Here is a 238,828-nt window from a genome sequence, read left to right as displayed (position 1 = left end):
GTGTGACAAAGTGGGAATTTGAACCTTTTGATGCAATTACAATAGACTTTGTTGATTATGGATGTAATTGGTGCTTACCATAATCGCCTTAGGTAAGTAGGATGTGTATTTTTTGACATGTTATATCCCCCTCAAAAAAGAAAGAAAAAATCTTTTTAAACTTATACATAAATGCCTGTTCATCTTTTTACTGCTTTTTTTCTTTTTTTTTGCTGAAACAGATATATCATACATGTCATGTACGAATACATAAAAAAAAAAGTCAAAAAATAACAAGTTTCGGAGTGCACATTTTTAGTGCTTTCTCTTTCTTCTCTGTCTTCTCTGAAAAGAAAAGAGCTGAACCAAAATAAATGTATTCAATTAGCAAAAATGTTATTAATTACCATAATCCCAATATCCATGCTCACTCGAGTTTGGTTCAGGTAGAAAATAAGCCAAGCTTGAATATGCTTCAAAGCTCGCTAATAAACAAGTCAAGCTTGCACACTTCAGATCTGCAAAAGTAAAAAACCAAGAGCTTCTTCAAGCTCCGTTTAAATAGCAAACGAGGAACAGACTCTATCATGCTAGGCTTGAGCTTGATTGCTACTACTTTCATACAATGAGCCAAGACTAGGTAGCCTAATTTCTAGCTTTTTCACTTGTTTGCACACTTTGTTACATTTATAATATAATAATGTTGTTATGTTGGTAAACTAAAATGTCTTAGTACCGTCATAAAGGCTACCAAGTCATGATAACCTTCTAATCATTGCTCATATATCTAATTTATTCATTATGAATAGCAGCAAACCTTTTTTTATTGAACAATCACAGCAAAATTTCATCGTTGCAGAGGCATGTATGAATAGCAGCCAACCTTTGTTTTACACTATATTCAAGTGCAGAAACAACCAAAGAAAAAGAAAAAAAGAAAAGAAGTGCTGAAACAAGCTGGAGATAAGTCGGCACAATTAATTATTATAATCCAATAAGCAACACGTACGTTGCCAACTAAACAATCAACATTTTCACTATATTCTCATGGACATCAACTTGTCTTTTTTGGGGGAAAAAAATTGAAAATTGCAAATAGATAAAGTTGGTCATGTTTGGTTCTTTGCTATGCATGCAAGCCAACACTTCATGTGAGAATTATAACTTGAAAAATCTTGGATTTGCTCCGTACATGGCAGAGTCCATGAACAGCTTTAGATGAAAGCTTGTCCTCTAATGGCTTCCATGTGCTGTCGGTGGGTGACGAGGAGCTTAGTCAGAAAGATAGAAATCTCAGGGTACCAACTTTTTGTTGTTCCATGAAAGTTATGTGTGGGTTGATAGGCTATGGCTAGTTCATCTTCTCCGGCCAAATCACGAGAAATTCCGAGGAAAAAGGCCGAACTCCCACCACCCTGCATGCCTTTCGGTCTTGCATTTAAAAACTACGTACAAGTTAGTCGATCGGCAGGTGCATGAATAATAATATATATTTATTCAAATTTAAATTTAATAATAAAAAAATAACAACAAACATTAGTCTTAGATCATAGCATTACAAGACATTATATTTCCCTATCAAATCCCCAATTCCCACTGTAGTGTACACTGTAGATCTATCAATCAACTAACATCGGCAACTTAGTTTGATTACCATGCAACGAGTCGGCTTAAAAAAAAACAAGAAACCAGACAAGCGTCAATAGCAAATTGTTTGTGTCGTGTATAGATAAGCCCAGGGACCGAAGGCCATTTGGTTGTAGAATTGGCTAAACCAATTTTTGATATTTATTTTATATTATAATTTTTTTGCGATTAGGATGATCCAATCTTCATCTTCTATTTGGTATCTATGTCGTCTCTTAAGAGCCGACTTCAACTAGGATTGGACCCCTCTCCTTACCCAAGCAACAAGAAATGACATTTAATTATATATATGTTATGTTAAACAAGAATATATATATATATATATATATATATATATATATATATATATATATATATATATATATATATATATATATATAGGCTTAGCTATCTTCTTGCAGATACTATTTATCCTCATGAGCTAATAAGTTAGACCTGCATCGCCGAGTTTTATGGGATTCAAATATCATGTTTCTCAGATAACCAAAGTTTTCTGGTGACCCATGGAGTCATGCCATCGGTTCCTAAGTTCTCCGGCTAGAAAAATTGGATGCGAAGAAAAAAAAAATTAAACAAACGATTGATTACAAATTTGGACCGATGGATAAGTTTGGATTCCTGCCAAAAAATAAATGAGTTTAAGTTCATGGTTTTACATCCTATCCTATTTTCACTTGTTCGATCCTATTCCACACAGCTCTATAAATTTCTCCGCCTATATCTTAGCATATTTTTAATTGCATCTAATTATAAATAGGCTTAAGTTTGAGTTAGTTGTTGTTTTTACCTTGAACTCAATTTGATCTATCGATCAATTTAAAATTCACTTAATTACTATTCATTTAGAAAGATTGATTTTTTTTACGATTTTGCGGAGACCTGTGTTTTTGGTAAACAGTCGCCTAGGCCTGATCACTGCGATCCCCTTTGTGAGAAGGCACCCCTTCTCCCGAAGTTATGAGGCTATTTTGCCAAGTTCCTTAGAGAAAGTTGTCTCGCGACCCTAGGTATTCTCTACCTACCCACCTATATCGATTTTGGGTACAAGTACCCTTTTGTTGAAGGTCTGACTTTGTCTCGGCTAAGGATATGGATCAAAAACTACTGATGCAGTCTAAAATGACTAAGAAAGCTTCATGGCCAATGGAAGTATTGAGTTTCCCAAATGGAGGTAGATCATTCTGAATCGCCAACAGCACGCACTTGCAGCCTTGGTTGGTAGGAATAAGTGGAAAGCCTGATTGAGCATTTCAAGAGCTAGGAGTGAGGATGAAAGAGCCGATGGATCTCTAATATCCATACTTTGTAGATCTATCATATATTTATTTAAATAATCACTTATTCTATATTTATACCTAAGAATAAAATTATTCAGAAATTTTTAAATATATATCGTTTTCTAAAAATAATTAATTCAATCTTTGCTTGCAAAATGGATAATTAAATAATTCTTCATACAGAGTTAACTTTCTTGAAATAAAAAGATTTGGTCCAATTTTTGTCGGTCGCGGCTTGTGACATTTGTCGTGACATTCGTTGATCACATGAGGTGGGGCATGCACCATCAGCTTTTGTTCGCACGCTCACATGCTAACACCAACGGACACCTATTAGGGCAAATGGTCCCTATTACATCATGACACAAAGTTATAACCTATTAGCTAGGCCAATTCGGTCCCAACACGATCCTATCTTGCATGGTTTGATGGACCCCACTTAATGAATCAATTGAATCTTTGCGAGTCAAAAAAAAAAAAAGGAGCTTAACCACTCATGATCTTAGAAAAAGGAGCAGCTTAGCTTTGGGTCAAGTCCAACTGCCTTGGATACCAAATCCATTGGCACCGAAGGGACAAAATTTTGAAGGAAGATTTGAATGGAAGCCGGAGGTTGGGAACACGTTACTTGCAGCAGCCAGAAAGTAATGGCGTTTTCTTGTCCACGTCCAAGTCCAACGCAGGGTCACCAACTTGCCCTTAACTTCAAATTATAGCCAGATATATTATAATTTTTTTTTCATAAATATTCTTTGAAAAATTTAAATTTAAATGAATACACTCCTAAAATTTATATTTATTTATGTACTCTTATAAAATACTGCTCTTGCACAAATATTTCTAATATAACGATTCTTTTAACATCGTTATTCGTTAATAAAAAAATATATTTAGTTTAATTAAAAATAAAATAAAATTTTAAAATTATTTTTTAGTCTACCACCGCGATTATCTTATAAATGTTTTCTTTTGCATGTCTATTCATTAAGAATATTTTAGTCATTTTAATTTGAAACCATTAATTTTTCAACGACGTTATATGGTGTGAGTATGTATACAAAAATAATGATAAAATGATAAAATAGCAAAATAAGTGTTTTACGAAGATATATATACAAATATTAATTTTTAAAAAATATTTATGTAAAATTTAATATTTAAAAAAATATTTATATAAAAAACTTTATATTGTAATGGAGAGTCCATCGACAGGGACAACGAAAGAGTTCATAGACGGAGAACTTGTGGTCTTGTGCTTTCAAATATTCCATGTCGCTTTAGATGCCTTTAGGCATCGCAGTTGCCGAGAATTATTTCATGCAGCAATAGTACTAGGAGACCATTAGAAAAAGGACCATCTACGGTGGACTCCCGTGAGTATTGCCTCACCCTTACGTCGGCTGGAATCCCGTTGGAGGGATTGAGTTTTTTTTTTTTTGAAATAAACGTAGGCCTAAAGCACCGTTAAAAGGTGCATGCGATATGGGTTTCTACGTCGTGTCTCCATGTTGACGTTTTGCATGGGCGGGTGCAAGTCCTTAGCAATTCTAAATATTAGTTGGCAAACTTACGCCTGAATCTAGTTCACTAGATGGTTGATCTTAAATGGATTCTTTAAATAAAAAGCATTCATGGACGCTTGCTTAGAATGGCTTTGGGATTTTAGATCTTAACTAGTGTTGCATATTGCATTGTAGCTGAAGTAAATAAATTGTAATCAAAAAATATACTGCTATATCTTATCCACAATCCATCCACATCTTGAGCATCTATTTTATAGTTCTATTTTTTCCCTAGCCGACTGCAGGAGAAGATTTTCTATTACATGGTTAATTAATCAAAAAAAGATTAATCAAGCTTTGTGTAATAGCATCATTAATGCATAATAGTCATTGCCTCATACTATTGTGAAGCAAAGCCATTGTAAATTGCCAGCTTGCATGGATAATTACAATACCACATAATGATCATAACATTTATATTTAAAATATCAATTCATTACTAATAATGATGCAATTTTATTAGTATTTAAAAAAAATATAAAACCATATTTAATAAAGCTTGGTGCTATTTAAATATCTAATTTTTATAATTATCTATTTTATATTGCTATGCGTTACATGAATAACAAATATATTAAATAATTATCTATTTTTTTTATCATTCTTATTTTTTTTGCTAACTTCTGTTTCTCATTTAATTGGATCCATGAAATAAGTGGGGCCAGCCACTTTAAAAAAATCCTATAAGTTTTATGAGTAACAAGTAAAATAAATCTATTAAAATGACATCACCAACATATAATGATGTTATAATGAATATTTTGAAATATTAGGCAACTCTATTTATACTTAAATTTTTTTTATAAGGGCAAGATGTATCACTTAAAAATAGGTACGATGTTTTAAGACCCAACTTGCAACTAACTCATTTCAAATAGGTTTTGAGTTCAAAATAAAAGGATCCCAATCACATAGGGTCGGCTTGACCTTATCAATTTATTAAAATAGTAGGATTCTTTTAACTAACTCATTTCAAATGGGCTTCGAGTTTAGAATAAAAAAATTCCGATTGTATAGGATCGACCCGACCTTATCAGTTTATTAAATTAGTGGGGTTCAAATTTACCGTTCTCATTAGTTTAGCCTGTTCGACCTATTTAATAATCATATCGGGTCATCACCTGATCCATGTAAGACTTGTTTAATATATTTAAAGCCAGCTCAATGTATTTAAAATTCTTTTAACTTACTTAACCTGATTTCACCAGTTTGTTAAACCGATCTTGGAAACTAGGCCTTCACACAAGTCATGCGCTCCCCTCCGCCGCTGCAATTCCTACAAGAATACAGGGGCATTTAGGTCATTCCACTACCCGGAAAACCCGAGCTCGACCGGGAAAAAGTGGGCGAGTGGGGGTGGGGCCCACTACCCCTCCTCATGTGGACCACGTCGCCCCCTTTCCAACTCCCCTCCAATCCCCCGACCAAGATGAATTCTTTAAATAGGACTAGATTTCCCACAAGCGTCAAGCTTCAAGGGCACACGAGTCTTTCCGACGATATGCATGGACACGCGTCGAGCATCGGGATCCATTGGACATTGAGGCGTGCAACAGCCGGAGGAACGGACTGGAGAAAGACAGCAAGCGGCGAGCGGAACGTTGAGCGTTCCCACCTCCCTCCTCCATGCCCAATTCGGCTCGAGTCTTAGGGTCGCCAACAAAAGGATAATTTGAAGGTTTAATCTCGTCCGTCCACGTGCCCATCCATCTCGTCCTCCTCTTGTTCGTTTAAAGCTGGGACTGGATCTTCAAATTTAAGCTTGTGAGTGCACATAACACTGGAGCCAAACTCCTCCATAACGTTCGACCGTTACTTAACAAACGGCACCGCTCGCCACGTCATCTTCGCGTTGCTCCCCGTCCGACGGCGTCGCCTGGTTTCCCTTCCCCGAAGGAAAAAAATTTAAAAAAAAAGTAACGAAAACGGCAATGGTGTTTCAATTTCCTTTTTTTTTTTAATTTAACTGCGAGCATATAAGTTTACAAACCCTCTCTCTTTGCCATTCTTTCTCTCTCTCTTTACTCGTCGCTCTCGCTTCCGGCTCTTTTTCTTCTCCTAAATCTGTTCTGGACGTTCTGGTTCTTGGAACCATAAATAGACGGAGAAAGGAGGAGCGAATCGAGTGCGAGTTTTTCGAGAAGAAGAGGCGAATATATTCAATTTTTAGATATTTTGTCACCAGAAGAGATCTTTCGACTTCCCTCCTTTCTCTGCCGGTAAACAGACTTATTTCTCCATTTTTTCCCCATTTGGCTGTTGTTTTTTCAAAAAAGTTCTTGGTGCTGGTGGAGAAAGAAAGATCAGTTCTTTGTGTTTTTTTTCATTCGTTGTTTTTTTTTTTTTTTAATTTTACGTTGCGATGTAAATGGAGCATTGTCTCGGAGATCTCTTAATTCGGAGCAAAAATTCATCAACTTCATAGATTTTATTTTTTTATACAAAATAAGATTCTTTCTGTTCGAAATCGTTGCAGGTAGAGGTTTCTGATCGAAAGCCACGCGAAAGGTCGGGATGTTCACTGAAGGACTCGATTCGCATGCCCTTCGATGGGTTCGGGAGGTCAGCATTGCCAATTTGTTCTTTTCTGTGGCGGTATTAACTCTTGTTGGATGTTCTTGCACTAATCTGGAGGTATTAAATAGGGTCAAGCATCTTTCTTAAACCCTCGGCAAGGGATGGATCCTCTTCACGGTCTCCGGAATGGCGGACGTGGGCTTGGCATCCCGCCGCCGGAGAAATTCCGGAGCGGGCACCTGCCGAGAGGGGCGATCCCCATGTCCCACACCATCCCTACAGAAGATGAAAGTGATTCTGGCTCAGACATGGATGAGTCCTCCGATGCTGAGGCGGAGATCTATGGAGGAAGGTACTCTGTTGATTCTTCGCCTCGGGATGATGTCTCGGGGCGCAGGGCACCTAATGGAGCCTCCACTGCAGCTGGCAGTGGTAATCGGTACACAGTTCCGGTTTCAGGGCAGCATTACTACTCAAGTGACGGTTACTCGGACTTAAGTTCGTCAAGGGATACTGCTCGGCAGCAGCCGCAGCAGCTGAGGAAGCAAGTGCATGTGAATGGGTACATGGAAGAGGAGGAGGAAGACGGGTTGTCGGATTCTGGCTGGAGCTCTGCTAGTCTGACGGGAAGGAATAATGGTGGTGTTGGTATGGCTTCAAGAGGGAGCTACCGCACAGAGAGTTACTCTTGTAATGTTCCCTTCAGAGGAGATGTGAAGACTAATATGCAGAGGGTTGGTGTGACTTCCCAAGGAAGTTGTACTGCAGAGAGCTACTCCTATAAAGTTCCCATAAGAGAGGATGCGAACGTTAGTGCTGATAAAGCCGGTGTGAATTCACGCGGGGGCTACCATTCGGAGAGCTACTCTCGGCGTGTTCCTTTCCAAGAACATGTGGAAGCTACTGCTGAGATGGTTAGTCATTTATTCTGGCTTTTGTTTCTAGTTTCTGGTTCAAGTTTGAAAAATAAGTTGTGAATGTTGAATCTGTTATCAAAATTATGTAATTTAATATAATATATGTGGTTAGTGCATGCATGGATCGAATTTGACAAGTTCGCTGAAGACGTATTGTAACTTGTTGGAGAGGTGGCTAGATACCAGAAATCATCTCCTAAAGTTAACTTAAAGAACTCATTTTTGATAACTTGCTGGTTAATTTCGTCACATTTATAAAATTTTGGCATGTTCAGCTTTTTGCTTGTAGATCTATTAACTCTAGTGTTGTATTCCATGACTGATAAATAACCAGAGCTTCCTGCTTGCAAGTTGGTAACAGTATTTGCACAACTGAAGTAAATTGCACTTTAATTAGTGTTTCTTACATATTGCATCTGGCTATGCTCATTGTTGTCTAACTTGTTTTACTTGCTGGACAATGTATCTATTTTTTTATTTGATTCTTGTATATTTGTAGTTACTATGTAGCATAATAGACTCTCCCTTCTTTCTTTTCGTTGTAACTATGATTTTATCAGACTCCTCCTTTCATACATTTAGTTGCAGTTCACTCCTGTCTCCTCTTTCATCTATGTGCTCTCTACAACTTATGTTATCATTTGTTAAAGGTTTTGTTTAACTGAGATGTAAGTTATGAACCAATAGTACTTCATGATCCGCTGAACATAAGTTATTCACCCCTTTAAGAAATTGAGACAAAAAACTGCATCTAAACCCTTGAAATATAAAAAAGCAGTTCCCAAACCTTTCAAAGGAATACACTTTTCACGTTTCTTGTACAGAATGTCACTCCTTGCCATGGAAGTTTACATTTTGTTTTTCCTGGAATGCCCCCATTTTTTTTAAATATCTATCCAGGGTCTGCTCAAGAGGATGTAATATGCTTTCATGGAAGAAAAGGTTCACACTAGTTTGCTTCCTATATTATCTCAAACAACGATGTGTATGTTTTCTTCCTTTCCTGCTCAAGATGTATAACAACATTGACAGTAATCGAAATACATATTGTCTCTCATGAAATACCTTTATATTTTATTATCTATGGTCAGCTAAAGAGGATGTGATATGCTCTTGTAGAGAAAAAAGAAAAGACTGCCCACTTGTTTGCTCCCTATATATCTCAAACAAAAATTAGTATTTTTTTTTTCTTTCTTCCCTCCCAAAAAATATAGCATCAGTTCTCTATGTTGGTTTTCTTAAGGGTCATTTTCCTAACAAAAACACTAGAGAAAATTTTTGTTGTTGTTTGCTAGTCAGGGAGTATGGCGTATTTACCTGAAACATAATTCTCCATCATGGAAATCTTTGCTTATGGTCTGCACCTGTAGTTTGTTAGTTTTGGTTTGAGGACAAGTGCTTCACCTTCTATATCTTTATCCTCGTCGGTGTATAACAATTTGCCGTTTCCTATTGCTGTCTTGTTCTTCCATATAACCTGCACATATAGCTTTTACAATGCAATAGGTTTATTATCAGCTAGGCGCCTTACTTTGCATAGGAAATGTATAGGCCTTGTTATACATGGGGTACCATTGAAGAGGATTCCTTTGGTTGAGGTTTGCACTAATAAATCACTGTCATCTTCCAAAGCTCAAACTGGCCATGTAAGGAGATTATAATTGTCGACTTCACCTTGACCCTCTTTATACTACCTTGCTAGCAGCCTGGCACCTTCTCACACTTAAACACCTACTCTCATGTACAAATATGGGCTTCTCATGTCATCAATAGAAAAATTCATCACTTGATGTAAGCAATAAGTATTAAAAAGAGAGACTAATTACAAAACATAGGATGGAATTTTCCTTTAATTAGTCACGTCATCTCTTTCAATGGAAGAACTTCCTGTTCATGACCTTATTTCTTGTATTACCACAAAGTGGTCTTTGTGCTCCCCTCTCGTTTTGCTCTGGCAAGTTGTGCTGTCCTTTGACAACCGCTGCCATGTGCTGATGCATCCGATCAAGGAAAACCTCATTCGTCTTAAGAGTCTTCCACAAACCTAACCCCCTTTTCAAATGTAAAACATGGGTAATTACATGTTCCAGGGCATGTGGAGAACCATTTAGAGGTACTTTAAAAGATGGGGATCATCTCCAGAAACAGGAATCCTGAAGTACAACTCGGTTTTTTATGATTTCTGAATTATCTATCATGATCATTCACTTTCCTTTGTCTTTTTCCCTTCCCTCATGTATCCATCTTGGTAACTTCAGTTATGGGCTTGTCATTAATGTGGCCGGGCACTTGTTCTCCCCTGGTGGTCTCTACAACATAAATTATGATCTGTAAAATTCGGTCTGATTGTTAAGGTATGGAGTCATATTCTACTAAGCTAATATTATTTCTTCACTACATTAGAGGAACTCCTGAGTATGAAGTACTAGTACTGTCTTGAAGAGTTCAAGTTTATGTTTCACTTCTTTGTGATATCTTCATGTTCTTATACTTTTGCCATCCACAAATTTTTCCCCTTACCGCATCACTTTCTCTTGACAATGCAACCAGAGTCCTATTAAAGTTTGGATCTACAATTGTTATCCACCTTATAAAGCCTAGTATTATATATTTGATACATCCACAGTTATAATTACATGCGGGAGACTTTTTCTTAAGCTCAACTATAATGATATTAATGATTCTTATGCATCTTGCATGTGTATTTAATTATTTTTTGTGATGCTTGTACATATGCATACAGGATGTCCTTTCTGATGTCCCCAGTGCACCACCAATTCATGGCTCTGATCAGAAAATCAGCCAAGCTTCTGAACCAATACCGAGATCATATGATGCTCATGCAGCATGTTCAAAGGGCCCAGCTATTAAACAGGAGGCACGTTCACATGTTAACGATAAAAGCAATATACCAGACGAGAATGTCAGGTCTTTAAAATGCTCGCAACTGTCCAACTCTGTTTGAAAGAAAGCAAATAATTTGGTATAATGCTATATGCATTGCAAGTTTAATGAATTGTTCTTCTCAGGAACACGTCAAGTGGTGCTGAAGTTGCCCCATCTTCTAGTTCAGTTCCAGTACGAGTTCCCACTTTTCATGCAAGGTATACTGATGGAGCATGCAATTGGAATTACTCCAGCTAATAGATTATCAATATGCTAAACAAGTGGAGATCATATTAAATAAGTGTAGTTGTGATGATTGATTATCTTTTCCCCTCCACATGTTTGTTAATGAAATATTTGTTGGCTTGGAAATTGATTTTTAGTGCACAAGGGCCCTGGCATTCTGTGATTGCATATGATGCATGTGTTCGGCTATGCCTTCACGCATGGGCTAGAGGTTGCATGGAAGCTCCCGTTTTCTTGGAAAATGAATGCGCACTATTGCGAAGCGCTTTTGGGTGAGTTTGATCTGTTTAGTTTTTTGTTGAAGATATAGCTGTAGAAAATACTAAGCATGCTGAAGGAGTCACAAGTAGAATGTGATGCAAATTGTTATGCAACTTGAAAATGCTATGTGGTTTTTTTTGTCAAGTACCTCTGATATGTTGTTGTTTTAAATGACTAAATCCGAGTTCCAATCAATAATTTTGGTACTATGATGCTCAAATATTTATCTGGTTTGTCCCTATTCCCTTCAATTACCATTTTGCCCTTATCATTCTATAAACTCTCAAAAAGTTGAGGACTTTGTCATGAAATTCAAACTATCACGAAACTCAATGCGCATTAAATGCTGCTTATTCCCCCCATCTATTCTCTGCGCTTATTCCTCAACCAAACATCAAAAATGCCTATCTCATCGAACAGGCTTATTCCTTGAGCAGTGCAAAGAATACCCTCCCCCCAACCAAAGACCAGCATAAAGAACAGAGAATATATAATTTGAACAAAAAAAGATGAAGTAGCTGTACTAATAATAGTTTTCTTGCAAGGCCACAGAAATAAGATAAAATTTCCAACATAGTAAAGCAAGCAATCTCCTTTCCTATGTCTTGTCGCAGTCTGCTGCAGATCTTGTTACAGTCAGAGGAGGAACTGCTGGCAAAACGATCTTCAGAGCTTGCCAGTGAAGGAGCCGCACCGAAGCCCAGAAAAACAATAGGCAAGATGAAGGTCCAAGGTACGCTCGTTTTTCTTTCTTTCTCTTTTCTGACTGGCAATGTTTGCTGCTTTCCGAAGCATTAGTTACTAGTCATATCATTCTTTTCTTCAAAAAGAGCTGTCAATATTTACTTTTGGGATTTTTCATCTTTTCTGCTCACCTTCCCCCCATCAACTGGACATTGCCAACACACTTATATACATTAGAGATATCAGATTTGTATGGTTATATCTACGTTCTTATTCAATTTTCTGTTTGCTTTGCAGTCCGTAAAGTGAGAATGTCTCTGGATATGCCTTCTGGCTGCAGTTTTTCATCCTTGAAGGCACCCATGGTAAAGCTTGAATCACTTCGATATCGCATGTCCAATTTCCAATCAACTCTTTCATCAGGATGGGAATCGCTTAGGAAAGTTCGTGTTTTACCCCATCTACCTGCACATAGTTCATTTTCAAGGCACAGCTTAGCATATATGCATGCTAGTGCTCAGTATATTAAACAAGTCTCTGGCCTTCTAAAAATTGGGGTTACTACTCTTCGTAACAGTTCAACATATGAAATTGTCCAAGGTAACTACAATGAACTTTGTATTAGAAGGTATAGTATTAGTGATCTTTTCTGATGAAATATCGGTTATCACAGAAACATATTCGTGTCAGTTGAGGTTGAAAAGTTCACCTGAAGACGATTGGGTTCGGATGCAACCTGGATCTGGTGAAACACGTGTGTTGTATGTATCAATCTTTCATGATATTGCAAATTACTTTTCTTTCCAAGTAAACGTATGAATATTTAAATTTACGTTCTTTGTTGAAGTAGATAATTATTTTTTCTTGAACCAAAATTTTGGACTAATTTGACCTACGGTTGGTATGCATGTTAACATATTTGCTTGGAAATTACAGCTTCCCTGATAGCGTAGGAGATGATTTAATTGTTGATGTCTATGATTCCAAAGGAAAGTTATGTGGCCGAGTTGTAGCTCAAGTGGCCAACATTGCAGAGGATCCTGTAAGCATCCCTTAACTGATGACACTGACATTAATTGGAAACTAGATTATTCTGGTTGCCCTTAAAATTTTCCTCATGCAGAGTGACAAACTTCGCTGGTGGTCTATTTATCATGAACCGGAGCATGAACTTGTTGGACGAATACAACTTTGTGTAAATTACACCACCAGTGCAGACGAGAATGGTGCTCTGAAGGTATGACAATGGCAACATTCTTTGCATCATAGTTATTTCAATTTTTAAATACACCCTCACTTTTTGGAGCAACAGCAAGACAACTGGATTATATCTTTTCTGCTCTGTTCTTGGAGTAGATATGTTCTCAGTGTTTTTACTTTCTCTTCACCTTTTCTTTTGAACAGTCTAGAGTCATATAGTTTCTGTTGTGAATTTAGTCAAGATCTTTTGACCGGAGTGAACGTGTTAGATCTACTTCAAAGATGCTGTATTAAAATGGTATTGCAAATGAGGAATGCTAGGTTTTTTTCATTACATAATGCAGTGATGACTAGTCAGAGATCTTGGTTGGCAAAGGTGCCTGCTTTTATGTTAAAGGGTCTACATAGAAGAAGGGCACGCCAAGGAGATTCCAAATGGACGTCAAAGCTTATCCTTTCTGTGAAATATAGCCTCCTCCCTGCTTTGTGTATATTCATGTAGCTCCTCTTCCATTTATCAGATGGTGTTTCTAGATTTTAAACAGTATTGGGAATGAGTTAAGCATTCTAATGCTGATAAATTGCTGGTCACTTCAAGTTAGTTTTATACCGGTGCAAATGGAACGGTACCGCATTGTACCGGTGCAAACCAGACCGGTTCGCAGTGGTACGCGAGAGGCAGCGCGCTCACGCGCGCGGGGAAGAAGAGGAAAGAAGAGGAAGAAAGAGGAAGAAAGAAGAGGAAGAAGAAGAAGAAGGGAGGCTGGGCCTCGGGCAGACCCCCTCCCGAGCACCCCGACGAGGATCACCCCCCTCTCAAGAGCTCCATTCGCCCTTCCTTGCTCGCGGGAGAAGGGGAGAAAGAGAGGAGAAGAAAGGAGAAGGAAGGAGAAGCTTCGGGAAGAAGGAAGAAGAGAAGGAAAAGAAAAAGAGAGAAGGAAAAGAAAAAGAAAGAAGAAAAGAAAAAGAAAAAGGAAGGCGGCAGCGCGCGGGGAATCGCGGGGAAGTGCCCTCACGCGCGGGGAAGAGCTCACGAGCGCGTGGCATCGCGCCTGCGCGCCCCGCGCTTTGGGCAGCACGTGTAGGAAAACGCGCGGCGAAGTGCACTTGTGCGCACGGCCTGCCTTATGGAAGCACGGGGAGGCGCGCCTGTGCGGAATAGCATCCTGCGCGCGCTCCCGCAGCGGACCGGGTCGCCACCGGTACCAGTTCAGCGTACCTTGGGTGGAAGGAAGATTCAAATGAGTCCTTTTCTTAGATGTAATAGAAATTTTTAATTCCTAATTGCTGGGATTTAAAGGATATTCTTTTTCTTATATTACGATTTATTGCAGATGTTTCCTACTCATTAGCTTACTTTTCATTTTGATGCTATTAAGTCTTAGCTGTGAATCATCATGGCTATAATGAACTTTGTTCTCTCTCTTTTTTATTGTATAGCTAAGAATCCTAACTTGGCGGTGCTAATGCTTTGTATTGCAGTATGGCTCTGTTGCAGAAACTGTGGCTTATGATATAGTCTTGGAAGTTGCAATGAAAGCTCAACGTTTCCAACAAAGGAATCTGTTGCTGCATGGACAATGGAAATGGTTGCTGACAGAATTTGCCTCCTACTATGGGGTTTCAGATGCTTATACCAAACTAAGGTACTGTTCAGATAATATTTTCTTTTTCCTATGAAATAAAATTACGATGGACCTATACCTCCGCCCCTTCCAAAACGAAGCAAAGGAAGAAAAAAAGAAAACAAACACAAATTCCCACCCCAAAATTTTCTTTACCTTGGCCAGCAAGTTTTATTTGCTTTATAGATTAGGTATAATTTTATTAAAGTTTGAGACATTCATGACTAGCTCTCAAATTTAAATTGACTCTTTACAACTTGGTGCTCTACTCTTGAACCGAGCACCTTTGGGCTAGAGAGGGAGTTGCCGTGAACCTTAGAAAGCCAGTTGGCAGTAGCATGAGCTTACTAGACATGTCTTGTAAAATTATACTTTAGAGAAACAGCTTAAAGTTATGTTAGAACTGGAAGGAACATGGAAGTGTTCATCAAAGGAGCTTTATTGTTAAGAAATCAATCAGAATTTTGTACAGATTCATGGGTTCATCTTTTAATACGATCTATGCTAATAAGGTTATTATAATTGCCAGATACCTTTCTTATGTTATGGATGTCGCAACCCCTACAGCAGACTGTCTCATTTTGGTTCATGATCTGTTGTTGCCTGTGATGTTGAAGAGCCATAGTAAGAATACATTGAGTCATCAAGAGGTACTTATTTTCTTTGTTGGCAAATATGAATTTTTTGTATATATTTTTCCCCTACAAAATATTATGTCCAGAATCAAATGTGAGATTCTAGGAGCCATCTGTAAATTCTGGAGATGAGTATAGGTCATCAATGTTGTTGACTGCATGTTCACGATTTTGGTTCCATTTTTGTCCTTAACGTGCATTATGGTGACAAATGTAAATGATAGAACCTTGTTTTAAATCCTTAAATATGATTGCAACCTTATTTGCTCTTGCGGAGACCTTTGGGTCTTTTCCTGTTATATATAATTCTAAATATGATTTACTCTGTGGTTTCTGCATTAATACTCTTATCTGAAAGATCTTTATTGTTATTTATCATTTTTCAGGTCCTTTTGTTGTTTTGTGAATTTTTGAGATGAATGTGAACTGCTCTACTAACATATATGTTCGTCCATCCTTGTGGAAAGAACTTAAAGTATTATTCAGCATATTAAATATAAAAATTACATCATTTCTGCTTCCTGGTGTCTTGATTCTATTTTTACATGAGTAGACCTTTTTACTAGTTTTAGCTGTCTCTAAATAATGTCAGTCAATAACTATATGATTATGGATTAACATGAACTATTGTTGGTGCTTCATTAGAACCGCATTCTAGGAGAAATCGAGGAGCAGATTGAGCAGATTCTATCTATGGTTTTCGAGAATTACAAGTCCCTTGATGAGTCTTTACCGTCAGGAATGGTGGAAGTTTTCTGTCCTGCTACTGGGGCTCCAGCACCAGCATTGGTGCCAGCTGTCAAGCTGTACACTCTTCTGCATGATATACTATCTCCAGAGGCTCAACTAAAACTATGCCGTTATTTCCAGGTTAAGGAATCCAACAATATTGTTATGAAGCTTCCTATTCTTGAATTTGAGAATACATGTTTTTCTAAAATTCCACTATGTGTTCAGGCTGCTGTAAAGAAGAGGATGAGGCGGCACTTGGTTGAAACGGATGAGTATGTTGTGGGCAAAAGTGAAGGCAACTTGATGGATGTTGTGACGATTTCTACTGCTTACCAGAAAATGAGGTCACTCTGCTTCAATATCCGAAATGAAATTTTCACAGACATCGAAATCCATAATCAGCATGTACTCCCCAGGTAGATCTTTTTCTCCTTTTCTCTTTTGCCAACCAGGCTCCACTACTGTAAAGTGGAGGAGGCATGTTGAAAAGTAAACCCTTTCATTGTTCTTTCTTTGACTAACGTTGTCATGAACCTGTAAAGGACATGTTTGTCATATGCTTCCTTGCATCAGGTCCTCTCTTACTGACCTTGTTTGTTATTGCTATAGCAGTGCCTGTCAAAATAATTTGTTGTTTCATGTATAAGAACGGCATACTCATTTTTACTAGTTATCTACTGGAACATTGTTTGGTTGTGTTCTTTAGCTACTGTATAAATTTGAATGAGTTTAATTTGTACATTTTTTTAAAAAAATTGTGTTACCATGACATTTTAAAGTTTGTAGGTATTATGTTGTATCTGAAAGCTGTATGATTCATGCCACACACAAAAGGAAGATATTTAATACCACAAAAGGGCGGATTGGAAGGGGTATTAGGGTTGCCTCAGGTTGTTTTTATCCATTCTTTACCATTAATCTTATCTCTTCAAGGCTTTAAATACAATCATCAAGTAATGTTCGCCGGATGATAGCTCCCAATCCTTGGCAAGCGAAGATAAGCATGGACCTAGAGAGATCTCTCAAGTGCAACTTAATAATTTGTCAGATCTACAAATGTGAAGGGGTATTTTGAACAGTGGCTGTTCAATACCATATTAAAACATGTCTTACAAGATTTTAAAATGGTTTCACATATGCATCCTTTTAACTAGTATTCTGCAGTTCAAAAACTAGATCACAGTATACAAAAATTTTCCTAGTTGGAATCTTAATGGACAATGAATTTTGTTATATCTGATGCCAAAATCCAGAATCTACTTCCATGTTTCCTTCAGTTCATATACATACGTACATACATACTCAGTTATTTACTTTCATACCTATCCTGGAACCTGGGTTAATGAAATTCTTTGCCTGAAACCTGTGCAAACCAGATGCATGTTAGTCTTGAGATGTTTATTCTCCCTTTGATTTATGTTTTTTTTTTCAAGTGCCCTAATATCAAGGCATGAAAGTATCATGAATCGTATCCAATCTTATGTAAATTTTATGGCCAAATCAAATTTTATTGTAACTTTGGCCACATCAAGATGCAATTTTGCTGAAAAATGAAAAATCTTGATGCAAATAATGAAAATTATTCACCAAATCAAAATCACAAAAATATATAAAGCCACCTAACTGTTCTCTTAATAGTTGCTTTTGTGGTGTTATTGTACATTTATCTATCAGTAATCAAGTCACCAAAATATGCCACTTCTTTTAGTTATTCTTGTGGAAATATTGTTAATTTACTAATAAGATATGAGCAGAGTATCTTAGCCTGCGGAAATTAAATACCTTCATGCCTAAAAATCAGCATGACACAGAATATAAATTTAAATGATTTTGTCACATCTATAGGAAAAATATGGCCTGCTGTAATCACGTCTCAGGCTCTTCATTGCAGTGTTAGGGTGTTTCCTTTTCTTTTTGATTTTGTTTACTCAATTAGGGTGGACAACAAGATTATTTGCAAATTTTTTGACTGGGATCAATTCTTTATAGCTATATACTCAACAAATTGCAAGACAATTTCACCGTGTCATATATTTTCTGGGAGACAAATGCTTAACATCCATATCATGTTTCTAATTAACATCTAATGAACATTAGATTACTTGATTTTTGCCAGAATTTTGATGGACTTTTGTGAAAAAGGCCATTTGACACATGATGAATTGCACCTTAAACTTTTATATCCATAGTTCTTGTACTTTTGAAAATATTTCTATCCTTTATTATTCTTAAAAGTATAAGTCAATTTTGGTTCATTTTATTTATATATAAGTTGAAATGATTAATATCTAAGGGAGACATATGCTTATCCAAAAATAAAATGAAAATGAAAGAAGTAGAAATTTTTGCCTGGAAATCTTGTTGTATTAGCCAATATCTCGTTTGACAAATTAACTACTGGTTCTATGTAATATCTGAAATAAGATACTAACCAACTTTCTTCTATGTAATACTGGTTCTATGTAATATTAATTATGGTCAATTTAAATTAAACTTGGAATCTTTTCAGGCAATGCCTTGCTTGACTTATTAACTACTGGTCTGTGATATCATTATAGTCAATTTAATTTAAACTTGGAAAATCAAATCTTTGTTTCTTAATTTTCTTTACTTATTCCCCTCAATGATGCATAAAATCTTTGTGAAGTAACTCATCGTTGCTTTGACACATTATTTGGAACTTAAGATAGCGTAGTGGGACTGATTTATTGCATCACTTACAATGGATATAAATTGCTCTCCCAGTCACTCCCATTGAATAGTGCCGTTAAAATTTGAATTTGACTGCTGTACGTGAAGATTTGGGATTATTTGATCATGTTGAGTTAACGAGCTTTAATATGGATTTGTTATGATGCATGTGTCAATATGAAGTTGTGCATTAATCTGTCACTTGTTGCCTGTGCAGAATGTGGATGAAGGTTATTATGTTGCATCATTGCTGCATAAGACCAAACTTCCCATGAAACCCCCAGGCCACCCAGAGTATTTTACACATGCACCATTAGCTCATGAAAAGACTGAAGGATTTTTTGGGTTGATAGGCATAGAACTGCTACGTAATACATAACTGTTCCGTAATCTTTTATTTGAAAGTAGTCTTTGAGAATGACTTGCAGTTTAATAAAACCTTGGTTGCATGCTTGCACAATTGAAATCCTTTATGCTTTCACAATTGTATGCATGAGTTTTTGACATCTTAGGAGATAATAATTAGATTAATGAACATGTTCGTTGGTAGCTTGGCATCATTTTCTATGATTGTGAACAGAAGAACTACATTAGCTTTACTGATTCTTTCAGAAAAGGTGTTCTTGTTCTCTATTTAACATTACTACTAATACATCTGTGTTTATTTCTTGTCACAGCTTCATAGACCTTCCGAATCTATCCGCATCCATTTACAGTGCGGAACTCTGTAGTAGATTGCGTGCATTCCTTGTTGCATGCCCTCCGACTGGCCCTTCACCACCTGTTGCTGATCTTGTTATTGCAACTGCTGATTTCCAAAAGGATCTTGCTAATTGGAACATTAGGTAAATATTGTCCTTATATTATTATGCTGCTTATTTGGTTTTCCCAAAAAAACTTTCTGTAAATATTTTTTATTATCTTCACAGTCCTATTAAAGGAGGTGTTGATGCTAAGGAGTTATTCCACTTGTATATTATATTATGGATCCAAGATAAGCGCCTTGCATTGCTCGAGTCTTGCAAATTAGATAAGGTAAATTATTTACATTTTAAGACATTTTCAAGTTTGCATATACATGTATGTATGTATGTCTGCGTGTGCTATTTTTTCAGCTCTCCATTGAAAGTTGTGTCAATAACATTTAGGAAAGATAGAAAAGACTGGATGCTTCAATTTTAAAATGATCAGAAACTGTTAGATCTCTATTCAAATTAATACCGGGGATTCTCTTAGTTAAGGGCTTGCACTTGTTGAATTGGCTTTGGTCAAATTAAAGAAGATCTGTACTGAGGTCCTCAATTTCGGTATGGAGTACTATGCTGTTATGCTATCGATTTGGTATAATAGGGTACACACTCCATATCAAGACAGCTCCAGACTCCTATTTCTCACTTTTTATTGCGGTACTATCCGAAATCGGGTGGTAGGGTTGGTACGGTATAGTATGCAGTCTGGTTTTGGACGGTATTGGGCAGTACGACATGGTTCAACTTCAGTTGGATCGGTATAGGTCGGGCGGGCTGGTTTGGGGCCTCTACCGACCCAAATATGTTTTTGTGCCGGTTCCGACTTAGTGCAGGTCGGTTCGCTTGGAAGCGGGCTGTTCTGGATGATACGGCAAACATTGGTCCAGACAATGGCAAATTATGGTGGAGCATTAGGATTCAACACTTGATGGGTATGCCAAGGTTTAACACGGGGAATCAAGACTCGCTAGTGGTGTCATTGTCACTTTGCCTGATATCACTTCCTCTCATAAGTAGATGCTTAGTAAAAGGGATTTGCATGGACCATTATGCCTCGGGGCAGCCTTATTCTCTTTTCCTTTTGCTCTCCTTTTCTTCTTTGATCACCCAATGCCACTTTTCTTCTTTTTCCCTCTTCTTCTCTTTGAATTTTTGTCTTATCACTTCGTTCTTTATTGATCGAGCTTTCCACAATTAACATTTTCATTTTTGCCCTCTGGAGATGTCTTTCATCCTTTACTAAATGTTTCTGTAGATGTCATTGAACTCTTCTTTTTAAAACAATGCTTCAAAATACTGGTTATTGATATAGCACTTATGGTTCTTTAATTTGGCTGATATTTGAGTGGCAGGTGAAATGGTCAGGAGTTCAAACACAGCATATGACAACTCCATTTGTTGATGAAATGTATGACCGACTGAAAGATACCTTGAATGAATATGAGGTCATCATATGCCGCTGGCCAGAATACACCTTTGTTCTGGAGAGTGTATGTTTGGGCATATTTTCTTAGGCCCCCTGATTGTTTAATTTTTGCTTCTCCATGCCCTATCAAATTTGAAAAATAAATCACTCATTTTACTGCAATTTGTTTTTGTTGCCTTTATAATTTAAAGGCCATTGCAGATATTGAGAAGGCAGTGGTTGAGGCTTTGGAGAAGCAATATGCAGATGTGTTGGCCCCGTTGAAGGATAGCATGACACCTAAGAAATTTGGCTTCAAATATGTTCAGAAACTCGCAAAGCGCAATTCAATATGCCCTTATACTGTGCCTAATGAAGTGAGCTGTCTGCTAATGCATTCTTTTTATGCACCTTAAACATTTTGACTTAATTGTGGTCTAAAAATTTGCATATTTTGCTTTCAGCTGGGGATTCTCTTGAACACTATGAAAAGAATGATTGATGTTCTGCGACCCAAAATAGAGATGCGGTTAAAATCCTGGCGTTCTTGTATACCAGATGGTGGGAGTGTAGCTGCTGAGGATCGCCTTGGTGAAGTAAATGTAACATTGAGAGCGAAGTTCAGGAATTACCTGCAAGCAGTTGTAGAGAAACTCGCAGAGAATGTAAGTATGCATTGCTAACTCATCCTCATGACATTATTTCTTACTTTTAGTTTGCTTGAAAGAAAAATTTTGGAAATGAGAAGAATTTAATCACTCTAGGCCCATATTTCATTTAGTTGCATGGACGCTAGAAAACTAAATGACAGCAAACCTATAGTATATAGCACAGAATGTATGAGATGTTCAAGAAAATTTCTCTGTCATGCTAAATGACATGCATGCTTGTTTTTCTTGATGGAGCATATGATTTCCCCACAATGTCAATTGTTGAGACTACAAACATGAATGAGTTCCACAACTGCCTGCATACTTAAGAAGGAAAAGGTATCAAGTGACTTTGTCTAGCGAAACATGGACATGCCACTACAAGTAGTTTTTCTTCATAAAGAAATAATGCGCCAACACCAGTCTTGGTTCTATGCTAACCTGATGTTTCCTTTCAGCTTGAGGAAGACAATATGTTATCATTTCTAACGCATTTATCATACTCACTTTTCTGTTCAGACTCGCGCACAGAGCACCACAAAACTCAAGAAGATCATCCAAGACTCAAAGGATGTTATAGTGGAATCTGATATTAGAAGCAGAATGCAGCCCTTGAAGGATCAGCTTATTCAGACAATCAATCACCTCCAAACAGTCTTTGAGGTTCATGTGTTTGTAGCAGTATGTCGAGGCTTTTGGCACCGAATGGGACAGGTATACCATGTGACAATTTTGCAATGCATCCCTGCTTATTGGTTATGGCAATGTATATAATTAATTACTTCTGGCTACAGGATGTCCTTAGTTTCTTGGAGAATCGAAAAGAGAACAGAGCATGGTATAAATGTGCACGAGTCACGGTGGCTGTAAGTGCCCTAGTTTTTGTAAAGATCTAGCTTTTTCTTGGATGTATATAGCCTGTATCTGGGATTACTTGCATGTCTATGAATCTTTTGACCTGAATAAAGATCTGAATGATGCAGGTTTTGGATGACACATTTGCATCACAGATGCAGCAGCTGCTTGGTAGTAATGCACTGCAGGAGAAAGACCTGGAGCCACCCAGATCAATCATGGAAGTGCGTTCAGTGCTCTGCAAGGATGCTCCTGTTCACAAGGACTCAAATTTCTACTATTAGGTTGTGTAAATATGTTTCGTATGCATCCATTTTTTACCACTATAGTCCTGAAGAGCTGACAGCAGGGTGAAATAGATTGCCGATGATCTAAAAAATGCTGCCTTGAACAAGTACACGCCAATTTGTATAGGTCCAAGCATATGAGGAAGCTGAGGGAAGGCCAAGCCTGTTCTCCATGAGCTTCTTGCCGGTAGTGTAGATAGTAAAAGGAGTTCGACTTACGGTGTTCCCTGGTTCGGCGGACTGGGCTTTTTTATCCTTTTCCCTTGTTTGTATGATATAAGCGGAGATAATTAAATGGGGTCCTGCAGATTGTCTGGGTTATTGGTGCTCTGACTATGAGTTCTGGGGCTGAGATGTGTTATGGTACTAATCTAAAGAACATAATGCAATAATTATAAAACTATTCTTTCTTGTTCTCATTCAGTTGTTCTCAAGGATTGCACTCCTGCATCTGACTACTTAGATGATGCCTTTAAGCTTTTATACGTCTGGGACTTGCCTTGAATTATATAGCATGTTTGCAGGTTTTCCTATACTGCAGGTACTCTGGCAAGTCGATATCAACAAGTTCGAAGCATATTCGACTGAATCTAAAAGGTAGGGAGAAAGTTAAGGACATTTTCCATGTCTGGACTGTTCTCTCCTTTTCCTTGCCCTAGAAGTAAGATTGGATTCTAGAAGGCTTTCCAATGTCTGCTCAGCCTGGGTCGATCACTGTTTTAAAGATTGATTCTTGATTCTGAGAGGCTTTCTAATTGTACCAACAAAAAAAAGGCTCTCTAATGGCTGCTCGGCCGGGGTGGATCACCGTTTCAAAGACACTGATTCATTGGGAAGGATTACTGTTTCAATTATTCATTTCAGCCATGCAGAAAGCGAAGCAATTTCAAGTCTGCTGTCTGCAGATCTTGCATCCAGTCCTTTCTTCCGGTGTATGTTTTGATCATGACTCATGAAGTTCACAGGCTGGAGCTGTAACCTTGTAGGAAGGTCATGATAAGTAGTTCGAAATGCTCAAACTTCAACCTATCTTCATGCCTCACCCTGTCTCCATGTCAGAACTTACGGTGTCATGCTAGCTACCCAAAAACAGCCATGCAAATCACAATGTAATTATGGTAATGAAGGATTTCTTTAGAACTTATTTGATTCGCGGAAAAAAAATATTCACTGAAAAGTAGTTTTTGTATGTTTGGTTGACCATGAAAAAGTGGCACACTATAGAATGATATAGTTGGTTGATTATCTACTTTTAAAAAAAATTATTTAAAATACTTGTTATGCCTGAAAAGAATTGGACTTTCTTATCTTCATAAAATATGGAAATCTTATTCCTATAAGAAAGCTATTTTTTCATTTCTATTGTTCGAAAACTCTTACCAAACATGAGGCATTTCTCTATTTTTTTATTAATCACATTTTTTCTCTTCTTCCGGCAAACCAAATGAGTCATTAGTGATATTAAGAGGGTGTGTGCTTGGAAAATCTCTCCCAATCCAGAAGGCTAGCAATTGTAGACAAAAGACCAACTGATCAACTAGTGAAAGAGAGTTTTTGGCGAGAGCATTCGAGTTTAGATGGTTCTAGATGTAAGCTGATTGGTGCTACAAGGATCGATTATAATACAAAAAACCATCATTGCAATTGGCTTGCAAGTATGTTAATTTATGATATTTTAAAATTCCCATTAATGCTAAACTAGGCTTGCAAATGGGTGGTGGTTCCCAGGTCACAATGCTAAACTCAAGTCTATTTCAAACAGCTTGATAAGGCATCTGCCACTTCAAGTTTTGGAGAGGGTCAGATGTACACAACTTTATCCATACATATGGTGAGGTTGTTTCTATGTTTCCAACCTGTGGCACTCAGATTATAGTAAAGCAACTTTACCATTGCACTTGACTGCCCTCATAAATAATTACATTCTAAAATTATAATATACTTCCTTAATATTTAGCTTTATTGAGCTAAGCTTGATCAAATTAGATTGTTTAAAAGCTTGGTCTGAATTTATTTTTTTGGAAAAAAGAAAAACTTTGGTTCGAAATCAATGTGCAATCTACAAACTAGCTAGGTTCGGGCTTGAACGAATCATGTCCAAATTGATCTTGATTTGAGCTTCAACTATGCTCAAGCTACTCAAAAGATTTGACAGCCCTAGATTCGAGCTTCGAGTACGGGTCAAATCTAAGTTAGGCCTAGAACGCTTTAATCTAGGTTTATCCGACTCACTTAAACTGCTTTTCACGCATCCCTTGCATTTTATGGCTGAGATGAGAAGCCCCTTATTCTGTTTTCATCTGACACCATGTAAGGTCCGTAGTCTATTCATAAGCCACTAATAGACATGCATGTTTTTAGAGTATCCAACACAATATGTTGACAAAAAATAAAAAAGAAAAAATTCTACAAGCATCCATATTGTTAGGTCCAGTCACCAAATCAAGGACATGGGTCATGTACAAATGCATGCGCTCGCAGGGTTCAATGAATAGAAACAGTATTTTTTGCTGTTTTGATCCACATAAATGTAAGTTGAAAGACAACAATTAGGGAAAACTTAACCAAATTAAGAATATAGGGATGCATGAACTCATCATTCTTCTACAAATTGTGGCTGATCAGCCACACCACTTATTTTTACTCTTATAGCATCCACTCCAACTTTAAACTATCATAGACAAAATTCTCAAAACTGCCACAAACTCCAATAAGATCCATCTCTGACCACCACCTTAATAGTCATCAGACCACCCCCATGTTCATATCATGCGTCCATGTCTAGCTGTACAAAATTTTTACCAGTGGCCATAAAACATCCCAACCGGTTATCGATCATCAATTGGGATGGTTGACCGGTTCAAACACCGAATGTCAAGTCTACGGCGCGTGTAGGTTGAAGGGGTCACATTCATATATCTAGGTATATCACTCCTTACCATTATATATGTTTTTATTGAGTCTAAGCAGCTGAAGGTACTATCTATATTGCTGACGAGTTAAACGATTTTTTCACCTCCTTACAGTTGTTCTCCTTTAGTCTCTACTAATCACATAACATACATCTCTCCCCTCTTGGGCTTAATTAAAATATATGTTCATTCTTCTTGTCTTGCAGGTTACTTGCACACTCCTATCAAAGAGTAAAAGATTTTCTACTGTACGAGCTATTTTCATAACCATAGATTTAAAAAATTTTAATGCATAATCAAATGCATTAAAATATATTTAAAAGCTCTAAAATGATAAGATATATTCGATTGTTTGAAAATGGTTTTAAAAAAACTGAAGTTTTGGGGGGTAAAAAAATTGCTAGCTGCTTGGACAATAAGAAAAAAAAAATGATATAGAAACAGTAATCCGCTCAATTTTATCTGGCCCTTCATGGTAACCAAGAAGGTGAGAATGCTGAGGAGCAAGTTGGGTGTCGAGCGGGACAAGGATGCAGCTCGGCTATTTTGCGAGCACCACCTTGTGTACGTAGTTCCTCTGATGAGGCCCTCTCAATACATCGTATAGGAGGGTCTCTTGGTGTGGACGTTAGGGCTGGAAGTGGGCTCGGGCCGGCCCGAAGCCCATCGGGCCGGGCCGCCCGCGGGCCGGGCTATGGGCTAGGCTCAATATAGTTCGGGCCGGGCTCGGGCTGAATGATTAAGCCCATATCTATTTCGGGCCGGGCTCGGGTATATCATGGGCCCGGCCAAGTCAGAGCCCACCTCCAGCCCGAATCGCGGGCCCGTCTGCCGCCCGGCCCAAACCCGAATCCCCTAAATCACCCGAATCGACATCGCGGGCAGCAGCTATTTTTAGCAGAGGCGGAGCGGTCTGAGCGATAGGGTTTCTTCGGGCGTCGAGCAGTGGCCGGTGGAGGCGGAGCGGGCTCTGGGGCGTCGAGCAGTGGCCGGTGGAGGCGACGAGGCGACGAGCACTGAAGCTAGGGTTTCTTCGGTCATCGTCGACCGTCCAAGATCTTCATCTCTTCGACGGTCCGTCGTGGTGAAGAGGAGTCCCGACCACCCTATCATCGGCGAGGTACGATTACCTTCGTTTTGGTTAGGATTTGCAGAAGCGCAGAGTGGACGAGCGGCGAAGGCGTGGAGCTAGGGTTTCCTTGCTTTTTCTTGTCAGCTCGTCGCCGGTCGCCAGCCATCGTCGTCGACCGTCCAAGCTCGGCGAAGCGGGGAAACCCTAGATCTGAGGGCTCTTCGACCGTCCATCGCAATCTTCCGTTATCTTTATTTGTTTTGGGATTTGGCATTTAGTCCGCTCATGCAAGCTTCACTTGAATTTCTATCAATTTTGATTCTTTGAATGTCAGTTTTTGCCATTTGGTTTTGGTAGTTTGGACCTTCGGTACTTCCAAGCTAGCATCACCAAGAAAATTCACTCAAAATTGTTTACTCTGGATATTATACATTGTTAGTGGCTATTGCTGACATGAAAACAATGGGAAATATTCTCAAATTAGCTTATAAACAAATGGCAAGCCCATGGATGTATGCCTATGTTAAATTTTTGGTTCTTTTCCTTGCAATATTTTCTGGATATGGTGCAAATTGTTTTGTATTTCTGTTGCATTTTAACGGTTACTGTATACGGTATAACATTCTACATCTTCAGGCTACAAACGAGCCGGCCCAAACGGGCCGGCCCAGGTTAGGGCCCAACTGGGCCGGCCCAAATGGGCTCGGGCCGGGCTCGGGCCGGGCTCCTTAAAAATTTTTCGGACCCCGGCCCGGCCCGAAGCCCGGAAAAAAAATTCGGGCCGGGCTTAGGTAGGGGTTTGGCCCGACCCGGCCCGGCCCACTTCCAGCCCTAGTGGACGTGCCCCATCTGAAAGTTTCTAAAAGTATCGATGAAACCTACTCAACGGATAAATAGAGAGCATAGTTTTAGAATCCTACTGAACATTATGCTTCATAGAATCAAAAAATAAGTTTAATTCAGCAAGTTTAATTAATAAAAGTATAAAAACTATTAAATAGAGGTCATTGTTTAGTATGACAATGAAAGACTTGAGCTGGCCAATGCAATGGTGTGGGTGCATTGCTAAGAATTTATCCAGGCAATGGCCCTTTTTATAAAAAACTATCGAACAGACTGCCTCAAAAGATAAAACTTTATTAAATTGATCGTGATTGTTGACAGCGTTTATCAAATTATACCTGATAATGGCCCTAGTGAAATTCATAAAGAGAGTCGTATAGAATAGAAAGGCAAAGTGAACTCAAACCTGATAATGGCCCAGGACATTCATAAAGAGAGTCATGTAAAAATAGAAAGGCAAAGTGAACTCAAACCATATGTTTCAGATAAAGGAGTATTAAATATCCATAAAGAATGAAATATTTACAGTTGTTTCACAAATATAACTAGTTGAGGTATGTACAATGAACTGTGAAAGAACAATCAAGGGTTGAACATTTTACATCTTTGGGATCTCCAGGAGCTCTGTGAAAGCTTTGGAGTATCGGAGTTTTCCAAACAATAAGCAATGAGTGTCAATACTGGGCGCTCTATGAAGGACCTTGAAACAGCTTCTCTTCAGAGACCCTGACAAGGCAAGGTAATGGATACTCCGCAGAATGCCAAATCCCTCCGGTATCACATCTTCCCCAAATAATTACAGCAAAGTTTCATATTACCTTTGATATTACACGGCAGGATGACCAAAAGGCTGCAGAGGCGGCTTTAAGCATTGCTGGATTCTGGCATATGCTGTAAAGAGGAACAACAGGATAGATGCAGCAATTAGGAAACTACAATATAGTAAATCTAAAATGGTCATTAGTCAATGCAACAAACAGGAGCTTTTCAACATATGATGCAGTGAAGGACATAACTCTTGCTGTCTTAATATATTTGTAAAAGAAAAAGGATGCAGGAGTGGGCTACAATATGTGTCACATTTCATATCTGGGTACAAATTATAACTTGAAGCTTGCTTTGGGATTGGAGGTCATCTGTCCTCCAATCCAAAATTTCAAGACAGCATAAATCACTGGTTAAATGAATTTGATTAGATCTACTTGAAGAGACCAATTCTGAGTGACATCCTAAATCAGTAGCCCCTTACAGCATACAATTCTAGCTATCTCTACCATCTGCATACAGGAAATCCCTCAGGTATCATGGCCGAGTACCCAAATACCCCTCTAAGGTAAACATTTGGCAGTTCAAATTTGTTCATAAAACAACAAATGAATATACTCATAAAGGAGTTCAAGTACATACATGACCAGCCGCCATGAATTTGCATATATCTAGTAATAAAATACCATTACAGGTAAAAACAATTATCCTGTTACAAATGACCACTGAGGTTTCATGCTTCTTATTTTTCAGCAGCTGCTTCGTACTAGGATTTTAGGACGGGTTCTAATGACTCCTAAAACAAATGTTTTCACAGTTATGAGATGAAACAACACTAATTTGAAAAAAGAAAAGAACACATGCAAACTTCTTTGTTTCCCAAAATCAGAACAGCAGAAAAGAAATGCTATAGAGTGTATTATTGTGACTGCAGTACAGTCCATAAACCAATATGTTTGGTTGATTAGACCCGTGAGTAACACATAAATAGAAATTAAATCTGCTGCATAATATGGTTTGAAGATTAAAATCTAATAAAAGAACTTTCTTACACTTAAGGCTATGAGTTCAAGTCAAATGAAAATGAAGCACATGACTGTTCTAACTCTGGAAAATAATTCGTCATTTATACAATTATAAATTTACAGAAAAAATGATGTAAATCAAAGCAAAACAGTGATTTACAATTTTATTCAAAAGGATTATGCAGACAACTTACCCAATAGCAGTTGCACTCCAGGAAGCCAGATTATAAATAACTTTGCCTCCATCCCATGCCTTCTGAAGTCTACTTTTCTTCTTTTTCACAGAGAATGTCTTGCTGAGGGCTGGACAAATTGAAATGAAATAGGCATGTCAAACATCAGACACTTCTTCAATAATAAATATTCACTTTGATGCAACAATGGCTCATAGCAACAACTTATATGTTAAAACTTTTATCCTTAGGTAACAGAACTCGCCTTCTTGAATTTGATTGGGAGTTAATTCCTGCAAAATGAAACTGCAAACTATAAAATATCATGCATTTACATCACTGTAATATATCAAATAAAAGGGATGCCATCATAAGCCTAAGATGCCAAAGTAGCACCAATAGAGCAATATAAGGTAGCTAATATAAGGCATCATTAGTAGATCTAAATGCAGTATGAACTCCAAAAGGAACATTGTTAAGATGTGCAAAGAATCTCCTACTTTAAATCAGAACTGAAGCAATAACTTGTAGCACTTTATAAAACTGGTAATTTAACAATCAAAATTGGGCATCCTCAACATTTAAACACAGAAAACCGAAGCTTTATAAAGATATAATGTGGAACAAACTTGTCCGCAGAGACAAGTTCTGTGTCAGAATGCAAGGTCTTATTCAAAAGAAAGAGAGATGGTGGCATGTGTTTGGTAGAGTCCAGTACTTTCCTCCTCCAAAAGTGAACTTCAAATTTTGAGTGGGTAAACGGGAATGCATAAGCAAAAATCATGGATATCCAAGGCTTGGTAGTTCGAAAAATCCCCTCTTTGATAAATGTATTTGGAAATCTGGAAAGTTCGTTATAAGTGAGGGAGGATGGTAGCTTGTAATTGGTAAGATTATTTATATATAACAAACTAAACTGAACCACTTTTATGTAAAAGATGATTTGAAACTCCAAAAAATTAAACAAAATGATGAGACTACAGAGTGCAATGATTACTATCAACTCTATTGTCAACTTTTGCAGTAAAAGAAGGGGAGGGGGGCGCAGGGTATTTTCTTGTGTGGTTTGGGTCAGGATGCACTTTGGCTAGTTACAATGGATTGAACTAGAGAACTTGAAGATAAAAGAGAAAAACAAAATGAGATGGATATTTAGAGATAAGTGAGGACTAGGATTAAAGTGCCAACCATGCTGATCATTGGTCGGCACATACCATGTCTGTGCATGCCTGCCAGTTTGTGCCAATCACAGGCATGCATAGCAAGTACCACCCTGTGCCAGGCCGGCACATATCGATGCACAGGACTTAAAACACTGGGGAAGGGTTGCACATGATTTAGTCATGCAAATGAAGGTAAATGTGCCATTTGTCATCAAGGAGACAACATAATTGAGTACTTACTGAGAAAAGATTCCAGGGAAGGGGCATCTAACGCAAAAGAAGACTTCTCCCTTCTTGACATACTTAGATATACTTATATGCAATATGCTCAGTATCATGCAGTGCCTTGAAAAGAAGAAAAATAAGTAAAATAAAACATAATTTAATCATTACATGATCATCAGGCACTATATGCAAATAATTCAAGTAATAACAGAAAGCCTTAAATTGGATAGACTAACTTTTCATTCATCTCATGCAGACAATTCTAGGTCATAATAAGAACACCTAAATTTTCATAAAAGCAAATGAGGACAGAATGATATTTTCTTTTCTTAACTGAAAACAAATTGACTCAATTTTAGAAAGTAGAATGAATACAAAAAATTAAGATTTTTAAGTACTTGCCTTAAAGTTTGGATGCTTTGGCATCAAACTGATGAAATATGGGATGCAGAAACTAACATGGAAACAGTCCACAGCCTCTTTGGTAAAATTAAAACTTTTAATCAAAAGTAAAAGGAGCTATGTGATTTCCCTTAATTATCCGCATTCCTCCTAATGAATGTATAGACAAACATAAGACATAATAGGACAACAAATCCAGAAATTTTATCAAGGAAAACAGCTCTTAGTAAATTGTTAGTTAAGAAATGCAATCAATGCCTATAATTTGCCCAACAAAGAATGTTGAGCATTTCCTCTTTTTTTCCTCTTCCATTGAACAGTAAAAAGCAGGTGATCAGAGACTGATTTAAGGTACAAGAGTTGGATAAAAAATAAAAAATTTGGAAATAATGACTAAAAAAATTCCATCGCTCCTATAGATTGGTTCTCCACGGACGGCATATTGTTTTATGAGGATTCTTAGTGCTTCGCAACACAAATTCAGCATCTCCTAACATGTGGAGATGATAACTAAATAGTTCAGAAGTTGAATTCCACAAATAAGAGGCGCATGCATCACAGGAGAGTGCAGAATTGGGTTGACAGTAAAGAGAGAAAGATGGATTAAAGAAGAAGAACATATGAGATGATATAATCCATCCTCCATCATGGTTTAGAACCTATTTATACCCCCCCCCCTCTTTTTCTCAAAGTTCCCGCGGAAAAGTCATGCTTTTTTTTGCTAGCATAAGGTTATGATTTTTAAACTACCCTAGGCGACTCTCAATGACCACCACACTAAGATTTTGACTACTTTAAATAACTGTTCAAACACATTGACCATGATTCTTGGCTATTCACACCTACAATATGTACTTGTTGATGATTACAATGGCTCAAAAACACTTAACAGAACCACACATCTAGCGACTTCCAAAATGAGACATACATGCCACACTCGATGACTACTCGCATTTATCATTGTTCCCTCCATAAGACTACACGCATCTTTAGCAGTCTTGATTTAAGCATTGATATGCATCTTTTTTAGCACCATGAGCCTACCGTTTCTGGGACTGTATCAATTCTTTCTCCAAGTCAACAAAAAATGTGTACACGAATAATCTTCTCTTCTTTCTAATCTTTCCATAATTGCATAAGCAACAAGTCTAGAATCTGTAGACAGCAAGCCCTTATACTGCAAAGCCAAAGTGTTCATCCTAACCAATCTTGGACTTCATTTTACCATTGACTAACAAGTTGTTTGCACCATTTAATAACCTACCCTTGAGGCTTTCCCAACAACATCAGCCACATAACAAGTTTGAATTCAAAGAAACAACATATCATAATTGTGATAATAGCATAATTTTCATATAATAGCAATTTGATTTCTGCTGTACGTGCACGAATTGGAAAAACTGAGACCAGACCACCACTTCTCTTTTTCCTACGCATATATGTTATGTGTGGGCTACCAAAAACCCCTAAATTATGTCCTGCAGACCTGCATGTCTGTCTCTTCCTTCTGCATGGAGGGGCACACATGCACACGTCTACATGGACTGCAAAAACTCCTACCTCAACCCATACTTGTCTCTGTGTGACTATGCTATGAAAATCCCAAATTTACATTCTTGTGTTTATCTGCTACCAAACTTCCTAGTTGGCCAGCATGCACGTGATCGTTTATGCACATTCGATTGTCTAGGCAACCAAATAACCTACTTTATACTTGCTTATGTATGTGCGTTGGGGTGTATGGATGTGGATGTGCATGGAATACTCAATTCTGCAATTCACAAAGCATCATATAATTTATATCTCTAGCATTATTATCAACTTCCGTGTCTTTCTAAAAAAAGGAGATCTTATTCATTGTCGATAAGGTAAATTTTTACGGGCTGTTTTGGGTGCTTCTTTTTTTTTTTGACCTTAGAAATAATGAACAAAATGAGCTATTTTTAGTGCTACTGTAAGACAACCTCCTACACATGTGCTGGATGGGTTTGTGAATCTGCCAGTGCTATTTGAATTTGCGTAAAGCTCCAGTGCATAATGTTTTATCTTTTATAATTGGTAACTTCAAGTTATCCCTATTTCCAAGTTATCACTAGGTAATTATTTCTCGTTATCACTAAATTCCACGTAGCATGAACAACTACCTCATCTGCCACCTATATAAAGGCATAAATCAGCTTAACAATTGCATAAACAACTATCTCATCTGCCATCTAGTTTGTGATAGCATGGGTGATTGTATTAGTGTAATGTAGTCTCACTTAAACTTTTATCAAATAAGACAACACATGATTACCCATTCCACAGCTCCAACCAACATCAAGTCCATTTGAATCAGCAAAGACCACCTTGCAAGGCTAAATGTTCCTAGGTGACCAATAGCGAAGTAGTAAGAATTGATCCATACCGAAAAAAGACAAGCAAGATTAGGGGTTTGAATTATGGAATATAAAGTTGTTGCAGGTGGAAAGTCGCAGGGTATGGTATATTGATAGATTATTCATTAAAAGAGTACGGTAAAAAGTAGCAAGCTCAGCCAAGAGGGTACCAAAGGAAAAGCATGACATACTTTAGTTTGTTTCAGTGATAATAGGCATGCAGCCGTGAAGCAAGCAATCCCCTCCACTATGTCCTCTTGCCTGACAAGAACATAACCATCTGGATCTGATCCATCATCCCCACCAATGTGCTTATCTTCCCACAAATCTGTCGTGCTAACCATAGCCCAAGATGCATTCTCATCTGTTAGCACATTTACACATTCCAGTCAGCTATTGCAAGTGATGTTAGGCTAGAAACAGAGAATAAAAACAATGTGTAACATAAATAAAGTTCGCTGCCACATCAGTCAGTATTCAGTAAATCTTGCATGGCTAGATAAGACAAAGGTCTGCTTCAGTTAGAAAGCTACACAATAAAAAGGAATGATTCATCAAACTTTATGCATACCAGACATATTGTGAGGAACTGACTTGTCGTTGCTCCCAAGCTTTTCAAGAAAGTCAGATGATTCAACTTTAGACTTGAGAAGATCACACAGCTGCATAACAAACATGGTGCTTCAACTTTCTATAATGGAGACTTAGCAGTAAGCTATAGTCTTCTTTATGATGATTTAACAATCAGGAAAACAAATCCTTGTACTGGATGCATAATGACAGCAATAAGCAGATAGTTTCCCTAGTCTTTTTCCTAATACTTTATGTTGACTTTAAGGTTTCATTTAACAGTTCTCAAGATAATATCTGGTTCCTAAAACTCTGATACCATCAATCTCCTTAGCATGCAAAAAATGCATAATATAACAAATTAACAATCAATATTTAAATCACAAAAATCGACTGCCGCCTGAAACCTGTGCGAAGTTGAGAGGAAGCAACAAATCCTTCCCAAATTGCTAGCTATACAAAATAAAGAAACAAGAGGGATCAAGAAAATAAAAAATTATAAAGATTGTACAATAACCTCATTGTCTTTCTTAATGGATATACACAAGGTTTGCCATACCGATCGGTACCGTACCAGTCCGACATTTAGTATGCCGAGCTGTACCATAACAAACCGCATACCAACACTGTAATAGGATGGTCCCAGTACGCGGTCCAGTACCAAGATGGTGAACCTTGGATATACAAGAGCCCATATCCCTTTTTAATAGTGAGAAATTGGCAATGACTCAACAAAATAATTGCTGAGATATTTTTAAGGAATGCTTCTTACACCTTGTTTTGCAAATGTAATCCTTTTCCTATGTAGGCAATCCAAGAATTTTATCATTTCATTTGAAGATAAAAACATACATAACCTTAGGTTCTTACTCTGATAAGCATTACCTCCATAAGCAAATTATATCCACACCAATCAAGTTGTTTCAAAAAGTAGAACCAGACCCATCATTTACCATCCATCCCAAAACTACTCACTTTGGCATCCGCAAAATCATGTTGGTAGCTTTTCGACAGAATACTCTCCTCAAGTGGAAATGCTCGACCATAACTTACTCAATTTTCCTAAACACAACAACCTCACATATTCCTCTTATGTCACATGATATATCTCCAAAACCACCAAGGTATTGACAATAGCCAATATATTCTACTCATCTCTTCCTTCAAGCATCTATCCCTTAATTCCTTTGTCTATAGTCATAGAATAAAGTAATGTGCCATCGCAGCCCTAGCGGCCCAAAATGTACCTTGTTGGCAAGACACATGCATGGTATATAGGTACATAACCCATATTCTACATATTGCTCTATGTTGTTTTACATCTATCCGTGCTAGTCCAACATAAACTGATGTAGGCTAATACATGCTGGCACAGTACCATTTTGTTTGTCATGAGTTGTGGCAGGTGGCTGCACGTGACCAACATGGCATGGCATGGTAGTATCATGCCAGCTCATGATTGGCACTAATACTTCATATCAAGGGTGTTGGTGAGATGAGCAGATGTTGCTATAGATTACTGCAAAAGAAGGGCAGACCAAGGAAGAAAGTTCGTTAGAGAGCTCCCAACAAGATTATGAGATTTTTAAGCAGGTGTGGCATTCTAGGTAGCGGATTCTGACTATCAAGGTCTTCCCTTTTAAATTAGGGCTTCATTATAGAGCTTATAGGATAAGAAACACGTGGCCGGTGAAGTGAAGGAGGCTATCTATGCCAAATGATATCAATATTATTAATATCTCAAATTTATCGGGCTCGCATTTGGAGGAATAGATAGTTGATTATCCTTTATTCATATATTTATAATTTTTCTAACTCATCAGACAGAAAAATGCGCAAGCCACACCTTTGCAGGTTCCTGCGTGTTCTTTCCAGCTGCCAGGAAGGAGATGAATAGGTAACCTCATTTGAAAGGGAGGGGTTGCAAGCTGAATGTTAGCAACTCACAGAAATTAAAGGACCATACTAGGTAATCGATTTTTTTTGTCCCATATAATATCTTCTCATAGCATTACCTCAAACATTTGACAATTCTGAAAAAATTCACTCTCATGTCTTTTACAGCAAAAAAGAATAATTAAATAATTAAACAATCACAGCAATTCAACTGCCTCTTAAATCCATCGTGCTGGTGAGAGATAGCAAAACCAAATCCTTCTCCAATCACCTCCCAAAAATGTACCAAAAAAAATCACCTCCCAGGAAAAGAAGGAATTTTTTTACCCAACAAAGATAAATAATACAATTCACAGAAACCGATCTCGCTAACACAACATAATGAATTAGACGCTTATGCCCCAATTGAAAGCTCCACCCCATCAATTGTAAACCAAAATTATGAAATCCAGAACAAATAACACCTAAAAACATAAGAAACTAATAGAGCCTCAAACCTAATCTCAAGCAGAAGAATTCCCTCCTTACCTCATCGAGCTCCTGATCAACGGTAGAAAGCGAGCGCGGCGTCGAACCCTCCCCCTCCCCCGCCGCCGCATCCCTGGCGGGATCCGTGTCGAGGTCGGCGTCCTGGAGCAAATCGAGGGCCCGCCGGCACTGCTCCAGCACCGCCTCCAGTGTCCTCCGCCGCACCTGCACCTGCTCCTCCCCGCCAACGGGGCCAGGGGACGGCCCCCCCGCCCCCGCCCCCGCCGCCATGATGCCCTAACCCTAAGGAAAGAAGAGCCCTAAAGAATGAAAAGAAGAGGAGGAGAATGGATTGATAATTTGGCCGCCTCCGTGGTGGAAGTAATCGTTCTTCTTTCGTCTCTCTTTCTCCCCCGCTTCCACTTCAAATTTTTGTTGTCTTCTTGTATTTTTATTATTATATGATGTTGAGCCGCGGCGGTGAAGATTTCGTCGGCCCGGACATAAATTGCCGCCTGCTCCTTGCACCGTTCACACAGAACTATTCGATGCGGTTCGGCTGATGATTATTATAAATATCGATTGGGCTTGGTTTGACAAATCCTAACCAAATCTCAAGTTGGACTGGATTAGGGTTGAATTTAAACCTAGTCGGAACTCAGCCCTAACCTAATCAGGCTAATCTGCACCAGGCTCAACCTATACCAGCGTAACATAGAAATAGATAAGTAAAAACATATATATTTTTGATTCATATTTATGTTATATAAATTATTTATATATTTTATATAATTATATTTTTAATCTGCTAAATTATGTGCAAGTGTAGTATAGAAATTAACAAATGGCTAAGGTCTTGATGTAACAAATACTGGTCAAATAAAAACATTCCAAACCTTTTTTACAATTTAAAATTCTTATTCACCCCAAGTTAGTTCGATTAACATGATCCAACCCAGCGCAACCTAAATTTAGCTTAAGATTCAAGTTGAGTTTGGTTAGAGATATCCTAAACTAAGTCTAGATTAGGTTGGATTATAGTTAGGAGATATAAAGGTAAGGTTTTAGTAAAGTTTGCTCTCAACCCGGCCTAACATTTTTGAGTTGCAATTTATATAAAAAACTAGCTTCGATGATGGGTTTAAAAACTTTTTTATTGAAATTTTGTTATGTTAGATCCATTTTATTGATTGCTATCATATACAAGTTTGGAAAAATCAACAGATATTTCGACACAATAACTTTAAAAATCTAACCAAAATGAAGTCGAAAATGTAAGAGTCATTTGGCATAGCATTTATTTCTTGTTTTCTACTTTTAAAAATAAAAGCACAAAAATCAAAATAAAGAACTTATTTAATACTATTGTTTCTATTGTTTGAAAAGCTATTTCCATTATTTCTAAAAAATAAAGGTAAGAATTTTTTTCTTTTAGTATTTTTAAAAATAAAAATCTATTTTTTTACTATTACCATCAGTACTTCCATCGCTGCCACCACTGGCTGCTTTACAATTGTTGTAATTGTCATCTGCACTATTATTGTTGTCTCTATCTCTAGCACAACGTGATCACCATCACCGCCGCCACCAAGCAGGTTGTCTTTTTGCTTTGAAAATAATTAACAATCGTTATTTCTAATTTTTGGAAAGAGCGAGAGAAAAATTCGATAAGAAAAAAAAAAAAAGACAATAGTAGTTCCGAGAGGCGCATGTTGAAATTTTCATGAGACCAAATAAACTCACCATCAATATTGTGCATTAGTTATATTTCATCAACCCTCTCATAAAGGGAAAGAGAAGCATAAATTTACATGCACATTCAGAGGATACTATTTTGCTACCTTATGAGAAGACACTACATTATTTGTAACGACTAGAAGTGAGTTAATTTATCGTAATCTTTCCTTAATTGATGTCTAAGGGGCGTTCTTTTTGTTTTAATTTTGTTTTGAAGGGACATTCAACATTCATTGGTTCTTATCATGGATACATATACATAATGCATACATAAATAATTCAAATGTTACTACATATGTGAATAACATGTGTACCTATATATAATTTGACATATACATATATGGGTACATTTTCTTTCCCAACTTTTCATGCATGTGAGATAGCTATCCAACTTCTGATTCACATTGAAAATGATGCATCTCTCCAACAACAAAGGATCAGTGGCCTTCAAGTTAAATGAGAACTGTACACAAATGTATGTCATATTGTCTACTCATCTACTAATTTTTGGCTCATCCGTTTCTTCTTCAACAGGTTAAAATGACCACTTTTGTGCAATTGATAGAATCTACAAGAATGTCCATTTGTTTAAGAAACTTAAGCTGTGGACTTTTCTTCCAAGGAGGAGCTGATTCGTGATGTTTTAAGCCATTGTAGCAGGGCTTTGATTTCCATCCAAACCTTGCAAAAAGTCCAACGATACTGCAAAGGATTATATGGATGGCTACACTTAAAAAAATTGAACTCAAATGCGAGAACTTCTCCATTGCCATTTTCTTTCCCTCTGCCATCTATAATCTCATTGAGGTGAAACTACCATGATGAAATGCTATAAAATATATGCTCGGTGCCAGGTGACGAGGTTGGACAAGTTCCATGTATTATTTCGGTAGCTTAACGTTTAGGCCAAGGAGGACAGAGACATGGATCTCTTTTATTTATAGAAGGCAGCAGTTTCGACCCGCCTAAAGTGATGCGGACATGGAGAAAGTTTCGTGCTGAGGCTTCATACGAAAACTGAAACGTATCACGTTACTAGATGTTAGATATCTCCAGAGCAAGATATCTATCTAAAACTACAAGGCTAGATAATAATGGACTTGCTTAAATGGCATTACCCATGGATGGAATAAAATACCAGCCTGTGGCCCCAAGTTTCTCCTCGTCAAGTTGGATTGGAAACATAACTATACCTGTTTGGAGCCCATCTGGTGTCCTTCCTGGACTTCTGAAAATAAAGGTAGAAATCATAAGCAATATCAAATGAACCCTCTTTTTAATCTAAAACTAGACCATACGATTCATGCTGCTCCATCTTCAGCCCAAGCTCTGTGCCCTATGGGGGTGAGTGCAAGCCCATGGACTAATTGGCCCATCCTAGCTTCCTTCTCCAGGCTAATGATTTTGGGCAGCAACGGCTTCATCGTGCCCACCAGCCACTATCTTATAAAGCATAATGTAAAGACTGATCGACATGAAATGGCCGGGCTCCATTGCTTCTTGATGCTTCGGAATGAGAATGATGTAGATTTCCTTTCATGCATTTGAAATCGAAGCCGTACTGAACTAGCATAGCTATGTGCGGGAACAATGTAACTGTGCACAAGAACTAGTATATCTAGTATGCTAATTATCGAAGCACGTGTGTTAGAGTCATTTAGAACAATCTCCCAGCCCTGAATATTCTGCTCTATTTTGGGTTTTGTGGGAAACAAAATTGTAGTCTCCTACCTTTAGTGTCAAAAAAGTGCAAGGATCCTACCTCTAGTGTCACAAATAAGCTTCCTCCACCTCCATTTAACGCCAACCTCCTAATGCTGCATGTGAGTTGGAGTCTCGTTGAATTTTACCTAAATGCTGGATAAATAACAATACAATTTGTTGTACTTCGTTGTACTTGCATCAGCATGCTCTCATCCCATTTTGATTACTTTGTTGACTTGGCTCTTTTTTTTTTTTTTGTTGACTTGGCTCTTCTATGATTATTTTCTCAACATCATGAGGTCAGCTCCAAGAGATCAGAGACAAAGCCGACCTTCCCTCTCTAGCAACGGGAAGGGTCGTGCTAGCTTCTCTTTCTTCCAAGAGATCTCAAATATCTTCAATAAATACTTCTCCCACGCAATGAAACTATCCCTATCTTCTCTGCCGGCTTGGCATCTGGTTATTGTTCCATATCTAGAGGTCACTCCAGTATATGAGCCCAATTGGCATCTATCTGGAGACTTTCGTGGCTCCTTTTTTTATTATATGAATGAAGATACTGTACTTACAAGTTACTAAAATATTCGAGCCTGCTGGCCAAGGACTGCTGCAAAAAAATCACCACCATGAAGTCCACTACCTTTTTTTTTTTCATTGTCTGGTAGAAAGCCCTGTAGTAACAGCAGCAGCACAAGAAAGATAGAGAGTGATTTGGAGAGGGAAAAGTACTTTTGAGAGGAGAGAGAGAGAGAGAGGAGAGGTATTGAGGTATATTATTGCAACACGCTATGTATCTATACCAAAGGAGCTGAAAAAATTGGGGCCTTTGGATCTATAAAATTTATCTGAAAATAATTAGTATTTTTATTGACACTTTATATTATACAAAATATATCCAGAGGTAAATTTGGAACAGTAATTACTAAATAATTTTTGTACAATAAGTTTCCAACTAATATTTATTTCGATGATGATTACTCTACATAACTCCAAATAGATTCAAACTTTTGTAAACTAGCTCTTTCACTAAACATGTATTTCCACCGCCCCAAATATATATTGGTGCTCGGTATGCGCATGCAAGTGCTATACAAGAACATCAGATCTACAAGTTTTCACGTAATCCCCGTCATGTGAAAGTTGGTGAATGGCTTAGCGAAAGGGTGACGGAAAAATGAATGGGTTAGTGATATAAGAGTAGTCTGAGACCTTGTCATGTGACCCAGTGCCCCAAGCTGGAATCCTATGAACCAGTACCTGACACGTGCCTCATTTTAAATCAAGAACGGTACGGCTGCCCGTCGGCACCGGACCGGATGAGCCGGCACCCTAAATATCACAACGCCAGCCACCGAATAATCTTCGGTCGGCCACCTACCGCCCCACCTTCCGTGCGCACCACTCCTTCTGACACAAGGCTGGGCCACACAAGCCCCAATCACATTCTCGCACGTGCCTGGCATGCGCGCCATCAACCATCACATCAAAAACAAAAAACACGGATTTCGCAAGTAATAAAATATTTAGATATTAATTAACTAAAAAAGGTAACGAACAGCTGGGCTCTCACTGTCTTCTGTTGTACCCCGAGATCACGGGAATCACATTGATATAATAGAAAATTTTGAATATAGTATAAAAACCCAATTTATTCGGGAAGCTAATTTTATCGCCATCATCCACCGATATCCACCGCCCGATTGACATCAGACGGCGATCAGAAGTCCTTGAGGAGCTTGCGGACCTGCTCGAGCGTGACGAAGAGGACCACCGTGAATGGCCCCTGGCGGGAGACGGTGGGGATGAAGCCCTTGTAGAGCGCCATCGGCCCCTCCGCCCTCACCGTCTTCAGCGCGCAGTCGAGGGCTCCGGCGTACGGCGGCGACGCCCCCTTCTCCACCTTCATGTTCATCACCCTCGTCTTGACCACGTCCACCGGGTTCGACGCCATCGCCGCCACCAGTCCGGCGGCGAAGCTCGCCGTCACGTGCGTCCCCAGCCCGTCCTGCATGATCCGACGTGCCAGGATCGCCTCCTTCGCTTGGTCGTACGTCGCCAGCTGCGACGCCGTCACGATCATCGCCCGGTTCACCGTCAGCGCGGAACCCCGCCACAGGCTCACCAACCCCTCGCTCCTCACCATCCGCCCGATCGCGTCCACCATGCTCTTGTAGTTCCGCCGCTCCGCGGCCGGGAGCCGGCCGTCGGCCTGCATCCGGACCATGGCCACGTCGGCGGGGTTCCCGACCGCGGCGCCGATCCCGCCGGCGATGAGGCCGGCGGCGATCTTGCGGTGGATCGGGAGCGCGCTGCCGTCGCCGGTGGGGGACCACTTCTTCTTGATGATGTCGTAGAGGCCCATGCGGGTGGTGGAGTAGAGAGTCTGGCGGAGGACGGTGGCGGAGACGCCGGAGAACAGGGCGGAGGGACCCTCGGAGCGGAGGATCTGGGCGCCGACGGCGAGAGGGCCGGGGCGCGGCGGCGTCGGGAGAGTGACGGTGGTGGTTGTGGGGAAGGCGAGAGCGGGGCGGAGGGTGGAGACCGCGGGGCTCAGCGACTCCCCCTGGAGCTGCATTCGGACCTTGATGAGGTCGAGCGGGTGGGTGGAGCAGCCGGCGACGATGGAGGCTATGCCGCCCTCAACGAATCCTTTCACACCCATCTCGAGGTAGTAAATTAAAAAATAATTGGAAATCAGAAGGACAGCTTTGGCTTAGAGGCTTTATAGACCCGGGGGAAGAGAGAAGAAAGGAGAGATAGAAGTGGGGTTTGGGTAGGATTCCTTTTTCCTATTACTGTTGCCAATAGGAGTTTGGGTTCATCTCACTGGAGACCAGGAGATGGGAATGGAGGGAGAAGGCTATCGAGGAGGAGTGTGGAACGCTGGTTCTCTGAGACATATGATGGGATCTAATTTTATGTGTTGAAGGGCGAGTTGGGAGAAAGGAGGGGAGGAGGCTTTTATAGATGGGTTCCAATACAAGAGGGCAAGTGGGAAACGGAAAGGAGGAGGAAATAGCGTAGTGAGAAGGGGAGGGGATGGTCGTGCCTGGTGACGGTAAGATTCTATTACCCTTTCTAACCTTTTGTTTCTATTTCGTTTCTCTATCGCTCTAGAACGCGGGGAGGCGACCGGTTCTTGCTTGACCTTGACGCGGAGCCTCGGATGCCCTCGTTAGGCTTTGGAATATTTTTACGGCCTCTCGTGGCCACTCGTCGAGGCGTGCCGCGAGTAGTGGCACGTGCACTACTTTTCAACGTGCGCCCCCACCTACCGTGCGTCTGGTGTTTGATGTTGTGTCGTAATGTGATTGGGTGGATTTTGGGGTCCGTCGTCGTGAACAAGAAGCGAGTGGCTGCTGTGTAAACGGAGAAATTATCAGGTGGACCACCTAATAATTTCTCTTATAAACGTGGTGGGTCCCGGGTTAGAAATAGTCTCGACCGTGATTAATGGTGGATGAAATTTTTTTCCGCTGGTGATGGAGGGCCGTCCATTCGGTGCGGTGCACCCGAGGGGGCCCGGAATCACCGAATCGTGGAGAGAGTGGCCGCATTTGTCGCGATCGACCGCGAGTTCAACGCGACGGAGGGGTCACGCGACGGAAGGGGAGAGAAGAAGGGAACGCCGCGGCGTGGAAGCTTCTGGCCCGCCGGTTCGCGTCCTCCTTCCGTATGAGCTTGGGCTGGGTTAAAAGGTACAACGCGGGTGATAAGACTTCCATGGAACCACCCTCGGCGGACCATTCAAGTCCGCGCTTACATCGTGCGTGGGTCCACCGCCATGTCGGCCTGCGCCGTGAGAAAGCCGTTTGACAGCATGGCAACATAAGCGCTCCTTAAACTCCAGCATAAGCAGTCCACGTGTCAGAGTCAGAACAGCAAGTGGGTCCCAGCTGCAGATCCAACCGGAGCAAATATGACATGACCTTTAACAAATTCCAGTTGGCTTCTGGTTGCAGGATTTTGACCTAAACCCGTTTCTTCACGGCTCGGGCACTAAGCCAACCCAACCTGATCTGAAATTGACAGATACTGATCCAGGTTCTTGGACGATCAAATTAGTTCAAAAATCTGAATCCAATCCTCCGAGTGGAACCCTAGCCCGTGACTACCCAACATTTTGAACCTGATTTGAGCCTAATCGAAATACATAATTTGCATGCAGATACAAGGACAGCACAGATTTGTTGGGGTATCAGAAGAGCCTGCAAACGTAATAAGAGCAACTAGGTTGAAGTTCAAGTTTGGATAAGCAAATAAATTTACTAAGGGAGAGGTATGGGGTTCAAAAAGGAGAGGTTCAGTTTCTCGATCAGAGCCGTCCATGTTCTGCAGGACAGCCATCTTTCTCAAAATCTGTTCGTCTCATGTATTACATAGAGCCCTCTAAATCATAGCCCCATCACATTATACACAGGCTATCATGTTGGAGACCCGCCCTCTAAGTCACAGCCATCACAATATACACCAGCTATCATGTTTGAGACCAGACCAGTTCAACTCCAACCTGGAGAGCATCCAAACTATGAGGGATTGGAGCATCACTATGAACTTTGTTGCAGCTTTAAGGTATGTTTGGTTCACCACTGAAATTGAAATTAAATAGAATAAAAATCAAAATGGCCATATTCACTAACACATTTAATTATAACTAAAATCAAAAAATTAATTAAATATAGAGGCATTTTCTAAAAATCAATTAAAGAGAGTACTTTTAGAAAATCTATATTTTTAAATATATCTAGTGGAATGGAATTTGAATGCCAGAAGAACAACCGAGATTTAATACAAATATCTCTAGCTCCATTATCCCCTTGGTCAAACGCCTGAAGACATGGACCACCAAGCCCCTCATGATCCATTTTCTCACATCAAATGCCACAAACAAGTCCTCTGAATAGCCCTCACAATCCATGAGAGCATCACAAGACTCCAACACCTAAAATGCGAGGGCCATGCTCACAATAAAAAGATGGAACGTTGATACTAACACAATGGTGGAAAAGCTCCGACCATAAAAAGGTCAACTTAAAACTCTTTTATGACTGCTAAGAGAAGTCTTGATAACCAAATGACTATTCATCTACAGCAAGGAGGATCCATGAATTCTATAAATTGGAAATTTTTATTCCATTGGCTACAATAATTTTCTATTGTTACGTACCAATGGCTTCCAAATCCATCTCCATGCAGAAGGTGGTCATCAGTGGAGAACCATAAATTAAAGAGGCTTAGCATCATCACTTTTGTTTGGAAATGCGATTAAACAAGCCAGTTACTTTATGAGATCACCGAAGCCATAAATTGATCACATGACAGATCTCTTATTATACTAGTTTCATAATAGATTAGGCCCACAGTGTCACCAAATGCATCCTTCTCCTCAAACAGTTTGCTAAGATAGTATATTGATCCATTAAACCATTATGATATCATATTACTTTCTGCAGACAACTAGAGTTTTTTCCATGACCACAAACTTGGTGACCTACAGGCTCCTCGAGTTTGTACAGTTACTGCACACTGAGGACTTCAATCTCAAAAACTAGGACCGAGTTGGGTTGAATACCCCATGCTGGAAATCCATTAGCTCCATAAGCATAATCTGGGGAGCACTGCAAATAGATTGTAACATGATGTCAGCAAAGATCTAAATGCATGGGAAGTGCACTCAATGAAAACAATTCAGATATCAAGACTGGCCAGGTGCCTCAATAGAGGCAGCAGGGTATCTAGAATGTCAACTGGCTGGGCACAAAAGAAACACATCGGTATACAGAAAATGACCAAGAACCTTAAAATCTAAAATGACTTTATCCAACCCGTTCTAGAACTAGGGAACGTTGAGGCACATGCTATATTCTTCCACACCGGAAAATATATGAATGACTACAGAGATGGTGTGCAAAAACAAATAAACAATGGATCATCACCAAGCACCAGATGCTTCAAAGCAAAAGCATCTGGGAAACTTCGCACCCGATACTTCAAAGCAAAAGCATCTGGGAAACTTCTCCTCTTGCCTTGGTGGCAAGGCGTAGTGCCATCCAAACTAGAGTTCGGTGGTAATACCAAACAAGTTGCCTTGGTCAAATACTACCACTACCTTGATGCTTCATATCAAGCGGTTGCTGTTACAAGTGAGATTGCACTACTGGAACACAACTGATAGCATTTAAAGGTACATTATGAAGAATATTACCTGAAGGCGAGCAACTTCACCAATTTGCATGTCCATCACACCCTCATCCCATCCTATAAAAGAGAAATGATTGATTATTACACTTACACATGAAACATATCATCAAACAAGAAGCTGCTAACAGACAAGCAAACATATCGTACAGAATAATGAGATATAGCTTCTTATACCAATTGCTGGATCAAGTCTTAGATGATAAAATACTTAGCCAGATGGTTAAGTCAATCAAGTACATTTCACCTGAATTATAACATTTGTCCTACCATATCAATATACAAGCATAAGATTTTTATTCAGTATGAATTTGCTAGCACACTAAAATAAAGAACAAGGGAAAACAAAAAATGCTAATTAGTATCCCTTTGGGACAACTAACACTTATGCAAGTACAGAGTGCAGATGATTCGAGACATTCATGATGTTTTAGTCAATGATAAGAATTCAATGCAAAATCACAAAATACTTAACCAGAAAACCTGGACAAAAACCAGCAAGATGGCAAACCAAACATGGCATAAGTGCCTTCAATTATGACATGACTAGTGTAAGATTAATCAGGATTTTGGCCCACATATTCGCAGGTTTGGCTGAGTTCAGATTTGGAAACAAGAATAATTTCAAGAGTCAAGTTGGATAGATGGTCAACTAAGGCATAAGCATCAACCCAAACTTGCATTGAAGAAAGATAAATGGGAAAAAGTTATCAAGCTGGGTCCAAAGCAGCTAAATTTTGACACAAAGACATACTGTTCAACTCATAAATCAGAAATCTATCTCAGGGCAGAAGCAACCACAAATTCAGTTAAGAACTAGATCTATTTGATTGACAAGATACATCAACAGCAAGGGATGATTTAGATGAGGTTATATCATGGCTAAAATTTGCTTAGTTTCTTAGACATGGCTAATTAATGACCACATTCTTAATAGATAATACAAGCAGAGCTTACATTAATGGTTCATGAACTGTTTATCGTTTCCTTCTTAGCTTTGAACTATTACTGATGATTCATTTAGTAGTAGCTTACTATTTTAAATTCGCTGATGCTTTCATTTTGTCAGCATACAAATTCTACTGGTAAAAGAAAACAAATTGTATAGGAATAGCTGTAGTCTGACTCAGCTCCAGGAGCCCTCACTAGGCAACAAGAATTGCTCATTATCAGCCATTATTGCAATATATTCACCATGTAGAATCTTTCTTTAAAAAATTCTGGGCATCTCTCCAACAGATTCCATAAAGCAAACATGGCAGACACGCTCAATTTTGTACATAACAGCACATAATATTTCCATATCATCTCAGCAAATTAAAAACAAAAACCCACTCATCACTACTAACACCTCCCATACTTTCTTTGCCCATAAACAAGATATATATTTGAAAGACCATAACAGAGCAGGAATCCTCCCGGAGCATATGTCCGAGCCACTTATACATGAGAAAGTCCCCACGAGGAACTTTATTAATAAACTTCAGTAGTACTGCAATCTTCCAAATGGTTTTCCAGCTCTAATCAACCGCTCATTGTCCAAGTGACCAAGCTCCAAATTTTATTAAATAGTGTAAATCCAGGGGAGCAAATTAGAGCCCAAAGCACTAATAGTAAAATCACACAAATTCACTAATTATTAAAGGTAGGACACTGTGGTTGCTTCTCACTGCTACATGGACCTTAGTTGCCAGAATCAAGAGCAGGTGCAGGTGCAGGTGCAGAGAAGCAGATATTTTAGAAATACTTTTCGTAAAGAAGCACTTAGGAAACGGGTGCAAGGTCAAGAATCCAGGATGATTCTAAAGCATGTGCATTACCTTAGATAGAATATTCCGGCTAGTTAAATGTGGACCAATAGCAAAATTGCATAAGTTCCAGTTGTATTGAACTCAACAACTTAGATCACAACTAATGTTCCACCCAAGGCCAACTACACAACCTACAACCACCAATCAGAGTGTTAACAAAGTTAAGTATTAAGGATCTGCACAACCACAAGCCCACCTCAAGAACTTGAATGCCTTTGGGCACCAAAGAACCCGTCTTTCACTTGGGAAAATAATCTGGGAAAAGGTAGTCGTTAATATGGAAGAATGACAAAATATTTTGTTATTTTTAAGCTCATACAGATGGTTAAGGAATTGTTAGTTATGGTACATAAGATTTCAAGGTGCGGTTGAAAATTTTTGAGCCACTTCTACTATGAGAACGGAGAACTTACAAAGCCCAAATCTATAACAGGCAAATAGCATTTGTCAGATCCCGCAAATTTCAAGGTGATATTAATGCTCGAAAATCAAATCTTAGATTTACAATTAGCATTTTAAGGACTAAACTGTAACCATGACAGGTGGTATGGAGTGTTCCGCATTGACCAATACAGTATCAATACAGTTCAGGGGCTCAATAAACTTAGTGCCAACACATGATATTGGTTTTATGTCGACTACAACAATGTACCATGTGTCAATGTGAACCACCCTGTACCACCAAGAAGGTACCTCTACGGGACCCGATACCAAGACTAAAAACATTGCTTACAATAATATCAATACAAACATGAGCCTATTATGAAATTTTCCGTGTGTTCTTCACTTCCCTCCTACTTATTAATCATACACAAGTAAGTCTAATTTTATGGAGTCATTGCTAATTTTAAGGACAATATAGCCAATACCTATATGAGTTTGTTCGTGATATGCAGTGTAGAAAGGTACTTATATTGCTATATAGCATAGTCTACCTCTCTGCTTATATCCTTATGCAATCTTAAATGCATAAAATATTATTTCAATATTTATTTCTTTAATACTATTAATGCTCATTATATTCTAGCAATTATAATATATTATAATTACATAATAGTTCATTGTACTTAAAATTGTTTATGAATATATACTTCGAACAGATATATTTATCATGTCATAAGATAACTTTCTAACAAAGAGAAATTTCAATCGAGCAACCCATTCTATGACAGGTCTCAACTTACCCCATTCTTGTGCCTTAGTGGGCCTAGTATTTCTAGCAATTGAAATGGCTTCTTTATCTCTTCACATCCAAAAATCATAACACAAACATTTATCAAGTGCAATATGGCACAACATGTGAGTCATGCCGAACAATAATAGTTATCATAATAAAATATCTGAATAAAACAGAACATAAAAACCTAAAAATCAAACAAAATACAACAAAATGATATTAAATAAAATAAGTCATCAACTAACTCCATATACCCCCCTTCGTTATGCAAATAACATGCTGCATGGGAAGCCTACAAGGAGCTTACCGAAGTAAAAAATCCAGATAGTTTCTTATATCATATTTCTCAAATATGAAAAAAAGCAAGTCACTCTGTTGACTAAGAGACATGCAATATTCAACTTGAAACACATCATGATACTTGATAACTCCTCGATGATTCTCCATAGCAAGTTAATAGTACAATCATCACCTTAATATGTTAGCGAGAACCAACAAGATGGAAGTATATTTCCAGGTGAAAAAAGAGAGTTACCTTTTATAACTGAACCCAGACCAATTTTAAAAGTGAACGGCTTCTGCCCAGGATCTTTTGTGCTGAAATTTGACAACAACAGAATTAACTTCTATCGGAAGCCATTTCTTTGAACACAATGTTACTTTTTACTCTCCTAACAGAAGATAAAGTGAGGAGAAAAAAACACTTACCTCCAAAACTTTTTTGAGAGATCACCATCCTTTCCTGCATAAAAGAAAATAATTGAAGAATATACAGTGTTTTAACAAAATGAACCAGTTTGACATTGGTTTTGCAACAATCAGAATAGCAGATAAAGTATAGTGGGGATAGTAACAGCAAAAGACCACCAGTAAACCTCTCCATGGCATTACGGAATTAGCCGCTAATCATGATTTTTTTTCACTGGAAATGAAGTAAATAATATAATTATTTCCAAAGTCTATCATATGACATTCCAGGGGAAAAAAGGGGTGCAAGCTGCACAATCAACCAATACAATTAGTTTACACTGAAGTAACACCCCAAAAGTTGTTTCATCAGATTGCTTGATCAAGAAAGAGGTGAATAATGTGCCACTCAGGGTAGTTTATAATTTATATATTTAATTCATATTATCTTCAAAGATGAGTTTTTTAGATTAAATTAAAAAAGCTCATGGACTTTGAGAATTTGCCTAGGCATAACATGTAGGTACATGGTCCTACATATTTCGATAGGAAATGCGATTGCCAGAGCCAAAATTATTGGTTGCAAAGAACTTTAGTTTAATCTCAGGCAACTTAACATCTGTATCCTCTAAAGCAAAGAACAAAAAATGCATGCTTTTCTTGCTCGTAACATAGCCTTGCTTTTGTTGCTTTCCGGCATCTCAAAATGCTTGTTTACGAAAGGAACCACAGTTGCAAGTCCAATTTCAAACTAGATAGGAAGTTCTCCTGCAAACTAAAGGAGCTTGACCAAGTGATCCAGAGACCTTTCTGCCAGGACTGAATCATACACACAGCGTCGATATAATTTCGAGCTTGTGGGTAAAAGAATCACGAGCCAACATGAGTTATAGGCGCGCAAACAATATGCTTGACTCAAAGCCCATGCTAAGAAGTGGTGCGGCACAGTTAATGTGATAGAAGCTTGTGCATAATGAAAGAATATCGCCAAATTGCCATTTATTGATCAAGAAAACTCATCAGTTGACCGCCTATTTGAATCTGGGTTAGTCACCATTGCAATTATATAAAGCTCTTTTCTCATGTCGTAAACTAGAAGAAGAAGATCATGGTTCCGATCGCATCCTTCAATCCTGCGATTTTACAAAATAGCAAATCCCTGCGGCCTCTTTAGTGATATCCACCCAAATTTGAAGACATAGGGCACAATAAAGCAAGATGGGCTAAGGAAACAAAAAATTGGGGGAAAGAAAGGAAAAATATCGAGAAGCACCAAAGGGAATATTGGGGGTTTCTCAATCGCAGTACAAGATCGAGAAAAAAATGGAAGAATAGAAGAGAGAAGGGATGTGAGAGAACGGACCGAAGCCGGTGCAGTGAACGGTGACGGTTTGGCCCTTGACGGGCTTGGGGCCGACACCGGCCGTGAGGATTTGCTTCGTCACGCCCATTGCTGTTCTGCTCTTTTCCCCGTCGCGGATGCCCGTCAACTGCTGATATTTTATCGGTGAGAATGGATACCATTTATATACGTGGACGGATCCTAGTTTGTGTTACTGTTTACCAACCCTAAAGAAACTCGCCCAGCTCCTAACCCGGGACTCAGCTGTCTGTCCCAAAACAGGATACAGCCTTTTCTGCAAATCATATCTTCGCATGTCTAGTCTAGAGACTTCTTTTTGTGTTGTTGCCTGTCTGCCATGCAAGTGGATTTCAATAGGAAAAAAAAAAAAAAAATCAAATTTCAAAATATTCTAACTTCAGAATTTTATGAATATAAAGCACTAAAGTTTGTATCATGATAAAATACTAGAGTTCTGCTCTTGCCGCTTTCAAAATTCTCAATTCAATGAATCTGGGCCAAATGAGCATGTTCTAAGGTTGTCATATATTTCTTACGTTTACTAGGTTGCCTATAGCTTTTGATGAATTATGTAACAACTTAAAATGTCATCCAAAATGGCTAGTTCGAAGGTATTTTTGAGTTCCTTAACTCTATATAAGTACCCAAGAACATATGTCCGCACAGGTCCTCACATATTATATCTTACTTGCACAAATTTTACCGCTTTATTATTTCTTAGAGAAAATAAAAATTCAAGTTGGCTGACTCTTTAATTCTCTAGTTGATATTGTATTCATCTATAAGATAAAATAGTAGGGTTTCAAGAATATTAAACACTTGACGAAACAATGAAGCAGTCAGGGTGGGTTGCAGAATTTTTTTTCTTCTTTCCGTGTTAATGGCGGCTAGGGCTCTTTGTTGGTGGAAGGGGAGGAGGAAGAAGATGGGTTGCTGGTTGAACAAGATTGGGTTCGAGGAGGATTGACCAATTAACAAAATTTGAGCACCAATCCTAGTGGACGGCTGAAATTGGTTGGATCAATTGCATATAGGCTGAAATGGGATTGGTTGGATTTTTCATTGAATTGGACTCCAAAGGGGAACGTGAGGGAGTTTGGGACGTGAGGGGATTTGCTGGTGGCTGAGGTGGCAAGCTAGATGGCATACACAAGGAGGGGGAGGCGTGGATCCAAGAAGATAAGGATAAGGATGAGTTGGTTTGGAAGTCTCATCCAAACTGCTCACTTGAAGGCATGAAGGGGGAGAGGCGTCCCACCTCTCCTCCAACCAATTGGTGTCGCACCAAAGAGGGGAAGAGTCTCTCTTCATGTAAACAAGGAAAGAATTTTTTTTCAAACACCAAAATTCTGATTTCATTCTTCATACCTTCTCTTATATAGAGTGGGAGGTTGGCAAAGGATAAGGATTACAACTAGAATTTTATTGGACTTCTAACCTAACTAAACTTTTTTTTAAATCTGAATTCCTAAGAGATAAGATGACACTTCACCTTGGGAGTAATTCTAATTGAATTGATCTCCTTTTGGCGTGTGACTCATCCCTTTAAAGAAGGACTCCACCGCTAGGCAACTAGAATCTTACTTTGAGTCAAACACCTTCTCGAGTACCAACATCAGCATGAAGTTCGGGAGACTCCTCAAATTTTATTCGATCTCCAAATTTAATGTTCTTATAGTCATTGGAAAGCTATGGATGTCAACTTTCCAACAAAATTCGAATCAACTTAATTAGACTTCTGTAGCTCCTGAAATCTTCAAAATACTATATGATGTTCAATCTGTCATGGATTTCAACTGGATCTGAACTCTGAATTTCTTCCATATGTGAGAGGTCTTCATGGTTGAACTTCTCTTCATGGACTCTTGAGCCTCCTAATCTTTAGCTAAGGATTGCTACATGGCACTCAATTACAAGGACTTAATCTTAAATACATGGACTCAATCCTCTTACATAAGGACTCAATCCTCTCTCACATGGACTCAATCCTCTCATACAAGGACTTAATCACACAACTCCTAAATTAAATCAAGACCATTCAATGCCTTGGACTCAATTAAATTTAGGCGTTGGGACAACTAAACCCAATGTGACTTGACCCAATCCTTACATAACATGGACTCTTTTGATGCCACTTGGCATTCAATTACAAGGACACAATTGAAGACTCAGTTTAGCAAACTTACAACTAATTTTAGAACTCAATCATAAACATAAATAAGCAAATTGCAAACCCAAGACAAGAACTCAAATAAACCCAAAATAAAAGGACTCGATGTGGCCTAATTGACCAAAATAAAATAGACTCAATCCAATATAATTAAATGCTGAAAATTATGAATCCAATGTGTTTCGGGCACACTCAAGCAAGGATCCAAACTCAACATACGTCCATCATGACTTAGGCTCGTGCTCCTGCATCAAACAAAGTATGAGAAATTTTCTTGTCCTAGGTTCACCATATCAGCGAGTAGTCGTCATGACAGGAATTGCTGCGAGTGTTTAAGTTTAAGATAAACCATTATCTGTTTACTCTCCTTCCATAATAATTCAACAATTTCAACTTCATCTTTCTTTTTGAAGAGCTCAAGTGTGCTCAGGTGTATTACCATTGGACTTATCCTGCTGCTGCCCCTATTGAATTGAGAGATTCCTTTTGTCTCAATCCAAGTCTTTATTTTTAATGCTTCAATTGAGTAAGAAAATTTGTGCTTTCTCAATTTATGTTTCCCAATTATTCGACTAAATGAGCATGATCGAAGGTTATCATTTAGTTTTCAAGTTTATTGGATTTCTAATAGCTTTTGATGGATTGTATCCTACTTGCACAAATTTAACTAGCTTTATTATTTTTCAGAGAGAACAAAAATTCAAGTTAGCTAGCACCTCAATGCTCTAGCTGATATTGCATTAACCTGATAAGTAGTTGGGATTCAAGAAAACCAAGCGCTTGGTGAAACGAGTATGTATTCTAGGTCCCATATCAAAAAAGTAGTCATCGTGACACCAAATGCTACTAGCATTTAAATTCAAGATCAAATGGTTGTAGTTTGAACCCATTTAACTAGACTACAGGAAATTCTCTCCATTTCTCTTTTAAATTAATAGGATGAGAAGCTCAAACTCTTGGATTTCATGAAGCTAAGGGACTAAATTGGTAGACAAATGCACACTACCATGTTCTTCTTTTCTTTCTGTCTCCTGGTTATTCTTCTCCCTGACTAATAAGTTACGAACTTTAGCATGTTCACTCTAAAGAGTCCTTGCAGAAGACTTGGGCCATTTGGCCTTACCTTTGCATAGGAGACACTTTGATTCTTTAATAAGAGTAATCTCCAGTCAATCTTAAAAGAGTTGCATGACAAACTCTTGTGATTCAATGGTAAGCTGCAGCCAACTTCCAAACACGTCTTTCCTTTCTAAAGACTGATCTTAAAACAGTCCCCATCATGTTATCACTCATTCGATCCAAGTAAGAAGTCTTTTTATCCACCAACTCATTTAAGATTAGGTTTCACAATTGGATGACTCTGTTACTCTAAATTCTAAAACATAAAAGCTGATAGCTCCATGCTTTGATGAAAGCTCCAGCAAGAGGTTCTTGTATATCATCAGGATGAGATGAGAAAATTCAGTTCATGATATCGTGTGTTATTTATTGTACTTTAGGATTTTATTCTTACCTAATCTTTAGGTGTTAAATGATTTTCAAAATTATTTTCATACAACATTTTTATATTTAAAATCTATTTTATTTCAACCTTTATACTTCACACATGTCTACCTATTCTCAAACTCCTCCTATTTTTTCGCTTTTCCCTACTTAACATGACCATGGTGGAGATATATGAACATACATAACGTTTTGATTTGTTTATCAATTTTTTCAGAGAAATTAATATATAAAGTAACAATACAATTTTTTTTTTTTTTACCAATAATGTAACTTTGGACATATGAATCTACTCATACTCCCAAAATCAGTAGAGCAGCTCACTCTCCCGCATCATGATCTCTATTCTGAAAATGATGCAAACACAAAAAAAGGAATGATGTACATGCAATCACATGTATGGTCAAGCAAGCGACATGTCTACTAGGCTTCCAATGCAGCTTGATCAGACTAGGAGATATTTAACTATTTTATAAATATATTTTATTTATGCTAGATCATTGATTTAAGGTTTTAACTGGAATTGGTGCATTTTTTTTATTTTTTGGATCAATTAAATATTAAATTAGCTATGAACCAAACTTTAAAACAAGCTTGAAATCAAGAATTAAATTTCATTCAAATTTAAACTTAGCTTCATCTAATCTTGAGTTAATTTCATCTCCATTTAGGATTATTAAGTTAATCAAATAGGCTCATGTTTGGATCGACCTGAAATTAAGCTCAAATAGAGCTTAGAATAATGAGAAATAAATTGAGCTGGATCTAGGAGTTCAAACTCGAAATTAATTTCAAACCAAGCTTCATTATATCTGAGCTTGATTAATTTCGACTCAGTTACACTCCTAAGTCCACCTGAAAATAGGGGCACATTAGTCTAGTAAAATTCAGAACGCCATTTCCAAAGGAAAGCTATTCATTTTTGTACAGGTAAAATTAAAGCCTATTTCTCTGTAAAATCCTCATGCTTTATTTGGTGCAAAAAAAAAAAAATGTCAATGACTCTTGGTTAAATTATTTGGCGAACACCTGTTAATATTCCTATCTTACATATAATATGAGAATTAAAATTTTGAAGTTCTATTTAAGCAACAACTCTTGGTTAAATTATGGTGGCCAATTGTTAGAAGAAATATCAGTTTTAAGCTGCACTAATTTTGTGAGTCGAATGGGAAGAAAATCGACCCCAACTATTAGAAGAATAAAGAGAGCCGCCGGAAGGATGGAACATCAAGCTTACACCATCATAAAGATCAAGCTTAAACTCTTAGATCTATGTAAAAAGCTCACAGCCCTACAAAGAAGAATCAGATGCGTTCAACTTGGTGCTAGCCGGGGAGCTAAGAAACTTTCTAACGTGTGAATTTTTTAAGTTAGACTATAATAAAACTAGGATAGGTTTGTATCTTTTATCCGAAAAAAGGATTCACTGTTGGGTTTTGACCCACATGACCACATCGTGGTCAGTTACGATTCCGTGAGAAGTGGAAGCATTATCCTTGATGGTAGGATAACATAACGAGTCTCACCCTCTGCCTAGCAAGTGAACAGAAAATTGGACTCCATCTCCTGAGTGTTCGAACAGGGGCCAAGAGGGAGATACGAACTAAGGACTTGATCATCCAGAAAACAAAGGAAGCTTTGATCGTTCAGTCTATCATGGATCCAGGTATGCTTCCTTTCAAGATTGGTTCTATTATGATCCTATTTAAGATGGTTTTTATCATGTGGTATCAGAGCCTGGTTCATCCTAGAACCAGATCACAGTAAAGGGGAGAACCAGATCATGGTAAAAGACCCATTTTTGACAGTCCATGGATAGTCCTCCACGGCCGCAGGGACTTGGCAATGGGATGGTCCGACCCTGTGATGGCCGGTGAAACAACCCCAATGCCGGATCGGCCATGGCTTCCATCCCATCCAAATGCCGGATCGGGCCGGATTCATGGATTTGAGAAACAACCCCAAAAGGGGAAGAATGACCCTGCTGACGCCGGATCTGGCCGGCATATGCCGCCATGAGCCATCAGAGGATCCGGCGTAGCCGCCGGCCATGGTCTGCCTCCCACCCTTTAAAAAAAAAAAAAAAGATAAAACTCACCGGAGTCAGTGCGGGTGGTTCGACCGCCCGGGTGACGCCGTCGGGCGGCGTTTCGTCCGGCACCGGGCCCATCCCGGTGGCGCCGTCGGGCGGCACTTCGTCCGGCGGCATGATCGCCGCCCGCTGCTCCTAAGAGCCGACGGGTTGGGTTCGGCGGAACCCCAACCCGCCGGCGTTGCCCTGCTGGCGTGCGACTGCCGGTGGGCTCGCCATCGGGCGGCGGGTCCACCGGAAGGAGGCGGCGCGCTCGTCGCCCGGCGACCGGAGGCTGGCGGGCTGGGTTCGGCGGAACCCTAGCCCGCCGCTAAAAGAGGAGGAATCCCGACCCGTCTTTAGTTCTTTTAAAAAAAAATATTAATTTATTCATAACGGGTCCGGGTTTTGAGTTTTAACCCGAACCCGTAATTGGTAACCCGTCTGCATTTAAAAAAAGGGCATAATGGGCATAACGGGCATAACGGGTTCGGGTTTTTGGGTTTCGATCCGAAACCCGAGTTCGTTTGGCCAATAAAAAGGGAATTTTTGGTTAAGCCCCTCTGCATAGTTTATTTGTGCAAACAGTCCTTCCAGGGCTGTTAGAAGGACGAATAATTTTCATTTCAGTCCCTGTTAAATGTTAAACTTATGCATACAGTCCTTCCAGGGCTGTTAAAGAAAGAAATGTTTCTGTTAAATCCCTGTGAAATATTTTATTTATAGTGAAGTCCTTAGAGGGCTGTTAAAAGATGAAATTGTTTCTGTTAAGCCCCTGTAAAATATTTTATTTATGCTGACATCCTTCCAGGGCTATAAGAAACAAAATATTTTGATTTAGTCCCTGTAAAGCATATCACTTATTTAGAGATCCTCAAAATATGTTAATTTAGTCCCTATAAAACATATTATTTATGCAGAGGTCCTTGTAGGGTAATGTGATAAAAAATTTTGTCATTTATTTTACATTTTAGTATACTTGATAGCATGATATGACATATGTACTGATTGTGTAGATTAGTAAAATATTAAATACATGTTTTATTTTAATTTGTCATATTATGAATTGTCAATTATGTGCAATGTCATTATTTTAATTTGATGTCTATATTATGAAATAGTTTGGTAGTTGCCAAAGTAACCCAACTAGAATGTTTAATAGACATCAAGTCATCAAATACTCTAATCCCAGGTATTAAGATAATGACTTTGCAAATTATGACTTACAGTTTTTCAATCATGAGATATTATGGATTGGCCCAAAGGTGCACCACTTTCAAATGATTGATTTGCTGAGTTAGGATAATTAATGAGTATCCTTGATTTAATAGGTATTGGATGCTCAAAGGCAACAGACCTATTTGAATTTTGGACCTATATCATTAATTATTCCTAGGTGAATTGGGAATCACCATAATAGTAATTTAGTATTTCATGATTACTACCCAAAGGTGTATTATGGTAATACTGTTTATGTTATTCATCATTATTGCTAACTCAAAGTGTTAATGTTGTAAGCATTTTCTTATTGTTAATTTTCTTATTGCAGTATCTATTCCTGTTTCGCTTCATTCGCAAGCTTCATCTGTTACGATCTTTAATGGAACTAATTTCTCAGAGTGGAATGAACAAGTCCAGTTTCACCTAGGTGTTCTGGATCTTGATTTAGCACTCCGATCTGAGAAACCGGCTGACATTACTGATTTGAGCAGCTCGGAAGAAAGGTCTTTTTATAAGACTTGGGAAAGATCGACAGATTGAGCATTATGTTTATGCGGATGAGTATAGCGAACAATATCAAGTCAACGCTTCCTGAATGTGACAGTGCTCAAGCATTATTGAAAACTGTGGAAGAACGTTTTCGATCTGCTGATAAGTCTCTGGCTGGGACATTAATGGCTAAACTTACCACCATGAAATTTGATGGTACTTGTGGGATGCATGAGCATATCCTTGAAATGACAAATATAGCTGCTAAGCTGAAGGCTCTTGGGATGGATGTGAATGAATCCTTTTTAGTTCAATTTATTTTGAACTCCTTGCCTCCTCAATTTGGATCATTTCAAATTCACTATAACACTATTAAGGATAAGTGGAATGTGAATGAATTGACCAGTATGCTTGTTCAAGAGGAGACAAGACTTAAGCAACAAGGATATCATTCTGTCAATCTTGTAAGTCATGGAGCCAAGAAGAAATGGAAGAAGCCAAGAAAGGGCATGAAGAGTGGACCATCCAAGGGTAAAGAGCCTCATCATGATACCGAGGTTCATAAGAAGAAACAAAACAAAGATAGATGCCATTTCTGCAAAAAATTGGGACACTATCAGAAGGACTGCCATAAACGCAAGGCATGATTTGAAAAGAAAGGTAAGCCTTTGGCTTATGTATGTTTTGAATCAAACCTTACTGAAGTTCCTTCTAATACTTGGTGGTTTGACTCAGGTTCTAATGTTCATGTTTCAAATACGATACAGGGATTCCTTACAACCCAGATGCAAGATCCAAATGAGAGTTTTATCGTTTTGGGGAATGGGGTTAGAGTTCCTATAACAGCTGTTGGAACCTATCGTTTGCTTTTAAATACTGGTTCTCATTTAGATTTGCTTCAGACTCTTTATGTTCCTTCTATTTCTAGAAATTTAATTTCTGTTTCTAAACTTGATGTTGAAGGATATTTCTTTAAAATTGGGAATGCTAGTTTGCGTCTTTTCAAAGACAATCTCTTCATTGATTCTGGTGTCTTGTGTGATGGTTTATATAAAGTAAATCTTGATAATCATTTTGCTGAAACTCTTATGACCTTGCATCGTAATATTGGAATTAAACGAAACATGATAAATAAAAGATCTTCTAACTTGTGGCATAAAAGATTGGGTCATATATCCAAAGAAAGATTAGAGAGATTAGTAAAGGATGGGATTTTGTTAAACTTAGACTTTACTGATCTCGGTATGTGTGTAGACTGCATTAAGGAAAAGCAAACCAAACACACAAAGAAAGTTGCCACAAGAAGTGAAGAATTTCTTGAAATTATCCATACAGACATTTGTGGGCCTTTTGACTCTCCATCATTTGGTGGAGAGAAGTATTTTATCACCTTTATTGATGATTTTTTACGTTATGGTTATGTCTATTTGTTGCATGAAAAATCTCAGGCAGTGGATGTCCTAGAGGTATACATTACTGAGGTTGAAAGACAATTAGATAGAAAGGTGAAAATTGTCAGGTCTGATAGAGGTGGTGAATTTTATGGTAGGTATGATGAAACAGGACAACACCCTGGCCCATTTGCTAAACTCTTAGAAAAGCATGGCATACGTGCTCAATACACTATGCCGGGAACGCCACAGCAGAATGGAGTAGCTGAAAGGCGTAATCGTACACTTATGGATATGGTTAGGAGTATGTTAAGTAATTTTCCGTTACCCATATCGTTGTGGATGGAAGCCCTTAAGACCGCTGTATACATATTAAACCGGGTTCCTAGTAAGGCAGTTCCAAAAACTCCTTTTGAGTTATGGACAGGAAGGAAACCGAGTTTAAGACACCTGCATGTTTGGGGTTGTCCGGCGGAGGCCAGAATTTATAATCCACATGAAAAGAAATTGGATTTTAGAACAATTAGTGGATACTTTATAGGTTATCCCGAAAAATCCAAAGGGTATAGGATTTACTGTCCTAACCATAGTACGAGAATTATAGAGACCGGTAATGTCAAATTCATTGAGAATGGTGAAACCAGTGGGAGTGATAAACCACAAAATGTGAAAATTCAAGAAGTTATGGTGCAAGTCCCTTTACCCATGACTTCTAAGAAAATTGTTGTTCCTACAGTTGTCACACAGTTTAATAACAATGAACAACAAATTAATGATCAAACACTCCATAATGAAGTTATCACCACTGAACAAGTTGTAGAAGAACCACAAGGGATGACATTAAGGAGATCTCAAAGAGAAAGAAGATCTGCCATTCCAAATGATTATATGGTTTATCTACAAGAATTTGATTTTGATATAGGGACAAGAAAAGATCCGGTTTCTTTTAAACAAGCCATAGAAAGTATTGATTCGACTAAATGGATTGATGCCATGAAAGATGAGTTAAAATCAATGGATCAGAATGAAGTCTGGGATGTCGTTGATTTGCCCGAAGGTTGTAAGACAGTTGGGTGTAAGTGGGTCTTTAAGACCAAGCTCGACTCAAAGGGTCATGTTGAACGACATAAAGCCAGACTGGTGGCCAAGGGTTTCACTCAGAAAGGAGGCATTGATTATAAAGAGACCTTTTCTCCTGTATCTAAAAAGGACTCATTTAGAATTATTATGGCTTTGGTTGCACATTATGATTTAGAGTTGCACCAAATGGATGTAAAAACTGCTTTTCTAAATGGGAGTTTAGATGAAGAAGTCTATATGGACCAGCCCGAAGGTTTCCCATTAAAGGAAAAAGAACACATGGTTTGCAAATTAAAGAAGTCAATATATGGTCTTAAACAAGCTTCCCGACAATGGTATCGCAAGTTCAATGATACCATCACTTCCTTCGGTTTTAAGGAAAACACTGTTGATCGGTGTATATACCTGAAGGTCAGTGGGAGCAAGTTTATCTTTTTGTTCCTATATGTTGATGATATATTGCTTGCCAGTAGTGATCTTGGCTTATTGTATGAAACTAAGGTTTTTCTCTCAAAGAACTTTGAAATGAAAGATATGAATGAGGCAACCTACGTGATAGGCATTGAAATATTTCGTGATCGATCACGTGGATTGTTAGGGTTGTCTCAAAAGGCATATATAGACAGAGTTCTAGAGAGATTTGGTATGGAGAATTGTTCAGCCAGTGTTGTTCCAATTCAGAAAGGGGATAAATTTAGTCTCATGCAATGCCCATAGAATGAATTGGAACGTAAGCAGATGGAAAATATACCTTATGCTTCTGCATTTGGTAGCTTGATGTACGCTAAGACCTGTACCAGACCGGACATCAGTTTTGCAGTTGGAATGCTAGGAAGATACCAAAGTAATCCAGGGATAGATCACTGGAAAGCTGCAAAGAAGGTGATGAGATACTTGCAAGGAACAAAGAATTACATGCTTACATATAGAAAGTCAGATAGCCTTGAGGTGATTGGCTATTCGGATTCAGACTTTGCTGGATGTGTGGATAGTAGAAAGTCAACGTTTGGCTATTTGTTCCTATTAGCTGGAGGAGCAATCTCATGGAAAAGTGCCAAACAGACAAGCACTGCTTCGTCCACCATGGAAGCAGAATTTGTGGCATGCTTTGAGGCCACGGTTCATAGTTTGTGGCTGCGTAACTTTATCTCGGGACTTGGGATTGTCGACTCTATTGCCAGGCCGCTGAGAATCTTTTGTGACAATACTGCAGCCGTCCATTTCTCCAGAAACGACAAATATTCTAATGGTGCCAAGCACATTGAGCTTAAATATTTTGTTGTCAAGGAGGAAGTTCAGAAACAAAATGTGTCTATAGAAAATATGAGGACAGAGCTCATGATTGCAGATCCTTTGACAAAAGGTTTACAACCGAAGACTTTTAAAGAGCATGTTGAAAGAATGGGTCTTAGTTGTAATCCATGATATTTGTTGAGGATTGTATTATGTTTATTTCTTTGACACTTAGATATAATTGATTATGTTTCTGTTTTTCCTGTTCTTCAAATATATGTACATGTATGGGTTTGAATGTATGATTACAGGAATTGTTTCTGACAAAGACATAATGTTTGACCATTAAAGATACTTCTCATTTATGGACTATGGTTAAATAATTTGCTAGTGTTGTAGTACTTGGAAGGAACTATGTCATTATATTGATGTGGAACCGCCTTGACTCGCATTAGTAAGTTGTTTAATTATGGTATTATGATGACCCAACTGACTATGGATTAGAATGATGCGCGCCTAATGTTTATATCATTTCTAACTAAAGTATGATCATATGGGCCAAGTGGGAGAATGTTGGGTTTTGACCCACATGACCACATCGTGGTCAGTTACAATTCCGTGAGAAGTGGAAGCACTATCCTTGATGGTAGGATAACATAACGGGTCTCACCCTCTGCCTAGCAAGTGAACAGAAAATTGGACTCCATCTCCTGAGTGTTCGAACAGGGGCCAAGAGGGAGATACGAACTAAGGACTTGATCATCCAGAAAACAAAGGAAGCTTTGATCGTTCAGTCTATCATGGATCCAGGTATGCTTCCTTTCAAGATTGGTTCTATTATGATCCTATTTAAGATGGTTTTTATCATTCACTGCTTGTCGTGCTAAAAATGGACTAAGTAAGTTAAAAAAGAGAGTCTTTTTAACTTTCTGTTGATCCCCAAATCTGTTTTGAAGAAAATAATTTGTCAAATCCTTCTGCTAAAATAGATAGATCATTATTAATGTCCCCATCGGAAGAAGCAGCATAAGCAGCTGAATTTAAAGAGGAGGCTCTCCTTCGCACGAATACATCATTAGATCATGCATTGGTGGCTTCGTGATCCCGTCAGACGGATGAATGAAAAAATTTAAAGTGCTTAAAAATTTATGCCTAGCACAATTCAATAAGCTATATCGTGAGAGAAGATCAATTATTCATACAAAAGATACAATCTAAACCCAACGAAACTGCAATTTCCACGGCTCCAATCCAACAAAGTGGTCCGGAGTTTCGAAATTTTTACTCATCAAGTTCCTAATCAGTTAAAATCGTGTTGCGTATAGATCCAGTCTCTCCTAATCACATAGGGCTCGTTTGGTTCGCGGGAAAAGGAGGAAAAGTGTGGTCAACGGGAAAGTAATGAGATGCCTCTTGTTTGGTTGGAGTCTTCAAATAAGAGAGATGAAAGAGTTGTATTCCCATAAATATATGATTCCCACATTTCATGAAAAAGTCTTTTCCATTAGGCGGAAATCACTTTATTTTTATTTTTTCCCAAAAAGATCCTTCAGCATTAAAGACCTAATAAAAGTGGATGGCCAATTAAACACAAGCACTTTTGAAAATTTGTCACTTTTTCATTGTTAATCAAATATGCTAAAAATACTTTCCTACACATCATATTTTTAAAAATTTATTTTTCAAAAATTATATTTCTAGAAGAAAAAATAGATCCCGCGAATCAAGCGTGCCCATGATGCCGAATCAGCTGACCAAGCAAAAGGTATCTATTGTACAGTAGGTGGGTCCCTGACCTTTGCACGATAACCGATGTAAGGGCTGGCTTTGTTTGGTCCGCATCATCGTACCATCAGTTCAAGAGCGCCCATTGTGGACTGAAATGATCTTCATGCATTGTGCTTAGGTGTGCAGGGGCCCTCACGTATTGTCCTTTTCAGGCTTTTTGGGCGTGGCGTGGGGAAGGCAGTTTCTGAGAAGAGCTCTCTCTTGGTCACCCTCCCAATTTATTAGACCGTGATGGAATGTTGCTCTCCAAGTTGCCAATGCCATCTCCAGTGACCATCCAGGAAGTGACCAAGTACCACATCAGACAGCTTCCTTGGCTCTGCAATTCTAGCGCTGAGTCTCAAGCCTCCAGTTCCTCGCCAGTTCGGAGGGCCATGCCAAGTGAAGTAACCATATCTCTCCTTGACATGTATCGCTATAGACTCATTCGGGCAGCGAGAAGAGGAAAAAAAGCAGAGCATGGTCAGCCAAAAAAAAAAAGAAATATTTCATATTTGATTAGAATTTAGAAAAAAAGAGATTAAAAAAATAGCTTATTCATAGAAATAAGATTTTTATATTTTATAAAAAAATATGTGAGATATGAAAAAAATCAAATTTCCACCTACTAAGAATTGAGGTAATTTTTTTAACAAAAATGCCTGTTAGATAGGATATGATGAAGTCTTTTCCTTTGTGGATATAATAGATATTTTTGACAATTTTTTTCGAAGATTAGACGGTCAACCAAACATAAGCCAATCTGGAAAATATTAATTTTTCATGGTTAACCAAATATCCAAAAACTATTTTTTTATATATTATAAGTCACGGCATCAATTTTTTAGAAAAAATATTTTAGAAAAAAAAATTCTTTTTACAAACCAAACGAAGTTTAAATAGGACAAAATCAGGGGAAAAAAAAGGGAGGGGAAAGCATGGCTAGGGTTTCAACGTATCACATATGTGGAGCCACCAAAGAAACGAAGGCCTGGTCACAATTGTCTAAGAAATCCACGGTGGGATGGATGGGCAAAACTTCATGAGGACGTGCCCAGTGCTTTCGCTCGTTTCTATGCCAATCTCTTGTTAATTTTTTACCATCCCTCTCTGTCACTGTAACTCCTCTCTAGGGTTATTTCCGCTGCCTCCCTCTATCTCCGTTGCCACAAACCCGGGGAGGAGATAATCATGCGAGATGCACGTGATTGATTTTGCCTTCGTCGCCAAAATGGAGACCAATTCATCATTGCGTAGGATGGGGCAGTCCAAGGATTTCAGAAATTTTAGACACAAGATGTTTACGTGAGCTTTTTACTAAGCACAGTTAAGAGAGAGAGAGAGAGAGAGAGAGAGAGAGAGAGATGGAATCATGGAATGGCTAGTTTGGAATGGAATGGTATATGGAGGGGGCTGTGTTTTTCTTATATTATTTACTGAGTAATGCTACAGGACTCCCGTTGCATGCATATAATTGATTCTCTTGCCACGTGGCAAGACGAAATTGGTGCACTCATAATATTTGATGTGATTACAATATTGCCAAATCAGCATTATAGATTGGCATGAATGCTTAGGTGGCTTGGTGGAGTTAAATAATCTCATATATATATTTTGCTCAAACAAGGCTTGAATGGGGTAACGCTGAGCCTTGGATAGGATGATATAAGCATAGGGTGGATTCAACTCCCAAGGTCGTCGAACCTACTTTCGATCTCCGATTGTACGTTCTTTCCTTGTGCAGCCGCTTGACCTGCAAAGGGACTCGGGCTCTAGCCCTTTTTATTTTTATTTTTATTTATTTATTTATTTTTATAAACCGGCGCCTTATGGTAGACAAGCATGAGCGCCTCCAGAACAATCCGAAACAAGTATCTAACGCAGAGCGGGTAGGATGACCTCAATACTTTCACGGAAGAAATCTCCTAAGTGGTGTGTGGCAAAGAACGTAATTCAGTCGGCAATCCTATTCGCCTTTCGAAAGTTGCGTGTTGAAAGGCGTCAAACTCTCGGAATTTCACATATGTCCTGAAGCAACGAGTGTAGCCCGTTAGTGCTGTGTTGTCTCTGGATTCAGCCAATCATCGTGATTGAGTTGTTTTCTAGGTAAGTGTTCTAGCCTCGATGGGGTGAGGTATAGCCGTATAGGACAGTGGATGGGGGATTAGCCCTCCTTGTATAAAAGAAACTTCGAATTGGATAAAATGGTTGATGCGGTGGAATGCCATCGCTAGTTAGAGCTAAGCCGGGTTTAGTGACATGGAAGGTGCCGGTTGCTAACGGATCAATATTTCAACCACATCACATCCATATTCTCAAATCATAATCTCCCATCAGAAATATTATTTACTATTATCACACAAATATTTGTTGTTATTTAAACAACTTAACTCCGAATGAATTGTTTTTTTTTAAAAAAATGATGGCTATCATTATGATTTTTGTTAGCTACTTTTCGTAAAATAGCGGAAAAGTATTTTTATCCATGTTATTCTGACTAATTTTTCTTTTCTTTTTTTCTTGGTCAAATAGTTTGTATAATAGAATAAAAGCTAGGGGCGTTAGTAGGTGTGGTTTGTTCAGATTTGGAACAACAATATCCAAATCTATAAGAAATTTATAATAAAAGATTAAATCTTTAGTGATAGTTATTAACCATAACCATATATAATATGGTGGGGTTTGGTGACCCGAATGGAATCACCCAGGTTATCTTAGATCACTGATAATGTTTATTGCGGAGTAATTTGATCTCAGATAATTTAAAATCACCACGTTTGGTATGCTATATTTCAATAATTAAAGAATCCCAAATATCCATGAGCAATATGTTTGGTATTCCAATAAAAATTCAAGATCACTCACCATACAATACCACAATTATCCCTAATATATTTCATAAAATATATCTATTAATCAAACAAAATATTTTTAATAAAGTATTAATATATTTATTTTTATATTAATTATTAATATATTTTATAAAAATATATATTTATTAGTCCTATAAAGAGATATTACTTATCATTATAGAATTAATATTTTTATTTATACTTATAATATATTAATTTTTAATGCTAATAATTGTTTTGATTAGAAAAATAAGGCACATAGAAGTAATATGTAAAATACTTTCATTATATAATATAAGTAAAATAATATATTCCTACTATAATTTAAAATTAACATTAAATAATAATATGACAATAATATGATTGATAATATATTATAGTATACTTTATCATAAAATATAAAATATAATATCAATATAATATAGTATTGTATATATAATGCTGATATAATATATTAACGGTTGAGTATTTTTATCTTCAATTTTCAGCCCAAAATCACTACCTCGAGATGACCTTGGATTTCTGATCTTAGTCATTCCATCATTAAGTTGGATGGTGATTTGAGGGATCGGGATGATTCCAAATTACTACCACATAGGATCATCGTGGTGTAATTAAACACAATTATCTCATCATCTTTATCTACATCATTCTTGATCTTGGATTGATCATCCCATACCAAATGCTCCCTATCGGTATAAATTTGGTGGAGTAAATTGGTTATGATTTGGTTACTCTCCTTAAATTTTGTTAAAACGATTTCTTCCCGGAGTTTTTAAAATAATATCAGCTGGCTGGCAGCTGCGGTGAAACTCATTTTGCGCGAAACCGTTAAAACCCCAGATGCCCTAGTAAAATATAAAAATAATTATCCCCCTAAATTTCCCACAATACCCCTCTCTCTCCCCCTCCTCTCTCAATAATAAATCCCTCTCTCCGATCCCTTCCCCATCGGTCCCTTCCTCCTTTTCTTACTCGTGTCTCTTTCCAAAGTACACCCCTCCTCTCCCTTCCCACCGCCTCTCGCCGGTGGAGAATGTGAGATGAGATCCCATCCCCCATCTCCACCGTCGATCTGAGGCTCACCGGAGAAAAGAACCCCCTTCCACCATGGAAGCCGAGCGAATGCGCCAGCTGATGCTCCTCTGGGCCAGATCCTTCAGCACTCGGGTTGGTCTCGTGGGTGGTAATCACACCGCTGCCCGCTTCTGCACTCGCTAATCTCACCCCCATCACCGCTTGCCGTGTTTCTCTCTTGCCATCATCTGTTCCGGCTTCCATCTTTGCCGCAATCAGCAAAGAAGACCGCCATGAAGAACGCTAGCCCTCGCACGACGACCAGACGAACACCCCCGGGGGGCCCTTCCGCCGCCGCCGGAGCCATCGAGCTCAGAGAGGACCGTCTCGTGATCCGGCTGCCTGATTTCCGGCTACTCCAGCTCGTTGCCCGGTCGGTGCTCCTCATCGCCGCCATCCTCACCCTCCCCTGGCTCCGCGCCGTGCTCCTCTCGGCCGGAATGCCCGCGGCTCCGCCGCCGGGCGCCGCCGCCCCGCGGTCTCGTTGGGTCGACGACCCGTTCTATCTCCCAATGCTTCTCCGCGATCTGCAGCACCAGGGACTGCTCGGCGCCCGCGCCCGCGCCGTCTTCCTCGGGGACCCCGGCTCCCGGCTCCCCTTCTTGAAGCACAACCAGATCGAGCCGGTGTCCTCCGACCGAGAGTGGAAAATTCCCGACCGCTCCGTCGAATTCGTGCTCGCCGCCGGTGACTTCAGCGATGCCTCCTTCGAATTCGTCGACCGGGTGCTGAGAGTCGGCGGCATCACCGCAGTCCGATTAAGCTCGGACCCGTCGCATTCTTTCCACCTGCCGCCGAACTACAGAACGGTTTATATCCGGCGATTCGGATCCACCATTGTCGCCATAAAGAAGATCGGCCGAGCCAGTAACGACAACGATGAAAATGCCGCTAATTTCCAGGCCAGCAGAGCAGGGAGGAGACTGCTGGCGATTTCGAAGGCGAAAGAAGAGACGCGGAACGAATCGGAGGATGTCTTGCCGGAGCCACCATCCAAGAACGAGTCCGAGAAGCTGCGGAAGAGGGCTAAACACCTCCCGGATCTGATGGGCGACTCGCTGGCCGAGCACCCAAGACGGGTGTTTGTCGACGCCGGGCCGCCCGGGAGGACGGGGAGCGAGAAGTGGTTCCAGGAGCAGCATCCAAAGGGGAATTCGGCTTTCGAGATTATAAGGTTGGATGCGGTGGGGATAGCAAAGTGGCTGGCGAGGAATGTGAAGGAAGAGGAGTATGAGGTGATGAAGGCTGATGCAGAAGACTCCAATGGTGGGGCTAAGAACGAATTAAATGGTGTCGGTCCGTGTGTGGAGTGGGATCCGGGGATCTAATAATAAGAGATCTACCGAAGAAGTTTCAAATGATTTTGAGAATTTGTGATATGGGTGTTTGATGTTTCTTTCCTTTCCTGTTCTTTCAAGTTAGGGACTGTGTTTGGAGCGCATGGTGATATCATATCATGTGCTTCTTTATCTTTTATATATTTTTTTGCATTTTGTTCTTGCCGGTTTATTTTCTGCTAAGGAAGAGTCATGATGGAGATGTTCCCTTTTGGATCCTTTGATGTACCAGAGTTCTTCTTCCAGTCTGAACTGTTAGGAATTTTCGAGCATGTGACTTTATTTTTATTTATTTATTTATGTATTTTATATATTATTTATTTATTTATTCATTTATTTATGCAGCACTACATTCTCGTTGTGCTATAGGCCTATAACAGGTTGGGCAAAGGGGTAACTAAAATCGCTCACAACCCCTTGCGCTCTCGTTGGAGTGGGATGATGGATTGGCCCATCTTTTTGTTGTTCTTTTTTTTTTTTTTTTTACATCGGCGCCTCACACACATCGGTTGTGAGTGCAGCCCGAGAAATCATAAAGTAAGAGACATTGCAATGGAGGCAGGATAAAGTCGTGATTTTTTCAGATGAAATCTTTGGAGTGCTGAGTTGTATTGGAAGCCATCCAATCCGCAGCACTGTTGGCCTCTCTGTAAGCACGAGTAGTCCGAGAGACGGCGCACGAGCCCAAAAGGGGGCGGATGTCGAAAAGCAGCTACATCCCTCCGGTAGCTCTGGATCCATGCGATTACCATGGCAGAGTCTCTCTCAAGGATGATCCAGTCTGCCCCCAGTCTACACCTCGCGTACGAGACTTCCTCCCAAGCATATCGGCATCCTACATGATAATGTGCGAAATTCGAACAAGGGTAAAAGTTCACAGTATCTGATAATTGTTAAGCAAAGCCTACATGATTACATAACCATGATTAAATGCCTAAGCTGACATTTTGTGCATAATTTGGTCAGTCACTATTCATGAATTTGTCCCCGAGAGAAGAACAGCATCGTGGCTGGTGTATGCGTCTCCCCCAAAATAAAATTGCGAAAGGTCTATCCTGTGAACTAAGCTGTGTATCATAGTTCACGCTGTTCCGGATTGGCTTTTCAGCCTTTCGTCAAACTAAAGAATCCATTACTAGGAAGGGAGCTTACTAAAGTATTTATGCCGCTTGCTACAAACTATATTCTTAGAGTAAGGACCGCGCAAGCAATTCAACAAGATTTGCAGAGGACGTCAAAACATATTTTGATAATTTTCATATATCCTGTCTGACTGGTATTCTCTTTTGTCAAACCAAATAATGCATTTCCTAATATCACAGCAATGGATGAGAGAGCTCATTGAAGTTAGGGGCAACAATACTTATCTTTTTAACTTGATTCAACTCAATATAGATTGGATCGAGCTTTTTATTTAATAAAATGATCAAATTTAGGTCTGAATTTTTGACTTGCTTAATAAACAAATTGGATTCGGGTTGATAAATTTTTGATCTATTCCATATCCGACGTGACAAATTGAAGTCTCAATGCTAGTTCTATTAACTACTTCCGGAGCAGGGTGATCACGCATGCAAGTCCCCACTATCTAGAAACCAAGAGCAATTAGTCGCAAGCATTACTATTCTTCAATTTGAACTGTATCTTGCGTCATATAAGAAATCTCTAGCCCTCACTTCACCCAAACTAGGAAAATGTGAGTTCTGGCTTCCCCAAACTCTAATATTGACAACACGAGGCTAAACTTATAGGAGAGACGTAGAGTTCTCTGCAGACGTTCAGATTTTTCTACTAATCCTAGAGCCATGAAAACACCCAAATACTTTTGAAAGCCTAGGCAATTCTGTAACATCTTTTCAAAGAGTTAAAAAAAAGAAAAGAAAAGCTAGAGAACATTTCTGACGGTTGGTTGTATGCAAGCGGACCAATCCTAGACTTAATTCTACTACTAGACTCTAAGGGCTCGTTTGGTTCGCAGGAAGCATTTTTTTTCCTAGAAATATGATTTCTGAAAAATAGATTCCTGAAAAAAAAATATGGAAAAATACTTTGGCATGTTTGATCGACAATGTAAAAGTGACAGATTTTTAAAGTACTTATGTTTGGTTGACCATCCTCTTTTTTAAAAAAATTATGTGTAATTTCTATTATACCCTTAATAAAAATTAGGTCTTTAATGCCTCTTTAATGTTGGAGAGTTTTTTTGGGGAAAAAATAAAAATGGAGTGATTTTCGGCTCACGAGAAAGTAACTTTCCTATGTTTCTCATGGAAAAAACTTTTCCATAAAACGTAGGAATTATATTCCCATGGAAATATAACTTTTCTATCTCTATCCTTTAAAAACTCCAACCAAATAAGAGGCATCTTAGTACTTTTCCGTTGACCACACTTTTCCTCTTTCTTTTTCCGCGAACCAAACGAGCCCTAAAAAAAAGGTCCAACCTCTCTACTTCCACCGAATACAAGTTAGCTTACGACCGCTATTGTGCTTTAAACCTATTAGATGTGAGGATGTGGGTCATGATTGCCAAAGATGTGGCACTAGCCTAGCCAAAGATCTTGCTAAAGTGGACAGGCCGACTCAGCTGCCCAAGACAGTTTGGATCTTGCAAGTTTTGGACAAAAGAAAAATTCCAACTCCATCGCATTCAGCTTTGTTTCCCCACACCACACCATTTGGGCTGAAGTTTACCACGCCCTTAGTTTGATAAATAAACAACTCCGCGACTATTTTATCTTACTAATGTCCAAAACTTTATTCATTTCAGTTACTGGTTCCACAGTCCAATCATAAGTCGCAAACAATATAATCAAATGGCCTCATGAGGTAACAACAAATATAGGAAGAAGTCCCTAGTATCTCCCAACGGTTCGACACAATACCCATATACAAAACCAATCAAAACCATCCAATAAGCATGATAAAATAGTACAACTTTGCATACGAAAGAAGAAAAGTTGAACACATTAAGAGGTACCCTTTATGACAACAACTGGGCAGCTGACATGATTGATACAGAAGTTGCTTACACTTCCCAGAAACATCCTGCGATCACAAGGGAGATATAACATGCTTAGTAGATCAGAATATGAGGAGACAAACTTTGTTTTTAATCAGAACACTACATTATATTTTGCAGATATCTAACATGCAAAAGTGTCCTATATGGTTCTCTTTCGACACAGCATTTGCAAGCTAAAACTAAAAGATAATAGCTCGAGGCAAAACCAACTGAGAACCAATCTGATTGACAGGACAATTCCTATCATAGCTCCATCGTATACTGCAAGTTAAAATGATTCTCAGCTATCTATTGCAAAATTCTTATATTGGCAAGTTAAGTCTACGTGCATTTCAGGATGCTACTAAGTGAAACGTCACGTGCATAAATAGCACCTTTATTGGAGATGAAAATTAGAACTATCAATAAGTATTCAACCCACTGGCCTTCCATGGGCCTTCTTTTTTTTTTTAAAGTTTTATTAATTTCTTTAGGATGAAATTTCTGTCCAGAAATAATTTATAAGAAATGGAACGAATGCTTTATAAACTATGTAAAACTGATATTAAATTAATATGCATCCTCCACCACCACTAACTAGAGCATTCACCAGTTCATTTGCCAAAGAAAAATATTCAGGATAACCTCTCCGATTTTGATTTTTTAACCATTTCCAAGAGTTTCTTCTCCTTCTCCACGTTGTGTTGGCCAAATCCAGTAGCTCATATCACTCAAAAGTCCTTTTGATTATGAGGCTAAAGCCCGAAAAGACTAGTAGCACACAGTAAAGGATAAAAAAAAAGCCCAATGCACGAGGCTCCTGCCACTGTGGGGTCTGTGGAAGGCCAGATTTACGCAGCCTTATCTCTACATGTGGGAAAACTATTTCCGTGTTTCGAACCTGTGATGCCTAGGACACGATGGAGCAACCCTACCAGCACTAAAGCTCACCCTCGAGCATACTATAATATATAAGTGCAAAATTTTGACTCTTCAGCCTTCACTATTTCAAAATCCAACAAACCTATGTTGCATTCTAATTTATCATTTTTCTTCACGAGTAACAATGTCTTACTATCATATTTGCTGGATAACTTAGTGCCTCTTTAAGCATCATATGCATGCTTTTGAGCAAATAAATTCACTCTGCAATGAAAAGCAATCGCTCACATGAGCTATACAAGACACCTCACCTGTGACTTCAAGAACAATAAGACAATAAGATGATAAAGAAAACCTTTCACTACTTACTAGGTTTTGCCTTTATTTCCTTTAACAAATGATTCATTAAAGTAGCATAGCTGGTCTCACTGAAAGCTATACCATCTATTACTACACTAGAAAGGTGGTATAAGCATCAAGTTTATAAATAGGAAACAAAAGCATGCAGCAAAATGAACTATTATACTTTCAAGCAACATTATTAAGCTTGCATATCACTGCATTCATAGAATAAAATTTCAGAAAGGGAGAAAAACAACCAGATGATCATTGCAAGTAACAATTATGAAATAATTTCAAAATATCCACCTAGAGAGTAATGCATCTTGGTGAGACAACTATAGGATGCTTTTCATGCACAAAGGGATCAATCCATCGGCATGAGTTTAATATGAGCATCCACAAGCCATCGTGAGTATTTGAAAGAGCTCGTTCTTTCATGAAGTGAAGCAAAATCATGATTAAGAATGATAAAAAATTGAAATTGACTACCCTTTTCAATCTGTTTGACAAGGAGATAATTAAAAACCCTTTCTTTTACAATTTATCACAACCCCACTCACATCTGTTATATGAGAGCACAATTCACCACTTCTAACCTTTTCTTGCTCTTGGAGAAAATGAAGCCACCTACAACCCTCCTATATATGAAGGCTTTCTTCTCAATAAGCTAAACCGTAACTTTTTCTATAAATCCTTGTCATCTGTGTCATTTATGATTATAATACTCCACATCTATTTTGAGAGGGGTGAGTCGTGGTATAATAGTAAGGTTGCTCCATTGTGACTTAGAAGTCGTGGGTTCAAAACACAAAAATAGCCTCTCCTCTTGCGGAGGTAAAACTGTGTACATTTGACACTCCCTAGATCCCAGAATAGTAGGAGCTTCATGCATGGGCCGCTGTTTTTTACTCCATTTCTGTATTGAGAGAAGAAGTCTTTTTCTCTCTCTCTCTCTCAATGAACCACAATAGGTTTACCCATTATGATCATGCATCATCGCAGCCTCTCACCCTTTCACATCACTAACATGCATCACACATACCCATCACCAATATATAGCATTTAAGAAACCACAACTTATGTTCTAGGAACAAGTTTGAAAATGAACATGAAATGACCTTCATTAAAATTTGTGTTCAAATTCTTGATTTACCTAGATCATGAATGTGGAGTTATTTTCATTTATTAGGCCCTTAGTCTTAAGTTATAGTGCTATTTTATTTTTCACAGCACAAACTAGAAGATCTAATATTAAATACAAAGGGTTTAGATAAGTTATTAGATTAGTTAATTATGCGGCAACTTAAGCTATATTGTCATATCATCAGCTTAAATAAGTTGTAGGTCCTTTACAAGGGTTGACCACTGGGAGTGAAGGAACAAGAAAGAGAAGACAGAAGCATACACCTTCTGACTTAGGCATCTATAAGCTCCTCTTCGCCTGCCCAATTCCCTTCTTTCCTAGTAAGACTAGGGCTGGTCATTGAGGACGCAATTTTGTTCTGATTTTGTTTTTGTTCTCCTTTCTCGCCTTTTGTTTTGTTACGGTACAGTTATTAATTGAGTCTGCACCTTGACTGGCACAGTAGTGGCACTTGCATGTTAAAGATCCCAAGAATTTAGGGTTTTCTTCTTTCTCTGATCCTTCAGTGCTTCATCTTTAACTCTCCTTCTCAAATTTCTTTTATTCAATTCTCTACCTGGTTATCTCCTTTCTTCTCTTTCACATTTCCCTTACTCCTTTTTTGCAGTTATCACAGTCTATAAGAGAGGAAATTTAGACCAGATCTGATCTGAAATCAATTATGCAATTAAAATTTCTTCTACATCGTCAGAACTAGGGAGCTGCTAGGGAGCTGCATTAGTTGGTATCAGAACATCTGATCCTGAAGCAAATGTACTTTTCTTGATAACAATCAACCATGCTGTGATTGTTAAGCGTGATAATTAACTTCAAAAAGCAAGAAACAAAATTACAAGGCATGGAATAACAACTGGGCAACCTGAAGAACAGAAATGCAAATGCCTACCAAACACACAGTGCAAGCAATGCATATGGATGCGTGCATGTATGCATGGATGTGTGTGTATATCTTATGTTAAGTATTTCCAATGTTGAAGTGTTAAAATTAGGACATTTTGACACTGGACAGATGTGCAAAACATTGTTTACTGGATTATCAAATAAAAATTACGCATAAGTCACATAATATAGATTATATGGCTGAAATTTTCATCATACATCACGAAATAACTGCTCCTACAATGATTGACTTGAAGATATGCTCCTGAGCATAGGAGTTCTATATCTGAAAACTCTAATTAACATGACAATGCACAGTACTAAATATTGCTCCCCCTCATGCTCAAATAATCTAATAAATAGCAAAGGAAGTAACCAAAAATTAGAAGCCTAAATATGTCTCTTAATGCTTTGACAGGTGTGTCGATTGAGTTAGGTTGCCATTTCCACATACAATGTATGATACAGTTAACATAGAAATGGTTGTCTACGGCAACAGAAGCAATGGTGTAAAATACAGCAAATCTTAAATATCGACAATGCAACAGAACTCCATCTTTTCAGTTAGAACATAAATATATTGCAGTAATATACATTATTTGAAATGTTAACATAATATAAAATAAAATGATGGGATTATTTAATATGAATTCTAATATTAGAAGAAAAAACTTCTGGGGAACCTAAACTATCTAAACTGTCCTTTAACTAAATATTGACTCATGAAGAAATCCTGCATTGACTTCAAAACATCCTACTCTAAATAATTGCTTGCATGCCAATCCAGTTGGCATACTGATATTGTCCAGTTAACTGGCCTGCGTCAGCTCCTCATCTTGAAGAAAACTAACACTCTCATTGATTGCTTCTTAAGTGCCACACCATCAAACTTCTTTTTGAGCTGACAGAAAACTTGACAGGAGAAACATATGGAAAATTCTCAGTGCTGGCTCTTTGTAACCAATCCATTCTTCAATCATTTACCTCATATCTGAGATCTCCTTCCATGCTCTTCTATCCATATGTTTTGTTTTCCCAGTGAATAATGATCCTTATTTTGTTTAAGCCAAGGATTCAAGTGCCAGTGCTGCTGCCAGCGAATGTCCTGGCCAGCACATGAAACTTTCTGGTGTGCTGGTGTTGATTGACACATGCTGCACCCTGCCAAATCAAGGGAAAAATAAAAAAGGCTTTTTTTCTCAATACCAACACATGTCAAGTCATACTGAATCAGCGCAAGTCCGTACGGGCTGGCACAATTTAATATCTTGGGATGCACAGGGTATCGTGGCACACATGCATGCCCTATGCAGGCACCAGCGCAACATAACACGAAACAGTTGGTAAAAACCGGCACTTGAATCCTTGGTTTCAATTCAGCAAACATTTAGTTTATAATTTGCCTCACCTGAGCATATTGATATCAGAGTTTGATCATGTTAGGACAAGATCATAGTTGTTAAAAAAAGTTCTTTCATTGACAAAAAAAATAAACCAATAAATCAAAGCACAACAGAGAGATACATTTTTGCCTTAACTTTAAAACTTCATGTAATTTAATCAAATCCTGTATTTTCAAAAATTCTAAGTATAAAAGTAAAATAACAGGAAAAAGAAACTAATGAAACGAATATATTATCAGCTGATTTTTATATACAATTCAGAACTGGATAGCAAATTCTCATACCACTTCACGGTGACTCAAAAAGTTATAGAAATACTTATAAAGTATTAACCAATATCAAAGTTAAATCACCTCTTGATCGGACCATAAGCACGGCATCCCATAACAAGCAGATCTGCATGCAAATTGGAAGTGACATCACAGATCATCTCCTTTGGATCACCCACCACCACTTGGGGTTTCACATTCGCCTTTTTTTAACAAAATATCCCAATTCCAATCAACTTTAAACGTGAAATACAAATAAAAGAAAGCGAACGGATTATCATAGAATTAAATCAACAATATCTCACATTTTTCTCAGCACATATCTTCAGGGCATGATCAATAATCGCCTCGGTAATCCTTCTCTGGTGCGCCTCAATTGCCGCTGCGAAGGCCGGCACCTGCACATGACCTAATACCAAAGCAACGATCAAATTAAAACCGATTAAAAACGAAACAAAACAGGGTAAAGAAATCGGAATCAAGATGGGGGAGAAGGGATGGGGATTTCGTACTGGGGCCGCCGAAGGGGATAGATCCGGGGTTGAGGCCGGCGGCGATGGAAAGCGGGGACTGGACGTGGAGAACGACGAAGGTGCCGGGCTCGGCCTGGGCCTCGCCGGCGGCCGCAGGGTCGCCGCCGGCGGGGCGGAGGGAGAGGTTCTGGAGGGCCCATCGGAGGGCGTTCATGCTCTCCTCGCTGCCGTCGACAGCGACGACCACGCAGCCTAGGTTGCCGGTCGCCATGGCGAAGGCCGGGAAAGCAGGGAGACGGATGTGAGGAGGGGCGATCGGAGATAGGAAGAGGTCACGAGCCCTGACGCCATTCCTATATCTCTCTCAATCATTGACGCATTTGTTTCACCGTAGATGTGTAGTGATTTCATTTGGTGGAGAAATAATTACCAACCTTGAGCGCACGGAATCACCGTACTATAGCCAATCACGACCGTTGGTTCTTAGGATGATATAATAAGGTACACGTTTGCTGAACGAGGCTCATAAAAAACTAATAGCGGCTGCACCGTGCATACGATATATTTAAGCTTGATGGATGGCAAGTTTGCATCTTTCACGTAATCTAAGGATAGTGACGGTAGGTCTTAGTCAAACAGTTAGCTTAAGCTCAACGAGGGGACTAAAATGCTAAATTGCCCTCGCCTGAAATATTTTACAGCTCTATCACTCTGGTGAATATGTCGGATGAAACAGTAAATCCGTACCAAAATTTTTATATAGTATTTTGTTTTTTTGGTTTTGTTGGCTGCATCCACATCCGTTATGTGTGAGCCGCTGTTGTACCAAAAAAATGAATATATTTTTATTTTTTCACAAAATTTTAGTTTTATAACCAATTTAAAATAATAAGTTCGGATTATCTCCGGTAATCTCATCTAAGGCAAGGTTTCGATAATGTCATAATGATGTTATTGTATTGTTAATGACCCCAGCAAAACTATCATTAATTGTTATAACATATATAAAAGCTTTTATATTGTCTCAAAAATTACTATTCTAAATTTTTGTATTGAAACAGTTATTTGAGAAAAATGAGTAACAATAAAAGAAATGTGACACTATTTTTAAATCATTGTTCATTTGATAAAAAATATTTTTTCAGTCCTTACAATCTATTTTAAAAGAAATCTTCATAAAAATATTTCGTTTAAATATATGTTATTAAAAAGACAATACAAAGGATAATGATTATTATAAACAAATATTGTATTGATAGATATCTCGATTTTATTATTTTATTTTTCCAATGTAATAGGGATCAAAGTTTCTGTATACCCTTTTGAGGGGATAAGTGTTATGAAGCTTGTCTAAGAAATCAATTGAGATGAAAACCTATAATAGACTCACATACGATACTAGGGACAATAATTTACTCCATCATATGGACTATCTGACTTGATCCAAGCATGATGGGATGGGTTTTTCTGATACATAATTATGGGCTGGGTTTTATTTGACCTATTTAGAGTCAGTGGTGGAGATGAGTTTTGATTTTAAAAGTTGCAGTAAATACGGTGGAGACTCCTAAATTAGTTTCCTTCTATCTAATCCTATGTCCTCTCTCTGCCGACTACGCATTTGATTTCTATTTTGAACGCGAGCTGGTCTCTTGGATAGTATCTGAAATCTCATAGCCACCGAGACCAAGTTTGATTTTGACTCATTACTTAGAGAATGAGCTGATTCATATAGAGCATTACTGAATTTGTTCCGTTATGATGAATACTGCATTTTTTGCCTGCTGCTTTGACACTCCGTTATAGTTACATCTAAAAGTATTTCTATTGACTAGACAAAATTATTTGTGTCACTTGTGTTCTCAGTGGACCTTTATATACAATTCCTGGTGCATGTTTTATCTGAATGTTCTGAGAGCTCTGGGAGCATGCCAGACTCAACCAGTACCGATGAGTACTCTGAATATCATGGTATGCTGTACTAGTGCGAACCTAATGGTACGAAATGTACCGTATCGATATTCGGTATGGATGGCATACCGACATTCGATATACCAAAAAAAATTTGTATCATACTGATACTGTGCTAGTATGGTACCGGTATGGAGTCTAGTATTGAAACGGCAAACTTTGTTGAATATATATTTAAAGAGTCAGACCGGATTGGTTTGAATAGTCGTGTAAGATTCTCTGAAGACTCGGATGGCTTAAATTACTCTCCTTCGAGTACCCTGACAAGCAGTGATTCCGCATCAATCTTAGTTCTTCAGAATGGGAAGCAGGTTGGGTGGAGATTGAGAGAGTTGGGGATAGGAAGCCCTCCAAAGAGAGGCGTTTTTAGAGGGCAAGGGGAGCCCTTTCTTTTTGCATCTTGACCCAAGAAAGCAGCGTGGAAAATTAACAGAAGAATGTAGGCCTACAGACACTGACCCGCTTAACCCTGGTGTGGTGGAGCCCAATGTGTTACTGAGAAGACCCTCTAAGGAAAGAACAGCCCAGACATTTTATTGATACGTTTGGCTTGTAGAAAAATAAGATAGCCTCTAATATTATCTAGTTCAGGTGGAAGAAAATGAAAAAATAATAATAATAAGGGGATGGATAGATTTTTTTTTACTATTTTGTTTCTTTGTCTCCCTTTTATATTTCGTAACCTAGGAAGGTGATTTTGGATGTAACGATAAATCTGTACAAGCCCCCATTTCTCAGGGCTCCAGCCCTGGGGTTGTAAATGAACCATGCCGCTCGCGAGTAGCTTGGATTTGGCTTGCTAAGAGCTCGTTTGAGCTCGATTGTCTTCATTTGGCCAGGGCGTGGGTTTCTGATGCACAAGTCCTTCGCAAGGTGCTGGCGGGTTACTGCACGGCGTCCGGACAGAGAATGAACTTTTTGAAGTCAGCCATTCATTTCAGCCCTAACAAAGAGAGCAGAGTCAGACAGGAGATCTGGAGGATACTGCAGATACCAGAGCAGGAGGGGATGCTGACCTACCTTGGAGTCCCCATTATAGGCTCGGGTCTGATGCAGCAGATCCAGAGCAGGTTGGAGGGATAAAGGGCATCATCTCTATCCATGATGGAGAGATTAACACTGGTCAGATCGATGTTGGGGTCCATACCGGTATATCACATAGCCAACACTGTGGTACCGAAGACGACTCTATTGAGGATCGAGCAACTTCTCTAGAGTTTCTTGTGGGGGTCACACGATGGAGGCCATCGGGTGCATCTGGTGGCCTGGGAGCAGGTTTGCCTACCCACCAGCGAGGGCGGTCTAGGAGTGCAGTCCCTTCTGGAGAGGCGCGAGGCTTTCATTGCTCGACACACAGTTTAGTTCTTGTTGGAGCCACACGAGCTCTAGAGTCGGGTGATGGCAGCCAGATATAGTCGAGGGGGCTCAGAGGTGGCACGAAGTGGTCGTAGAGTCTCCTTCATGTGGCGCGAGATCGAAAGGTACTTGCCGACTGCGTCGCCAAACAATAAGTGGCTGATAGGCGATGGATGGAGCATCGATGTAACTGGTGATCTGTGGGTGGATATTCTTCCCCTAAGATGCTGGTCGACCATGGTTGATACTGAGGCAGCAGAGGGGCTACGGGTATGCGACCTCCTAGCACCATGGAGGGTAGAATGGGACGAGGCCAGACTACGACAGTTGTTTGGGGTACACCTTGCTGAGAGGATCCGGTCCTTTCCGGTATCAGGATGTGGGGCTAGATGTCAGGATTTGGGGTACCTCATGCAGGGCCAGTGTTAGAATGGGAGACCTCTCTCGTGTTATCCAGCGGGAGCACGAGCGGGGGCCGGATTGTACTTGGATCTGGAGGTCCGAACTTCACCCAAGGGCAACACTCTTCTTATAAAAGGTGATGTGGGATCGTCTTCCGACGAAAGTAGTACTGAGCAGGCGTGGCTTGGGAATTCCCGCAGAGTGCGGGACATGCGGTGCAGAAAAGTCGAGAAACCATGTGCTATTACAGTGTACATGAGCGAGGTCGACATGGCAGGGGACAGGGATCCCGCAGGAGGCTTGGCATGAGAGGCCACAGTTTTTACAGGTGATACGACAATAGTTGGCCAGTTTGCAAATATGTTAGAGGCCATCAGAGCGACTTGCACAGTGCATCAAATCTGGTTGGCAAGGAACGCTCGTACCTTCGGCGAGCGTAGGATGTCGCCGAAGTTTGTTGCTGAGTCCGCTCGAGTACAGGCGATGGAGTTCAGACCCACCCTCTCTTTATATAGACCTTTGATAACTTGGAACATCCGGGGTTTCCTTTCTGCTCAAGCAGCTCCTCAGACGGTATTTTTTACCTGGGAGCCCCCACCTCCGAGCTTCCTTAAGGTCAGCTTCGATGAGTCGGTGCTGGATGGAGGTACACAGGGCGGTATGAGCTTTGTTACACGGGGCCTGCACTACAGGGTGGTGGCAGCGGGCGACTGCCAGTTGTTTGACATGTCGGTTCTGGGGGCGGAATTGCGAGCTGCCTGGGCAAGTCTTCGACATGCGCGGCAGGTACTGCAGGCTAGTTCGATCATCCTGGAGGGCGATTCGGCCATGGTTATCGGGTGGATTCGGGGGAGGGGCGCGTGGAGAGAGCACAGACAACCCCCTTATCCGGGACATAGGGATGATGATGAGGGATGGGGTGGCTTTCGAGGCCAAGCATGTATCTAGAGAAGCCAACGGGGCGGTTGACTGGGTGGCTGCCTACGCGGCCCACCACTCAGGGTACACTTATGTTCAGAAGAGGGGGAGCTGCCACAGGCACTCCGCGAGCTTGTGTTTTTTGATTTTATGAGGTGTATTGGCACACGAATTGTATGAAGACCCGTCAAAGCGGAGAAAAAAAAAAAGTAAAATAAAAAAGCCGGATTCAAAACACATTTCCGGGCTAGACTCGTTTCTGGACTATCTAAATATAGCAGGAAATTTTGGTTCTATTTTGAGTAAAGCGGGAACGCTGTTGATTGTATGACAAGGAGAGATGAATTCCAATTTGGAGCTTGTAATTTGTTTTATTTGAGCAGTCAAAGGCGAGCAGCAATTTAGTTGGATCTTGTAACCACATATGTTTGTCAAATCTGGCTGTCGTGTGCTCACGACTAAAATGTCCCACTGAGGCTGGATTTATGAAGGCCAAGTGGTGCACTTGTCCTCATCAAACAAAGACCTAGAACGCCTCATTGATGTCAAGCTGGCGACTGGTAAACTTGCTCAGTGCTGTGACTTCGCATTTGGGCCAAAGCCACCACAAACATCTCCCATCAGTCAGCATTGGCTGTCGCTACCAGAATACCCCTCATAGTTGGGCTTCTATTTTACGTCTAGATTGACCTGTTGGAGTGAACTCTTCACATGAAAGAGAAGGAATCTTCCATTATTTTGTGTTCTTACCTTCGGGGTTACAGGATATTAGTATTTCTCCTCCAGACTCCAGAGTCAACTTCTGATATTTTTATTAGAGGAATGGGTGGTTGAATGGGGCACTCAATTTCCATATAACAGATAGTTTCATCTAGACTGATCACCTTGGTTTTATACCTGAGGTATCTTCTCTTCTAGTTTTTCTTTTCAGGACTTGTTTGGTTCGTGAAAACAGAAGGGAAGAAAGTATGACCAATGAAAGAAGAGAGATGAGAAGGTAGTATCCAAATGAAAATAAGATTCTAATGTTTTATGGAAAGAAAAAAACATATGGAGGACATAGAAAACCTACTTTTCTATCGGTTGGAAATTAAAGTTCTTTTTTCTTTCCAAAAGTATTCTTAAGCCATCAAAATTCATAAATTAAGAGTTTTTTTTATTATGGGTATAATAGGTATTTTATATATTTTTTCAGAAGAGTAGATGCTCAATCAAATATAATTCACTCTAAAATGTGCCACTTTCTTATGATCAATTAAATATGGCAAAAATATTTTTTCAGACATCATATTTTAGAAATTTTTTTAAAAAAAAATATTTTGCTGAGAAATTTTTTTTTTCATGAACCAGACGAGTCCTTGGTATCAAGAGAGTTCCAAAAAAAAAAAAAAAAAATTTCATGATGATGTACATTTGGAAGAAAATTACAAAGGAATTTGTTTGCCTGACGGTATTAATAGGCATTTTGCAGCCGAATGCAAAAGCATCGCGTAGAAATCCTTTGTAATATAGATTGAAGTTGAAACTTTTCTTAGTCAAAAGAAAAAATGCATGACGAAGGATACTGTCTGTCGAGGCAAAATCTATTAGCATCCATTGCATAGTAGATGGAGACATTTGGCCCCATGTGAATCTCCTGTATTAGACCTTTTTTTTTTGAGAGAGAGAAACATACTAATCAATATATTAACTTCTTTATGATAATTAACACTTTTTAAGTTCTTCATTATGGCTAATGTGGCGTTGGTTAGTAGATATTAGCTACAAGGTTATCTTCTTTTTAACTAATATGGTAGAAATGTCCCCTTCTAGAGCTGATCATATTTTTGGGCTCGAAGCTAGCCAATGTTTGGAAATTAAGGCGCGACAATCCTAGCACTAGATCCTTTTTCTTGGCCTAGTGAAGCTTATTTGTGCTGATAATTTAACTTATTTCATGTTAAGAATTTATAGCCTCTAAAATTCATAGTTATGAACATGCACGCATAGGGGAAGAAGAGAAGAATTAAAACTCTAAAACAGAATTTCCTTGCATGAAAATTTTGAAGGTGAAAAAGGCCGAAAGCTACTAAGGTGGTGGCTCAGTGAAACTGGGTCTTACTTCCAACCAAATGGTTCCAAATTCGAAATGCGCGAATTTATGAAGCCATGTGTTCTCAATGAAAAACCATGTATCAAAACAAAGAGTAACTAAATGCCAGAACACCAACACCACTATTTCGTTGCACCAATGTCTGAACTCATGGCTCCTACAACACCACTCTGAGATGGTGAGCTGGAGGACCCCAGCTGATCCTAAAGTGGTCTGGATGCCATATTGGGTCCATTTGGGATCCAAGTCTCCAATGTAACGTAGAAGAAATAGATTGGGAGCGGTTGGTAGGGCTTATCACTCGGAGAGGGTAGGTCGGTACCAAACTTCGTGCTTCCCCTGAAAGGGGCCTATAACAAAGCAAAATGGGGTGGGATGGAGGCACAAGTTTGTCCTCTGCAAGCAAGCAATCTTTTAGAAATGTTGGTGGGGCTGTAATCATTTCGTCCCACTAACTAATATACACGCCTATCTTCATTGACATGATTTTTGATGGCACTCAGATTGTGTGCTCGTACTTGGCTTCTTAGTTTTGTTTAGTGGGATAGTGAAGAAATATCTTGCTTTGTTGTAACAGGCAGAGGAAATAATGAAATAAGCAAAAAAAAAAAAAAAAAAAAAACAAGAACACACAATATATAGTTCAACCTATAGAAATGATGCAAAAATTTTACTAAACAAAAATAGAGATGAGTACAAGATTTCCCCTTATATTGTAGCTCCTAAAGCACCTCATCCCTAAAACACTCTATTGTATTTTTTTTTAAGATTAACATATATATATATATATATATATATATATATATATATATATATATATATATATATATATATATAATAGAGTAAATCGATTTGGACTCGAACGGGTATCTTACAATAATTAAATAAGTTCAGCCCACGGAGGATGCACCCCTGGCTAACTAGTTATTTGCCCCCCCCCCAAAAAATATGTTCGGCACCAAGGGGACCTTTTTCCCTCCGCTTCGCTCATTTTACTCGTTGCGCTATGCTCTATTTGCTTCACTCAGAAAAAAAAATCCTTTTTTACCTCTCTAAAGTTTGTAAACTTAAGATATACTCAAAATGCTTAATAAAATCTATAGTCTTAAGGCTCCACAGCATACTTTGGCGGCTTTCAATTCACTTGTCTTAAATACAAGGGAAAAAATAACAAGCAGGTTTAGTGAAGAAAATTTCATGCAGAATATTTGTGCAATCTTACATATGTCATATCAACAGAGAAAATGATAACTGAACCAAAATATTCATTCAAATAGATAAATCTTGTTGTTTGGAGAATGTACTCATAGTTTACAGAAGAATTTTATTCTTCCAAGTTATCTTATTATTTGAACATGCACTGGTGTTGTAATTTTTATTTGCTAAGATGAAATTCCACATATCTCTAATTTCTCACAGCATTTTTTTTTGTATTAATATGGTTGTCCAAGAACATTCTTAATTGTATCAAACAAGAAGAAAAGAGACAAAAAGTTTTAAAAATACATAATCTAAAAGCCCTTAATCCAAAATAAGGTTTCCTGAAAAACACAAATAATTCCAATTATTAGTATCTATCTTATGAATGACATAGACTGAAATAAAACCAACCAATTTTTTATAAAATTGTATTTTGTGATGTTTATTCAAAGCAAATTGAGTCTTATTTTTTTGTGGTGAGGAATTTGTATATGTAAATCTATTTGCCAAATACTTGTAGTAATTCAAATATAAAGCAACTATACTTTTGCATATGCTACTCACGTATTGCGGAGAGAAAGTGAGCTCTCGGGACTCCTCTTCATAAGAACCAAAAAAGAAAAAGAAAAAGAAAAAAAATTGCAAGGGAAGGCAATCTATGGCCCTCAAAAAGCACAGATAATTTTTCAAGAAGGTGCAATTTAGAAATATTAATAAAATGAGGAGTCAAATGTATGTTAGAGGATTTTCACTTGAAACTGTCTCATATTTTTTTCCCCTTTAAGAAGGTTTTTCTCGAAAATCTTGCTATTCTTATGGTTGTTCTCATGTAGCGTTCATTCTTCTGCCTCCTCCACTTGATTTGTTATTTTCTTTGTAACCATTACACCTTGATAATGTTGCATGGTTTGTGCTCAAAATTTTCATTTGTCGATCAATTATAATAAATGGTTGATAATGTTATATTGACCAAGATGTAGTCAAATTCTTATGCTTGATAGTTGGACAGAAGAATTAATGTTTTATTTGAGAAATCTGAACCTTGACAAGAGCTAAAATGGTTTCTATATTGGTTTTCACACATAATTAATGGACTCTCTTGACCCTCTATTTTAAATTTAAATTTCTTATATAGAGTGGAGGTCCAACCTACTCTAGAATTTCTATTGATTTTCTCAATCATAATACTAGATGTGTCAAGATTCGATCAATTCAAATTGCATGAAGTTGATTTGTTTCTTTCTTTTAATCCAGTTTGTCATTTTGGCGCTTTCCTTCCTATTTATTTTATTTTGATCCCTCGTCATATTGAAATCTTAATGTTAGAGGCAAAACAAAGCACCTTTTTCTCTCATCAGCACGTATGTATTCCAACTTGCCATTTTGCATGTATAGAACTGTTAGAATACATTTTCCTTTGCTAGATGGAACCGTTCAAATTATCTTTGCACTGGTTCTAAGGATCAACAAGTAGTGGAGCATATGACTTTAAGATGTACTACCATTGCTAGTACTTCACAAAAAACCAACCATTAATTACCTATTCAATCTCTGCTTAAAACAAGTTAATTCATGTTATTATTTGACCATCTAGGATAAGCTCAACACCATTGTCAACTTTACTCAAATCTCCGTTTCTCTACTCAAGATTATAGAAACCCTTATTTTTTCCCTTTCAGACAAGTCTAGAAGGAAGCCCATATTGCTGTGCAAAGCTTGCTCAAATTGGATTCCCGGATCCGGTTTTTTTGGTCGGATCTATGTTATACATGGAGTTGATCTGACCCCAAATAATTCGTTGGGCCAAAAATTATAGCTGTAGATCTAACCTGATCCGATCCGATCTTCAAATGGGTTGGATCTGGATCTAAAATTAGGATCCGAATAAGAAATCAAATTTGGTCGGGATCATTCAAGATTCTACTCGATCCGACCTATTGCACCCATTCAACGTTTGATAGGCGTCGTGGAGCGAACCGGATAGTGCCATTTGAACAAGAGACACGTGCGAAAATCCGCATAAATACACCTTAGAAGCCATTCGAACAAGTGACACGTGCGAACATCCGCGTCCAGCAATCAATTTGAAAGCCCTGGGGTCCAGCCATCTCCGTCTCTTATCCAAACCGAACACGCCACCCTCCGACACTCGGCCTCTCTTTTCTGAAAGCCAAACAAGAACGGCACGATCTCCCCACGCCAATCTGACCGTTATCCGACTCACGACCGTCCATGCGCGGCCGATCATACGGCTCGCGACACGCCGGTCCAGCGAACCCCCAAATCCCGGTCCATTTCCACGAAGGCGCCTGGCGCCAATCTCGAGGGGGCTCGGAACTATCGAGACGCCCACGAGCGCCATCGCTCCTTTTTCTTGGCGTCAAAGGATGCGGGCGATTGCCAGCCAGCTTAATAGATAAAGCTGAGAGAGGGAGAAAGGGATAGAGAGAGAGAGAGAGCGAGCGAAAAAAAGACGGAAAGGAGAGCCCATCTACGGTCGCTTTCGCCCTTCCTCCCGGTCGGGCTAAGAAAACCCCCGTTCCCATCTCCCCCAACTCCAAAGACCACAAAAAAGAAAGGCGGTGAAGCAGGGAAAAAAATAAAATAAAATATCGCCAGCCACCAACCCCTTCCCCTTCTCCTTCCCAATTCCTTTCTCCAATCCTCCCCTCTCCTGCCCCTTCCCTAATCTCACCATCTCTTCTCCTCTCTCCATGTATCTATCTCTCTCTATATATAGATATATCCAAAGCATCTCCAGCCCAACATCTAGATTCTGGACCCCACCCTCCCTCCATTAATCAAAACCGCCCTCTCTTTCATTGCTAGTGCTTGCTTGCTTTCGAAGTTCAACTACGAACAAACTTTCTGTTCTCTTTGTTTATATAATATATAAAAGCCCCAGCCAATTCCGTAATAGCAAATCTAAGGTCACTTGGTTCTCGTCCTTGTGTTTTTTTTATTTATTATTTCTGAAATTCATAGCCTCGGATACCGGTTCTGGGATGAAAGATATCAGTTCGAGTTTCCAGCAGCAGAATCAGAGCCAGCTGCAGCGGCAGAAGAGGGAATGCGTTTCCGATGAGGTCGACAGCAAGAGTAGCGGGGAGTCCAAGAGACAGAAAATGGAGGAGAACAGGGAGAAGGCTCTGGTGGTCGCCGCCGCCGCCGCCGGCGGAGATGGGGCGAGTATCGAGGTGGTGAAGCGGCCGCGGGGCCGGCCGCCGGGGTCCAAGAACAAGCCGAAGCCGCCGGTGGTCATCACCCGGGAGGCGGAGTCGTCGGCGGCGATGCGGCCGCACGTGCTCGAGATCCCCAGCGGCCACGACGTGGTGGACTCGCTTGCCCGGTTCGCCCGGCGCCGGAACCTCGGGATCTGCGTCCTCGCGGGCACGGGCGCGGTCGCCAACGTCGCCCTCCGCCAGCCCTCCCTCCCCGTGCCGCCGCCACACGGGGCGGTGCTGCCGGCTGGGGCGACCATCGGGTTCCATGGCCGGCTTGAGATCCTGTCCATCTCCGCTACATTCCTCCCCCCGGCGATGGCGGCGCTGTCCCCGGCGTCCGCCGCCGCGAGTGTGTCCATCTCGCTGGCGGGGCCGCAGGGGCAGATCGTCGGGGGGACGGTGGCGGGGCCGCTCGTGGCGGCGGGAACCGTGGTGGTGGTGGCGGCGGCGTTTTCCAACCCGACCTTCCATCGGCTGCCGGTTGAGGACGACGTTTCGGTCTCGGTCTCCGTCACCGGCGGAGGCGGCGGCGGCGGAAGCGGCGAAGTGGAGGAGCACGAGCGGCACGTGCATCAAGAGCACCCCCTCCAGCGGCGCCCCCACGCTCCCCCGGCGGCGTCCCACGCCATGGTTCCGGCCGCGGAGTCGTGCGGGATGCCCCTCTACAGCTCCCACCTCCCTTCGGAGGTCATCTGGGCTCCCACCGCCCGCCCACCGCCTCCACCGCCTTACTAATTCCACCAGCTCTCTCTCTATCTCTCTCATCCTTTTTTTTTAATGTAATATTTTCTTTTCTTTCTTTCTAAATTTTAAACTCTTTGAGATAAGATCGTAGTGTAATGGTCTTTTAGCTTCTTGTTTGGGTATGTTGTAGTTACACTGTAGGCATTGTGTTACGACTTGAAACAAAGACTTCAGCTTTACATCCTCTAATGTTTTTTGGTTGGTTGCATGGACTCTGTTGGTATTTTCAGCGACAATATGGTGTTCTTCTTATTTCTTTTCTGCCTTTGGCGTCGAAGATTACATGGGGGCGAGAGAGAGTGTGTGTGTGTGTGTGTGTGTGTGTGGAAAAGTAATGGTGGGGTGAAGGAGATGAACGGCTAGGGTTTGTGCTTCAGAGTGGGGTGGCAGAGATGTACAGCAGAGAGATGCTCACGCGAGCTCCTACTTACTCTCTCTTCTCTCTTTTTCTCTGGTCTCCATCGCTCTCTCTTCTGCGACAATCGTACGCTTAGCTTTGGCAGAGGTGAAAAAGAAGCAAAGAAGCTCACTTTTGATTTGGAGAGGGGTTTGTGGGTTTATACTGGGTGGGAGTTTAGAAGAAGAAGAAGGGGGTTCCAAGGATTGCTGCTTTGGTCTCTGCTCTGTGTCTTGGAAGTAACGTCAAAGAGGGAGCAAGGCAACAGGATTACACAGCTTACTTTCTTCGCTATTGATCTGATCGTATCCTCTGAGGAAAGGAAAAGCTTTGAAGTGAACTGGCAATCTCTCTCTTCCTTTCCTCCTGCCTTTCATGAGATCCTGGGTCTGGGCGGTGCTACAGAGTTAATGGTTTGGAGGGCGTTTCTTTTGCGGCTTTTATGCCTGCGAGTGGCAGCGGCATGACTGGCTTTTATGCTTTGGCTTCCTGTACCCGGGCGGGCGGGTACCTTAAAAGAAAATATTCGAACTGATTTTCGATTTTGCCATCTTTCTTTGCAGCAACCAAGCTCAAAAGTAAAAAATTTCATGTCCTAATAAAGTTGTCAATCTCATAACTAAAAAAATAATAATAATAAAAAATCATGTATGGCATTTTTTCTTATTTTTAGAATATATATTTTACTGATATATATCATATGGTCAAATAATATACCCTAAACAATTTAATTATCCAACAAATCAATACATATTTTTACATAAATCAATGCATAGTTTTTACGGTATATGATCAGATAATATACATATAATAAATTAGTCATCTAGCAACCTCGTACACATTTTTAAATAAATTGATATATAATTTTCAGAACACTATATTCACTAATATATACTCCATGATCAGATGATACATTCTCATCAACTTCTTGATACATACTACAAACTTCTTTTATATATACTAAATAGTGATTCAATACACCTCTAAAAAAATTAATACATAGTTTCTAGAATATGCGTTTACCGGTACACACTATATAGTCAGATAATACACAATCATTTAGCAAATTAATGCGCATCTCTAGGATATGTGCTTACCGATACATAATACAAACTTCTTTTATATATAATCAGTAGTGATCCAATACCTCCAAAAAAATTGATACATAGTTTCTAGGACATGCGCTTATCGGTACACACTATATAGTCAAGTGATACACAATCATTTAGCAAATCAATACGTAGCTCTAGGTAAATCAATACCTAATTTTTAAAATATGATATTTTTTTGTACGCATACATAGTATATAGCTTTTTAATTTTGTCTAACATAAGAAATTATATACATACCATTCTTTAGATTTCATGAATTTTTAAGTTAAAAGATCTTGGAAAAAAGAGAGGAATTTGGAGGAGGAGAAAGAGACTCAAAAAAACGTAGAAACACCTTATGAACGGGAGAGATGGCTTGACTAGGAAGATGGATGGAGAGCTTGATGAGAAAAAAAGAGAAAGCCACATGTGATTTTCTTTCCTTCTTTATTTTTTTAAATCATGAGAATCGTGGCTCCGTTAGTAGGAGAAGTCTCTAACCTTTTGGATTTCTTTTTTAAGATGAGCCTTAGGGAGTTAGGGGATATACGATGAAATAGGAAGCCTACTTCATATTTTCTTCTCTATATGATTATGTTCATAATATGGCTTGCTTTTTTTATTTGATCTTGTTGGATTTGGAGGCTTGGGATCCGCGTTAGCTAGGATCCCTCTACCCCGACATCGGGGGGGATGGAAATTATGGGATGTTAAGTTTGATCCAAGGACCAGAGAATAATAGAATGTTGCTCTCTTTTTCTTCTGAAGGCCTTGGAGTTGCTGTGGGACTAGATCTCTAGTGATAGAATAATTATGTCTCTTATGGAGATTACATGCTTTCATGTTTTGGATTTGAAGAAGGGGTCAAAAAGAAGAAGAAGAAGAAGAAGAATGGGTCCCGTTGTAAGGTATGCAGTCCATCACTCATGAAGAGCTACTGTAAAATGGCCTTCCAGTTGTAGAGTATTTTTTTCTTTAGAACCATGTGCAGCATCATTGACAAATTGTATATGCTACCCAGATCAGACAAGTTATTCTTGGAAAAATCAAATCAGCACAGTTTTTTTTTTTTTACTTCCAGAAATCCACTAAAACTTTCCAATTATTCTCAAAAATTTTAACATGAAATCATGCTTCATTCAAGAACTCAAGACCATCCCTCGTAGTTCTTATCTTTACACCAACTTATGATAAACTTAATATTTACGAGCAAAACCATCTAAAACTTTATGCCTCCACCGGCATCCATCACTTGCATGCCCATGAGATGTTCCAATTCTATATAATTGCCGGAAACACGGGGGGGTCTAGACCAAGAAATTTTTTAAAAAATTATTTATTGGTTTTTATTGACTGAATGCCAGCTCAAATTTTGAGGATGAGTATTGGCGTGATGATAAAGTTATTTCTTTATGAACTTCGTATCTTTTGTCCGTCCAAGAACCTCGAATCCCGCCCCCTTGTCCAAATGGGAAGGAGTGGGATCATTCGAGGAAGCGCTTTTTATGGTTTATAAATCCACAGGTTTATTCGTTTCCTTTTTTTTTACAAATATAATTTATAATGCCTTTATTGAGCACCACAGCCATCCTATCAATGAGGTGGTAATGCTGCAACCTTTGTTAAAACTAATTATCATGGTAATGTGTAATCTATCGGAAAAAAAGATTGCCAAAAGAAAGGAACAACGTCGAAAAATAATTCCTGCAACCCTATCTATCATCTTGTCGGCATATGTCTATTTCTTTTCCCTTTTTTTTTGATTAAAAGGGAGGACTAGGCACCCATTATTTTATTGGAAAAGAAGGTCAGACCTTCTGTTTGTATTTGCAATCAATAGTGCGACTGTGAGTTCTGCTTCAAGAAAAAGCTCCTTCAAAGTTGCACCAGGATGAGTATATTTGCTACTTATCAGTACACACGATTGGGAGGCAGGACTGAAACTCATCCTTCATCTTTGATCTTGTTTAGAATCTCCGTTATTTGCGTGACTTTCTGCCGGATTTGCTTGGAATAATTGCACGTTAGAGAGAGATGATCGCGTGTTTCTTCTTCTTCTTCTTCTGTGCCACATAAGGAGCAGAATGGTTGAACTCGAATATTCCTTTTCCTTAGGTTATTTGCTGTTAGGATTTTATTTTGGTAGATTAACCAACTGAATATCTTATTTTGGTATTTTATTCTACTCCGTTACCTTGGTATGTTGTTCTTTCTTCGAATGATGTTGCCATTCTTTTTCTCTATTCCATTATTTTAGCTTGGATTTTAGGAATCGGCGTTTGAGAATAATATTTGAGGCTGTGTCAGTGCTCGAAGGGGCTGCCTTCCACCATGATGTGACTAAATCTTCAAAGCCTTCTATAGTGATCCAAAAATGCTCAAAACGAAAGAGAGGCAAGGAGAGATAGTGGATATCCAGTTATCCATTCCAAGGGAGACAGACATCGATAGATTCTTGCCACGGTTGGATCCTCCCTGTGGGTTGACCAGGTATAGCAACGATGATTCACCTTGATCTCCACCAGAGAATGATTATTAATGAAGTCACTTAAAGGTGCTGAAGCTCTATGATTGTTGGAAACTCCTTTTCTCTCAGAAGAGTAGCGGATAAGGTCGAAGTGTTCAACTATTAGCCACGGTCCCTTCCATGTTGATCTGATCCAAGCCAACTTGTTTAGAAAATCCTTCCTTTGATGAGATTCATTGGGCCCATAAATGTTTGTCAGGAACCCAGCGGGATTTGCCAAGGCTCTCGCTACAATGGTGTATACTACATTCCTTTGCAGAAACAGGTTGCAATAGTTTCACTGGAGTCTCAGCAAGTTGAAATCCCTCATGTAGATCCTATTGCATCGGCTGAATCCAACAATTGAAGGCTTTTCCGCATACTGAAGCAACAATATCATTTGTGATTTCATTTTGTCTCGTAGAAAAATCATTCCCCTCACATTCCAAGAAGTATTTGCATTATTACTCACAGAAGGAACCAACCAAAGTGTTTTCCAGAAACAAGGATTGGTACATAGCAATCTTTTGCAGATTGAGCAAACCGAATAGAGCAGAAACATGCTGAAGAGAGAGTGTTTTTTTTCCCATCAAAACTTTTACAACTGCCCATGGTACTAAACACAGTGATGATAGAATTCCTTTAAGAAGATTTCTCAGTAGAGTTTGCGAAATGATAATGCGGGACAAAATAAGCTCCATGCATCCACAAAATGTTCACCAAAACTGGAGCTTCTGGTTTCATTTGGAGAGAAGCCATAATGCTGACACTAATGCGGATTTGGCTCCACAATGAACGATCTCAAGCTCCTTGAGTTTCGCAATGGTTTCTTCTCTTATTTGAGTACACGTTCCTCCAGCCCAAGTGTTTTAATTTTTTCCACACGCAATCTTACACTTCGTTTAGCAGTACTATTGGTTGCTTTGAGGTTGGATGGGAATCCGATTGTCAACGCTCTGGTGGTAGTGTTTCTTTCTTTGCAGAGTTGATGTAGACTTCTTTTAAATCTTTCGGTAATGACGTGTCCCGAATCTGAGAGAGAATGAAAGACCTGTTCACAGCCACTGTGGGATGTGAGTTGGGTGGTGGTAGATCTTTAGGGTTAGGGTCTATGTCCATGTAGCCTGCCAGATCCATTTCCATCTGGAAAACAGCCGGTCTAGTGGCAGCTTGAAATTTGGAAATATGGTCCCAAAAAGGTTTCTTTGGAATATGGTAGGGGCCGGCTGGCTATAGCAGGCAGAAGCGGCTCAATGTATTTGGAGGCCGAGGCAAACTCATTAAGAGAAGCTTTTTTTTTTTTGCTGTTTTATCTTTGAGGCCATTCCTGCAGTGGGTCGACCTAAGGCGAACTCACTAAGGAAGATGTTTTTCCTTTCTGTTTTTTCTTTGAGATCTTCCCTACAATGAGCTTTCTTTAGGCCGGGGCCTTAGGCGACCACCTCAATTGCTTAAGAGTTGGGCCAGCTCTGATAGCAAGTGAATGGCTAGGAGGTGTCATGGTGGGGAGTTTTCGAGTCCGAGAGCTGTAGCAAGGTATCATCTTGTCTCATACTTCAACGGTCAAAAAGAATATTTCATCCAGCATATATCTATTTCAAATATGCTTTATGTTTCAAAAATAATATATCTATCTCAGATGGCAATGCTCATGCTTGACTAATGTAAGCACCCGATATACCAAGAAAAAAAAAGTAGCTGCACTATTCTATCCAAAACTGTATTGATCAATCTAAGAATATCAAAAATCTACGAATCCTTGACACTCATCTTTTTTTCACCAACCAATGTTTCTTCTACAAAAATTAATTACTTACAGCTGAAGAAGTCACTTTGTGCTTCTAGAAATACTATGAGTCTCTCTTAGAATAGTACCCTGGAATATTTTTGCTGTATGAAGAGTCAAGAAGTCTATGTTAACTAGATTGATATAGGTCAACAGAAATTACAAATGCTAACAATTAGAATTTTTGATCTTTAACAATTAAATTAAGTGTGAAAAGAGCCATTCATAAGGGGGGAAAAGAATAAGACAATAACTGCTGAATTGGTTGGAATGGACCACTAGAACGAAGTCTAATTTGATAGTAGTCCTCCACACAATTGAAGAAAATTGGCTGATGAAAGCAAAATACTTATAGGACTTCTTTCAGATTTTTTTTAATATTTAAACAACTAACTGGTGTGACCGGTTGATTTTATCTTTTTCCGGTTTTGTCCCCTGCTCAAATGTGTGGACACTATTTAGTGAGAGAATAAAATACTTTTTCGGGTATTGAATAAAAATTCAAAAGATTTTATAGCTTAGGAACCACAAGCAAGAAAGGAACCATACACTTCTGCAATGGCCAAACACTTGCCCATTTCTTCTCTATTTGGCTCTCGTGCAGTCGATACAAAAGCAAAAGTGAACCATAAAGACATGATTCCAAAACATCAAGCTTTCATATAGGAAGATTCAGTTCATTTCTATTTCTGAGATTTCTAAGGCAAAGGGTAAGCATGTGAACCTTTCTATCAAACGATTCTCCCAATAATTTCCATTTGTTGGAAGTTCCCTGCTTCAAATAGGAAAAGAGCTCTCATTCTTTTTTCAGATCACCTTTTGCACACATATATATCGACCGGGCTTCTATCTGATGTGGTGTACCTGATGAGAGCTAAGTATGGCAACCGGACCATAGCGTCGGACTTCCGGGTAGATCGACACTACTCCTTCATATGGCGTGACATGTGTTCTCGTGCTCCGAAGGTGCTGCCTTATATTAGATGGGTGATCGGTGACTATCAATCGATTAATGTTCATAAGGATACCCAGATTTCAGACCTGCCTCTACATCTTTGGCCCGCTAATGATTAGCTCGAACAGCTTGGGTCACAGTGTGTATGGCCTCCTAAGACCGGGTGAGAGGAGTTGGAAAGAAACTATGATTCAACAACTCTTTGGAGAATATCTGGCAGAGCAGATCCTTGCTATGTCGATTCCGATATTTGGTAGACCGGACAGAAGCATATGGGGCTTGACTTGTTGATCCAAGGTGAGGTAAACTGATTTTGGAGTACTGTACAGAGTCACGACATCGCGTTCGACTAATGGAAGCTGGCTGTGTAAGCTCCGAATCCACTCTCGGGTTGCTTTGTTTCTTTGGAAGATGGTGTGGGGCAGGCTGTCGACTAGAAAAGTGCTTTGTAGAAGGGGGTGAGTCTCCCCTCTTATTGTGATGGATGTCTGAAGATCGAGGAATCAATAGAGCACATTCTCTTTAGATGCCCAAGGCTATTCTGGTGCGGCGACTAGTAGGGGTGGCCTACAATTTTCTGCATTCTCCTTCCCCGATCACAGCTTCCCTTGATTACTTGAACGGATATGTGAAGCAACCTGCCAGCTCGGCTAGTAGTGTTAAATGCACCTATATTGCTTATCTTGTCTGGTTAAGCAAGAACATCAGAGTTTTTGAGAGCAGGTGGTAGAGATCGAGGTGTGTAGTGGACAAGGTGCTTATCCATGCAGCAGAGTGTGACTAGGCAGAGTCCGTTGATGGTACCGAGACTATGAGGGATATCTAAGGCTCCCATTTACCTCTGATGGCATCTCGGGCAATATTTATTGCCTAGAAGCTCCCACCCTCGAGCTATCTTAAGATAAACTTTGACGATAGTGTTTTGGAAGATGGAAGAAGAGGGGGAGCTAAGTTTGTCATTAGGAATTCTGATTCTAGCTTGATTATGGCAGGGGGTTGTCCACTTCATGATACTTCCGTTCCTGAGGCGGAAATGAGAGCAACTTTGGAGGGTATTTCCTATGCTCGTCTGGTTCTTGGGCCGATCGAATTCAGCTCGAAGGAGATTCGACGACCGTCATCTGGTGGATCCAGAGTCACGCCAGGGCTGGAGACGAACATTCCTTACTGCACGATACCCGTGGCCTGCTTTCGTGGTTGTTTGAACACTCGGGACATACATATGTTCTGTAAGACGAACAGAGCGGTTGATTAGGAGGCATCTTTCGTTGCTTAACATTTCAGTAGTCTATTATGGCCCGGGATAGTCTGGAGTCTTCTCCCCTCCCCCCTCGCTCCTTTTCTCTTTTCAAACTTTGTTGATTGTACTTGTACTGGAATAGTATTATCCGTGCCATAAAAAAAAAAAAAAAGAAGCTTTATTGAATCCAGCCGTAAGTTCTGACTCGGCCTTGCATAAAGATCCACTACCACATTTAAAGCGCAAAAGGCCCCAAGCCATTGAACCGGTCATATGTGCGACCAGTCCAAGTTGGAAAATTGGACCACATGACACAAAACTGTAGACTGATTTCAGCTAACAGTTCAAATTGGTGCACATTTCCTCCCGTACATGCAATCTTGATAGCTAGCCACAAACACTGGATTGGATAGTGGCATGCGTCCCTTTTTTTTCGCCTAAATTTTGATCAAGTTGCTATAATTTTGGATTTGCTCTTCACTTCACACCACCAACTATCCTTGGATATATTGCATCACCTCAACAATTTGTTGCAACTAATTGGCTGACATGCTTTTCAGTGTGATGTCTTAGTGCAATGCCCGTTGAATTCTCATCTCGAGAAAAAGGATCTATTGAATTGTGGGAGGCTTTTTCAATGCATCTTGGTGGATCATAAACATTCAAAGGAAAATGAACCATAGCATCCATTTGTTAGGGTCCATTGGTCAATGTATTTATGTATTGCTCAATGTGAGTCAGAAGAATCTAGGAAGGGACAATAGAGAGGGGTGAAAGCAATGGATGTAACATCATTCGTTCCTAATGCATTTTGAATGGTCCTGGAATCCTCCTTTAGGCAATAATGGTGTTATAGCATTTTTCTCTGGTGATGGTCTGCATTTTTGCGGATCTGCAGTTCCAGGAGCTTGGACAAACAGTGCATGGCCATGCTTATTTGTCCCCCTCAATATCCGGTGGGTGTGGATGATCCTGGCCATTCATGGTGCCAGTCTTAATTGCTGATCTGCTGCAAAAGGCCAAACGGTGGTGGACAGCGGTGTAGAAGAGAGCAACTATCTTCTTCTTCTTCCCTAAAAATAAATGATGCATATATTTCTAGCATGAGTATATTTAATGAAATCAAAAAATAACAAATTTCGGAGCATTCTATGCAACTCCTCTTTTCCAGCCCAAAGAGTGTCTCGAAGTGACGGACCACATATGAAGCCACCTAATTTGCAACCCCATTTGCTTTTTTGAAAATATGCTTGCCTAAAAAGGCCGCACCATCACTCATTATTGTCCAAATATTTCGAAGCAAGGATAGCCCCGAGAGCGACTATCTCTCAATGTAAAGAGTAACTATTTGGGCATCTCTCATTAAAATTTAAAAGAAAGAAACAAAAAAAAGATAACAATGAAGGGAATAATTTTCTAGCAAAATTAGGACATGCAGCATCTGCTACTTTCTACAGAGATACATAATTGCATGTGGTGAAGAATATTGTACCTATGGAAATTAAAAATATCTCAATATTAAAGCACTAGATATGCTAACATATGTTCTACTAGAATTCAAAGGAGAAGGATAATATCTGGCTAAAAGTTTCACTTTCTTAGCTCGATGTCCATTAACTTTCATCTCATGCTCACATGGCAAAGACAAAAATATAAGAAAAAGTTATAGAGACATACCTTCAAATTTAGATGAAAATTATTTGTATCTTAATTTTTTTTTAAAAAATTAATAGATATTATAATTTATTTTTTCGCTAGCCTTCTACTTCTGGTAGGAATCATTAATCGGCTTGCTATTCTTTCAACGCCGCCCTTCCAGTCAAATTTTTGACTGGGTTGCCCACCATGAGAGCTCCTATCGTCAGGCTCTCCTCCTCTTGGGTGGTGCCGCCGCCGCCGCCCCCCACCATTTCAACAGGCAACTCCGCAACCACGACTACGACAGCCACTAGGGTGGGGCAAACCAATATTCCCTCGATCCGCGGCTCTCTCCCCCAAGCGCAGGGAAGATATTATCCTCGAACGCTGGGCAAGGAGAAGTCTGGTGGATTTGGTGAGAGAGAAGAGGTGGTGATGGGTTTTTGTGGGGCGGTGATGATGCTATTTTTCATGTAAAGGAAGAGAAAGGAGGAGGTGTGGGGGTTTTCAGGGGAGTGATCACAGGTTGAAGGGATGGGAGGAGTGGAAGGAGATGAGAGTTCCTCCCCCGCCCCTGCCCTCGGTCCCCAGCTCCTAGCCAGCCAAGTTCCAGCTTTCGTCGCCCCACCATCGAGCACCCAGATACCGCCCAACACCCCTTCCCCTTCTTCCCTGTACCTAGGCCCATAACCCCCGCGACCATGGCTCTGGACCAGCTGGCTCTCACTTTTGGGAGCATCGGAGCCGATGGAAGGGGAAGGCGCCAGGGCGGTAGATGGAGATGTCGCCGGAGCAGGGTTGGTCTTTCCGGCCGGAGCTGGAGCCCTGGCAGGGGTGGCGACGGGAATGGAAGCCTTGGCCGGAGCGGGGGTGATCTTCTCGACCGGAGACACAGCAGGAGAGCCTTGCATGCGGAGCCTTCCTCATGGATCATCTTGACATTGTTATATGTTTGTCGATGAATGCGCATGCCGATTAATCTAAACACTGCGTCAGACGTATAATACACGAATTCACGCTTGCATTTGCCAAGTACGTAGTAGTCATTTAAGATGGGAACAATTTATCGAACATACTTGGTTTAAATATTGTACTAGTTAGTTTAAAAATGTGAATCGTATAATATGTGTAGAAGAAATATGTGCGTTGTATAATATATGCAGAAAAGTTTTAAGTGATTGCGTTATAATAAGCAAGTAGGAACAATCTGACCAGAAGACCAGTTAATCTTATAAAATAAAAATGAGATAAGTTTCTTGCACTCGTTCTTTCTTGTGAAAGTGGCACTACTAAGACTGAATAGTATTGTTACTCTCAAAGTTAATTTCAGTTATGAGATAAGTTTTATGTTTACAGCTAGCATAAAACAGATCCCAAGCCCTTTCATGAATCAACCCACTCCCCAACAGGTCCCAGCGTTCTCATCTGGGAGCAGGACGTGGGTTGGATGGGTACAAGACATGACGTCGAGGCCACGCCGAACATGGAGACTTCATCCACCACCACCACCTTTTCCTCCACTCTCTCTCTCTCTCTGTCTCTGTCTCTGTGAGAAGGATGTCGCAGAAACGTACGCCATGGGTTGCATGCGTGCCTCTTTCAGGAGCGAACTTGTGCCCAAAGTCTATCGTAGAAGAGCAGGGACCCCAGGCTCTTGTTCCGTTCTGGTCCTATTGGTAATTTTATTGTCTATGATATTATGAGAAGAATTGGTGCATGCTGCAAATATAAGTTAGGATTGGCAGTGCAATTGTAAGAGCCCAAGGTCAGGCCCAAGGCTACCATGCCCTGTGGCATGATGCAGCTAAAAAGAAGACTCCAATATTTCTCTTTCAATTCCGGTAGAAATCAAAGATATTCAGGCAATCTGAGTTTGAGTAGAGCTTTAGGATTTCGCCTATTCAACTCTTCCTCCCTTGAAAGCCATCACCAGTTTCTCTAAGAATTACTACCGATCTCGATGATTCTTCTCTGAATCTCCTCTCCGATTCGTCGCTAGAAAGGGCCATCGGAACCTCGCTAGACCAAGGTGACTGGCGCCTACCTTCCTCTCCTTCTTTTCCTAGGTTTATAGCCATCCTTGCTTGGATTTGAGCTGGCTAATCGCCGGAATTTAATCCGAAACAAGGCACCCCTATTTGGTGTTTCTTCCTCCTGCAGTTGTCTCCACCGGCCGCTGGAAAAAGGCCGAGCCTTGCCGCCCCTAAGGATCCTTGAGATCATGTGGTTGCGGGTTAGAAAAATAGCCATGATCAGGCTAAGTTGATTGGCTCTTTAATGATCTTCTTCTTTTTTCTTTCCTTGCATCAACCGACCATCGTCGCCAGCGATGCCTTGACAGAGAGACTGCCCAAGGCCGCCGCCACAGGAGTCGGCTGCCTTGGCCACCTAGTGCCTGCCACCTCCTTGATCCAAGAAGAAAAGGAGAGAGATAGGCTCTCCCCTATTTTGAGAAGGAAGAAGAGAGACTTCTCTCTATTCCGATCTACGAACCCGAGTTGATCTCTGAAAAGAGGCTCTAAACTGTTCTGATGCCCAGGTCGCCTACTGGATCAATCATCCAGTCCCATCAAGTATCCATAGAACCCACTGTTGATGAACTATATTAAACGACCTTGGTCCTAATCGAATCCATATCCTAAAAGTAAACAATCCTCTTAAAAGATGTTTACCAAGGTCTTGGGTTGGTGTTGCTTCTGCTTCAACTTGTTTTGCACTCGTCTCTCAAGGTCCTGCTCGATCTTTGGGGGACATCCATGGTTCAAAGCCAGGTAGCATGTCTCTCTCAAGATATTCAAAAACTAAAACCCCGGCAACAAGCGGGCTGGGATCCGATTTGCAACATTACCTATTGACTAGCCTAACATACTTCATTGTGTAGAAAACATGCAATGGAACTCGAAGACTTTATTTTTTGGTAAAATGACAGTGAACCTCAGTTTTACTGCCATGTTTAGAACTACAGCCCATCAAGTTAGCATTAGCAAGTTAGGAGAGTTCAGGAGGAAGAACATTTGGCAAGGTCTTGTTTCTTCCTGCAACACCTTGACTAGCTAGCAGTCAGCTGGCTTGTTACCTTCATGAAGAATATGGAAAGCTTTAAACAAAGTTATGTTGCTCTTATAGTATCATATATCGCAAAGCAGGGTGTGTACATCAGAAGACTGAGATCTATGGTTGGTGATCCATGAAATAACTGTGGCAGAATCTTCAAGGCATATCTTCTGAGGATGGAACAATTCCACTGCAGTAATTAAGCCTTCCCATGTCGCTCTTAGCTCAACCAATGGAACGAATGAGCGACTGACCTGTTTGGAAGCAGCATGCAGAATTCTACCATGTCTCTTATGAAGTAGCCAATCTCTGCACTGTGGTGATAAACAACACCATCAAAGTTAAACCTTCATTGATCCAAAGGGAAGGGGGTGCTCATAGGATGAGCAGAGAAACATCGCTTCATTGCACTATTAGTGAATAATTTTTTTGAGGTAGCTCCTAGAAGTTCGTAGGTCAGATAGATGGCAGAAGCAGAGATTGATGAAGCTATTAATTTTTTTTTTAGGATGTGCCATATTTCTTGGCACATTTGGTTCAGAATTGGAATTGAAACTGAACAATCAATTAAACATAAAAATATTTTTTAAAAAAATAATGAAACAAAAAGATACTTTTGAAAAATTATTTTTTAAAATAAACATAGCAAAATGAGATTTAAATACTAAAAAAAATGAGACTGATTTTTGGGGGATTGCGTCCATCATTCTTTTTTAGAATGAAAATGGAAATAGAATGCCTCCAAACCAAATAGCTGGAGTTAGTGTTATACATTCTCATTCTAATTCTAAAACTTAATTTCTCTCAACCAAATATATTATATTTTCTCCTGACTTGTTTGGTTCAAAATGTAAATTGGAATCCAAATGACCGATTGTATATTTTTTAAAAAATCAATGAAATAGAAGAATATTTTTAAAAAATAAAATTTTCAAAGTAAGCTTGGTGGAATGAGATTTAAAGAGCGAAGGAATGGCAGGATTGAGTTTTGAATGGTTGAGTCATTTCCAAATAAGAATAGAAATGGAAATCTTCCACTCAAATATTTGGAGAGGGAGCTATTTATTTTTATTTCCATTTTAGGGCTCATCTCCCCCAACCATGTAGTTACTAGACCCTTTTTTTTTTTTTTTGTAATACAACGGCGGTTCACACATAACGAATGTAGGCAGTTACTAGGCTCCTACTAACTAATATTGATTTACATTTTAGCCTGCCCTAACAGATATTCCGGTTCCTTAAACAAATTTCATTCCCAACGGTTCTGCGCATAATTTAATGCTCACATCTCAATCTAGCATTCAGCAACGACCCCGGGCATTGAGTTCCCATTCCCACATTCTTGGCATCCAACTGAATTAATCGAAATTTAAGAATAAAAATTGCTCCTATACGTACATGCACATAAGCATCTCTTCGACCACCCCTGGAGTGCCACGTAACCCCAAGTCCGGATACAGCTTCATTTTTTCCTCCGAACAGAAGTCTGAATGGTTTAAAAGCGTACATTGATATGACCTTGGATCAGGTGATCGCTTCCGCACCGCTGATCTACGGACCAACCTGTATCCAACTAGGACGGAGATCCCAACCACGGACAAACCTATATCCAACCGCGTGCACGGTAATTCCTATGCGGCACTGCATTCGCCGCCTGTTAACGTTGTCATGGGCGTCACCTTCCTTTGTTGTGGCAAATCTAGCTCACGCATATAAAGGTTTATGCGCTGGCGAAGATTCCCGGTGTCGAGTCCCACGCGTCGAACTCCGTCGCTTTCCGAGACAATCTCCAACCTCTATAGTTTTCTCCGTCAAACCGGTTGATCTTATCGAGCCTCCTCTCTCTCTCTCGCTTGCTCTCAGATGAGCGAAATCCCAAACCCTCGCTCGATCTCTAACCCTAACACGAGCCCCGGTGATCTCCTCTCATGGCTGCCCGCCTCCGAGCTTCACTGCCATCCGGCCATCTTTTCCCCTCCGCAAGCACTGATTCTCCAAGCGATGGCCCCTTCGCTGGATTCTCCGGGAAGCCCCTGGGAGCGTCCAACGTAAGCCGTTCTGCTCTTTCTTCTTCTTCGTTTCTACTTCGATGGCTTTATGTGCTCTCTCTTCACGATATGTTGTTGTTTTCTTAGATCTGCCGTTCGCCGCTGAAGATGGAAGGAACACGTAATGCACGTTTGAGAATTTTGGGATCCATCGAGTACGTTTAATTCTCGTTTTAATTTTTGATATCTGAATAGTTTAGACAGGAAAAAATAAAATTTGAGGTGAGAACTGTGTTAATTTGGTGGTTTTTGTTGCGTTTGAACTGGACGAGTTCAGGAATTTTCATCATAATTCATTTCTGTACGGTGTTAAGCTAAATCAGGGCTTGAAATTTTGAGAAGAATGTGGGTTGAAATGAGTAATTCTGGTTAGGATTTGGATGGATGGTAACCTTATGTCCACACACTGAGTTAGAACTAGTGGATTTGATCTGAGGAGACCTTCCAATTCAGGTGATCATCTATTTTTAAGGATCTCACAGATTTTTATGAGAGACCTTACGGTGTTTGCTGGTTGCTGGATTGTTTGGATTAGAAACGATCTTTGGGATATCATGGTTTCCCATTTTCTGTAAATGAAAACATAAATAATTAAATACGAAGACACATGTCAGTGCGGACAGCTGTCCTTTAGTGATTTCAAAAGTTTTCAGTGGACTTAGTGAGTTTTACATCAGCTACCAAATTTTGTGATATCTGTAATACCTACATGGCTACATATTGGTTTTTTCTTTCTTGTAAATACCTGAAAATAGGTGGCATTGCCTAGTTCTTCAAGAAGAGGCGATCCTATTAATTATTAAGTTATCATTCAATTATTATGGCAATTTAGAAATTTTTCTCTTTGAAAATAGAAATGAATTGCACAAGTTATGTAGATAATCATCTCTAGGACTCTAAACATCATCTTGCCTTTTAAGGGAAATATTTATTTAATTACAGGGAATCACCAGCTGTTGATGCCCAATGTAGAAAGAGTTGGTAGAAGAAAAGAAATGATTATACCTATTGAGTGCTGGTAATTGCTGGTGATTGTGACAAGCAAACTGACCCGCAATGTAGCATGCTGCAACTAGAGTGCAGGACCTGAGTTGTATGAGGAAATACTATATAATCCTTGTATTAATTCTTATGTAAACAGGCCTGTCATTTTAATCTTATTTTATTTTCTTGTCATGTTATGGGTCAGCACAATTACTTTTTATGAGCATATGGTGCAAGGTACTGGCCCAAACCGGACAGTACGGGGTGTAACATACCGTACCGGTTCGGTACCGGTACCCAGTATGGGTAGCGTACTAGCATTCGGTATGCCAAAAAGATTCCGTACCGTACCATACTGATACAGTGCTAGTGTCGCACTAATACGGGGTTTGGTACCGAGTCGGCGAATCTTATTTGTTAGTATTGTTGTTGGATTCTCCTAATCTCAAGAGCAAAACCAAATAGTTTAAATCATCTTCTCTACTTGAATATTGACACTCAGGAAGCATTTTTCTGAGAAAGAGGAGTGAAACATTGATAATGATTTGGAACAGAATCTGAAATTATTTTAATGTTGTTGTGAGAAAATAACAGAGTGACTTCCTTGACGTATAATCCTCTGGATCTGAAAATAGAGGTCTTTTGTTTAGAACCCTTTGGTTAGAGATATGATGTCTTTAACTCATTCAGCATTGGAGTTACAGTGCCAGCTGATGTGGATGATATTATAATCATAACAGCAAATATGTATGTTTCCTGCTAACTCATTAAGTATATGTGATTGAGGTGGCATGATATCTATTCAGCATATGGTGGCATGATATCTGTCAAAATATACGCAACTTTCAGAATATGTAAACAAGAACTATGACCCAAGGGTTTGACATATTTTGCTTAGAGGAATGTATGAACCAAATCATTGAAGAAATTGATGGAAATCATTGGGAAGCCATAGGCTTTTCCACTGCTATCTCCATATTTTTCTAAGTATTGAATTTGAACATGTTTCCAATAGGGTCTCCATGTGGTTCCTTTAATGTTTCCATCCTGTATTTTTATTGGGAAGAAAGCGAATTGAATCTATTCCCAAAACCTTAAATGTGCTTATTAACTATGACCAATGTTATGATAGCTACAATGCTTTTAGTTGTCCATCAGTTTAAATCTATGTTGTTTAATCTGTTGCATTAGAAAAGGTTGGTGTGCTTGTTGAGTCTTTTCTTTGATCACCATGTTATCACATGCTGCACATGAGTGTAAAATAGATCTCAATTTGCAGGAGAAAACCTACTTTCAAGACAGAGGCTTCAGAAGAACCTGTTGGCTTGAATCGGCAACTTACAGAATATGAAAAGCAGAGATTAGAAGGAAAAGATTGTGGTTTGGATCTATTTGAAGAGTTGAAATTTAGGTTTCGAAGGTTCAAAAAACGAAACTACATGTGAGTAGAAATGGATGCTGCACTTGAAAGAACATTTGGTTTTTAAACTGATCAAGGGTATGCCATTGACAGGGAAAATCTGGTTCACTATCGGAACCTTTCCCAACAGCAGACACCCAAGGTGGGTTTGCAAACTAAAATCATGGTTCTCATTCCTACCCTTTTACTCTTCGCCATACATATGTAGGTCTTGGTCCTTTTTCCTCAACCCCCCATTGACTATATTTAACCGCATAATGATTGTCCTACTTTTCCTGATACCTTTACAATAACATCACATAGAGACCACACTATTTAATACATTATTTAGCACACTTATCATAGGGTAATTGAGTAGTTTCCTGTCAACTGATTGTGTCAAGTGCAGTTTATGGTAATTGCATGTGCAGACTCAAGGGTCTGCCCTTCTGATGTTTTGGGGTTTCAACCTGGGGAAGCATTTACTGTGCGTAATGTGGCAAATCTGGTTCCACCATTTCAGGTATTGCTTTTGAGATAAAAATTACTTGATGTCACTGAATTGCTAAGTTGTTAAAAGAAAGCTTTGTTCTTTTGCTGTATGAGATTTTTGACATTCAGTAATTCTTCTTCTTCCCTTTTTTTTGCAGCATGGGGCCTCGGAAACTAGTGCAGCACTTGAGTTTGCTGTAAATTCTCTTGAGGCAAGGATTTTTCATAATGTTTATGCCTTTAATTATGCTTCTGTGGCTATGCATCTGCCCACCTTTTGAATCAGTTTACTATCCTACTTTGGAGCTGAGAGAAACTTTGCTCACATTTGTAGGTTCCTAATATACTAGTTATTGGTCATAGCCGTTGTGGGGGCATTCAGGCTCTTATGCGTATGAAAGAAGGTTCTGATTCCAGGTAACTGTGAATACAGGCATTGCCTGCATTTTTTACATAACTGACTTCTTTTCTGCTGTTATTTTTCTTGTGCAAGTATCATTTGAAGTGGATTCTTATTATTTGTCTATATTTTTTGCACATTCCAGAAGCTTTATTAAAGATTGGGTTTCCATTGGAAAGAATGCGCGGTTAAGCACAGAAGCTGCTGCTGGAAGCCTGAGCTTTGACATGCAATGCAGACATTGTGAAAAGGTACTAATGCCCCTCTTTCCTTCACAGCCACACAATATCTTGATCCTTTATGTGGCAATGTACACATGCATATACATATGTACTCAACATATTGTATGTATGCGTTATTGGCAGCTGACCATATCGTATTTGGGATTTGTTCGTAATGATGGACCCATAACCAGAATACTATGTATGCATCTCATTCACCAACACAATGCATGCATTCTTTGATTGTGCATTTGGCTTTTTATTGAGTTTGTGTACAGATACAGGATGCATGCATCACTTTTGATCCTGACCAGCCAAAAAGAGTGCATTTGCTGATATTAGCACTTTCTTTTCTTTATTTCCATCTCTAGACGTTTAAACTTTAAAAGTATGTTTTACCCTGTTAACTATGCATGCTTCTGCGCATCTGGGTGCATGTGTATCTATGTATATGTCATCTAACATTTATCTAAAACAAAATAGGATGTGTATCTATGTTTATATTATCTAACCTATATCTAAGACAAAATGGGAGTAGGAAATGGTGTGTCGATATCCCTCTGACATTTTTGCTGCTTTCTGCTTAATGTTTTTGGCATTCAGCCTTAAAGGTTGGATGGCAGTTTTAGAAGAAAAACATGCTGTTTTGGGTCTATAAACTGTGGGCACAGTATCTTGGGTATACGTCTATATGCTACTTTGGTGTTGAGCTATTTGTTAATGGAATGGTTTTCCTTATTACAGGAATCAATTAATGGCTCACTGCTGAACTTGCTGACATACCCATGGATAGAAAAAAGAGTGAGCGAAGGGGCACTCTCTCTTCATGGGGGCTATTATGACTTTGTCAACTGTACATTTGAGAAGTGGACGCTCGTGTACAGGGAAGGCTTGGAGGGTGGTAGCAAGTATGATATCAATGATCGCTCCTTATGGTCCTGAATCACAAACCCCAGGACAAGAACCATATATTTATAGCATACTCCGAAGATGTTATCTCTGCTGCCATCTCGTAGTTTCTGTTATATTTGAAAGCACACTTGTTAGAATTCAGCTTACAACATTAAAAAGGTCCATCTTTGATTTTGCACGATACTCTCCATGGAGTAGGCCATGGATAGACTTTTGTATCTAGCATTGAATGTAATGCCAACATTACCTAAGCAATAATTCAATCACTTCCTCATTATGTCAATACTTCACATGATAATTTGGATTTGATTTAAATTGACAGCTGTATCTGGTTCGATGCTATAATTATGGGATGTTGGTATTTGTTGAGTCTGTATCTTTTCATGAGAATGGTGTTATCATATGTCTGTTATTTTTATGCTGTCCTGGTAGATGATGAGCATCTGACTGTTTTGCTTTGAGGACAAGTTGGTCTTAGTTTTGTTCACCTCAGATCTGTTAGAGTCAGAATGATGCAGTTAATAACTTGTTCTTTTTTTCTTCTTTTTCCCTCTCATCTTGCTAGGTCATTAACATTTGCCCTGTCCTCGATGCAGCCGCTTTATTTTCTCGTTGAGAAAGTCCCAGTAGTTGTGTAGTTGTTATCGTATGCCTGCTATTTTTATGCTTGCCTGACAGAGGATGAACATCCTCTTTCAGTTTCTAAATGCCTTGTTTCAGGTTTTAAATTTTTTTTTTTCCTCCGAACTGTTGCAGTAAAAACAATGTTGTTAAAAAACCTATTCTTCCCATCTCCTTTGTGTTTTTTTTTTAATTTCCCCCCTAGGTCGTGAACATTTGTAGTGTCCCCGGTGCAGCTCCTTCATTTCCCTCCTGAGCAGTCTATTCTATTTTAGCTGTGGGTGCATCAATTACATTTTTCCAGTTAGATATTAATTTGTATTGAACATTATATGCATTTGGAACATGAGATTTTTTGTATTCCAAATCGCAAAAGAGTGAGAAGACGCAAGAGGAAACTAGGACTACTATATCATGAGTGACATTGGGGAAAGTTTGGACGTAGTGTCGAGGAAAATAATATGAAAAGCTGTATGCCCTCTTGTGAAGGGAATCACAAGTAGGGGTGGCAAAATATGACCCGACCTGCCAACCCGACCCGTGTTCGATCTACCATAAACAGGTTTGAGTTTGGCCTAAGCAGGTTCAGGTCATAAACAGGTTGACCCGTTTAACCTGTTTATTAATTTGGTCGGATACGGATTTTAGATGTCTGACTCGTTTAACTGTTTAACCCGTTTATAATTTGATACCCATAGGTTTTTTTTGTTTTTGTTTGTTTTGTTTGCTGGGAGTCTGGGAGACTGGGATGATCGGGCAGCCCAGTGGGACCACAGAGTCATACCATAGTTCCTTTCCTTTTTGTCTTTCGTTTAGCCCTTTTTTTGTTCCTGTTTGCTGGAGGGCCCGAAGCTCCATCTTCATGGCGGAAAATCTCCACCTCCTTCGAGCCCCACCTCCGCCGCAAGCAGTGGAAGATCTCCTCCTTCTTAGTCGGCGATCACCCCCGCCACCCCATGTCATCCAAGGACCCCTAAAAGCCCCCTCCAAGACTCATCCCCTCACCATCCTCAGCCCCGACGACCCCCGCGACACCCCCAGACGCTGCCGACCTGAAATCGAGCGGCGGGAGGACACCAGAGACGAAGGGTACCGGAAGTTTGATGACCTTTGGAGGGGAAATCCGAGAGTACGAGGGCGGCGGCGGGGGCTAGGGTTAGGGTTTCGGGCCCTCCCCTTTCTCCGTTCTCCTTCTTCGGCCCTCAAGACTCCGAGCCCACCCTAGCGGCTTAAGGTTAAGGTTCCGGCAGCGGTGATGAGAAGGTACGAGTTCTTCGTCTTCTTCCATGGGGAGTGGGGGTTTGCTGAAGGATGGGATCATGGGAGGAAGAGAGTAGGGTCGGCTGCAAGAGGGATTTGAAATTTTGAATAGATGGTTCTCCACCGCGGAGGGATTTGAAATTTGGGACTCTCATAGCCAGGCAAAATTTTGAATGGGAGGAAGAGATTAGGGCCGGCTACCCTAAATTTTTTTTTATTAAACAGATTAAACGGGTCAGGTCGAGTTACCTGTTTAATAAACAGGTCGGGTCGGGTTACTCATTTAATAAACAAGTCGGGTTCAGGTTGTAATTTTCTGACCTGTTTAATAAACAGGTCAGGTTCAGGTTTACAATTTTCTGATCCGACCTGCATCTGATCCGTTCCGTTTATGTCTAACCCGACCCAATTGCCACCTTCACAGGTATTAATATTTCAAGACACTCTGAACATCCTAACCATGCTATGTAAGTTACATAGGGAAGAGTTGCCGATTGGAGGGTATGAAAAGGAAAAGAAATATGAGTGGAATCCGATAAAGGCTATCGTTTCCCGGAACAAGTCTTCTTGCATGCTAGAATCTCCATGGAAAGGTGAACTATCTTTGGTCTTCTAGAATTTTGGGACAATCCATGTTTCTATGATCCCTTTAAGCTCTTCGTCATTCTTCCTTACCTCTCCCACTTACATGGATATTCAAAACTCCACCCACATGAATATTCAAATAATCCTTAAAATTGCGGGAATAATTCACAGCTTGCAGTTTCATGTGTCTTAAATCAGCGTAAGCCGATCTGCACCGATTTATCAGATTGCGATATTATTGATCGATTTGGTCGGATATATAGAAGTCTTTCTCCTTTTTATTTAGTGCGCTCTTATGTGACGAGAGATAGGATTTATCCAAAGACTATTGATCCCCCCCTGTAATAAAAGGGCTAATGGAAAATAGCAAAAGAGTAGTGTACGTGCAAGCATTCAGTCATACAGTTAAAATGGTAATAAGATGTAACTGAAGATTACTATTTACAGCTTACTGGGGGCTTTTGGTATATTCAGTCATATGGTTAGAATAGACTACAGCAAACCATATATAAGAATTCACCAACTTACTCCAACTGGTGCAACTACACCTCCATATTGATAACCAAACAGACCCTAAAGATGAGATGTATCAGGTAATATATAATGAGTTTAATGACTACAATAGCAAAATACCAACTGATGCAACAGAAAGAGACGAACTGATCTTTAACTAGGCAAATAGGATATGCAATTAGAATAGGCAAATATGATATGCAATTAGAATAGGCAAACAGGATATGCCACCTGATATCCTGCCCAATCCTTAACTATAACAGGATCGAAGCAGAGAATATATATTCTAAATGTTTGTGTTACATCATTTGTTATCTGTAGTAAAATATCTAGCACCCAGCTTTAGAGTCATGTGATCTCATGCTAAATAGTAAAGGGGTTTGTTTGCAAGTTTTTTATACAGTCAGCCTTGTTACGTCATCCAATTAAGTCAGAAATTTAGGATATATGGTTAGAAGTTTGCTTGAATTTAGGATAGTTTCATAAATTTTCTGCTATTGTTCCAAGAGAGTAATCTTGCTGATGGCTTGGTGGTGCAAATTTTAATCTACTTTGGAGAAACTTTCCATCTTTCAAGTAGAACTAACATGGAAAAGGTGGAGGGGAGAATAAAAGGATTCAACATGTATAAAAATGGCAAATCTTTTCTACAGTCTATGGAGAAATAAGACAAATGTGAACGAGAAACCCAAGACATTGGTTAGAGGGAAATCAATCTTTTACTCAAAGCTACTCATAAAACTGGAGGAACTGGTACCGCTCCCAAATTATCACTGAAATTTAATCCTTTTGGCTGGGCCTTGGTCAATGATAGGATCCATAGGAGGAACCTGAGGGTCTGCTGTTTGTTGGTCTTCTGGCCCTTTTTCTGCCTCGGAGCTTGAAGGAGGTGCATAGCCCTCTGGAAATGGCGGCGGAGGTGGGGCTGGTGGCAGCTGCAAAAAAAGAACAATATAGAAAAGAAATGCAAAAAGAAAAAATCAGGCTTCAGTTTCATGGTCTTTCTTTTAAGAAAAATGTTGTAGGAAAAGAGACAAAAGAAAAATGAATTAAAAAAGGGGGCTTCTGTTTCATTTCTTTCCTTAAGGAAAAAATATTGTAAGCAAAGATACAACACAGTAAAGGGCAATCTTATGTATCCAAAGTCCAAATAGTTTAAGAATTACTTGATCATACTATAAGTTCTTCTACCTACTTTACTAATAGCCATACAACACAAATGTCATATGTACATATACGGACGTGTCAGGCGGTTAAGCACATTTTTAGTAGGAAAGAAATAAAAGATTTTCTTACGTACATACCCTCTTAAATATTAGAATTTGTCTGAATATCCTTTCAAAATTTACATTTGCATATATACCCTTCTTTTTTCTTCTTTTATTTTGCAGATGTACCCACACTATCTAATGTCATTAAGATATTAATAGTTTAAAATTGAAATGATTGAAATACTCTTAATGGATAAACATGCAAAAGAAACATTTATAAGGGTATACATATAAATAGCAATTTTGCAAGAGTATTTATGCAATTTCATATATTCAGAGAGTATATATGCAAAAAAATCCATGGGTTTTTGCAGATTTTTGCGTGAATACCCTCCCAAAATTGATATTTGCATGCATATCCTCATAAAACACTATTTTTGCATGAATACTATTGACACAATGGTTCAGCTGACGTCAATAACCAAATCATATTTATTTAAAATAAAAATTAATTAAAATTATGAAATTACCTTTTTTTTCCATCAAACGAGTAACAGGTTAATGGTCTCGCTGGGAATTTACCCAACCCATTGAACTTCCCCTCTTCTCAAACTTCAAAGACATCTGATCTCTACTTTTACCATTGAGCTATAAAATTTATTTGTATTTAGACTATTTTCCAATTATTTATACTTATTTTCACTTGATATTATCCCCCCCTCTTTTATTTTTTTGTAATTTTGAATTGGGTACCCAACCTGACATGAATTACCTGATCCAAATAAAGATTAACTGGGCAGATTCGGGTACACCACGGACTTACTATTTTTGATGGGGCGGGTTTGGGTAGCAGAATTTTAAATGTGTTCGGGTTTGTATAAGGCAAATTTTGTGGGTACCCTACCCATTGCCATTCCTAGGCTTTGCTCGGGGATGATTAATATTGTTCTTCCACCCATGAGCATAGTAGCAAAGAAACTTGATCATTGCAACCTATTATGCGCCTTTGAGAGATTTTAATCTCTTTCTATATTCTGATTGATGCCCTCACATATGCCTTTATAACAATAAATATTACAAGTTGGTTTTGCTGGTTTTCAATTAAATAAGATATAATAGTTATTATAAATGAAGAAGAATAAATGAAGAAGAATAAAGTAGAACGATCTCATGATTAATGAAAGAACTTCCATAATTCTCTTTGTTACCAATCGTCGAATCTATCTCTTTCTTAAGCAATGTTTTCACAAAATCCATTGAGGCACACGCATTTGACTAATATGAGTGTTAAAACAAGTTGAAATAGACAAAAATAAAATTAGATTTTTTTTACGTGTATACCCTCCTATATATACAAAATTGTATGAATACCCTCACAAAATTGCTATTTGCATGTATACTTTTATAAATGTTTCTTTTTACATGTCTGCCCGTGAAAGGTATTTCAATCGTTTCAATTTTAAACCGCTAATTTCTTAACGACGTTGGATGATATGGGTACAGATGCAAAAAAAAAAAAAGGCATGCACGCAAAACAAGTATTTGATAAGGGTATGCATGCAAATATCAATTTTGGGAGAGTATTCACGCAAATTCCAATATTTATGAGGGTATCTACGCAAAAAAATTCAAAAAAAAAAAAATACCATGTTTATTACACTGTACAAGCACTCCAAGTTTACATCAAGATGTTTTTGCATACAAGTTTCCCACAAAATATGAATTTGTAAACCATTCATCATTTAAATTGGCATTTATTCACATGAGTTTTTACTCAACAGACCCTAAGTATTTAGGATAATATCGTAGTACAAACCTGTACCTTTCAAAAAGAAAAAAAAATATTTGGTTTTTTCCAGAAAACCCCATCTCAATCACTAAAGCCTTACTGTTTCTTAAATTTAATAATGAGCTGCACATGCTCAAATCTAGTTACTATTCGAGATATCCTTACTAATTTGGTGTTAGCAAACCCAGACCAGCGACCAAAGACCTGCCTGCCACCATGCCTGCAGCACACCATGTCACACTCACCCAGCAAACTCATTTTTAGTAGAAGCTTATGCTTTTCTAACTTACTTTATTATAGTTTACCAGATATTTATCCACCATTATTATTTGTGAACCAGATGACTGAAGATAGCCACAAGTGCACACATGGATGGTGTTCATGTAGCTTTGCACTGTGTTAGTTCATGAAATATAGGGACATGGCATTTGCAATCTCATTATGTCAATTAACTGATGACAGTTTTCTGAAAATTTGGGTGGCATATTGAGACATAAGCACCAGCCTGTCCATTGAGAGCTCTACCAAGTCTTGGTGGTTATAGTAATACATTTTACTTATGCAATAAACTACACGTTGAATTTTGCCATTTTAATATTTACATATGAAACAATTTTTTACCAATTTTGAAGAGTATTGAACTTTTCTGGTGGACTCAAAGGGCAATGCAGCCAAGGATTAGAATAAGTTCTGAGCGCATTTTCTCCCAGTCATGCTGAAACACTTTAACTGTTTCATGATTTTGGATAATTACAGCCATAAAGAGAGCAAAATTAATTTCATGTACGTGTTGTTAGATCTATTCAGTTCATGAGATACCAGACAGAATCTTTGAATCACCCTACACTAGCACAGACAAAGTAATATTGATCTTCCATTCTAACGGTCAAACACATTCTCTTTCCACTTAAAATCTAGTCCTTTGACTTTCTTTTGCTTCAGCCAAGTAATTTAATTTTTTAAATTGACAGCATCAAGTGATTTATATACAAATGTTTTCTAGGCACTCAACTTTCCAAACATTTTTAAAATCCAATACCTTGCAACTACACTTGCTCGACATTCAAACTACTCAAAGTTAAATAAGCTTTGGAATGTCTATTTGCGCTTAGACTCATATGTAATCTAAGTAAGAACAGTTCGAAGAGTTTGGTTTATAACATTTGTGATAATTTTTAAACCAACGCCCTTGTACAATGTAATCGTTATTAATACATTTCCAACAGTTCATTTTTCAAAAAAAAAAAAAAAAAAAACTTGATATCCATACGTTTCATTTTCAAATCACAGGCAAGAGTAAACAAGAGTGTCAAGAGTTTTCTTCCCTTTCTCTTTTAAGGGATAAGAAGTTTAAAGCATTTGTCATTTTATTTATATATGCAAAAAAAATTCTATGTTGTTTTGTCTCTACCACATTGTAACATGTAATAAATGTTGGCACAAGAATAACTTTATTCGGAAAATATGATCATGTCACCTTGCGTTGCAATGATGCAAGAATATGGTCAACTCGTTTTAATTCCTTGATGTCAATGGCCTCCTTTGCTGCCTTTGATTCAGAGTTGGTATCTTCATTTTCTGCCTCAGCTGCAATATAACATAAAACTATGTTTAACTTTGCAAAGCTAGAAAACACAAACAATTTTGGCATTCCTTACGGAAAGGAAAAATATGTAGATAACATGTATACATCATGCATGCTTGATTTTGAAAATCAAACCATGTACAATGGCAAATCCCCCTTCACCCCCACCTCCTAAAGTGGGAAAGAAGGGGGCTCCTTTTGGTCTCAGTTCTTTCTATCTGACAGGACAAACAAATAGGAAGGGATGGTTCTTTCATTGCATAGATAAAAGTGATACTATCAAAAGATCTCTCTATTACTTTAATAATTCATTTTACTTTAAGGGAAGTAGATTACATGATCATAGAATAACTTTTTCTGGGAATAGAGTGGTTATTCTCCACCACTCAGGTTTGAGCCTGAGACTTCTCACTTGGAGAGTTAAGGTACAAACTAGCTGAACTAACAGCGGTGGGTGGTCATAAACCTACAAAATGAAAGACAAATAATGTGGAAAAGGACACACAAGGATCAAAACACCCTCCTTCTTTTCAGTTTTATGGAGATACAGAAAAAGGGTATTTTTTTCCTTTAACTGCAGTCTGTAAACCTTTCTGATACCCCTAGTTTTTAAGCCTACTCTACTAATAATTATAGTGCACATAGGGTGTATTTAGAGTGTTTGAACATTAGTAAAATGGAACACACCGCTTGGCATCAAATAGAAATGGAAAAGCCAAAGTGGCATTTAGACATTCAATCAATGCATTGATGATTGACCATTTTGCCTTTTCGAATATATATAGTAAATTAGTTAAAATACTAAATATCCTTTGGCTCTTTGCATTCCATGAAGGATTAGAAACTCATATAAAAAAAGCTAAACTTCGTTTCAGTCAACCATAAAATAAACAGAGGAGGACCAGCCATAACAAATAGGGGTTTTATGTTTTTTCCATAACTAAAATACCTCTCCACCTAAGTTTATACTACAACCAGTCCACTAACATTAAAACATAGCAGAAAGCAGCAGAAATATGAAAAATAAAGAAAAATATAAATAAATAACGAAAATTCATATATCTAATAGCTAAACCAACTACACAACGACTTGACCTAGTGACTAGGAGTCCTAACTCCTAATGCATTAATTGTAGTTTTCAGTCCATGCTACATTTATCCACAAATTTGTTGACACCCAGTGTCTACATTAATAGGAGGGGCTTAATAGGTGACCATGTGTCCTCTTGGTAATAGATTTTGCTTATGGTAGAATTTGCATACAATAGTTCTACCAATCACTCCAGTGCTCACAGTCCTTTTAGGAGTGCCAGGGTCATAAACTTAGGAACCTGTAGATCTCATTCCCTTGCCACCTGAGACCAGACCTAGTGAATATTCTTTATCATTTGCTAGGCATTTGCATGACTTGTATCATGAGATCAAATGTTATTTTAAGCAATGAGGTACTCAGATCTCTATCACATATTTTTAAAGTTTCAAGAAAAAGTGTGATGGTATGCATCCATCATAAGAGAAGCTTCATGCAAAGAACGCAGGCTGTACAAGATAGATTATCCATAGAATCAATGCCGGTGCCTATGTTCCAGTTAAGGACCTCATTCTATACAAGAAACAACAAGCAATCCTATGAGTGGACGTCCTGTTGCAGACCCTTCCTCTCTATCACATTATCGCCATTCCTCCACCATTTCTACAGTACATACCTCTCGTATACCATCACCACCACCTTTCCTTGAGAAGAGAGAAGAGATTGAGGACATTTGCAATGATCAGATCATGGGCAAGGATAATTTATTATTAGCTACACATAACAACAAAAGAAGAGCTACAACAAATTAATCCAAGAATAGGTCGCTTAAGGCAGATTCTCCAAGCTGGAGAGAACTAATAAAGACTATCACAGAGTTTCAAACCTACCATCGACATAGATGCTGGGCACGAACAGGTTTGCAGATAGACGAGATGTAGATGAAAAGCTTTGATTAATATAACAAGACTTGATTGAGTTCTAGTAATTAGGTGAGTTCATTTTTTTTGGTTGTTTTAGCCATTAGATTTATGAATTTTTGTATTTTCTTTGATTTTTGTTATTTTTCATATTTCTGCTGTTTTCTGCTATGTTTCTAATGTCAATGGGTTGATTGTAGTATAAAATTAAGTGGTGTATTTTGGTCATGAGAAAAATCCATGGTTATTATGGCTCGCTCCCCTTCTCTATTTATAAATGGTATGACAGAAATGAAGTTCAGCTTTTTCATATCTGAGTTTCTTCTCCTTCGTGCAAAGAAACCTCTCTGGAGCAAGTGAAGGTATGATGTTTTCCTCTCTCCCCTCTCTCCTATACATTTTGGTTTTCTTTTTTCCTCCCTCTTTTCTATTAAGCTGTTATTGTTTCAAGTTTTTTCTTTCTGGGGTTTTAAACCCTAAACCTACCCACCGATAAACTTAAAAGCCTATACTTATCTGCCTGAAATCTTACAACAGCTAGCCTTTTTTTGGCAGCCAGCCTATTGCCAAGTTTGCAGAACCCAGCTACTGGTTCCGATGCCTAAGAGCCAAGCTAAGGGATGCTACTGAAGTGCTGCTACTACTACTGCATATGCTGCTCACTAAGGAGCTGGGACTAGCTCCAACTGCTCTAGCTTTGTCCTTTTCATCATTTCTTTATTTACTAACAATCCAAACCAGCCACTGTCCTTTGAAACTCATCTGAAACCTTAAGTTTAGGGCCACTGCAGATCCTAGTATTGCATATTCTATCCACTAATTCACCACAAAAGGGATCTTGATGCACTTCCAAAGTTGCTGACCATGAAAATCTTATGCACAATGCTGCTGATTGGTGTGGAGATTGATAATTGATTTACCTAGAGGAGCCTACAAGGATTGAACAAACTTCATTCCCAAAGTAACCTTCTAAATTATGATCCTGTGTAGAATTCTAGCTGTATATTGTTATTTTAGTTGCTGAAATATTTACTTCTGATCTCACCAGGCACACTGCATGCATTGTGTTGAATTTTTCTTGCATTAGGTTGGTTCACATATCATGGATTCTTCATATTTACTTCATAGACATAAATTCTGTAACAATTTAAGGGTGCCTTCACCATTTGTTTAGTTTCAGATTTATTAAGTTCATTCTTGCTTATACATTACAGCTTAGAGGTGCATATATGGTCTCCCCTTAGGTTATCCTATATCACAAAAGGAACAATGATAAATCTTAGAATTACCATGCACCCATGCAATCATTTACTTATGATATACGACAATTCAACATCTACAGTCCAGAATCCTCCAAATCAACTTGTAGAAAGCAATCTAAATGAATTTCTATGCAACAATGCTGTGGTACCAAAACACTCTTTATGTCTCCCAAAGTCCCATATCTTCAACACCTAATGCAACTTTGATTCCCCAGGCAAAAATACCTCATACCTATGATAATCTTTCAACAATGACTTGATGCTCTATATCTTCATGAAAGGGATTTGTTATTAAAAGATTCAAAACAAACTGTACTGGGCATGCAAATGGCCTCTGACCATATGCACGCTTGCAAAAACATATGCATGTATACACGTGCATCTATGCAAATCTGTGTGTGTGTACATGTGTGTGCTGCACTTGCACTACTATGACCATCCCAAGACTGGATGGAAAAGTTGGAGTGTTAACGCTACATGGATACTAGTTTCATAAAAAGCACATCATACTACAAAAGTCCAAGAATAAGGAGGGGTACTTTAATCTTTCTTGAAAGATTCAAGAAGATAAAACCTAAATGGAATTTGTGAAAACAGATACATAAAAGGCTTAAATAATATCAAAGGTAGCCCCAAATAAGAATTCATGGTAAATGAGGTTCTAAAGCTGACCCCAAATAGTTGGGATTTAAGCCTAATGGTTATGGTTATGAATAGGTGATTATTTGTGTAAGTCTGCACACATGCGCATGCAAAACTAGAAGCACATGCAATGCATGTTAACATGGATAAAGAGAGTTTAAAAGGTTTATTAAAATAGATAAAATTAGTTTGGTTAGAAAAAGCTTAAGTACAAGAAAAAAGGTCTAGTTAAGAGTAACAAGGGAGGATCTAGAAACAATAATGTGTTCTTAATTGTTTCAAATCTCTTAAGATATTGTCTAAATGGAGTCAAGTCTGGCAATGAGGTTGTGCGGTAAAGGGCCCATCCAATTGACAGTCAAGAAGCAATCAATAATTGATGCATGCCCTCTTTCAGCCCAAATCACATAAATTACAATCTTATCAGCCAAATTTGGGGTGATGTCCTGTCAGTGGAAAATACATGGTAGGCCATCCAAATTGAGAATCCGCATCACTGATCATGATATCTAACATCTAAATTAAATGGACATTATACAAGTTCTTGTTTCAAATTTCTTAGCATAGTGTTAAATGGAGTCAATCTTAGAAATTTGGCTAACAGACAAAAGGCCCATCCAGTGTGGTCTTAGTTGTCTAATACAAATAAGAGAGGCGGCCAATACGCATGGTCTCTTTGCACACAAATCATATGCATTGAGTTGAGGTACATCACAATCCTACAGACCAGATTTTGGCCCAAATATAATTGGTGCAACTATATGGTGGACCATCTAATTTAAAAATCCACATCGCTAATCATGAAGTATAACCTATAAACTAGAAAATAAATGTTACAAGATTTTTCGACCATGCAACAAGTGTTTACACGTGTGGAAGGTTTCCAATATCATGATAACAAATTTCAGATTAGAAGATATTAATTGAAAACCATGATACTTCTCATGATCTATGCAAATGCATTAGCAAAAATTGTCTATTTGAGTAGCTTGAATCCATAAACTAAATAAAAGCATTTGGTTATTCTAAAATCTTACTCATTTTGTGATATTCAGTTCATGGTTAAAGAACCTTTTGAACCTTCAAAAACATTTACTCTTTGCTTTTTAGGCAACTTAAATGTTATAAACGATATTATTTTGAGAAGAAATAAAGGGTTTCTTGGGCCAGGTTCCGCACTTCGGCCTCTCTCTCTCTCTCTCGTGCACATGTACGTGCGCTCACCCAATCTCTCTCATTACTTCTATTTTTGATATCCGCCAATATTATTTATGCTTTCACTTTCTAAACATCATTATTCCTCTTTGGTAGGACTCTTAATATTATGAGGAAATCCCAACTGGCTTTCTTTTTGAGCCTTCGTGCAATGGTAAGTTGCTCCATTGTGACCAAAGTGTCACAGGTTCGAAACACGAAACCGTCTCTCTACGCGCATGCATAAGGCTATGCACATCTGACCCTCCTCAGACCCTATAGAGTCTCATGCATTGGGCCGCCCAACCAGCTTCTCATTTATTTTTGCCCTTATTTATTTCCTATTATTTGTTTTATTTTTTTCTTAATACCTATAGGATTGGGACTTTAGTGCTAGTCAAGGCATAGTTGTCTATAAATATATAAGCCCCCTACGTCTAGGGATATACTAGATTAACAAAATTTGCTTATTAGCTTTGGAGGTATTGATCCCCTCAAAATGGTTGAACAATCCTTCTACTTTTTTCTTCTATTTTTCTCTATTTTTCTGCTAAAAAAATCATTGATAGGAATTGGGTTCCTATCATCTCGGTATCAGAGCATCAATCCTGTGCATGAAGAGACGCTTTGCATCACCAATCTCAAGTTTATGCTATGGCTTCAAGAGATTCAGCCCGACAAAGTAACCAGTTGAAAGCAAAAAATAATTCAACCGATCAACAGCTTGCAGAGATGAAAGAGTTGCTCGCAAACCTTTCCCAACAACTTGTGGCACTTAGCATGATTGCAAATAATAGCCGAATTGATCAAGCATCAGGTCTGGCTAATAATAGAATCGTCGTTTTGATGATGATGGCAATGATCATGATTTTTGTCCAATTAACCATACGATCAAGGACGTGGTTATCATGGAGATCAATATTGTCCTCACATAAAAGTGGAGTTTCCTCGGTGGGAAAGCAGTGATCCGATTGGATGGATTTCACAAGCCGAGAATCTTTTTTGCTTCCACCAAACTCCAACTGAATCAAAAGTTGAGATTGCTTTCATCAATCTCGAAGGAGATGCCATCCATTGGTATGGCTAGCTCAAGTCATGCCATGGCATAGCCGCTTGGGACAAATTTGTTAATGGTCGTGTGGCAGACTTCAATCTAACTGAATATGAGAACAAGGATGGCGAGCTTGTAAAAATTCGACAAACAACTAATATGTTAAGAGTATCAAAAGTCAATTCGAGCAACTCTCCTACTACGCACATGATTGGTCTGAATGTTAACTTCAAGTTCATCGCTAGACTTCACTGGACATTCATTATGAAGTTAAAATAAACAACCTCGCACTATGCCCATCTCCTATGCACATCTGCATGAAGAGAAGTTTAATGATAAGAATCAGCACAATGACATAATTGTCAGCAACTAACCACCTGAGGCAACTCGTGATGGCAGTGGCGATTGTGATAGAAATCTTTGTAATGACAACAACAACCATGACCATCATCCAATTGATTGTGTCCTTGAAAAAATATAATTTGCAAGCTTCTAATAAGGTGCAAATATTGGAGAAGATGGAGAGGAATAGCTCAATCATGATTGATCAAATGGTAGATAACTTCAAGAATGATTAAGCCACCTCAAGTGCTAGTGATTGACAATCAGCCATTTGAAAGTAGTGTAATCATGGAAGATTCAATTATTGAAAGTGTGGAGGAGATGATCAATGAAGATTCAACAATTGATGGAATCATTGAAGTTGTGGTCGTGAAATAATCAAAGGATAGAAAATGGGATGGATATTATTGAGAATCCAATTATCAAAGAAATCATATTCAGATGATGATCATGATTGAACTTCAACATATGAAGATTCCTTTTTATGTGGATCCACCAACAGTTGCCACTATTTGATTGTTCCAAAGTGGCTATGGAAATCATCATCATCAACCATCTCAAGTATCCAACAATTCCATCATTGATCTCACATACAAAAAGCAAATATTTAAGATGCATGAAGTACTTATCATATGCTATTTGATTGAGGAAAATCTTCACTACAGCTCAACCTCGAGGACAAGGTTGATTTGAAGGACAGAGGTATGATACGACTCCTAATATTATAAGAAAAAACCCCACCAGCTTCTTATTTATTTTTGTTCTTATTTATTTCACATTATTTGTTTTATTTGGTTTTCTAGTACTTACAGGATTGGGTCTTTAGTGTTAGTCAAGACATAGTGATCTATATATATGTAAGCCTCTTGAGCCTAGGGATTCAAGTAGTGGATCAATAAAATTTCTTCTACTTTGGAGCTCAATCCCCTCGAAGTGGTTGAATAATCCTTCTACTTTTTCTTCTATTTTTCTTTATTTTTCTGCTGAAAATATCATTGATAGAAACTGGGTCCTTATCGCTATTATTCTCTGCAGAAGTTAATTCTGTGATCTGATTTTCTCTTATAAGTCTATCAAGGACAATCACCAATGGGTGAATTGCCTTTAGAAAAATGTTCTTCTGACCTATAGCTCTCTAAAATCCTAAAAGAAATCTCTTGAGATTTCAATAATAGCAAAACACAAGTTTCCACCCAGTAACAAGACAGCAGCAGAACTTCTGGACCTAACCCTCATCTAATCCCTTCCTTAGGTGAGCCTATGCCTTCATAAGCCACCTCATGTGGTCGTCACATGACCATTTTTTTCAGATTAGTAAGAATGCTACTAATATCGAAGTTTCTTTTAGTGCGATCATGAATGTAAAACTGCAGTGGCACAACCAGATACTTAGATGCAAAAAATGAAGTAGGTATAATCAACATAATAAAAAAATCCTAAATTATTCAATAAGAGTAGCAACTAGCAAGTGTGTAGGCTTTTTGATCTTATACCATAACCAATCTTCTCCAACTTTGAGGATGCTGTATTGAAAGCTTTTGATATATGATAAAGAGCCCTGCCCTGCAGTGAATTGAGGTATGTAATAGTTAAAAGAGAGAAATCTTCCAAGAGTGACTTCAAATCAATGTTTAAGATAATAAAGTTTGGAAGATAATAGTAACTCTTGCCTAACTTCTCTATAAAACTATAACTCCAAAACACTTGATTACAAACACTTTCCCAGTCAGACTTAAATACAACAATAAGTTACTTTTATTTATTACGCCATACATACATTCATGAACTATAAAAGCACCATAAAGAGTCTAGCACAAATTAACACCTAATGCAGAAGCATTCGGTTCCTCTATAATGCCAATAGAAATAATATTATGAGGTTCTTTAGTAACCTTATCAGTACTTTCATTTAGAGGCCAAAATGCCATTTCTACAACCATAAGAGCTTAAAGGACATCATAAGAACTTAAATTAAAAAAAAGAAAAAAAAACAGATGTAGAATCATTGATTTAAATAAATCATCGAGTAGGGGACAAGCATCACCTAATTCACATTTTCCTCTTGTTCAGAAAACTAGAAACCCATATTGACGTGATCATAGGGTTCTCCAATTTCACTTTAAATAACACCTTTGGTCCTTTTTCCTTTATGCAACAAATATATAAACTCATTAATAATAATAGTGTAGTATCAATAGTTTAATGCTCTAACATACCAAAACTTAGCCTCTGCAGTAAGCATGATGATCAAAATGATGTAGCATACAAGTATGCTTTTTGGGGAATATAACAAGGTTGTTGTTAGAGGCACATGTGCCATTTTTCTCATTTTGGTTTGCACAAAAGTGTGATGGCAGAGATTGATAAATTTAATAACACTTTGTTATAAGCATTACAAAATCATGAAAAAATATTAAAGTTGGGTTCCCAAAAGAAGAAAATAACAGTCTGGTAAGCTTGATTTTGTATCAAAGTGTCCTAATCAAAGGCATATTCACCACAGGAATTTTTTATTGATAATAAATGCATAAATGCTTGCTATAGAAGAGGACAAAGTTATGCATGCAAGCTTAACTGAAAAAAATCTAATGATAACATTAATTTGGAGGGGATGTAGTATGTTTAGAGATGGCAATTTTTCCAAAGACTATCAACATGATTCAAAGAAGAATTGCAACACGAGTGCTTCCTTTGGTGCTAGTGAAAAGGTCTCTGAAAGGTTATTTTTAAGTCTGATAAAGCTTGACAATCTCTAGCAGCTTGAGCTAAAGCAATAATGATAATATGTTACAACTTCTAAGTTTTACTTGCAAGTTCAAAATAAATTTACAGACTACAATATATATCTTGAAAGTAGTTTTATCAATTATGCACATTATATATGACTTAGGGCATGTTCAATTGCTAAATGTCGAAATAATATGAAAATCTAAAAACACAAATGAAGATTTCAAATTAAAGATTAAGTAACCTTTTCAAAGTCTATTCCTGGCCAATGGGCTATAAGTCCATCACAAATATTTGGCAAATCATCTCTACAATATGCAATTTTGAATGGAAAATTGAGGTTTACAAATACTTGAAAAAATAAAGAAAAAGTTCTAATCTGGTTCTTCATCATGTATCAAGCTACCAACTAAATATACCGAAACAAAACATTTAAATAAGGTGCTGGCAAACATGATCAATTTCCACAACCCAGACAAATGTCAAATTTTCTGGCGACCAGACAGTTTTTTATGATAAAAAAATGAAAATTTCCATTAGCACACTCAGTACAGTTATAGTAGGTAAGGCAGAAATCAAAAAACAATTTTCACAAAGGCTCTAAAGGCCAACTTCCGAAACTAGAATATGCTGTTGCCCTAATTTATATCTGAAAAGGAAACCTGGCCTCAAGTGAATATGCCACTACAGCAGATTTTCCCATGGAATTGTGCTGGAAGAATGTGGTATTTATATTTGAATTTTGTATTTAATTGTTGATTGCATTGCTCTACATTGATTATGGTTGATTGAAAGGAAAATGCAGTTATCCAAATTCTGCAAGCAATCGGTTCAATTTCGCATCATCATCCTCATTCTCTATTACAAAGTTGACATGTTTGCTATTAAATGTTACCCACAAAGAATTAAACTAGAGTAGCAAACAAAATAATATGGCTGGGAAAATCTTATCAAATTTCATACCAAATCCAATCTTTCTTCACCGGCCCATGCCAAATTAACGACAAACAAATGATAAATAAAAGTTTGTCAGTATTTTCTATTGTCAAGTTTGCATTCGTGACGATAATTCTTTAACCTTAAAAAAGCATAAAATTTCATATCAGAAAACTTATCCCCGATCATCAATTATCCCCCAATAAGCAGCAAAATCCTCGCTCACGCAGTCCAAAAAGTACAATAAAAAGGAACTCACCATGCGGGCGGCGAAGATATTGCAGAGCTGCGGCGCCTGGTAGATGGAACCATCGAGAATATAATAAGTGAGCATCGGGTTGACCTTTTCCGGCCCATCTCTCTTCTGCTTCCGGATCACAAACAGATGCGGCTCCATCACCTCGCTCAGCACGTACTCAATTCCCGTCATCTTCCTATAAATCCCACGCAAAAGAACGAAAAAAATCATACAATGAACTCAGAGAGAAGACGAAGGACGAAGGGGAAAAATAATTGGGGGAAAGAGAGAAGGGAGGAGGAAATTTCCGGAGAAGTACGAACGAGAGGTGGGAGAGATCGAGGGGGTGGATGGAGCGGGAGCGGAGCTGTTCGTTGTTGCAGGACCAGTCGTAGAAGGGGGAAAGGGCGAAGTAGTCGAAGACGAGGCTGCGGTCGAGCGGGTAGGTGTTGAGCCACAACTGGTCCCGGAAGCAGATCCCGGTCATGTCCGTCCCGGGCGGCGGAGGCATCCCCGGGGGGTTCCCCTCGCCCCCCGCCGCCATCGCCGCCACCTGCCCCGCCGGTGGAAGCGGCGTCGCCGCCATCGAACTGTCCTCTTCTCCGGCTACCTCGAGTAGTAGTTCGCCGCCTGTGGTGTAGAGAGAGAAGACCGGGAAAGAGGCGTGGTGAAGAAGGCGAGGGAGATGGGGCAGGCAATGGAGGTGGAGAGAGATGAAACCGCGTACAGAAAATAGGATTTCAAAATTTTATTTTAAACATATTTTTCTTTATTTTTTTTTTACAAATCACGACCTTGTCACGTGATTGATGTTAGAGAAATCATAATGTATCAAACAATCAAACGTAATGCTCGGTGAAAGTTAGTTTTCATTCCAACAATAACAAAAATATCAAAACCTAAAAAATAATATGAAAAGTATTAGTATTTGAAATATTTTATTAAATTCAAGCAAATGTCATGAAAAATACAAACTTACGAAAATCATCAATATTTTGATATTATTAATATTTAATTTACTTGAGACGTAAAGATAATCTATATTATGTGCAATGTCCACGATTTAGATTGATATTTAACCCATTATTTTGCAGGTTTAGATGGTTTTCACTGTACTTTTAAGTTTTTAAGTAACTCAAGCAACAAATATGTTGATCAGGGATAATTTTGATTGCTGATTATGATATATTTAGTATGATATTTTTCTACTAAATTAGATTTTTTTATAAATATATTTTTATATACTTGATTTTCTATTGGAGGATATACATGAATTAATATATTTCATTTTTTAAAAAAATATCGGACGGCACGGAATACTGTTCGTTAGATTGGATCCAACAAGCCGATTTTCTAGCTGTCACTTCACTTTATTAGTTTTGGCGAGCCGAGCACTGACCAGCTGACGCAGTAAAATAAGCACGTCAAACAATATTGGATATAAGAAAATATTTAGTTGGAAGATGCCGGACTCTAAAATAAAAATAAAAATAGAATGAGCGGCTTCTATCTCAAGTTGCTTAGTTGGAAAGATTTTTATTCTGATCTTGATATTAGAAGAGAATGAAAATATTTTAATTCTTTAAAATTTAATCCTTACTCTTTTTTAGTATTTAAATTATATTTTAATTTTAATTTTGATTTCGATCATGAACCAAATAATTTAGAGATATAACCCCTCCAATTTTTATTCCAATCCATTCCAATTTCAGTTTTAATTTTAATGGCAAATCAAATTGTGCCGTAAGTTTCTCTTTTGAATTACACAAAATTTGGCTTTCACAGAATACACCGCACCAAACCAATCACCACTATAAATGAATTCTTCATGCAAAAAGATCAACTTCTAAAATGCAAAAAAATTAAATCCAAAAAAAAGCACAATAACATGATATTGGAATAAAAGCCTCGAAAATCTAAACAAACTTATTCATGAAATATATTATAAATTTAAATATAAAAACTAGGGTGCCATGTGGTTTTTATTTTATTTCCAAATTTTAAAATATAAATATATTTAGTATAATCAATTATTTTTAAAATATAAATATGATTATAATAATGATTGAGATGGTGATGGTAGGGACATATACAAGAATTATTATGATGGCGGTGGGGGTGACAATGATGATATGACAAAGATCATAATGATGAGAGTGGTTTAGCAAGATGGTTGCAGCGACACGATAGTGGCAACGATGATAATATTAATGGAGATGGTGCCATGGCAACGATGACAATATTAATGGAGATGGTGCCATTGGTGGTAAAAGACATGAGTTATTATTTCAGAAAATAGCAAAAATAAGAATTTCTTAGTTTATTTTTAAAAAAATAAAAAATTATAATAGAAAATTAAAACAATACCATAAAGCGTATCTTTTTATCCCGATTGCTATAATCTTGTTTTTAGAAATAAAAATGTACCCAACATATCTTAGTATTAAATTATATAATTAAATAAAAAAATTTGATTCATGTAAATTTGATTCATTAAGGATGAGCAAACTGTAGAATCAAACTTGACCTAATGAATTAACAAATTATATAATTATGGATTATAGAATAACTTGCCAAGACGCGAAAGCGTGAAACATTGTGAGGACCCATGCGGGCGTGTGTTTAGTCCCACATCGATTATTCGCTGGGTAGATCTTGGATATTTTTATAGGATCAAGGACCCAAATAATACCTTCCGAGTAGCCATTTTGGGTGAGGTCCTGGGTTGTTACAAATGATATCAGAGCGGATCCGGCCTATAATCTATGTGAACTAGAGGACACTACAGCACGGATCCATTGAAGCTAACCACGAGCCGATCATGGTGTTTGTGATTAGATTTGAATAGATTTGAACCCTTAGCCTGACGAGGACGTCAGGGCTTGAACGGGATCTTGGGTATTTATACAGAATCAAGGAATCCAAATAATAACTTCCGGCTAGCCATTTTGGGTGAGGTTCTGGGTTGTTACAGATATCTCAATAAGCTACAAAACGGCAATAAATGAGCCTGTTACACATTAGCTTACAAGCATATATCTAGCAAATATAGTCATAAACGAAATAACCGAGCCTCGTTCTTACGGATTAATATAATTTACTTCACCTGCGGGTTGAATGACAATTTCTAAGAACGACAAGGTGCACATTCGCAGGATTCCGGAAAAACATATCTTCAAACAAGGTAGCGGGCGATTATTTTGTGAAAAAATATCGAGGACAGGGTTTGATGTAAAAAACTTATTTTATTTTATTTTATTTGAGTTTCGGGGAAGGTTCCGCAGCTCTGTCCAATACTTTCTCCATTTATTTCATTATTATTGTCCAAGTGCAGGGATGGTAATATGCGAGGTTATGGTGAGCTAGTGTCTTTTTAAGATATTAGTACACCGTAAGGGCTGATGTTACCTCATCCATCAAACTAGTAAATTCTCAAACACTAACCTAACTTTTTAATTAAAATGATGATATGGCATAACTTGTATAACTCATAAATAGATTTCATTGAGGCTGTCACCGTGTCAGCCGACCTTTCTAGTAACAGCTTTTGTTGTTTATGCTAGAGATGCTCGTTCCCACATTCAACAAGGCTTTAGAGGTCCAAGGGCATTAGGAGAGAGTTATCCCTATTGCATTGCTCATCCCAAAAAGAGAAGGCTGCCCCCAGGAGAAGAGAGATTTTTGAAGTAGGGCTGGATTAGAGATTGGTATATCCCAATTCTGTACCTATTTGAGTCCAAGCTACACACGTATATCGGAAGAAGAATGGTACTACAGATTGGATTGCTTCCTTCACGGCTCATCACTCAGAAGGCTTTTTTTGGATTGACCACGGAGCTGTGCCTATGCCTTTGCGCAGCATTTTGTTTTCTGATTTTGTTAGCCGTCTTCATACTCGTCATATGTGAACCGTCAATGTACCACCAAAAAAAAAAAACAAGCTTTATCTATTTCCATTTGGATCGAATCAGGTCAGTAGAATTTATCCTATTGATTGGTCAGATATTTTGTGTCAAATTAGGTCAAGAATATTCTGAACACAAATCATAAAAAAAAAACGTGTATAAATAATCTTTTAATTACAAAATAAATATAATATGCAAGAACATAACAATTAAACAATGCTTGGGCATTATTATAAGCTTACCATGCATAGGATTTGGTTGACAACTTGATAAGTTATAATAACAACATGAAATGATGACTATTATATTTACCATTGCCAATGCAGAAAGAGATAACATAGTGTTGCTTTATAGTAATATACGTCCATGACAACAGATGATATGGTTTAGACTGTCTTCAGAGTTTTTCAATCATCTTAGTTGAAACCATATTCATGCTTCCAGTGTTCAGAACCTCCTATTGCAAGTTATCATTTCGAATGTTCAATTCCACTTTAAATTGTGCTAGGCTATTCTTGTGGTGCACCATTTTTTTAAAAACATGAATAGTCTCCGAAGTATTTTTCAACTCTGGAAATAACTTACATGAAGCAATCTTAGAAAGCAAATCAAGAATTAAAACGAGTGGGTGCTCTCAATATTCTAAGAACATCCATATGTTTCTCAATCCCTAAAAGTAGAAATAGGGGTAGGTGATTTAGGGTTTATATTTGGTTTAGAGGGATCCAACTTATTGAGCAACTTTTCACAATTTCCAATAGCAAAGGGTTAAGAAACGATTGAATCTTTAGAGGAAGCAGGTTCTCTGATACAAACATTGCTCTTAAATTCATCCACTAATGCTACAAGCTTAAAATTTATTGCCTCGATAAGAATTTTAAAATGTAAAGCCATTTTATTCAGAAACATTTGCTTCGTTGCTACTTTGACACTGTTCATGAACCTACAGAGCCTGCAAAATCTCTATAAAGAAGAATGTATTTTTCAGCAAAAGAAGAATGCATTAAGATAAAACGAAAACAAGAGTTATGAACACTAAAAGAACCATGGAATTCACACCAGGAAAAGATCAATATATGATACTAATGTCACAAAATAATCTAGTTATAGTCATGCTAGCTATTTATATCAATCCCCAACAACACTAACCCTAGAAAATTTTTAATACCTAGACTAGTTCCAAAGGCATTCTGCTAATAGTACCAAAAAAAAGAATATATTCATCAATGAACTGCAACTAAAACTTTGAAGTCAATTTTTGACCTTGAAAACGTAGGACTAGACACAAGTTGCTATTGTCACGTGCAGATCTCTGAAAGTTCATCCCAATGATTCCGAGTTCAGCAACATCCAATATTTATGAGAAAAGTTATGGCTTACAGAAGCTAATATCTTCTTCATCATCTTCCTCTTCCTCTTCATTTTTTTTATTATTTATAGCACCTTTCACCTGTTTGATCTGGAAGACCCTCTGATTCGTGCTACATTACACTTCCAAGACTTGCCTCCACTCAGACAACATAAAGGGATACCTTTTCTTCCCTTTTATGATCTTGATTTAACAGAGCAAGATGTAATGCACCAATTGATATTTCTACAAAGCTAGCATATACATCTCACTATCTGCAAAAGAACATTCCAATAAGCATAAGAAATCAAAGGATACCTAAAGGTTCCAAGAGAAGTTCATGAAAGATAGCATTCTAGATAAATTATAGGGGCCCTCCGTTGTTTTGAAGTTAAGCAATGATGTCATACCAGCCATGTATTGGAATGGTATGCACCATGTTATGATCTCATATCTGCTCATGGTTTGCTAATTTAAGGCAGTACAGCACCATATGTACCATGAAATGTACCTTGGCATACGGTGGTATAGCATGGTACATACCATGACATGTACCTTGGTATTGGATGGTACGCAATATGGTAGGGTTTGTTCCTCAAATATTTTGATGGTCCAGAACAATTGTCGACAAAGGAAGGCCAAAACGTTTTTTTAACAATTGACAAGTTCCTTGTTTTTTTGATGAAACTCATCCCGATTGTTTACCAATGTCAATCTGTATTTTAAATCTCTGAAGAATATGCAGTTGCAAGCACTGGAATAAAATGGTCCAACTCTTCAATGATGATCAGCTAATCTGAAAAGTAACAGAATGGCAAAAATGACTGCATCAGGCTCATAGCATTTAAGGGGCATGCATCTTCTAAATCTCGACTCTTACAAGCACCAAAAATTACAAAAAAGTATCACCACCAACTGATTATATTGTATCATTATTTGTCCCATTTAACAATATGATAACTTTCTGAGTGATGGCATCTCTACCATCACATCTGATCTGATCATCGAGTGTATAATATGAAGCATCAAAACTAAGCATGCAGACATCTTGAGTATGCGCAAAAAATTGAACCAGTGGCTACTTTCTCAAGGAAAAGAAAGGAAGGAAAAAAATAGATACCAAGTTTTTGGAAGTAGAACCTGTATTTCAGAAAGAAGCTTCAGCAGAAAACTTCATCTATATGTTGTTCTTTGTGGTATGACAAAAAAAATTGCTCTTTTCTCTTGAATTTAATTTTGGGATACTCCTTGCTAAGAAGATGGATACACCAGGCTTGCCCTCATTGAAATTTGAATAAAAAATTGTGAACCTCTGGCTTGAGCCTTTTTGTTCTAAAAGATAACACAATGGAAGTGTAAAATCCTGTTGTAGCTATTATGAATACTCCAATGTAGACACACACAGTAGCAGCACAAATGTACAGGTACCTGTCACCATTTTACTTTAAAATAAGAGCTCAGTCAAAGCAACCTGCATGGCTGAAAGCACATAATACATGGAGAGTTACAAAAATATACACTAAATATTCAACAATGCTGCTTGATATGGGGGGGAGGGGGGGAGTGAAACTTAATATGGAATAAAATCCATCACTTCATAAAGATCAGAAGTAATTGCATTTGTCCTTATCAGCATGCTGGAATGAACCAGTCAGAAACAAACTTAATCATAAGTTTGGTCCGAGGATGATCAGTTTCATTAAATCTATAATCTAAGATTAAATCTACCTCTTATAAGGTTTTGAAAAGGAGAAGGAGCTTGTGTAATAGAAAAGATGAAGAAAAATAATGATCAAGTTTTTCTTCTTCCTTCACTCCCTTCTTCCTCTTCCATTTTACAGATCCTTTTTCAACCCAGGGTTGAACTGTTACCATGAGAATGTGATTGTATTCCTCACACCGGAATCTTTTCAGCAAAATATATAGGAAACTAGATCTAAACTTTATTTTGGATGTATGGGTTTTCCAATGAGAGGTCAAATTGAACACTTCACCACATCACTTAATTAACTGGATTCACAGATCAGAATAAGAGCAATATGCCATACCAAGTGAGAGATATTCTTATTTTAATCCTGAAATAAGCTGCATTGCACTACCTCCATAAACTTTAACATGAAATTTATTTTATGTTTATCATTGCCAACATAAATCTTACATGTTTTGATGCCAATAATGTAATATTTACCAAGTTGCACCTAAGCTAGCAAAAATGTGGCTACTACCATTAAGTAATAATGATGAAGTACTCATCACTTTTACATAACTCACTCACTTTCTTCCCACCCAGGTTGGCCTATTAATTTCTTTTGTCTAGTCAAATCTTGAAACAAGGTAGTCTAGAACAATGAAAGAGTTCTTGAGCATCCTGGCCCCATACTCGCTGGCAATATTCTGTACCAGTACTGTGCCTATATATAATAGGGGTCCCATTTTTCCTAAGAATGATCGGACAGGCTTGTGAGGTGTATTTTTGCTTGTTCTCCACCATTTCAAGATGGAAATGAACAGTTAGAGAGAGGTGAAGGTGCTCGTTACCGGATTTCGATCGGAGCCTGGGAGAAGAATCTAGCTTGGTGTCACTCTTCACCCCATTTTTATTTTCTTCAAAAATCCAAGACTAAATCATGGTTAATTGAATAAATATTGCAGGGATTTTTCAGTCGGTTGATTGACGAGTGTATGATCTTATAATTCATGCTATATAGCATGGTTGGGGATCAGAATCATAGAAATTTTGGGTTTTGGGTTGAACTCCAAAACCTTTCCCAAATTCCATATAAATACTACAATTTTTTGAGCAAACAGTGCCTGTTCAGGTTGATTCTTGGATATGTTGTCGATAGGAGCTAATATGCATAACTACCAGGTTAATTTTAATCCAATTATACTGGCTGGTCATATGATGACCTGCGAAGGTATATGGAGAACATAAGGCAGTATCTCCCCGGGTGCACAATGTCAACTTGGTATCAGCTGAAGATGTTTACTAGTCTGCTAGCCACTCAGTGTTGGATTCAGGTGAGAGGGCTACATTTGTATATCAAGAAACATGCAATGCAACCATCAATTAATTAGGAAATTTCAGAAGCATATTTACTAAAAGCTTAACATAATTTAGAACACAATATATGAAACCTAAAAGAATGTCAGAACTGTTGTACTACAGAAATCAATCTGTCATACTTACTTTGGTGAAAAAACACTCCAAACAAACAAATGGTTCCTCATGAGCAGCAATATAATGGTGAACGCAGTCAACACAACTGAGTTAAGGACCAGGGGAAGCAAACATGGAAATGCAAGCTTCATTTCAAGCATACAGCTCCACTTCGATTTATTTGGAAGTGAGAAATATCTCGTATTTTTCATAGATATATACATCACCATGCTGAGAAATGATAACATTGGTGATGCATAGGTAATCATGAACATTAAAATTCCAGAAAGCACTGTTGAGTAACTTGAGATACCCTGAGAACAATAAAAAAGCAACAGAAGTAGAGGCAGTAACAATACTTGGAGTACAATAAGCTAGTGAAAATATGGTGTAAAATTGGATAACAATTGAAATCAATAAGCTCAGTTAATTTTGAACATACTATAAATGCTCCAGCAACATCAATTGTAGCCAAGCTGTTGCTGTTCCCAAGACCAAAATGACCTGCCATTCCTAAGAAATAGATGGAAGCAACCTGTGCATTACATAGACCGTTGTTAGTCCATGAAATTGTGTAATCAAATGTAATCCTGAAGATCTAAATGAAAAACAAAAAAAGGCAAGCATATATAAATATTTACAGTGATAGGATTGTATTTATATGGTTTTCAATACTGGAGCATATCAATCCATACCAGGCTTACCAGCTTGTACTGGTAGGGACCGTTACTTGGTACACCTCCGTACAATGTGTCGGTTGAAAGAATTGGATCATACTGAACTGTATCAGTTAGATGATCCACCTGATACTGATACTAAAAAACTTGGTTTTATACCAGGAAAAGCAGGGCATGCCCTTGTGGCACATTATAACGTATTTAAATATCTCAAATGCTATAAATTTTCCACTCAACAGTAAACTGTTGAAACTAAAGGGCCTTGAAACAGCATTCCTGCAGAGAAATGATTTAGCAATCTCCAAATCACATTCTTAAAAAATCATAAAAGTAATGTGGAGCTTTTCTATTAGTTATATGGACTTTCAAACATGAAGGCTAGAAAAGCTCCATATTAGTTGAGTGATTTTTTCTTAATATATGAACTTCTGAACTACACTAAAAATGCTAGACCATGTATTCTTAGATCTTTACATGACACACTCTGTCAGACACAAGGCACAATAATACAATTTTAGATGTTATCTCATAAACAGTTATCAGTTTTTCATTCTCAAATAATTCAAATTGTACATTACATTTTATGCTGAAATAAATTCATATATAACCAATCTTCAATGCCATGGACCAGCTAAAATTAAGTGTTTACTATGAATTTACTAATGATATCTGGAATGTTCTACCTAAGGTGCTATACTTGTTCTGGAGTCTGGCTTTTGCACCCACTTCCTAAGCACTTCCTTGACCTTGAAAATTTTCCAAAGCTCTGCTTCCCCCACTCTAGCAACTGACATATTCTTGGCTCATTGTTGAAACAGGTAGCAAAGGGTTAGAGTTATGGTCTTTGTTTGGATATAAAATCTAAACCCCCTAGCAATTGAAATCCACTTTATTAACATTTGAGGTTCTTATCAGATCAGAACCATATGACCTTTAAATGAAAAGGTTTTCTAGATAATGAATATGAGAGATGCGTCTAATAAAGTGAGTTGGTCTTTTTCTTTTCTAGTGGAATTTCCCTGGTGCTTAGTTACCAGAACCAGGTATGGGCATGCAGAAGCAACTCTACCAAAAAAAAAAAAAGAGGCTTAAAAAGCATGTCCTGGGATGAGTTTCCAAGGAGATTGTGAAGTGAATATGCCGTCCTAATTGGAAGATTCCTGCTACTAAGGAATGGTCCTTTCATATTGCCAGATAAGGGATACATCATCATTCTTTCCTGGTAAAAAGGATGGTGTCTGGATGACAAACACACTAGAAGTGTGCATTAAGGAGCTCTCTGAAGTCTGAACCCACCCCTTCGCCATCAATCAAAAGGTCCTGCCTAGGATGAGGGCCAGTGATGTGAGGTAGTCAGGTTTAGCATGCTGATATGAAAATTAATCATCTATTTTAGTCAGATGAATGTATTGTAGCTGCTAAGACTAATCCTAAGCAGCATTATGCAATTAATCCATGATTGATGAGTAATTGACATCTTAGGTCTTCCAATTTTCCTCCTATATACCATAGACCCAAAGGTTAGTACCAAATGTAGTCAAGAGACATGGAACTATCTTGATAGTCTGATTTCTAAGGAGAGAAATTGACCTAATAAACAAGAATACAGAAAGCTTGTCTCATGTTGAATGAAAGATGGTCAGTTGAAAGAAGACTTCCAATGAAATCCAAGAGAAACTCCAAGCCCACTCAATGCGGCAAATATTCTTGACCCACCTTTTAGTGACATAGATGATCCCTCTAGAAGATCCTTAAGCATTTCAAGAAACTAGCAAGAGGTTTTTCATGGCAACCTAGCAAGAATAGAGAGGTAAATTGTGGGTAATTAATATAACAATACTCTAATTGTCGACAGGCACTCGCAAACCTGGCATGCCCTCTTATACACAATATTATATCTTCAAATACAAGTAACCAAACACAAACTGAGACATTAGTGACAGCCACTATAATATCACCAAGTCCAAAAGGCAACTTCACAAAATTGGGTCCACCTCCTTAAATAGGTCCACTAAGGATCTCAGTAATCATTCTGAAAGAACATATATATGAAAGACAAGGAGAGCAACAATGCTCAGTAAAAAGCCATAGTAAACAAGATAAGGTCAAGCTTATTAAAACAATAAAAGTAAAAAAAATAAGTTTTGATGCTTAATGACACTCCAACAGTTACAAAATGACATTTCCAAGGGGTTGATACGGCACTTATCAATGGAGACTTTCTTTACTGACCAGTTTCAAACTTTGCTTTACAATAAAAGCCAAATTCTTTTATATTTGAGACTTACTTGCCCACAACTGAAGCTAACTTAATACCATAGTCCGAAAGTTCAAATCATGAGTGCAATAGCTAAAGTTGAAAACAATAAGTGGTTGTCACTTGTGTTTAGAAGTTTGCTTTTGAATGCCAAAATTGTAACCGTGGAAAAGCTCAAATAAGATGTTGTGGCTTGATGCTTGTGATAGCCATTGATAGACGCAGAAAGCAAATAATCATAAAACAGGGAACTATAAAGTTCTCATATGTAAATATTGATCAACACAGTAACACAAAACACTTATAGTCAAAATGAATAGTCCAAGATATTCTCATCACGGATTATATGAAGTAACTCATGGAAGCAAAAAGAAAGATGATAATTGCAGTTACTGCATGTATACAGTGTATGAGAATAAAAATTTTAGGGAAATAAGATTTCTGCTTCAGAATGCAAAAAATAATCATTATGAAACAAATAATGAGAAAATTTAGTAGCTGACCTCAACGCACTGCTTATGATGTGATCCGTCAATTGAAAAATAGATCATGCAGGCTAATAATTGCAAGAAAATCAGTAAAACAGGTATAGCATTTATTGGCTGCTGCAGAAGAAGTTGCAGAAGGCACCAAGAGGCAACATATGTTGTGCCAATCATGTATGTACAATCTTGAAAACCCAGCAGGAGAGAATCACTTCTCATATTGGTGGAATGGCAGTTCAAGCTAGTTTGTGTCATCATGTGGGTTTCCTGACAAGGAATAGGTACAACCCATGGTGATGCTAATACAGTCAACATCACCGTACTCCCAATGTTGATATAAAAGATCTGAGCTATTGAGGCAGCACTTTGATTGATTGGCACCATATTATCGCTTTGATTTTCTATGATATGCAGCAAGACCAGGAATCCAGACACAAAATGGCTCAAACTAACTAAAAAAACGAAGCCTCTCTTCAATCTTACTATGCTAAGGGCAAATAAACTCGGCATCATGACAATAAGTAGTGAGATTATATGAAGAACCTTTATAATAAAAGAACCAGCTTGGACAAGCAACTTTGACACATCAGGAAGATGAACCCAGTTCACTCCACCTTGATGCCAGCCTCTTAGAACCCTCGCACAAAAGAGAACAACAAGAACAGAGGATATCTTATAATTTTCATTGTTAATCATGGGAATACTGCTTGCAACACTAATGCATGATTGATGGGGAGTAAGCTCTTCCTCTCTTCTCTTTGATGCTTGTCTTTTGAAAAGCAATTGGATTGCCGAAAAGAGAAACAACAAATGCAGTGTGGATGTCAAAAAATGCCATGTATATTGCTCTTCTTCCACCATGGAGCTTGAAGTGAAACTGAGAACATGGATTATGATCCCAATAAAAACAAAAATTTCATCAATATGGCAGCTTCGTCTAGACTCTTTCAGTTGAGAACAGGATTCTGTTTGGGTAAAATAAACTTCTCTTAACAAGAAAAATAGAAGAATCAGCAGAAGAAAACATGATATGAGCATAATGGCAATTCCTGACAGAAGCAAGTTGATGGGTTTCTGCACAGATGCGAGACTGTAAGTTATTACCAGTCATCCTAACCTGAACAAAGTCATAAATCATCCCCACTAATGGATTAACTCAACCAGGAATAGAAAGTGAAAATTACATCAGTGGCTCTACGAGACAACCATTCACTGGCACTTCTTAGAAAATCATAATAAGATTCAACAGCGATCCTTAGGTCATCAGTATTAGATCTGCAAAAAAAGAAATTACTAGTAAATATCATTAACCTGTAGAAAAAAATATCGATAAATCTATGCTGGGCTGGGTATCTAATATCTTACGTGAAGCTGGAACCCTGACGAAGTTGCCACATATTATGAGCAGCTGTTGCTTTTGAAAATAAATGACAGAACTTTTCCTTAATCCTGCCTGTAGATCCATTAATTTGCAAACTTTGTCCATCACCACCACAACGCAAATCTCCACATAGTAAACCGGGTAAATGTGCTTGCAATAATCTTAATAACTGCCACGCATTCAACTCTAATGCTCGTAACTTTTGCTCATCTGTGATCCAAAAACATCAGTAATGAAAATGCTAATAACTCATAGTTTGTATACCAAGAGAGGAATTGCAGAGGTAAACCTGTCAACTGACAACTTTCCAAAATTAAGAGATGCATTTCAAGAACACAGTCAAGTTGTTGTTAGTCCATTTTCTAATTGCAATACAACCATTCATAGAATTTAGAGTTAATCTTCTCCAATTTTCGGATTGTTATTAAAACCACAAAAATTCAAATTGGTGTCTTTTCAAATATTTATCACATTTGCACTAAAATCATTAATGTGTTCTGTATAGACTACTGAGGCCAATTAGCATGTGTAGTGGCTTTTCTCTTGCGCGCAAGCGCACGTGCTCTCCCTATGTGTGTGTGTGACAGCATTGACAGTAAGAAAATACTCGCAATTTGCACTTGTTGCCTTTTAATCCATCTGCTTATATTATTAACTCATCCACTTGAACTCTCTTTCGTGCATCACTCTTGCAGCTTCCCTACATGTAGTTAGCATCTAGCAGTATTATATAGAGATGAATAATGGCATGGGCATGCTTTTCACAATGACATATTCCTCTACTCCTATATGAGTCTCTACACTCATTGCATATATAGAGTTTGTAATTATCCACATCTTATTCAAATCAAGGTTGAACATTGATAATACAATAATAAGAGAACTTTAAATAATGGCTGCTATTTAGCTGTTATTCTATTATATATAGCCATCATTCAACACTCTCAGCTAATTTGAATAAATTAACATTTTTTTATTCAAATTACTATGTCAGCAGGAAAAGACTTTTTTTTTATTTAGTGAACAGATGTTAATTAATAATCTGTTGTTTTTTTGTTATAACTTGCTGATAACAGCCAACGTAACATACATCAGTTTACTCCCAAATAAACCCAGTATTGACTAAAACTTGGTATATAACAGCGGTTATCTCTGTTACAATAGAAAAATAGTGGTCCATAAGGGGCCCCATTATTTGTGGATATCAGTGCTATCAAAACCTTGGTCTTAATCCACCTTCACAGTGAGCCCAGTGATAATATATACTTATTAGATGCCCTAACAGGGGCATTCAATTGAAAACTTAATCCTCCAATTAAAAGTTATTGGAGTCTATATTGCATAGATAAGTAGCAACTAAAAAGGAAGTAAGAAAACAAATAAAAGATAAAATAAGCTTATATATTGCCATATATTGTACACCATATATCACAATATTCATACATCATTATATGATGCTCTATGATATGTTATATACAAGATTATGCTACCTCCCATTCTTAGGGGCGGATCCGCAGGGGGTTTGGAGGGGGGCATGGATGGGCTGGGGTTTGTTAACTTAGTAGATTAGCTAGATACATGACCATCATGAATTGATTAGAGTGACCTCCAAAAATATTGCTATCAAGTCCTTCCTTTTCTTACAGAACCTCACCGTCCACTACTCACTTCTAAAATAACTAAATTAAATCTTTCCTTGACTGATTTCAATCAAAATCAAATTTACTCCCACCTAAGACCTGATAGTCATGCCCTCCTTAACTCTCTCTCTCTCTCTCTCTCTCTCTCTCTCTCTCTCATCTCAAACATTGATGCCCCATATAATCAGTCATAAGAACTTATGAAGAAAAATGATCTGCTATAACTCTCTTTACTTCTATTTTCACCAAAGGTCCTGCCGAAGGAGAGGGAGAGAGTAGAGTTTGGTTTTAAAGTAGATGAAATTCAAATTCATTTTCTCCTAGATGGATCATGTCCTAAGGTACATAAAGAGAATTAAAAAGTTTGTAGATTGGGGCCTTGCACTGTTGCCCAGTAGTAAGACAATATATAGGTAGTAACTTTAGTTTTTTTTTCCTTTCAATTATTAAGTATTTTACTTTTATATTGGATGCAGTCATCTTACAATATTTTATATTCAGCTAGTGCTTGCCAACCCTAGGACCAAATCCCGGTTCCTCCCTTGACCATGCAAGTATCTTTTTTCATATCCTTTTGTTAAATTATATAGCCATACAAGATCCCATATTTCATGCTTGATACTTGCAATCACATTTTAATGTCTATAAAAGAATAAACAATTTACAAGTGTTACCTATGTCTATTGACACATTGAAGTGACAACATCATGCTAAGATGGATCATTAATTATAAACAAATTTTTTACTTCACATCAAAAAGTTCGTGGATTAAATATATTATACTCAGGAAAACAAGAAATGACACAGGAAACAAAAGCAATTAACAACTATGCAAGTTATAATTTCCCGCAATTTCAGCTGGAATATCAACATTGGCTTAACCTTTTCACTGAAAAAAGAAGATATTTGACATTTTATTCTAAAGTAAGATGACTCAAGACCACTTTTAATAAATGAAGAGCATGAACAATAAATTTGCAATTCTTCATTACAAAGTTGCACCCGAGCATTTGGGTAAGAGTTGGAAAAAGAATCATGTTATGCAATTGCATTCCTTTGTTTTTCATACAATAAACCAGTACATACAGCATAGAAAATCAAAACAGAAAAAAGACCTGTCAAAGAATCAAGCATCTTCGGCAGCATAACTCCTATGTTGTTCTTTGGAATTGGAACTCCAAATAGAAGAGCTAAAGTTGGTGCAATATCTACCTAAAACGTGATCAAAGATTAGTGAAAAAAAATCGAAGGAAATAGAATAGCATTTTTAGATTTCCTTAACAAACCATCTAAGAGTTTGACACAATAAACAAACCAAATCAACTTTCCATGGATATATATACAGAACTTGCTTGTTGTATGCATGCATATAAGCTATCAGAGTTGAACTGTGTCTCATATCTGCCAGGAGTACCATCAACACCTCAAATAATCAGAAAGCCTTCGGTTCAAAATAAAAAGAAAAAACAATCTTAAAATCTGTTGGCTAGAAAAAGTGATTTGCTGTTGATGTGAAGAATTATCTTAGTAGGGTAAAATAACAAAGAAGAAAGCTCAAGTTTACCATTTGAGATCTACTCCGTGGATCTGACTTCGGTACAGATTTTTATGCAATACCTTCCAAGTGGAAAATGTCTTCAAATATTTGGCTTTGCTCAGTTGAGGGAAATGTACTAGGAGATCAAACCTTGCTTCTTTCTTTGTCATGGTTAGTGGCACCTTGCATATTTGTTCACTGGTTGCATGAGCTTAAACTGCATTACCAAGAGGGCAGGTCTCTGGACCGCCAATTAGCTATTTGGTAATCATTGCAAAAGCCCCTATTTGTCAAAAGGTCCCATGGTAGGAATATAACATCAACTAAAAGGATTGACATTAGGCTAAAAGTTTCTCATGAAAATTCTCAAACCATGTTAGCATATATCATGATCCTTGTTAGCGAGCTATAGGTGGGCAAGGATTCTTAATTGAGGTTGACTAGCCAACTTGTTCAAAAAATTTAGAATTTTATTTATAGTTCATTTGAAATGCCAATAAAGTTTATATCTTCACCTATAAGTTGTTACGAACACTTCATAGACTACAGCTGTGTTTATTTATAGCACTGCTGGACATATGAGTTGATAAAAATGAAAGCCTCACAAAGTCTACATTTGATTGTTGTATCAGGTTGTTAGAACCTGGTTGTGATGAAATGATCTTGTTATAAGCAAGAAATGAGAAAGATATGATGCTACAACTAATGCATTCTTAGTGCAAATGAGAGTAGCATTATTACTTGGAAAGCTTTATGGGCATAGGGAGAATAATTTGAGCCTTTAGACCCTAGGCCAATAAAAAGAAGCAACGAGTCAGTTTCTTCATACGAGGATCCTCCATGATTCCCTCCATCAGTCATTCCATGGTCGCTAACTACCACCTGGGGAATAAGAAAACAAGAAGACATTTGTTATCCATACCAGGTCCATTTTATTTTTCAATATCAATAAGCAAAATGTGTGGAAAAGGACATCTTCCTAATGATACCAAGATAACTTATCTGCATTTAAATTCATTCTTAACTTGAAATTATTATTTAATCATTTTTTAAGTTACACCTGCACATTCACAATCTCCAACTCTCTTCATCCACAACTCTCTACCTTTCGCCCTCTACCTAGTGTCAAAAACTGTCTCCTTCACCTACCCACCACTCTACACCTCTGTCTGATGCCAACAACCACCTCCTCTATCACCTCATATTTCATGGCCTCCATCCAATGTCATCTTCATCCATCTGATGCAGCCACTAGCCTCCACTTTGTGGCCCAATCCATAACCTTCTCCAAGTATGCCCTTCCTCTCTGATCTAGGATTTCTTCAGAAACATAAATCTTATATCCAGGTTTACTCAAAATCACTTAGGTCTCTTCAAGAAACACTCTTCTCCCTTGGTTTCTTCAAAACCCAAACCATAGATCCAGTTAGAGAAAATCCCTACAAGCCCCCTCTTTCTCTCTCTCAAGTTTTTCCAATACTACAAATCCTAGATCTAGGAATCTCATAAGCTCTCTCCAATTTACTACTTGCTAGTTGGCTTGTTAAATGAGTTGCTACTCATCGATCGGCTCATTGCTACCTGACCAAGTTGACCAAACCTGACTTGACCTCACTTGGTTTGCAACCCGAGCTATAAAGAATAAGCGATCTCATGACCAAGTCCAAATATATGTGAGGTCCATTCTTGCCAGTGGTTGAGGGTCCTCGACCTTGGGTTGGGCCTGGGTTGGCCCTTGACCAGACTAGCCCAAGTTACACCCACATTTAGGCCAAAAAAAAAAAAAAATCTAGGCCTAGCCCAACCCAGCGAGCCAAATACCCTGCTTAAGCCCGCCCAAACCGAAGCAAGCTAGATAAATGGAAGGCATTGAATGCCTAGGTCTCCATTTACAATGTAAGCATAAAAACAAATCCAAAGAGACAAGGTGAGCATGACAGAAATGATAACATTAAAATAGATTTAGCAAATTTAAAAAGGATGAGGGGAAGGGTGATTCGTTAAAACTTGTGAAAAATTGCACCAACTATAGGTAAAGTTATAGACGACGATGGCATATATATTTCTAACAAAAATATGAGTAGTTTTAGTAAGAAGAGGGTTCTTGATTTTCAGTTGAAGGGTATCATCATAGCTTTTTTTTAGACTCTTCTTAAATCTAGGAAAATTGAGAGTTTCTCCCTAATTGCACAAGCTAAAACTGTGACATATAAGATTGGTCCCCTTTTTGGCAACTAGCCACAGACTTAATGGCAAGCCCCCCTCTTGCTTAAATTTGCCCTGCCAAGAATTTGATATCATTTGCTAAGATTGACATCAACAACTAGTCATAATATCTACTAAAAACCTTTAATAAAGCCTTCTCAGCTTTGAGCTTTCCGTATAGTGGACACCATATTTGATGGGAAAAAGCTTCGATGATGATGACGACATAATACACAAAAGAAGGAAATTATTAGAAAAGCATTGAGAAATTCGATAGTGAAAACCAAAGCAGTCATTTACACGACTGAATAGGAAGGGCAAACAAATGCAGCTCCAGATAGTCAGGTAACATTCATTGTTATGGCTATGTTTATGTTCTATTTAGCATGTTTATGTTTTATTCAGCATTTTCAATCATATCTTCTATAACCATGTATTAATCACAAATCATGCTAGTTATGTTTGTTGTGTCCACAAATCTTGCATCTGATTTATTAGTGTTGATATTTTGGTATCACAACTAAAACATGCTATTTAATGAGTGCTCTAATAATCTGAAGTAATTGACATTAACATTGAACTGAGAATACAAAGGCTGAGAATTTCTTTTTGTAGATTCCAGAATTATGAAGTTGATGACTTCAATGAGTTAAACCTAAGACCATAGTACATGGTGTAAAACAAGGGGAGAAATACTTTACAATCTCATAACAAGCTTAGAGGATGTCTCTAATCTATGATCTTGCTTAATGGATATGATAAGTTTGTGAAAAATTGTTCCTTTTGGTAATCAATGCACATATGTTCTTGATTACCAAGAGTGGATATGCATCTTTAATATGGATGTTGGCTAGATTTTTTCTTGATACTAGCATATTACATACACATACTTTTAACATGTCAGAACAAAAGAAAATGAATACGAACCAAAAGAGTGCGACTAGTAGCATTGCCTTGATACAGAATATTGCGCACGTGAATCATCTTAATAACCTCATCCATCTCCTTCAGCTTTGGGGCCATCAATATACTGATATTTCATATTTTAATTCAAATCAAATCCAAGAAAAAAATAATATATAATATCAATATTTATAATGTTCTGAGAAGCAGATAGAGAAACAACCTTTGACGTCCACCGATATGACCAACATGATCCAAGCCTAGATAATGAAGAATCTGAAATAACAATTTGAATAAGAAATTGCACCAAAAAGAGGAAACTTAATATTGAATGTGATATCAATAGGCAATCTGATATACTCTAGTGATTTAAGATTATCTCTAAAAGATTTTTGTAGATGAACCGGACTACAATTTTATAATTTATTTGACAAGTGAAGAAATAAGAAGTATCAAAAGCAATGTGTCATCAACCGCATTAAATGGCTAACAATAAGTAAGGATGGATGAATGTACAACAACTCAAGCACAAAGTTACTCAAATGGTTAATCAAGATAACCAACAATAAAGCCGCTTGAGAAACAAGCAGTATAACATAATCAAGTAACTATTTTAAAATAGAATATTGAAATCATTCAAGGCCGAAGCCAATATAGAAATGAGAATAACATGAATTTTGAGAACTCTAAAATATACGAAGAACATTACAAGTGGTTGTGGCTGCAATATGCAATATAACAGATATTTGACTATGTTCTCCATTTTTCAACATTCAACAAGTTAATGTACATGCACCAATACTCCTAGTCTTTTCTTTACTGAACTCGATAAAAATGAATACTCAAAGTCTCAAAGGATCTTGAAAAATAAAATAAAAAAAATGAAGTTTTAGAGAAAAACAAACTTCCGATACATCTCTAAATAATTAGCAACCGCACGAAACCTAGTACAACTAGAAGGATCAAAATATCATGCTTCACTGGCTTACAAGATTTGATAACAGATTGTGGATGCTGACGGGCTCAATAGACTTTAGGGGCACATGTGGGTATGAACGTGTTCAGTTCAGGACTCATTTTGTTAACTGAAATAGGTATGGTTTGGTTGCTTTGTTTTTTATGCTTAGATCCGGAATTTCAACAATTTTTCCAGTGGTGCATCCATCTTGTCAAAACTACACGTCGACGATTCAGGTCTAGGTTTGGAATCTACACCAAACCCATGAGTCCATGTTACATAGAGTTTGAATTGGGTTGGTTCCACATTGGATCAGGATTCACCAAACAAAATGCATCCTTAACACATTTATTTGGGTTAAGATAGAAATTTTATTATACCGAGCAATTGCTAATCTGCATCTCATAAACATAATTATACATAAATATACATATAAATATATACATATATATTATAGGAAAAGTAATAAGAAAAAAGAGAGATGACGCAATATGATGGCTACCAACCAAGACTACACTCTATCTTTCCCATTTTACTTGAGAAATAGAATAGGAATATCAACATCTTGGTTCAAACCTAGGACTGTTCCCTAGTGCATGCAGTTTAGAAGAGTGCCAACCAGCAGACTCAAGCCTGTTTGCAGACTTTTTTGTAGCACTGATCTGAAAAATATTTGCAAAATAAAAGAATCATCATCAACTATAATTGGAACTTGATTTTAAAGACACATCTTAAGAGATAAGAAATTTGAGAGAAATATAGCTTTTCCTAGATATAACAAACTTTTTCAGATCTTTGACATAAATTTTCTAGGGGAAAGGAGAAGAAAGGGGTCAGTGCTGTAGATCAAGTCCCCTAAATAGTGGATTCACAAGATTCAAGGAAGAACTTGTTAAAACATAGCTTAATTTTGCAATCATTGAGATCAGAAAAATTTAGTTGTAATCCTTTTTATACTTAGTAAATTATAAGTATTATGTTGGTATTTGGTATGTTAGTAATCACAAAAGAAGTTCATTATAAGCAACTTCATGGCAATTTCATAGATATTAACATTGTTAGGTCTTTATTAATTAGGTTGTAATCAAATAACTAAACATTTTGCTGAAAAAAAAATGTTGTCGATTTTAGAGATTTCCATGATTCGTTATACTTAAAGGCTCTCATCTAGAAAATGCCAACACCATAATTCTGAAAATTTTAAATGATTTAACAAGCTTTCGATTATCTAATACATGTTTCCTCGGATTACTCTAATCTTATTTTTGATTCTTTTAATAAAAATTTTCTATTTTTTGGCTGAAAGACTGAAACTTGAGCTAAAATTGCTAGAAATTACCGAAATTGTTCTAACTGAAACTTCATGCAGCCCACTGAAATTGAACCAGAACCATGTTTTCCGACCTTGCTTACAAAGATATAAGATTAAGAAAAGGGACAAATAGAAGATATTCTATAACAATGGAGTCAAAATATAACCTATGTAGCATGAAGAGTAAAATCACTCAAAATAACATAAAGCATCAATAAGTTAAAATTGTTAAGGGAGTTGAGAAAGCCTGTTGCTCTGTTCTAGAAATAAATTTTACATAAAAAGTTTTTCAATGCAGTGTAAGTCTGCCCTAATTCTAGAAAACTAGAAAAGTATGTTTTATCTAGGACATATAAAAATTGGAAATGGCTATATTACCACCGCTCATTTTAACTACAAATCGCTTTTGTTAACATAACAAGGGATAGTGAAGAGCCCAAGACAATATAAAAGCACCAAAACCTAAAAAAAAAAAATCACATATGCACATGACAAGGAGCACACACCAAGGAACACCATGAAAAATATATGGCTGTGCTTACAAACTCAACTGGATTGTGATTCTGTTATCCATGTCAATGAGGAAAAAAAAAGATACAAAGAACAGATGTAAAAGAGCTACATTAGATGACAAAAAGCACAAGAGCACTAGGAATAAATTGACAAGAACCATAATATACCAGAAAGTCCCAATCTTCGGCAGCAAGTTCGACATCTAGATGACGAGAAACATTAAGATCAACTCCAACTGTATCTTTCACCTAAAATGACACAAGAAGCCAAAAAAAACAATGACTATGGTGAATAGTTGCAAAGGAAAAAGGAGATTACAACTACACCAAAAACAAAGTGACACATTATTTCAAGGAAATATACATCTACATATTAATAAATGGGCCAAACTCAACATCAATGATAATTAATTAATCAATGAGATAAGAGTAAGGCAAATGGAAGCCTACTACATAGGATGACTCAACATGCAACCGTCCTATATGCCCTTTTGTCCTTCTTTGACCATCTTCGACCAATCTTCTGCCAAATCTCATCTCTTTATTTCTCTCTCCTTCCAAATATCCAAAACAAGGTACGTAGTCTTGGTGTCAAATTGCATACCCGAGGGTGACCAGCACAATATGGTACCGACACCGGTACTATATCATACATCCTGTATTGTTACACAAAATAAACCCTTGTTCCCGGTGTTCAAGGTTTTTAAGCTTCCTTTACTTAGTTTTGAGTGGAAAATAGGGCTTTCTAGTTTTGCCAAATAATTTTTTTCTGTTTTTTGATAACCAGGGCAGGATAAATCCATGCTAAAATCCAAGTGAGCACGGGGCTTGCACCCAAGTCCTTGGTACAGACCTCCAAAGACTTTACCAACTGCACAAGTTGGCACCCTCTGCCAAAGCAACTTTTAACAGAATATTTGCAGAATTAATAGTCCAGAAGAGAATAAAAATTTGGTGCTTCTCAAATTATCAAAATCAATAACATATTATTCCACTCATGATCCGGAACATACAAGAACTAACCAGCTTAATGGAGTAACAGTTTTAGAACAATGTCATGTGGATCAAAATTAACAATCTGGACTTACATAAAAACTGCTCACTCCATCTTGTCTAGTAAATAATTTAGGGAACAGTTTGATCCAAGTCTCATCACCAAGCATCACCAATTTCCAACCAATGCGATAGAACTGATCTGCAGAAAAGATGGATTGAGAATATAACAGAGTCCAAGACATACCAAACCCAACCATCTTTAAATCAAGATTCTACCACAGTAATCTATTTGAACTAACCAAGAAGATTGTCATCTAAAAAAGCTTGAGTGTTAAAATTGAGTGCCACGTCCAAGAAACCTCCAATTGCACCAGAAACCATTGCCTGCAAACAATACATACATAAGGATTTTTCAAACCATCCATAACAATCTGCTGCTCAGCAAGATAATTTACCTTTAACCTAGGCATGGTAACTGTAGGAGGTGCAGCTTTTGCATGATAAGCTGTTGCCTTTCCATTGGTCAATAAAGATTGCATATATGGCATTGCCTCTATCATAGCCTTATTTGGTGGCTTCTCATCTCTTCCCAATACAAATTCAGCAGGTAGTCCATCAATGACCTAAACTGACCAATGCATAAATTTAGGGGAAAAAAGTTAAAAACTAGAAAAACAACAAACTGAATTCCTCATGAAAAGGATAACACTTTAGAAAATGAACTTTGATTTCATAAGGAAAAACATCAGTTTTGGGGAACAATAGGTCCATACCATCAATATCAATCGATCATATGATGGAGGTATTTTAGATATTTCCTGTGAAAAAATGAATGACCAGAATGAAAAAAAAAATTAGAATTGACTAAGATTTCAAGGGAGGAAAAAAATGAGAATGATATATGATTTAATTTCCTTCCCGTAAAACGAATATATGAAATTATGGAGCTAATAATTTTAAATCACATTCCATTGTCAATAGACATCAGATATGATAGATGAATTCAATAATATCCTAAGTAATTTTTCTTTTATAGGGTGGGCAACCACCATATTGGCAAAAAAATGACATCATTTCAACAATGAAGTCTCCAGATGAAGCAAACAAAATAATATGAATAGATTTCCAGCCATGTTATTTATTATACGCTAGATTGTGGTCACACATGCTGGTGGCATGCTAGCCTAGCATCTGCAGATGGGAAATTTCTGATGTAATAAATGCTGGTGGCAGGGAATATAGGCCAGGAGAGGCACGCGATATTTCATTCAAAACCATGAATGTACTTGCTGACCCCAAACTGAAAATCTCTCTACCAACAAGTTCCTCTCGTCCTCCAATTAAGAACATTTCAAGAGAAGCTCTGTTCCACTATTGAGGACATAAATAATGTCAACCATGCATACAGTGCTATTTTCAATAGTTTTGATTTTTGATAATGGTGCCAATTACTCTTGTCGGTTTTGATACGATCAACCCTCACACTTCAATAGTTTTCTTTAATTTAAAACTCCAGGCTTTACTTATAGCACCTCAAGATTCTGAAAAAAAACTCCTGATGGAATTTTACTAGTAACCTTTACAATTTGGTGCAAGAGAATGAGGTTGCAGCTGTCTACATTCTCTACATTCATATGTCTAAATACACTGAAGTTTCCTGTGGCTGTTTTAAGATATAAGCTTCGGTAACTGCATGCAGGGATTTTCTCGAAAGGCGTGCATGTCTAGATAACACTAAAAACAAGCAAAGACGGATTGGGAATGCTGTGCCACCTATATTGGCATATGTACAAGGGAGAAAAGTCAAGGAAGCATTTGATGTGAAGATGGTTTTGATTTGAAGGTCTGGCTCCTAATCTTTGCAACATATATCAATATCAGCTTTTAAGTCTCCAAACTAGTATATAAGGGTTCTGTGTACAGAATATACAGCATTCAAGGTGCCACTCTCTATAATTACTTTCCCTTCTTCTTTGTGCTTGTGGAAAGGAAATGACAATTTAGATTTGTATAACTGTGAAAATGTTAAATATTTCATATTGTGCAATGAGTGTTGACATTAAGTAATGGTTTCTAAGAACAAATGCATAAATTTTATTCTAAAGAAAGTGTCTTTCTGTTTGTCCGGTCTCCCATCATTCTTAGTTTAAAGTCACATAAAAAATCAACACCTGCTCCGGATGTACATGTTTCTGTAATGCAGGCATTATTGGGCAGATGAGTCACTCCACTGTTGAAAAATCAATAGAAAGACTGGACATGAATGTGCCAAAGAATCCTGTCTCCAACTTGGTACGTCCTTCCATCCTTAGGCCCCAAGCCATTCAAAATACTTTCTAGCGATTGTAACTCACACATCAGCTCTTTAGGGAAAGAGAATATCTAGAGTTGAAAGAGTGGGACCAGCACTCAGATATTGTCACCTTCAAGCTTCAACATTTGCAGAAGTGATCAGGAGACATTTTGACGAAAGAAAACTCACCTATTCGACGATCCAACTTGGACTTCTTCATTAACAAGAACTAGTCCCTCCTAACCAGAAAGGTTCCAGGCTTTTAACAGTATTCTTCTGCATAGAAGAGCATCTAAGAAACTAGTTCTGTCCAATCTCCTGAACAATTTCCCCCTATTATAGGATCCAAGGACTTGAGAACGCCAAGGGAAGTCCTGAAGAGAAAGGAATCACCAACCCCATTTTGCCAAAAAAAAAAAAAGCTCTATTCACATCTGCCTAATTCTTAACACTGAAACCTCTTTCTCCATTTAGATTTACTGAAAGTTAGCATGATAAAAATAGGTACACCATGTGATACATAAAAGGCACACCACATTTCATTCAAAATGTAGAAAGTGATGGGAGCCATTTGTAGCACTGTCAATCCATCGCATTGTATCTTCTGTAGAGATTTCCCAAGCAAGAAGGAAATAATGAATCGTATCCACTCGATTGTTACAGAAAAAAATGAATGGAAAAATTGGATATGAAGGCACTTAAATACGGGTTCAGAATGAGGCTTCATTCATAAAACTCGCCAGATCATAAATTTATAACAAAAGACAACAAAAAGATTAAAAAACAATAAGGTAAAGGAAAGGTTCAAACACTAACCTTATACAACGATCTAAGCTGATCCGGGGGAAGTTCCGTCTCTTTACCATCCGAAGTGGAATTACAAGTTGGCATTCGATAACTCTCCAGACCACTGCAAATTAGACCAAACTCAAATTGGATTTTATTTGCGAACGAAATGATTTTTAGTTAGAAAAAAAAAAACAGTAAACAAATGAGGACAAAACTGACCTAAATCCGCGGAGAGTGGGTTTAACGGGAAAGAATCCGAACACAAATAGCGAGAGACCGAGGATCTGAAGCGCGACAGCAGCGACTGTCCAAGCCGTCAGCCTGGCGCAAGACAAGGGCGACGGCATCGTTGGAGAGGCCGAGAAAACCTTAATTAGGGTTTCTGGGAGGAAGGAGAGGTGGGTTATGGCCTTCTCGTCAGAGCCCTTTGGCGGCGAAAGGGCGGGTCGAGAAGGCTTCGAGCGGTAGATTGGAAGAGGTGGAGTGCGATCTATAAAACCAGGCTAGAAAAAGGGCGTAACTTGTATCTTATAAATAATAGTCATATCGCTCTGACCCGCAGAGGAGGTGGAAATTCTAACAGCGCTTGGGATGGGGGTTGGAAGATGCCGACGGTCGGACATGTCTTAAGCGGCGTCACATTAGGATGGTTGGTATTATTTAGTAGAACAAATTACAAGCCATTAATATATTTAACGGAAATTACAATGGTTTCAGCTCGCCTACAATACATTAAATGCAGAATAACGGGAAAAGATAACAACCGCCGTAACATGTTATTTAGTATTATAATGATAGCAAAAATTATGACTGTTATTCTCCTATGTATTTTTTTCTCTAAATAAAGTGATTATTTTTTTAAATCTAAACTTTTAGCCAATTATTTTCTCCGAAAAAAAGGTTGTATTGTTTGAAAACAATTATTAAGTGAACGATGATGCAGAAAATTAAGCGGTTATTTTTTTATGAAAAGCAGTTATTTTTTTGTTATAATGCAGTTCTGACGAGCATAAAACAATCATAATTTTAAGATTAAAAATTTGAAATAGCATATGGAGGACAAATAATTGATATTAAAATTATTAGAATAATTAATAATATTTCAGTTGTGTTTGTTAATAATATAGTTACTGTAACCTTTAATATAGTGAACAACAATAGAAATCTAATGGTATTATTTGTTAAAAATTATTGCTCATTAGGTCAAATAAGCAAAACGAATGCTAGACTTATCATTATGCACCATATAGGTGGGTGGGATATACATATGATATACACAATGATTAATTAGATCAAAATCTAGTAGATTATTTATCTCATAATCTTTCGCTTTAGTCCTCCCATTCCTTCTCTCCTCTTCCAATTAAGCCTTTACCTTGGCATCCACTTCCACCTTTAATAGTTTGTAGTCGCGCAGTTGGTTCTATATTGTTGCGCTCTTTGATTTTCCAAGCAAATGTTGTGGCAATCTTTGAGCATCACAAGTGGTACTAGAGCTTAGACCACGAAATATGTAATCACAGATGGAAGGTACTACAAACAAGATAGCAAGTCTTAATGGCTCGAATTGATTGATTTAGAAGGAAAAGATTGAAGATATCCTTAATTTTAATTATTTGAGTCATATTTATTGAAAGAGATTGCACAAAACCAGTAGATATGCCCGAGGAGGAGTGGAACAAGATGAACATTAGGGCTATCAGCTACATCGAGCATTGGGTGGATGATTCTATGGATCGTCATGTAGCTAATGAGGTATCAACCTATTCTCTTTCCAAGGAGCCTATTCTCCTTATTTGAGAGGAAAACAACAGGGAATAAGGTTTTTTTGATTAAAAAGCTAGTGAACTCGAAGTTCAATAAAGAATGTTATATTGTCGAGCACTTGAACATGGTTTAAAGCATGATGAACTAGATAGCTACAATAAATATGGCCTTGGATGATGATCTGCAAGCTTTAATACTCTTGAGTTGTCCTTTGGATAGTTAGAAGATATTGGGAGTTAGAATCAAGTGACCAGTAGCTTGCTCAAGGAAGAAGCAAAAAGGAAGTGAGCTAACATTGATTCGCAAGTACATGTCCCCAAAAAAATTATGAGCGGAAGTAAGGGTAGAGAACTACATGGTTATGATAGATCCAAGGAACGGTTAGATTCAAGAGAGAAGATAAAGTATTTCTATTGTGGCAAGGAAGGGCATATAAAGAAAAATTGTCTTCCTAAATGGAAAGAACAAGACAAGGATGAGAAGAAAGATGTTGAGAAGAATACCACACAACTACCATATCGGATAATTTGGCTGCTCTCTCCTTTAGACAAGAAGATTTGTTTGCATGCGGTAGACTAGGACATAGAGTGGGTAGAATAACATGGTCATTTCATATTACACACAGTCTAAAGAGGATCTCTTTAAGGGCTAGTTTGGTTCGCGGGAAGCATTTTCCCTCCTAGGAATATGATTTCTGGAAAACAAATTCCTAAGAAGAGGATGCCTAGAAAAGTACTTTTGGCATGTTTGGTTGACTATGGGAAAGTGACAAATTTCCAAAGTGCTTATGTTTGGTTGGCCATCCACTTTCCTAGGAAAGTTATGTATAATTCCTATTATGCCCTTAATAAAAATTAGGTTTTTAATATCTCTTTAATGCTTCTTTAATGCTGAAGGGTCTTTTTGGAAAAAAGTAAAAATGGAGTAATTCCTGCCTCATGGGAAAGTAACTTTCCCATGTTTCTCATGGGAAAGACTTTCCCATGAAATGTGGGAATCATATTTCCATGGGAATTCAACTTTTCCTTCTCTCTCCTTTGAAAACTCCAACCAAACAAGAGGCATCTCATTACTTTTCCGTTGACTACATTTTTTTCCCTTCTTTTCCCGCGAACCAAACGAGCCCTAAGGGACTTTGGCATCCTGAAGATGGGGAATACCAGCTACTCCAAGAGGAGGTGATGTTTGCATAGAAACTAATTGATGTAGGCCAAAAATGTACTGCCCTATAGCAGCAAGATCTTGGTCTCCCTCGCATAAAATTTAGTGACCAAAGAAGTCATTGGAGAAAGAAAATTGGTCAAGTATCATCAGTTTGAAATAAGGTTATATTAGCATAGAAAATTGGTCAACCTCCATTGTAAATATATATTAGCATATAATACTTTTATATTAGCTATAAGATTGTACAAGATAAAAAGATGCATTAATGATATTATTAATGTGGTATCCAAGCGGAGAAGACAGAGCTCCATATAAATGATACTATTAATGATATTATTAATATAAAATTTCTACTAGTTATCCAAAATAAAAAAATATATTAATAATATTATTAATATGGATGTCTTTTAAAATTAAAAAAAAACGATGGGATGTTTTCTTACCGAACAAATCGGCATCGCGGATCAAAGAAGTAACCATCGGAGGTGGACCCTGGCCGGCGTTAATTGCTTCCCGTCCTTGAGCGATGCGCCGATTTGCCGTTGGTGGCCCCGTTTCCAGCTAAGGGGGGCGCATGGCCGCGCACGCTCTTCCGCGTATTCCGGGAACATTCTCCCCGAATCGGCGTTTATTGTCTCGTGGGCCCGCAGGTTTATATACGCCGACTTGCCAAGGCGGACGAGCTCGACTGTTGCAAAAATTTCAATTTCCATGCCCCTCTCATTCTGAAGCCTCACTCCTCCTCCTACCGATCGTCTCCTCTTCCCCCTCTCCATTCCTCGCTCGAACTTTCATCATCCGCCACTCAACGATCCCAGCTTCGATCCGATCTTGGTCTCTGGAGGCAATCCGTCTTCGCCCCGGAGCCGATGCGATCTCGGCTAGGTGCTCCGATCCGCCGCCGGTGAGTTCGTTAACGGTTCTCACGTCGGAACCCGAACCCCGTCCGTACCCTTGTTTGAGGCCTCTGTCTCTCTCACCCTTCTTCTCTTTTGCCCTGATCTCAAGATCTTTGCTTCACCCTTGAGTTCTGATGCGATAGCTGCTTTATTTTTACGATCATTTTCTTTTATTTTTCCTGATTGATTTGAGATCAGGAATGTATTAAATCTCAGAGAATTTATAATTCTTTTCTTTTTGAGACGGATTCTCTCCTTGTTTTTGAATTTCAGATGCTGATATAGGCGATATTTTTTGGGGATTTTGGGCTTTTTGATTGAGATCTAGAGGAGTAATACTTGCTTGTTTAGGTAATCTATGGCATTGTTTTCTTTAATTTGATTCGAATCTTGTAGTTCAGATTAGAATATTTGAATTGTTGGAAATAGATAATTTTTTGAGATCGGCAATTTTACTAATGAATTTATTTTTTTAAATTTAAAATCTATTGATATATTTAATTTATACTCTACAAAAAAAACAATATAAAATAGATACATAGAACTATAAAGAAGAGGATGAATGATAACTACATTCGTCAATAGAAAATAGTTTACTGTTATTTGACCCAGTTACTGTTTCTAGTATGTATAACATGTTAAGCAAAAGCTCTAACCAAAAACCAACACAACGACTGTAGATAAAAGAAAAGTCACAGGAGAAATAATAATAACAAGATAAAATGAAAACAAACCTGAGCTTTTTCACTTTATTGGAACTTCGGATGGGGTTATACAGCAGCCAAAACCACATCGCCTCTTCCCATTTTTGGGTTATGCCCTTTACTCCATGATGGTTGCTAAGCTATGGATATTTTCAAGTACAAAACCAACAAATAAATAATACAAGGTCATGATTGGATTAAAAAAAGGAGAGAGAATAAAAGATATTAGAAAGGGCTAAAGATTTTTTTTTTCACAAAAATACTAAACTAGGTTGCCCGTCTCTTCTTCCACCAAAACACAAACACCCAAGCTCTTTCCCAGTATATATATATATATATCATATTTTTCCCTGGTTCTTCATTGAGAAAGAACCAGTCAATCTTTCTGCCCATGAACCAAATGGCAAGCTCTATAGGTGAGCACGATATTTGTGGATCATGAATATTGAATTGACAATAACGATTTAAATAGAAAAGTTTCAACTAACTAAGAAACAAATATGTGGAGTGGCCACAGCTATTGCCGAAAAAAATGCTTGGTTGCAAAGCACAGGTGCGATCGAAATGGTTACCAATGATACAGAGTAACTCACTCTCTCACATATCTAATATTTCTGAAAGCCGGAGGGCAACTGCCACCTTAGCTCTGTCCATGCATAGATGACCAGTGGAAATGGATGATAACAGCCATCTGTTTTATTTTTATAATGTCTGGTATAATGGGATAACAACTAAATAGCAATTGTCATTTTACAGCTTGTACGTATATGTATAACATAACAAGAGGTTACCAAAACTGTTCTAATGCAAATGCAATTATAACCTTATAAAAGGTGTTAGTTTAAACCTTGGTTGTTACTAGATATATTGAAGGTGATCATGAATAAAGAAGTTGCGGTCAATAAGGTAGGGATCATCAAACCACCGAACCATCCAATGTAAATACAGTTGACGGTGCTGGTTTTCCAGTTGCAGAAGCGACCCCATAGGATTGTACTTTTGCATCTCTTTGTAGATTTATTTATTTACTAACTATCCTTTATTAGGAAAAAGATGGTAAACTTTATTCATCCTTTTCCTTACATTTCTCTTTCCCCCACTGATCACCTTTATGTATTCTGGATTTGGAAATTGAATTCAGTTCTAGTTCTTTTCTTATTTTATTGGATTTATGTTTCTCATATACAGCAGTGGACCGCATCAATGAGCAATGCAGAGATCGCGTAGAGCTCTTCTGCAAAGAAGAGCTGCTTTGGAGAAGAACGTCATTGCAGGGAGGAAAAGCCTCTACAAGGTGTCTTTGTCTGTGGTTATCCTTTCATGGGTGCTCTTGTTCCTTCTCAATTCCTTGATCAGCAATGGCAATGGCTATAAAGGTAATGCTCTCTCTCTCTAGATTGTGGAATAAATGCTAGAACTTAGGAAAAGAAAAAAGAAAGTGATGATGAAAAGTAGAGCTCTTTTTCATATGAATTCATGTTTGCTTTTTTGCATCAATAAGTCCGTTTTCTTGTTTATCAAAACATTAAGTCTGTTTTCTTTTTTCTTGTTTTATTATTCTGTTCATTTTGTTCTGCCTGGCTTATCAGCTGTTGTCAGATCCTTTTTAATTGTATATTTTTCTTGATTGCATCAATGGCTTAAAATTTTGTTTCCTATTTGTGTCTTTTATTTAGGATTTTGTCTCATTCTCATTTTAACCTACTGTTGTTGCATGTATTTTTGATATTGTGGTAAGCATCAAAATAATACTTTATCACATGATGGATGTCATATATTAGATAAACACTTCAATGATTTTCATTCAAACCTTGCATGAATTTGATATTTCTCATCTTTTTCTTTCCTTCTTTGCATTAGTGAATATCAAAAAAAACTTTTGAGAACAAAGAGGCCATTTTCCTTTCAATCGTGATTTTTGGATAGAGAAACTTATCTACTATGACTCTTCTTTTCATTCTCTCTTACTGGTTTGGTAGCTGTTTATGGTGTCAGATACATTGTTTTAATTCTTGAATTTTCTGCAGAAATTGATATAGATATACATTCCTTTGATTTGTTTTGGTGCTTTAATAGTTATATTTTGGGCTTTCTTTTTGTTCTTGTGGATTTCAAGTCACTTTTATGATCACAATTGGATGAGTGAATCACATTTGAGATTCGCACATGGGCCATTGAAATTAAATTTATTGTCAATGCATAATTCGTACATATTCATGATTCACACAAACAATCATATTCACCCATGTTATGTATTTCTTCAGTAGTGCTTGAAAATAATAACAGTTTTCTGCCCAAAATAACTTCACAAAGGTGGACTGACAAAGGAAAGAAGGGAGTTGAATTCTGATATTTGGATTTTGGTTCCCTTCCTTTACTGTTTGTGTGTATTAAATCATTCTTGCAATGGAATGCAGATGGAATGGGTGCTGTTGTTGGTGTATTTAGCTGGTATGAAGCTCCCCCAGATCCAGATGATGGCACAGACTCTAGGGACAGGTGGGCACAATCAGATGCCAATTCCGATAACAATGTTCAGGAAAGCCCCATTTCAGAGAGCGAGTCTGTAGGGAGTAGCATAGAAGTTTTAGTTAATAAAGATGATAGAGTATATTTATCAACTTTTGGAAAAGAACAGGGAGCTGAATCAGACATCAACATGGACAAGGAAGCTCCTCTAAAAAGTGATAGATTATCCCGTATTGCTCCTCCTGGTCTTGATGAGTTTAAAAGCAAAGCCATCACTGTAAAAGAGAAGCCTATTTCCAGCCAAGCAGGCAGTGTCATTCCCCGAGTCGAGCCTGGCGGGACAGAGTATAATTATGCCTCTGCTATTAAGGGTGCCAAGGTCTTAGATTTTAACAAGGAAGCTAAAGGTGCTTCCAGCATCTTAGACAAAGATAAGGACATGTATCTCCGAAATCCAGGCTCTGCAGAGAAATTTGTTGTTATAGAGCTTTCAGAAGAAACATTAGTTGATACCATTGAACTAGCAAATTTTGAGCACTACTCTTCTAATTTAAAAGATTTTGAACTGCTGAGTAGTTTAATTTATCCAACTGACAACTGGGTCAATCTTGGTAATTTTACTGCTGTGAATGTGAAACATGCCCAGAGGTTTTCTCTTCCAGAATCAAAGTGGGCGAGGTATCTAAAACTCAATTTGCTCAGCCATTATGGTTCAGAGTTCTACTGTACACTAAGTGTGGTGGAGGTGTATGGAGTGAATGCTGTTGAGAGGATGCTGGAGGATCTGATCTCTGTTGATCATAGACGGTTGGAGCCTGAAGAACGTAATGCTGAACAAATACCACTGCAAGAACCAGCTCATAGAGATGATACCTATGAAGAACTTACTACAGGAATTGATGATGAATCACCATTTGAAAGTCCAAAGACAAAACAGGAGTCATCGAAAAACAATGTGCCTGATCCAGTTGTTAAGACAAGGCCGCCACAATTTGATCAAAAAAAGGAGACAAAGCCACTGCAAGTTGGAAGGATGCCTGGAGATGCTGTTCTCAGAGTACTAATGCAGAAAGTCCATTCCCTCGACATGAATTTTTCTGTTTTGGAGCAGTACCTCAAGGAGTTGAACAGCAGATATGGACACATCTTTAAAGACTTTGATGATGATATTGCTGAGAAGGATCAGCTTCTGGAGAAAATCAAATTAGAGATAGAGAATCTTCAAAACAGTAAAGATGGTTTTGTACGTCAAATTTTCAATCTCATAGTTTTTTTTGGTGATTTGTTTAAATTTTAGCTATTCATTTTTTTTAATCTGAACTTGCATTCCTTGAATTCAGGCCAATAACATTGGAGAGCTGCTCACGTGGAAAATCCTTGTTTCCTCTCAATTGGACCAGGTGGTCAGAGATAGTGCAATGCTCAGGTTTGATTAATTCCTTGTTCTCTTTGGTGTTCATACTTCATACACATCTAGTATTGTTACTGGTTCTTTTTTTTTTTTTGTCATTTTCGTCAAGTAGGTTCCAAATCTTCACACATATAAGAAGCACATGCCAAACTTGTATGAACCAGCCTGCATTTTTTAGGGTCATTACATGCATATAATGTTAGTGGGAGGGTAGTATGTTTCTCAAAACAGGCACATCTATTCAGTTGTTTAGGGCTGTTCTAGTTGAGTGGAGAAGACAAGTCCACTGATAAACTTTGATTATGCCCCGCTAAAAGTATAGAACTATGGATCTTTTTATTAGATATAAGTTACTTGATTAATATCACTTTGGTTTTCTGGACTTGTAAGAGCCCTGGTGCCCCAATTGGAGAATGTTCTTTCTCATTTGGAAATAGGAAATCAGCCAGCTTGCTTATTACTGGCTTTTAACCTTCTATGAGTACATGTGTAGGACTATTGTAACCTTGAGCAGAAAAATCTGTCCCTCACATGATGCCCGGTACTGAAAAAGTTTGAACAAATGTACAGTAAAATAAATGAATCTTTGGTGTTATTATCAAACTGACAGTAAAATAAATCAATTCTTGGTGACAAATATACAGTATTCACAAGTTTCTGCTAATATGCAGATTAGAGATTGAAAGGGTTCGAGACCGTCAGTTTGACATGGAGAACAGGTGTCTCACCGTGATATTCATAAGTTTTGTATTTGGGTGTTTAACGGCTGCAAGGTTGGTTATAGGTATGCTTTCAAGTGTTTGTAAAATACATCATTCTGAAAAGTTTTGTAGGACAAGCTCTTGTTGGCTCATCTTGCTTCTGAGCGGTAGCATTATAGCTTCCATCCTGGTGTTATAATAATCGTATGCAATAAATTTTCATATAATATCAGCAAGGCATTACTCTCTAATGAGGTTTCATTTGGAACAAACTTTTGTGAGGCCTCTATAATCTTTGATTGAGGTTACTGGAAACCAGCATCACCAACCTTGCTGACCTAACTATTCTCTTTAAACGAAGAATTAAAAGACATAACTTACATTGTGGCATATAAGCCTACAAATATATAATGGGAGATTGGGAATGCGATAAAGATTTTTAAGAGGTTTTAAGAGAGAGCGCAAGCTGAATTTTATACCATTGCTTTTGGTAGGTGATGAGCCCCAGGGGAAAGAGTGGAGTAAGAAAATCTCATAAGATGCACCAATGCCAAAATTGCAAAATGCTACAATATGGTCATCATTTATGATCCCATTGCATATTTTCATAGATTTGTCATCCTACATGGTGCCATAAAATAATAGCAACCTTGAATATATTATTTCTTTATAGACCCATTAAATAGGGAATTCTTCCTTTACTCAAGCTAAGGGCCTGTTTGGTTGCCCGTAGTTGAGCATCCAAACTCAGTTCAGGCTAGAGGAGTCTACTTGAGGTGTTTGATTGGTCTGAAATGGAGATGAACTGAGTTCTGTGTGGCCCAATTTAAGGGAGAAAAAGCGTGAAGTGGTTTCAGTCCGGGGAGCTGAAGCCACTTCAGTGATTTAGGCTCCTGCTTGGTCCACTTACACCAACCAAACAGGACCTAAGTCTGTAGATTCTAAAATATAAACACTCTTTGGAGATGTGAATCTCAACTTATTTGTTCAAAATTAGCATAGAGCAAAGCAACAAAATTGATTTTTGTTAGCAAAAAAGAAAAGGAATCAGTAATTAATCTAGTAGCTCATGGTATAGATTTTTTTCAATATACACTGGTCAGGCTGCTTTGAAACTCATGTCAAATGTGTTCTTGGGCAGTTATGCCTGCAGGCTCTCAAGTCGAGAAAAAGAAAACGTCAAAATAAATAAATTTTGAGCATAAAATCTTTGATATCATTCTAGTTACACCTGGTGTAACTTTTATAGAGTTACACCTTTTTTGAATTGGGTTATGGGGATCCAATATAGATGATCCACGTTGTTGGATGTGATTGACTATCTCTAACTGCTTAAACAACAAAATTATGTCATTTGGAGACCTTTAGCTTATGCATCAAGTGGTCAAAAAATTGGATAGTTTAAATAACACGCAAAAAATTGACGACTTGATGCCTAGGCTAGGGGTCTCCAAATCAGTGCATAAGCAGTTTAGAAGTAGTAGTTGCATCCAAAAGCTTGGATCACTGATGTGGGATCCATGTCATTTACTAATATGTATGCATGCATGTAAGCATGGATGTATGTATGCATGCATGTATTCATGGATGGATGGATGGATGGATGCATGGATGGATGCATGGATGCATGCATGCATGTATGGATGAATGGATAGATGGATGAATGCATGGATGTAGGCATGCATGCATATATGCATCTATGTTTGTACATGTGCATATGTACATATGCATGTATGTATATATAGATGGATGGACCGTTCAATCATTAGATTATTAGATATATAGGTAGATAGACAAACAGACAGATAGAGAAATTGCTGCCGGTTTATTAGGAAGATTCAAAACTATAGGCATTAGGATTTAGCACCAACAGGTAGATAGATGGATATACATGGATGGATCGTTTGATCATTAGATTATCAGATATATAGATAGCTAGAGAAACAGACAAATATAGATATTCCTACTGGTTTATTAGGAAGACTCAAAACTATAGGCATTAAGATTTAGCACCAGTCGTTCCAAAAATATGCACTGAATTAATGTTGAATTAAAAGGTCCACTGTTTGTATGTCCACAAAATTATGGAGGGTTGTCATCAGATAATTGGACATTATGAATCATTCGATTTGCTTAAGTGATACCAATGTACATCTCAATTATAGACAAAGTGCATATATCCATTTGATCTACATAGGTCATTGGATGAGTGAGGATTTGCGCAGAGCTGCACCTATACAAAACTATGATTATAAACAAGTTGGCCATGGTCCGAGTCCTTAGCTGCCGGTACTTGGATATCTGCATACCTGTGGGAGCATCACTGGAGATCCTTCATGTTCAAATTTTGGTTGAGGATGTACAAGGAGAGAGAGTAGTGGAAAATCTTGTTTCTCAGTGTTAACAATGAAAAGAAAGAAAATTTAGTCCATCATTTAGAAGGGGATGGGGCACTTTTGACAGCCACTGCATGCTAAAGGAGCTTTTGTTTGCTTCAAGTGCTCTGCTCTTCAGATCATTCACAACATCACATCAAATCTCTGTTGAGAGATTGGACTAAGGTGTCCCTGATAAATGAAAGAGCTTCAGCCTGTGCTTTAGAGTGTTCTCATTATCGGTGGATCCATGGTAGAGCACCTGCCTGTGGATGTTGATGTCTTCTACCCGGCTAGATGGTTATATTGTTTGTCGGATGTATCTACTGCCATTGTATTCTTCATTCTTTAGTTGATCGATGGGGGCCTCTCTCTCTCTCTAGATAGATGGACAGACAGATAGGAAAAAGAAGAATGAAGAAATAAATATACCAACCCAAATGGCATGAGGTATTATTTTTCCATCAACCTAGTGGAAGGTTCGCAGCACTTCTTACAGCCACCGAGTAAACCATCCCCGGGACCTGACAACTTTTTTTTGACTGTCCCAAAGCTCTAATACTGAAACAGGCCTCTCCAAAAAAGTTAGTTGCTGATGGAATCCAGTGACAACCCTATCCTCAGTGGTGAGATCGCAAATTCAACTCATACGTAGCAATACCACCATATTCTAGGTATATGGCTCCAAAATCCAAATGTATGCCAGTATCCCATGATAAATAACATGAGACCGCCTGATTGGGAGACTATTTAATGACCTTGAGCAATGCTATTTGCACAAACATACTTCAATAGAAGTTCAAACAAAAGAACATTTAATGACCTCAAGCAATCATTTGGACTGAGGGATTGGAATGATGAGAGCAACAAGTTTGAGTACCAACAGTGGGTCTTGAAGCCTTCCTTTTCCCTCAATTTCCCCCTCAGGTTTGTTGAAGCTATATTACAAACTTGGATTCAAAAATTTAGTTTTAGTAAGTCCACAAAAATACATGATCAGAGAAAGCTAATATAAGTTATATAGACCAACCTTGCAAGGAGTCAATGTCCAAAGAATTTCAGCAACATAATGCATGAGAGACACAAGTTCCTGAGACAAATATGCATTCAGATTCCATATCTGTATGTGCTTAAACTTCTGAATGCAACAAGAATTAGGATCAATCAAGGATCTACCATGTCAATATTAAGTGAAAGAAGAACATTTATGGATGACCTTGAGGAACGAAATAAGCTCATATCTGAAAAAACTAAGTGAAGGGATCAAGCATAATCAAGTCTCATTAGTGATCGAACGTCATTATTTGGCTCAACCAAGAACTGCACACATTGTTGCATTGCTGCTTTCCTGACTCGTGTTTTTTTGCATGCTTGCAAGGCTGAAATAATAATGCCAAAAAAAATAGCATGGTTATAACTGGCTGCCATAATATGATGATGACACAGTGAACTTGATGATTACCAAAGATGTGTGGACAACAAATTTTTCACAAAAATGGTGGACCAAAGAATTCTAAATTGGTGGTTCGATAGCAAATATGTAGCAGAAAAGGAACAGGAAAATAAGGGGAGGAACCTAGTTTTCTATGTGCCCAATTGTGAAAATAGTACTGTAAACAGTGAATCTGCATATAGTCTGTTAGCTCGTGCTTTGTTATCAAAGTGGCCTTCCTCTTCAGGTATAGACTGCATAAATTTCATCGTCTCATATTAAAATGGCCGGAGGCCTGTTGTTTATTACAACATTACTGAATAATACCAGGGTTCTGCAAAAGTATTCAATTATTTTTCTTCGATTTATCAGATTTTTTTTTCATGCAACAGGATGGAGTAGCATTGTATGAGTTAAATAAACCAAGATAGCACCATCTGAGCAGCTTGCCGACTTGTAGTGAGTGTAGGATGAGCATCAGATGATACTGGATTTTTGAATGCAAGAAAAATAGAATGAGGCAATGCTGCATCTACAAGTTCTGCAGATAAAAAACAATTTTAACAAGTAATATTTCAACCTATACTATAAATCTATAATTAGGCAGTGCAGACATGAAGTACCGATAGATCACAGGATGTAGAGAACCATTGTTCTGTTTTGAAAACTAGCATCATTTCTACATGTCTGTTTGCCGGATAATGACTGTGGATATGCTTCTCAATAAAAGTTGTTCAATTTGCCTGCCATGGTTTTGAATCTCGCCCACATTAACATGGTACTTAGAGATAATTTTTGATGTAATGGTGATTAGAGAGCGAGGGTGACGCAGTCGGCTGATCTGGTTGAATTGTTCTGTTTGAGAGATCAATTCAAACATATAACCCATATTTCTGTCTTGAGGTGAGACTCAGAATATTTTAAAAAAATTCAGTCTGATGCCGTGGAGGTGAATTCCTACCACTTGCAGATGTTCAGCACTCATGGGGGATTGCATGAATGGCCGTGTTTGCAAGAGAAGAAGGCATTGATAGATCTTATATCCTGTATGAAATGCCCTCCCACTGCATGAATGGCTGTGTTTGCAAGAGAGGAAGGCATTGATTGCTGCAATATTCTGTATGAATGCCCTCCCACTGTTGGCTGGTGTACTTTTGTCTCCTGTACTCGAGCTGAGCCAAGTTTCAGCATGGTTGGACGACTAGGGGTTCCTTTATAATTGGTCGATATCTCTCCTAGTGAGTTATGGGGACAGCCCCATAGCAGTCCAGCTCAAGATGAAAGATTTATGACTCGCCTGAGCCTTTCATTGGTTGAAGAGAGTGGGGTAGGGTTGGTGGCAGATTGGTGGCCCTACGTTACCTACTGCCCCTAACACGCTACCAATGGGCTGCCTATTTCGCCTCCTATATTGGTATACCATCTCTAAAATGGAACGGGTGATAGGAGGGACTGGGGGCAAGTTGTTCCGAGTAACAAGAGCATAGTTGATTTAGGAGGATTTTACTTTGGCCACTACGAGTAAGGCTGGATAGAGTTTAGAAGCAAGATCCGCCATATCAGAAAATTGAGTCGTGCCCAAAACTTCCGAAGGCCGTAACTTGGTGGTACGATGTTTGAGTGACATGGTCGTTTTTTTTTTTTTTAAAATCGGGCAGTTGTCAAGATCTTCTACATGATGCTACGCCTTTTAGAGAGCGAGGCCCTAGTGATCGAGTACAAATTCTATCGTTTGAGATTTAAAACGGACCCGGTCAAATTAAAAATTTCTTTTTCGGGTAAGACTTTAGTCGAACGTACTTCTTTATCCAAGAAGAATTAGAAGATAGAGTTAATGTAGAAGTCAAGATCTACTTCTTCCATAATTTTAGCTTTTTATAGAAGATTTCTACTAATGATATCTATTTTAGAAAATAAAGTCCTATTAAGATTAAAAAGGGGCATCCGACCCAAATCATATAAAGGCAGACTTCACTATTATAAATATAGATTATGTATTTTGATTTTTTAATCATTAATAAAAGAAAATGAGACTTAGGCCCTACTTTCGTAATTCTTCCATCTTGTTCTAGTTTTATTATGAAGATTCGAGTTGAACGACTTGAAGAAAATCTTTCTCTGATTGGATCAATAATGAGCCAAATAGCGACAACACGAAATCTGTGAGGGATTCCATGAGCTAGCCCAAGTATCAATCATTTGGAGCTAGACCATGGGATTTACTAGCATCAGGGTGATATCCAGACAGTGCCTTGCAATGAAGCCCCGGTTGGGTTACTGTTAATGCTGCAAGTTGAGCGCCTTTCTGAAATGCTAAGAGCTGTTGTATCAAAAAGTGCGGTCAGCATTGGCTCTATTTTTTTTTCCCCGAGTGGAGGAAGACTGAAGTTCACATTACAGGCCTTGTAATTAGAATGGTCTCTCAGAAACAGATCAGTGGGCTTTGTTAGACAGGCACAGGCACTACAATATTCTATTCAAATCTTGACACCAGCATTGACAAGAAAGCTTTTTTTTTTTTGGAGGAAGCATGGACAAGAAAGTTACAATGCTTGGTGACGTCTCTTGTAGATATGACCACCCTTGAGAAAGTGCCGGTATGATAGATTGGTCAGGTATAGTTCTACCATCACTGAATCAATGGTCACAGGGGCTTCTTGACATAAAGTCATGTTTATACTTTGTAGCAGATATCATTTGATGTAGAGAAAGCTTCTTCATCACCATATATGCACAACAAAGAAGCTGTCTGTAGACTGGGTGATGGTCTCCTTAATTATAAGAGGGTGGATCTGACAAGTGATGCTTGAAATAATAGAAGGAAAAATCCGAGGTCATGAAAAATCCCAGGCGTTAAAGGGGAGAATGGCAATGACATTGCTTGTGGAAAACAGGCCAACAAATAAACAAATGGGTTGAAGAGAAAGGGAAAGAGGTCCTACTCGAGATAAGGTACCCAAGTCCAGATATTGCAAATGAATGGAGAACCACCATCTCAATGAAAGGAGGGATTTGACCAAGGGCATCGCCTAGTTCACCAAGTACAATGCAAGGAAGTCAGAAAGTGTGTTTTTTATTTTCTTTGTTACCATTGAGACAAGTAGATATCTTAAAAGCAAAGAAGTAAATGTTATTTGAATTCATTTGTAGTATTTGATGTTCTCCTTTCCAAGTGAACTCACCATTGTTGTTTGTTGACATGCTATGTATTTATTGTTTTTGAAACTTTGAGCAACGAATTCACCATTCTTAGAACGAAAAAAATTTCGTCATATAAACAGAGCATATTGCTTGCTATCAGTAGACTCCGTCATGTGCATCGAGTTTTGGTCAGCGGCTATGGTTTTAGGAAAGGCAGCGCAACTTTACTTGAATGGTGCACCAAGACGTGAGTGGCAGGCTGGTGGAACCCAAGATGTGAGGCTGAGAGGTGGTATGCCTTTTTTTTTTTTTTTTTTTTTTTTTTTTTTTTTTGTGCTAAAACGGGCAATTCATACTACTCGGGTACGAACACACCCAACAGAATCTGCATACAAAAGGTCCCGGAATGCTCCGGGCACGTCATCCCCACCAACCCAAAGGGTGCCTCCTGAGTGGCTCGCAACATACGCCGCCACCCAGTCTGCCGCCCCATTCGCCTCACGATATACATGCATAACCTGAAGGGAAAACCCCTCACTCACCATCAACCATATATCACGGAGTAAAGGGTGAACTCCTCCATCACTATGAGGGCCCTCCCGGATCCAACTAATCACGGTGGCTGAGTCACCCTCCAGGAGGATAGAGCTCGCCTGAAGTACCTGTCGCGCATACCGTAATCCCATCCAAGCCGCCCGCAGCTCTGCCCCTGGGACCGAGGTATCGAAGATCTAACAACCCCCTGCTGCCACCATGTTGGAGCCTGGGCCCCTAATAACAAAACCTGCTCCTCCTCTCCTGCCTCCATCCAAGACTGAGCCGTCAAAATTGACCTTGAGGAAGCTTGGGGGTGGGGGCTCCCAGGTGAAAAACACCGTGTGAGTGGCTGCCGAAGCAGAATGGGGGCCCCAGATGTCCCTAGCTGTCAAAGGTCTATGATGCAGATCTACAGAAAGAAACTCTACTGCCTGAGCCCGAGCCCGCTCCATCACAAATCGTGGGGACAGGCTAGGCCTACCAAAAACACGGGCGTTCCTGGCCATCCATACCTGGTAAGCTGTGCAGGACGCCCTAATAGCCACAGACCTCATCTGGGTGGAGATGGAACAACGCCGGACCTCCTCCAAAAAACTATCCCTCCGTCTCCAGACCGCCTCCGGAATCCCTGATAACCTCCAAGTCCCCCTCGCCCAGCCACACTGGAATAGTACATGATCCACTGACTCATCTGCCTCACAATACTGGCACAAAGGAGGAATGCTAACTTCCCGACGGCTCAACTCCAAGCTCGTCGGCAGACGATCCCATGCTACCTTCCAGAGGAATAGTGCCACCCTCTGGTGTAGCCCGAACCTCCATATCCAGCCACAGTCCCTACCCAGGTCTGACTCCTGCTGAAGAACCCGAGCGACCTCACCAACCCTGACTCTGGCCCTACAAGTGGTGCTCCAAACCCTAACATCTGGACCTCCCGATCCCGGGATGGGGAGGGCTCGAATCCGCTCTACTAAGTGCTCTCCGAAGAAGTGGCCCAACCTGTCGACATCCCACTCTGCCTCCCCAGGCATAAGGAGGTCATGCACTTGGAGCCCCACAGGCCCCTCATCACTGATCATCGTCGGCCACAGCCTCAGCGGAAGTGCATCCACCCAAGGGTCCTCCATCACATCAATGCTCCGTCCATCGCCAATCAGCCACCTAGTATGTGCCAGTGCAATAGGTATATATCTCCCAACCTCACGCCATATGAAAGATGCCCTCCGGCCACCCACCACCTGCCCAGCTGAGCCTGGCCGACCATATCTCGCTCTCATGATCTGACACCAGAAACCATGTGGCTCCAAAACAGTCTGCACTGCACGTCGCGCCAGGAGCGCCTCCCGCCTCGCCAATAGAGACTGCACCCCCAAACCACCCTCCCTCAGAGGAAGGCATACTCTCTCCTAGGCCACCAAGTGTACCCCATGGCCCCCCCAGAGGAGCCCCACAGGAAACTACGCATAAGCCGCTCTATACCCACCAGCACCGTCTTCGGCACACTAGTATGGGCCATAGTATAGACAGGCATGGAACAGAGAACTGACCTAACGAGCATCAACCTGCCCATCATAGAAAGTGACGAGGCTCTCCAACCCTCGAGCCTGCTCTGCACCCTCTGTATCAAAGTAGAGCACTCCGCCATCCTCAGCCTCCTCCCTGTGATGGGGACACCAAGGTAGTCCAGTGCCCCCTCCTGCTCCCGCATCTCCAATATCGCCCTGATCTCCCGTCTGACCCTCCGCTCCGTGCTCGGACTGAAGTGTATGGATGATTTTTGGTGATTGATTCTCTGCCCAGACGCCGTACAATACTCCGTCAACACCCTCTGGATGGCTCGCGCATCCCTCACCCTCGCCCTAGTGAGAAATAGGGCGGGCACCCGGGGCTGGACTGTAAGCAGCCAGCACCCGGTCCTCGCAGGCTACATGTAAAGCACGGGACAGTACATCAGCGCAGATGATGAATAGGTATGGGGACAAAGGACAGCCCTGACGAAGCCCCATAGTAGCTCGAAAGAAGGGCGAAGGCGTACCATTGACCAAGATGGAGAATCTAGGCCCCTGCACACAGCCAAGAACCCAGTCAATCCAGATCTGATGGAAGCCAAAACTCTCCAGTGCTCGTCTGAGAAACTCCCATCGGATCCGGTCATAAGCACGCTCCATGTCCAGCTTTACTGCCATCAAACATCGCCTCCTCGAAGCTCGCTGTAAGTCTCCCATCATCTCCTGAGCTAGCAAAATATTGTCTGATATACTCCTCCCAACCACAAACGCACCCTGCCTTCTCATCCGCAGAAGATTATGCTGTTTATGAATGACCCCACAGTGGAAACTTTCGATTGAAATTGTAAGCCATGAAATCAAAGCTATATAATATTGTTCAAGGTCAATAATGGTGCATGGTTTCATGCACGTATAAATTTAGAAGTCATCAGAGGGGGTACTGTTTTTTATCCTACTTTTCTATTTGGGGGGGGGGGGGGGGGGGGGGGGGGGGGAAGGACCCTCCAGGGTAGGGGCAGAGGTGAATAAATGAATGAATAAAGATAGCATCCTCTTGGAAGACGAATAGTGCTGCCGACTATATTGCACTTATGTTGCGCACCATTCAGAAAAGTTTCTCTAGAAGAGTCTTGAGTTTGTTTCTTCCTCCTTCCATCGATACTTTTTTTTTTTATCTTTCCGGATATACTCATGTTGGTGTGGGTTACCATTGTATCAAAAAAAACAAAAAGAAAAAAAAAAAGAAGATGCAAACCATAGAAACTGTTAACAAATTTGTAGCTTCTTTTGATCTTAGATTTGACGGTAAGCTTCCACCTTTTGCTGCACTAAAGAAAATATAAGAATGAAGATTTCTTATTAGGAGAGAGAGAGAAATGAGTGGTTGAGATTTGTTTAGAGCCTTTAGCTTTACGTTTAAGTAACTGTTAATGCCCCACACTAGCCAATGACATGCACCCGGGTACTCCTCCCTCTTAATATCTACCCCGTAGATAGATATTTATAAGGATGGTGCATGCAAACTTTCTTGCATGTCCTTTCTCCATTTCCAACACTATATATTTTAGAGTGCCCAATACATTGGTTTCTTATTTTATCTTAAAAAATATTATGTAATAAATCTAATTATTATCTTTAGAATGAGTTATATTTATCGTGGCACGTATAATACCGTGACTAAATTGCATTTTTTTATTGCCGATCATTATGATGAGATACTTAAATAAATCGTACGGTTTTATTTTTTTAATATTTTATTTTTTAACTTTTAAAGCTATACTCATATTAGATTTATATTATTCATCCATTTTAACGCGCACACAAATAGAAAACCTAATCAGTAAATTACTTTTGCCAGTTTCATTCTGAAAGAGTACTAGAATTGCACAATAGCCCAGCAAACACACTCTTCCTAATAAACAATATGCAGAGTTAGAGACTTGGATCTCCGTCTCTTACCAAGAAGGAAAAAAAAAACAAAAAATATCATATTTCATAGTGACAATGCTTATCCAACTAATCTATAATAAGACCAAACAAACTTCTAATAATTAACACCTTTCAAACTCGCATTGTATATAAGGATGCCACCTTCGTAAACCAAATGCCACGCAGGACCGTCCAAAAGTGCAACCCACCATCGATCGCAGCCCTGGACGCCACTCTCCGACACCCCAACAACCAATCCGGAAGGAGCCAAAAAGTTCTTGTCCTCGCTGACTCATCACATCCAGTAAACAAACCCAGAAATGAAGAGCAGATAACATAATTAATCACACCCACGCAAGGAGTTGAGAGCACAATAACCCACCAAATGCTGCACTAGGGTTTGCCCCCGCGTTATTTTATTATTATTATTATAAGAAATTTGGATATTAGCGGTGCATTTTTTTGGCTATTAGCGACACTTTTAAATGTTGGTAGAAACCATCCCGACGTTTTTCAAAGCGTCGGTAAAGCGTCGCCTATGCTACAGTGAAAAAACATTTTCCGACGCTTTTAAAAGCGTCGCTAATTCCCGACGCTTTAAAGCGTCACTCTTTACCGACGTTTTAAAGCGTCGCGAATTACCATTTGCCAAGAAAATTATCATTTGCTTTTTGCATCTTCTCCTCCATTCAGAAATACAAACAACCTCCCCGATCGGTACCTTCATTCTATCCGTGCGAAGTGGTTGGGTTTGGCTATATAAACAGTTATTTTTTTTGCAGATCCGCTGATATGGGAGTAATATGAGGTGGTTTTTTGGATTCCGACGATGCTTTTAACGACGCTAGTCGTTAAAAGTGTCGTCAATTACATATTAACTTCGACGACGCTTTTAAGCGTCGTCATTAGCCGACGGAGAAAAATTTTTGCCGACGCTTGGAATAAGCGTCGGCAAATAAGAGTCGGAAGTTTTCTTTTTTTGTGTAGTATAAAGAGGACGAGTCATACTGTAAGGTACGAACACATTCAATAAAATCAGCAAACAAAATATCACGGAGTGCCTTAAGCAACTCCTCTTGAATATATAAAATACCACCAGAATGACTGGCCACGTAAGTAGCCATTCAATCTGTGACCCCGTTGGTCTCTTTAAATACATGCTTGGTCTGCAAGACCTCCCCATTTTTGTCCATCGTTCAGATGTCTCGAATCAAGAAATGATCTCCATACCGCTCAGGCTATTCTAGATCTAATGGCCGAGTCATTCTTCAGTATAATTAAGCCGTCTTGCAGGGCACGTTGTGTATGTTGAAGATCTGCCAGGTAACTTGTAACTCAGTACCGAGAACCGAGGTGCCAATCCCCCCCCCCCCCCCCCCCCCCCCCCCAACACACACACATTAATCCCCATCCAGTCTCGCAATAAATTGGGAAAAAAAAATTAAAAAGAATTTATTAATGTTAACATATTATTAACCCGTGGGCATTATTAAAGGAAGGGGTAGTTCTATATACACCCCCCCTATTGCTCAGGACACCCCCCAAAAACCAAAAAAAAAATACCCAAACTAACCTTTAGTGTAATTACCATATTGCCCTTGAAATTTTCTCATACACCCTCCTTCCTCCTCCTCCGTTTCGTTTTGAAAAGAAAAAAAAAAAACACCCCTCAAACCCCCCTTAAACCCCTCCTCCCCCGTTCCCCCTTCTCCCTCTCGTCGCCGGCATTCTCCCGATCTCCGACCACCTCGCCGGCTTCTCCCGGAACCACCTCGCCGGCTTCTCCCGAAATTTTTTTTTTTCACGGTTCGTGCTCCGTTCGGCACTGGATCGCCGAACAAAAGGCTTCTGTTCGGCTGAACAGTGCCGAACAGAAGCCTTCTGTTCGGCTGAACAGTGCCGAACAGAAGCCTTCTGTTCGGCAACCCTCAACCGAACAGATCTGTTCGGCTGCACAGTGCCGAACAGAAGGCTTCTGTCCGGCACTGTTCAGCCGAACAGAAGCCTTTTGTTCGGCGATCCAGTGCCGAACGGAGCACGAACCGTGAAAAAAAAAATTTCGGGAGAAGCCGGCGAGGTGGTTCCGGGAGAAGCCGGCGAGGTGGTCGGAGATCGGGAGAATGCCGGCGACGAGAGGGAGAAGGGGGAACGGGGGGGTTTTGGGCGTTGGCGAGGTGTTTTGGAGGGGAAGAGCGGGGTGGGGGGGGGGGGGGGTTTGGGGGGTGTAGAGAGCAATTTAGGTGAGGGGGTGGGGAGGGTGGGGGGTAATTTAGGAATTTTTAATTTTTTAGGGGTGTCCTTAGCAAATGGGGGGGTGTAGAGAGTATTTAATTTTTTTTTAATTTTTGGGGGGTGTCCTGAGCAATAGGGGGGGTGTATATAGAACTACCCGGAAGAGGGGGGGAGTTTCGATTTGAACGTAAAGCGCTTCCCCTAAGGAGGCCGCTGGTGCGCTCCAACGGAGAAGAAAATTTGAGGGAGATTAGGGCTTCTGAGGGCGGTTTATTGGGGGGGAAGAGAGAGAGAGTGAGTGAGTGAGTGTAGAGAGATGGAGGGAGGGGAGGAGAAGAGGGCGGCGAATCCGCGGTGCTACATGGATATCAGCATCGGAGGGGAGATGGAAGGGAGGATCGTGGTGGAGCTCTACGACGGGGTGGCGCCGAGGACGGCGGAGAACTTCAGGGCGCTGTGCACCGGGGAGAAAGGCATCGGGCCTAATACCGGCGTGCCGCTCCACTACAAGGTACCTCCTCTCGCTGTGTTTCTGGCTTGTTCGATTGTTTTTCTTTTATTTGCCCTTGGAGTTGGAGGAATTGTGGGGCGAAAGGCGGCATCTTGTTCTGGTGTTTGAGGGTATCAGAGTCTTTTCCTTGGTTTTAGTCTTGGGTTCTTGTCCTCATGGGCTTGGTGTTGTCCTCACCTGGGGTTGTCCGCAGAGGAACATTCAGTCGTTGTGCATATCTTTTGTTGTTGTTTTTTTTTTGGTTCAATTATTTAGAAAGCGACTCAAGCGAGTCGACTGGTAACAAGAATCTTTAGGTGTCTCGTGCTATATAATATAGATGCTGTAACAACCAGTTTTCTACTGAGTCGACTTGCGTCACGAGTCGACCGAGTTGGAAGTTTGATGGTCTGGATGTGGGAAAAAGAAAAAGTATACATTGGCCATCTTTGTTGTTCTTTCAAAGTCTTAAAAAGATGAAAAAAAAGATATTCTTGTGAGCATCTTACCATTTTCTTCCTATGCTTATGTTCTTATCATGTTTAATTTAAAAAATGAATTATTATTAAATGCATATTGCTTATTTATTTAGTAATAGTGTGGTTTGTGCCTATGAGACATGCAACCAATATGCACGCGGGTGTGCATATATATATATATATATATATATATATATATATATATATATAGACCGGCATCCCCTGGCTTTTCCACCGTCTGGGCTAATATATATATGGTTTGTATCAAGAGGAGTGCTGCTGTTGCTGACAATATTATTTTGAAGGCGAACATGTTTTGCACATTGTGGAACTTATCTTTAGTAATGACCCTATTTCCCTTTGGCAATAGTTATTTGAATTTGATTAATGATTATTATTTTGTTCCCATCATTTCAAATTCTCAATGAAATGGTAGTGATTGTGCTACTGTTTTGCTCAAAGAATAGCAATTATTTTGTACTCAAGTGTATGACTTCTGTGATAGTCCTAGTCAAGATGATTGCTGCTATTTATGTCACACCTCGAACCTAGCACTTGGGTCCGGTTCGCGACCAGCCGCATGAGCCCTAGAACAGTGCCCTAAAGATCATGCAAGGCCTAAGATAAACAAAAATCCAATAAATCCATAATTAATTAATTAATTTAAATGGACAAATCCAACATGTCCAGATAATCAAATTTGTTCAATTATAAGAACTTTCAATATTCATCGGTATCAATTAAACTATCTAACTAACTGATGACTCTGACACTCGCACTCCGTGCCCAACCCATCCATGCCTATACATCCTGCAACTCTGAAAAGGGAAAGAAGAAGGGAGGTGAGCTTTACAGCCTAGTAAGAATTCCTACACATCCATACCAATACAATAATAATATGAATTTGAAAACCACAAGAAATCGATGCACATATCATAAAATCATAAACCGGATATCAAGAGCCTCAAATAATCAATATAAGTATGTACGTCAAACATCAATAAAAGTCCAGCCACACAAGAATAATATTGCATATGATAGCTCATAAATCTTCATTACTGTTTTCAATGCTTTTTCTTTCAACTTGATCTGGATCAATTATTTTTCTAACTTTGGGCCAAATTCCGGTCACGTTTTCAGCCCGTGATGGGGCAAACCAATAGTGTCACACTTAGAGCCTGTGACGGGCAAACCAATAGTGTCACACTTAGAGCCTGTGACGGGCAAACCAATAGTGTCACATTTAGAGCCTATGACGGGCAAACCAATAGTGTTACACTTAGAGCCTGTGACGGGCAAATCAATATTGTCACATTTAGAGCTTGTGACGAGCAAACCAATAGTATTACACTTAGCGCTTGTGATGGGCAAACCAATAGTGTCATACTTAGAGCCTGTGACAGACAAACGAATATTGTCACACTTAGAGCCTATGACGGGCAAACTAATAGTGTCATACTTAGAGCCTGTGACGGGTAAACCAATATTGTCACACTTAGAGCCTGTGACGGGCAAACCCATATTGTCACACTTAGAGCCTGTGACGAACAAACCAATAGTAACGAGCCGACCCAAAGTCAATGTTTATTTAATCAATTTCACATCCTCACATCAATCCTTTTTATTAATTTTTAGCTTTAGATTAACCACGGTCACGTTTTCAGCCCGCGACGGGCAATCAAATAATATCAAAGTTAGTTTATAATACCACATCCATAAATTCAATTATGCAGGTGTAGGTTATGCGCATGCATGCATCCATCATGATACCAACCACAAGCGAATACGATCAAAATATAATTTAATATAAAATTATTCTTGCTTCTTACTTATTTAGATCATAGAACATCATACATAAACATGTGTAAAAATATTTATATCATACAAGATTGGCGTACAAGGATTCTTACATTTTGTTGAAAAACTCAGACAGACTAATCATCCGTCCTCACAACGATCTATGAACTGGGATGCGCAGAATCCCGCTCAGCATCCTCTCGTCCAACAGATTGTTTTCCTACAGAACCAAGTCATCATTAAAAATTATCCAAGATATATGACAATCCAGAATCCTCAAAACAATGATCTTCCCGGATCCAAGTTTAGAGAGAGAGAACCCCAACTAGAGAGAGAATCTAGAGCGAAAAACAATTCAGATAGAGAGAGAAAGTCTAGAGAGAGAAATCAAGAGAGAGGAGAGAAGAAATATGAGAAGAAGAAGAGAGTTGTGAGGCCCTCTCTTCTTCCCGAATAGGTGCTCGGCGGCGGCAGCCGCCTGTGGTCAGCGATCCCTGGCGGCCGACGACCCATAGTGTCGCTGGCGGCACCGGGCCCATAAGATGAATAGGGGTTATGACCCCTTAAACCGTGGAACAAAGGCATCCTGTGGCCGGGACCTTGGCCATGGCCTCCGGCCATCGAGAGGAACTGGGGGAAGGGAGCCTCCGACCACCGAGAAGAGTTGAGGGAAGGCCCCGACGACATGCGTCGGTGACGAATAGAGATCGAAGAAGACTTAGCTTCTGAAAACAGGGGATAACAGAGCTTCCCAAGCACTCTGTCCAAATCCGGCGACCTTTGGCTGGTCCATAGGCTCCAAAGAAACCAGAGAAACGAGAGAGAGGGTAGCTCAGGTCGTACCTCGGTCCTACGACGATTCGGCGAGGTTTTCCGGCGAGGAATCGAGGTGAAGGCTCGGAGAGGAATACTTGAAATCAGTGGCACTTTCCGACGGTTCTAGTGGTGGAAATCAGAGGAAAAGAAAGGGAGATTTATAGGCGCGATCTTAGAGTTCGAATCGAACTCGGATCTGCCCTTGGGAGCTCTCGCCTCCGCCGGATTCGGGGGAGGAAGAAGACTCCCAGTGGGGGTCTTCTTCCTCTGTTTTTCCCCTTGGACAAGCGTGGATAGCCCTCGGGCCTGGCCCCTCCGGGCTGGCCCACATGCCCACAGGCGGGCTAGTCAGCGGTCGGGCTAGGCTTGGCCCCCTTCGGGCCGGCCCATTAGCCCCCTTTTTTTTTGAGGTATTACAATTTATTTAGAAAAACAAATGAAAGTGTTATGTTGGAAATTAAGGTCTGATTTTCAGTTAGGGAAATTAAGGCAATTCCTACACCTGTCAGATAATCTGATGGTTAGTTACCTTATTGGAAGATATGAGAGGCTTTAATCTGCATCAGCACTCAGGATATTTTGAGGTCTTCAATATCCAATAGGCTAGACGAATGTATACCCTGTAAAACTGAACATTCTCCAAATGCCCAATAGGTGAGGTATGCGATCCCCTTTTTCTCTCCAATCCTGTGTAGAACTTGTTGATCTCACATTCCTTTCCATCTTAAACATACTGTTTTGTTTGTGGCACAATTGTGATTTGACATGCTTCACATTGGTTGTCTTTCCATTTAATACTTTGCATAGTGATGGAGTGGGGAGAGCAATGTGATAATGATCCAAATTTGTTTTAACTTCAAATTATTGACTGATCTCTTTTGGAGAAACTTGGATGGAGGTAGTGGGAAAAGCCCCTTACTGTTTTGTAGGTCTTGGTCTTCAATAGGAACTAATTTTGATGTAGGATCCACGAAGCTGATACTTAATTGATGATATGATGCTTGTTGTGGCTACGCTGGTTTTAATATTGTTTTTCTCTATTCTTGGTCAACCATATCGAAACCCATTTTAGTTAGAACATGATGACAAGCAAAGTTTTTTTAACTTAGTCCCTCCGTCCTATTGGAAGGCGAAACTGATCTACATTCTTTATATCATTTGAAGAATTTTTTTTGATTCAGTAGTCAAAACATTTCTTTTGATAAATTGAACTGAGTTAACTTGCACTTCTCCATTGAACTTTTTTTTCCTCAACTTGATCTATTGTATAATAATGAAAACAACAAAATGCGAATAACTGAACTCTACTGTCTTGCTGCTCTTCTGATTTATACAACAGTATAAAGCTATTTGGAGTATATGATACTTTTAACTGCTCATTTCAGGGTACATGTTTTCATCGTGTTATCAAAGGTTTTATGATACAAGGTGGAGATATATCCATGGATGATGGAACTGGAGGAGAATCCATATATGGACTAAAATTTGAGGATGAGAACTTTTTATTGAAACATGAAAGAAAAGGAATGCTATCAATGGCCAATTCTGGCCCCAACACCAATGGCTCTCAGTTCTTTATTACTACCACTAGAACATCTCATCTAGATGGAAAACATGTTGTGTTTGGGAAGGTGGTTAAAGGCATGGGAATCATTTGGGCAGTTGAGCATACTCCTGTTGGAGATGGTGATTATCCCATTGTTGATGTAATAATTGCGGATTGTGGAGAACTTTCAGAAGGGGCTGATGATGGAGTTTCAGATTTCTTCAAAGATGGTGATATGTATCCAGATTGGCCCAATGACCTTGATGAGAAGCCAAGCAAGGTCTCATGGTGGATGAATGCTGTGGACTCTGCTAAGGCTTTTGGAAATGACTACTTCAAGGTGATTTTCTTAAACCTTGATCTCTGTTCGTGCTACTATTTATTTTCTTTAATTGGATTATGTAGAATGTTCAGTTTTTAGATTTTGTTTTCATCATGTTTGCTTTAATTGGTTTTCCATTGTGAAAGTAATTTAATGTGTTTTTATTTCTTACCCTTTTATATATATGTACATCTTACTATCTTCTGATTGTCTATGTCATCCTTGTATTGTTTCAAAAGAGTGGTACTTGTGTTGAAGGTTCTCTATCTCGTTTCACTTGGTTTTGTTAGATATCAGATTACTCATTCCGAATTTAAAATCTTTTGCTTCAAGCAGAAACAGGACTTTAAGATGGCTCTTAGAAAGTACCGTAAGGGTCTGCGCTACTTGGATGTTTGCTGGGACAAAGAAGAGATTGATGAAGGCAAGCATTATTTGCAATAATTGTAGTTGTTATCCACACATATATACGTACGTAGGCATGTACATACGTATGCATGCATGTATTTGGCAGTAATCTCTTTCTCTCTCTCCATCTTTTTGTGGTTTTGCAGAGAAGAGCTTGTTGTTGCGGAAGACAAAGTCTATTCTACTCACAAATAGCTCTGTAAGCCTTCGTAGTTTTTCACATAGATTTTTTTTACATGCTTATATTTATAATTCTGAATTGATTATTCAAAATGGAACATCTCTACTGTGTTAATCTGAGTAAGTTCCTTGACATCTAATGACCTTAAGCTCTATAAGAAAGTAGTATCCAATCTATATAGGGTTTACCTTTATGCATCAAAGTATTCATAGAGTTTTATAGATTACTCTCCAAGTAACATTAATGGCATTAACATCTTATGCATTGGTTTTGAATTGCTGACCACTTACTATGGGCAAGAGGGAATTGTCATGTACTTTAGGAGGCTAATTGGCAGTTAGACACTGTTTTGACCTACATGAGTTTGAAACAAATAGAAGTATTGATTTTAGTTGTGATGACCAACACTCAAAGCTTTGATTAATTTCATATATGCTTATTCAGCCCATGATGTGAATAAAGTTCGAAAGTTCTGGGAATCTACAGTTTTCATGTCATTTTTCACCAAAGAATTATTGAGATAAAAAAGCATTTCATCAGATGAACAGGTCCACCCTTTTTATAGTTTGATTTTTGCTGATACAGTGAATCTAGTGGCAAGCATATATTTTGTTTTTTCTGCAAGTGTCACACTAATTAATGATTGTACCAACTCACAAAATTTTCATTGTAGGAATGTCTTTATGATATTTCTTGATCTTGCTGTTAAACTAGAAATTGTCTTTATGGTTAAACAATCTTAGCTCATGTAACCGGAGAGCAATCACAAGTTCTTTCTCACTTTGAAAAGAATCTAAATGTAACTGAAGTAACATGTGCCTCTTTTCTTTATTGTACTACTTTCATCAAGGCTGTCTTTTCTCACTCTTCATGCACTACAATATGTATCTTTAGGATTTTTAAACTTGATCTAGCATAGTATTTTTGATTTCCTTTCTTCTTTTCAGCCAATATATCATGTAGATAATTGAAAGCCAAGGAGTCAACCTTGTTTAACTTTTCCTGCATCCTTGTTATCTCTTTTGGATATTTCAAGATCCTTTTTTGTTTTCATCTCTCTTTAGATTCTCGTTTCCTTGACTGTCTTTTGAATGCCAGTTACCTTTAGGTTCTGTAAGGATTCTCTGCAATATATGTTGATGTAAGTTGCCATCCGAATCTAACACCATATATGGTGCACCTTTTAAGCTCCATTTCCATCCTTAATTTTTCTCTTACTCAGCTTATGCAGGGACTGATTTCTATTGGGGTTGACTGACCTAAATCAATGCAATGCTAAGCAACTCTAACCTCTGGGCCCAGTCATTACTTCATTCATTACTTGCTGTAATAAATATTAGGGCAACATCCCACAAAACCCTAATCCTGTTCCAGATAGAGTGACATGGTGGTGGAAGAGGGAGAGAACCTAAGCATGCTACCTTAGTTTATTTCTTGCTCCACTGTCTGTCAGGCATTGTCCACAGATTGCTTCCTGGTGCTCAGTGGTCAATTCTAGAGGAGAGAATATGGGTTGAAGAGACTTTATCTGAGAGCAGAATATGAGGAACGAGAGTATATATATTGGGATTCCGGTTGTTCTAAATCTAGACTTGGCCTTTCTGTTCAACCTAGTCAATCCAATGGTACTCATACTAAATTATCGTTTTTTAAAGTTAATGCGCGACTTGTTGGAATTTAGGTTTATTTGTTGATAAGTCTTAATTCTGTGTATGTACGTTTGGAAAAGAGAGCACTATGGATTTATTATCAGCACACATAAATTACAATTGTCAAAATAAACCAATACCAATAAGCTTAATGTTGATTGATATTGCACCCATCTCAATGCAAATGATTGCAAGCATGATTGCCCTACCAGCACACTGCAATTTTCTGTCCTTGTAGACATGTCACCTTCTGATCTTGCAACTGCATCTTGTGGTGATGAAGTTTTTTGTGCCAGGATGGAGGCTTTTATTGTTATCTGATTATGTCCTCAAGATGCTAGCAAATATGAAGTTTTTTGTGCCGGGGTGGAGGCTTTCGTCATTATCTTATTATGTCCTCAAGATGCTAACAATTCTGGTCCCGTAGAAACTGAAGCATGTAAAATACCAAACATCTCCTCCATAACATCCCCAGTCCATTTCGGTCAAGCTAGTTCAGCATGTTTTGGGTCTTGCCAGCGCAAACAACACCGGCTGATCCTGCAATCCCCCATGGGTTTTTTTGAAAATATTTATCTTTTAGAGCAAAAAAGAGCTACCCATAAATGATGTCTAGGAAGTTATTTTTGAAGGTCCTTCTGAATACAATTGCCAAGGTGGCCCAATTATGATAGGTAAGGAATACCTTAATCAGGACTATAAAGCTGATATTAGTGTTTTCTTTGGTTTGCTTCTGAGCAAGACAAGGGAATGCTGCTCAGCTGCAGCTTTGCTTACATATTTTCTGGTCTTAGATTGACCACCAGGTTCTACCAGGAAATTCATGACCAATATAACTAATTTATTTAGTTGAATGGCTGGAAGTGCTCATTTAACTGTCCTAGCTAAATATTTGCCTTCTTAGTTAATCGCATAAAATTGCAATCAATTTATTAAGGGGTGCATTCTGTTTATGTGGCTTCTTGGTAACTACAAAAGTTTTGCAAGTTTAGTTCTAACAAATTGCTTTTATTTTCTTAAACTCTATGTTTCAGGCATGCAAATTGAAATTAGGAAATTCCAAGGGTGCCTTATTAGATGCTGACTTTGCATTGCGCGAAAGAGAGGGTAATGCCAAAGCATATTACCGCCAAGGCCAGGTTATTATCCTCGATCTGATGACTATTATATAGATTGAAGAAATGATATCTTTCTTCAGTTTGAGATTGTTTTGGTGGACTGAGCCTTATTTTGCACAATATTTAGAACCAGTGATTGTTGCAATATATCATCTTTTTTAAGTTAATACAATATTTATTTCCTACTTTCATGGGAAAGATTGTTTTGCATGATTTTTGGACATCTTCTTTGGCTGCCACATCGAGGACAAATGATATAGGCCCCGTTTGGGGGAGCTTTTGGAGGGCCAAAAAGCACTTTCTAGTCTCCAAAAGCACTTTTGGATGAAAAATGGTGTTTGGTAAAAATTTCGGAAAGCTGTTTTAGCTTTTTCAGAATGCTAAAAACAGCTTTTGGGAGAAGCTCCATTTTGGAGCTTTTCGAAAAAGTTGTTTTGAGTTTTGTCGAAAAGCTATTTTTTGGACCAAAATACCCATAATAAAATATAACAATTACATACTTTGTCCCTTTATAAACCTAAAAATCTGCTGGAGCCTTAATAAAGAACTCTAGCCATGGATCAGACTCCCTTCCATGCAAGGAAAGGTATTCTTGTCAATATATTGTATTAAATAATTTAATATTATGTTATATTATGAAAAAATAATGTACGCTAATAATTATAATATTTTGTATCTTTATTATTGTATTATACTATAAATATAATATTATATTATATTATATCATAATACATTGATACGTTATGTTAAATAATTTAATATTATATTAAATTATTATGCTATAGTATACAATGTTATATTACTACATTATAATAATATTATATTATATTACAATAATATTATATTATATCATATATTTATGTATTAATATATATTATATTTTATTATGCTCTGTTGTATAATACTAATGCAATGTTTTTTATGGTAATTTTGTTATACAAAAATACTTTCTTAGTTTGTTTACCAAACACATGTTAAAGTGCCATAGCACTTTAGAAATGTAGTTACCAAACAGTAAACAACTTTTTATAAAAGCGCTACTTCAAAAAGCTCTACTTCCAACAGCTCTATCTCTAAAAGTTCTACTGTCAACAGCTCCCCCAAACATGGCCATATTACTAAGATATGGATTTCTCGTATCTACTTACTATAGTTGTCGCAAAGGAATTTTTGTAATGGTTTTTATGATTTGCCCAATGTATGTGCTACACTTATATTGTAATCTAGAAATTAAGGTATGTCGAACCGGTCCGAACTGCCCGGTTCAGCCTGTACCGAGCCGACCCAGTAGAAAACTGGATCGGTTTGTCTATTAAATTCGGTTTTGGCCCCAAATCGGCTGGAACAGATTCCAAACCGATCGGAACCGGCCAGAAAAGGCCAGAAGTGGACCGAACTGGCCGAAACCGTTCGGAACCAGCTGATTCCATTCAAACTCGGTGCAAACCGGAGTCGACCCAGTTCGGATTGGGGCCCCTCCCCCTTCCTTTCTTTTGTTAAAAGGTGTTGGAAAGGCCTTCGGCCTTCCTAACATCTTCTCTGTTTGGTTTAGACTTTAGTCTAAATGGCTCCCCCTTCTAATTTGTAAAATCATATCGATTCAGCGTGATTGAAGGAAGATTCAAGTCTAAATAAGTTATGCTTCCTCTCTCCTATCTCATTTTTTTATTTTTTTGGCTCCAAAAAATAGCTCGAAATTTACAAAATAAGGAGAGATCGTGCCAAAATTTTTGATTGGGGATTGATTTCATGCTATGTTGTAGATCTATGGATGATCTATACGATAACATAAAAAATTTTATTTTTTGGATTATTTATAATTTTTTAAATTTAAAATATATTTTTGGATTAAAAAATAAAAAATAGATATATATATATATAAATAAAATTTTTAAAAAATAGTAAAATTAAGAATATATCTAGGAACATGCAAGCAACTCTTTAGCAAAATTTGGTGTTCATTTATTCAAGTTTTGATACAATCATGTCTCGAGTCGGAACTATTGGAAGTGTAACTGGTGCAACACAGAGTTCAAGGAAGGAGGGATAAGCAGGCTGAAGCAGCACTTAGTTGGTGGTTACCTCGACGTATTTGTGTCGAAAATATCCACAAGAAGTTCGTTAGCTGATGAAAAAGCACTTCACTTATTTTAGAGCAACGAATGAGAGGGTTCCAAAAAGAAGGCGGAGGACTCTCGAGCTGTAGAACCACTTTTCTATCACTCTAGGAAGTCAGAGGAGATGTTCGCTCTAGATGATAAGGAGGCATAGGTTCAGGCTGCTATGCAGGCTAGCCTGGATGATCAGTGGCAACAGGATGAGGTGGCCAGGCATAGGGCACAATTTAGACCCTCATACTACGAGTCGGGCTCTGGTTCTACGAGCAACAGGGCAAATCTAGAGTTTAGAACAACCTCCTCAGTTAGGAAGGTCGTCAGTAGAGGCGGTGGCCGTATTGCATCTATGCTAGAGGCTTTTAGTAGCAAAAAGAAGTCATCTAGGAAGATTCTACCAGAAGCCACCATCCATGATTTAGATCCACATGCCTTTTCTAGTAGAAATTCGAAGCAGCAGAGGGTTGACATAATATTAAAAAAAGATAAGAAGGATATGTGGCGAGCTATTGGATTCTGGTTTCACTTCAGCTACATTCCAGCGAATGTGGCAGACAATACGTACTATAGATCTGCCATATTTTTCATACAGACTGTCAGTCTCGGTGTAGATCCTCGAGGACCGAAGGACATCTACGGTCAACTTTTAGACAATAATAAGGAGCTAAAGAAGTGGATTACCTCATACAAGAGTAAGTGGCATGCATATGGACTGACGATGATGTGTGATTGTTGGGCTGATCCTATCAGGCAGAGCATTATCAACTTCTTGACGTATTGTGATACAAGGATTTTCTTCCACAAGTCAGTTAATTCTTCCGATCAGGTGCACGACGCCACGTGCATCCTCATATTGATAGAGATGATTGATTAGATAGAAGAGGAGAATGTCGTGCAGGTCATCACTGATAGTGGACCATAATATAAGACATCCAGAAAAATCTTGATAGAGTGGCGACTAGATTTTCTGGACCCTATGTGCTGCATATTGTATCGATCTCATGTTGATGGTCATTGCATAGATTTGTAAGGTGTAACGAACAATGAAGACAGCTCAAACCATCACCAGATATATTTATAATAATACATGAGTCCTTGTATTGATAAAGAGTTATGTAGGGGGAGAGATTTTTGATATCAGGAGTCGCACGATTTGCTATCAGCTGGGTTGCACTTGATAGCTTTCTTGAGTGGAAAGCAGCCCTATGTCAGATGTTTGTTAGTCTCGAGTAGCAGAAAAATACATTTGCAAGGGTTAGCACTGGAGGAAGTATTGTCGAGGACTTGGTGATAAGGCAGACATTCTGGCAGCGGATCAAGAAGATAATGAAGGCTATCAGACTATTGTATGAAGTGCTTCAGGTCGTGGACAACGAGAGATATTCCCAGATGGGCTTCTTGTATCATATGATGGAGAGGGCAAAGATTTAGATCAAGGAGGCACATCTGACGTATGTCTAGGAGTATATTGATATTATTAAGTGGCGGTGGGACTACTAGATGGATAGGGACTTGCATCTAGCAGATAAGTAAGAACATCCAAAATTAGACTGCTTCTGTACTTGTATAATTTTACTAAGACAATAACGAACTTTATCTGCACTATACTACCTGAACCCAAAGTTTCAGTATACCATAGCTGAAAGCGATATCGATGACGAATTTCTATCCGCTCTGCGTAATGTGATTTACAAGATGGAGCATGATCCAAAAGTCGCAGCTATATGTCTAAAAGAGATAAGTTAACTTTAGTGACATGTGTAAGTAAATTGGAGTCTCGACAGCTGTCATAAGTAAGAAAGTATAAATCCAGATGTAGTACACATCAGGAGGATATTTACTTGACGTTAGATGGTTACTAATATGATACGATCTTATACGTAATTTTTCTCAATATTTTTGTAGTTGAATAGTGGATTCATTTTGGTTTGTCTGTAAAAAATCTTAAGCGACTAGTTATCCAGATCCTCTTCCAGATGGTCTTCTCGAGTGGCTGTGAGCATAATTAATCCACCTTTGCTATCATCCACAGCAAACAGAGGAACTATTTGACACAAAAGTGTCTCAAAATCTTGTATATGTTCACTACAATATGAGGTCGAGGTTGAAATGCATTCAAAAGAAAGTAGAGCTAAAGTACACAGATTCGATTTGTAGTGCTTTCATTGATGATGAGGATGATCCTATGATCGTATGGTTTGTGGACCAGTAGCAAAAATCGGAGCTTGATGAGCAATGATCACCTTCACGATCGGCCAGTTTCATAGCCAGCGACGCTAGGGCCGATGCAGGGCAATGGATAGAGAGCAATATTCCACACATCTTTTGAGCTGATCAGCCATAGCCACGGAGAGCCGGTCACCATGACTCCTTGTTCGAGATATTTTCTTAGAGATATGATCGAGAGATGCTTAGACGAGGCCACTACACTACCCGATCGATTTGGTCAGGAGGGCGACATACATCCTTCCAACATAGCCTAGTAGGAAAAGGTACGCAGGATAAGTAGGCAGCGAGTGGCACGAAGGGTAAGCAGACAACGAGTGTGATAAGCAGACAACGAGTGGCACAAAAGGTAAGTAGGTAGTTGCCAACACACCAAAAAAGAAAAACAAAAGGCACATGCAACCTTAATGGAGAGTGTGGAGGAGCCAGTTTACTCAGATTCAGAGATCAGAAGCAGCAGTTCTGCTGGTCATGGTTCTATTAACCAACAGAGAGCGGAGGATATGAGACCATCGTTTATGAGATACAACTGTAGGGTGGTCTTTGATTCATAGATGAGTTTCAGTTTATACATGCTACACAGGATACAGACCACGATACACGATTTGGTAAAGCTCGCGAGGATACAATTGCATATAGAAGATGGACTCCTCGAGATTGTTCAGGCAGACACGATGCAACTGTAGATGACCTCACACGTGGAGTAGAATCCATAAAAGTATCATATTTCGGGCCATATACTGGATCCTATTATTTGCAGTCACATGCAGCCTATGACCCATACGAATATGGATATGAATATGGTGTGTCTAAAACATCTTTTGGTAGCTACTATCCGACGCAATCCGAAGCATCTTATAGGTCAGATTTTGTTGTCGGCTTATTCGTATGGGCCCTTTCACAGCCATTTTATTGGTTAGAGGATACCTCTCAGAGCTACAACTTCAGCAAGAGATCCAAAAGTGCTTATAATCTAAAGCGTGTTCCTTATGAGATGAACATATAAGACTACAACGTCGCTTGGTTAGAGGAGTGAGCTGATCTGCCTCCTGACTATGCTAATAATTCGGATATCTACGAGAGGCTTCGCCACTTAACGAGATTTTAGATATTAGTATGTATGTTGTACTTTAAATATATGTAATTAATTGTATTATTTTATATTTTGTACATCATTACTTGATTTGAGGATATTTCATGTAGCTTCTTGCAGTGTGCAACATCTCACTAATCATTTTATATTTTTATCATTTAAAAACAACAGGATGCATCATTTAGGTTAAACCGAGATCATAGAAACATCAAAAAATATTAAAAAAAAAATTAAATTAGACTTAAAATTATTGAAAAGGTTGAAAAATATTGATTATCAATTAATTGAATTTAAAAAACTCAAAAAAAGAAATGGGCATGCCAGTTCGGAACTGGCACGCCCAAGCGTACCATGTGTCGGTATAGTACCGAACAGCTACTATACCGACCCGTTCGCTGATCGGTATGGGCCTCGGAATTAGTTCGGCAGACCTTGCTAGAAATAAATATTTTTGTCAATAGCAGCACTCCGCCTGTAAGTCAACACCTTGTGTTTGCAATGAAAACATGGTCCGATATTTGTGAGAGAATCAGGGATTGGCTCACACCAAAATTTGACCTGGACATGAACCTGATAAGTCCCAATGCAACTCAATACATTTTGTTTTTTTTTCTTGTTTTGGATCCTGATTCACACCAGATCTCTGCTGTTGTTGGGATATGGTTCGTAAATGATGCAGCACATTGATGCATCTGACAATGACAGATTGCAGACTGCCATGATATCTTGTTTTTCATGTACATGTAGTTAACTTTAAGAGACTTCACTCAACAGACTACTGCACATTGGTGTGGATGGTTATCATGTTTCTCATGATTTTCTGGATGCTCTTTTTTTCATTATTATTTTGTTTCTGCTGCTGTTTTTGTTTGTTTGCAAGTCATGGATGGCGTAAGTTATTTCTTTGTAAATTGGTCAGGCACACATGTCACTTAATGATGTGGATGCTGCAGTGGAAAGTTTCAAGAAGGCACTAGAGTTAGAGCCAAATGATGGTTTGGGCTTTTCTTTAATTTGTTTACTTTCAGTTGGATATATGCAATTGATAAGCTGTTGATTTGATTTGCGGTATTTATTAGGAGGCATAAAGAAAGAGCTTGCTGCTGCAAAGAAGAAGGTGAGAATAATATTATCAAGTGCACTTCATTCAAGTGTGCTGATAATTCTAGATATATATGAATATTTAAAACTGTTCACAGATTGCAGATAGACGGGATCAAGAACGAAAGGCTTATTCCAGAATGTTCCAAGTCTCAGTAAAATCAGATGCAAATAATGAGGTTGTGATATCTTGATTCCTTAAGTTCAGAAAAAAGCTTCTTAATATTCTTAGGTGTACAAGTATTTGCAGTAGCAGACTTCGTGTCTTTGGGTGTTTTCTTCTTTGCAGGGGAGACGTTGCTGAAAAAAATTCAGGTCTAAAAAATTTAGTGGATATCTTTTGACAAGTGTGTAGATATATCAGGTTCTCATTTAACATAGAAAGGTTCCGGTATTTATTGTTTCATTCGCTAAAGTTGCTTTGCATTATTTGATACAACTAGAAGATCATACCTTTTTTTTGGTGTTTACTGCAGGTATATAATTGGGACTGAAGAAAAAAAAAGTCCAGATCCCTTGAGATGGATGTATACAGAAAAGGATAAAGAAGTTTAAGCCATTTTTTCTCAAAAATAGTTGGTGTTGCATCAGGATATTGTAGTAATAGGCTGTTTAGATGAGGGATGTTTAGACTACTACAAATATTCCATTTGGCTCTCCACATAAACTCTCATACTTTTTATGAATTGGATGGTTTATTCTTGACATTTTACTCATTCCTTTGACTTATCTATCTCACCTTTTTTCCTAATCCTTTATATTACTGGTAGATTTTATAATTCTCACCTAGCTGAGTTTAATGCTTCCACAAAGCTTAAGCTTTTGTAATTTTGTATGGCATATTTATGGTTCTCAACTGCTTTTCTTGGTTACTCCGATCTTGTGCCTTCGCAGTCATGTCTCTCTTGATTGATTTGTTGTTGCCCATTTTTGCAGTTCTAAATGAGGTGCTTCCAGGGCAGTTCACCGTTTTCCCAGCACGTAATATCTATCAGATAATTTTCTGAGTTCCAATCCTGTCCCTTGCATATCAACCCTTTTGATGCTGTTCAAGTTTTTATATATGCTTGTGACTGGAAATGGGGTTTGGAACTTACAAGATGGCAGTAACTGCAGTCTTTTTTAAAACTGAAAGGCAGTAGATGCAGTCATACACGCACAACGCACACATAGATAAAATATTAAAGTTAGACATTAATTATATAATATATGGATAACTTTAGTTGGTTCTCCAGTCATAAGTTTGGTGTAAGTAGCACTTTTGAATAATGTGTTAGTTCTATTTCTAGCCATTATCTTGACCTCCATAAATATTGTATACCATCTGCAACAGTTTTAGAACTCATTGTTACAAAGTCCATCTTCTGTTGCGGCTATAAAGAACCATTGCCATGCATAAACTTCTAACAACATATACAAGTAGCAGCAGCAATATTATATACTTGTGAGTTGTGACAGTTCTTAAAACCAACAGTATTAGCTATCATTTACTCTAATGGTTACAGGGTTACCATCCGCAACGAAAACTTTCAGTATAATTCATGAACAACCGCCATAATATTTATATACTTTCATGGCAGCTTTTAAAATAGTCATTATAAAGTACTATTTTTTTTGCAGCAAGTAGAGGGTACCATTGTTATGTAACATTTTTTTTTTAAGTATGTAACAATTATAAGCAACCGCTGGAAGTTTGGTGGTTACCGGTCCGACCGTGATCGCCCGTCAAATCTCTAACCCCTGCATCTTGCATCAATGTCCAACTTCTCCCTTCTCGTCTTCGATCCCTCCGCAACCATCCTCTACGTGTATCGCCTCCATCCCCCCTCATGCAAATTTATATATATTGTTTCACGATCGAATTGAATCATGAGCTCAGCAGTGGATCGAATTGATTCATGAGCTCAGCAGTGGATCTTATCCAACCAATAATTAGTACCAAATATGGCCTCATGCCTCATCTAGCCCATTTGCCATTACCTTATTATGCTTTACCTTATTATGCTTTGGCTTGACCTCCTTCATAACCCATTGCCTCAACGACCATTCTTACTGCATTACGCACCAGCTATGGATAGACTTTCAACCCATTACCCAAATTGATTCGCTACCTTTGGTCCAGGAAGAGGGTATGGCTCCGGCATTTCATCGAGCATTTTTTTTCTTTTCCATTGTCCGATCAGTAAAGTCTGGCCATAGGATCACCATCTGATGCAGCGTCTCCTCAGAATTCTATCCCTCGTTTTTCTTGGCCTACTGAGGAGGATAAAGGTATGGGGCTACCCCTATCAGGGAAATCTTCTTGTTCATTGGCTCAATTTAGGTTGATCGAGTTGTTGTCCATGGCGGCTTGTCGGGTGAACTGTTCAGGTCAACAAGTCAAGCAAGTTTTCATAAATCACGAAATATAACCCCATTCGTTATTGCTGGGGGGCAATAGGACTGGATTCACTTAATTGACCCGCCCGAGTCTCAAAAACATTAGCCTTTGTAACCCTTCTCCAACTACCATCTCCTTCAAGAACTACTTCCATACTCAGAGAGGAGACACTCAATGAGGTCCAGCGGATTTGTACGCATAACATCCTAGTTGACAAGGCAATTAAACTCGCTAGCTTTATCCTTGCCTTGCCAGCTAATCCATCTAGGCACAACTTGTAGATGGCCATGTAATTTCAAGGCAATGCGGAGATGACAACATTAAGGGCACATTTCGTTCCCCACTGAAATTGAAATCAAAATTAGAATTGGAATCGGATTGGATTAGAATGGAAATAGGAATAGCCATATCCTCCTACATGTTTGGTTTGTGACTAGAATCGGAATGAAATTTGAGTACTAGGGAAAAGTAGGGTTGGGTTTGGGGCATTTCTTTTTTTTTTTTTGGAATCGAAATTGGAATGGGACTTCCTCCAACCAAACAGTTGGAATAGGAGTTATTCATTCTTATTTCCATTCTAGGGTCCACCTCCTCTCAACCAAATGTGCCCTAAGAATAGTGAGACACCCTTTGAAAGAAAGTTCCTCTTCCCAGGTGCATGCTAGCGCTCTATGCCGCCACGAGGGGATGAGATGGTCCCTCCTTGTAAGTTTGTGATCGCTAAGGTAGTCCCAAGTACATAGAAGGACTAAGTTTGCGGTGTAGTAGTTTAGCAAGTGAGACCACTTCATCTCTCTCTATGTTGACGTAGAACTTTGAGATTGGACATGATTCCGAAGCTCACGAGATATCTCTTAAATAGCAACTAGGTAAGGTTAGAATGCCACAATTTATGCGACTGGATCGCGACTTGCTTTAATCTTCATGTGATGTCTGGCGCTTTTTTTCTCGAACGCTTGGTGATCGAAGGCAATGGGTGATCGGAGCACGAGAGTAACGAAAGAGGTTTCTAAAAATGAGGAACAACGATAGAGGTTGGCCAAGGGGCCGACTGGTTGTGGGGGTTGGCTGCTCCCGAGGAGAGTTGAGACCAACTCCTTGTGGTTGGTGGTGGGCTAGGCACCCTCCTGGCAAGCCAGTGTGGACCAACTACAAGATATCGGAGGAGCTGAGCACCTCCAATGACACTTCATGGAGGCCCTCGATTTGCTATTGGAATGTGTTAAGACATCTAGAAAAACATGGAGCTCAACGATGGTGATTGTGCGAAGCCTTGGCCGGAAAGTACCAGCGGAGTGGATTGCCTGGGAGTTGCGATTCAAGGAAAAGTTGGACTACGATGTTGAATCTTTTCCGATGGCGGAGGAACCCCACACCTTCCACTTCAAGAACGAAGATAATAGGAACACGATGCTAGCCAATGGTCCTTAGCTGGTGGCGGGCCAGCATTAAAATGAATAAATAATGTGATTGCACGTGCAAGGTCCATGGATGTAAAATTAAGCCCGTATTATACTATTCCTAAAGGCATGCAACAATGGAAGCATCATCATGGAATGGTATAATTATGCTTTTCTTTAGGATGAAAACCCTAGGTGCAGTCAGGACCAAATGGCAGGCAATACAATTCCCATGCCGGGTACTTTCTTTTAAATCAGCTTTTACAAGCATAATACATAGGGCATGATGGCCCATTTTCTTTGCAGGATGGTCCCTCCAAAAAGAGACGGGGCCTCAAGGCCAGGCCCACTTGATGGTAGACCCCTACCTAAGTTCATACTTTTCTAACGTACCATGCTAATGTGAGCTGGATCTAGCCTACTTGATGCTGATTGATGGATAGACTTCTTTTCCGTATCTATTGTGAGGGAAATCTAAGGCCCATTCTTCTTTGGAGTTTGTTGATACGCTTTCATCAGCCCGACGAGAGCCTCCCTTGACGTGGAGCCTCCACATGCCCATCAGCTTAAGGTGGGCCCCCCTGGGCCACTACTCGGCCCAAAAAGCATTGAAGGCATGGGTGATCCCGTGCTGCTTCTTGCGTACAAACTCTTGTACATTATAGAGGGGACCATTTAAAATACACGAAAACCGGCTAACGTGCCATAGAGTCGGTGGAAGCAATCAGATGTTTGCTGTTTTGTTCCACCACGCTTTTGACAAGGTCATCCGGTTCTTCCCTACCATCATAAAGCCGACCTCCTGCTATGTCCTTAGATGTCCAATGCACTGAATGGAGCTGCTCTCATTTTGCGACATGCACTTTATCTTGGAATATCTTAAACATCTTATAGTGAGAATCATTCAAATTGCATCTCTTAAACAATTTGTGTGTATCTAATGTAACATACATGCTACAAACTCTTTATATAAGTGTTTTTTTTTCTTTCCAAAAAAAATTAAGGGAGGTGCATGCATAGCTCCCCCAAACTTCATCAAGAACTTTATAAAAGATTGTTAAACTAATAATAGCAAAATGAGATCCGTATAGGTAACTCAAGTGGTAGTATATATAAGTAGCCAAACATGATAAGGTTTTACCTAACTTGAAAGATACAGTGAGGGACCAGCTTCAAGGAAATCATTAATTTTGCAGTTGTTCTCCTAGAGAATTCATGACAAGGTATCACAAGACCAAGCTTCAAGGAAATCATTAATTCTGAAGAAAGTAAAAAAAAATAAAAATATTTAGTGCAAGGAGGTACTTTTGCACAGGCATCACAAACACAACTTCTAACACTCATTGAGGACTAGAAGTGCCATCAGATCATGGATTCATGGATATAATTATCAGGACCCTTACCATGCCTAAGTTCTTCAAAATCCCATAAGTTTGATCACAAATTGTTTTTTTTTAGGTTAAATCATCATCCAATCAATGTTAAAATATTATTCAAAATGGGAAATACTAGTAGGCTGTCTTCAACTGCTCTCCGCAGTTCCCACCACCATTGTGGCATCCATCATAACCGGCAAGTTATCCACAGTCTGTATAAAGTTAAAAGGTTGCAGAAAGCAAGTAAAAGATGGAAGAGAGGGACTGGAAGAGAATTTTCTCTACAAAGACAAAGAGACCTATGTACACACAAGAAGCAGAGAAAGCAATAGTAATTTCACTTGACCCTCACAAGAAAGATGCTCAACTCCGGCCCGCCGGTGCCGTCGGGGTTGATCATATACATCGCCTCGGAGTCCTTCGATCCCACCACCCTCTCGAATCGGGCTCTCATGTAGGTCAGCTCCCCCTCTGCCGTCTCCTTCTCGCATGGCAAGACCCCTGCACCCATGGAGACGCCCCTGAGAAGCTGCATGACATGTCGCTCGTCGTCGGAGGTATGCTTCCTCCTTATCGAGTATCCCGACTTCCGGCCATTGCAGTAAACAGCCCAGACGTATTCCTCCGTGAGCTTCTTCTTGTGGGTCCTCGTCTCGCTCTCGAGCGCAATCTTCACCAATCCGGATGCCATTTCTTTGTGGAGAGAGCTCGTGAGCATGGGGAGCTCTATAAGAAAGATGGGTGGAGACCTGGGGTCTTCTTGAATGGCTAAGCTCACCCTTCCTCTCCTATATCCAAATAACGTAATGGTGGTAGCCTTGTCGGAGAGCAATCCTTTGCTTGGCCTGCCTAAGAGCGCAACCATCTTGCAACCAGAGGTAAGCATGGGAAGCAGCTTGAACATCCGAAAGATACCCCCTCCGCCCATCTTGGTCCGACGGTCTTCGGTGGTGTGCCGGAGCAACGACACCAACCCCGGCGTCTCCATTACTGGTGGCATTGGTGGAGAGTATGGTCTCAAGACTTTGGCTTGGAAGGTGGTGGTTGGGAAGCTGACAGAGGGAAAGGTGGGGAGTTAATTTGATTCAAGTGTTTTCTCGAAGCAAGAGAGGGCCTTCGGTCCCAAGTTATATTGGGTGGGAGGGAGAGGAGGAGGTCGGAAGGTGGTTGCCTTGGGAATCTTTTTCCTCTTTTCAGAGTGGGGGAGGGGCACTTCCCTGGTTGGGTTTGATCCAACCAAGGTTAGTGATGGAAATATTGGGAGAATAGGATAAGGCGTGGGAGGCCGGACCACTTCGGAAAACAGAGGGAAGAGGAAAAGGGACCCTTCGCGCTTTGCTAGTTTGGCATGTGCCTCTCTGATCATTACATGGGTGTTGCCATAATGGGCTTCGTGCCTGGCCTTCCATCCATCCACCAAACTAATAATTGAGGCCATCTTTTCTCAAAAATCTATTTCCATTTCATGGCGTTAAGTAGCTTTTGTCCCAAGTCATTCTCCTCTTGTGATTCAGATAAAGCACAGCAATCCATGTTCACTGTTGTGCTGATGCTGCAACAGTTCATCTTTAGAAGAAAGTGGAGCAAGAAAAATATGAACTTGAACTTAATTTCCATTACTGCTGATGGATCTTATCTAGGTTTGGAATCACATGAAAGTTAAATTTTAGCTCCCAACCTTTTGCCATCATGAGAGATTGCTTTAATGGTGGATAGGAGAGTTGTTATGATCCACAGTCCTCCATGTATTGCAGTGTTGTTGTGCTACAATGAACGCCACCGAAGCCATTAATGACCATTGCAATGACTATAATGACTGCTATTCTCCTCAAAATTGCGCTTTTAGATTAATATTAAAATAATAATTATATTAGCTGTTATAATATTAAAAACTCTTCCGTAACCTCAACTGTTCATTATTTCTACCCCATCTTGCAACCCAATCAGCAACTGCATTAACCTTTCGGTGAAGTAGAGATATATGGAACCCTTCAGAATGACTACTTGGTCAATAAAACTTCTTTGAGTGGAAATGCCATATCAGCTGGCCAGGAAGTACTTCTAATTAAATTGACATTGCATCAAGTCTCTGAGGAGGTCCACAATCATTAAAATGGCTGTTGGAACATTATGGCAGCTGCTATTTAAACCTTGGTTCTAAGAATTATGCATCTTAAGAATGCTCTCCCATCTGCTAGAAGACAATCTATTAAGATTGCAAAAGATTGCTACCTGAACTGGTTCCCTTGAGGTGCTAAGAGCCCCTTTGAGCAGAGCAAAACAGCTGACTGTAGCAGGACAACTCCAGAAACTTGTGACATTTTATAGACTCTTCAAGAGGTCTCAAAACTCAAGTGCAAATCATGGAAAAATTTTGTGTGAATCATGCAGAGATGCTGTGTTCAGGAAGCAATACCCTGGTGCTTATATATGGCAAGTAATTCGTCGAGAGAAGATGTCAAAGAGGATGCACCATTATTAACTTAGCCTCTGGCAATTATTGTTTCTCGCCGAAATTGTTTAATGTGCTTTGATCATACTATTGTTCACTATGGAGTTGGTATGTGCCATATTCCAAAACTGGATAAGCTAGATACATAGATGCCAAGTCAAAAATCACTGTAAAGTAAGGATGCCACAATCTGAATTGAATCCTAATGTGATCTGGTGACATGATAGAAAATGATCCATCAGGACAAGCCAAATTGATGCGACAGAGACTAGCTCGATCGTTATGGTAGATTGTGATTAAGCCTGTTAATTAATTGGAACATAAATAGTAGCGATCATCTAATGTCATCGTTCGTGCTGCCTGTCAATAATGCAAGTAGCTAGCACTTAAAGATTAATTGCTGCCCAAAAATCTCTTTAGGTATTGTCGTCGAATTGTTCTAGTGGACAACGAGGGAACACAAAGTTAAACATTGTTTCGTAAGTTCTCTGTCAGACGACAATGGAGCAAGAAAGTGAGCTGTTAAGCATAAACCTTTGAGTGGGCATGACTCATTGTCTCAGATCACTTTGCCTTGCATTCACATTTGAGGGACACATCTTATTGACGGGTCTCTCTTTTAGGTCTGTTTGCTATCAATCACCAGTTCATCTGATTTACATGCTAGGTATTTGACTGGATTTGTAATTGTTAGTTCATGCACTAAGGCTTCTCTCATACTACAAGATGCATCTGAATTGACATGGTTTTACCTGCTTTCACTTCCATTTTCTTCTTAACATTCTCATGCGTCAGATTCATTAGGCTTAAAAATCATTAAAATGGACTTTTCTTGAGCAAAAAGAATGTAGTGGACAAAGATATCTCATCTATGGCTGAGCACTTGCAGTGATAGGTTTGTTTCTCCTTCCCGTTCTACTTTGCCTGGCGTGGGTTCTTTAAATTGGGAACATCACATGAAGAAGGCTCCAGATGAGAAAGACTTAACAAGATTTTGTTTCATGAGTGGCTCTTAATATGGGGCCACCACCTGATAAGAGGGAGCAAGCTTGCGTAGTGATGAAGCTCACTGGAAAACTGCTATCAGATCGAAGATGCGACTCTGCAGTGGCCCCAAAACCATGTGATGCTTTCCCCTCTCTTTAAAGGGTTTGCCCTCCTTGCTGTCCCACTGCTTCCTTCTTTTTGAAATCTTTGGCCATGGTCATGTACTAAGGTTAAACTTTCCACTGCTTGGTGGTGTAAATGAGAAACACTTCAAGTTATGATGACACTCTCTGCTTATGTCTTGCTTAGATTATATTTGTTGCACCGCTGGGTCTTCCACATTACTGATCATAGTTGCCAATATGGATAACAGATGGAGAGAAAGATATATTAGCAGTGAGTGAAAATTATGGATTATAAAGTCATATGGATATTTCCTTAAAAAAAGTTATAAGAAAGATGAAATGGTCAGCCAAAAAAATGTCAAAATAAACTTTCTTTCATAAAAATGTCAGATAAATTTGTGGAAATGATCGGAAGGTGCCGAAGTGTATATTTAGACGACACTGCTAATAAACTCAAAATGGAAATACTTAGAGCAAATCTATTTACATTAGACTGTATTAGTGCTTAGGCCTAGAATTGCAATAAGGGCTCCCCATCTTCTTTTGTTTTCAGAAAAAAAGGAAAAGAGAGAGAAGAAAAAAGAGACCAGATGATAGACAATGACCATAACCACTAAACCTTGTCCTGATTATTTTGTTTCAATTAATTAAACTGCACCTCTCTCTCTCTCTCTCTCTCTCTGTGTGTGTGTGTGTAAAGAAAATAATATGAGTGAAGACACAAAAATGTGCCTTCGGAATAGCAAATACTTAGGGACTGGCATGTCGAAGAAGCTGTAATTCTGGCTTTGATGCATAGATACTTGAAGCATTTATGCTTATTATTGCTTGGATATAGAAAATGACTAGCTTGGATATTTTGAGCTCAACTTCACAAGAATAGAAAGGAGATTGGTTTGATCTCTACTTGACTTGGAATCAAATTGCTGTGCCTAAAGCACGAGATTTGGACCCCAGATTATCCTAAAAGCAGATCAAAATCCGTCGAAGTCCAAATTGATGAGACTAAAACTGCTCGAAAGTTCGGTTTTACACATTGAATTTAAACCCAATATAAACCCACCTCTAGTTGGACTTGACCTGACCAATCCAGGCTAGCTAATTGTTGCGCAAGTCTGATTCATGCTGTCCCACTTACAATTGCTTGGCCTTGGTAAGTGATTTTTAAAGCCTTTCGCAGAAAAGCAACATCAAGCATAAGCTCAACTGTGGTATCCTTCATAGATGCTTGTTAAGTTCTTCAGCTTATGTGGTGTTTCCATGAATTCCTGTTGAGTAATTGATTGGTAATCAATTTGCAGTTTGCTTTTCTTATGCCTGCCTCTGCAAATCCTGTCAATCTGTTGCTGTAATTGCATTTCCAATTACACCCAGAAATTTTGTCTGCTCGTACTCAGCTTTTCTGCCATGCTGATGTTTAGAACAACTTCATATCAGGAGTTGATTTCTTAGAGCAATATTTTGTTGCATGCAATGTCGCATTCCGCGAAAATAATGAGATATTGGGCATCCTTTTCATTTGTTTTATTTGCTTGGCAGGAGCAAGAGTGGTTTGTAGTGCATCATGGTGGTGTCCTGAGAGAACTGTGCAAGCTTGCTGCCCCAACAGGATCAATCAATGGGGGCATACAGAACACATGGGGAGACATAAATAATCTTCAAGAAATATATGAAGCCATTCCCCCAAGGAAGAAATACGGCATCACATATAGTAATATATTTGACAATGTTATGTTGCTCAATCTCATTTCAACAAGAGTTATATGACCAAGATCTGTATTTCTTTGATCTGAGAATAGCTACATTTATGTGCGATTTTTTCCTTTACTATTCCGGTGATTGGAATTTCCACAATGTTTGTCTCCTTTCATTTGGGAATGGCTATTCTGGCTCGGAGTGCTATTGTCTTCACCACCTGTAATATTACCTGCAATAGTAATATTTTTTGGTTAGTCTTTTTAGGTAAGGACATGGATGTTACATACATTATTTTTTTGTCGGTGTTCATTCTTTTGTTTCTCTCTTAGAAAAAGTTGCAATATGGTGTACTAATTAGAGACAAGTGCTGGTTACGTATGTTGTATTTCAGAGGTGTATGGATAAGTCCTTTTGAGCTGAGCCACATCAGATCTTCAATGCATGGGAGAGGTGTGTCACTCAAAGCCTCTTTCGTATATCATAATTTTATTTAATAGTAGAGCTTAAAATAAGTATCCAGAGCTTTCAATGCAACTTTGTTCTCTCCCTCTTGCGTGGTATGGGATAGGGATCAGATTTTCCATGCTTTTTTTTTTAAACACACACACACACACATTATATGTATATACATGAATACATACATACATACATATGTACATACACACACACATATATATATATGTATATATATGTATGTGTGTGTGTATGTATGTATGTATGCATGTATGTGTACACATATAAATATATAATGACCTCTCTATGCATGTTAGGCTTTCTTCACTAGACAATAAATATCCTCTCCTAATTGACATATATATATATATATATATATATATATATATATATATAGGGTGATGGCTATCCACTTTTCACCCATATTAATGCAGGACAGAAAAAGAAGGAGAGGAGGGAAGAGAAGAGAAGAGGAAAAGAAGTTAGAGGGAAAGAACATTTTAATATTTCATATTATTGAAGCTCAACAATATAAATTGTATTCTCAATTATATAATAATGAATTTATAAAGATAATCCAAAATTTTAGTAAGATTCCGTATAAAATAAAATATTAAAATTCTCATAAAATTCTAATTCTTGAAGCCACATAAAAAATAAAAATTTCTAATTTCTATATTTACACCTAATAGAAGTGCACTCCTCCATCATATGCAAATACTTATTTTAGATTTTTTTCGTGGAACTAATTATCTTAGAAAAGTTATTTAGATAAGTTTTCATATGAAAAAGAATACAAGTAATCACGAGAACAAGAGATAGAAGTTTCCTTTTGAATATCTTATAAATTCATATAAGGACTAAGATGAATACTCAAGATATATTAATTCAAATCAGAATGAAGTTGGCGCATTTACCTTTTTTTTTTTTATAATCTAGTTCTTATCTTTGATTTGGCTCATTCTATCATGCTTTCTCATTTTTTGTTAGTAGATTTTAAATTTTCTTCATTGAGATGCGTGAAAGAATCAGAGAAATCATCTACTTAATCCAAATCACCTTCAACGATGAGAAAAAAATAAAACAAGCAATAACTTGAATAAATTACTTGATGGCTCATAACAAATATGAGATTCTCGGAGGTGGTTAATATACACAAGCGGCAGCTGCTGCTGCTCTTCTCTCGCTCATTCAGTCCTCCGTGCCCAAACTTGTTTCATATGTCCAAACTCTTTCTTCTCCCTCCCATCAAAAAGCCCCGCCAAAACCCCTTCAAATTTTTCCTCAGCTCCCGCCTCCGCCGCGTCGCCGACTCGATCGCCCAAATCCTTCGCACCCGCGAGACCAATCCCCACTGGGAGCGAGCCCTCGACGATGCCTTCTCCCTCGAGGAAGAAGAAGAGGAAGCGATTGCTCCCGTCCTCGCGCGCCTCCCCGACCCCGACTCCGCCCTCGCCTTCTTCGACTGGGCCCGCCGACGCCGCCCGCCGTGGGCCGACCCGCCGGACTCCCTATCCTATTCGACGCTCCTCCGGATCCTGGCCAAAGCCCGCCGGTTTCCGGAGATTGAGCTCGTGCTTCAGACCATGAGGAGCGAGGAACGAACCCCGACTCGGGAGGCCTTGGGCGCTCTCGTCGCCGCATATTCTGATTCTGGACTTGAAGAGGAGGCTTTGGATGTCTACAGAACTATGAGAGATCAGCTTGGTTCTTTTCCTGATGTGTCTGACTGCAATTGTTTGCTCAAGTTGCTTGTAGAGCGGCGCCATTGTGATCTGGCCCGTCAGGTGTATGATGAAATGCTTAAGCGAGATGGTGGGGCGGATAACTACAGCACGGGTATAATGGTCAGGGGTTTGTGTATTGAAGGGAGGATGGACGAGGCCAAGAACTTGATTGAACATAGATGGGGAGCCGGGTGTACCCCGAATGTCGTCTTCTATAACACTCTTCTTGATGGGTATTGCAGGAATGGTGACATGAAGAGGGGCTTAGAGCTTTTTAGGGAGATGAAATTGAAGGGATTCCTGCCGACATTGGTATCTTATGGTATTGTTATTAATGGGTTCTGCAAGAAGGGGAACTTTGTCGAGATAAATAAATTTTTTTCGGAGATGAAAGCACGGGGATTGTGGCCGAATGTGCAAATTTACAATAATGTGATTGATGCTTGGTGTAAGCATGGCTCAGTTGTTAAGGCAAAAGCAGTTCTGAGGCAGATGATTGGAAGTGGGTGTGAACCGGATATTGTAACATATAATATTTTAATTTCTGGGCTTTGTCAGGGTGGAAATGTTGGAGAGGCTGAGCTTCTTCTGAGGGAGGCCATTAAGAGGAGGTTGGATCTGAATAAATTTAGTTATACTCCTATCATTCATGGGTATTGCCAAAATGGGGAGGTTGCTATGGCATCGAATTTGTTCATTGAGATGATGGAGAAAGGACATAAGCCTGACCTGGTAATTTATGCAGCTCTAATTCATGGACTTGTTCTCATGCAGGAGATAAATGATGCATTGGCAATTCGAGAGAAGATGATAGAGAAGGGAGTAACTCTAGATGCTGGAATTCACAATATTCTAATAAGTGGACTTTGCAAGAAAGGGATGCTTGCCTCTGCCAAAAAGCTGCTTGCTGAGATGCTCGATCAAAATATCCTCCCAGATGAGTTTGTTTATGCTACATTGATTGATGGGTTCATCAGAAATGAGGATTTGAGCGAGGCAAAGAAGGTGTTTGAGTTCATGGGACAGAAGGGCATTAGACATGGGGTTGTTGGCTACAATGCTATGATCAAAGGGTATTGTAAATTTGGAATGATGAATGATGCAATTTTATGCATCAATAGCATGAGGAGGGATGGATATTGCCCAGATGAATTCACATATACCACAGTTATAGATGGCTATGCGAAACAAAGTGATTTGGATGGGGCTTTAAGTGTATTTGGTGACATGATGAAGCGGAGATGCAAACCAAATGTAGTCACATATTCTGCTTTAATCAATGGGTATTGTCGAAAAGGGGATATTGATACTGCAGAAATTCTCTTTAATAATATGCAGTCTCATGGTCTTATTCCTAATGTTGTCACGTATAGTATTCTGATTGGCAGCTTTTGTAAAAATAAACAAATCACCAGAGCTGTTGCATTCTTTGAAGAAATGTTATCTAATAAATGCCCTCCTAATGATGTTACATTCCATTATTTAATTAATGGTCTTATTAATAGTACTCCATATCTTGATTCCACTTGTGCTACTGATCTTCAAGGCAACAGCAAGATTGCATTCTTAGACATCTTTGTGAATATGATATCTGATGGATGGGATCGCAGGAGTGCAGCATATAATGCTATAATTTTCTGTCTTTGCAAACATCAAATGGTCACAAAGGCATTGGAGTTGAGAGGCAAGATGGTTGCCAAAGGCTGTTTGCCCAATTCCATCACATTTCTTTTCCTTCTCCATGGAATTTGTGCAGAAGGAAAGTCAGCAGAGTGGAAGAGCATTCTTTCTTGCCATTTTCAGCAGAATGAACTTGAGATAGCTTTTAAATACACAAGATTGTTAGATCAACACTTACATAATGGAACAACTTCTAAGGCCTCTTGGATTTTGCAATCATTGCTTGAAGAGAGCATACATTTACTGGGAATGGAACACGGAGCTGCTAGTCGTTGACACCAAGCTATCAACACTTCTATTGAGATAACAAGTGTCATTGTTCTGATGCAGAGTAAAGAACACTGCTATGAAAAAAGTTGCTTTTGCAGTATAAAATCTTTTGGAAAAAAAAACCGAAATAAGAGGGGCGGCAAGGATTAGTTCATTTTTTGTTGCTTCTAAGCCTAAAAATAGAGCTATGGTGGTATGGCATGTTACCAGGATTGTACCTCCTTGCCTTATTTCTCATCATCATGGAAAATATGAAGGCAATATGAAGCAATACATCATGGACTATGTAGTTTGTGGCAATTCTACAATATGAGGTAAATGCATTATTTCTCAGACACTTAAGGCAAATGTGAAGCAATACATCATGGACTATGTAGTTTGTGCCGAATCTACAATATGAGCTAAATTAGTTAACCTCATATTACTATTTTCTAAATAGATGCACAACAGCACAAGTCATATTACTCTTGGTTTTATGACAAACACTACAATTCAATAGCATTTTCCAAGGCATGGTTTAAAAAATTGCCGACAAGGGACAGTATGGCAGATAATATACTGTTCTAGCTTGAAACTAGCACTAGTGTAGGAGCCAGTATGTTGAAATAGCTGTATTAGTATGGAGCCATACCTGTGTATGTAGGTCCATATCGGTGCACACTAGCAGTACCATACCAGTGTACTGGTCGGTACTAAAAGTTTTTCAATTATTTAGAATCTTTCAGTTTCGATATGTAGTTCCGATACTGTATTGTTTCGAGGAGACAAACAGTACAGAATTCAGCATTGATCTTTAAAACCTTGTTCCAAGGACTATCATTATTCTAACAAATTTTGCAGGTGAACATAGTTAGCGAGCAAATTGAGAAGTCAATATCTGCAAATCCTATTAAATGAAGCTGGTTTGAACAGCATTATTATGTGGACTATGGAAAAAGGACAGAATAGTTCCAAACTATGTGATGGGAGTGGGCACCATGGTGAGAAATCTATGTATTTGCAAGATATTGATTAGTATGATAGACTTTTCATTTATAATATCTTGTACTTGGCTAAGTTATTCGCATAAATGCTATGTCTACTAAGCTATCAAAGTATGCCAATCAAATCCAAACATAAATAAATTTGTCTTAAAGTGCACTATTTACAATTTTACACCTTGAGTAAGTTGCATCATTTTTGATCATTCTATTCAGCTAAAAAAATATGGGTTTGATGCTGGCAAAACTCATCATCTTCTTGATAGTGAGGAAACTACATTGAGACTCTAGATTTGCATTAGTGGCATGTGTAAAGGAATGACAAGCTAAGTTTAATGTATTGTTATTGGTACCAGAATCTGTAAATTTTAAATTGACCGCACCAAGTTCTATTGTATTGAGCCAAGTGCTTGGATGCACTAGCACAAAATGTTGCAAAATTTTTAAGACGTTAAGCTGAAGTTGCATCAAGATAGGTCATGAAGCCTCTCTTTCTTGTTAGAACTAGTGGAAGACCTAATCTACTGCATCTATTGTTAGTTGAGAATTACAAAGGCATCTACGAATCCCAGCATTAAGAATGCATGCAATGAAAAATGAGAAGCATGACCTAAGTATCATGCAAGGTTTGCCGAACCCAAAATGGCCACAACATATTGTTATGTACTGTACCTAATGCAGATATGCTTTATCATTAAGTGGTACTGAATATGACAACAACATGTGCCAAATCAATTGAAAGATGGGTTGAAAAAGCTCGGAATAGTTAAGACTTCAGAAGAAGTTTCCCTCTTTTATTGATTTACTTTTAATGTTGCAGAACTGGAGCATTTAAAGAACATTCTTTCATAATGAAATCTTTCATCCCAGTTATGCAGGTATACATATAAGTGATGATAAAATTATAGGATATAATAGATTATATTAACTATTTAAGCTCATGAGGGAGGAAAAAAAGATAAAAAATATACAATCTTAAATATATAATAAAGTGGATATCAATTTAATGTTACTTAAATTTCCATGAATTTCTAAAGAATGTCTTTTCTTAGCCTGATTAATTAGTTTAGAACAAGAATAGGTATACTTATGAATTGAAACCAAAAACTATAAACATAAAACCATATTTATTTGTTAAAAACTTCAATTGACACTGTCAGATAAGTTTTATTCTGCATATCTGTTTGACAGTTTCACTTGTTTCTTATACAGAATTGTGGTGGAAGGATTTTGAGAAGAAGGGTAACCTTTTACACAGGTTTTTCTGTTTTTGTTTAAGAATCAACTTTATTAAATGTTCCACCACAATATAATCATTGTGCTTCAATGGACATTTTACAGCCCAATATTTTGAGCCCCAAGATGCTACTGAATATGTGAAACATTGGTAACACAAGCAAATATATATGTTGGTTGATATGGCATTGTATAAATGATATGTCAAGCCCTTGGCAATTGGCAAGTCGATATTAGGAAGGGGGAGTTCTTTGTGATGATTCCTCTCTTTTACTAATATGGAAATTTTCAGGCATTGAACCAATGTATTTCAAATCTGCAGGACCGAAATATTCTTTTTTTTGGTTTAATTACTATAGCTTGGGACTTCAGTAGATGCTTGAGAAATGTTAATCTTTCTTAGAGCTGATTATTTTCCTCGTTGTTTCCTGTGGAATCAAATAAAGGCTGACAAGGAATCAGGCAATAAGGAATTGGATTTGCAGCTTACTGATGCTTATTTTCTGATGATTATGTGGAGGTGAGGATGCAAAGTTTGTCAATAAATTTTCGAGCATCTAAGTGCTGGGATTTTGCCTATTGCTAATGACCTCTTCCAAACTACTTGAACTTCAGTCTTGATTGCAGCTTCCTGCATACGTGCCTGATCATGAGTTTTGATACTATAAAGCTATATTATTTTTCCAGTCACATGTGTATGTCTGATTTTCAGCATTTCCAATTTGGTAGCGAATTTGATAAGCAGGTTCTGTCTGATTGCCAATCTATGGTAGATGACTGAAGTTATAGGCTGGTTGTAAATCTATAGATAACTTTACAGTTATAAGCCTAGAACAAATGCTAAAACAATTGATTTTCTTCGTTCTTGAAATTCTACTAGACTGATTATATAATTTCCAGATATCTGGGTTTTTATATCATGTTTAATTGGACAAATGATCTGTTAGTTGATCATGAACTAGCAAATTTGTAGCAGTACACAGCAGCTAATTATATGGGTTCTTTGCCAGAACTAATTTGCATGTAATACATGGTTTTTCGTTAATAGTCATCTGATGGATACAATTTTTCCAATGCCAGGATGAAGTTGAAGAAGCTGATCTTGAAACATATGGCAGTGGTGATGAGGATGATGGTGATGCTTCTGCAGAAGGGTTCTGAGTTCCGAAAGGAATGTTTGTAGGGTACACCCGAGTTGGTGCTGCCTCATAACTTGTTAGCAAACTAGCACATGATGCATATTGCTTGCTCATGTGAGCAACTGAGTGAATAAAATAAAATCCCAACTGTTAAATAGCTCGTCTTGCTAACTCATGGGGCAAACCATAAGCATGGTACTTGGATCCACAATGTTGAAGATGCCAAACTAGAGAAGAGGGACGTCTCTCTAGTAGAATTTTCAATATCCAATCTTTAGCTTTGTTGATTCTGTTGCAAAGCATGCCGTATTTGTGGCTTCTAGCGATTGTTGTCTACTTTTATCTTATTTTCCTATAGCAAATGTCTGTAATGTCACCTACAGAATCGTTGTCTCCTGTCTAGCTTCCGGATTGATATTTTTATTTATTTTTGGATATGATAAATTCAAGATCATTTTAATTCTATAACGAGGCATGGAAATCTAATTCCATTGGATTTATTTTGACAGTGATACTGTTTGGAAGTATCATAGGTGGTTGTTGCTTCTACTAGTTCTTGCAAGCTAATAAACGTTTAAAATCATAGTGCGGTATTTTTTGCAGGTATTTTTGTGCTCTTGATGTAAGGCAAACATTCGCTTTTCTTTATCGAAAAAGTGTTTTTGCTTCTTCTTCTTCTAATTATTATTATATAAACAACTGAGTTATAATCACTTCAATCAGTATAGGACCAATATCTTCGCAAAAATTCTTCTACTCCAATATTGAAATTTATGATTAAATTAATCTTTTATTCCATCTATTGTTATTGGCCAAGATATTCAACCTGATATCCTGGTAATTTTGTTACCAGTTGTCCACCACCTGGATAGCTGAGATACCGAAGAACCTCAAAGCATGCGCATGAGTCACCGGGCTGTACATATACGAGGCAAAATGACCATAATTACAATGTTCTCTGAATCATTAATGAAATTTATGATTAAATCGATCTTTTATTCTGTCTATAGCTATTGGCCAAGATATTCTACCTGATATCCTGTTAATTTTTGTACCAGTAGTCCGCCACCTGGATAGCTGAGTACCGAAGGATCTGTAAACCATATGGACGTGTCACCAGGCTATACATATCAGAGGCAAAATGACTATGATTACAATATTCTCTGAATCGTTAAATAATTCTTAAATATTCTAGATTTTCTCATGGTTCAATGATTTTTTTGAACCATCTCCAAAAACAAATAAGCTTCAGAGCTACTCAATTATTCTTGAATTATACATAAATTTTGCAATCTAATTGCTAGTAATTCATGACAAATTTAATAAATTTTATGTTTACAAATTAATGATACCATATATTATTTTTAGGAGTGATGCTTTCTGCCATTATTTGTTATCCTTGGCTCTTCTATATTAAAAATTAAATAGATAAATGCATAAATAAATCAGAAAGCTTATATTTTTCAGTTTTATTATTCTGTTATTAATCTTTGGTTATTCGAACTTTTGATGAACTTGTCAAATTTTCTCCAAATTCCAAATCATCATCTCTAGCTAAATCAATTGTTATCTTAGATTACAGTTTTAATATGTCAACTGAGATTTCTTTTATTATTTCTATTGCTATGTTGTAATGCATATTTCAGATTTTAGAAATTTAAATTAATGTTGAAAACAGTGACGTGGGTTTATAATGAAATAACAATTCCTAGGCTGAATCTAGCCTGAAATTAAGCTCGGAATCAAGCCCGAGGCCCCATCGGAGCCTAAATCTAACTAGACCCTAAGCTAGTTTGAGTTTGGACTCGGACCGAGCGGCGCTTCGGTTTTGGTTGGTGAACCCGAGCCGGAACCAAGCCGTTCGCCCGATCGGATCCATCCGTGATTTCCCCCCGATCGGTCGATCCTCAGCCCTTCAATTTCCATTCCTAATTTCCCTCGGCTTTGAGACCCTTCTATCCTTCGGCTCGCCGCCGCCGCCTCCGCCTGTCCAGTCCCCGCTTACTTCTTTCCAACCCGAATCCGGCATCTGAGGTAATAGAGAGATCTTTTATAAAAAGTGGGGGAAAAACTGAGAGTTATAGTCCAAGATAGAGTAAAAAAAAATTTGTGAGCTGCAGTACTATAGAAGTGAGGATGGCTAAGTAGTTGTTGCTTTTGCATCACTTTCCCACCACCCCGATCAATGAATTGGTTTCTCTAGAGAGCATAACCAAATTTTCAAATGCAACTCAACCCTTCAACATTCAGTCTACCTCCCAGCAACTCAAGCTGATGATCTTTGTCATAGAATGGCCAACCTTTCTAATATTCACCATCCATTGGCTGACGTGACCAAGGAAATAGATGCCATAACTACTTCCACCGATGATCTAGAAGTCAAGATTTCTTCCTTTGAAGAAGAAGTTAAGCTTGCCCTGGATGCATGTATGTCAGTCCAGGATAAATTGCAAGCCTAGAAGGACTAGATAGCATTCCTTGAAGTCGAGTGCCTGACATCTACAAAGAAGTACAACTCCTGGAAGAAGAGTAAGCGAAGCTGGAATACAATAATAATAATCTTTGGTTGGAGATGCAACTAGAGATGCATGCAACCAAACAGCCTGTTGTTTGACATGTAACCAATCCAAATTAGCTAACTCTAGGACTCGGATTTCAAATTTATGCAGAAATACCATTGTCCATTAGATGGGCCTTACGTGACATGTGGGTCTTGTGTTGGGTCCGGTCGGGACAGCAGGACTGATTCAGGACTCCGTGCAACCTGGCCAAATGGGTTTGCTGTGTTCAGGCTCGGGATTCGGGTCGGGTCCGACGATCAGGGTTATTTTGGTAATTTCGACCTGCCTGAGTATATCTTCTTATACACCCGGGTCGCCCACCGACGCGTTGTTGCTGGAAGCGAGCTTCTGCTCTTGCGGCGTCGTTCCCCTTCGCCATCTTCTTTCCTCTCCTATCAATCCTTGAAATCGCCGAAGGTATTCTCTCTTCTTCTTCTTCTCCTCTCGGTTATGTCTATCAGCAATAGGCTATTCTATTTTTTTTCCTTTTACCCCTTTCCCTCTCTAGTCGGTGATATTAGGGTTTAGGGATTCTCATTGAAAGGGTTTTAGGGTTCTGTGGCTTTTCCTAAACGAACTGGATTCTAGGTTAGGTCTTGGTAGATCCTGTTGGTTGTCTAAAGTGGAAGGGTTTGCTTCCATCTAGGGTTGCTCTCTGGTACTTGGGTTCGCCAGGGGAATTCGGTTTTTTTTTCTTTTTATGCTCTCTATTTAGATATTTATATGATCTTGTTTCATCTTGAAGTTTTATTTGTGGATAATATGTTCGGATGCAAGCTTAAGCTTATTATGAAATAGAGTACTAAAAATGCTTTTTTACTTGTGAATTAAAATTCTAAAACTAACGCTTTATGTTTTTATTGTTTTCCAGCTAAGCGTGTAGAAGTGACTGTGTGTAAGGACTTTGCTAGTTTCAATTACTCTTTATGGTTGTGTTACATGGTGATTTTTAACATAATAGATAGCTATGACTGATTGATGAGTTCATGATATAAAAACCTCTCCTTTTTAATGGTAGCTTGCTGGACCTGAACATTACACGCCTCAGAGTCATAGAGGAGAAGGTCGTGGTCCATGAGCTGCTAGATTGATTCCACGCTAAGAAACATGCACATGCTCAACTACATGGTCTTATTCTTCATTTCTATAATAAAATTTAACCAAGTGAAGATCCTATCAACTTATCCATGTCAGATAACGTGAATACGAAGTTGAATGATCGTCCATACAAATTCAGCTCTAACAACTGCCTGATGTCCTGAATTTCTACGTATCAGAAAATCTTCTATGGTTTCAAAAAACTTGCAATTTGCAGGCACTTTGGTTGGGAATATATCCTCAGCTATTACCCCCCATTGCATGAATACGTACATATATGTAATTATTTTTTCTAGAACTTGACATTTAGCGAACATGAGGCAGTGAAAAAGTGCACTTTTGTCAACAATGGATCACTATTTTCCCAATTATGGTCAGATTTATCCTACTTATAATGAACCAGTTGTATATGAAATGCCCATCTTGTGTCCAACACTAACAAACATCCTGAGTAAAATAAGGGGGGCTCCTCAGCGGTCCTGGATACTAGCAATAGCATAATCTGGAGCTACTTTATAGACCTTGAAAGAAGTGCTGAAAGGCTGTAAGCGAACGCGTTGTGTCTGATTATGACCATACTTGCATTATACTTGCTCACACTGAGGATTAGAATAATCTTTGAGAGTAGCTGGTTGCATTTATCTCCCAATCCTAGGGTAGATTACTTGCCTGATGGGGACATCAGAGCCCTTCATCCAGATGATCCTGAGCCTCCGGATTGAGCCAGACTCGTTTATTTGCATATTTATTTTATTTATTTTATTTCTGGGCTTGTTTGCATTTTAGGGCTTATTTGTGTTATTTGTGGGTTTATTAGGATTTATTTCTGTGTAAGGGGATTTATGCAAATTGTGTATTTTGGCCCTATATATAGGGATCTATTTTCATGATTAGGGTTTAATGAAAGTTTAAGAAATTTTCTCCCCCACGTATCCTCCTCCTCTCTTCTTCTCTTCTCCTTCTTCTCCTCCTCTTCCTCCTCTTCTCCCTCTTCTTCTGGAATAGGTTCTACATCAACTTGGTATCAGAGCCTCGGCTTTGCCACTGCTGCCAAAGCCACGATCCAGCGTTCCCTTTTTTTTTCCCTCTTTCTCGGTGTTCACCAGGCCCTCCCTCCCCTCTGTCGGTTTTCACCAGAGAAAAAAAAAAGGAATCTCTCTCTTTCTCTCTCGGTTCAAACCAGAGGAGAAAGGAAAACCCCTTTGCAGGTACCCTGTTCCCGTGGCCACCCGTCACCGCGCTCGCGGCCACCGCTTCTATCCCTCACCGCCGACAACACCAGCGCCGCCGCTTTGATTCGCTGCCGGAGGTCACCGTGACCCCACGGAAACCCGCCGTCCTGGCGTCAACCGTGTGGCAACCGTCCTGACGGAGGAAGTTTTCGGCCGCGACCCCTGTGGCCACCGTCCGTGGCCAGATCCGGGAGTGGGACACCGCTCTTCCTCTCCGTCGCCGTCCTAACGCCTCCCTCCGCCGCTACAACCCGAGTCGCCCGCGTCTGCCGCCAATCGCCTGCATCGGGCCCACAGAGGAGACCGCCGCCGGGAAACCCGAGATCGGCTGCCACCGTTGCCGCCGAGCCGCGGCCGCGACCTCCGCCCCGCCTGCAGCCGCCGCCGTGAAGATCGACGCCCTCCCGAATTCGTCGGGAGGTTGAAGAAAGAATCAGGGTAACGGGTAAGTTCTCAACCCGTTAACCCACAACCCGGTAACCCGGGTCCAAAAAAAAAACCGTGCACGTGAACTGCACGTGCTGACGTTAACGGGTATCGGAGCGGGTTGCGTTCTAAAAACCCGAATCCGATGACCCGAACCCGAAAGGGTTCCAAAAAAAAAAAGCAAAAAGGAAAGGGTACCTGTTCATCTTCCCCGATCGTCTGCCCGCCGCTGTTGTCGTCGCCCCGCCGCCGCTGCCGCTGTCGTGGCTCCTCCGCCGCCGTCTTCGCCGAACCGCTGAGGTGTCGCCGCTCCCTCACGGTGCTTCCCCGTCGCCGAGCGCCGTCGTCTCCGAGCCCCTCCTTCTCCTCCGTCGTCCACCGCCCGAGCCGCCGGTGCCCGAGCCGACGCCACCATCCCGCCGGGGCCCGAGCCGACGCCACCATCCTGCCGGGGCTCGAGCTGACGCCGACGGCCTCCTCATACATCCCCTCCCATTTTCCTCACCACCGGCCGACTCCACAGGCCGCACGCCGCCCTCCTTCCGCCGCCCACTCCTCCTCACGGTCCGACTGCCCCGCCGTGTACCTCTCCCCATCTTTTGCACCGCTGCCGCACCCCTCCACCACTCACCACCGCCTCCTCATCCACAGCTCACCGCCCTCCCTTTCCCCCTCATCCCTTTTCTTCTTCGCCCATTGCAACTCACCCGAGCACCTCTCTATCGACCCCAGACAGGCCCCTTTTGGGCCGGGCCACCCACTGCCTCCTCACAGGCCCAAGCCAGCAGGCCCTAACTACAGAGGCCTGATCCCATCTCACAAACTCAGCAGGTCCACTCTCCTCCATTTTACAAGCCCAGCAGACTAGCCAAAGTGCTGTGATCAGATCCAAATAGAAGCCAATTGAAGCCAATTGAAAAGATCCATCAGCTGCAACCGCGCACCGATCGTCGCCCAGCCCACGAGCACACATCCTGGTCGCCTACTTCACGACAGGTAATAAGGTTTCTACTTTTTTTGGGCTTGTTTATTTAATTATGTTATGGTTCTCTTGCATGATAGCCACATTTTGAAAACTTACTTTTGTTGTCAAAATTTAGAACATAGAACCCCTACTTTCAAACCCATTCTATTCGCCTTTTTAAAATCTAGATATTAAATTAGCACACCTTAGTAACAGGACGTTTCTCGATATTATTCGATCAGATTACTTTAGGATCAGAACAACTGTACTACTTGATTGCAATCTAACTTCTTAAATTGAATAATCTTAATCCTTAATTCTGAATAACCGAAGTAAAAATCAGCAACATTTAAATTTAAAGTTATTATTATGAAGACTTGCTGATTTCTGAAATCATAATAGATTGCATTAGTAGGTTGTCCTGCATCAAATTTGGTCCTACATTATAGTTATTAGGGTTTCATTAGTGACACTGCATTTCACATCATCACCCAGTGTCATCATTGCATGCCAACCTGTAGTGATATGAAGTACTATCTCAGTCAACCTAAAACCCCTGTAGCTACCATGAATTTCGACATTTTGAGGTCTATCAAGGAACAGATCATTGCCATGCGGGCTGGATACAAGGAATTCACACAAGAGATCCATGAGCTCATGCAAAATTCTAGAACCCCTACACCGCTAACCCCTGTTGCAGCCCAACCTAAAATCGGTTTAGTTGCACCACCTGTAATCCTTCCCCATTTTCTTGGGCACCAAATCCAATGCTCAAGATGTCAACAATTCGACCACATAGCATCCCAATGTTCCATTAGGACCTACCTGATTACTGAACCAGAAGCTAGGAGCCAAGAGGTCGAATATGTCGAAAAAGTCTATGAACCAAATATAGAAAACTATGAAGAAGACTTTGAAGACGAACCTATAGAATTAGATTTTGTTCAAAACGATTTGCCAAGAAAACTATTGATCTAAGTACAACCAAGCCACTTCACATCACTACTGTGGAAGAGGTAGTGATAGATATTGAGAGCCAGCCACCTGAATTGGCACTTGTAGCTAGAGATACCCATGTGGAGTCCAATCTTGAACATTCCCCTATAGTAGTTTCCCTTCTAGAGGAGTTTAATGATGTAGTCCCTGATGATCTTTCGGATGCACTTTCTCCGATGCGTGATATCCAACATGCAATTGATCTAGTTTCCGGAGTATTTCTGCCTAACCTTCCACATCATAGGCTCAACCCAAATGCATATGCTAGGACCTTGGATTTAATATTATCGACAGTTGAATTTGCATATCATAGTTCGGTTAACAAGTCCATAGGTATGAGTCCATTCGAAGTGGTGCATGATTACAAACCTAGGCAACCCATAGACTTATTTTTCATGTCTCATCAGTATAGAGTCGTTGAGTCTGCATAATCAATTGCATCACATCCATATTCATTGCATCAAGAAATCAGCAATTGTAGTCACTTAAATAACTTAAAATATAAATCCCTTGCTGATTTATACAAACGTTATAAAGAGTTAAGTGAAAAAGATTACGTCATGATAAGAATTAGGCTTGAACGATTTTCTTCAGATACGTTTAAGAAATTGCAAACTTGTAGTGCAGAACCGTTCAAAATCTTAAAGAAAATTAGTTCGAATGCATATGTTGTGGATCTTCCTGATGACTATGGGATTAGTGCGACATTTAATATTGAAGATTTAGTCCCATACAAAAAGATAATATTCATGCCTTCTGACCCCTTTATTGATATACCTGCCCATGTTGGACACCCTGACCTATTACCTGCTGTTGAGCCACCACCTCCCAAATTTCATGCACGCAGAGAACAAATAGAACATATATTGGATGAGCAGGTTATTTCAACCAGGAACGGTGGTTACGAACGTTACCTTGTTCGGTGGAAAGGTCGACCAAAGTCTGATGTAACGTGGATTTACAGAGCACAGTTGCAGCGCCTTGACCCCGATCTTCTGGAGCAGTACGACAGCCAGCCAGACTTGTACTCGATGGGGTCGAGTTTTTCTCACCCGGGAGGAGTTGATGGGGACATCAGAGCCCTTCATCCAGATGATCCTGAGCCCCCGGATTGAGCCAGACTCGTTTATTTGCATATTTATTTTATTTATTTTATTTCTGGGCTTGTTTGCATTTTAGGGCTTATTTGTGTTATTTGTAGGTTTATTAGGATTTATTTCTGTGTAAGAGGATTTATGCAAATTGTGTATTTTGGCCCTATATATAGGGATCTATTTTCATGATTAGGGTTTAATGAAAGTTTAAGAAATTTTCTCCCCCACGTATCCTCCTCCTCTCTTCTTCTCTTCTCCTTCTCCTCCTCCTCTTCCTCCTTCTCTTCTCCCTCTTCTTCTGGAATAGGTTCTACATCATTGCCACCTCGAGATCTCAACCATGGTTACAATTTAACTCAGTTACCTCATCGTTTCCACGCCCCCCCCCCCCCCCCCCCCCCCCCCCCCCCGTTTTTGGCACAGAAGAGAACTTAGAGAAGTCCTGGATTTCCATCTCTTGGTCGATCGTGGAATTCGAATCACTAATCCATTTAGGGTATAAACGGCGAGTGGGCAGGTTGCCTAAAACTTTCATCTTTCTTTGATTCTTTGAAGGAATTCTTTCTTTCCACGGATGACAACTAGATTTTGGAGGTGGTATGCCGATAGGCTGTTCTACAAGTGGGAAAAGACTGTTCTTTGGGATATGGTGGAGCCCTACAGGCGCCCGAGATCCTTCACACCTCTTATAACGGTCTATGCAGCTGCCTTCTACACTGGCGTTGTAGGATCCGCAATAACGGAGCAACTGTATAAGGTACACACGAACTCATGCAGTCCTCATTTGTTTGCCCCTGCCTCTAGTTCGTCAATTTCTGATTTTTTTTTTTTGGCTTAAAGATTTACTCTAGATGGTGCTTAAGATGATAAACGATCATTTGTTTCTTGATTTTTATGTAATTTGAAAGAATTTAATTTAAAGGCTATACTCCATGTTCAAGTGTTATCTTTTTGTACTTCTTGATGAAAGAAATAATGGTCTGTGCATTGAAAGGGATTGTCTTCTTGTATATGATGTGTAGAGTAATGAGGAGACTAGTTCTCTACTATAATTTAGTTTTTGGAACTTCATGCTATTTTTCTTGTAATGAACAATTCCTACCTGAGACTTCTCCTCGTTCTTTGTACTTCGAGGTCACTATATTGAAGCAATTCAGATGTGTCTGTAATTATGTTTCTTGCTTTGCATATTTTTCATAAGAGCATAGGTTCCTAAATGCATAAGTTGATGCAGCATAAACGTGACATGCAGGTGCTCTTTCTCAAAAAAAGAAAGAAAGATACATGAGCTCATATCAAACAAATTCTTCTGCTTTTGATTCAATGAACCAGTTTATTATCTTGTACGATCCTAAAGTGTTGAAAGTAAGTGATTCTGAGAAGAAAGTTGAGGGGCATGTCAATCTTGAATTTTCCTCCGTATAACTTTCTTCATTGAAAGGTCATTTCTAGAATGATAGAGAAGAAGTATGCTTGTTACATATCAATTAATTTGATTTTCAGTTAAAAAAACACATTTTTATCTGTTTTGTTTTTTTTCCCTTTTTTTTTAAGGGGGGGGTGTGGTACAGTAGGAGGGCTATGGTTTTCCTGATGTCAGATAATGGCTATGGTGGCTGGGTAGTTTCTGAACTGGTGGAAGGGGGCATTTGAAGAAGGGGAGTGATTAGGGTAGATGCCACAAGAAGATTGCAAGGGATTGCCACCCCATTAATAGACGGCTGATATCTCCATTCCATGGGAAGTTACATTTTAGTCATTTTCACTATTCTTATCAAGAGGAATATGTTGATGCATGCCTGGTGTGAAAGGAGATCGGTGCCCCACCAGTGACTTCGCAGAGAAAGGAGTATTGGAAACTTATTGGTTGTTTTGTTTTGCCTCTCTTCCTGATGTCCCTAGTCAAGTTTTTCTGTGAAAACAAGTAGACTTTTTCTTCATATAAACATGGTAATTGGCAGACTGCTTGATCTTGTGTAGTGACAGTGTAGATGTTCTTTTGCAATGAGAAAAACAAGTGAAAGAAAATAGACAGAAAGAAAAGCAAAATTCTGTTGCTTTCCCAGTTTTGTGATATTTATTGTTGTGTCGATTGTTAGGAACAAAAATAGACATGGTTCTGTTGGCATATGCATTAAAAAGTTGCCTTAATTTATCCATGATATGTTTATAATGGCTGCCTTGATCCAAAGCTGATGTGAAAAGTCAGAATTGGCCTATGGAATCTTCGTTGTTGATAGGAATGGAGTATATCGAAGGCCAGCTGCATTATAGCTAATTATCTGCCTGTATACCCTAGATATGTCTTAAAATAACTTTGCTGCATCGTATATGTTCCCTGATGTCTTACTATGGCTGTTAACAAAAGTTTCAGCTAACCTTTAGGTCCTAGGTTTTAACTTTGTTTCTTCTTCTTCATGATGTTGTTGAACAGGAAAAATATTGGGAAGATCATCCAGGTGAAGCAGTACCTATTATGAAGCCAAAATTCTATTGGGGCCCTTGGAGGATAATGCAGGGAGATGTTCCAAAATAGTAAATGTTGTGGGAGAGCTGAAGTTCACCTTGATATCTAATGTGATCCCCTTTAAATGATAGAAGCCGATTGCAGTTGCAATATGGGAAACTACATTTTATTAAAATTGTCAAAAAAAAGGGTATTATGAGTCTTTTGTTTTCTCTTTGCTGATATGAAAATAATGGTTAACTACATTTTTTGAAAATTGTCAAGGCCCTTGTCTTCATTTTTTTCTGATTGTCTGTATTGTTCGGAGCAATCTCTCCTTTCTATGATGACTGGTATTACCCATGTTTTGGATGGACATGCTGCTTTCTCCACCCTTGCTAATGCTCGGATCATGGGATTGATTTTTAATGGGAATTCCAGGGATCTTGTAAGTTAACTAGGAGCAACAGAACCAATATTGGTAAATTATTATATTATGGAGCACTTTAGTATGCTGAGCAGCATTATTTGATATAGAGGTGAAAGATGTATCCAAGAATTGGACTTCTGATTATCTGTGGGCAAAGAGTGGTGCAATTGTGAACAGTTAAGTCTCCAGTGAAAAAATCTTGGTGGAATTTAGAGCTGAAAGTTGGGGAGGTTGAGACACGCCTGAACATACCAATGGAGGCAGTACTTTCAATTATTTGACTCTAGTGATGCCTCAACGTACCCACAGTGCTATCCGATTGTCCTAGCAGGTATTTAATGCAGCTTCAATGTAAATTGAGAAACCTATTCTATTAACATTAAGTTTGTCATTGCAGGACTCAACTGCTTATGTTTTCTTCATTTCTTGATGAATGACCAGTAGGGTGCAATATTGTCAAGCAATTAAGAGGGCATTTGATTATTCTTGCTTTTTCAGCTTGTTTGCTCAAATTTTCTCCATCTGTATGCTAACATGTTCTCAAAAAGTTCATCATATCCCTGCATCATTTTTCCATTTTACTGAATAAAAATATATTGTCTCAAAGATGAACTGCAGAGGGGGATGGGTACAAAATTTAAGTTAGCTGTATTGCATTTCAGGATCCAGTTTGTGAAGATATTGCTGAAGCTTATCAGATTCTTGAAATTCTTTTTATGATAAATGCATGTGTCTTGTATCTCATCCACCTAGTTTTCAAGTTCTTGGAACCCCCACCTGATAAATTCTTGTATCTCATTCTAGTGGATGCATCTCCCTCTATCTCCCAATTCCCCTTCAAGTTCAAACCCCGACCTGCACCATCCACGGCCCCCAAAATTCTTCAGGCAATAGATCAAAGAAAATTATAAAGATCACAAAGGGCGTCTCTTGGCTATCAGTTTGATGAGGGCTCCACTTTGTTGAATTTCATATTCTTTTCCCTGATACTTTCTTATCTCAGTTTATAATTTAGCCTTATTCTTCTATAATCTGCAGATGAATTCATCAACTATATTTGGCACTCAAATATAGGAGGCCAATTGAACCAGGGATATTGTCGCTAAAAGAGATGTGTCATCGTGGATGTGCAAACTTTGACTTACAATCATTGCAGCTCCCAGAAATCACATTTTTTACACGGGCATCCTCCTCCGCCTCCGACGCCGACCTCCACTCCCCCCACCGCTCCTTCCCCTCCGTCCTCCTCCTGGTCGTCGCTGACCACCACCTCATCTTCTTGGATGCCTGCGTTCGCTCCCCACGCCGCCGCCAACCCCGTCTCCTACCTCTGCGACAGCCGCCTCTATCACCACCTTGCCTCCTCCGACATCCTCCACGACCCCGCCCCCCCCCTCCGCGGCGGGCTCCACCTCCGCCCCTTCCTCGCCGGCGACTCCTCCTTCCCCTTCCTCCCCTTTCTCCTCCGGCTCCTTCTCCTCCTCCTCCCCCAACCCCAACCCCGTCCATGACGCCTTTGACGCCGCCCTCGCCAAGCCCGTGCCATCTCCGTCGAGCTGGCGTCGCCCTCCTCAAGGGCCAGTGGAAGATCCTCCGCAACTTCAACGTCATGCTCGACCATGCCGCGCAGACCATCGTCGCTTGCGTCGTGCTGCACAACATGTGCCAGATTGCCGGGGAGCCCGAGGACGAGGGCAAGTACCTGTGGCAGGATCCGACGGAGGCCCCGCAGCCCGCCTAGCCGCTGGAGAGTGAGCGGTCTCTGTATTACCTTGGGGAGAGCCTGCGGCAAGCCTTGGTGGGTGATCTCTAGGAGAAGCAGCAGAGGTTGTCGGGGACGAGGTCACATCAGGATGTCAACTGAGGTGAGATGAAGGCTTTTCCACTTGTAGTTGATTTCAATTTACTTACTTGAATTTCTAGCTAACAATGCTAGGATACGGTTTTGGGTTTTGTTTGTAGGTTGTTGTGTTGAAAACTGTAGTGGACATTCCCATTTTCATCACTGGAAATAGTTGTTTGCAATTTTTTAGTTGTATATGAGCTGTAGGTTAATTGTATATGAGCTGTATTGTTAGCTGTATTCTTAGCTGTATATGAGCTGTATATGAACTGTACAGAGCCACCTTCTACTGTAAAAAGTAGGCTATGGCACTATTTGAGGTGTGGAATTAAGAGCAAATACTTCTCTCCTTTGATATTCTCTCCTCCCCTCTCTACATCTCTCTCTCCTCTCCTTTCTCACTTCACACAATTACATGCCAATGCTTCAATGTGGTTGAAAGTGTTCAAATTTTCCTTTTTTGGTTGATGTAAAAGACAACAACATGAATGGACATTCTTCATATTGTATGGACATTAGGTGCTTTGTGATACCTTTTATAATGAATGGATTAATGCTATCAGGATTCTCAAGGTTGACAGGTAACAACAGTGGACTCAAAGTTGTGCTGAACATTAGCATTTAAATATGAATGTATCTTAGGCTTTTAGAAAGAACCAGAGGTGATGGCTCTGTAAATAACTCCATGAGTAACTGAACATCTGAGCAGGAGTCTTTCTACCATTAGTATCGATTTACATATAAAGATTGAATTGTGATACAAAGGAACAAACTGACCAAGCATCATTTATTTTTAAGGGGAAAAAAACTAAACACTTTGTGAAACATGAGAGCTAATAGTGTTCTCTCGGGCTGAAGCTTGGTACTGCTGTTGATATTAATGGTCGTAAAGATCAGACTAGGACCAAACAATTTATCTATTCCATGTCTGTAAATTATAACCAACTTTAGCATTACTACTAGTCTAGACTAGATGACATGAAAAATTTCCAGAAATAAGTCATCCTTCAACTCCATTAGTTTCCATGCATTGGTCCCTTTTATCACAGCGGTCATGATAAAATCATGACAATCCATTTCATTATGAAAGAATCTGAGAAGGCCTGTTTAACAATATCTTGTGTGCCTTGCAACTCTCTGAAACTTCAGTTCATCTCTTATTTTTATTACAATTACATTTCTTCTGCTGTATACCAGTTTCTCCCCTAGCAGCGCTGGTGTAACATTATGGACCTACTCAAATTGGATTGTAGTGTAGCCTCCTGTTGATTAAAATATGAGGAGGCTAACAAATCAGACTATTAGCATTATTTTGAGATTTTATATGCTAGCTGTCTGTAAATCTTTGTGCATGTAGTTTTAGGCAATGCAGATTTTGATTAGGAATGATTAGTGATGGGTTTCTAGGGCTCCATTGGGGGGTAGGGAATGCATGCAAAATTGATACGCTGGCCCTTATTGGTTCGTAAAAGGGTTTATTTAGGGACCAAGGATTGGTTTGATGGCCAATCTGAGAGAACAACTGGTAACATAAGATAGCAAAAACCAGAAAAGGGGAATGACAACAAGAATAGAAGAAAAAGAAAGCATTTAGAGAGGAGAGTAGGAGATAAAAGAAAGAAGTGACGGTGAAACCTTAAGGAAAACAAACTGCAAATTTTCTTACATGACATTGGACCTCTATTGTGTATAGAATAGACGAGCAAAGTACCTCTCAAGGACTCCTGGAAGCATTGCATTTTTGAAGTCTTGCCCAAATGTTACTGAAGTAAGATCACCAATCTATCTTCCAAAAGCACCTAGACCTGAAGAAATTAATTGGACTCAGTTTGATTAGCAAGACATTCACCTAACATCCACTAAGAGTTTAAGAGCTTTTCAATAATCCTTCATATTACCCAAAACATCAAAAAGATCTCAAATATATCACAAGTCTCCTATTTATCCAATTGAAACTCATATCCTAGAATATCTCTTTGCAACTGGTTGCATCAGTTGCTTACACTTTGTGTAACTGTCTTCTGTGTTCATTATCTTTGCAAATTACGTCATTGATGGTGGAAAGGTCAAAATATCCCTCTTTCAGGTGATGAAATATGCATTTAATTTTTTTTTTTTCAAGTTAACCCAAAATTTTTTAGTTCATGTTCATGATCAGATGGATTGTTCAACAAAAATGAACTTTATGCTCTACGTTATAAACCATGTCCGTGAGACCTGGAGACAAACTGTGACTTAATAATTACAGGAAATAGAATAAAGAACAAGTTCATGCTGAATTCCATGCCATTGTCACGATCATAGTTTTTGCCACTTTTAACAAGTCTTCAGCGGAAGGGTCATAGCTCCTCTATTTTAATTCATTGTTTTTGAGGCATTGGAAAGCTTATTCATGCCACATCTAATAGTGTTAAATCAACTTCAAATTATTCATAGACCTTGATGAAGCTTGTTTTTGACCTTTATTACTATTGCCAATGATCTGTTGGCTGTAGTTTTGCTCTTAGAATTTGACTTGTTCCCATTGTTTGTTGCATTAGGAGAAAGTGAAAATTCCTTAAAGATTGTTCATTTTTGATGTCAAAGTTATAATCAAGTTTTGAGCGATTTACCTTCTATCTCTTGTTGATGCAATTTTTGTTCTACAAAAAAGCATTAAGATATGACATTTCCATAGCCTTGATTGTCAAAGATGATATCACTTTACTAATAATCTCATGGACGGGCAGCATTATTGAAGGCCAGTAATCTCATTTTTTTTTAACATATTCATTTCTTTAAGAGTAAACATGATTCTTCCCTAATCATGTTTTTCCATGCCTTAGTACTACCAATGACTTGAATGTAGAACTTAATGTCCACCACAGAGAGCACATGACCATGTATCAGTTCAAGAAGGTGTGTATTGTGCTTGTAATTTTAAAGTTTGGAGAAGATAACTTTTGTTTTGCTTAGCAACTTGTTGGTGATTGCTAGAGAAGGAGCAATAAGAGACTGCAGGCTGGCTTTTTAACTTTTTTCTTGTGTTTGAGAGTTCCTTGTTGCCCTAGCACCACACTTGAGGATAATATTTTTTTTCTTTAAAAAAAAACTTGTTACATATAATATAAACATGTGATGAAAAGATATATGATAAGATAAACAAATGATAGAATTATTTTACTGACTCCTGTTTTATCATTTATGTTCAAATTGATTTATTAGGATAAATTGTATCCTGTACAATCCACAAATCTTCTACTTACAACAGGCGATACCTCTATTTTCTTATAGTGCAACTAAAAGACTTCTGTAATTTTGCAATTCTTACATGCTTAGATGTTGTCCTTAACATACTGAATCAATTGTAACGTAAGTTGATATGATCTCCTGAAACTTTCTAGTGCCTTCAACCGCTACAACTTTCTAATACCATCACAAAACTATTTATTAGCAGAATTCGTACTATTTTAATTTGATTCAGCTTATTAGGTTGAAGCGATCACCCATGCAACAACCTAATATGAAGATATATCTGGAGACAAAATCTGCATAACTAAAAAAAGATGTTGAATAACTGAACCATAATTAGATTTATGTTGTTTAGAGTTTAGACGATTTCTCAATATAATATCAAATATTGTTGATAGAATCCCTATGGTTTCCACTTCAGCAACCTACAGCATAAGTAGGTTGAGTTACCAGTAACGATGGAGTACAGTACAGCATGTACTAACACAACAAAAATGAGGTGACATAGCATGTGTCAGCACAAGGTGATAAGGAGGGGCGTATTGATATTGATGCCTTACTAGTACGGTATGGTACTGGACATATGAATTGGTATGCACTTGTTGATCCTTAGTTCCATGAAAAAAGAAGTTTTTTTTTCTTTATTTTCTATCAGTTGAGTAATGCACACTCTATGAGTCCGATATTCATACTTTTATTGGTTGCATATTTATATTGCACTAGTGATCTTAATCTTCTGGAAGTGACCAGACTTTGTTTCTTACCAAGTGTTGGAATGTCTTTGGCATTATATATCATCTGCCAAGAGTTTTTATATGGGTCACACCTTATAAAAGTTCTTTTGGTTCTTCAATTTCTTTCGTTTTGTAACCAATGTAACTTGATACCTCATAATCATAGGCAATCTTTGGTGCACATAAATACATACATAGATATATATGTCTGTTTTTGTATGCATGTATGTGATTATGTTTTTGCATGAATGCATATATTTATATATACATGTATAGATATACCTATATGTACATATATAGGCTAGAAATCAAAGATTATGCATTTTTGAGATCTTTTACCCATTCATCAAATGAAAACCAAATTGACCATTTCAACCATATGATATCATGTTTTAATTTGATCTATAGTTAAGAAAATCCAAATTAGTTGAAATTTTATCTATATATGTTTTAAGAAATTTAGATCATGATCAATGGCTTGATATTACAAATTATATAGTTTATGTTATGTTTTTTTTTACTAGATATATTGCTGCCATTCATTTTCTGCCAACTTGATCTATTGCCAGGAGACCTCCACAGTAATTAAAAAAAACTGTTTCCAATTATTTTATATATTTTACATCATGACCTACTCTGCTGATTTTCATTTTTAAAAGATCCTTCATTTGCTTTTGACTAGGAAGTATTTGGGATCAAATGCTCTCAAAAGCATCTCAGCGTAACTCTCTCTCTATGTATATAAAGAGACGGAGAGGAAAGTGGTCCATTCGCAGAAGGAAAAAAGGAAATGAAGGCATAGAACATATATGCACACATGCCTGCATGCAAGAATTCATGTATCAGTGTATTGCTAAGAATGGAGCAAAAGACAATGAATTCATCTCAGATTTCATCTCATATGGGCATCTTGCGCATTTTCATTGAGCAGATAATCCATCACCATCATGCCAATTAGAAAGGGCTGAAGAAATGTGGGCTGGGCCAAGTTACTGATTCTGAAATTTATGCTGACCTGAGTATTGGCACCAATTGCTTGAAGATCTGCTCAACCAATTGCCAAGTTTAGATTTGTTCTTCTGACATGTGGATCTATGCATATCGACAGGCTGGTCCAGCAGCCTCTCTTTCGGCTAGATTGGGATTTCATTCTGTAGTCTTCCAGTGCAAGATTTAAATTCTCTAAATGAAAAAATGTTAACCCAACCTAGCCTAATCCTCTTGTCACTTTTATGATGGTGTGGTCGTAGGGTTACTGCAATAGTTATCATTAGTTTTGGTATGCATGCAAACCCTTAAATATCATCGTTTTGTTTTTGCTTACCACCTCAGAATTTGCTGGTTGATTTGAGAAAGCTGTTTTGCCATTGCAATGTGTTGCAGAGGATGTTGGCTGAGATTTGAACTTTCAAAAGAATGTCTTTATTTGATAGTGAAATACCAATAGCAAGTCCATGATTAGATTATTTATCTTCCTGGTGATTCTTAAAGCTAGATGGCGGATGTGAAACCCCAACAGGGATGTTGTCAACTGTCTCTGATGATGTTATTGGATAAATAAATAATCGTAAGCACGGCCATTTATAAGGAAAAAGGTATGATATTTAGTTGCTGAGGTGAAAATCTGAAGACAAAATAAAAGAAGATCAAAGGTTTTGAATAGTCCACGTTTGGAAGGTATTGTCCTTACCCAGCTGATCTTTTCTCTGAATGATTTGGTGTCTAATGAATTCAGCAATGATTTCTATATGGTCCTCGTATGTTTGGTGCCAGGTAACGAGTGTTATCATCATCTTGATGGAACAAGGAACTCCTTTCTGTCCTGGTAGGCCAGGCTTTGATGAGTCTGTGACAAAGACGAGATGAGACAATGACAAGGATATTGAAGCAGTTGGTAAGTCTCGATTTTACCTGTTCTCTTTAACGAAATATAAGAAATGGTGGAGAGATTTTACCACTACTTTTAGCCTCTTGGTCTGTCAAATTAGGTGATAGCTAAAGAATTATGGTCATAATATTGCACTATCTACATTGCTTTGGCTTGGTTCTGAATTTTATGGGCCAGTTTCAATCATTTGAGCTCTTTTGTATCTGGTTAAATCAATAGAGTACTTGCATGTTGGTCAAAATTTTCTTGAGTTAATCATATAATTAGGCTTGTGTGGAATCTGATCTAAACCATGGATGTTGAGATCATGACTTGTTCGGTCAAAATCAGGCTAGGTTTGGATTGCAAGTTTCATAATGTTCCATGACATGCTTTTTAGATCATCGGTGCTAAGTCAAATGAGTATTTATGTTGTTTCCTTCTCTCAAGTTGTCACTAATTTAGATTTATCACTCTTACCCTTCTATTTGCCTGCCAAAAACTAATGTTTACCTTTATAATCATAATGTTCACTTTGATCGGGTTGTTGGACGGTCCCTCGTTTTTATTGGATTAAATGCCTGCATCCAGAGATGCAATATCATTCATCCGGCCACACTGCACACTGCAATCTAACTGGTGACCCCGGTGTCCACTGAGGAAAGGATATATGGGACCATTTATTTGAAGAAGGTTTAAAAGCTTTAGTCTTTTCCATATGTTATGCTGATCTTGGTCCTCTCATCTTTTGTGCTATAAGCATTGCCAATCAGATTCTAACATCTTTCTGCTCCCATTTATCGGGGACAGCATTGTTGCTTCAATTATATATGGTATTGCTCCATTAGCGTAACAAGCAAGGACCTCATAAAAACTAACTAGAAAGTATTATGTGGGTTATTTGATCCTGTATAAGTATTCAAGATCTTTCTGGTGAGTAACTGATGTCGAAGTAAGCATATGCCTGCTCGAGTTTTTACATACTCCTCCTGTTTAAGTCTGGATGTTTTCGTTAGGCTTAGGATCCAAATCCATTCAAATTTAATTACAAGTACTACGATCAATCTATGGTCAACTTTAATGAGTCTGTGCTACAGCATCCTTATTCCACATAAGTCATAGACTGGGTTCGTTTTAATACTATAAAATATCACGTCCAAAATTTGGGACATAATATGACTATGCTATCAAGGGGTAACGCCCATGATAATATAAATCCAACAATCATAATTTGTATACAAATCCACCTCAAGTAAATGTATAACATAATGATCCAAATTCATTATTCATTAAATAATAAAGCAAACATCGATTCAGAGCGTTTAAATCTAAATAAGAATATTATAATCCGTAATTCTTAAAATTTAGAAAATCATTAACTATAAATTTAGTTAATTAAAATACTAAAATTTTTCTACAAAATAAATTTGCTAGCGCGAACTTTAAATCTGGATTTGATATCATTTGCAACAATTCATGACCTCATCCAAAAGCTAGCCAGAAAATATTATTTGAATTTTTTGATTTTATATAAGTACTCAAAATCTCTCCGATGAATAACTAATAAGGGTCACACGGATCCTCATATACCCATGAAATAATGCTATCAATGAGTCATCTTCTACCGCACTGTTCCTGAGTGATCTCTCAGTCTAGACAGGAAATGAGCATAATTTCTATCAATTTTTTGATGGTCTATATGACGTCACCACATTTGATAAGCTGGGGGAGGCCCCCTTTGGGCTCGGAGATTCTGACATCGACTTGATGGCGAATCTTAATGATTGGCGGTGACCTGAAAATTTTGTCTCTAACCAGAAGTGTGTAAGCCGTAGCCTCGCAAAATGATGGTGCTTTCCTTTTCCCTTAAAAGGTGAGTGCTTGGGAACTTCGGTGCTTTCAAAAATTTCGCCAAAGCATTTGTGAAAAATATCACCAATACAGTAGTCTCAAGTGGAATATTGCTTTCTCTAGTGGAATATTTGCTTTCTGTTCATTCAAAAAAAAGGAAAAAAAAGAAGAAGAAATTCTTCCAAGATTTTGCTGCATTGCCTCAATGAAGTTGCTTAGGCACTGTGATATTGTGCTTCAAATTCTTACTCAAAATTCCAGTGGAAAATCACAACTTCATCAGTTATAAATGCAATAACGAAAACACTTGTCGCAGGCCAGCTAAGATTTTCCTATATATACACTCTGTTAAACTATAAGTATCTTTAACAATCAGCTCCCAACATGGCATCAATCTTCTGTGCATGAATTTAGGGTAAATATTTGGATATTTATTGTTTTTAGATATGAAAACAAGTGTACTAGTATCACCTATCAATCTTAGCTCATTAATTTGGAAAGATATGTGTGGTAGCACCATCAAATATTTTTATCTAGATTAACGCTAACAAGGATCAACCCATAACCTCCTCATATATGGAGGATGGTTCCACTCATTAAAAAGATTCAACTTTTAAGGAAGGCTTCATTCTTTTTTGCTTACAAGTAAAATTTTCTCCTCCTTTAATAAAAAAAAGTCTTCTTTAAAAATAAATAGACAAAAGTAAAAATAAATTGCTATTCTTGCATAAAGAAGATGTAGAAAGATATAGTGTCAAGAACACTACAATTTGAGTGCATCCAAGAAGGACACGATTTTCTCCCCATAACCATATGCTTGGACATAATCGGACATAGTAATCAACCTCGGTGGACCCACCCTTGATTGCTACAAATTTATGGAATCCTTATAGCTGGAATCAAGTTACAAGAGCATCCACCAACCCCTACCTAAACAAACATGATAAAATGAATCATGACACCACCAAATCCCCTTATTTCAATCACTCACAGCAGTATTTTTGGTGCTTAAGGTATTTGGTTTGATGATGATCGTAGATTGATCTCCTGCGTCCACGCACTCTTATCTTGGTTGTGGATGTGCCAGTAAGTTTGTGCTAGTGCATCCGGATCCATTGTAAGGTCTACGCTTTGATCTCCTCGTGACGATCTGATTAAGCCTCATCAAAAGAACTCAAAAAATATCGTATTTTCAATGGCAAGTAATAATGTTTTCTCAAAAGGGAAAATCACTTATGAGAACTTGACTCCATTTACCTTTTAATTTTTTTTTTCAAAGACAAAAAGGGGAAGAGAGAGAGCCATTCTTGTATTCTAATTGCCTGGGTTCGAAATCTTAAGGATAGACAAATGTACAAACTCTACCTCTTAAGCAGGGGTTATGACCAAGGTAATTAATCTGATTACTAGGTTTCCCAATGATTGGCCAACAAGGACCTTGGTAGTTGGGTCGAGATTTATCCGTTATTGTTATAGTATAGGTTCTTGGATGGACAAAATACAACAGCTATGCTTTAAAATGCACATAATATATATATATATATATATATATATATATATATATATATATATATATATATATATATATATATATATATATATATATATATATATATATATATATATATATATATATATATATATCTCTATCTGTGTGTGTGTGTGTGTAAACTATGAGAATGATCTAAAAAAAGGATATTGCATGCAAAATCTTGAGATACTATGAGATGGAAGCAGAGTGTTCTTCTTGCAATTTCTATTTGTGCACTTTTCGACCTAAGATGGAGGTCAGAATAAATACAATAATGATGAATGAAAAAAAGAAAAAATTTTAGTTGTTTCAGAACGAGAGAGTAGAGAAATTCGATCTGTTGTCTTAGAAAGAAAGGTGCTGAGGAGTGGAATTAGTTGCTTATGATTATATATAACTAACCAACCTGGGCATACCAATTACTCCATCGATGATAACATGAGCAACATGTACACCAGATGCTTGGAACTCTCCCGCTAGACATTGCGACAATCCCCTCAGAGCAAATTTCCCACAACCTATTCGTAAAGCGACTTAGCATTAGCCTTAATCTAGATTAACATACAATCTCATACAATAGAAAGTTTTGTTTGGAATAAGATCCTACTTAATTCACAGTTGCCTGCAAAGCCACTAAGAGAAGCCGAGGAGCCGGTGAAGATGATGGTGCCTCTGCCCCTCTCGACCATCCCAGGAATCACCTTGGAACAACATAAGCTACACATCGTTAGAATGAAAGCATTGGTACCAAACAATCCATGGTACTTGTCCAAGTGAAGGCCATGATCAGAATGCATGAACAAAGCTCAATTTTTTTCAGGTGCCTGCCTGCTGCGCACAATGGAATGGCCCCACTGTGGAGACCGCGAGAGATCGCTTGAAAGACTCGAGGCTAATGGCAGTGAATTTGGTGGGCTGGCAGGAGACAGGCTCGCTGGCATTGTAGACAAGAATCTCCACGAAACCGAGCGAAAGCACGCCTTCGAAGGCCTCGCGCACTGACTTGGAGTCGGAGCAGTCGATGCGGATAGCGAATACTTGAGCTTTGGCTTCCCTGGCGATCTCCTCGGCGAACCTCGATAGTTTGGCTGCAGGATAAACGCATATGCTGGAGATTGGAATCGATGATTATTGATGAGGGAAGAAGAATGAAATAAATGGATGGATGTTGCTTACCGAGGTCTCGTGCGAGGATGGCGACGGTGTAGCCTTCATAGGCGAACTTTCGAGCAATGGAGCAGCCGAGTTTGGGGCCGACGCCGACGATGGCAGCGATGCCTTTGGAGGAGCACGGGCTTGACATGGAGCGCATGTTTGGCAAGTTGTCAACCAAAGGAACAAGTCTTTATTCCGGAGGAGGTGGTGGGGAGAGAGACGGAGAGAGAAAGAGAAACAGATGAGATGTGTTTGGAGCTCCTTGGTTGCCCTTTTAGAGAGGTAATGGTGAAAAGCAATGGGCTGCCTTTTCATTTTATAGCAGCTGCAATGCAGCGATCTTTCTTTCTTTCTTTCTTTCTTTCTTATTGGGTTGTGTTAGAATCCATTGATTGATTCATGTAGTCTATACCGATATTTTTAAAAGGGAGAATCATAGACACGTCGCACATTCATACATACATATCTGAGAAGTTTTGTGTGGTAAAGGAATCAAGGTTCGATTGTGTCTGGATTCAAGCAACTAGTTAATGTATTACAAAATTAAGATTGCTAGGTGCTATGCACTCAAATCACCTATAAATTAATTATTTATCTAAGTAATGCGACCGTCATCTTACCCCTCCCCGTCTCTATCTCGTGATCAGACTTCATGTAAGGAGGCTTTAGGTTTTTGAGATGAGTGGTTGGTTAAGAGCACATGAAGCCTTGGGTTGTTTTGGTAAGCTGTTGGTTAAGAAATATGAGCCCAAAACACTGTGCCTAGACTTAATTCTTGTTGGGTTTAAGTCAAATCAACAGTTTCATATATTTGACCTATGGATTACTGAAGCATCACCGACAATGTATGCTATGCAGTCTTCGCCGACAATCAAAATATCTAAGCTAGATTTTCTCCTCATGTAAAATAAAACACTGTAATATTAGCTATCCATAAGAATCATGTGGGTCAATCGTATGGATTTGGTCGATTTGGAGGCTATGTCTTCTATAATGATGCCAACGAATCATTAGATTACATCTGTCTTAGATGCAGCTTCCTTAACCCTTTTCGTACTGTGATTGTTGCCAAATTAAACAGTGAGGACCTGCAGAAGAATTTCTCCTCTGTATTCTATGGACTGGCTTGGAAAGAAAGAATTACAAGAATATTCTTAAACATAGCTCCTTCAGCAGATGATTTTTTACAGTCCAGCATCCACCTCTTCAATGACTAGTCTATTTTGTGTAATCAAAAGCATCTCTCTGTTTTTCAAAGATTTGGTACAACATTAGGCAGGTAAATTGCTGATGTATCTGTCTCCTTTTGATTAGGCTCCGCCTAATCTTTTACTCCCCTTCTCATCTCTCCTCCATAGTTGTTTCCTCTCCTTCTGAATAAATTTCGGGTGGCTTTTCCTCCCTCCAAAAAAACAAAACCCTATGATTAGCTATATGTAGAAGGAAACATTCAGTATGTTAAGTTATCTTACACCTAGTTGATTTGTGGCATCATACAAACTATGCAACCTTGGCCCTCATCCAACTCACTAGGTGGTTGATTTTAGAAGAAAGAACAATATGAACAAGATCTCTTTGGCCTGCAAACAACTGCTGTATGTTACAAGTTATAGGAAAAAGTCCAGCAACATGGATATATAGGATCTAGTGGCCAAACCCATCACCTTGGCTGACTTGATGAGGCTTAGATTTGTTGCAAACAATCAGCTACTTAGATATTGGACAGAATTGGAATTAAACTTAACTTGGGCCTTATTGGATTAGGTCTGGTTAATTTCTTTCTATTAAAAGCAAATTAGACTCATCAAGAAAGCTGGGTCCATATTGTTCCAAACATCTCGAAATCTATTTGGGTCCTAGAAAGAGCTTAAATGACATCCTATTTCTAATAAGATGTAGAGTTCCCTTAGAAGATTCTCTCTGGTCGGTGAGAAGTAGACTTGATTTAGCCATTTCACTCAGCACTAGTAGATTGTCCTCAACCACTGTCCTCCGGGCCATCCATTTTGCCAGCATGCAAGAGTCAAGCAGATTCTCTGTCCATGAACAGGCATCCATGCACGAAAAAAAGTGGGGAGGCATCTTTGCTGGATCTGCATTGAAAAGTGGGGAGATTCTCTGTCTCGCAGCTTCTTGCATTGATATCTAGATATTTTTGTTATGTTATGTATACACATGGCTCAGTCTCGCAGCTTCTCGCATTGATATCTAGATATTTTGTCACAATCCAGAATCTCACCCCCCCCTCCCCCTCCCCCCCGCCCCAAAAAAAAAAAAGTTGGAAATATTATTTAGATTCTTTAGTTCTGTATAAGCATCCAAAATCTATTCATTGCATAACTGATATGAGACTAAATACTCGCCCGCATAGGTCCTCTCATTCCAAGCACCTAAAAGATAGAACAATTAGTTTATTGGTGTGCTGTAATTGTTTTACACACATCATGGGAACTGCAGACTAAGTTCTAGTAAAGACTACATATTGCAGATTATATTAACCAAACAACGTTTTGAACTCATGTGATCCATCAAGGTCATGCAAGTTAATTGGTTAGAATTTAATCCTAATTTAACCAATATCTGTTAAGAGAAATGACTAATCCATTAAAGTTGTTATAAAGATCTAAATCTAGTCGATCCATTTCTTATTATATATTAGAGATCTCACAGAAAATTCAGGGGGATCTTATTTTACTTTCTGGTGGATTCGTTATTAGGTTTATTTCTTTCAAATATTCAAATTGAATTTTAAAAGTTATATTGTCAAAAAAAAAACTTAACATTACTAATTGCAGAAGATATCTAATTCTTAATATATTGAATTTTAATTAATGTTTTGCTGGATTTCAACAGATTTTGTCACTATTTCTAGTTTCAAACGCAATCAGACATTGATGATCTTGTCTGAATTGCATTCGCATATAAGAAACTAACGGGGAAGAAAAGAGTAGGCTCTCAATGAAAATATTGTCATTCTTGTAATAGAGAGTTGTTGATAGTTCGCTACACATCATACTTTGCTAGAATTAATTGTTACAAACTGAAACGTGGTTATACCCATCTATTATCCAGGAATCAAAAATTCCAAGTTTGAATCTTCAGATCTAAGTAATTATAATGCTGGTGAGTTTCAACCAAGATTCTAGCATCTCTTGGACAACATTAGAAAAAAGGGTGGAGCAGGCTTTGCATGAACAGTGCCAAACAAGTAATGGTTTATCTTTCCCTTTGATACTTTTGGTTCAGGTCCAGGTTTGTCCCTTCTTTTCTTTTTTTTTTTTGGTTAAAAATGGCATTTCATATAGCTCTAACGTAAGTACATTCTGCCAAATCAAAAAAAAGTAAAACGTCCAAGTTTGTCTTTCCTTGCGTCAAGATTGCAATGACACCCAAATTCCTCAATTTGGGCATCCAAGTGGCCACTTGGGCTAACCATGTTCACCCACTTGATTAGACATCTTAATGAGAACCCCAAGAATCGAAGCCTGATCCATTCTTATCTACAACCACGCACACAGCTGCATCATGAACTGGTTTACGTTCCATCAAAATGTCACACCAAGTGATGCACTACTTTCCTTCATCCTTGATGATATTCATGGTTGTTTCACCTAGCTAGAACTAGAGTCTTGAAGATAAACTAGCATTTTGAAAAATCTGTTTTCCAAATGAATTCAGTTCATTTATCAAGAGAAATGAATTCAGTTCATTTATCAAGATAAATGAATTCATCTTTTGTTTCTATGATTGAAAAAATTTGGAGAACTATCTCATATAGAAAGGTCAAACATCGGTAGTCTAATTAACATATTCGTAGAATTATGAGCTAGATCCCGCAATCTTCTTTGCTTTATAGTTTTTTTCTTCTTAGGAAACTACCCAAAGAAGATTTAACTGATGTTAAAATTTGCAAAATGATGTTCTCATTGAGTTTAAATTATCATACGATTACTTTAGTTTTAATATAAGAACGTTGGATATTTTTCCTATAAAAATCATCATTTGTTCTATCTTTTTAAGAAAAAGAGAATAAGACCCATCCAAGCATGCACTATAATTACTTAAGCTTCGGTACCTGAGGATGCATCGCCAAAGATTTGGATCCAGAATCTCTGGTTAAACGAAAAGTATAACCACTGAGGGAGGACCATCTTGACCAAGTAGTTACTACTAAAATTTGGAGGCAAGTTAGAGTTTATTACTCAAAACTGTCTTGCCCATCTATGTAGGAATATAAATTAAAAAAAAGTCTGATTACTCAAGTTTTGGACACAAATCACATCATGCAGGTTATACAATTCGAGAAAATATCATTAGTTTATGAGTTTTTTCATACATATTCTTCTAAATATTGGAATTTGTGTGAATATCCTTCAAAAATTGATATTTGTATGTATACCCTCATCAAATACTTGTTGGGTATGTACACTCATGCCATCTAACGCCGTTAAGAAGTTATCGGTTTAAAATTAAAATAACGAAAATACCATTAATAGGTAAACATACAAAAAGAAACGTTCACGCAAAAAAAAATTCTTAGATTTTTGCATAAATACCCTTCTAAATATTAAAATTTGCACGAATACCCTCCAAATTGATATTTACTTGCCCGCCCTCACAAAACACTATTTTTGTATAAATATTTTTGACATAGCGATTCAGCTAACGTAATTAGCCAAAATTATATTCATTAAAATTAAAAATTAATTAAAATTATGAAAGTATCTTTTTATTTCTAAAGTGAGTAACAGGTCAACAAGTTAACAGGTCTCACTAAAAACTAAAACAGGTTGAAATAAAAAAAATAAAATTAGATTTTTTTGTGTAAACCCTCATGTATATGTAAAATTGTATAAATACCCTTACAAAATATTATTTGCAGATATGTTCTTATCAAATATTTTTTTATTTTTTTGTTAACTATACTTTCTTCCTCCTTTTTCCGCAAACCAAATATGACCTTTGTTCTTGAAGTTTCAACGGTGCCAAAACTAATTAGACTGACTTTTTAGAAGGAAATTCCAGGCCGGGTGACATAATACAGCACCAGGTTATAGACATTTTAGTAGAGACGTCATGTGAAATCTTAACACGAGCCTCCATCATCATTTTAATTCTTTAACCTACCATTCAATGGAAGATAGGCCTTGAACCTGTCCACGCAAAGATTGTTAGGAACCAAACCAATGGAGAAGTGGATCCAGGATCATTTGGCGTTATTATTCGTATTTAATGCTAGGGCCGAGCAAATACAATGTATTTTTTTTTTTGTTTAAGTTTTTATTTGGCAGAGCTTTGGGTGTGTCATGCCCCCGCCTCCGCGGAGCACATGCGGCACCCAGTGCCCACATGGGAGCCACATGAGGAGAGAATACGAGGCTCCCCTGCCAGATATTGTCCGGTTCCGGTGCCCGCACGCACTGCTCAGACCCCTTCTCGGTTTTGTTTTCTACCCAAAACGCGTCTGCAGGATTTGGAGACACCCACCTCATATGCTCAGGCTCTGGAACGTGTCTTTTCGATGTAGGACTATTGGACCTCACATCCTTTCCACCATCGAACAAGAGCTGTCCTCGGTTCTGATACCAAATGTCACGCCCCCGCCTTCTCGGGACACGTGCGGCACCCAGTGCCCACGTGGGGGCCACATGAGGGGGGAACACAGGGCTCCCCTGCCAGATATTGTCTGGTTTCGGGGCCCGCACGCGCGCCGTATGCACCGCTCAGATCTCTCTCCGGTTTTGTTTTCCATCCAAAATACGTCTGCAGGATTTGGACACCCGTCTCATGTGCCTAGGCTCTGGAACGAGTCTTTCCGATGTGAGACTATTGGGCCTCACAGGGTGGGCTAGAAAACACTTTCTAATCCTCCAAAAGTACTTTTGGATAGAATAAAAATGTTTGGTAAAAAAATCGGAAAGTTATTTTAGCTTTACCAGAAAACTAAAATAATAATGGAGCTTCGAAGCACTTTTAACATAGAAAGTTGTTTTGATTTATATTTTGTTTTTAGACCAAAATGCTTATAATAAAAATATTATAATTATAGAAAATATCTTTTTATATAGTGGGTCCAGAAAAATTAATACGGTAGAAGTATTGAGAGGCAGGGCTTTTTGGATAAATTTATTGAGTTGGTCCTTCGCATAAGATCGGTGTCCCGGTCTTTTCTATTATATATTTAGTAGATTTTGCGCTGTTGGACCTCTCAGGGATTCTAGTTTGCCAAGCAAGTCATCATGCACTCTATGAAAGCTCAACTTTGCATGTTGCTCTTACAAACCCCATTTTGAATGTGGAATACAGATTAACATTTCATGCGACTATATGTTTTGAACTTTATCATAATCAAAATCAATTCTTGCTATATTATAAAATTCAATAATATTCTTATTTTTTTATTAAATAATTATAATAATAAGATGATAATTATAATTGTAAAAGCAAATAGTTCATTGTTTTTAAGAGGATGATTATCTACAGGGTTATCATATTTCTTTCGGCCTCGTACAATCATACAGTTGTAACTGTATTTGTAACTTTTAATTATAAACAAGCAAACAAAAATAAGTTTTACATTTGCAATTCCGATTGCAGGC

The 238,828-nt window shown here is 38.7% G+C and overlaps 16 protein-coding genes, 2 long non-coding RNA genes and 1 pseudogene across 60 annotated transcripts; 9 read left to right on the top strand and 10 right to left on the bottom strand.

Moving 5' to 3' along the window:
* The first annotated feature begins 6,469 nt into the window (after window positions 1-6,469).
* On the top strand, window positions 6,470-23,224 carry LOC103722296 (uncharacterized). Its single transcript, XM_008812798.6, has 23 exons — window positions 6,470-6,684; window positions 6,942-7,027; window positions 7,111-7,896; window positions 10,643-10,827; window positions 10,929-11,003; window positions 11,169-11,303; window positions 11,907-12,025; window positions 12,274-12,576; window positions 12,650-12,737; window positions 12,913-13,018; window positions 13,100-13,213; window positions 14,659-14,822; window positions 15,331-15,451; window positions 16,082-16,306; window positions 16,394-16,584; window positions 19,537-19,704; window positions 19,789-19,894; window positions 20,961-21,098; window positions 21,226-21,390; window positions 21,478-21,678; window positions 22,183-22,377; window positions 22,458-22,529; window positions 22,647-23,224. Exons 2-23 carry the CDS (start codon window positions 6,980-6,982, stop codon window positions 22,800-22,802), a joined length of 3,861 nt encoding a protein of 1,286 aa, XP_008811020.4. The 5' UTR covers window positions 6,470-6,684; window positions 6,942-6,979; the 3' UTR covers window positions 22,803-23,224.
* A 4,870-nt stretch (window positions 23,225-28,094) lies between these two features.
* LOC103722302 (uncharacterized) lies at window positions 28,095-37,361 on the bottom strand. 3 transcript variants are annotated; one of them, XM_039134201.3, is made up of 7 exons: window positions 36,758-37,332; window positions 34,335-34,425; window positions 33,955-34,127; window positions 29,861-29,888; window positions 29,617-29,725; window positions 28,451-28,523; window positions 28,095-28,358 (listed from the first exon to the last, which is right to left on the bottom strand). In XM_039134201.3, exons 1-7 carry the CDS (start codon window positions 36,986-36,988, stop codon window positions 28,350-28,352), a joined length of 714 nt encoding a protein of 237 aa, XP_038990129.3. In that variant the 5' UTR covers window positions 36,989-37,332; the 3' UTR covers window positions 28,095-28,349. The 3 variants fall into 3 exon arrangements, 2 of the variants coding, with proteins under 2 accessions (XP_038990129.3, XP_038990128.3); XM_039134200.3 differs by having other exon boundaries at window positions 28,095-28,523; window positions 36,758-37,261; XR_005515128.3 differs by lacking the exon at window positions 28,095-28,358 and having other exon boundaries at window positions 29,861-29,901; window positions 36,758-37,361.
* Window positions 37,362-41,641: 4,280 nt separating this feature from the next.
* On the bottom strand, window positions 41,642-43,064 carry LOC103722297 (mitochondrial uncoupling protein 5). The gene has a single exon (XM_008812799.6). The coding sequence runs from the start codon at window positions 42,798-42,800 to the stop codon at window positions 41,856-41,858; it is 945 nt and encodes a 314-aa protein (XP_008811021.4). The 5' UTR covers window positions 42,801-43,064; the 3' UTR covers window positions 41,642-41,855.
* A 2,381-nt stretch (window positions 43,065-45,445) lies between these two features.
* FKBP12 (FK506-binding protein 12) lies at window positions 45,446-51,533 on the bottom strand. Its single transcript, XM_008812800.6, has 5 exons — window positions 51,375-51,533; window positions 50,033-50,066; window positions 49,860-49,921; window positions 46,344-46,396; window positions 45,446-45,756 (listed from the first exon to the last, which is right to left on the bottom strand). Exons 1-5 carry the CDS (start codon window positions 51,460-51,462, stop codon window positions 45,655-45,657), a joined length of 339 nt encoding a protein of 112 aa, XP_008811022.1. The 5' UTR covers window positions 51,463-51,533; the 3' UTR covers window positions 45,446-45,654.
* Window positions 51,534-68,090: 16,557 nt separating this feature from the next.
* LOC103695445 (uncharacterized) lies at window positions 68,091-69,840 on the top strand. The gene has a single exon (XM_008776779.6). The coding sequence runs from the start codon at window positions 68,465-68,467 to the stop codon at window positions 69,557-69,559; it is 1,095 nt and encodes a 364-aa protein (XP_008775001.4). The 5' UTR covers window positions 68,091-68,464; the 3' UTR covers window positions 69,560-69,840.
* Window positions 69,841-72,300: 2,460 nt separating this feature from the next.
* On the bottom strand, window positions 72,301-78,355 carry LOC103695443 (Adenine nucleotide alpha hydrolases-like superfamily protein). 2 transcript variants are annotated; one of them, XM_008776776.4, is made up of 4 exons: window positions 78,004-78,355; window positions 77,797-77,900; window positions 77,576-77,694; window positions 72,301-72,616 (listed from the first exon to the last, which is right to left on the bottom strand). In XM_008776776.4, the coding sequence occupies exons 1-4, from the start codon at window positions 78,233-78,235 to the stop codon at window positions 72,538-72,540; spliced, it is 534 nt and encodes a 177-aa protein (XP_008774998.3). In that variant the 5' UTR covers window positions 78,236-78,355; the 3' UTR covers window positions 72,301-72,537. The 2 variants fall into 2 exon arrangements, with proteins under 2 accessions (XP_008774998.3, XP_088567499.2); XM_088711373.2 differs by lacking the exon at window positions 72,301-72,616 and adding an exon at window positions 75,450-76,980.
* A 9,896-nt stretch (window positions 78,356-88,251) lies between these two features.
* Window positions 88,252-90,060, top strand: LOC103695442 (AT-hook motif nuclear-localized protein 17 pseudogene; annotated as a pseudogene). The gene has a single exon (XR_015973643.2). The product of XR_015973643.2 is annotated as an AT-hook motif nuclear-localized protein 17 pseudogene (transcript).
* A 14,282-nt stretch (window positions 90,061-104,342) lies between these two features.
* LOC103695441 (beta carbonic anhydrase 5, chloroplastic-like) lies at window positions 104,343-109,277 on the top strand. Its single transcript, XM_008776774.6, has 9 exons — window positions 104,343-104,586; window positions 104,674-104,741; window positions 106,850-107,011; window positions 107,084-107,132; window positions 107,379-107,492; window positions 107,620-107,673; window positions 107,796-107,878; window positions 108,007-108,112; window positions 108,827-109,277. The coding sequence occupies exons 1-9, from the start codon at window positions 104,467-104,469 to the stop codon at window positions 109,022-109,024; spliced, it is 954 nt and encodes a 317-aa protein (XP_008774996.4). The 5' UTR covers window positions 104,343-104,466; the 3' UTR covers window positions 109,025-109,277.
* Window positions 109,278-112,570: 3,293 nt separating this feature from the next.
* MED6 (RNA polymerase transcriptional regulation mediator-like protein) lies at window positions 112,571-127,642 on the bottom strand. The gene is made up of 5 exons (XM_088711645.2): window positions 127,224-127,642; window positions 126,922-127,096; window positions 124,493-124,562; window positions 116,451-116,560; window positions 112,571-112,908 (listed from the first exon to the last, which is right to left on the bottom strand). The coding sequence occupies exons 1-5, from the start codon at window positions 127,484-127,486 to the stop codon at window positions 112,744-112,746; spliced, it is 783 nt and encodes a 260-aa protein (XP_088567771.1). The 5' UTR covers window positions 127,487-127,642; the 3' UTR covers window positions 112,571-112,743.
* A 4,192-nt stretch (window positions 127,643-131,834) lies between these two features.
* LOC103695446 (Alkaline-phosphatase-like family protein) lies at window positions 131,835-153,904 on the bottom strand. Of its 14 annotated transcripts, none has more exons than XR_015973588.2 (18): window positions 153,478-153,904; window positions 153,286-153,379; window positions 150,950-150,994; window positions 150,632-150,799; window positions 150,476-150,560; window positions 150,269-150,375; window positions 149,349-149,429; window positions 146,622-146,674; window positions 146,423-146,525; window positions 144,032-144,172; window positions 142,869-142,965; window positions 140,098-140,323; window positions 139,917-140,007; window positions 138,751-139,806; window positions 135,756-135,848; window positions 135,344-135,627; window positions 133,274-133,595; window positions 131,835-132,428 (listed from the first exon to the last, which is right to left on the bottom strand). XR_015973588.2 is itself a non-coding variant. In XM_026800528.4 (17 exons), exons 1-17 carry the CDS (start codon window positions 153,603-153,605, stop codon window positions 133,434-133,436), a joined length of 3,000 nt encoding a protein of 999 aa, XP_026656329.4. In that variant the 5' UTR covers window positions 153,606-153,904; the 3' UTR covers window positions 131,835-133,433. The 14 variants fall into 14 exon arrangements, 6 of the variants coding, with proteins under 6 accessions (XP_026656329.4, XP_026656331.4, XP_088567768.2 ...); XR_003383144.4 differs by having other exon boundaries at window positions 131,835-132,949; window positions 133,294-133,581; XR_003383143.4 differs by having other exon boundaries at window positions 133,294-133,581.
* Window positions 153,905-156,869: 2,965 nt separating this feature from the next.
* Window positions 156,870-166,929, top strand: LOC103712012 (SUN domain-containing protein 4-like). Of its 13 annotated transcripts, none has more exons than XM_089927525.1 (6): window positions 156,870-157,093; window positions 158,981-159,168; window positions 160,210-161,504; window positions 161,602-161,687; window positions 162,344-162,456; window positions 166,573-166,929. In XM_089927525.1, exons 2-6 carry the CDS (start codon window positions 159,003-159,005, stop codon window positions 166,590-166,592), a joined length of 1,680 nt encoding a protein of 559 aa, XP_089783651.1. In that variant the 5' UTR covers window positions 156,870-157,093; window positions 158,981-159,002; the 3' UTR covers window positions 166,593-166,929. The 13 variants fall into 13 exon arrangements, with proteins under 13 accessions (XP_089783651.1, XP_089783653.1, XP_089783652.1 ...); XM_089927526.1 differs by having other exon boundaries at window positions 156,872-157,093; window positions 158,984-159,168; XM_089927528.1 differs by lacking the exon at window positions 162,344-162,456 and adding an exon at window positions 157,362-157,439 and having other exon boundaries at window positions 156,872-157,093.
* A 4,788-nt stretch (window positions 166,930-171,717) lies between these two features.
* LOC149751257 (secreted RxLR effector protein 78-like) lies at window positions 171,718-172,152 on the bottom strand. The gene has a single exon (XM_089927422.1). It carries the CDS (start codon window positions 172,150-172,152, stop codon window positions 171,718-171,720), a length of 435 nt encoding a protein of 144 aa, XP_089783548.1.
* Window positions 172,153-175,609: 3,457 nt separating this feature from the next.
* LOC103711990 (peptidyl-prolyl cis-trans isomerase CYP40-like) lies at window positions 175,610-191,618 on the top strand. 7 transcript variants are annotated; one of them, XR_604872.6, is made up of 10 exons: window positions 175,610-176,038; window positions 180,495-180,995; window positions 181,314-181,401; window positions 181,532-181,584; window positions 184,250-184,354; window positions 190,686-190,761; window positions 190,846-190,883; window positions 190,966-191,046; window positions 191,157-191,231; window positions 191,344-191,618. XR_604872.6 is itself a non-coding variant. In XM_088711334.2 (9 exons), the coding sequence occupies exons 1-9, from the start codon at window positions 175,844-175,846 to the stop codon at window positions 191,169-191,171; spliced, it is 1,152 nt and encodes a 383-aa protein (XP_088567460.2). In that variant the 5' UTR covers window positions 175,610-175,843; the 3' UTR covers window positions 191,172-191,618. The 7 variants fall into 7 exon arrangements, 4 of the variants coding, with proteins under 4 accessions (XP_088567460.2, XP_008796575.2, XP_089783566.1 ...); XR_005515121.3 differs by having other exon boundaries at window positions 191,157-191,252; XR_015973440.2 differs by having other exon boundaries at window positions 191,157-191,258.
* LOC148699924 (uncharacterized) lies at window positions 177,144-179,276 on the bottom strand. The gene is made up of 3 exons (XR_015973441.2): window positions 179,137-179,276; window positions 178,407-178,513; window positions 177,144-177,314 (listed from the first exon to the last, which is right to left on the bottom strand). It is a non-coding gene; the product is annotated as an uncharacterized LOC148699924 (long non-coding RNA).
* Window positions 191,619-196,106: 4,488 nt separating the features above from the next.
* On the bottom strand, window positions 196,107-197,302 carry LOC103711992 (MIZU-KUSSEI-like protein (Protein of unknown function, DUF617)). The gene has a single exon (XM_008798354.6). It carries the CDS (start codon window positions 197,021-197,023, stop codon window positions 196,361-196,363), a length of 663 nt encoding a protein of 220 aa, XP_008796576.4. The 5' UTR covers window positions 197,024-197,302; the 3' UTR covers window positions 196,107-196,360.
* Window positions 197,303-202,857: 5,555 nt separating this feature from the next.
* Window positions 202,858-209,233, top strand: LOC103712011 (Pentatricopeptide repeat (PPR) superfamily protein). 6 transcript variants are annotated; one of them, XM_026806553.4, is made up of 5 exons: window positions 202,858-205,729; window positions 206,256-206,395; window positions 207,608-207,637; window positions 208,078-208,151; window positions 208,712-209,233. In XM_026806553.4, exon 1 carries the CDS (start codon window positions 202,866-202,868, stop codon window positions 205,419-205,421), a length of 2,556 nt encoding a protein of 851 aa, XP_026662354.4. In that variant the 5' UTR covers window positions 202,858-202,865; the 3' UTR covers window positions 205,422-205,729; window positions 206,256-206,395; window positions 207,608-207,637; window positions 208,078-208,151; window positions 208,712-209,233. The 6 variants fall into 6 exon arrangements, with proteins under 6 accessions (XP_026662354.4, XP_008796595.4, XP_017699492.4 ...); XM_008798373.6 differs by lacking the exon at window positions 207,608-207,637; XM_017844003.5 differs by having other exon boundaries at window positions 207,608-208,151.
* A 2,373-nt stretch (window positions 209,234-211,606) lies between these two features.
* On the top strand, window positions 211,607-227,292 carry EMB2752 (embryo defective 2752). 2 transcript variants are annotated; one of them, XM_089927393.1, is made up of 6 exons: window positions 211,657-211,748; window positions 213,435-215,083; window positions 217,697-217,898; window positions 219,576-220,348; window positions 221,056-221,882; window positions 226,508-227,292. In XM_089927393.1, the coding sequence occupies exons 3-4, from the start codon at window positions 217,716-217,718 to the stop codon at window positions 219,675-219,677; spliced, it is 285 nt and encodes a 94-aa protein (XP_089783519.1). In that variant the 5' UTR covers window positions 211,657-211,748; window positions 213,435-215,083; window positions 217,697-217,715; the 3' UTR covers window positions 219,678-220,348; window positions 221,056-221,882; window positions 226,508-227,292. The 2 variants fall into 2 exon arrangements, with proteins under 2 accessions (XP_008796573.1, XP_089783519.1); XM_008798351.6 differs by lacking the exon at window positions 213,435-215,083 and having other exon boundaries at window positions 211,607-211,748.
* A 216-nt stretch (window positions 227,293-227,508) lies between these two features.
* Window positions 227,509-232,690, top strand: LOC148699922 (uncharacterized). Its single transcript, XR_015973822.2, has 2 exons — window positions 227,509-227,719; window positions 231,895-232,690. It is a non-coding gene; the product is annotated as an uncharacterized LOC148699922 (long non-coding RNA).
* On the bottom strand, window positions 230,248-232,386 carry LOC103711987 (NAD(P)-binding Rossmann-fold superfamily protein). 2 transcript variants are annotated; one of them, XM_008798349.6, is made up of 5 exons: window positions 232,251-232,386; window positions 231,903-232,162; window positions 231,682-231,775; window positions 231,481-231,592; window positions 230,248-230,693 (listed from the first exon to the last, which is right to left on the bottom strand). In XM_008798349.6, the coding sequence occupies exons 1-5, from the start codon at window positions 232,384-232,386 to the stop codon at window positions 230,552-230,554; spliced, it is 744 nt and encodes a 247-aa protein (XP_008796571.4). In that variant the 3' UTR covers window positions 230,248-230,551. The 2 variants fall into 2 exon arrangements, with proteins under 2 accessions (XP_008796571.4, XP_008796572.4); XM_008798350.6 differs by having other exon boundaries at window positions 231,491-231,592.
* Window positions 232,691-238,828: the final 6,138 nt, after the last annotated feature.

This window comes from Phoenix dactylifera, chromosome 15 (assembly GCF_051530095.1).
Source record: "Phoenix dactylifera cultivar Ajwa chromosome 15, Ajwa_hap1_PhDact_Kaust_v1.1, whole genome shotgun sequence".
NCBI classification, from domain to species: Eukaryota; Viridiplantae; Streptophyta; class Magnoliopsida; order Arecales; family Arecaceae; genus Phoenix; species Phoenix dactylifera.
This window is presented reverse-complemented; position numbering and strand designations above follow the sequence as displayed.

Excerpts from the sequence above, each read along its gene's own strand:
- LOC103722296 (XM_008812798.6), top strand. The coding sequence starts at position 6,980 with ATGTTCACTGAAGGACTCGATTCGCATGCCCTTCGATGGGTTCGGGAG. Across the intron at positions 16,307-16,393 it reads AACTATGCCGTTATTTCCAG|GCTGCTGTAAAGAAGAGGAT; the intron begins GTTAAGGAATCC and ends CTATGTGTTCAG. Across the intron at positions 19,705-19,788 it reads CTTGCTAATTGGAACATTAG|TCCTATTAAAGGAGGTGTTG; the intron begins GTAAATATTGTC and ends TTATCTTCACAG.
- LOC103722302 (XM_039134201.3), bottom strand. The coding sequence starts at position 36,988 with ATGGCGGCGGGGGCGGGGGCGGGGGGGCCGTCCCCTGGCCCCGTTGGC. Across the intron at positions 34,426-36,757 it reads TTGATCAGGAGCTCGATGAG|CTGTGTGATCTTCTCAAGTC; the intron begins GTAAGGAGGGAA and ends TTTGTTATGCAG. Across the intron at positions 34,128-34,334 it reads AGTTCCTCACAATATGTCTG|ATGAGAATGCATCTTGGGCT; the intron begins GTATGCATAAAG and ends ATGTGCTAACAG.
- LOC103722297 (XM_008812799.6), bottom strand. The coding sequence starts at position 42,800 with ATGGGTGTGAAAGGATTCGTTGAGGGCGGCATAGCCTCCATCGTCGCC.
- FKBP12 (XM_008812800.6), bottom strand. The coding sequence starts at position 51,462 with ATGGGCGTGACGAAGCAAATCCTCACGGCCGGTGTCGGCCCCAAGCCC. Across the intron at positions 49,922-50,032 it reads CTCTCAAAAAAGTTTTGGAG|CACAAAAGATCCTGGGCAGA; the intron begins GTAAGTGTTTTT and ends GTCAAATTTCAG. Across the intron at positions 45,757-46,343 it reads GTGAAGTTGCTCGCCTTCAG|TGCTCCCCAGATTATGCTTA; the intron begins GTAATATTCTTC and ends ATCTATTTGCAG.
- LOC103695445 (XM_008776779.6), top strand. The coding sequence starts at position 68,465 with ATGAAGAACGCTAGCCCTCGCACGACGACCAGACGAACACCCCCGGGG.
- LOC103695443 (XM_088711373.2), bottom strand. The coding sequence starts at position 78,235 with ATGGCGACCGGCAACCTAGGCTGCGTGGTCGTCGCTGTCGACGGCAGC. Across the intron at positions 77,901-78,003 it reads TATCCCCTTCGGCGGCCCCA|GTCATGTGCAGGTGCCGGCC; the intron begins GTACGAAATCCC and ends CTTTGGTATTAG. Across the intron at positions 77,695-77,796 it reads AGATATGTGCTGAGAAAAAT|GCGAATGTGAAACCCCAAGT; the intron begins GTGAGATATTGT and ends TGTTAAAAAAAG.
- LOC103695441 (XM_008776774.6), top strand. The coding sequence starts at position 104,467 with ATGGCTGCCCGCCTCCGAGCTTCACTGCCATCCGGCCATCTTTTCCCC. Across the intron at positions 107,012-107,083 it reads TTCAAAAAACGAAACTACAT|GGAAAATCTGGTTCACTATC; the intron begins GTGAGTAGAAAT and ends TGCCATTGACAG. Across the intron at positions 108,113-108,826 it reads AATGCAGACATTGTGAAAAG|GAATCAATTAATGGCTCACT; the intron begins GTACTAATGCCC and ends TCCTTATTACAG.
- MED6 (XM_088711645.2), bottom strand. The coding sequence starts at position 127,486 with ATGGCGGCGACGCCGCTTCCACCGGCGGGGCAGGTGGCGGCGATGGCG. Across the intron at positions 124,563-126,921 it reads ATATCTTCGCCGCCCGCATG|GGCAGGGCTCTTTATCATAT; the intron begins GTGAGTTCCTTT and ends AATTCACTGCAG. Across the intron at positions 116,561-124,492 it reads GTTGGAGAAGATTGGTTATG|CTGAGGCAGAAAATGAAGAT; the intron begins GTATAAGATCAA and ends GTTATATTGCAG.
- LOC103695446 (XM_026800528.4), bottom strand. The coding sequence starts at position 153,605 with ATGCCGTCGCCCTTGTCTTGCGCCAGGCTGACGGCTTGGACAGTCGCT. Across the intron at positions 150,995-153,285 it reads AGCTTAGATCGTTGTATAAG|GAAATATCTAAAATACCTCC; the intron begins GTTAGTGTTTGA and ends ATTTTTTCACAG. Across the intron at positions 150,800-150,949 it reads ATGATCGATTGATATTGATG|GTCATTGATGGACTACCTGC; the intron begins GTATGGACCTAT and ends TGGTCAGTTTAG.
- LOC103712012 (XM_089927520.1), top strand. The coding sequence starts at position 159,003 with ATGCAGAGATCGCGTAGAGCTCTTCTGCAAAGAAGAGCTGCTTTGGAG. Across the intron at positions 159,169-160,209 it reads CAATGGCAATGGCTATAAAG|ATGGAATGGGTGCTGTTGTT; the intron begins GTAATGCTCTCT and ends AATGGAATGCAG. Across the intron at positions 161,505-161,601 it reads AAAACAGTAAAGATGGTTTT|GCCAATAACATTGGAGAGCT; the intron begins GTACGTCAAATT and ends CCTTGAATTCAG.
- LOC149751257 (XM_089927422.1), bottom strand. The coding sequence starts at position 172,152 with ATGAGAAGGCAGGGTGCGTTTGTGGTTGGGAGGAGTATATCAGACAAT.
- LOC103711990 (XM_008798353.6), top strand. The coding sequence starts at position 175,844 with ATGGAGGGAGGGGAGGAGAAGAGGGCGGCGAATCCGCGGTGCTACATG. Across the intron at positions 184,355-190,685 it reads CATATTACCGCCAAGGCCAG|GCACACATGTCACTTAATGA; the intron begins GTTATTATCCTC and ends TAAATTGGTCAG. Across the intron at positions 190,762-190,845 it reads AGAGTTAGAGCCAAATGATG|GAGGCATAAAGAAAGAGCTT; the intron begins GTTTGGGCTTTT and ends GGTATTTATTAG.
- LOC103711992 (XM_008798354.6), bottom strand. The coding sequence starts at position 197,023 with ATGCCACCAGTAATGGAGACGCCGGGGTTGGTGTCGTTGCTCCGGCAC.
- LOC103712011 (XM_026806554.4), top strand. The coding sequence starts at position 202,866 with ATGAGATTCTCGGAGGTGGTTAATATACACAAGCGGCAGCTGCTGCTG.
- EMB2752 (XM_008798351.6), top strand. The coding sequence starts at position 217,716 with ATGACAACTAGATTTTGGAGGTGGTATGCCGATAGGCTGTTCTACAAG. Across the intron at positions 217,899-219,575 it reads TAACGGAGCAACTGTATAAG|GAAAAATATTGGGAAGATCA; the intron begins GTACACACGAAC and ends GTTGTTGAACAG.
- LOC103711987 (XM_008798349.6), bottom strand. The coding sequence starts at position 232,386 with ATGCGCTCCATGTCAAGCCCGTGCTCCTCCAAAGGCATCGCTGCCATC. Across the intron at positions 231,593-231,681 it reads TGCAGGCAACTGTGAATTAA|GTTGTGGGAAATTTGCTCTG; the intron begins GTAGGATCTTAT and ends CTTTACGAATAG. Across the intron at positions 230,694-231,480 it reads GGAGTAATTGGTATGCCCAG|ATCGTCACGAGGAGATCAAA; the intron begins GTTGGTTAGTTA and ends AGGCTTAATCAG.